Source organism: Lagenorhynchus albirostris, chromosome 10 (assembly GCF_949774975.1).
Source record: "Lagenorhynchus albirostris chromosome 10, mLagAlb1.1, whole genome shotgun sequence".
Classification (NCBI taxonomy): domain Eukaryota; kingdom Metazoa; phylum Chordata; class Mammalia; order Artiodactyla; family Delphinidae; genus Lagenorhynchus; species Lagenorhynchus albirostris.
The window spans coordinates 4,725,467-4,966,306 of NC_083104.1; the positions used below are offsets into that span (position 1 = coordinate 4,725,467).

Genomic DNA, 240,840 nt, shown 5'->3' on the forward strand with positions numbered 1-240,840 from the left:
TCCTCGGTGGCACAGTGGGTAAGACTCCGTGCTCCCAGCATAGGAGGCCTGGGTTCGATCCTTGGTCAGGAAACTAGATTCCATATACATGCCACAACTAAGAGTTTGCATGCCACAACTAAGGAGCCCATGTGCTGCAACTAAGGAGCTGGTGGGCTGCAACAAAGGAGGCTGCCTGCCACAACTAAGACCACGTGCAGCCAAATAAATAAATAAATAAAAGATAAATACAGAACTGTTTACAGATGAAATGATAAGTCTAGCATTTACTTCGAAATAAGACAGTAGGTGAAACAAGGGTACCTACAGGCTGTTAGCTGTTGAAGTCGGGTGATGGCTGCCTGGGGTAGGGGCGCAGGTCACTGTATCATTCAGTCTAATTTTGTGTCCATTTAAAAGTTTTCATCGGGGCTTCCCTGGTGGTGCAGCGGTTGAGAGTCCGCCTGCCAATGCAGGGAACACGGGTTCGTGCCCCAGTCCGGGAAGATCCCACATGCTGCGGAGCGGCTGGGCCCGTGAGCCACGACCGCTGAGCCTGCGCCTCCGGAGCCTATGCTCCGCAACGGGAGAGGCCACAACAGTGAGAGACCCGCGTACCACAAAAAAAAAGTTTTCATCATGGGACTTCCCTGGTGACACAGTTGTTGAGAATCCACCTGCCAATGCAGGGGACGCGTGTTCGATCCCTGGTCCGGGAAGATCCCACATGCCGCAGAACAACCAAACCCATGCGCCACAACTACTGAGCCTGTGCTCTAGAGCCTGTGAGCCAAACTACTGAGCCTGCATGCCACAACTACTGAAGCCCACACACCTAGAGCCCACGTTCCACAACAAGAGAAGCCACTGCAATGAAAAGCCCATGCACCACAACAAAGAGTAGCCCCCGCGCACCACAACTAGAGAAAACCTGTGCGCAGCAATGAAGACCCAACACAGCCAAAAATAAAATATAAATAAATCAATTTATTTAAAAAAAAGAGTTTTCATCATAAAAAGTAACAAAAGAATTTCACTCCTATACCCAAGAGAAAAGCAAATATACATCCACACAAAAATGTGTACACAGATGTTCATAGCAGCATTATTTATAATAGCCCAAAAGCAGAAACAACCCAAAAGTCCATAAACTAGTGAATGGATAAATAAAACGTGTTATAGACGTAAAATACAATGTCATCCAGGCAACAGGAGGAATGAAGTACTTCCTTGAAAACATTATGCAGAGTGAAAGCAGCCAGTCACAAAAAGTCATATATTGTATGAGTTAGTTTATATGAAATGTCCAGAATGGGCAAATCAGAGCCAGAAGGTAGATTAGTGGTTGCCAGGGGCTGGGAGGTGGGCAGGGATGGGGAGTGACAGCTAATGGGTACAGGTTTTCTTTAGAGAGGATGGAAATATTCTAAAATTGACTGTGGAGATGGGTACACAACTGTGAATATACTAAAAGCCATTGTACACTTTAAATGGGTGAATTGTATGGTATGTGAATTGTTGAGATATCTCGATAAGCTGTTGTTTTTTTTTCCTCAGCACGCGGGCCTCTCACTGTTCTGACCTCTCCCGTTGCGGGGCACAGGCTCCAGATGCGCAAGCTCAGCGGCCATGGCTCACGGGCCTAGCCGCTCCGCGGCATGTGGAATCTTCCCAGACCGGGGCACGACCCTGTGTCCCCTGCATCTGCAGGCGGACTCTCAACCACTGCGCCACCAGGGAAGCCCGATAAGCTGTTATTTTTAAAAAGTTGCAAAGGAGAGTAGGACCCAAGGGTGAGGAGGGAGACAGTGTGAGAAGTTGTCAGTCACCGTAAATCACATAAAAGTGGTTTAATTATGAAACCTGATTTAAACATTGTGATTAGAAATGTTGATTTCCAACCAATTTGCAAAAACTAAAGACAAAAAAGGAATCAAGTGGCTAAAATATATATATATATATATATATATATTTTTTTTTTTTTTTTGAGGTACGCGGGCCTCTCACTGTTGTGGCCTCTCCCGTTGCGGAGCACAGGCTCCAGACACGTAGGCTCAGCTGCCATGGCTCACGGGCCTAGCCACTCCGTGGCATGTGGGATCTTCCCGGACCGGAGCACAAACTCGTGTCCCCTGCATCGGCAGGTGGACTCTCAACCACTGTGCCACCAGGGAAGTCCATAAAAAATATATTTTTTAAAAAACCACATTTTAAAGTGAAAAAATAAAACAACCTTGTACATATACAGACTGCTATATCAAAGCCACGTGGGAACTACAAACCAAAAAACTACAATAGATACACACACAAAAAAGAAAAAGCAACCCAAACACAACACTAAAGATAGTCATCAAACCACAAGAGAACAAAAGAAGGGAAGAAAGAAGAGCAACAAAAACAAATCCAAAACAATTAAGAAAATGGAAATAGGAACACATGTATTGATAACTACCTTAAATGTAAATGGATTAAATGCTCCAACCAAAAGACATAGACTGGCTGAACGGATACAAAAAAAGACCCAACTATATGCTGTCTACAAGAGACCCACTTCAGACCTAGGGACACATACAGACTGAAAGTGAGGGGATGGAAAAAGATATTCCATGCAAATGGAAAACAAAGAAAGCTGGAGTAGCAATACTCATATCAGACAAAATCAACTTTAAAATAAAGACTGTTACAAGAGACAAGGAAGGACACTACACAATGATCAAGGGATCAACCCAAGATATAAAAATTATAAATATGTATGCACCCAACGTACAAGCACCTCAATATATAAAGCAAATACTAACAGCCATAAAGGGAGAAATTGACAGTAACACAATAAAAGTGGGGGACTTTAACCCCCCCACTGACACCAATGGACAGATCATCCAGACAGAAAATCAATAAGGAAACACAGGCCTTAAATGACACTTTACACCAGATGGACTTAATTGATATTTATAGAACATTCCATCCAAAAGGAGCAGAATACACATTCTTCTCAGGTGCACATGGAACATTCTCCAGGACTGACCACATGCTGGGCCACAAAGCCAGCCTCAGTAAATTTAAGAAAATTGAAATATCAAGCATCTTTTCTGACCACAATGTTATGAGATTAGAAATAAAAAATACAGGAAAGAAACTGTAAAAAACACAAACTCGTGGAGGCTAAACAATATGTTACTAAACAACAAATGGATCACTGAAGAAATCAAAGAGGAAATTAAGAGAGACAAATGAAAATAAAAACACAACAATCCAAAACCTATGGAATGTAGCAAAAGCAGTTCTAAGAGGGAAGTTTATAGCAATACAATCTTACCTCAGGAAACAAGAAACATCTCAAATAAACAACCTAATCTTACACCTAAAGCAACTAGAGAAAGAAGAACAAACAAAACCCAAAGTTAGGAGAAGGAAAGAAATCAAAGATCAGAGCAGAAATAAATGAAACAGAGATGAAGATAACAATAGAAAAGATCAATGAAACTAAAACCTGGTTCTTTAAAAAGATAAACGAAACTGGTAAACCTTTACTAGACTCATCAGAGAAAAAAGGGACAGGCTTCCCCTTTCAATAAGATTAGAAATGAAAAAGGAGACTACTACAAGCAACTATACACCAATAAATGGACAACCTGGAAGAAATGGACAAATTCTTAGAAAGGTACAACCTTCCAAGACTGAACCAGGAAGAGATAGAAAATATGAACAGACCAATCATGAGTACTGAAATTGAAACTGTGATTTAAAAACTTCCAACAAACAAAAGTCCAGGACCAGATGGCTTCACAGGCACATTCTATCAAACATTTAGAGAAGAGCTAACACCCATCCTTCTCACTCTTCCAAAAAAAATTGCAGAAGAAGGAACACTCCCATTCTACAAGGCCACCATCAGCCTGATACCAAAACCAGACAAAGATACCACAAAAAAAGAAAATTATAGGCCAATATCACTGATGAAACTTGATGCAAAAATCCTCAACAAAATACTACAAACCAAATCCAACAACATGTTAAAAGGATCATACAGCATGATCAAGTGGGATTTATCCCAGGGATGCAAGGATTCTTCTATATCTGCAAATCAACCACTATGATATACCACATCAACAGACTGAAGAATAAAAACCATATGATCATCTCAGTAGATGCAGGAAAACTTCTGACAAAATTCAACACCGATTTATGATAAAAACTCTTCAGAAAGTGGGCACAGAGGGAACCTACCTCAACATAATAAAGGCCATATATGACAAACCCACAGGAAACATCTCAATGGTGAAAAAATGAAAGCATTTCCTCTAAGATCAGGAACAAGACAAGGAAGTCCACCCTGACGACTATTATTCAACATAATTTTGGAAGTCCTAGCTACAGTAATCAGAGAAGAAAAAGAAATAAAAGGAATCCAAATTGGAAAAGAAGAAGTAAAGCTGTCACTGTTTGCAGATGACATGATACTATAGAGAATCTTAAAGATGCCACCAGAAAACTACTAGGGCTCATCAATGAATTTGGTAAAGTTGCAGGATATGAAATTAATGCACAGAAATCTCTTGCATTCCTATACACTAACAATGAAAGATTAGAAAGAGAAATTAAGGAAACAATTCCATTTACCATTGCAACAAAAAGAATAAAATACCTAGGAATAAACTTACCTAAGGAGGCAAAAGACCTGTACTCAGAAAAGAAAGAAATCAAAGATGACACAAACAGATGTTCTTAGATTGGAAGAATCAACATTGTGAAAATGACTATATTACCCAAAGCAATATACAGATTCAATGCAATCCCTACCAAATTACCAATGGCATTTTTCACAGAATTAGAACCAAAAATTTTACAATTTGTATGGAAACACAAAAGACCCCAAATAGCCGAAGCAATCTTGAGAAAGAAAACAGAGCTGCAGGAATCTGGCTCCCTGACTTCAGACTATATTAGAAAGCTACAGTAATCAAAACAGTTTCATTGCAGCACTATTTACAATAGTGAGGACATGGAAGCAACCTAAATGTCCATCAACAGAGGATTGGAAAAAGAAGATGTGGGGACTTCCCTGGCAGTCCAGTGGTTAAGACTCTGTGCTCCCAATGTAGGGGGCACAGGTTCGATCCCTGGTCGGGGAACTAAGATCCTGCGTGCTGCAGCCAAAAAAAAAAAAAAAAAAAGATGTGCTACATATATACAATGGAATATTACTCAGCCATAACAAAGAACACAATAATGCCATTTGCAGCAACATGGATAGATCTAGAGGTTTTCATACTGAGTGAAGTAAGTCAGAGAAAGACAAATATCATATGATATCACTTATACGTGGACTCTAAAAAAAGGGTACAAATCAACTTGTTTACAAAACAGAAGGGTCACAGATAAAGAAAACAAATTTAAGGGCTTCCCTGGTGGTGCAGTGGTTAAGAATCTGCCTGCCAATGCAAAGGACAAGGTTTTGAGCCCTGTTCTAGGAATATCCCATATGCTGCAGAGCAACTGAGGCTGTGTGCCACAGCTACAGAGCCTGCATTCTAGAGCCCACAAGCCACAACTACTGAAGCCCGCATGCCACAACTGCTGAAGCCTGCACACCTAGAGCCTATGCTCTGCAACAAGAGATGCCACCACAATAAGAAGCCCACGCACTACAACAAAGAGTACCCCTGCTCGCCGCAACTAAATAAAGCCCGCACGCAGCAACGAAGACCCAACACAGTCAAGAATAAATAAATAAGTAAATGATTTTAAAAAAGAAAACAAATTTATGGTTACCAGGGGATAAGTGGGGGGAGGGATAAATTGGGAGGTTGGGATTGACATATACACACTACTATATATAAAATAAATAACTTATAAGAACCTGCTGTATAGCACAGGGAACTCTACTCAACAATCTGTAATGGCATATATAGGAAAAGAATCTTTAAAAAAAAAAAGGAGTGGATATATGTATATGTATAACTGATTCACTTTGCTGTACACCTGAAACTAACAACATTGTAAATCAACTATACTCCAATACAAATTTTTTTAAAATGAGACCCAATTAAACTTAAAACTTTTGCACAGAAAAAATAAACAAAAAGACAACCCATGAAATGGGAGAAAATATTTGCAAATGAAGTGACTGACAAGGGATTAATCTCCAAAACATATGAACAGCTCATGCAGTTCAATATCAAAAAAACAAACAAACAACGTAATCCAATCAAAAAATAGGCAGAAGATCTAACTAGACATTTCTCAAAAGAAATACAGATGGCCAAAAAGCACATGAAAAGATGCTCAACATCACTAATTATTAGAGAAATGCATATCAAAACTACAATGAGGTTTCACCTCATACCAGTCAGAATGGCCATCATCAAAAAGTCTACAAACAATAAATGATGGAGAGGGTATGGAGAAAAGGGAACTCTCCTACAGTGTGGGTGGGAATGTAAATTGGTACAGCCACTGTGGAGAACAGTATGGAGATTCCTTATAAAACTAAACATAGGGCTTCCCTGGTGGCGCAGTGGTTGAGAGTCCGCCTGCCGATGCAGGGGATGCGGGTTTGTGCCCTGGTCCGGGAAGGTCCCACATGCCGCAGAGCGGCTGGGCCCGTGAGCCATGGTCGCTGAGCCTGCGCATCCGGAGCCTGTGCTCCGCAACGGGAGAGGCCACAACAGTGAGAGGCCCACATACCGCAAAAAAAAACAAAAACAAAAACACAGAACTACCATATCATCCAGCAATTCCACTCCCAGGCATATATCCAGAGAAAACCATTATTCAAAAAGATACATGCACCCCAAGGTGCATTGCATCACTATTTACAATAGCCAAAACATGGAAGCAATCAACATGTCCATGGAAAGATGGATAAATAAAGAAGATGTGGTACATATATACAATATATACAATGGAATATTACTCAGCCATGAAAAAACCGAAATAATGCTATTTGTAGCAACACCGATGGACCTAGAGATGATCATACTAAGTGAAGTCAGTCACACAGAGAAAGACACATATCGTATGATATCACTCATATGTGGAAGCTGAAAAAAACAAGGTACAAATGAACTTATTTACAAAACAGAAATAGAGTCACAGATGTAGAAAACAAACTTACAGTTACTGGGGGGAAAGGGAGGAGGGATAAATTGGGAGATTGGGATTGACATTTACACACTACTATATATAAAACAGGTAACTACTAAGGACATACTGTATAGCACAGGGAACTCTACTCAATACTCTGTAATGACCTATATGGGAAAAGAATCTAAAAAAGCGTGGATATATGTATACTGTACACCTGAAACCAACACAAAATTGTAAATCAACTATACTCCAATAAAAATTAAAAAAATAAAATAAAGTGGGAAAAAACCCACCTGAAAACTCTAGATCTCAGCAAAAATTGTAAAGAGGCTTAATCAAATTCAACCTCTATTGCCTCCTGGCCAGGAAGAGCCCAGTGTCTGAGAATATTCATTTTGGGGCCAGAGCCTGCTAATCAGTAGAGTCTGAGATTAGTCAGGACCTCTGGAGTCTCACTCTCCTCTTGCAAATAAAAACTTCCCCATCTCCCGTGGTGGGGAGGGGGCCCTAATGAGCTCTGAGCCCCCCCAACTGCAGTGTCAGAGGGTTTCTGGAGGGGCCTGGCCTGGCGTGACAGCTCTGAGACAGGCTGGGACCTGGGACCGTCTGCTGCAGTGCTTGCACCTGGACAGACATCTCCTCAAACATCTACATACAGAGAAACTATAAGGGACTAAAAATAACTGCATACATGCCCAGTGGGGCAAATTATGGACAACAAGAATCAGAAAAACCAAAAACCCAACTGCTACTTCTGAAGAGCTGGGAGCAAAAGCAGGGTACTGCGCATGCCCCCTGCACACACCACCTAAGGGGTGGGCAGACCACCTAAGCGCCCCCTGTGGCCCGACCCCTGGACACACCCTTCCCCCCCACCCCATATGCGGAAGCAGTTTGCACCCCTCCCTCAGCAAGTGAGCAAGGGAAACTGTTACTTGTTTTCGCTCCCCTGCTGCTGCAGCAGGGGTCCCAATAAAGCCTTGTCTGAATTTTTTTTTTTATTTGTTTTTGGCTGCCTTGGGTCTTCGTTGCTGCGCGCGGGCTCTCTCTAGTTGCAGCGGGCAGGGGCTACCCTTCATTGCGGTGCATGGGCTTCCCACTGCGGTGGCTTCTCTTGTTGCAGAGCACGGGCTCTAAGCACGCGAGCCTCAGGAGTTGTGGCACATGGGCTCAGTAGTTGTGGCTCGTGGGCTCTAGAGCACAGGCTCACTAGTTGTGGCACACGGGCTTAGTTGCTCTGCGGCATGTGGGATCTTCCCGGACCAGGGCTTGAACCCGTGTCCCCTGCGTTGGCAGGCGGATTCTCAACCACTGCCCCACGAGGCAAGTCCCTTTGCCTGAATTTCTTATCTGGCCACTGATCAATTTCTATTGATAAGGAGGCCAAGAACCCTGTTCAGTAACATACTTTGTGGTGACACCTCAAAGGGACAATTGTTCGCTTCCCAGAAGAGCATCTATGCACCTCCGGACCACTGAACACAGCTTCCCCATGGGTGATAAATGGGCTTCTGAACCTCGTGTTTCAGGGTCACCTCATTTGGTAAGTCTGCCTTCCTGGCCCCTGGGGGCCTCAGTACCCTCATTCAGGCAACTCTTTCCCTTCCCTTTTGTCCTTTTTCCCTCCCCGCTTTCCCTTTGTCCCTTTTCCCCTCCTGAAATCTCTCTGCTTCTCTCTCTGTCCTCTCCTACTTCTGTCCTGTCTTTCCAAGAGAGTGGACATTGGGCAGCTACAGCATCACTCCTCTCAGCTTGTGAGACCTGCTCGCTCTGGCCGGCAACAGCTCACCTCGACAGGTGACAAGCAGAGGCGGGAGAGGCTCGCCTCACACAGTGCAGATCCTGGTCCAGCAGGCTCTCCTGACAGGAGATTTATGAGAATGATAGAGGTTCAAACCTGAACATGTGGCTGGAAGTCCGATCATCCCAATATTCTCACCTTTATTTTCCTGCCGCCCAGAGAAGTCCCCTTAGACAATAAATGCTGGAGAGGGTGTGGAGAGAAGGGAACCCTCCTATACTTTTTGTGGGAATGTAAATTGGTACAGCCACTATGGAGAACAGTATGGAGGTTCCTTAAAAAATTAAAAAGAGAGCTACCATATGATCCTGCAATCCCACTCCTGGGCATATATCCAGAGAAGAACATGGTCTGAAAGCATACCTGCACCCCAGTGTTCATTGCAGCACTGTCCACGATAGCCAAGACATGAAAGCAACCTAAATGTCTATCAACAGAGGAGTGGATAAAGACGACGTGGTACATGTGTACAATGGAATACTACTCAGCCATAAAAAAAGAATGAAATAATGACATTTGCAGCAACATGGATGGACCTAGAGATGGTCATACTGAGTGAAGTAAGTCAGACAGAGAAAGAGAAATATTGCATGATATCGCTTATATGCGGAATCTAAAAAGAAATGATACTGGACTTCCCTGGTGGCGCAGTGGTTAGGAATCCACCTGCCAATGCAGGGGACACGGGTTCGAGCCCTGGTCCGGGAGGATCTTGCGTACCGCATAGCAACTAGGCCCCGGCGCCACAATTACTGAAGCCCGCACATCTGGAGCCCGTGCTCCGCAACAGAAGTCACCCACAGTGAGGGGCCCACGCGCCGCAGTGAAGAGTGGCCCCGCTCGTCACAACTAGAGAAAGCCTGTGCATGGCAAGGATGATTCAACACAGAAAAAAAATGAATAATTAAAGAAATAAATTTAAAAAGAAATGATACAAACAAGCTTATTTACAAAACAGAAACAGACTCACAAACTTAGAGAATGAATTTATGGTTACCAGGGGGGAAGGGTTGGGGGAAGGGATAGTTAGGGATTTTCAGACTGACATGTATACACTGTTGTATTTAAAATGTATAACCAACAAGTATCTACTGTATAGCACAGGGAACTCTGCTCAATATTATAAGATAACCTAAATGGGGAAAGAATTTGAAAAAGAATAGATACATGTATATGTATAACTGAATCACCTTGCTGTACACCTGAAACTATCACAATGTTGTTAATCAACAATACTCCAACAGAAAATTAAAAGTTTAAAAAAAGGAAAAGGAGAAGTCCCACTGGGAATGGGCTAAAGCAGCAGTTTTCTATATACTGGTGTATGCGTGGGTGAGACTCCCACAGATGATGTACAACTGGCTGATTTCCAGGCTTGATCACCGCAACGGGCAGTGGATAGGGTCTTCCCTCCTTCACTGGCTCTTTCTGGAAGCACGCAGGTTGGTGCCTGAATAGATACCCACAGGGGGCGGGTTGAAAGGGCAATCTCTCTCTCTCTTTCAGTCTTTTCTTTCCCTCTTCCCTTCACCTGTCCCTCGGTTCCCAGCCCTGCACTCTCATACCCTTAATCCTAAAGATTTCTTGTTTGTGTGTTTAAGTTTTTGTCACTGGTGTCTTTGTATTATGTAGTCTTGTCTGTCCAACTGCTCTTGCAAGTCTCTGCCAAAGCACAGTGGAGCATTTAAGCCTTGAAGTACAAACACACACAGCCACATCGCCTGAAACTCCAGTCGTGGGTTACTTGGTGGGATTTTAAAGAACAACAAAAAAAAAAAAAAAAAAAAAAAGAGAGAGGGGCTTGCATTTCTCTCCTTTGCCTTTGCAATGTAACTATTCGGCCTGAGCTCCAAGAATTACCTGATCCATCTGTAGTCCCCTAGTCTGAGGGAAAAAAAGAGGCCTTTTTAATTTCAAGAGGGAAAACTATGAGATCTCTGATTCTGTAGAAATTAACTTGTCTAACTTAAGCTTGTCAGTTTAATTGATACAGACCTGTCTTTAGAGTCATCAACATTAATTATAATATTTCATTTGTACCTAGGGTTACTGAAAGTCAATAAGTACATATTGTTCCTGTTTTAAAATCTGTCATCAAGGAGAATGACCTGATGTGATTAAACCTTTAAGTAAATTTAACTATGATAAACTTTTTGATAAACTCTATGGGAATAATTATGTTTTGGAAACTTCCATCTACAATAGTCCCTCCAAATTTTGGTAACTTAAAACTAAATTAAGGCAAATGATAGGAGTCCATCGAGTATCCAGGCCATTTCAAATGAGATGAAATACTGGAACATCAATGGCTAAACAGGTCTGTATTTACCTACTTTTGTCTTCTTGTGAGAGGGAAACTAAAGATGTTTGCGTTTATTAGACACATGTCTTGCACCACATTAAGGAAAGAAATTGTGTTTTGGGAAGATACATGTTTCTAGATGTTATGAGATATTCCAATCAAGGAATGCTAATGTAAAAGACAGTTCATGGTTGCTTAAGGAAAGTAGGATGTGTGTTTTCAGAAAAGAAGGTATGAGGGTGGCTTCCTTGGTGGCACAGTGGTTAAGAATCCGCCTGCCACGTGTTAACCACCAGGAGGGTGTCGAGCTAGAAGTCCTTGTCCCTGCGTGCTCCTTCTCCCTGTCACCTGTCACCATTCTTGTCAAGCTGCCCAGCTTGGAGTTGTCTGTCGTGCGCTAGTGTCCCATGGTTATAGTTAGAAGAGCAAGAGTCTCCTGATAATGCGTAATAGCTTGAGAAGAAGTTCTTTTTTCCTGCTAACCAGGTAAGCAGTCTGAGGAGAGCATGGGCATCGTTTCTGTGTTTGTTGGGGTAGTCAGGGTAAGATTGGGACTTAGATAAGATTCCTCTTGGGACATCCTTAATATTTATTAGCTTCTAACTAGTGTTGTAAGCCCAGTTGCCAATTTGGAGATCTCAGTTCTTCTGTTCATGGATTTTTATTCACTGTGACTAATAAGCTTCCTAATAAATCCTTGCCAGACTTAAAAAAAAAAAAAAAAGAATCCGCCTGCCAATGCAGGGGACACGGGTTCAAGCCCTGGTCCGGGAAGATCCCACATGCCGTGGAACAACTAAGCCCGTGCGCCATAACTATTGAGGCTGCACTCTAGAGCCCACGAGCCACAACTACTGAGCCCGCATGCCACAACTACTGAAGCCTGCGTGCCTAGAGCCCGTGCTCCGCAACAAAAGAAGCCACTGCAATTAGAAGCCCATGCACTTCAATGAAGAGTAGCCCCCGCTCGCCGCAACTAGAGAAAGCCAATGTGCAGCAACGAATACCTAACGCAGCCAAAAAATAAATTAATTAAAAAAAAAGATATGAGGAACAGAAATATATTTTATTAAAAGGAAAAAGTGATTTTTGTGCTAGGGCTGGTTATTTCTGAATGGAAAGAATAAGGGACAGGATAATATGGCTACACAAAGTTGCAGAAGGTTTGCAGAAAAGGATCATTGGAAAAAGAATTTTGTATGTGGTCAGGACTTTCTAAGGTTGGGTCAAATTTAATTAGGAAAATGGATTTTATTAAGAGGAGGCTGATGCAAGACTGGATTTGGTTTCTCTCTCTAGGAGAACAAAATTGTCCTGGAGTGCTGCTTGTGATAAAAGATCGTGTGAATTCCTGTATTTACTTTTGAAATCTTTTTTTCACCTTAGCTTAAGGAGTAACTACTCTCACTTTATTCTATGTCCAAAAATCCCCTGTGGGAATACTCCCACCTCTAGTCCCTCAGGTTCTGACCCTTGTGGGCTTTTCCATTGCGAATCTGTAAGGAGAGGTTTGGCAGGTTCTCAGAGAACTCTGACAAGTTTAGGGACGAATTTATCAGGCTGGGGTTGACATTCTCTCTCACCTGGCAGGACATCATGGTTATTCTGGCCCACTGTCGCACCCTGGATTAAAAGGAGCGCATACTGAGAAAGGCCAGGGGACACGCAGATGGCCTGGTGGCCACCAATCCACACCACCAAATTTATCAGGTGGGTGGGGATGCAATCCTAGAACATGACCCCCACTGGGACTGTGGAGATTGTGCAGCCAAGCTAGGATGAGACATTATATTACTTGTCTATCAGAAGGAAGGAAAGGGTATATGGTGAAGCCTTTAAATTATGATAAGGTCTGAGAGGTTACACAGGAAAAAGACGAAAATCTGGCAGTCTTCCCGAGCCGGGCAACAGAGGCATTCATGAAGGACACCAGTACAGACTCTGAGTCCACAGAAGGGAGGACACTGTTGGCCATGCATTTTATCGCCACTCCTGATAGCAGGAGAAAATTACAAAAGCTTGAGGCCAGGCCCCAAACCCCGTTGTCAATCTTGGTAGAGGATGCCTTCAAGGTCTGTAACAACCAAGACTTAACGGAGGAGACCAATAAGAATAAGAGGCTAATAAAGAAAATGCAACTTTTGGCTGCTCTGATCCATCCACCACCTCGAGGGGATCCTGGAGGGCCGAGAAGGCTGGACAGACCGCCAAGAAGCTGCCTAGGCCAGAACCAGTGTGCCTTTTGTTGGAAGGGGGCACCGGAAAGGGGAATGTCCTGAGGGCCCTCCTGTGGGATGCCCTAGGGGCAACCCTGCCCCGCCCCAGTTCCTTGCAAATCTCTCGGATAAGAGATTCCTGCACACCGACTGAGGGGGCCGGAGCGCCTGCCTGCCCGGCTCCAGATCCCACTCGATCCATCCTCATCACTCCAGGGGAGCCTTAGGTCACCCCTGATGTGGCAGGTAGGAGAACTGACTTTCTTGCAGACACTGGAGGCTCCTGTTCTTTTCCGATTTGGCCAGCTGGCCCTCTCTCCAACCGTGATTGTACTGTGACGGGAGTCGATGGGCAGCCAAAGGTAAGGCAATTTAGGTCTCCCCTTGCCTGTGGAATTGGGTCCATTATTATTACTCACTCCTTTCTGTATATGCCAGAATGCCCTGTCCCCCTCCTCAGAAGAAATTTGCTAAATAAATTAAGAGCTAGTATATTCTTAGGACAGGGGAATCCAAGGAGGTAAAGAATTCAAACAGAGAATGCATCTATTTGTAGCCCCAGATGGCCCACCTGCTGGTCATCAAAATGTTCCCCAAGACATCCCCCAGGAAATTAGAGAACCGGTAGATCCTGCAGTTTGAGATACCTCGGTGCCAGGAAGGGCAAAACTTGTTCCCCCAATAAAAATATGGTTAAGGCCTGGGGAAAGATACCCCTGGAAAAGACAATATCCTTTAGATGCCACGTGCCTGGTCTTGTGCTGCTCGCTAGGGGTGTTGCCTTAGAGATCTGCATGGGCTGCGCTTCTGAAAGGATCAACATGCCTTTGGCTAGCGATTCCAAGATCCTTCCTTGGAAAGGAAAAGAAAAAACATAAAAAGAAATGGCTCGGGGCTTCCCTGGTGGTGCAGTGGTTAAGACTCTGCCTGCTAATGCAGGCGACACATGTTTCAGCCCTGGTCCGGGAAGATCCCACATGCCGCGGAGCAACTAAGCCTGTGCACCACAACTGCTGAACCTGTGCTTTAGAGCCCGTGTGCCACAACTACTGAGCCCACGTGCCACAGCTGCTGAGCCTGAGTTCTAGAGCCTGCGAGCCACAGCTACTGAAACCCGCACGCCTAGAGCCCGTGCTCCGCAACAAGAGACGCCACTGCCATGAGAAATGAGAAGCCCACATACCACAACGAAGAGAAGCCCCTGCTCGCTGCAGCTAGAGAAAGCCCACGCGCAGCAATGAAGACCCAACACAGCCAAAAGTAAATAAATAAAATTAATTAATTAAAAAAAAAAGAAACGGCTGGTTCAAAGCACAAATTCTTATTTTATGGATGTAAAATGTCCAGGTTGCTACAAGATTACCACGGTTTTCAGCTGTGCTCAGACAGTGGTGCTTTACGTAGGTTGTTCAACAGTGTTGTGCCGGCCAACAGGAGGAAAGGCCAGATCCACAGAAGGGTGTTTGTTTAGAAGAAAGCAACACTAATGTTCCACACAACTTCCTGAATTTGTGTTCTATCGCAGAAAGCCTTATCAGTTCAGCAATTCCAGTTAATCTACCAAGATAATGTAATTATGTTTAATTCTGTAAGGTATACAACAGCATTCTTCTATCTGGCTGTCAGTTTTTCAATCGAGTTTTGATTATGGGGAAAAAAAAAACGCACAATATCCTTTAAAGCCTGAAGCCCTGAGAGGAATCCAACCACTGCTCATCAAATTCCTAAAACACAAACTCATTAGGCCCTGCCAGCCCCCTTGCAATACCCCAATCCTCCCCGTTCAGAAGCCTAACAGGGAGTACTGGTTTGTGCAAGGCTTATGAGCAGTGAATGAGGCCGTCATCCCTATTCACCCACTGGTGTCAAAGCTATACACCCACCACACCCAAGCGCCAGGGGGCACGCAGTATTGCTCTGTTTTGGACCTCACTGATGTATTTTTCTGTATTCCCCTAAATCCAGACTCTCCATACCTTTATGCCTTTGAATGGAGGGACCCTGACACCTGGAGGCTACCCAATACACCCGGACAGTACTTCCGCAGGGTTTTCAGGACAGCCCCCATCTTTCTGGAAACACGTTAGCAAGGGAACCCAGGGAATTGAGCCTTGAGAAGGGAACTCTGCTACAATATGTTGATGATTTCTTGATAAGTAGTAAGACCAAATAAGATTCAGATAAAAATACTGTTACGGTCCTAAATTTTCTGGCAAGAAGGGGATATAAAGTATCTTCAACCAATATAAAGTATCTTCAACCAGCAACAGTTTCAATATTTAGGATTGGGTTTGACCCCAGGGGCACCAGCCCTTGCCATAGATTGAAAAACAGCAATTAATGCATTACTATCTCCAACCACAAAAAGGCAACTCTGAGGCTTTCTCAGGATGGCTAGGTTCTGTCGTATCTGGATTCCAAATTATAGCCTTATAGCAAAACCCCTATGTGAGGGTCTAAAGGGAGAAGAAAGGGAACCCCTTCAACGGAATAAGGACCACCAGCAGGCCTTTAAGACTCTGAAGACTGCGGTGAGTAGAGCACCAGTGCTGGGGCTTCCAAATTCGCACAAGCCCCTTACCCTACACGTTCGTGAGAGGTCAGGGATAGCACCACGAGTCCTGACCAAAAAGCTGGGACCGGATCAGAGACCAGTGGCTTACTTCTCAGCACAGTTGGACTCAGTGGCCCTGGGATGGTCAAGCTGCCGGCAGGCAGTAGTGGCCACATCCCTGTCGGTAAATGAGCTTCCAAGCCCACCCTGGGACAACACTTAGGCGTGTCAACCCCTCATCAGGTACAATTTGTGCTGGAAGTCAAAGGACATCATTGGTTGACTGGAGGAAGGTTAACAAGATATCAGGCCCTCCTATTGGACGCCCCCGGCATTATCTTAAAGGTGTGCCAAACCCTGTGACTCTGCTTCCAGCTGTCTAGAGTGGAGACTTAGTGCATCAGCGTAAAGAGACCATAGAACAAACTTGCTCCAGCAGGTCTCATCTAGATGAGCCCCTTGACAGCCCTGAGGTCAAACAGTTTACTGATAGGAGCAGTTTTATAGAAATGGGAACCCAAAAGGCGGGGTATGCCAGTTAGTCTAGATGAACGGAATCGAAGCCAAGGCCCTGCCCCCCACAGACATCAGCCCAGAAAGCTGAACTAATTGCATTAATGAGAGCTTTGCAATTAGGGACGGATAAGAAATTAAATATTTTTACTGACTGTAAATATGGGTTCCACGTGCTACATGCTCATGCTGCCATTTGGAAAGAGCAACGTTAATCGCTACAAATTCCCCCATAAAATATAAAGATTTGATTCTGGCTCTTTTAGAAGCAGTGCAGCTCCTGACCCAGGTAACAGTAATCCGCTGCAGGGGCCATCAGAGGGGTGGATCCCTTGCGAGTCAAAAGAACAGCAAAGATGATCAAACTGCAAAACAGGCAGCTCAATTGCAAGAGCCTGAGCAAATTATGGCCCCAGTGATTGGCCCCTCTGAACTCCCTAGCCTTCTCCAGTATTCCCCACAGGAACAGGAAAATGCTGAGAAACGGGGCTATGAGAAGAGAAGCACAGGCCGGTATAGAAAGGAGGATACGGTTCTAATTCCTGAGGCCCAAAAATGGAAACTCACTAAGAGCTTACACGGTGCCACCCACTATGGGAGGGATCACTGCGGGACTTGATGCAAAAGGCTTTTTCAGGGAAGGGGCTTAAAAGAACAGTAAAACAAGCAACACTTGTCTGTGATTTATGTGCCCATAATAACCCACAGGCCCATCCAATCCCCCCTTCATTACTCAGGCCAATTCAATGCCGAGGGACATATCAGGGGGAAGACTGACAGTTAGGTTTCACCCAAATGCCCCCGCAGTCAGGATATAAATATCTTATGGTGTTTGTCAATACTTTCACAGGATGGGCTGAAGCCTTCCCCATCCAATCTGAAAAGGCTATGGAAGCCTGTAGGTCCCTTTTTTTTTTTTTTTTTTTTTTTTGTGGTACGCGGGCCTCTCACTGTTGTGGTCTCTCCCGTTGCGGAGCACAGGCTTCGGACGCGCAGGCTCAGCGGCCATGGCTCAGCGGCCATGGCTCACGGGCCCAGCCGCTCCGCGGCATATGGCATTTTCCCGGACCGGGGCACGAACCCGCGTCCCCTGCATCGGCAGGCGGACTCCCAACCACTGCGCCACCAGGGAAGCCCTGTAGGTCCCTTTTAAAAGAAGCAGTTCCTCGGTTTGGACTTCCAAAGTCCCTCCACAGTGATAACGGGCCCTGTTTTATAGCCAGGATCACACAGGGGCTCACAATGGCCCTAGGGATAGACTACAAACTACACACCTCTTGGCACCCCTAGTCTTCAGGGAAGGTAGAGAAAATGAACCATCCTTTGAAGAAAACCTTAGCAAAACTCTGCCCAGAGACTCATGTACCCTGGACCAACTCGATTCCTACTGCACCCCTCAGGGTCCGTGTAGCCCCAGGAGTGGTCTGAGGCTTAGCCCATCTGAAATGACCTATGGGAGGCCTTTTCTTACTACTGACATTCTACTGGATGAGGAAGTGAACCAGGCCCTGAGATATATTATTAATCTAGGACAAGTTCAGGAGGCAATCCAGGACTGTGCCCACAAGGCACTGCCAGCCCCCACTAACACTACAGAGGAAGGAGCAGGGCCTTCACAAATAAACCCCGGGGACCAGGTTCTTCTTAGAACTGGAAAGAGGGGTCCCCCAAAGACCAACGATTGCTAAAATGGAAGAGCCCCTATAAAGTAATTTTAACCACCCCTACTGCTGTCAAACTGCAAGGGATATCTATTTGGGTACATTTGTCCAGACTGAAGCTTTTACCTCCAGAAACCCGGCAGGTTCCCACAGAACAATACACCTGTGAGCCAGTGGAAAATGTGAGATACCTATTCAAAGACAGGCACCATCAACAGATGAGTAAAATGATGTGGTAGACTGGACTCCAATTTTCCATTCTTGCTATTGTGCTCAGCAGGAGCATACACGAGCATCTTGTTAAAAATGTTGTAGAGCTTTAGGTGCTGAATTATCAACATAAGGGTCTGCTGTCTGCTAATTTTTTAAAAATTAATTTATTTATTTATTTTTGGCTGCATTGAGTCCTCGTTGCTGCACGCAGGCTTTCTCTGGTTGCAGCGAGCAGGGGCTACTCTTCGTTGTGGTGCGCGGGCTTCTCATTGCAGTGGCTTCTCTTGTTGCGGAGCACGGGCTCTAGGCGCACGGGCTTCAGTAGCAGCATGTGGGCTCAGTAGTTGTGGCTTACGGGCTCCATAGTTTTGGCACAGGCTTAGTTGCTCTGTGGCACGTGGGATCCTCCAGGACCAGGGCTCAAACCCGTGTCCCCTGCGCTGGCAGGCAGATTCTTAACCACTGCGCCACCAGGGAAGCCCTATCCCCTAATTTTTTAAGTACTAACAAGAGTTATGTCCTTCAAGGACTGTCCTCTCTTAACAACCGTGAGACAGATATTCAGTTCTGCACCCCAGAAGTGTTTGTTTTTCCTCTGCGGACACACAAACCATCAGATGTTATGGAATTATGGCCAGGCCCCTGTCCTTTTCCAACCAAGCTATAGCATATAAATGCATTGATAATGTTCACTTCATAGGAGAGTGCACTCTAGGGACTATAGGGATAAGAGGGGGTTTTATTGGTAACAGGACCACTCCAGCTCATCAGCGAACCCAGAGAGCACTAGAAGTGATCTTAACAGGGGCAGGGCTGGCCATTGGGCTGGCAGCTCCGTGGGGAGGCTTTACCTATCATGAAACAACACTGAGAAATCTCACTAGACAGCTTGGTTATATGATGGAACAGACAAGACAAGCCTTAACGGGACTGAAGATCTCTTGTTTCTTTGGCTAATGTAGTTCTTGACAATCGTCTAGCTCTTGATTACCTTCTGGCAGAACGAAGTAGAGTTTGTGCGATAATTAATACAACCTGCTGCACCTGGACCAATGCAACAGGACAGGTAGAATTTAATATTAAGGAAATATATGCCCAGGCAGAGCAGCTTCACAATTTTGGCAGGGGCGACATCGCCTCCGCTGTCTGGTCAACAGTTAAGGAAGCCCTCCCAAAGTTAACCTGGTGCCTTCCCTTTCTAGGCCCTTTAATGGCTATTGTTGTTCTTCTCCTTTAGGGCCCTTGTTTGTTTAACCTTCTGGTTAAGTTTGTGTCTTCCAGCCTCCAACAGTTTCAAGTAAAGACTCATGATGTCTCAAGGAATTCAACCCATTCCAGTGGAGAGTGGCCCAGGTCCATACAGGTCCTTGGAATAGTCAGTGAGGGACTTCTACACCACTAGGGTAGGCTAGGGTCTGCGGCCCCCGTCTAGCAGGAAGTTTCAAAAGGAGAGACCTTTGGCCCCTTACCCTTTAAGAATAAGGGGTGTAGAATCCCTCAGGGGGGAATGAGACAGGCTGGGACCTGGGACACTTTGCTGCAGTGCTTGCCCCTAGACAAATGTCTCCTCGATCAATGACATACAAAGAAACTCTAAGGGACTTATGTATGTGTATAACTGATTCACTTTGTTATAAAGCAGAAACTAACACACCATTGTAAAGCAATTATACTCCAATAAAGATGTTAAAAAAAAAAAACTATAAGGGACTAAAAATAACTGCGTGCATGCCCAGTTGGGGCAAATTATAGACAAGATACAAAAAGACCAAGGCGCCCAACTACTTCTTCTGAAGGGCCAGGAGCCAAAGCAGGGTACTGGGCACACCCCCTGCACACAACACCACCACAGAGGTGGGCAAGCCTCCTAGGCCACCCCTCTGGCCTGATCCCTGGACACACTCCTACTCTCACCCCATAGAAGGAAAAAGTTTGCCTCCCACCTGAGTGAGCAAGCTAGCAAGGGAAACTGTTACTTGTTCTCAATCCCTGCTGCTGCAGCAGGGGCCCCAATAAAGCCTTGCCTGAATTTCTTATCTGGCCTCTGATCAATTTCTATTGATTAAGGAGGCCAAGAACAGCTGGTTGGTAACATATGTGTGGGTGGGGAAGCTGGGAGTCACTGTACCATTCAGTCTACTTTTCTGTCCGCTTGAAAGTTTTCATCATAAAAAGTAACAAAAGAATTTCACTCCTAGGTATATACTCAAGAGAAAAGACAATACAGGTCCACACCTAAACGTGTGCACAAATGTTCACAGCAGCATTATTTGTAACAGCCAAAAAGTAGAAACAACCCAAAAGTCCATAAACTAATGAATGCATAAACAAACCGTGGTATAGCCATAAAATGCAATGTCATCCAGGCAACAGGAGGAATGAAGTACTTCCTTGAAAACATTATGCAGAGTGAAAGCAGCCAGTCACAAAAAGTCATATATTGTATGAGTTAGTTTATATGAAATGTCCAGAATGGGCAAATCAGAGCCAGAAGGTAGATTAGTGGTTGCCAGGGGCTGGGAGGTGGGCAGGGATGGGGAGTGACAGCTAATGGGTACAGGTTTTCATTTAGAGGGGATGGAAATATTCTAAAATTGACTGTGGAGATGGGTACGCAACTGTGAATGTGCTAAAAGCCATTGTACACTTTAAACGGGTGGACTGTATGCTATGTGAATTACTGAGCTATCTCAATAAGCTGGGTTTTTTTCTTTTAAGTTGCAAAAGAGAGTAGGATTCAGGGGTGAGGAGAGAGACAGTTGTCAGTCACCATAAAGCACATAAAAGTGGTTTAAATATGAAACCTGATTTAAACATGGTGATTAGAAATGTTGATTTCTGACCAATCTGCAAAAACTGAAGACTCAAAAAAGGAATCACATGGCTAAAACATATTTTTTTAAAAAACCGCATTTTAAAGTAGAAAAAAACCACCATCCCAAAACTCTAGATCTCAGCAAAACTTGTAAAGAGACTTCATCAAATTCAACCTCTTTTGTTTCCTGGCCAGGAGGAGCCCAGTGTCTGAGAATATTCGTTTTGCTAATGGGTAGAACCTGAGGTCAGCTGGGACCTCAGGAGAGTCTCACTCTCCCCATCCCCCATCTCCCACGGTGGGGAGGGGCCCTAAGGCAGTCTGAGCCCTCCCAGCTGCAGTGTTAGAGGGTTTCTGGAGAGGCCTAGCCTGGGGTGACAGCTCTAACCCTTGCCCTGTCTCCCCCAAACCATGCCCTGTCCCAGGGAGCCACCCCCAACTCTCCTTCCTTCCCCCCACCCCCACCCTCCACCTGTGTTCAGCTTCTCATTCCAGTTATCCGATGCCTGCTGTATACCAGGATGTCCAGAACAGAGCTCACAGGTCCCCGAAAACCTGTCCCCCATCTTCTCTCCCCCACAAATGTGCCCACCCCCACACCTACCCAGACACCCAAACAAGCGCCCGGGGAACATCCTGGAACCTCTCCTGCTCCCCATAGGCTTCTCTGCCTCCATCCCCAGGGCACAGTCTCCTCCCCCTTTCCGACCCTCTCCTCCATTACCTTCAGTACAAGGGCCAACACACCTGACCTGGCCTTGGAGGCCCAGTCTGATCAGCCCCTGCCCCCATCACCGCGTTTCCCCCAACTCTGCTCCAGCCAGCTGGAAGACGGCGCAGCTCCCAAGCACTCCACCAGCACTCTCCCCTCCAGGCCACAGCCTGTGCCATGCTGTTCCCTAGGCCTGGGCGGCCGTGGCCACCCAAGCAGCTTTCATTCATCCTTCAAGGCCTAAACATCACCGAGATTTGGACCCCAGCCAAACTGAGCAACTCTCCCTGTGCTTCCCAGGCAGATGGGACCCTCACTTCCTCCAGAGGAGTCTTTGCAAGTACTCAGAACACTTCCCCTGCCTCAGCCCTCCTTCCCCTGGGTGAGGCTTATCCCTCCTTCAGAGTCACCTCCTCTAGGAAGCCTTCCTTGACCTCCCAGAGGGCGTTAGGCGACTCCTCTGGGCTCCTACAGCCCTCTGGGTCCCCACCACTAAAGCACACGCCACATTATCAAATGGCATCTATAATGAGGCAAGCTCGCCTACCAGACTGGGAGCACCTGGAAGGAATGAAATGGGTCTCTTTGCCTCAGTGGACCCCATATCCAGAGAATCCTTGAGGCGTTGTCCGTTGATTGAAAATTGGGACGCAGCCCTAAATCCAAAGCCCAGTCAAGCGTCGAACGCTTTCTTCGTTGTTGCTCCGGCCCCTTCAACTAGCTGCCCTGCAGCTGCAGCTGGGCTGCCAGCCCTCGCCCACAGCAAATGGGCTCCAGCTGGGGAGGCCCCCCTCTGCTCTCTTCCCTGGCCCCCGCTACCACTGGCATCAGCTCTTCTGCCCCTGGGGTGGGTTCAGGGGCCAGACTGAGAGAGGAGGAGCAGGGTCGGGGAAGAAGGGTTCAGGACACCCAGGGAACGGGCTCGCGCGGATGAGGGAGGAGCCACTCCCTTTGCTTACCTGGCTTTTCAGACCCAGATGACCTGGACGACCCCAGTGTGGAGGTTGAGGAGGTGTCACTGGAGGCGAGGCTCCCAGGAGCCATTTCACAGGCAGATGCAGATGGCCCCCTACCCAGGCGTGAGGCCCCCAGGCCTGCCTGCTCGCCTTACATACCAGCAGGCCCGGCCCCACCACTCCAATTAGCCCCTGATTGGGCTGGAGGCTCTGAGCCGCTGATTGGGCAGGAAAGCTGAGAGGGGGCACTGCAGCCCTGCCTTGCATGCTGATGCCTCAGCCGGGCCACCTGCTCCTATGTGAACTTGGGTGTATCGGCTTGACTTCTCTGGGTCTCAGCCCCCATGGCAACATGATGGGGGCTGAGATGCCTGATCCCTCCCGCGCCCTCTGCTCAGCAGAACCTGGAATGCTGATGGGGAACTGGGCACACCTGGGCTGTGGAGGTAGCTGCTGAGGCCCTCCAATCCCACTGCCCCAGGGTCCACTCCTGTTCCCAGGCCACTGCTGGCGTTGGTCCCTCAGGAAGCAGCAGTTGGGGGCCGACCAGTGGGTTTACCTGGAACAGACACCCCAGGTCAACCTGTGGCCTCCTTTTGTTTTATAAGAAAGAATTTTTAAGGGATGAATGAGCAATTTTTAAATTACTTCCCAAAAGTCTCCATAAAAAAGGACAATGTCCTCTGGGAAAATAAACAAAGAATATTGATTCATCAGAAAGGCTGATAAGCACAGGAAAATATCTTCGACTTCTTTGACACTCAGGAAATTTTAAATTGAAACAATGATGAGATACTGTTTTCTCATCACATTGATAAAAATTGAAGACAAAGCGTTGGCAAGGATGCAGGGAACCAGGCCCTCATTGCCTCTTCCAGGGGCATAAATTGGGTGCAGCCTACTTGGAAAAGGTATTCCCTTGAGCCCAGCACTCCACTTCTCTCTCCTAGGAGTGCATTAGTCAGAAAAGAAATAATTGCTGCATTATTTGGAAAAGGAAAAAAAAGAAGTTCCAAATGAATCACTCAGGCTCTGGCTGAATTACACCCTTACTGCAGAATACTCTGCAGCCATTTAAAATGACGAGATGGATTAAAACAAGGATGAGGTGGTATTTCACACCCAGTAGAACGACAAATATTTAAATGCCCATCAATACCGCGTGTCTAGGAAGTGAAGAAAGGCACAGCTGTCGGGAAGGTAAGTTGGTGGCCACACAGAAAGAATTGAGTAACGTCTAATACAACTAAGATGGATTCGTGCCACATCCCATCCATGTCATTCTGGGTATAAATCTGAGAGGAACTCTTACACTGATACACTGCAATCTTGGCAAAAATTCAAAACAACCTAAATGCCCGCCAAGGGGAGATTGGACAAATAAACTGTGATCTGTTCACACGGTGGAATAGTACACAGCAGTGAAAATGAAATAAAACAGAAAGTATCTGTGGAATATGTCCCCACTTCTGAGAAGACAGAACTCGCGCGCGCGCGCGCGTGTGTGTGTGTGTGTGTGTGTGTAAGTGAAGCCACAGAAGAAGGTCTGAAAGGGTTCATTCCAAGGTAATAGCAGTGGTTACCTCTGAGGAGGGTGTAGGATTTGAAGGGGACAGGTTTAGAACAGACTTGCAGTTTTCTCTCTGTAGTCCTATTGTTGGGATTTTTCCAGGAGACTCTCCATCACCAGAGGTCTGGATTGAGGGAGGCAACGTGTTCTAAAGTGAAACTGGGTATCACTGCCCTGCCTAGCACCCTTCGTGGCTCCCCACTGCCATGGGTGAAAGCTTGACCTCTGTCTTATGGAGCCTCCTTCCCCCCAGAAACCCACAGTCCAACACAATGAGGCTCTTGGAACTGGTTAGGTGTTGAGAGCTGGGTTTTCCCCTTTGTGTTTCCTCTGTGTGTGTATCTGTTAGATTGATGTCACAATGGCCCCAGTTTTTCACCCCTGTCCATATCCATGCCCATTTGCAGTATAAGTTTGCAGCTCCTCCTACATGCCTTGGATCTGAGCTCGCCTCATGACTTGCTTTGACCAACCCTGCACGGTGGAAATGATGTCCAGTCCCAGTCCCATGTGAACAAGGCTTCTGGATGCTGAGCATCCCATGGCCCAGTCTCCCCTGTCACCCAGCCCACAGCTGGCCAACTAGCCAGCCCTCCAGCTGACCACAGATGCTTGAATGAGACCAGCAGAGATCAGCCAAGCTTGGTCCAGATCACCTGGCTGACCCGCAGAGTCACGAGTAACAATACATGGTGTGTTGTTAGAAGCATGAGATTTGGGGGTTGTTTGTCACACAGCATAAGCTAGCTGATACACTCTTCCTAGAAGGCCCTCCTTTATCTCCACCTACCTTCTCTGGACCATTTATCACTCATCCTTTTGGCCTCAGTGTAGACATCACTTCCTCGGAAAAGCCCTCCCTGACACCCTAGGATGTTCGAGGCCCCTGCTTGTGTTGCCAGCAGCCCCTCAACTTGCTCTGTGGGAGCCTCTAGCACCCCAAGTTAAAACACTGCCTTACCTGTCTCCTTGAGCTCTGAGAGGGAGTGGGGGTGGGCAGGGCTGTGTCTATCTTGTTCCTGGTGGTGTTCCCTGGTGCCCAGCACAGCACCTGGCACGCAGTAGGTTCTCAGCACCCATCGCTGTGGAAGCCCCAGTGCCAGAGCCCAGCGTGGCTGAGTGGAGGGAGGCCTGAAAACCATCTGCGAGAACCGTCTAGAGCACGAGATGAAATGAGGCAAAGAGGCGCATGGAAGCTGGTGCCAATGGGGGCAGCAATTTTGATCACATTTCCAAGAACTGAGAAGTAGAGAAAGACTCAGTGATACAAACATTCCCACGAGCTTCATCTGAAACCCTGCTCCAGGGCTGTGCCAGGACAGAGTTTTGCATTTGGAGGGAAGAAGTTCTAAAATGTGCTGCGTGATCTAAAAATTCTTCTAGAGGATTGCCTTTTCACAGGGAAATGGTAATTGTGGGGATCAGGCTTCTGGAGAGAGGACAGGTTCCTTGGTGTACTCATGAGACGCGTTTACTGAGGCCTGTACGAAATGGAAGTTTTGCCAAAAACTTTTTTTGCCACCTTGTAACGTTGAATGAGGTCCTCCTATGTGTGAACTTACAGTTCTGCAGGTTTCAGTTCTAAACTCTTTGAAGCAGTGCCTGTTTTGTGTTAACTCTAACCCCTGTAGCATGAGGACATCTGTGACTTTAGGTCAATAAATGCATAGAGGGCAGGGTAGAAAGAGCTGCCGTGTTCAATGTCCACATATTTTATATTCACTGTTATATTTATACGTGAAAAAGCTAAAGTTCAGAGAGGACCTGCATCAGGTCTCCCTAAGTCCAGACCCTGGGCTACAACCTGGAAGCTCTCTGCTTTAGTTAAGAAACCATCCCTGACTCCAAAATAACAGTGGCTTCAACATGAAACCAGGAGACTGTTCTCTCATGAAACCCCTCAAGTCTCGGTTGTGCAGGGCTGGTGAGGCAGCATGGGAGACCCAGGCTCCTTCCTTCTTGATGCTCTGCCATTATCTGCCCACAGATTCTACCTCATGATCCAAGAAGCTGTTGCAGTGCTGGTCATCATGACCACATTCTAGCCACCAGGAAGGAAAGAAGAGAGGACATGGTGGACACCTCCATTCTCTGAAATGCACAACCCAGAGACTGCACATATCACTTCTGATTATAGTCCTTCGGCTAGACCTTAATGTCACCTACATGCCATTGCAGATGCAGGGGAAGCTGGGAGATGCAGTCTTGTGCTGGGTGGCAAGGTGCCTAGCTAGAACTTGGGCTGATAATACTAAAAGAAAGGAAGGGAATGAATACTGGGGGCAGTTAGCGCTTGCTTCCCCCTTTCCTGAGACACCTCCATTATTTTAATCTCTCTACACATCTATCTCTCACTATAACAGGAGCTGCTCCTTTGAACTTGGTTCATGTCTCTGGGAAGGGAACTCACATTTATTGAATGCCTATTATGCACCTCATCTCTTGTATCAATAATCTCAGTCCCTTTAGACAATTCTACCAACTGGGATGATTGATTCTCCCCTTTAAAGCTGAGGGGCCTGAGCCCTAGTGAGGTTCAAGGATTTGGCCTGAGGTCACACAGCTGGGAAGGGCACCCACTGTCTTCCAGGGGCACTTTGGGGTATGTGGAACACATGTCTCTACTAGAGGGCAAGGGGCAGGCTGTCATCAAGCCCTGCTGCCTTGGGGTGGAGGTTCATGCGCTCTCCTCCCAGAGGCAAAATCAGGGGTGAGAGAGTTCTGTGGCCCTGACGCTGGCCAGGTCACAGCCCAGAGACTTGCTCCCTCCAATCCATCTCTGAGTCCCCAGCACATCCTGGCCTAGGGTCAGCTTCCTTAGACTGGGTTGAGTGAAGATACGATTGTACACAACAGGCACTCCATAAACCTGTTGGCTTCCTGGAGCCTGGACATGAGCTGGGTAACACCCTCTCTCCAGCCTCAGTCAGCAGCTCTTTGCCTTTATTTATGGCGGGTTCTCCATCAGTGGCTGTCAAATCAATTATAAATTAAGGAAGTAAGGAGGCTTTTCTCTCTATCAGGAAAAGCCAGCGAATGTTCTGGTTTTAGAGTAAATTTTTTCTCTGGATGTGAGGCTGAATCCTCAGAATAAGTTGACTGGGGTGTGGGAGTGAGAGGACAGGGCTGCCTGCAAGGCAGACGAGCTGAAATGCTACTGTCTCTCCCGCTGCCGTGCCTGGCCCGACTCGGCATCTGAGATGGAGGGTAAGACCCTCCAGCTGGGGTCTCCCACGGGGGCCCCGTGGGAATCTTCTGTGCGGGTCCCCGCTGTGGGGGGAGGCTGGACTAGCTGGGGGTCACCGACATAGAGTCCCTCCCCTCTGGCCCGCTGTTGGTTCTGGCCACACTGTCTCTGGCCCTCCTCCTCTAGAAACAAGCCCCTGAGGTTTTCTTTGGGCTCCTTCCTGTCCCCACCCTCAGACCATTTGGTTTCTGTGGGGTTAACTCCACCTTTGGCTGCAGAGGCAAGCAGGTAACCCAGGTCTGGCCAGTCAGAGGATGAATTCCCATCCCAGCCTGATCCTAGGCTTAGGGGCTATCAGGTGACCCAGGCCTGGCCGACGAGAGCCCTACCTGGGAACTGTGCTGGAACAGATGAGAAAGGGAAGACCACTTTCTGTAGGCCTTGCAGAGCCTGGAACTGCTGGTGGCCTTTATGCCACCTCTTGAGAACAGTCAGCCTTGCATGAAGCCAGCACAGAGGAAAGTGCAGCCAGAGCGGAGACGTACAAGCCAGATTAACATCATCCGAGCACTGCATCCAGCTGTGCCTGATGCCCTGAGAGTTTCATTTCTGGGAGCCAATAATTTTTCCCTTTTGCTTCAGTGCTATTGAGTGGGATTTCCTGTCACTTGCAGCCAAAGTAATCCTGACCGACATCACCTAGGGAGACAGAGTTAAGAGGGGCAACGATAGAGACCCCAGCCATTACCCGCTCCAGTCCCTCCATGGCACTGGAGATCTTCCTTCTCAGGCTCCTGCCGCCCTTTCCTACCTTGGAGGATGAGGGTAATTTGGGAGCTACATCTCCATCCCATTCCCCTTGGAGATGAGGTCCCTGGTAGCGCCAGCTCTGAGCCAAGGCTCCGGTAATGCCAAAAGTCTCCCACTGTCTGCTGTGTCCAGGAAGCAGGTTGGCTGCATACTGAAAGCTCAGCAGATCCCATCAAGGTCAGCTTTGAGATTCCTTTTTGCACATAAGGAGGCTCAGAGAGGTGACAAAACTTGCTTGCAGCTCCACGGGTCACCTGGATCTCTGTGACTCCAAAGTTGGGGACTTTTCTCATTCCCGGGCCTGCTCCCCCCACCTCGTACTCCCAGGGGGCTCTGACGGTTGCCCAAACCAGGCAACCCAGGGTCAAGGGTCAGGTGGACGCCGCCCTGTTCCAATCCATCCTGCAGATAAAGAGCTTGAGAGTGACACAAACCACCACCATCAACACCAGGTATAGGAGCTGAGCTTTTAATACCCCAATTTGCCTTCGTCTCCAGGCAGAGCTGGGGAGAGGTAGAGCTTCCAGCTTTGGTTACGCGGAGGAGCAGGGGCAGTTGCTGAAGCAGCTCAGTTTCGATGCCCCAGCGTCCCAGCCAGTTTCACAGCAAGGACTCTCCGCAGTGCAGAATGGACTGGAGCTGCGGAAGGCTCGGCCAGCAAGGGAGCCGAAATCTGAGACCTGTGGACATCCCCAGGGAAGGTGGGCCCAGCCAGATTTCCCATTCTTTGTTTCTAAGCTCTGTGAGACAAGGGTGACATTGGGGACCCAGCTCCCCATTAAATGTGGGCAGGTAAGCATGGCTTCTAGAAGCTCCATACTGGCCCAGAGACGCTGCAGCCTGAGTGCTGGGGAGGAGAACAAGTGGTTTCTGGAAGCTGAGAGAAAGGCCTGTCTCTCCATGGGCCACACAGAAAAGGGGTGGCCCTAGTCCCGGGGCTCCACGCTGGAGGTGAGATTCCCCAGGCCTCGGTCCCACACTCTGCACCCCCCATGTTTTTTCAGTCCTGATGACTGCGTTCTGCACTTCCTTGACTGTCCCTCCCGTGGCCCGACACCCAGCCCTGGTCTGGCCTTGACGTCTGGCTCATTTTTACAAACCTGCTGAGGCTGGTTGCTCAGGGCCTTGCCCAATCTCAAAATGGTCACTATCAAGAGGAGATGATCATAGCAATGAATTAATTATATACATTGATATTATTTATAATGTTAACTACAGCCTGTACAGCTCCTTACCATTTACAAAGTGCTCACACACACATACACACACGCACACGCACACACACAATCTCATTTGATCTTCACAGCAGCTGTGTGGGGGATTTGGAATTTCCACTTTATGGGGCAAGAAAGTGAAGCCCAAGGAGGAAAACAACTGCTCAAGGGCATCAGACAAGGATGAGCTGCTGCTGCTAACATGGTTTTCAGAGGATAGATATGCTCTCCCTGCCCATTCATCTCTCCATTCATGTCTCCATTCATTCCTTCCTTCAACCATCTAGCATTTATTAAGCACCTACTATGTGCCCCACTCTGTGCTACACAGTTATCCCTAAGCTGGGACACTTTTCCAGAGCAAGAGTTCTCGTGTGCCTGAGAGATGAGTTTGGGGGGAAAGGCGGGTACAGATCCCACCGGCCCCTGGGAAATCAGGACTCCAGACTGGGCCGTCCCTGCCAAGTGAGGAGCCTCATTTTTCTCTCATTAATTCTCTTTTTGTTTTTTTGTTTAAACTCAGGGAGCCTGTGTGACCTGGTTCCGACAGGCACGGCTCCTGATAGGGTGGCTGGGGTGGGGGGCGGGGGCTGGGAGACTCCTACAGTTGGCCACAGAGTCCTTAGGCAGGCGCCACCTGGCTGGTCTCTGTCTTGGAGGCAGTGGTGGAGGCCTCATCGTCACCCAGTGGGTTCCTGCCACAGCACAGGGTGGTGAGCATGCAGTTCCGGAACTGGAAGAAAGGGCATGAGTCAGTGTCAGGGTCCCCCAAAATGTGGGTGGCAACCGGCATGGTCGGTGAGATTTGCCTCCACCCCCGTCCCGCTTCTGGCCTTCCCAGCCTCCACTCCCCTCTCAAATGGCTCCCTATAGGAACTTACTAAGCCTTCACGACCCCACCCGGAAATGCCAGGACCAAACCTCAGCGGGCTTTGTCACTGGTAATCCATGATGCCCTCTGTGTGCCAAGGGCTATCTGTAAATTATCTCATTTAACCCAAGAGTTTAGGAGTTCACCCTTCCTATGGATGAAGAAGCTGATGCCCAAAGAAGGGAAGTGACTTGCCCAAGGTCACACAGCTAGAAACTAGCAGAGCTGGGATTTGAACCCAATATGTCTGTCTGACTCCGTGTTTTCCCCACTGGATCAAGGGATCTGCAGAGGAACCACTGGTCTGTGTTAAAGGACCGCTTTATCCTTTCATTCCTTGGAACAAGACTTTTTAGCTCCCTGTCCAGCTGTGCGGAAACTGTCACCTATTCCCAGGCTTGGGACTTTGACCGTTTGACCTTTAAAGCAGGCCTCCGAAACCATCTGGATGGGTGCTTCTCATTCTTGAGCCAGCATCAGAGCCACCTGGAGGGCTTGCTAGAAATGCAGGTTCCTGGGCCCACCCTGAGCCTCTAATCAGAAGGTCTGGGGGTTGGCCCAGGAGTCTGAATTTCTCCCAGATGACTCTGACACCCCGGGGAAGACCAACTCCCTGACCATTTTGCAGGTGGAAAGACTGAGGGCCCAGTCAAGAATGTGGCTCGTCCTCTTGTGGCCTTGGGGGACCTGGACCCTCCCGCCTCACCAGCAGGCACCTGCTTGTTCATCATGATGTAGATGACGGGGTTGTAGATGGAGGAACTCTTGGCAAAGAATGACGGGATGGTCATGAAGATGGGGCCAAAGTCGGAGCCCTGGTGGGTGAAAATGTAGAACGCCACGCTGGCATAGGGCACCCAGCAGATCAGGAAAGCAACGACCATGATGATGACCATGCGAGTGACCTCCTTCTCGGCCTTCTGCGTGGTGGCCGACTCCTGCTGTTGGGCAGCTGCCTGCGGGGAAACAGGGCCTGGTGTTCAGACTGAGGCTCCTCTGGGACGGGGGCTGGGCTCAGCCCAGTCAATGTGCGTGTCCCCAGCGCCCAGCATAGGACCATACCTCCTTGACTGTGAAGACCAGCTGCCCGTAGCAGAAGAATATGATGACCAGGGGGATGGTGAAGTGGACCACGAACATGTAGATGACGAAGGACTCATTGTTGACCTCTGGCGAGAGCGTGTAGTAGTCAATCCCGCACGAGCACTGCATTCCCTCTGGGATGTACCTGAGGACCGGTGGGGAGATGGGGCGGGAGGGGCAAAGGGAGACCCACATGTGAGGGACTTGGGAACAGGCCCAGCTGACCAGAGTCCCCTGCCACCGCCTACTGTAGGGCTGGTCTCACTCTGGGCCTCACTTTCCCTCTCTGTAAAATGGGGATAATAAACCTCTCCTTGGTTGTGTGACTGAGGATCACATTGACTGAGGTAAGCGATTCAAATGTACCTGTGGAAACAGTGTTGTTTCACTGTTCGTTCAGCGCCGTGTTATCCCGGGACCACAGTCTCTCCAAGTCTCTCATTCCAGAGGCACGCCCCCAACCCTGCGCCCACCACCGCGCCGCTCTGCCCCGCCCCTCCCAGCCTGCCACTCCCCAGCAGCCGGAGGCCAGGCCTTGGGCCACACAGGGCACAGGTTGGTGGGGAGAAGGGAAAAGCCCTGCCAAGCTCTGTATTTGAGGTGCCCAGGTCTTTCTAGGCCAAAGAGGGGCACACAGGGTAACTAAGTGATCTTTGCACTTTCTGGAAACAAGAGGCCCCGGGGCATCTGGTTAAGATGTTTGGGTGATTTCAGACGATGGTGACACTGGACCGACCTCGGAAAACCCAGTGTCTGTTAGCTGTGCCTACCAGGATGTAACCGGGCCAGACTGGAGAAGACAGGGAAGGGGACCAGAGTTGTTTGTCCCTTGCTGAATTGCTCAAATTCAGCACGGGGCAAAGAACACTGGCCCCAGGAAGACTGAGAGAGGAGGAAAGTGGAGAGAGATGGGAGTTTCCCGGAAGCAGAGGGACACGAGGCCGCCTACAGAGTCACTAGTCCAATGTCCGGAACCACTGTCCACCGCAACCCCAGCTCATCTCAGCCCATTTGGAGATAACAGCCTAGAGTCTGGACAGGACTGCTTCCCAGAGGCTACAATGTCACACCTGCACGAGGAAGGCTCTGCCTCCCCAGGTGCTGAGGCCTAAGGTCAGAGGAACTGCTCAACAGGGCACTAGACCAAAGAGGATTGGAATCTGGCCCTGGCTTAGCTGCGGATTAGGGGCACAGCCAAGGTGAAGGGTTGGGGCGTCTTGGAGTCCCCTTGACATGGGGACCAGCCCCATAGCAGTGTCAGGGGCTGACCCTCTCTTCCCTGCCCTAAACCTCAACCCCATGACAGCTGCCAGCTTGGGACCTGGAACCAGACAGCCCCCCTGGCTGGAGGACCCTACAAAGAGCCCTGGAGACCCTTCCTTCCCTTCCACTCGGTGCTGTTACCTGGACCAGCCGACGAGGGGGGGCGCGGCACAGGCCATTGCCATGATCCAGGTGAGGGCGAGGCCCATGATGGCATGGTTCTCCCCGAAGCGGAAGTTGCTCATGGGCTTACACACCACCACGTACCTCTCGATGGCCAGGACCACCAAGGACCACAGGGCAATTTCACCTGCAAGGTAGCCAGCTGTCAGTCAACACACCACGTGGCTGGACCTGTCTAAGGAGGGGGAGCTCCCCTGAGGGATGGGGTGAGGGCAGTCAGGAAAGCACCTGGGGGCGGGCCTGGAGCAAGGCCTTAGGGTGCGGAGGGCCTGGACATTGAAGAGCGGGTGCGGGGCAGAGGGACCTATATGCCGCGCAGAGTAACTCCCAGGAAGGTTAGTTCAGCTCAAGAGCTCTGGGTTCTTGAGGGACACAGAAATCGGGTCACGGGGTCATGGCTGGACCGGGAGCCCTGTAGGAAGTTTTTATAGAAAAATGTGTCCTTCATGGGGCAACAGGCAGAGTTCCTGTCAAAAGATATTGCAGAGGCAGCAGAAGCCTGGAGTTGGGAAGCCTTCCCTCCCTCCTGGGCAGCGGCCTCTCCCCTCCAGGGAAATGTAACAACATGAGTTATGTGGGACCCTCTCCTAGGAGCCAAGGAACTGCATAATGTTTTGCTCAGAGAAAGGAGGAGGAAATAATGATGTGATTCAGACATCTGCCCTGCATATCACCCCAGAAACTCAGGAGGGAGGGTGGCCATAGGAATTATCAACCAAACTAGGACATTTCTGAGTGAAAGGGAACACTAGTGAGTATTCCAGGACCATAGTTGTAGCAGAGACGAGTCCACCTGTGTGTGGCACCCTTCTGGCCTGAGACTGTGTGACTGTGGTCACTGAAGGTGACAAACACCCAGTGATGGCCAGAGTCCCAGGAATGGGGCGGAGGCAGCAGCCTGGTCACAGGTGGGAGAGAGAAGACAGGAGGCAGAGCATCCTTGTGGCTGGTTCTAGGCTCTCCCTGTCACCCTGGCTTTGTAATAATGACCTCTCGTGTCTCCTGCTTGCCTGAGAGGCCATGTGTCCCCGGGGAACGTTCCTCGATCTGAGCCAGGAGACCTAGGCCCTGGTCACTGCCCTGCCATATCCCTGAGTCACTCTTCCCCTCTGCACACTGCAGTTTTCTCATCTGCTAAATGGGGTCTATTCTCTGCAGAGAATCAGTTTTTCAGTTAAAGAAAGTATTTTAAACTATGGTTCAGAGCTACACAGATCACCTCACAGGTCTAACGTCTCCCTGTAAATGGACTCATCAACGCAGAAAGCATTCAAGCATGGCAGAGAGGCTGGAGGTGGGCTGGGAGGGAATCAGCTAGATGTTGGAGAAGGACCGAGCCCATCTCCCAGTACAGGCAGTCCAGTGACTGGAGGACTCAGAGCCCTCCTCCCGCCCCAGGCTGGGAGCCCTGAACACAGGGATCTGTCTTGTCCAGCTCTATCCCCAGTGCCCGGCGTGGGTCTGACCCAGCACAGCTGCTGCGAGGGAAGCAGAATATGTCCTGAAGGGCCTCAGAGACATGGGCTTGAAACTCAGCCCTGCCAGACACTTGATGTGACCCCAGCAAGGCCCTTGACTTCTCTCATCTGCTTCCTTGCTGGAAAGCAAGACAATGACCCCACTCCAAGTGAGATCAACAGTGATTCAGTGCCCACCCTCGACAAACGGCAGCCTAGCTCATCATCACTAAAGTGTTTGTTGATTAAGTGAGGGCTTTGGATAATGGCCTCTCAGCCACCATCCCCAAGGCATAGGCTGTCCCCAGACACTGGCCCCCTCACGCCGCAAGCTCCCGGCTCGTGTAGCCCCCGTCACCCGCACCCCAGCTCATACCGCCCAGGGTGGCAAAGAAGCCCTCCAGATTGCATCCCGTGGGCCCGAAGACGAAGTACGCGTGCAGAGAGGTGTAGAGGGTGGTGGTGAAGCCACCGAAGACCATGAAGAGGTTGGCCACGGCCAGGTTGAGCAGGATGTAGTTGAGAGGCGTGCGCAGCTTCTTGTGCTGGACCGTGACGTAGAGCGTGAGGAAGTTGATGGGGAAGCCGAGCACGATCAGCAGGAACATGTAGGCGGCCAGCACGGAGAACTGCCACGGCTCAGCCAGGTAGTACTGCGGGTACTCGAAGGGGCTGCGCACCACGCCTGTCTTGTTAGAGAAAGGCACATAGAAGTTCAGGCCCTCCGTCCCGTTCATGGCTGCGGCCCTTGTGGCTGCCCTGCGGCAGCTCCAACCGGAGGATGCTGCTGAGGCCTGAGCTCAGCCACGCAGGGCTCCGGCTGGATGACTCCAGGCTCTGAAACCCGCCCCCCCCCCAGGCCCTTATAAAGTGACCTCCCCTCCCTAAGCTCCTGGCTGAATCAGCACCTGCAAGATTGGGGGCGTTATTAATCATATTAATCCTCACTGCTGCAACTGGGGGCCTAATTGGCTTCCAAGAGGGGCCAAGGTGACTCCAGGTAGAAGGCTTCTGTCCGGGAAGGGAGGTGCTGGGGACCCTGGGAAAGGGCAGGAGGCCCGCCCCCAACTCTCCTGTCCCCGAGGAATCTCTGTCATCTCAGCTGATGGCCTTGGCCTGACATTGGGACCTCTGACTCCATACCCCCACTTCCCTCTGGCTTAGTGCAAGCAAACTTCGTCTTCCTCCCAAATGGACCATGAGCTCCCAGAGGGCAGAGGTGCCGGTTATTCTCTCATCCCCTCCCTCAGCCCCTCACCCATTCCTTCCCCACCTAAGTCACCTCCTGGCTCATGCAGTAACCGCATACTGAGAGTAGCCCATCTGCCAGGTTGTGAGCTTCGCAAGGGCAGGGCACTCCCCATGGCAGACACAAGCCCGGCATCACCCAGGAGCTCAAAAAGCATTTGTTACATTGAATTGGAATTCACTCGCTCACTCGTTCCACAATCATTTATGTGCAGGCCACTGGGGAGCCGAAGCTTGAGGAAGGAGGAGCTTACAGGCTGAGGAAGACTCCCGTGTGGGAAGAACAGCTCCTGGCCCAGGGAGGAAGCGTGCCTACCTGTGGAGATGTCCAAGGAGATAACATTTTGAGGGAGGGGGGACACTGTGCCAGGTTGCCAAGTGGGGAAGACAGCGTAGACTGAAGACAAAGGCTGGGCAGAGGCCTGAGGCCCACGTGGGATGTGGCCAGCTCTGGTGGGGCTTAGTGCCGGGGGCTTTATCCAGGGTCAGGGGGCAGTGCCTTGGGCAGATCTCGGCAACAGAAAGGTGGCTCAAAAGCCCTCAAAGATGGATTGAAGGGAGCGAGGATGGAGGAGGGTACCAAGCGGGGGCGGGGGGGTTGACCGAAGCAGGGAGGGGACAGAGGCCCTCGGGGCTCCGGAAGGAAGGCCCTTGACTGCAGGAGGTGAGCTGTGCCAAACGCGTGTCAGGCACGAGATCCCTGCAATGAGCGAGGCCGTCGTGGTCCTGGGCACCCCCGCATGAAGGGGAGGTGGACCCCGGAAACAGGACTGGGTGGACACTGCAGCACACAGGATGCGACCCGGGATGTCTGGTCAGGCTGGGTTGGGACCATGGGCCTTGGATGCCAGGTGACAGGCAATGCCATGAGGGTGGGTCCCAGGACAGCGGGATGAGCTCTGGGGGAAAATGAGGGCCCCCATGTATAGCAGGATGGTGAGGACATCCCCCAGGAGTGAACTAGGAGCCTGGCCTTCAGGTGCTCATTGACCACGGGCCAGCCACAAATTTTTTTTTTTTTTTTTTGTGGTATGCGGGCTTCTCACTGTTGTGGCCTCTCCCGCCGCGAAGCACAGCCTCCGGACGCGCAGGCTCAGCGGCCATGGCTCACAGGCCCAGCTGCTCCACGGCATGTGGGATCTTTCTGGACTGGGGCACGAACCCGTGTCCCCTGCATCGGCAGGCAGACTCTCAACCACTGCGCCACCAGGGAAGCCCCCAGCCACAAATTTTTATCCAGCACCTACTGTGATCCACACAAGGTGCTCAGTTCTGGGGGACAGAGTGGACAAGAAGGACCAAGGCCCTGTCTGCAGGAAGTGTTTTTCTTGGACACAGGAGAGCAAGGAGGGCCCCACAAACAAATAATGAAACCAGTAACAACAGGGTAAGTTCAGATGGCAACTTACTCCCAGAGCATGGTTGTCTAGAGCAGCCCCGGAAGGCCTCTCTGAGAACTCAAGGGTGGAAGGAGTTCTGTGGGGGTAGAGACGCTCAGGGAGAGAGAACAGCACATGCAAAGGTCCTGAGTCTGGGAATACAGGCCGGCCAGGGAAGTGTACCAGTCTTCAAGACTTCCATCACTTAAGTTCCCTCATGCTAGTTTCTCTTCCCACCTGGGTTTCCTACACCTGTCTGCTTAGAAATGTGCCCCCTTCTCTCCAGCCCACCTGGGGCTCCAGACCCTTGAGGCCCCGGGCAGGGTCAGGACTTGTGCACAGAAGCCTGATGAAATGTGTGCTGGTGAATGAGCCAGGGGCAGGCGTGGCGGGTGGGTGGGGCGTGGTCCCTCAAAGTGCAAGGCGCTTGGCCCAGTGATTAGGCCTGTTGTTAATGAGGTCAAGGTGAAGAGTTTCTGACGCGGCCCTTGGTAGCCAGACAGAAGGAGAGACAGTGGACACCCTGGGTCAACACCAGCCCACACAGCCCTGCCCAGGCCGGGCTGATCCCTCGACCCTCGACCTCAGGACCTTGCTTGTTACCTCCTAGTGCTTATGACAATCTGGAAGCTTTTAATTCCTATTCTGTTCATGTGTCTTTTGTCCATCTCCTAGGCTGTAACGTTTGAGTCCCTCGGGGTAGGCTGGGGCCTGTCCTGCTCACCACAGGGCCCCAGAGCCCAGCTCCACACACAGCAGGAGCATGGAAATCATTTTCCCTGAAACTGAATGAGCTGGGATTTCTGTTTGGTTCACTGAAGTATTCCCTGAGGTCTGGCACATAATAGGTGCTCAAGAAATATTTGTGGACTGAGGCGATGGATCTAGGTTACATCAGGAAGTGCTTCCCTTCTCTAAGACTCAGGTTCACCCTCTGTAGGACAGTCTAATAATCCCACACTCACAGGGTGAGGAGATGGGGGGTTAAAGGCCATCCCTGATGTGATGGAGCTCTGTTCTGTAACGCATGATAAAAAACTAAAAAAAAAAAAAAGCTCTTTTTGTTCAGAGGAACAGGCTCATGGAGCGAGCAGGAAGGTCATTAAAAGACACCTACTCTGACCCCCTCCTTGCCGCATTTTGCAGGTGGGGAGACCAAGGCCCCTAGTTGGCAGGGAGTCACCCAGGTCATGTGACAAACCTGCCTGGCCACATCTCCCTCCTGCCCCAAAGACGGCTCTCAGGAAGAGCTTCCCTTCATAACTCACACCACGCTGCCAATGACAAAAGAGGGCTGCGCTGGGGTGCTGGAAAAGGCCTGACTGAGTCGGTCAAGCCTGGGCAGCAGTGGTGGAGGCGGCACTGGGCTCAAGCCTGTGGCTCTCGGTCGCCAAGAGAGCCCCGGAAGACCCGCTTCCCCTCTCAGTTTGCTGGCGCTAGAAAACTCTGGGGATCCACGCCCACCTGCATGGTAAACCTAACCTGCTTTCCCCACCAGGGAAAGCGCTCACAGACCTTCAGGCCTGACGATACAGGTCTCACGGTCCTCCCTCGCTGGACTGAGGCGCTGCGGCCACAGCGCCAGGTGTAGCCCCGCCCTCCCCACTTCCCTGTGCCTCAGTTTCCTGTAGGTGATCAGTGAGCATTGCTGAAAGCGTTATCCTCTTCTGAACCTCGTTCAGTCCACAGCCATGGAGAGCCCCCGCCAGCTCTAAACGTCTGGGCACCCACCCATCACACATTCATTTCCTATTCGGTAGTCATCACTGTTAGCAACGGTCTTATGTGTCCCCTGACTGACGGCCCATCTCTCTCTAGAAGGCAGGGCCGGCTCGGCCTGTTCTTGGCTACACCTGAGCTCGCAGCCCAGAGTAGGTGCTCAGTAAAGATTTGCCCAGTGAAGGAACATCTGCTCCCAGCCCCGTGAGGAGGTCTCAAGTCCCCTCTGACCACTGGGGGAAATGATGTTCCTCGGCAGAGCCGGAACGGAGGCCAGGCGGCTAGCCCTCCAGCCTGAGCTCTTTTGTCCCCTGTGTCAGGAAGTTTAGAGAGCGGCTCAGAGCACACGAGGGCCAAGTCCGGGTGTGGGCAACCTTCTGAGCCGCTGGCCCTCTTGGCCAGGCTGAGAACAAGCTGCGAGGAGCCGTGAGGGGTGGCGCCGGGGCCGCCGGGGTTGGTCGTCTCTGCTTCCCCGGGCCAGCCCCTCTGGCACGCCAGGGGTAGGGCTCCTACTTGGCCACGCAGGATTAGGGCTTAGGGGACAGCGCGCAAATAGCTCGTAAGCCTCTGCGTGGAGGTGCTGCTTGGTCAGCAGCACCCCCCCCGCCGCCTCCCCTCACTGGCTTAACCCCACAGGCTGCGTCACCACAGCTGAGTGACGCCTTAGACTGAGCTGAGAATGTCAAGGGGGGAGAGGGAAGGAGAGGCCGACTCTCCTCTCCTTCCGGCCTCCTCTCCTCCCGCCCCACTTCCTTCCTCCTTCTTCCTTCCCTCCCACTGCAACATTTGGCCTGAGCTGGGTGCTGGGGACACTGAGATGAATCCTAGACAGTCCCCGTCCTCAAGGAGCGCCCAGGCTTAGGAGGCAGCAGACAAAGGGAAAACTAATAACCGTGAGAGGTGGGAATATGCTCCAGCCCCAGTGCTGTGGGGGCCCAGAGGAGTGAGATTTGGACCAGGAAGTGGCGAAGCTCCCCAGCCTAGGCAGGGGGACAGCTGGGTCCAGGTCCAAGGAGGGAAGGGCCGGCTGGCGTAGAGGTGCTGGGGCCGCGGGATGGGATGGCAGGGGAGGCAGGAGCGCCTACGAGTCCGGGGGGCCAGCTGGCGGCCAGCAGGGGCCACTAAAGTTACAAGCAGGGGAGGGGCGTGGCCGGGTTCCATTCTAGGAGATGTTCTGGAGTCTGGCTGGAGGAGTATCAGGGCGTACTTGGGCAAGTGCTGGGCCCAGGGTGACAGCTTGCCCAGTGGTGGCCTCTCTGCTGGGGCTCCTACCTACCCTGAGGTCAGGGCTGGCACAAGTGGAAGGTCATCTGGTATCTGCCACCGGCAGCAACCTTGGAGAAGGGGCACCTGCCCACCTGTTCGAGAGCCATGAGGGGCTCCCGGCTTCGGCAGCCTTGCTGGGGGTAGGTGCAGACACCAGTGGGCTGAGGCCGGGCCAGAGCCAGGGCCACCTAAGGTCTGGCCTGGGGCTCTTTCTGGGCCACCCAATCCCTGCTTCCGTACCTCCTCCTTCCAGGAACTGGGAACAGTGCTGAGGACCTGGAGCCAAGAGGTCAGGATCAAGTCGCAGCCTGAACCACTTCCAAGCTGCACAGCCTCTGGCAGCCGCTCCCCTCCCCGGGCCTCAGTCTCCTCTTAGTGAGACAGGCATCTCGAGACCCCCGTGGTGCCTGCCTCACTGTGGCATGGGAGGGGCTGTCAGGGTCATCTGACACAGACTGAGGCTGGAACCTCAGTGTCAGAGCTGGAGGGGCCTCTTGTACAGATGGGAAAACAGCCTTGGAGAGAGGGCTGGACCTGGCCAAGGCCTTGTCCAGGTTGGAACAGGAGAGCAGCAGGACACAGTGCTCACGCACAAAGGCTGTGCCTGCCTGTGACTCTGTCTCGACTCAGTAAATATTTGATGAATGAAAGAAAAGAGAATGTCACTGAGCCTCAGTCTCAGCATCTGTACAATGGACATCCTTGAAGACGGAGAGAGTTACAGAAGATGGTGCATGGGAAGTGCTCGGCACCATGTCTGGCGCTCGGTCAGGGCCAGACTTAACGGGAGCTCAGACCCAGGCCTCTGGAGCTCAGCTCCCCGGTGGCAGCAGAACCCGGCACAGCACACCCTCACCTCTGCGTCGTTCGGCTGACAGGATGCACGCTGGAGTCTCAGGCTGGGCCCCTCCCCTGCCTCTAGCCTCCATCTTATCTGTCACTGTGATTGACGCCTGTTAGGTGGCGGGGGACTGTTTTTTCCCTCTCCTTTCTCCCAGCCATATGCAAGTGCTTTCAGTTCAAGTAATGCGCTAATGGAAACGCTAACACATTAATAAACGTTTAGCGAGAGAGAGAGCATGCATGATCGTACGTAATTAGACACTCAACGGAGGAGTTCTGTTGGCACAACTCTCTGGCTCCCTTTCTGTATTTTCCTCCATCATCCCCTAAGAGAGATGCAGAGGGAGGCAGGGAGGAGAGGGTGGGGCAGGGGTCCAGCTCTGGACTCACCACTGGGTGGCCTCTGCAGCTGCTCCCTTCTCCAGGCCTCAGGGTCTTCATCCCTCCAATGGGGACATTTGTCCCGCTCTGCCCACTTCACAGATGCCCTGTAAAGTATCAATATCTAATCACCAGGGTGGTTTTCCACACATTCCCTGGCAGCCCAGTTCCCTTCTTCCTGCCGTCAGGACTTTGTATAAAGCACTGGACTGCTCGCTGCCTCCTGGGCAGGTAGAGCGGAGGGCGAAGGGAGAGGCCTCAGGACAGGACAGGGGCTTCGCAGCCAGGGCGCCAGCACCTCCACTAGCCCCCATGGCGGCAGAAGGGAAATCACCCCCCTCCGTCACTGAGCCAGCCTATGAAGCACGGCGGGCACAGAAAAGGTCCCCAATAAACGTCAGCTCCCCTCCCCAGCTTCTCATCGGCCCTCGAGCTGCCGAATCGGACACTTGCCGGTGCTCGGGAGAAGGGACCTTCCTGGAACTTCAAACGAAACCCACCCGCTCCAGGAGCTGAAGGAAGGGGAAAGCTTCAGGTCAGCTTGGGGGGCTAGGGGATGGTGGGGAGCAGGGGGGCCTGGCCCCAGCTGGGAAGTAGAGAGTCGACTCCAGAGCCCCTGGGAGCAGCAGCCCTCTTTGCCACCTTCTTTAGAGCCAGATATCTTATCTTCTCGTTGAGATGGAGCCCCGTTAAAACCAAAATAAATAAATATTTTTAAAAACCCGTTCCCCTACCATTCCCATTTCGATTAGATTAAATTTTAAGAGCACACAAATGTAATGTTCCTCTCAGATCAAATTAGAAACAGGTGCACTTTTGCATAAGGAAATTAAGTTGCAGACAATACGAAGATTTGTGAAAATGCAGGCACGGATGATGAAAATAAGTAGCCCTTTTATTTGTAATTATTGAGGCAATCTGTTCACAAAGTGTACATGTTAATGGTCTGACAGATCTGTGGACTCCAGCAGGCTGCCGTGAACAACTCAGAGCCGTTCTGAAAGTAACAGATTTTTTTTTCTTAGAAAATATATGTACATTCTCTTCTCCCTCTCCTGGCAGTATTTACAAGGCATGAAATGCCATAAATAGGAATTCCGTGGTTACACAAGGCCCCTCCCTAGAGTTCAAACTTGATCTGGGCAGAAGACACATTCTGACAGTTTAACTCTTCCTTCGATAGCCCAGCTGCCTGCAAGGCGGCCGGGAGGGGGCAGGTGGTCCCGAGGCTGCTGGTCAAGGGCTGGGGTCGTCGATGCGCCTCCGGCAGTAGGGGCAGCAGGTGTGCTGAAGCACCAGCAGCTCGTAGTCCTCTGAGTGGAACATCTGAGGAGAGACGGCCGGGACCCCAGGCCGCAGCTCTGGGCGCTCAGCAGCCCCAAGCTTGGTGGGGACCACTGACCTTCCAAGGGCAGGTGGCTTGGCAGTGAGTCGGGACTAGAAACACCACATCCAGGCCACCTTTGTCTGAGGCCCCTGTTTTTCCTAAATGAAGTTCAAAGGTGCATCACATTTGCCCAGCCCTCCTGGTTTAAGGGCAGGTACAGAAAGCACAGGGTCAGGGGCAAGTCCACTCCAGACAGCCCATGGAATGCATGTGAGAGTGGGGAGGGCCTAAGGATGGCCGAGTCTTTCTCCCAACTCGGAGCCCTGGCCTTGGCCTTGGCCGCTGAGGGACACCTGTGTTCCTCCCAGATGCCTGGCCTCCCTAAGGGGACATCTGGGAAATGGAAAAGCAGTGGAGACGAGAAACTGGGAACCACACACGAGCTGCAGGCAGCAGGCAAGTACCTGGAAGCAGGAGGGGCACATGGTGATGGAGGCGTCGGGCAGGAGGGAGCGGAAGTACTGCCACCGCAGGGGCGGGGGCCAGCGCTTGATGAGCACATCCCGCCGGCTCATGGAGCGCAGCACCGAGCGGTTCACCACCACGGGCACAAACTCCAAGCCACCTTGCTGTAGGGCAGGCGGGGAGAGGGGCACCAGGGCCCTCACTCAGCCACGGGGACATGTTTACGTGGATTATGATCCCACAGAGGACCCCAGACACTTCCCCCACCGGGTCCCTCAACAGAACCTGGCCAGGCCACCTCTGTGAAGGCACCTCCTCTCCCCCGAGTGGCCCCGACAGGGAGTGTGCGCAGGAAAGGGACCCAAGACCGCCCTCCCAGCAGGCCTCATGGGCCTCAGCAGCCTGTCACTCAGAGGGGCACCCTCACCTCGAAGCTCAGCTTGGCTGTGAAGGGGTCATCGTCTCCCATGGAGTCCAGGGTCTCGTCCAGCCTCAGAGTCTGGGAAGCTGCAGGAGCTAGTCAAGGACGGGACCTGAGGCCGAGGGACAGGCCCCACCCTCCACCCGATGCGTTGAGACCCACGGGAGCTCCCTCCAGGCCTTGAGTGGCACTCTCCCTACCAGCCGTGGGGAAGCGTGGCAAGGTCTGTGGAGTGGCTTTCCAGATGGAGGGATGGAGGGAATGTGGGCCGGGGTGACACCGCGGTCACACGAGGCCGGGGCCACACCCAGAGCACAGGTGGGGAAGGAGGAGACAAGGGGCTCTGACGGGCCTCTGCTGCCCCCTCAGACCAGGCACGGCTCATGGAGACCGGCGAGAAGCACCGTGTGAGCAGAGGCCTGTGGGCCTGCCGGTGTGGGAGCAGCAACGATGGGCCTGGCTGGAAACCACGGCCGGCAAACCCGCCAGCTCCTGGAGAAACACTCAGCAGCTGCCGGGTGGTCTGCAGGCACCTGAGGTGGCCTCGCAGATCCTGTTTCAGGGAGAAGGCGGAGAGCGCCTGCGGATCCCAGGGAACCGCCCCTCTGCCAGGCTGGCTGGGTCCGATGAGGAAGGGCCCCCCAGGGGAAGGGAGGCTGCTGGTGCCGAGTCAGGCGCGGGACGTGGCCCCGCACAGCAGCTACGACCCAGCCTAAGCATCTGACGTGAGTGTGTAGAGGGTGGGCGTGAGTGCAGATACGGTTCCCATCTCCGTCCTTCAGTAAACAACTGCCTGGGTGTTCCTCAATCCTGCTCCTCCAAACGTGGTCCACAGACCAGCAGCATCGGCCTCGTCTGAAAGCGTGTAGAAACACCGGCTCCCAGCCCACCGAGACCTACCCACCCAGCTGCCGTGTGCTCACAAGGCCCACCGTGTGCGCGCCGTGGCTCGGCTGGGACCACGACTGCGGTCCTGGCCACAGGGACACCTGACGTGTGGCTTGTGGCCCGAGCTGTTCCAGGGAGGGCGTGCCCCGGGGTTTATGCTGACACGCTGGGAGAAGCGCCGGGGGTCGCAGGGCTGATGGGATGCAGGCTGGGCACTGCTGGTGGGGACAGGGCAGGTGCGGCCTAAGAATGAAGCTACCAGAGGATAGCAGGCCCCAGAGGACAGGAGGCAGGCTCCCGTCAGCGCTGAGCAAGCATCTGGGTGAGGCTGAGCACCCGTCCACGCTAGGTTTCTCTACACCCTTTTGTTGCTTGGCCTGTCCAAGTTGTGTCTCTGTCCCTTGTCCGTAAAAGTGACCTGACCAGAAGAGCTGGGCCACCGATACAGGCGTCATACGCCACGTTGGCTGCTCATCAGCCCCACACAGCCAGTAGCAGGGGAGCGCCTTTCAGGAGCCAGGGGTGGGTGGGAGGCCCTCCTGGGTGGAAGGCCAAGGTGGCATCTCCACTTCCACGTGCCACTTCTGGCCTGTAGGCACGTGCTGTCCCCTCCTGCACCGCTGCACCCTGGCCAGCGCTCTGCCCATTTCTGGCCCTATGCCTGCTCCCACATGGTCCTCACCATCACACAGGGTGGCCTGCCCTGCCCTGGCCTTACCCCCCAAGGCCCCTGCCTCCTGGCGTGCTCCCAGGCCGATGCTCAGCTGACACACACAGAGTCTGGCCAGCACCCAGGATACTGTTGCTTGCGATCTCTTGCCATTTATTCTCACGCTTGTGTCTTGGCGCCTCCAGGTCAATTAGGGAGACGGCTTCTTCATCAGTAATCCCCTCCTCCAGGTAGAATTCAACCAGGTGCAGCACCTCTGCAGGCACAGGGAGGGGGAGGGGCTGGGGCTGGAATGCTCTCACCAGGCAGCGCGAGGGGGTGGAAGGGTCCCAGAGCTCCTTCCCCACCCAGCACAGGCCTCTCTGAAAGCTGGCAGGTGCAGCATTGCTGCCTGCCACACATCTGGGGTAAGCAAGCATGTGTGCGTGTACGTGTGTGTGCGTGCAGGCATGCGTGTGTACGCAAGGGTGAGCACCGGGGGCCTTTACCCCTGCTCTGTTCCCCTAGGAGCCGGAGGGACTCCTCTCCAACGGAAGAAGAGAAGCGTCTCTGCACAGCTACCGGGAAAGGGCTTTTGACCCTCGTCAACATGGAAGAAGCTGGGGCTTGAGAGGCACATCAGCCTCGCAGACGGAGGGCCTGACTAGCGGCGCCTCTTCCCAGGCATTTTCATCAGGCAGCGCTGCACACTGGGCTCTGAGGGGTGGGTGCTTCAGGTCGGGGCAGCACTGAGGTCCTGCCTCTGGGAACCCGGAGTGACTGTGTGTGTCAGGCGGGGTGGGGTCTCACGGTCCCCGATTTCCAAAGGAGGACACAGGTGCTCCACCCACATGCCGGCCGCCCCAACCGCACACAGCACTCACCATAGGAAGAGGCTGAGAAGACGAAGGGCTGGCGGCAATTGATGCAAACGTTGCCCAGGTTGTTTAGCAGCGGGTTGTTGGTGGAGCAGCGGTAGCACAAGGGCACCAGCTCCTACAAAACGCCAGCACCACAAAGGCCCGAGGGCCCAGCAGGGGTGGGGTGGGGTCCAGCCCCGTCTCCTCCCCTGGCTTCAGCTCCCTGGGGCCTGGTGGCTGAGAGGAAAGGCCACCTGGGTAGGTGGGGAGGGGGCACTGGAGAGGGCACAGCGCACAGGCTCTGAGCTGCGGCAAAGCAGCTTAAGGGCCTACAGGGACCACATTGGTGCTGGACACCCCCTTCCCAGGCAGGGCTCAGCAGCGCGGTTCTCCTGGCAGGAATGACAACCACCGCGGCCCCCGTTTACCAGCCAGTCCCTGTGCTCCATGGACTGCGCTAAGCACATTACCCACCCTGGCTCACTTCTCTTCACAGCCTCTCGTGGGAAAGCTATTAGGCGCATCCCCATTTCATAGAGCTGGAAACCGAGGAAATGGGGGAACTGGGATTTGAACCTAGATCTGTCTGATGCCAAGTCTCCGCTCTGTGCTTGAAGGAGGGGACTGTGAAAGAGACAGCGGCTGGTTGGGTTGGAGGAAGGCGGGCTGGGGCACTGACTGAGCTGCAGACACTCGGAGTAGATTTGCTGGCAAGTGACAAACCGGTTCCAGAAGGGGTGGGCTAGGGGAGGGGCTCCTAGGCTGAGGTGAAGGCAGGGCCAACCTGGGCACTGGGGCGGAGCAGACCTGGAGCCTCGGGAGAGCTAGGAAGCAAGGGAGGGCAGGGCTGTGGCGGAGAAGAGAGGACACAGAGAGGGAAGAGGGGAGAGAGTTGGCAAGCCAGGGCTTGGGTGGCGGGCGGGCGGGAGCGCAAAGCCCCAGGAGCATGGCAGCCATCTACAAATGAACCCAGGTCGCACTAGGAGGTGTCAGGAGAAGCCTCCTGCCCGAGGGGGCCGCGCCCTCACCTCGCTGTCCTGGAAGGGCTTGGAGCGGATGGTCAGGCTGCCCAGCTCAATGGACTTCTGGAACCTGGCGGGGGTCTGCAGGCCCTGCAGTTTGTCATAGGCGTGCCGGGCCAGCTTGTAGGCACCCAGTGCTTTGCTCTGTTTGGCTAGAGTGAAGAGCGTGTTCCTGCCGATAACGACGTTAAGGACAGTAGAGGTCACTCCAGGCCCGAGAGCTGGCACTGCCCACCTCTGGAGCGAGCTCCGTGCTGGAACGCAGCTCGTGCTGGTGCCAGGAGAGCATGGGAAGGAGTCTGAGCACTGCCTCGCTCATTCGTGGGATGTAAGTATATTTCTCGGGTATCAAGGCCCAGAGATTTTTCCAGAGATAGAGACAGCGTAGTTTCCCTTAATATTTTGATCTTGCTTGGGGTTTCTGGGCCTGCTGACGGCTCACTCTGTACCCTGCCCAAGCCAAAACGGCTCTCTCGGCCTCACCCAGCCTGCCAGCCAGGCCCTAGGATGCCTGGCACCAAGCACCCCCCTGCTCCAGCCCCGCCAACGGAGCCTGGTCCCAGACCGCCCCGGTGCAGACACTCCTCTGCCTGCACTTCACCAAGGCCATGGCGAGCTCTGAGCGCAGCCTCCCTTGCTCCAAGGCCCTCCTTGGAACTCCTAGGCTTTGTGCTCCATCTCAGGTCACCTCAAAGGCCGGCTGTGCCCAGGCCTGGCCTGCCCTTCCTCCCCTCCCCCCACCTATGAATGCCCTTCCCCACTTCTCCCTAACACGCCTCAGCTAAATGAGGCCCAGGCCCAACCTCCTCCCCACTCTCCTTCCCCGAGGCTCCTGTTCCCCACACCCCCAGCGTGGCCCCGCCCACCCCAGCAGTCACGTGGAGGCCAATTTCCTTGTCTGTGTCTCCACCGCGCCTGATCAGAGTCAGGCGCTGTGTCGGGAGCTGTTTCCACATCCCCAGTGGACAGCAAGGGTGAAGCTCAGGGCAAGGGTTCAGTCAAACTCTGCTGACTTGAACAGAACTTGCAGCAAAGGCCGGGTGTAGGTCCCGAGAGCCCCTTGGTCTGTGGCAGCTTCCCCTGAAATGTAAATGACGGGCCTGAAACCCTTTAGAGAAGCTAGTTCTCACCTCTGAACCCTCGACTGGGAGGGTTTTTTACTCAAGGAAAGAAGGCAGGGTTGGGTGGGGCTGGGAAGGGGCTTGGAGATAGTGGTGTTTAGAAGAGGACATGGGTTTATTACGACTTTTATCACTTTGAGGACCTTCAGGATTTGGGGTCATTTCCTGGTCGTTTCTGGCAGCACAGGCCCTCAGGCCCCGCCTCCGCTCACGGCCCCTCCGTGGCCCTTACCAGACAGAGAAGGAGAGGCCGGGTCACAGGGAGGCCCTCAGGCCGCTGCCCCTCCAGCCTGGCTCGCACGCAGGGGGCCTTCAGCTCCTCCCTCCCCCCACCTCACTTCCCTCCAAGCCCTTCCAGGCGCTGGGCGCTCCCCTGGAACACGTACTCCACGTCTTCCCTGGTTACCTCAGCCTACAGGATGGCTGTCACCTCCTCTAGGCAGCCTTCGCCAACCCTGGCCCCGGCCTAGCTGCATTCCACCCTGGGACACAGCACACGCCCCACTGAACCAGGCCCTGACACTTGTCACCTCCCCATTTGATGGCAGTTTGTCGCCTACTGCCTGGTCCGGAGCCGGGGATGCAGCAGGTGCTCTGTCCGCATGGGCTGAATAAACGGTCCCTCCCCACCCCCCAGGGAAGTGCCCAATATTCCAAGCCCCGAAGGCCTGGCGTTTCCTTCACTTCAGTCACACCCTCATCTGTGGGTTCTGGGAGGGCCTGGACAGTGTGTTGGCCAGAGGCCTGCTGCTGGGCCCAGCCCAGAGAGCCCTGAAAACTAATCCTCCCTTGGCGCTCCCTCGGTCTCCCTGGCTGAGCCTCTCGTCCAGCCGAACAGCAGCGGCAGGGCGAGCTCTCTCTCCTCCCCGAGGCAGCTGGAGAGAGGGAAACTTCTGCCAGCAAAGTGCTCTGGCCATTAGACAAGAGGGGCGGGACAGAGGGTGGGGTGAGAGAAAGGATACACTTTAGAGATGCCCAGGGGAGTGTCCTTGGTCAGGCTGTGCAGCAGGAACCTGGAGATGTTGAAGAGCGTTTCGGGAAGGTGGAAACTGAACGGCTCCTCCTGCCGTGAGGAAAGCAAACAGGATTGAATTTCTCAGCCGAGCTGCTGCTGGGCCGGGCGAGAGGCAGACAGACACCAGTAACTCCAAGCGACTTCAACAGAACAGCAGACCCACCCAGTGGGCACCTACTGTGTGCCGGGCGCCTGCAGCCACTGCCTCCGGTGGTCCCCAACCCAACCCCGTGAGGGAAGCACGTGCTGACAAGAAAACCGAGGCCTCGAGAGATGATCTGCCCAAGTCACCAGCTAGAAAGGAGTGGAGCTGGGATTCAAACCCAGGTCTGATCCCAAAGCCCAACAATGTCTTTCTCCCAAGCTCACTGCCTCTGGGGTCAGTAAGGATTCCACTTCCCTGAGCTCAAGCTGTCTCCAAGTAGCTCTAGAAGAGGAGACCTTTATGCGGTTTAAGACATGACCTCCATATAAGCACGTCTTTAAGCGGAGGCAATTAACCCTTTGTAGGATGAAATCGCAGGCCTCTTCTCTGCTGTACAGCAGCAGCCTGACTGTGCGACGCCCACAGGTGTGCCAGGCGCTGGGGCTCCCAGCTGCATCCCTCCGCCCCCAGAGCCCGGCACAGGCCCTGACAGACAGGCACTCAAGACATGCTGAGTTGAATGAACAGGTCTTCTGCACCCAGAGGCTGCCAGAAGCTCAACACAGTAGAGCAGAGGGAACTTTCTATCAGGAGGAGTCTATAAAAGATTAAGAAAACCCTGTTTCGAAGGAATCTGGCGCGCGGCTTAGATGACAAGATGAAAGCAGGCCAGCTACCCACCCCCACCCCCCACCAGTGAGCACCTAATGGTAATAAAACTGACATTTCCTGAAGGGTCTTGCTAGGCCACAGTCATCACTGAGCCACCAGGACTTAGGCCCTCAGTTTGTGAGGGTCTTAGGTCTCAGTTTGTGAGGACTCACTTTACACTACTTCTTTGGTCCAGAACCCAGCATTCTCTCTTTAGTTCTCACTTAAATTTCTATAGCTTCTGTTAGTTCCAAGAACCCAAGAAAACCTGAGAGTGCATCCTTTTCTGGGTGACAGCCAGGGAGAAGTCTGCCTCTGGTTATACTGCACTAGATATGGAAGCTAAGAAATGTCCCAGAAAGAGGAGGGAGTGTGTGTGTGTGTGGGGGGGGGTCCTCGGGATTCGCACCTCTCCTCTGGGAATGACGCCATTATCTCAGAAAAGGTCTGATGCTTCCCTTTCCAGCCTGCTCTGAATCAGAGCTGCTCTGCCGGGCCCTGATGCCAAACCCTAAAACACCACACCCACCTCCAGGCCTTTGCTCCCGCTGTGACCTCTGCCAGGAATGCCCTTCCTCGTCCTCTTCACTTGCCCCATTCTTACTTATCTCCCACCTCTTGGCTTGGGGGCCACCTCTCCGAGGAAGTCCTCTAAGCGTCTCCTTTGCGGGAACTGCACTGCAGTCGCCTGTTACTAGACTATGAGCTCCTGGGGGGCAGGGACAATGTCTCCTTCAGCACTGTGCCCGAGGTCTTGGCACAGGGCGTGTCACACAGCGGGCATTTGTTGAATGAAGGAAGGGCCCAGTGAAGAAGCCTGAGCTGGGATGAAGAGCCAGGCCCTGCAAGTGGGTGTGAAGCTGCCACAAGCTCACAGCTGCATCAGGTCCTGGGGCAGAGCTCAGCTGTTCCAGAGAGGAGACCGCCAGGCCCCTGCCTCCAGGGGCCAAGGGCGATGAAGAGCAGGGAGAGACGGAGCTGGGTCCCAAAGTGGCTCAGGCAAATTGAGACCGGGCTGGGCCCTGACTTCCACCCTGAGTTTGGGGTCTTTAATTTGGAGGGCTTCCTTCCAGGTAAGCACCTGATAGAGATTAGGGGCCCCAAAAAGACTGTAGGGAAGATGAGGTCCCTCGAGACCACTGGGCCTGGTGCGGGGAAGAGGTGAGATGCAGGGCTAATGGCTCAGGCAGGGAATCTCCCCTCCCCAAAAGAGTCATTCTTGCCAGACTTCCCCCAGAGGCAGAGAATGTGCCAGGAGCTCAGCACAAATGAGGGGAAAGAGGCACCAAGCGTGGAAGGCAGGGCCTTTGAGACACCCAAAGGCAACTGCTCAGCCTGCGGGGAGTGGGCCAATGGAAAACTGGTTTGAGGCCTCCGCACAGGGCAGTGGGAAGAGCTGAGACTCGTGCAGGGTCACTCTTCCAAGTGCTTCCCAATATTAACTCACTGAATCCTCACAACAATGCCATCAGGTAGGTACTGTTATTATCCTCCTTTTACAGAGAAGGAAGCTGAAGCACAGAGGAAAGTAAACGACTTGCCCAAGGTCACACAGTGGAGCTGGGGCGTGAGGCCAGGGGTCTGCCTTCTCTAAATTAGTGGGGTGGGGGGCTAAGAGCACAGGCTCAAAGTCAGCCTGCCTGGGTTCAAGTCCTGGCTCTGCTACTTACTAGCTGTGGGATCTCTCTGTCCAGTGCCTCAGTTTCTTCATCTGTAAGATGGGGATGACAGCACTTATCTCACTGCATGGTTGAAAGGCTGACACAATAAAGCCCTCAGCACATTGCCTGGTATGTAGCAAGTGCTCAATAAAGGTCGTCTATTGATATTACCCTCTGGCTTACGAGCACAGGATAAGCTCACGTTGTTGAGTGATCGAAGGTACACAAAATAGGGAGGCTGATAACAATCTGTCACCTGTTCCCTACTGTCAGGAGGCAGATTTAAAATGGCTTAATCAGAAGGATCCAGGAGTAACTAAAAAGAACTATTTGGGTCTCTGGAGATCAAGGCAACACTCTTCTTTATAGAGAAGGAAACTGAGGGTCAGAGAGGAGAAGTAAATTGCTCAAGGTCACATAGCAGGTCAGTGGCAGGGCCAGGGAAGAGACCTCAGGCCTTTGGTTAGAGCTAGACCTTCACCCACCTAGAAGAGAGGGCCCCAGGCAACGTCCCCCACCGATCACTTAGAGAGACGGCACTTTAAGTGGCTAATCCAGTCTGCCCGAGTCATCCAAACCTGAAGCAAGCAACCAGAAGGGCCCACTCCAGCTCTGGCTTGCTAATTCTGAAGCCCACATGCTGCACCTCAAACAAGTAACCAATCAAGGAAAATCAAAGTTCCAAACTGTCTCCCAGGAGGAGACGAGGATTTCTCAGCAGGTCATCATGCCCTGGGTTTACCCTCCATCCAGAGGTCTGCTGCTCTGTTAAGACGTACCCAGGGCTCCCAGCTCAGCCGGGACTGGTGCCCCCGCCAGGACTCATCTCCCAGCCACCTTACCGTGTACCGCTGAATGGCGTGGTAGCCATGGTACAGCTCAGCCAAGTGCTGGAAGTGGTGGAACTTGCCGAGCATCACGTCCTTCTGGGCAGGGTCTGCAGGGCACAGCGGGAGGGGAGCAGGGCAGGAGGGAGAGGACGTGTCAGACTGTGCAGGTTCTCCCCCGACACCAGACCTAAGCCAGGGAGATGGGAATGGCACTCTGCGCAGGAGCTGCGCTATCCTGAGGCAGCTAACGTCTCGGCGGGGCAGAGCACACAGCAGGACTTCTCTCAGGGTCATTCCCTGGGGGAGGGCCAGCTGTGCGAGAGGGCGATCACTGGCATCCAGACAAGCCAGAGCCACCTGGCAGGGAGGGTGGACAGACGTCAAGTTCATTCACGCTCACCTCATGGCTCTTCCCTCTGTGTCCTTGCGTATCAAATCACAAACCACTGGCCAGAACAAAAAATGCCACCTTCTGCTAGAGCTTGACAGCTTTCAAACTATAACCATGGTTCTGGGAGGCTCACAGCAGCCTTATGAAGGAAGCAGGGCGGGATGACCCCCACGCTACAGATGGGGCTGCAGTGCTGAGGAAGGACTGTGACTTGTTACGAGTCGCCTAGCTGCTCCAATGCCAGTGTCTTTCCCACTACTGCAGGCTGGCCTCGGCCCAGTGGAGAGCATCTCCCTGCCCCGTCCGCTTCCAGAACTCCCTCAGTGCATCATGGGAAGTCTTGTGAAAGAAAGCAACATCGAAACTATCTTCCTGCCTGGGATGAGCGAGAATCTGGAGTGTGTTACTGTAAAAGGATCTCTTTTTCACCTTTTCATTTAGTTCAACATTTTGAAACCACGGCTCAGCCAGGTCCAGTTACAGGTTCCCAGGTAGCAGGGAAAAGATATGTTCTGAATTAGCAACACAGGGCAAAGCCCAGGGCTTTAATTAAAACCTCGCAGCTCTTCCGATGTTTATCTTGGTGCCAGAGTGGGGCCGGGAAAACAAGCGGCCCTGCTGATGTTTACTTACCTTGAGCTATATCGAGGCACTGCATGGACAGCATCCAGTAATAATAGGCAGCGTCATTAAATCTGCTCTCGACCACGGCATTGTGTGTGAGCTGCTCCAGCACCCTGACTGCTTCCCCCTGCCGCCCGGCCTTGTGGAACGCTGCAGGGGCACAAAAGCACACACCATGGGGGGAGTTGGGTGGAATTCTGCAGGGCTTGCAAGGGGCTGCTGTAGAAGTAGGACCCTTGTCGGAGCATCTGCAGCACCGCGCTGCTGGGATGCGCCTCTCAGGCCAGAGGCTATAAATAACCAAGGCTACATCCTGAAAAAAAGTACAGAGAGATATACGCCTTTTTGGCTGGGAAAAGGCAACCCGCTTTGGCAAGGCATGGCAGACAGAGAAAGCTGAGGGGCCAAACTGCAGGGCAAAGTCCAAGGACAGAAGCGCTGCTCACCGTCAGTGAGGTTCTGCCCCCTGCCCTGTTCCAGGACAAAGCCTAGTGACTCCCCAGGTGACTAACAGGACCTGGCACTCTAACGGCCTCGGTGGTTTTACAGAGTGCTTTTGTTGATGATTCCCTCACAACAGAATCTGTGAGTCTGTTGGATCGTCACAACAGATCTAGGAAGACGCTTTTGAATGCACTCGCAAGGGGGAGGTAAAGTGGCACACCCAAGGTCACAGAACCGAGCCCGACTCAAGCGCTTGGTCAGTCTCCAACTGAGTGCTTTTTGATGACAACCTTGGAAAATCTGGCTTGGTTCTAGCAACCAAACATTTGTGAAAACAAGCAAAGATTTCTCAGTCGTTCTCACATCCACTTAACAGAAATTTCTTGAGTCCCTACTGTGTGGCCAGACCCTCGGGATGTTGGGGGCAGCTGGGGAAGCACTTCTAGCTGTGATGCTTGCCCACATGTGGGTGGCTCAGATGATCCAAATCCTCTGCGTTAGGGAAGGAAAAGGTCTGGCCTTTGTTCCAGTCTCATCTCCAATCTCTCGTCTGAGTACCAAGTTACTATGGCGATGGATTCTTGGAAGGACAGACCAGACAGATGGATAGGTTGATGTGTTTTGCCCAAACATGCACATACTTCAGCAACTGGGTACTCTGGAAATGCTGAAGCAATGGAGAACGTGCTGTCCTTCAACGGGGCCTTTCAGCTGAGGAGCTTCCACAGGGAGCCACTCCGAAATGTGTCCGGAGGTGGCAACTGTTCCCACAGAGAAGTGCAAATGGGATGCTATGGAACATGACACATCCAACTGCAATTAGAATACTTCCTAGAGAAGCAGTGAACCCTAGTTGGGAGAATCAGCCTCCCCAGTCTGACAGATCCTGCTCCAATTCTGGCTTTGCCACTCTGTGGCTTTGGGACTTTGCAGGGCACAGTTAGCCTCTGCGTCTCTGTAGGCTACTGCCGAGGTGCAAGGTTATGTGGTTAAGCACCCAGTCAGTGCCTGACACACAGAAGGCCATCACATTTAAAAATTATTTTTACCATTTAAAGCGCTAGACTTCCTCTCACTCCTGTGCCCAGCCGTTTTACCACTGGGTATGCTGAGGAGCAGAGGACACCCCGTTTCCCTGAGCCAGAAGCAGAACCCAAGTTTCTCTTCCGGGTGAGGAAAGTGGCAGGTGGGACCATTCTGGCCATTCTGCGGCCACTCTCCTTCCGTCCTCCCCCACCCTGCCTCAAATCCCCTCTCTGCCACCTCCTAGCTGTGGGACTTCAGACAAATCCCTTTACCTCTTCCAACCTCAGTTTTCTCACCTACAAAATGGTACCTACATCACAGGGCTGCTGCGAGGAATAAACAGGAAGATACACTGGAGCTCACGGTGCTTTGCTCAGAGAGGAGACAGGACCTGCTGAAGGTCCTGAGGCATGTGAATGGTGGGCCCGGGTGCATCCCACGCAGAGCCCGTGTTCCTCCCACGGCTCCATGGCCTTTCAGCACCAAGCACATCACAGCCGCCGAGGAAGCTGTCTGTCTTGGGGCCCACGGCAGGAGGGCTGGGCAGCCTACCTGACGCGTGTGTCTTGGCAGTGCTTTCTCCTGCCCCTTGTGCAAGGTGCCAGTCTATGTGGCCTACCTTTCTGGGCTTCCTCAAAACGATCGTTCTCTGCTAGCCACTGAGCGTAGGGCACGTAGATGTCATCCTTAAACTCGGGATGCTTCTCACCCAAGGCGAAGGCCTAGAGGAAGGAGCAAATGGCTTCTTAATAAAGCAGCCCCCGCGGCCCCCATGAAAACACGGGCGCTTGGCTGAATCCATCAGGGATGTCATATTTTGCCAGCCTGACAACTCGGAGAAGGAGAGTGCCTCCCACCCCCCACCCCCAGAAACGCAAAAACAAATCAGCTCTTTGAAAACAAAAGGCAATTAACAGCAATATGCAAGCAACTGGATTCAGTAACAACACAGTCTGTTTCTGAACCACAGAAGTGGCACAGAATCGGAAACATTTTATTTTGAGGCTTTGCGTGGGCTCCTGTCGCACTGCAAACAGATTTCTTTTAATTGCAGGCGACACCTAAGGAAAGATAATTGACATTATCATCATTGCTGCTTATTAGCTATCAAAGATGACCGTGGTCGTGGTGCTGCATGGGACCCGGTGACTGCTTCATCTAAGCCTCAGAACCACCTGTCAGACCGGGAGAACCGGAAATGAGTCACGGGGGAAAATATGTGGCAACGGGGAGAAAGTCTGCCTCATGCACAGCCAAGATGCTCTAATTTATGCTGCTTGAGAAATCTGATAAATGTATCTTGAGAAGCCATTATTGCCTCTGTCCCTGGCTCCACCTTTTCTCATCAGTGACCCTGTCACCTCACCAAATGGAGCCAATTAGCGGGGAGACAAGAGTCAGACAGCTCTTACCAGCAAAGGCCTTGCAGCGGCTCTGCAGACCAGACCACAGTGGGTGGGTGGGGAGGGTGAGGACGGTGTGCACAGCTCTCATCCCCTCGAGGATGAATTTTAATCCAGGTCACAGGGAGCCAGTCAGCTGGAGGGCGGGACTTAAGCCACAGAGGGGCAGCACACCAGCTGCTCCACCAGCCCCACCACAGCCATCTCTCCCGCTGGCCTGGCTAATTCTCTGACCGACCCTCACGACAGAGGAGTCGGGGGGAGGGGGCCGGGAAGAGGAGGAGGAGCTGGCCCCTGAAATGGCTCCGGCCGTTTCAGGGAAAGTACGGGTGGCATCTTCTGCCAAAATGCCAGCCAGCAGGTTTTAAATGTCACACAGGTGTGCCTCCCTGTCTGCGATGCTTCAGCCCGTGGTGCTGGTCAGAGGCAGCTCAGACCAACAGCAGGCAGTGGGGGCTGTCACGTTAACTCCCACATCCTTGGGGTCCATCACTGGGCTGGCACACAGCCAGCAGGCCATAAGGATTTTCCGAATGAATGAACGAATAAGCGAACAAACAGAAAGCGAGTACGGAGAGGCCCTCCAGGATACTCTGGCTCAGAGAATTCACAGGTGAGTCTCGTGACTGCCAGGCCAATGTTCACACCCACAAGGAGGACAGCTGCTCTCCACCCAAACCCCCCAAATCCCCATGTCCCGGGGCTCAGGGAGGGCCCCCTATACTCACCTCATCCCAGCGCTGGGTGTCCACGTGCAGGTGAACCAAGGACTTCAGGTCACCAATCTTCAGGTAGGTCTCGGCAGCATAGCCAGGGTTATCCAGCTTCTTGAAGTAGTGGGCGCACATCAGCAGGGGCTCCCGCTCGGCCTTGTCCAGCTTACGGGCAATGTCGATGAGCCTGGAGCGGCGAGAGCAAAGGGAGGAGATGGACTCCCAGGAAGGGAGCCCGGTGGAAGGAAGCGAGCGTCTGCGTCTTCCCAGGGCAGGCTCGGTGTTGATTCGTGCTGACGTCCCCAGGCCTCCGTATGGCGCCATGGCCCCTGGTGCTTGATGGGAGGTTATTAATTGAGTGAATACTTAATCCAGAAACGCTGCTTGGTAAAGGACACCAGCTCCCCCACCTCTTGCGCCTTTCACAGGAGTTACGAACCTATCCAGCAAGCTTTGGGGAGAGAAATCAACGTTTACTCATCACCTACGGGTCAAGCTCAGCGCCATGAGCTTTCGCATGTGTGATCTCACTGAACCTTCACCGCCCTAAGGGGGTGGTACTGCTATTCCCATTTAACACATGAGGAGACTAGAGGCTAGGGTGAAAGGTGAAGCAACCTGCCCAAGACTATGCAGCCAGGAAGTGGCAGAGTGCCCTTTCCAGCACCATTTGAGGAATTCTCACAGGAAAGTAGAAGCAGAGGTGGGAGATGTCTTCTGGGACAGGACCTCTCAAGGAAGAGGCATGTGCGGTTCTGCTCTGAGCTCTGGAAGGAAGGCCTGCAGGGAATCTTGACTGTGCCTCTCCTCCTGGCCAAAGTGCTGACCAGGCTGAGGGGCCATGGGGACCACTGGTTCACCACTTTTCCCCAGTGGTAGCCAGCCCTGCCACTGCTCGTGGGCTCATGAGGCTGCGTGGAAAGTGCTTGTTCCCTCTGGTCAGGCCGGGGTTTTGAGTAAAACCAGCTCTCCCAAGGGAAAGGGGTTCTACCCAGCTCGCTCTTTGTGAGAAGCAGCTGTAGCAAAGCCCTGTCTCAGAGACAGGCGAGCTCAGGGAGGCCTGTCAATCTGTACTTAGAATAATAATGGCATCTAAAAATAACACTTCTCAGCAAAGAAAGGACACGTGTTTAGGGAAAGGTGGCACAGGCAGCACCTTAGCACCTCCGCCCCCGCCCCGCCCATTAACCCTAATGTCCCTGGAGGAGAAGCACCTTTTACAGCCCGGCCTGGAAGAAGGACAGAACATGCTTAATGTCTCCTTTCTGCACTAGTTAAGTATCCCCAGGGTAACCTGATTCATATAAGCTGCAAATGAAAGTGACAGGCAAAACCAGAGGATTGAGTGGGGGACCTAAAGCTGCCTGGCTCTCTCCTGTACCACACCTTTCATGAACAGAATAACTGGGGGGCAAAATCTGCACCTCTATCTTCAAGAAACGTTATCCTTGGACAAGAGAAAGATGGGGTAGTAGGTCACCCACCCAGGTCCCTTTGTGAGGGACCACACCAACCACATGACTTAGCCATCAACCAGCCCCTCCCCCTCCCAGGTCCCGGGCCACTGCTACCTGTTTCTAGAACAGCCAACAGCTTTCAGGGCTTAGACTGAGCCAAACTCAGGAGCCACTCCCTCACCTCTTCTCCTGTGCCAGCTGTAGCAGCCTATACGTGTGTACACGTGTGAGCACAAAGCCCACTCTCCCTGACGGTGGGAGGAGAAAGCCCTCTGCCTGAAGGTCTGATGCTCTAAGAGTCCTAAGACCAAATCCATGCTCTGTCTGGCAGCTCCACCCCAAGTCCCCGTTGCTTCTGTTCTCTGCCTTGAGTGAAATCACTGACCACCAGGCCCAGAGCTCAGAATCAGCTCTGCCGGCCCTGCCCCGACGCACCCTGCCTCGGGTCCTGTCAGTTCACCTCCTCCACGTCTCTCTCGTTCTCTCAGCTGCCACACTGGCCACTTACCTGGTCCTCCTCTAGTTTTCCCTCCATCCCCCCACCTGCTGCCTGAGTGGGCTTCTGAGAGCACAGCCCCGACCAGGGGTCCTCACCACCTACTGACAAATCTAAACGCCTCAGTTTGGCTGGCCCCAGAGGCCCTCCCGGTGAGGCCAGCCCCGATGCCCCTGCCACAGCCTGCATCCTCCACCCTCACCTGGACCCTTCATGTGACCAACGCCAACCTGTCCTGCTTGGGCAGTTCTTCCACCTGCACGATCTTCCCTTCCTACCAACTCTACCTCCTGAAATTCGTCAAATGACCTTCGTGCAAAGACTACCTCTCAGGAGAAGACATCCAGGGCTCCTCCCGTGAGAATTCACGTCTCCTTCCCTGACATGCTTAGGACTTTTCTTGTTCTTTTCAGGGCCTACCATCATACCGGTTATGGGCACTGAGATCAGTCTGTAGCTCTGCTCCACAAATTCCCAGCTACCTGGCCTTATACGATCACTTGGTCCCTGAACCTTGGTTTCCTCCTTTGAAGGTGGGCATGGAAACACCAACGCGGAGGGTGTGGGGGAGAACCGAAGGCCGGCTCGGCTCGTAGGGAGGGCTCAGGGAATGGCAGCCCCGGGGCCTGGGTGGCTCCCCCCTCAGTCCCCATCACCCTTTCCCCAGGGCCTTGCTGAGCTTCCCAAAGGCAGCGACTGCCTCGTTCAGTCTCTGTGTCTCCCAAAAACCAAGTCACCATCACCTTCGGATCAGATACTTAGAGAAACACTAGTTTTTTCCTTGTCAGTCAAAACCAAGAGCTGACATGACATGACATGCTGCCAAATGCCTCTTGGGGCAGGGACTGAAAACCTACGTGTCAACCCAGCCGTGGTCGCCGCTGATCTCTATGGCCTTGCCGTGTTCACCCGCCGAGATGTACATCTCCACGGCGGCTTTGGGCTCGTTGATATTTCGAGCCCAGTCGGCCTGTTTGGTGATTAGCATCTTTGTTTCTTTGGGGTCTCCAGATCCAAGGAAATCCTGAGGAAGCACAACAAACAAAAACATTCCGGATTAGAACTTCCTGCTGCCAGCATTACGTCAGGCTGCTGAAGGCTGCAGCAAGGAAGGGCCCCATTTGGCTGCAGCAGGCGGTCAGGATGCAGGCATGAGCCCGTACCCTCGGGGCGGACTGCAGGGCAGGCCCAAGTGCTGGGGAGGAGGGCTCGCAGGCCGCCCCACAGGTGCTCCTGGGGGTACGAGGTCAGTGTCAAGGACTATGGCCCTCAATGTTTCTTGCCCTTCCCACTAATGGACGTTTGTTCTTCAGCTAAACAACACTTTCCCGACTCTCTGGAGTACTGCACACAACCCCGCAGTGTGGGAGGTTTATGATCAGAGTACTTTGTTTCTCTCTCATATAGAGTTTGATGTATGTGTAACTATTCCTTTATAGTGACTTTACAAAATTTCAAACAGTCAGACCTAAAATCTTTATTCAGAGTGTAAGGATGATACCACACGCCTTAGAGTGAGGCTGAGTATGTGGTCCCCTGAACTTAAAGGAGGCAAGATGGTTTACAGAGTTCTACGACGGCCCCTCAGCCATCACCACACTGCAAGTATCACTGGCATCCGTTTTCTGACTCTGTTCACGTTCTGCTGCCTGAACTCAGGGCGTTGTCCCCTCGGCTTTGCCCCAGCTGTTTGCCTGGGGCCGACAAGGAGCACGAGTGGTTTTGGTTATGGTTAATTACTTCTCAACAGGATAGTATCAGACCCTGTCCTGAGATCAGGTCTGCAGGGGTGGGGACAGCAGGAGGCCGTGGGGGATCTGAGGCAGGGGGAAGGGGTTGGGAGAGAATCCATGAAGGAGGAGAGGCCTGTGTTCCTTCCACCGCAACAGGGGCCTCTGAGGGGCCGTGCCCAGCTTCCCCAGGTTGGCCTTATCATTCGCAAGAAACAGTCTCAGAATATCACCTCTTTCAGGATACAGTTACCCAAAACATGTGTTGAGGGTTGCCATAGTTGAGGCAGCTTTTGGTGCTGACAATTTGAAAGGTGGGGCTTTTCAAAAAGGGAAATTGAGAGTGCTTGGAGCCCAGCTCTGCACTCCTCCTAAGAAGCAGTTTGTCTCAGGAATAATGTACCCTGCAGAGGCTGCGCTGTGTCAAGTTCACAAAGCATAAGAAAGCACTCCTTTCTCCATTGTACATTCCTGCCTCTTTTATCAAAGATAACGTGACCATATGTGCGTGGGTTTATCTCTGGGCTTTATATCCTGTTCCACTGATCTATATTTCTGTTTCTGTGCCAGTACCATACTGTCTTGATTACTGTAGCTTTGTAGTATAGTCTGAAGTCAGGGAGCCTGATTCCTCCGGCTCCATTTTTCGTTCTCAAGATTGCTTTGGCTATTCGGGGTCTTTTGTGTTTCCATACAAATTGTGAACTTTTTTGTTCTAGTTCTGTGAAAAATGCCAGTGGTAGTTTGATAGGGATTGCATTGAATCTGTAGATTGCTTTGGGTAGTAGAGTCATTTTCACAATGTAGAGCAGAGAAAGGACAGCCTCTTCAATAAGTGGTGCTGGGACAACTGGACAGGTACATGTAAAAGTATGAGATTAGAACACTCCCTAACACCATACACAAAAATAAGCTCAAAATGGATTAAAGACCTAAATGTAAGGCCAGAAACTATCAAACTCTTAGAGGAAAACATAGGCAGAACACTCCATGACATAAATCACTGCAAGATTCTTTTTGACCCACCTTCTAGAGAAATGGAAATAAAAACAAAAATAAACAAATGGGACCTAATGAAACTTCAAAGCTTTTGCACAGCAAAGGAAACCATAAACAAGACCAAAAGACAACCCTCAGAATGGGAGAAAATATTTGCAAATGAAGCAACTGACAAAGGATTAATCTCCAAAATTTACAAGCAGCTCATGCAGCTCAACAACAAGAAAACAAACAACCCAATCCAAAAATGGGCAGAAGACCTAAATAGACATTTCTCCAAAGAAGATATACAGATGGCCAACAAACACATGAAAGAATGCTCAACACCATTAATCATTAGAGAAATGCAAATCAAAACTACAATGAGATATCATCTCACACCAGTCAGAATGGCCATCATCAAAAAATCTAGAAACAATAAATGCTGGAGAGGGTGTGGAGAAAAGGGAACCCTCTTGCACTGCTGGTGGGAATGTGAATTGGTACAGCCACTATGGAGAACAGTATGGAGCTTCCTTAAAAAACTACAAATAGAACTACCATATGACCCAGCAATCCCACTACTGGGCATATACCCTGAGAAAACCATAATTCAAAAAGAGTCATGTACCAAAATGTTCACTGCAGCTCTATTTACAATAGCCAGGAGATGGAAGCAACCTAAGTGTCCATCATCGGATGAATGGATAAAGAAGATGTGGCACATATATACAATGGAATATTACTCAGCCATAAAAAGAAACGAAATTGAGTTATTTGTAGTGAGGTGGATGGACCTAGAGTCTGTCATACAGAGTGAAGTAAGTCAGAAAGGGAAAGACAAATACCGTATGCTAACACATATATATGGAATCTAAGAAAAAAAAATGTCATGAAGAACCTAGGGGTAAGATGGAAATAAAGACACAGACCTACTAGAGAATGGACTTGAGGATATGGGGAGGGAGAAGGGTGAGCTGGGACAAAGTGAGAGAGTGGCATGGACGTATATACACTACCAAATGTAAAATAGATAGCTAGTGGGAAGCAGCCGCATAGCACAGGGAGATCAGCTCAGTGCTTTGTGACCACCTAGAGGGGTGGGATAGGGAGGGTGGGAGGCAAGGAGACCTAAGAGGGAAGAAATATGGAAACATATGTATATGTATAACTGATTCACTTTGTTATAAAGCAGAAACTAGCACACCATTGTAAAGCAATTATACTCCAATAAAGATGTTAAAAAAAAAAAAGAAAGCACTCCTTTCCCCTGATTAGCACTCACTTGTCAGAAAAGTACAGTCAATGTATGCTAAAAACCCACTTGAACAATTAGCGTTCTCTCTTTTCTTCCATTTGCTTTCAGGGTAATTGGGTAGCCCCTAAAATAACATATTAGACTGGCCTAAGACAAGCGATTCTTTTCAGGAGAGGAAGAAGCATCATGACTCTGATGCTGAGGATCCAATAAAAGACAGGCCCGCCTCGCTGGCTTGGGGCTCTCTGCAGTGCACACAGGTGAAGGGGCTGGAAGGCAGCCGCTGACTACCTGCAGATGCCTGGTTTGGGCTGTTACAGACCCAGCCTTTACTCTTGGCAGCTACAACGTGTACTCTTTATGCCAACACAAAGCCGGAAACTCTTCTTTAACCTGGTTGGCTAAATGAGGTTAGCAGCTGGGGAAAACAGGCATCGTGAGAGAACAGGAATGTCCTTCAAAGGGAGTGCTCAGTGGATTCCGGGTGTCCACTCTGTAGTGAGAAGGGTCAGAGGCTAAGAGCAAGCCATAAATTTGGATCGTCAGTGTGGAGACCAGGCAGGGACACAGCTCCCGGGCTTGAAAGAGCCTCCTCCAGCCCCACGCTCCAGCTCCTGGAGCTCGGACCTAACAGAAGTTAAGTCTAAATGGTGCTTCAAGGCTCAGCAAACTGGGTTTCCAAAGGTTCTCTGGTCCCATGAAGCTAATTTACACATTATCTGGGGCCATGGCAAAGACTCTGTCCCGGAGTGGACAGAAAGAGGCTGTGCTGAGTGATGAATGAGACTAAACAGTGTTCTCATGCTTGGTGATTTTGATAAGGATATACTACATAAGAGTTAAGAGCATTATAATTCCCTTTATCTCCATATAAACATGTCACTTCCCCGGAAAGCATACAATTTATTTGTACGTGGGAATGTAATTTAAAAATTTTCTGAAAACCAGATTGAATCCTGGGAAGCAATTTTCAAGTAAACAAAAGCATGCCATGTTAATAAGCACTGTATCTTCCCCCACCCCCCGACATAATGTGTACGTACACATTTTCTCAAATTCAGACTGTCGGGGGTCGGGGGGGAATGAAATGGAAGCAACCTACTTGGATCCTACTTGGAATTGTGATCAAAACCTGAAACCGGAAACAACCCCCAGCGTATTTACCTTCATGGAGAGGCAGACCAGACGGACTGCGTAAACGGGCTGCCTTTCTGGGTGGACAAGCGTAGGCGCACAAAGCCCACTGGAAGTGTGAGGAGGGGCTTCAGTGCAGGGCGGGGTGGGGCTGGCGGGGGCCGGTCTGAAGGACAGCCATGCTGTGGTCACGCCTGGCTCCACTCACTCTCCCAGCCTTTCTACAGCTCGGCCTTTGTAAAGGGCTTCCTCGTGGGTTCATTTCTGCAATTCTCAGAACTGAGCTCAGCTGGACAAGGCGACCCTCCAAGAAGGAAATGGAAGCTGGCAAAGTGCGGAGCCTCCCACAGGTCACCCACAGGGAGGCTGAGACTCACGCCCGCTCTCTGGGCACCACGGCAAGGTGCTGTCTCCTACGCCACAGCTGCCCACCAGGACTTTGCAGAGGACCCGGGAAGCGCTGTTGGTCCGGAAGAACAACTAAGCCTAGCTGTTCCTAAAGCCTGAATTCTACCCTCAGGGATTCGATCCTTTAGTTCAAGGTTTTATCCTTGGTTTAAATGTTGTCACCCCCAGAAAGAGACACCCTGATTTATGTGTTCTCAGTGTGAACGCACTGTTAAATTGTGTGTGTGTGTGTGTGTGTGTGTGTGTGTGTGTGCGTGTGTGTGTGTGTCATGTGTGTGGTGGGGTTTGGGGGAGGATACAAAAGTTGAAGAGGGCAAAAAGGGGGCTACCTGAAGCACCCAGATCTGAGAGTTGGGGTGAAGGAGCCACCAAGGAAGAGACAGACTGGAGCCCAGGTGCTTGGCCAGGTACTGATGACCAGCAACTCCCGGGCCGCATCACAGGGACCCATGGATGGTAGAAGATAAAAGAGCACGCAGCCATCTCCAGGAACAGAAAAGCAGGGGAAAAAATGGGGAGAATTTTCCATCTTGAACTCGTTAGCTAATTACCATTAACAGCCTCTAACTGGTTGTGGCTGATGACTCACTGAACATTCTGAAGCCTCTCTGAGGTTACCCGGAGACAGGTTAACAAAGGCACCTCCGTGGAAGGAAGATCCTGGCTGTTCCAGGCACCCACCCTCTTTTCACCCGCGCTAGGCGAACCTGCATGTGTCCTGGTGGTCTGGGGTCCTCAGTGGGACTCAGTCTCACACAAGCCACCAGGAGCTGCTCCAGGAAGACTGCCCTCATGTACCTTTAAAGGCCCAGACCTGTTGGGGACTAACCTTAACAGGGGCCCTCCAAATGCAAGAGGGTATCTCCCCCAACCCCAGGCGAGCGATGGGGGCACAGTGTGCTCACAGTGGCGGCAAGGCCTCTGTCACAGCGCCTTTGAGGCCCAGTGCGAAGCCCAGCACCAAGCAGAGCAGGCACTTAGGAAACCTTGGCTGGAGTGAACCACGCTGGTCTGTGTGACGACAACAGCAGAACCAGCTCATGCCTGAGGACACAGGTTCTCAGTGGCTTCTGACAAAGGTTTGAGAGACTTTGTGGGAAACAGAACCCCGAACCCTTAACAAAGGGACTATGCTGGTTAGGACTCACCGTCCATCCAGTTCTGTCACTGACAAAGCTCTGAACCGTTACACTCTGTCCCTTTTGACATCAGCCTGAAAGGTCAATTGTAGGTCAGCTTTAACCAGTGGCCTCCGATGGTTCCTCGTTTATCAATGTGCCCACAGCTGTTCTGAGGCCACAGCTACCGTCTGTCCACACCACCTCTGGGGTAGACAGCCTGGAAGCCGCAGGGTCGGGACGGCGTGGGCAGGCCGTGGCCGGGTTACCTTGGCGTACTCGAACATGCGGAGGTCTGTGTACATGTCGAGTGCGAGGTTCTCGTGCCCGCTCCTCTTGTACAGTCTGGCGGCCTCGTGGAACTTCCCCTGGTAGGAAAACACATCTGCCAGAAACAGGTCATTGTTGGTCTCTCCCCGCTTCTTCCTCTCCTGGAAAAATTAGAAGCACAGGAAACGGCCTCTGCAGCCATGGCAGGAAGCAGCCTTTACAAAAGTTAGATGTTGCTATTTCAGGTTAAGCCCCTGGGCCTTCCTACTGGAACCTACGCTTGGCTCCTGGGCTGTTGTGTCTCTCACCTAGGTTTCTGGTGGGAATGCTTGACAACAAAAGCAGATTTTTTTTTTCCAGATGAGTGAAGATCAAAAGAGATGCAAACTTTTGTTTGTTTAATGGAAATTCCTCACGGCTGCTTCCTTATATATTCTTCCAAGGAAACAACTGCATAGTGAGGATGGTGTGTACCGCCCACTCGTAGGGGGCCCCCAAGCTCTAAGAGCTCCGAAATCCCCAGGCCTGGTTTGGCCGAGTTGTTACTCATGATAATGGTGGACAAGGACAAAGTTTAGGGTTTCTTCCCAAGAAAAAGACCAACAAAACAGGATAGAGAATCTTACTACGTCCCTGTCTCTAAAGAGAAGGCAAGCAACGCCGTGTGTTGAGAACCCACTAGGCGCCGGCTACTCCTCACCCAAGTGTCACACTGCGGGAAACCGGGACTCGGGAGAGGGGCAGGTCGCGATCACACAGAACTGGCGTTTGGACTCTGTCTGACTCCAGATGCTCTCTGTTCCACATAATACACCCTTCGGAAACTCGTGACGGCCCCCAACAATACACCTGTGCGCGCAGGCAAACACACACACACACACACACACACACACACACACACACACACACACAGCAGTGCTGAGAATGAGAAGTAACTGGCACTCTCCCCTCCCTCCTGTGTTAGGGAACAGTCAATAGTCTACAGCTCAAGTATTTGTAAACACTCAATAGCACCCAATCTTTCATCCCCAGCAGTCTCCTTTTGCTTGTTTTCCAGCAAGTGTATCACAGTGGAGGAAGATGAAACATTGAATCAAACTCCTAGGCAAGGACTTCCCTGGTGGCACAGTGGTTGGGAGTCCGCCTGCCAATGCAGGGGACACGGCGGGTTCAACCCCTGGTCCGGGAGGATCCCACATGCTGCGGAGCAGCTAAGCCCGGGCGCCACAGCTATGGAGCCTGTGCTCTGCAGCCCACGAGCCACAGCTACTGAGCCCACATACCACAACTAAAGCCCACGCGCACCTAGAGCCTGTGCTCCGCAACAAGAGGAGCCCCCACTCGCTGCAACTAGAGAAAGCCTGCACGCAGCAACGAAGACCCAATGCAGCCAAAATTTAAAATTAATTAATTAATTTTAAAAAAAAACAACAACTCCTAGGCAAGCCGGTGAAAGTTATAACAGCTGCAGGCAATATGCTTCCCCCGACAGAAATAATTTTTAACCCCCCCCCAAAAAAAACCCCAAACTACACATAGTTTAGGCTAATCTGCCAAATAAACTAACTCCTAATAGTAGGAAATGAATTAAAATCTTGCAGTGAGACAAAGAAATAGGTTTCACTAGGCGTGGAATTTAGGCCAAAACTGTTCTGGGCCCCAGAACCCCACCATGATCAGTACAAAGGATTCCACACACTCAGTGTGTAAGAGCCACATGGACAGATGCCGTTCCTCCTGCTATCAGCACAGTTGCATCTCGCCCATCCAAAAGAAGCGCAGTAAAGAACCCCAGTTCTCTGGAACAATGCTGAATGCCTAGAAGCAAGCAACTAAGGCCTCAGAGCAAACAAAATGGATCCGCACTCAGAGGCACTTTGCTCTTTTTCAAGAGGCAATTCTTACAAGTTTACTTTGCCCAGCTCACAGCACACCGGAAGAGACAGTACACGGGATCTCAGTAAGACGTGATAAGTGGCCAGAGTTGGTCCTCACAGAGGTCGGTTACTTTTACACAGAGAAAAATTATGTTCCATGGCCTCATGTTAAGACCCCTAGATCCAGACCAGCTGATCTACAAATGTGGCCCCTAGTAGTAAGTGGTACTGGGCATCACGGGTAGGTGGCTCTGAAGAAACCCTTCACCGTGCAGGTGAGGAATGAACAGCAGACAGAGATGCTCCTTGTGACTGTGCTGGGGGAGGGAGAGGGTGTGCAGGGCAAGCGCCAGGAGCAACTTCCGAGAGGGCAACACGGCCCAGAGGAAAGACAGCGGGAGCTTGGAAAACAAAACTGGCTTAAATTCCAACCCACCTTTTTGCCCTGGGGACGTGACCCAGCCTTTCTGGGCCTTAGTTTCCTTATTTATCAAATAGAGGTAAGAACAGCAGCTGCCTCATCAAGTGGCTGTGAGGATTTCAAATCGTGTGCACGTCAATCACGCGTGTGGCATGGAGCAGGCACTCAACAAACGGCAACTATCACTAGGCCAAGCAGGCTGTGAGCTCCCGCAGGCCTCTTCCACTCAGCTCTCTGCCCACTGGGCTCAGCCACACGGCTTGGCCCACGACAGGTGTTTATTATGCTGAACTGAATCGAAGGGAGGAGACATTTGCTGATCTCCTCACTGCTTCCATATGTGAATTCAAATGTATCTCACATTCCCAGAGCCTCACAATGAATCTGTTCAGAAGAAGAAATATGTAAACCTTTTTACGGACAGACAGCCTGAAGATGCACAGGAATGAAAAATATTTTCTCCCATCACCCAGCAAATGGTGCAGCTAGAACCAGCCTCTTTAGGCCCCCATCCGCCTCTGGGTGTGGCTGACGAGGTCCAGACCGGGACGGGTGGGCTGCGGGGAGGGCTCAGAGCTCCGCAGGCGCCAGCTGGGTCACACGCCTCCCTCCCCAGGGCCCATCCCTGCAGGTGGGTGCAGACCATGTGCATCTGGGAAATGCCTCCTACACTGGCACGTTGTTGGAGCCCTAGAGGGGGGTAGCAAGCTAACAGCCACTGCGAGGATGAAATCCGGTTACTGAGAACTGTTTAATCCTCCCAGCAACCCTATGAGGTAGGTCTCATCCCATTTCACAGACAAGAGACCGAATCTCTGAGAGATTAGGGACCCACCTGCCTCACCCAGCTAACAAGTGACAGACTGTACTCCCGGCTCCCACGTGCTGGCTCCCCCCACGTGGCACTCTGCCCCCCAGAGCAAGGCTGTGGCCCGGACGCCCAGACACCAGTGGGCTCTGTCCACGTGTCCTCAAGACCCTCGCCTGCTGGAAGAGCCGCCTGCAAACCACAGACAGCGCATCTGCGCTTCCCTGAGAATCAAGAACGCTTCATCTTTTACCTCAATGCTGTTGATGAGCTCTAAATACCGGAGGTCTTGTACTCTGGTGAAGGCCTACAGGGGAAGAAATGAAAGAACAAAATCAGCTGCCTTCTGGGCTTCAAAAGTGAGTGATTGGCTGGGGGTGGGAGTCAAGCTTTAGAAAGTGAACCAGTAAGGAGGGAAAGAAACAAGCACTGATTAATCACCGTGTGTACTGGGAGGGTCCTGCCACCCAGGGAAGCGTGGCTTTATCCCTGGGATTAGTCCATATGAAGAACAGCAAAGAAGCCCTGGTTGCATCACTCACTTTGGGACGAGGTAAACAAAACTCGGATACTGCAGTCAGTGATGCGGCTGGCTTGGAGGAATCTCTATGCGAAAGGGAAGACCAGGCTGGTCTGAGCCTCTGAGGCAGCAGCACAGGAGTGGGAGTGGGGGGACGTGCTGAAGGAGGAGAGGCCGCGCGTCCACCTCAGTGACCAGGATGGAGCCTTGCTTCCCGGCAGGGCACAAACACAGGGCCTGTGGTGCCGGCACAGGGGGAGGAGAAGAGGGGAAAGCTGAGAAGGAACAAAGATGGCTTCGGGAAGGAAGGGGGAGGTAGGGAATGAATCACTCCAAGTCTCTGGAAGGCAAACTCTTATGTAAATCCTAAAAGTGGAGCTCTTGCGTTGGACTCGCAGTAAAGCCAGAGATTTTAACCCATGGGCTACTAGAAACTTCTAGGCAGCCTTCTGCAAGCAAACTGATGTTAGCTAAGCCCCTTGTGCTGCTTTCAGATTCTGCAAGGGTTTTAGAGGAACATAACCCACCCTGTCAGGCGGATCTTCATGTGGCTTTGCTGCCAGCATCTCCTCCCATTTAATTCCTCCCAGGCGGGCTTCTCTACAGCGTCCCATATGAAATGGGCTGACACATGCCTGGAGGAGGCAGCAGGTCCAGGAGCCTTCGAATTTAAAATGCAGAACAACAACCCTGGCCAACTGCTCTCTCTGCTCAGCTGCACGACATCCTCCACCTAAAAAGCCAGGAGATTAGCAGGTCATCCGGCCTCTGGCTGCCTCACAGATGACCAAAATGTGACTTTATCTCTTCATCCTGCAGGGCCAGGCATCCTATCAGGGGCTGGGGACCCAGAGACAAACATGAATTGGCCCTTGTCCCCCTCTGTGATTCAGGGGCCCATATTTTAAAAGGGGAGGCAGGCAGATTAAACAGATCATGAACTCTCCCTGAGCCAAGAGCTATACAATTCCGAACTAGATGCCCTGGAGAACACAGATTCACTGTCTGGAAACGGGCAGGGGCAGGAGGCTGGAGGCTGGACTAAGCAAAGCATCACAGGGTAGGAACCTGACAGATGGGACCTGAAGAGGGGTCCCTTGAAAGGGTCAGGCAGGCATCACATAAGCAAAGGGATGAGGGCTCAAAGCACCCATTTCCCACACAGGAGGGCTTACAAGCTATCGTCTAGATCTGGGCTTCCTGAAAGCAACATGAGGGGGAGGCCTGGGGTGTCTGGCAAGGTGGCAGAGAGGAAAGAAGGAGCATTCTAGGTCTCAGTCCTGGCTCTGAGACCTTCCAGCTGGGGGGCCCTGAACCTAACCCTTGCCCGCCTCCAGGCTGCCAACAACTTCCTTATGGAAAGGGGCAAGCTAGCGAGGTCCTCTCCACGGCCTTCCTAGTTCTGCTCTGCTAGGATTTGAGGACTTCTCACCGTGAGAAACGTGAGTTTCTTCAGCCCTGACACATTCTGCAGAGTGAGGGGTGCCCTGGTCGGAGCGGTCTGAGTCACAAGGCCCGTGGATAACCTCAAGCAGAGGGAAGTGTGGGAACAGGGCCGCATCTGCAGTTCTGCTTGGGGCTGCCTTCCCAGGTGTGAAGCAGCTCTCCTCCGCCATCTAGTGGAGACACTGGCCTATCGCAGGGAACCACCCTCCATCCCCGTGTGCCTGAGACTTGGGCAAAGCAGAAAAAGAAGGGCTGGGGAATGGGAATTTGGATAAAATGATCAAGTTCTAGTCTATGGTTAAAGTCTTGTGGGCTTCACACAATAACCTCTATTCTCAGGGAGCGTTTGGAGGATACAGGGTGGGGAGGAGGGGTTCCAGTTTAGTTTGCGTCAAATGTTTCAAACGTTTGCTGAGCGCCTAATGGTCTATGGCACCGTGCTTGGCGGTGTTGGCTGATGCTAGGATGAGGCTGACGCTTAGTTGCGGGGTGTAAGGAACTGACAATCTCTCCGGAAGACTTCTAATTTCGTTCCAGGCTAAAACCAAGCAAAACACATTCTAGGAATCCTTTGTCATTCTTCATCCCTCCTGGCATTTCTGGGTGGGGCAGGAGAGGGAAGCTCCCTCCATGGACTTGCTTCCTCCTCCTCTGAATTCTTAAGAATTCCTAATAGCCCTCCTCTATTACCACTTTTCTTATGCTAACTAGATCTAAAACTATGATACAGATAATTATCGTATCACAGTGATTTTACTTGTTGTAATAATGGTTGGCACTTGTACAACCACTGCCAGTTTTAGAATCCCTCTTACAACGTGGGGGTTACGCCTAATGACACTGTCACGCAAGCCTGTCAGTCCCGTTTTCACCGTCCCGCTGTGGGAGTGGGAGGGCTGAAGCTCCAAGAGAAGCGGCTGGCTGGGGTCATCCAGCCCGTGCAGGCACCGCTGGGCCTCAACCAGGCTGCTGAGTCCCGGCCTGGTCCCCATCCACTCTCTTTTCAGGCCTAGAAGTCCCACCCTAGCACAGGGCAGGCACCACACATTTCTGCAACCACTTGCCCACCAGCCAGGAGTATGGGCTAAATGAGGGCCTGGCTAATTGACTGAGGGGAAGAAAAAGAGGGGAGGGAGGAGTAGGGTAGGGGGGTTTGGAAGCCACTCGTTTCCCCACCTCAGGCTCCAGACAAAAACCCATCTCAGAGACGGAGCTGGGCTTTTTCTAATGTGGGGAAAGGGGGCAAATGTTTTCAACCATTTCTGTAGTTTTAATAGACTAGGCCAGGAAACAACACCACGAATCAAGGCCATGAATCATGCATGCCATGAAGGTATGTGTGGAGTGACACTGCCGTCAGAATCAGAGAACTTGACCATTTCTTCCAATGTACTTAGCGGAGTGCCAAGAAAAACAGCATTGTGTAATAAGTGGCCCTAATACCAGTAAGTGCTTATACCAATGATAAAAGCTACCGGTGACTGAGCACTGACGATGTGCAGGCTTTGCTGTGAGCTGTGCATGGACGGTCACTCATAAGGCTGACAGCTACAGTCTATCAGATGCCCCTTCTTCTGTGTTAGGCTTTACAGGCATCCATTAGATCCTTATAACTCCATGTGGATGGGGCCTGTCATCACCCTAATTTTACAGATGAGCAACCTCAGAAAGGCTGTTACCTGCTGAGGCTCACGGAGGTGGCTGTGCTGGGATCCCAGCCCAGGTCAGTCTAACTCCAGAGCCCATGACAGTAGGCATCTGCCTCCTCAAGGAAGCCTGCGAGGACCAAATTCCAGCTCACGCTGACTGACGCTTACCTTCTTTGCTGTTTCAAACTCCAATCCTTCTAAAGCTTCCATGGCCAGCTCGCGCCAGTCAGTGTCTGTCACGCCCAAGCAAGCAATCTGGTAGGCTTCTCGGAACATCTTCCTATCCAGGTACTGGTACATCGGAGCAGACTGGAGGATTTCATCAAAAGGAAAGAAGACTGCTTTCAGAGCAATGGAAGAGTCAGACGCACACAAAGCCCGATTCCACGTGTGTGCACCAACTTAATGACGAATGTCACAGAGCAAGGCCACAATGACCCATCAGCACCCTGCTCAGCCTCACCCCGGCCCACCTGATGCCCTTCCATTCGGCCACCTCTTTCACAGCCATCGTATTGAACCACCGTATTTAGCAGCACTAACTTCCACCCGCCTCCCCTCCACCACCACCGGCTTTCCCCACCTCCAGGGTGGCCGGATCACAAGATGTCACCCTTGCCTGGAATGCCTTTGCCCCTCCTCGCCCTCTGCAAAGTACCTAGTTGGCTTTAAAGGCCCTGTTAAAATGTCACCTCTTCTGTAAAGTCTTCACTGACCCCTCAAGGGGTTTTATTTTTATTTTATTTTTTTAATATTTGTTCATTTATCTGGTTGCGCTGGGTCTTAGTTGCAGTCTCCTTAGTTGTGGCTTGTGGACTCCTTAGTTGCAGCTCGCCAGCTCCTTAGTTGTGGTAGGCGGGCTCCTTGGTTGTGGCACGCAAACTCTTAGTTGCAGCATGCATGTGGGATCTAGTTCCCTGACCAGGGATTGAACCCGGGCCCCCTGCATTGGGAGCATGGAGTCTTAACCAGTGTGCTACCAGGGAAGTCATTCTGGCTGTATTTTAATTAAAAGTCTGTCCCCATAAGGCTGTGCACAACCTGAGGGTGGCGGCGGGGTCGTACTTAACTCCCTCAGCAGGCCCTCAGTCTACGTTTGCTGAAGGAATGAACAACGTTACTGAGGAAGGGGCCTGGGATGGCCTCTTACGAAGAGGGCGGAAAAACCTGCTTCTCCCAAGAAAGGCTGCCATCTTCTAGTGCCCTGGCCCTGGGAACCTTCCTACCATCCCTCCATCCAGACAGGGCTGCCTCACCATGACACCTGTGAACAGTTCTTAATAACTTCTTTTTTTAGGTTTACTAAGTGCTTTTGGATCGGTCCCAACAGCCCTGTGTAGTAGGTATTACTGCCCCCTGATTACTGCCCAGAGACTGAGAGGGCAACTGACCTGCTAAGGACACAGAAGTGGCACATGGAAGCCCTGGGGCTGGACTGGGGGCACGCTGTCCAGGTTCCGTGCTCCTCCCTGCCGTGTGTGTGTGCGTGTGCGTGTGTGTTCTTTCGCACACAAGAACAGGTGTGAGCTGGGTCCGGGTGTCCTCAACAACGAAAGGCCAGTCAGCGTGCTAAAGGGACTGCACCCCTCCTTCTGGCTTCCTGGGCAGTGGAATTGATCCGCCAGTGCCTCTGCGCTAATGGTTCCCAAATGTGGAGCTGGAAGAGCTGCTGTCTCTGTCTGGGGCCTGTATCTTTGAAATTCCTGACCCCAGTTTTTAGCTTTAGAGTTGAAGGAAACTTGTTTCTTTTTAAGCTATTCTCCCCTCTGACAGCAAGACTGCTTCTCAATGCTCACCTTTTCTGCCCTGCCCCCCCATCTCCCCTCCCTTCAAGGGGGCAGCAGGGCATGAAGCGGGGAGCAGTTGAGCTAGAACCCCGGCCTGGCTCAGCCACATCCTAGCTGTGGGGTTTGGGGTAAACTCATTAGCTCCTGTTATGATGCCCTGCCCAGCCCACTGGCTACCAGTGCGTTGAAAGTGGGAAGGTGCCAGGCGAAAGCGAGCCTGCTCCCTCCCCACTGTGCTTTCTCAGCACAGAAACACACCTGCTGCTCCTCTTTGTCTTTCCAGACCTTTCTGGGCTCAGATCAACTGTCACCACCTCATGGAAGCTTTCTCAAACTCCCCAAGAACAACGAGCTTTCCTTTCTAAACTCCTTTGGTGAACAACCTCTGTTCCAATTTAGTTGTTCTGCAGGGTTTGCTATTTAAAGATTGATAATAACAATAAGAGGAATTGGGCCAGACAAAACCTGAAGGATGGGTGCGTTTAGCTCCACTGCAAGGAAAAGTGAGGCCCAAAGAGTAAAAGGAGCGGCTCAAGGTCACAGCTGGTTGAGACGGCAGAGTCAGAACTCAAACCCACTGCTCCTTCCCCTCGACCGCCCCCAAGGTTGAGCCCCATAAGGGTGGTTCGGGGACCCAGACAAGCACAGGAGAAGCCAGCCCAGGACAAATGGTTAACACTCGGGCTTGCCTGGGAGGCACCATCTGAGAACGGGAGTTTTAAAAATATACTGAGGGAACAAATGCCCTCTGAGCTCTACTTGATCTCATTGTTGCATTCCAAGCATGAAGTCACCACCGCCCTGAGAAGCCCGACCAGGGTTCGCCGCCCTACTTGGCAGCCCTGACTAACCAATTCTTGCACAAGATGATGTAAATTTCGAAAGGAAACCAGAAATCCCCAGAGCGGGTCTGCTTTCTCCCTCCTCTCTGGGCCAAAGCCACAGGATGGCTGGAGGCAGAGGCGACAGATAAACAGCCTCTGTCTCGAGGCTGCCTTTCCGAACCCTTGGCAGTAGTGACCTGCTGCATCAGCAGGACGGCCTTCGTGCAGCCAAGGGGGCTCTGGCTGCTGAATCTGAAGGGCTTGGCTTCAGAGGAAGCTCCACGCTGCCCTGCTGGCTCCTCTTGGCGGCCAAAGCCAGGGAGCAGCAGCAAACTGCATTTATCTTCGAGGTCACGATGGCAGTCTTGGAGGAAAACTGTCACTCAGCATGGCCTGTCTGGCACGGTGGAGGAGGACTGTGTTTCTGGTGGCTGTGGAGCCGGGGCTCGGGATGGGGAGCCCCGCGAGGAAACAGTCCAGCAGGGGCGGTTCTTGCCCCTCCTCCTGCCCTGCTTCCACCCACCTCTCTCCCTTCTTTCTCTGGCTTTCTTTTTTTCTCTCTCCTTTTCCTCAGATCTTAATTCTACTACCATTTATTGAATAATTGTTCTGTGTCAGGCACTATTAACTCCCGAAGCAATAAGTAACAAGGGTATCATCAGCTTAGAGGGAGAAGCGGACCCCAGCCCCAGCCTTTACAAGAAGCCAAGGCAGGGAGCGCGAGTGAAGGTGAGGTGTCTGGAGGGGGCGCAGACGGATGGAGCCCAGCTGAAGGGCAATCTGGAGACACGTCTACAAATCTTTCACATAGACATGACCTCTGACCCAGCAATTTCACTCCTAGGAATTTATACCAAGGAGCTACACTGGGATTGGTGCAAAGACTTAACTAGAAAGATGCCCACTATCTACAATAGGGAAAAAGCTGTGAACAGCATGACCATCGAACAATAGGCGCTGGTTGAGTAAGTTGTGGACATCATGTGACGGGACAAAAAGCAATCATTAAAAACAATGGGGGCAGCAGGAAGGGGGTGTGGTTATAACAGAAGGGCAACCTAACACCAGGGACCTTGTGGGCTGATGGCGGAGGTACCACTCACCTACACAGGTGATAAGTCTGTACTGTGGTTGCCAACTGTTACCAGCGGGAACACCTCAGCAAGTTGTACAAAGGATCTCTGTATGATTTCTTACAATTACATGTGAATCTACAATCACCTCAGTATTTTTAAATGCTAGAGAAGCACATTTACTAATGTGGAGCCATGTTTCCAGTAGATTGCTGAGTGAAAAAGCCAGAGTGCTAGTTGATGGCCAATAATTCATACAAAGTGATGGGTCTGCAGTATGTAAATGTCAGGTTAATTAGAAGATTATAATCCACATTCAGTAAAGTAAGTACAGTAAACCTGAGGTTTCATCTATAGGAGCAATACTTACAGACAAAAGTCACAAAACAGTATTTACAGTATGGTTCCACTTTTGTTTAAAAATGTTTATATAAAATCATATACTCATAATTGCGTATCACACATTATATGTACATATAGAAACGGTCTGGGTGCATACATTCTACAATCTTTAACAGTGATTCTTGGGCTTCCCTAGTGGCACAGTGGTTAAGAATCTGCCTGCCAATGCAGGGGACATGGGTTCGAGCCCTGGTCTGGGAAGATCCCACATGCCGCAGAGCAACTAAGCCCGTGTGCCACAACTACTGAGCCTGCGCTCTAGAGCCCACGAGCCACAACTACTGAGCCTGCAAGCTACAACTACTGAGCCCGTGAGCCACAACTACAGAAGTCTGTGCGCCTAGAGCCCGTGCTCCGCAACAAGAGAAGCCACCACACTGGGAAGCCCACGCACCGCAACGAAGAGTGAAGAGTAGCCCCCGCTCGCCACAACTAGAGAAAGGCCATGCACAGCAACAAAGACCCAACATAGCCAAAAATAAATAAATAAAATAAATTTATTTAAAAAAAAAAAAGAGTGATTCTTGGGAATTTCCTGGTAGTCCAGTGATCAGGACTTACTGCTTTCACTGCCAGGGGCCCGGGTTCAATCCCTGGTCGGGGAACTAAGATCCCACAAGCCTCAACGTACAGAGTGATTCTCTCTCGAGGATGGGAAATTGAGGGCTAGCCTCTCCTTGGCACTTGTTTCTATTTTAAAACAGCTCTACAGAGGGCGCGATTCCCTTGGGGAGAAGACAGGAAGCTGGGGCCGCCGGGGTTAGGCCAGCCCCAACTTGGGTCGTCAATCTCTGCCCTCCTGTCTGTTTCTGCCCGCCCCACTACTCCGTGGCTCTGGACTCCAGCTCCCCCCAACCCCCCACATCTGTTCTGGCCTCCTCCTGGTTTGAGGGACGGGTGCAGACAGTCCCACGCTCCCTTTCTGGCTCAACAGACCTCGGCTCCCACGCCCCGTCCCACCCATATTCTCTCTCACACGCACACACCACCCCCTCACACGCCATGCGGACGCCCTGCTGGACTCCCAGCTGGACTCCCAGCTTTGCCAGCTTGTTCCACGCTGTCCCACGCACGGCTCTCAGTAAAACATGCTGTCTGCTGCCAGACAACCTTGCATACCCCTCCCCGCCCCTCCCAGGAAAGGAGGATCAGAAAGAAATGGAGGCTCAGTGAGGTTGAGCTGTTTGCCCAAAGACAGGCAGGTTGCAAAGGGTGGAGATGGGGTTCAGGTTCAAGTCCAGAGTGCCTTCCATGCTGTCACGGCTGCCACTCTAGTCTCTCTCCCCTCTCTCCTCCCCAGTCCTTCCCAGGCACCACGAGGAGCCTGGCTTTCCTGGTCTCGTCTGCCCTGCCCCGGCTCAGAGCTGACAGGCTCCCGGGTTACCTGTGGCACCTCCACGGCCGACATAGAAAAGGCGTGGAGGCAGAAGATCCTGGAGCCGTTGTAGCCGACCACGAAGCCCTGCAGCTTCTGCTGGTGCACGGGGAAAGTGCTGGCCTTGATGTTGAGGTAGCCGCCTCCAGAGAAGCAGAGCATGTCCTCACACTGGGTGTTCCAGGCCACACTGTTGGCGTTCGGCTCCTGAGGAACAGGGATGGTGAGGGTGACAGTCCCGGCCATGGACACCATTCCTACACTCAGACAAGGACTCCTTTTAAAGCCTGAATCACACTAAGTTGCCAAGAGTGGGGTGTAGGGAACGGGGGGAGAAGGGGATCGGACAAAATGGACAGGACACAGAGGCAAGCTCCTCTTTGCACTATGTGTGTAGGAATTTTTTAATAAGCAAGCATTATTTTTGAAAAAAATATTATTATCCCCAAGTATTAATAATTACATAGTAAGTGAGAAAATCAGCAAGGTGGGTTCTAGTTCTATTAAAGAATGAATATACAAAGTTAGTCATGGAAGAAGGTTTAAAAGGGTATATTCCAAAGAATTAACAGGGATTGTTTGAGGGTGGGTGGAATTGTGGGTAATTTTTATTTTCTACATTTTCTGTTTGTCTGAAATTTTCTTTTAGTCCTTGAACATCTATTGGTTTTTATAATAAGAAAAAGAACAGTGAGTTATTTTTAAAATTAGAAAATAATATATTCTCTCTGCATTGACAATTCACACATGTAAAAACTACAGTCTCCCTGGGAGGCACCCCTCCCCCCCACTTCCCCTCCAGAGTATTCTGCTCAGCTCTGGGGCCCCAGGGACCAGCAGATGTTCATACCTTTCTGCCTAGAATCTGTTACAATGCCTGAATCGTTTATAATGAGCATGGATTACTTTTATAATGAGAAAAAAACAATATAGCTGTTTTTGCTTGCAGGGGGCTGGGGCACCTGAGAGGAGAAAAAAAGATAGCTGGGAATGTTTGTGTCTCCTGGCAAGACTGGAGAATCACCTTCCCTGGCTGCCTGCAGAATCCTCAGTGGGGACTGGGAAGGACACACACCCTTCCACTCCTTCAAGGCTCAGGCGCAGATTCACAACTGGGGGCCTGCTAACCTACCTCCAGGGGGTGGGTGTTCAGTCTGGAGAGAAGAGACGTAACACCGAGGGCCCTATTCTGTGCCAGGCACTGAGCTAGGTTCTACGGTACCTTATTGAGCTCAGCAGCAATTCTGTGAGGGGGCAAGTACTAGTTGCATGTTAGACGTAAGGAGAAATTGAGGCTCAGAGAGGTTCACTAACTTGCTTGAGATCACACAGTAAGTGATGAAGGCGGGACTGGAGGCAGGTCTGTCTGAAGGCACAGCCTGTGCTCTTTTCTTTCCTCGAAACCACTCTGCCTCCCGGTGATGGGGGCGAGTTGCTATGGGGGAGTCGCCTTGGGCTAGTGGTAGCCAGGTGTCCCCTTCCAAATGACTGAGGCCGCCCCCCCTGCTGTGCTGATTCTGCTGCCGAGGACAAGGAGGAGCCCTGATAAAGGGTCCTCAATCTGCCATGACACAGGGACACCTGCAGTGGCTGAGGAAGCCAGTCAGGGGAGGCTTTAGCTCTGGGCGGACCCGCCTCAGGCAAATGGCCCTGACCGTTTACAAAGCCCTAAAGAGGCAAAGAGCAGCACCGAGTCCAGCAGAAAGCCAGCGGACGCTGGGCACGGAGCCTGTGGGCAGCTCTTCTCCGGGGACACCCCTCCTCCAGCCACAGGACCAAGCAGTGTGTAAGCAACTACTGTCCCCCGCACACTCCACCTCCTGTTGGCTCTTACAGTATCCTTGGGAAACAGCAGAGGAAGGGCTGCCCCCATCCCTTCCCTTCTTTCAGATGACAAAACCGGTCCTGTTTCCTGACCGTGTCTCAGGGCACTCGCAGACACAGGCAGGCCTCCAGCCGGTGAGCAGCAGACTTCTTCAAAAGAATCATCTTCACATTAACCCACCTACTGAGAGCCCACCTATGAGCCCCACTTAGACTGATTATTATTCATTTACTGCTCACAGTAACCTCATAAGAAAGGTGTAACTTGCCCACCTTACCTGTGAGGAAACCAAAGTCCACGAGGCTCGCCCAGCTCCCGCCGCTCACGTGCGAGGTGCAGGCTGGGCCCGGCCTCTTGGACTCTGTGCTGCCGTGTGGTCCCCACACGCTACACCTCACTGCTCTCCCCGGAGGCCCGCCTGGGAGCCAGAGTGTGAGCCCTTCCTGCAGGGACTGGGAAGCCAGGGGAGGGTCTCTAGGCAAGGACCTCGTCCTGGGCACTCTTGGGGGTCACCTGAAATAGCAACTCCTTGGTGTGGATGTCATACACCAGGCACGTGTCGTTTTCATCCACCACGGCCAACTTGTTGCGGGAGGCGCTCATGTCCAGGCAGCGCACGGCTGTGGCCTGCTTTAGCAGGACGATGGCAAAGAGACTGTCCACAAAGATCTTCAGGATCTGGCAAAATTTCAGAGGAAAACTGTGAGTCCCCAAGGCAACAACACCCTGGAGCACCGCCAGGCCGTTGGAACCGTGTGCTCTACAAGAATAACTCCCACTAACTTCACCAGAGGCTCTGTGTGGAGAAAAGCACCCATCAAAAGAAAGAGAACGGGGCTTTCTCCATAGGAGACCGGGAGTGTGGTCCGTCAGAGGTCGCCAAGGTAATGACAGTCCCCAAGACACAACCAACTCACTTGAGTGTCTGCTTGACTGGGGACTATTAACAACATTACCCAAACTGCAGGTTAGGAGACAGCATCTAACGAGAGCTGAGTCACAAACTACCACGGGAAGAGGCGCCTGTAAACACTAACAAGACATCTGGTGTAGCCACAGCAAGATGACGATGATGATGCTGGTGGTGGGGATGATGAGAATTTTGATGATGGAGTTGATGATGTACATAGCTATCAGTTATTGACCATTTTTGACAGCCCTGTGAAACATGTGGTATTCTCTTCATTTGTAAAACCTGAGCCCCAGAGAGGTGAAGTGACTTGCCTAGGGTCACACAGCTAGTGAGTAGCTACAGACGAACATGACCCCAGGTCCACCTGCCCACAAAGCCCATGCTCTCCAGCCTCGCACTGGAAGTGACAGCTGACAGAGAGAAGGAAGCTGGCTTTCCTTCCCTGTGGTGTTGTTACACTGTGGCCCCTGCCAATCTCAACTTCCATGACTTCCGTCCCCAGGAAAGGCCTGACAAGGCTCAGCCACAAGCCATCTGCTAGACAGCTTGACTCTCAGGCTAAAGCAGTTATATTTTTCCTTTCAAATTTCCATATAACCCACTTAGAACTTTCTTCTTCTGAGCAAAGAACACACACACACACACACACACACACACACACACACACACACACACACACACACACACACACACACACACACACACACACACACACACACACACACACACACACACACACACACACACACACACACACACACACACGTATCTGCTTAACATTTTGTAACCTAGATTTTCCACATCTATTTGAGCAAAGGGTCCATTTGTCTTAAACATCGAGTAACAGCGTGAGGACTAGTACCCTCTGCGATACAAGCTAGAACACATGCCTTGATCCATTCATTGCTCTAACCGGGACCTGACCTAAGGAACGAGCTCTGCCTTCCTCTCTAGCAAGGCACTGAAACTGAATCTCTAACAAGTCTCCCACTTTCTGGGTGACCTTAAATCCACTAACCCACTCTACAGCAGCCCAGAGGCTGCAGGGCCGACTCTGTCAGAACTCGGCAGGCTATGAGTCGGAGCATCTTTGGCCTGAAGCTGTCCTCATAAAATGGAACTCTGGGATGCCCTCCAATGTGCCTGGGGCGGGGGGTGGGGTGAGGCAGGGGAGCCCTGCTCCTGCCCCGGGGAACCCACCTCAGGGTCACAACCAGTTTGGTCGCCAGTGTCTGCCTGCAGATAAGCAGCCTGATGGGAGACGTGAGGGAGCACTCACCTGTCCGTTCTTCAGGCCGACTAACAGACCCTCCCTTCCTGGGGGGCCGCCGATCACCTTGATGTAGCGAATGAGAGACTCCATCTGCCACTCCCGCTCCTTCACTCCGCTGAAGGACAGGCACTGCAGCCGCTTCTCCTAGAAAGCAAGTGCAGCTCTGCGTGATATTCAACAGAATAAGCATGCCCAGCCCTCCCAAGGAGGTCTGCCTGCACCTAAGGGATGAAAAACACCTACACGCTCAGTACCTACTGAACCCCATCTAGACCCCCTGCCTGGCACCACTACCCCTGCACACAAGTTTTCCCCACGAAGCCCAGCTCAGCCTCAGTTCTTGAGCAGACCTCCAGGCGGCCACAGCCAGAGGCAGCAACCAAAAGCACAGCTTTTTGCCACATCTATCCTATAACCTGTGGTACCCCTAAACTGCCTGAAGTTCTAGATTTTTAGAGAGATTTTAATAGTATTTTACATCCAGTGATTCCTAAAGGATTTCTTCCACTTTATCACTTCCAACAGGCCTAGTTTCTTGAAACCAAATCCACCTCTACTTCCAAGAAAGATGCTGGGCTGGCCTTCTCTTAAAGTCTTTCCAAACCCGCCTGGCGTTGACCTAGACATTTCTAGGAAGCTCTAAGTTGAGAAATGTTTTTCTGTGAAAAAAGTTCTCAGAAGTAAAATTTCCTTTACAACTGTGAGTTGATATAATATTTTTTGTTGTTTAACTGAAAGTTATCACAAATTTTTAGGTGTATATGTTTACCAAAAAATATTGATCTTCCTTTTGTGGGATATCAATGTATGCTTTAAGTCATTAAAATATATATACAACCGCAGTTTAACAAAGTGCTTTGCAATACAAAAAAGTATTTTCCAGTTTATGGCTCATGACTTTCTGGTAGAGTGTGACTCATCTAGATGCCAATAAAATGAAAGCAATGAATAGCCACTGAGCTTGATGGAAAGGGACTTGCTTCCTAGTGACCAATTTTAAAGCTGTGAGTTGGGTACCCCACTCTTGGAGGAAGCATGAAGTGGATGCGCCCACCCTCCCAGCCACCGCTGCCCACCTGGCAGAGGATGATGTGGTCGGCACACACCACCAGGAGGTTACATTCGAACTTCCTAACAATCTTCTCCTTCATCCGGTACCGCATGTCCAACGAGTCATCTGAATACAACTCGTGGATGAGGATTTTCTCGGGCAGCTGGACAGCTAATCGATTTTTGTAGATGGCAATTTTCTTGACAAGCTCTTTGCATTTAATCCGAACTGTCAAAGAGAAAAACAAACAAACAAAAACCCAGCTCTACCAAGAGGCTGTTAAGTAAGGTAGAAGGCAGAGAAAAAGCCACCATTTAGTTACTGCTATTGGCAATTAAAGGAGACACTCTCATCAAAATATCTTTACAGAGTGTCTAATATGTACAATCAGCTCTACTAAACTGAGATCCAAAATTGTATACAATGTTTGTGGTCCAAAGCTTACAACTGGCTATGGAAAGTAAAATTCTTTGTGCTACCATCACTTGCTGAATATAAATCTAATTCCTCTGCATGGCACTAATGGCCCCTGATGATCGGGAGCCCGTCTGGGTAACGGCCTACACCTCTGGCCACTTCCCACCCCCGACCCTTGACAACAGGGAACCAAAGGTAGTTTCTGGTACACACTAGGGTCTCACACTCTTGCTACAGACCAGGTGGAGAAAATGTCCTCAGGAAGGAAACCGGGGAGCTACCCAAGTAGCTACACCCTCACCATCATAGCTGGAATCTTCAACCAGAGGTGCTGCTCCCAGATGAGGACCAGAGGATGCCACCTGAATCTGCAGGACAAGCCTTGACCGGGATCCCTACCCACAGGCCCCCAGCAGTGTGCTGTGGCCAGCACATCTGGATACGAATGCACTTGAAGTCAGTGCATTTAACCAGCATGGCCACTTGGGTGGACAGAGGAGGAGACTGACTACACTAGGCCTGGAACCCTGATCTTCTGACCAAGCCTGTGCAACCCACTGCGGGCTTATCTCTGGGAGAAGGACCCGCCAGGAGGCAAGTGGACACGGAGTTGACAGAGCAGCACCCCCGAAGGGACTGTGACCAGAGAGGATACAGGTCCACAGAGACCCATGCAGGTCAGCCCCACCCCCCAGCTCTAACTTATGATATGTTACCCTCCTTAGCCAGGGAGCCCACGTTCCCCTCAGTATTACCTGCGAAATTTTCTGAGTCTGTGCTTTTTTCTTTTTTTTTTGTTTTGGAGAGAGGGTTTACTGCTTTCAAAGACATCTACAGCCTCTCCACACCCCACCACAAAAAAAAAGCAAGAGCTGGTGGTCCAGTGTGTTTCCAAAAGACCAAGGAGAAACGTTTCCTACCATTTCATTTGCCCTGTCAGGAGCCCTCTCAACCTGCCCCTCTTCCCAGTGCCTGGAGGCCAGAGGGGCGATACCTGCCTTTTACCTTTCTGCTCGGTGATCAGGTGCTGCACGATGACATCAGTCATGCTATCCCTGTAGGCATATCGGTCCTTGTAGAGTCCGTGGACTGTGCTGAAAATAAGCTGGTAGAAGGAAATGGTGCCATCCTGGCAGCCTACCACCTGCAGAGAAAGACAGTGTCAATTCCCAGCTCTCTGTGGAGAAAGCGTCGACCCTCCCGCTTGTCAGGAACGAGCGTCAATGATCTGACTGGCTAAACATGGCTGATGTTCAGTGACTACTCTGGCAATGGCCCATCAAATGAACTCCCCCTTCTTACCACATAGTTGGAATCGGGTTTCACTTTACACGTCCACACCCAGGAGTTCTGCTCCCCAACAGTCCCGAGGCGCACTCCATCCTTGGTGAAAAGGGATACTTGCTTGTCTGACCCCCCCAGCAAAATGTACTCCCCTTTAGTAAAGTAGCTGAGGCAGCAGGGATCAAAGTTCAGTGACCGATCCTTCCCAATCTGAGGAAAGAGAACACACCAAGGGAAAGCTACTTCTGAATTCATAATAATCACAACACAATCAAGGGCTTTTCCCTCCAACTTTTAGAGGGAGCTGGGAAGATTGGGGAGAGCTGGCCAGCATTCTCCCGCGTGTGACTGATTCCATCATGAACGCAGGCCAGTCCTCTGGAGCACCCTACCTCCCCCCTCCTCACAGCCAAATCCTCCAGTGTCTTCCCCAGTCCCACCCAGCTGCTCCAGGGGTGTGTCTTAGCTCCTCAGCCAACCTGCACCCGAGATGGTCTTTCTCCCATAGGCCTTCCTCCGCACATAGCCTTTACTAGGGTTCAGGACTCCCCTCAGCTTCTTTTCTTCTTCCTTTTCTTTCCTCCCTCCCTCCCTTCTTTCCTTTCTTTTTTTGTATTTCACAAGACTAAGTCCATTCAATTTTCTAAAAACTAGCTTCTCTTTATAACAACCTTATTGAGGAATTTCACATACCATACAATTCACCCACTTAAAGTATACAATTCATCGGCTTTTAATATATTTGGAGTTGTGCAACCATCATCACTAATTTTGGAACATTTCCAACACCCCAGAAAGAAACCCTGTACCTGTTAGCAGTCAATCCCCATTCCCTCCTCTTTCCACGCCCAGGCAACCACTAATCTACTTCGTGTCTATAGATTTGCCTATTTTGGACATTTCATATAAATGGAATCATAAAATATGGGACCTTTCATGACTGGTTCACCCTTGCTGTAGAATGTATCAGTACTTCATCCCTTTCCATTGCTGGATAATATTCCATTGTATGGATATTCCCCATTTTATTTATCCATTCATCAGTTGATGGACATTTGGGTTCTCCCTATTTTTGGCTATTATGAATAATGCTGATACAAATATTTGTGTACAAATTTTTGTGTAGACATATGTTTTCATCTTTCTTAGATACACATACCTAGGAGTAGAATTGCTAGGTCATACAGTAACTTCATGTTTAACATTTTAGGAACTACCAGACTTTTTAAAAGTGGCTGGCTGTACCATTTTACATTCATATCAGTAGTAAATAAGGGTTCCAATTTCTCCATCCTACTGGGTGTGAACTGGTGTCTCATTGTGAATTTGACTTGCATTTCCCTGGTAGCTAATGATGTTGAACATCTTTTCATGTGCTTACTGGCCACAAGTATATCCTGCTTGAAGAAACGTCTATTCAGATCCCTTTCCCATTTTTTAATTAGGTTGTCTCATTATTGAGTTGTAGGAGTTTTTACATATTCTAGATGCAAGTCCCTTATCAGATAAGCAATTTGTAAAACTTCTCTCCCACTCTGTGTACTATTTTTTCACTTCTGATGGCGCCCCCTCTGCTTTCAGAATGAAGGTCAAGCTCCTGAGCTCTGTTCCCAAGATCCTTCTCTCAGCCAAAATGAATTTCTTCTAGTTTCCTGAGTGGCCCATGCTCTTTCAATCCTCCATGATGACATGACATACGTGCCATTCTCCACACCACCCCAGCCCTGGCCAAGAGTGCCCTTTCCCTCTTCTTCTCTGCCAGGTGTCATCTCCTCCAGGAAGCATCCCCCAGTCTCCCTGCCCATCCAAGGCCTAATTAAGACCCATCTCCCTGTGCTGGCCTCTCCCACAGCACTTCTCTCACTGCTCTGTAATTGCACATTTAACCTGATGTCTCCCCACTAAAGTCCACGCTCCTCACTGTCACCCGGGTCCTCTGCTGCCCCTGAGTGTGACTTCTGTGACAAAAGACTATTTTTTATTATCATTATTAAACTAATAATCACTTTACTATAGAAATAACTCTAAAATCCTTGTTTCTCCTTAAGTTTTGTTCAACTTACAAATATTTTCCTATTTATAAACCTAGTAAAAATAAGCAACCAGGGCTTCCCTGGTGGCGCAGTGGTTAGGAATCCGCCTGCCAATGCTGGGGACACGGATTCGAGCCCTGCTCCGGGAGGATCCCACATGCCGCGGAGCAGCTAAGCCCGTGTGCCACAACTGCTGAGCCTGCGCTCTGGAGCCTGCGAGCCACAACTGCTGTGCCCACGTGCCACAACTACTGAAGCCCGCATGCCTGGAGCCCGTGCTCTGCAACGGGGGAAGCCACCACAATGAGAAGCCCACGCACCACAACGAAGAATAGCCCCCGCTCGCCGCAACTAGAGAAAAGCCCGCGCCCAGCAACAAAGACCCAACGCAGCCAAAAATAAAAATAAATAAATTTAAAAAATAAGCAACCAACTGAAAAGGAGTCTTTCATTAAACTTTACGGAATTCAATTTTGAACAGACCATAAAATCCCTTAGTCTCATTTACAACTTAGTTAATTTCCTTAACCTAATTTAAACTGTGATTATTAACTTAATATATTCAATTTTCCTTTTTAAGAATTTCAAATGCCTAATAATCAAAAGTTCCCCTCGTACTTACATAATGATAGTAGCTCTAATGAGAAAACTAAAAAATCGCATGAGTCATGGCACGGAAGGCGTGCAGCTTCTGGTAATGCTCACTAGTTGCCACTGGACCAACTCTCCTACAGGTAACAACTGTAAACTCTGGACCAGCTATAAACTACAACCACCTGGAGGCAGTGGAGAGCAACCAGAAGCAGAAAGAGACATAAGACACAAATGCATCTGGAAGAAGGGAATGGCATTAGGTGAGTTTCTCATTGTTTTAATGGCTTTTTGCCTGAGGGCAGGCACTGTCAGTGACCTGATGGATGAGCACAGAACTTGGAGCGACCACAGCAGCTTGCAATTGAGGCAGGAAATCCCAGAAAAGAGACAGATGCAGAGGGGGAGCCCCAATCCTGCACATACACTGCTGAATATCTGGAGTCCCTTGAACTACACACGCCACGTGTGGGGCAGATGCCAAGCAGCCTAGCAAAGGCTGAAGAGACACTCCAGCTGCTGCCCACACAGGAAAGGTACAATTTAAATGCTGAGTCCAGCAAAGTTAACTACCTGCTTAAGGAAAAGAAAAAAAACAAACTACACAATAATCTTAAGAGGAACATGACAGATGTTCCCTATGCTGTATCATTCACAAAGTTCAGAATATAACCCAAAATTCCAAAAAGCAGAAAAGTGTGAACCATATTCAAGAGAAAAGACAACCAATAGAGACTGACCCCAAGATGATTCAGAATTTAGAATTAGCAGATGAGAATTTAAAAATAGCTATTTTAGGGCTTCCCTGGTGGCGCAGTGGTTGAGAGTCCGCCTGCCGATGCAGGGGACATGGGTTCGTGCCCCGGTCCAAGAAGATCCCACATGCCCCGGAGCGGCTGGGCCTGTGAGCCATGGCCACTGAGCCTGCGCGTCCGGAGCCTGTGCTCCGCAACGGGAGAGGCCACAACAGTGAGAGGCCTGCGTACCGCAAAAAAATAAATAAATAAATAAATAAAAATAAATAAAAATAGCTATTTTAGGGAATTCCCTGGTGGTCCAGTGGTTAGGGCTCCGAGCTTCCACTGCAGTTGGAGGCACGGGTTCGATCCCTGGTAAGGGAACAAATATCCCGCATATCATGTGGCACAGCCAAAAAAAAGAAAAAAAAAGCCATTATAACTATGGTCAAGAATATAAAGGAGGGCTTCCCTGGTGGCGCAGTGGTTGAGAGTCCGCCTGCCAATGCAGGGGACACAGGTTCGTGCCCCGGTCTGGGAGGATCCCACATGCCGCGGAGCGGCTGGGCCCGTGAGCCACGGCTGCTGAGCCTGCGCGTCCAGAGCCTGTGCTCCGCAACGGGAGAGACCAAAACCAGTGAGAGGCCCGCGTACCGCAAAAAAAAAAAAAAAAAAAAAAAAAGAATATAAAGGAAAATATACTTGTAATGAATGAACAAATATGAAAGAAGAGCTAAATAGAAATTCTAGAGCTGAAAAATACAATAACTGAAACAAAAATTCACTGGATGGGCTTAAGAGAAATATTACAGATGACAGAAGAGTCAGTGAAGTTGAAGACTGAGAAACAGAAATCCTCCAATCTCAAGATCAGAGGGGAAAAAAAAGATTTAAAAAATGAACAGGGCCTCCATGACCTGGAGAACAATATCAAAAGGTCTAACATGTATAACTGGAGTCCCAGAAGGACAGGAGAGAATGGGGAAGAAAAGTTATTTGAAGAAATAATAACCAAAAAATTTTCTATATTTGGTGAAATAATAAAGACATAGATGTACAGAATCAAGAAGCTCAGTGACCTCCCCCACAACCCCAAGCCAGAAAATATAATAAATCTCTTTAACATTCCAATATTGCTTAGGTACTTAATAAAAATTTCTTTTATCTTTCAATTTAAAATTGGAAGAATAAGGGAGTTCGCTTCCACTGCCATGGGCCTGAGTTCAATCCCTGCTCGGGGAACTAAGATCCTGCAAGCTGTGCAGCATGGTCAAAAAAAACCTGGAAGAATAAAATTGATTACTAGATTATGTCTTTTAAATGGTCATCATAAGACAAATCTGATAGAGATTCTAATAGGGATTCTAGTACCAGTCTGCCTGGGTTCCAATCCAGGCTTGACCATTAACTAAACTGTGTGTCTTTGGGTAATTACTGAACCTCTCTGTGCCTCAATTTTCTTAGATGTAAAGCGGTGATAATAGTATCTACCTCATAGAGTTGTTATAAAGATTAAAAGAATTAACGTTATAAAGAGTTTATACAATGCCTGAAACTCAATAAATGTTAGCTATTGTCATTATTAAGCCAGATCCCCTTAAACATTACAAACACTTAAAATGCCAAAAGTACACATTATACCTAAGCCTAACACAAAAGTATAGATTTGATCTACTTCATCACTGTATATTTAATTCTAAATCTTCCCAGATTTAGAAGACACTTAGCCACTGAGGAAACAATTTTACTGTCCCAAACAAGTTATCTCAGCTGAATGAGGTTGCTTATCATTCAAAAACTCAGGGCCACAACATGAGCTCTGGAGCTGCATACATGCAAGATATCTCCCATGGCCTGGCCCCCACGTTGAGCTCTTCTTTGTGGTCACTATAGCAACGAGACCCCATTCCTTCCCTGTGTAGTGTGGATTTTTGTTCCCATGAACTTCCAATACCCACACCCGATGTCCACTACACAGTAGATACGCAATAAATATTTGTTGAATGATGATGTACACACATTAAGTGGAAGAATAGATAGGGCCAGGGCTAGATGCAAGATGATAAAAATGAGGGTTTGGGGAAATCAGCCATGGGAAACTGAGAAAACACTCCTTATTTTTTCTTTACTTAATTATAAAAGAAATGACCAACAGTAAGATGAGGTAGAAAAAACGGCCCCAAAGGTAGGCTACACATAGCTGATACCTTTCCCTTCTAGCACGACATTTTTTGAGGAGTAAGGATGTTGTTAAACAAAGGCTCCATTGAACAGGCTGTAATTCTCACCTGCTTGTATGCGGTTCAAGCCACCCCCACTACCTTCGCTCTAATCCTCAGTGTCTTCTGCCTACTAACAGATTTTCCTACTACCAGGCTCTGTCTACCTTAATCCACCCTCCACAGAAACAAGGAAATCTTCTGAAATGGGAATCTGACCACGTCACTCCCTCCCTGGATCTATGGCTCCTGAATACTTACAGTAGATGATGTTCAAACTCCTTATTCTCACTAGTCAGGTCCTTTACAGTCATGTCCCCATCTTCCTTTCTAGCTCCATCTTTGTCCACAAGTCTGGGGATCCAGTCACCCTAAACAAATCACTGTCGCCTGAACTGTCACATATTTTCATTCTTCCCTGCCTTTGCAGATGCTATTTCCTCTGCCTGAAACGCCATTCCCATTGTCCTCTGCCTAGCGAACTCCTGCTTGTCCTGCTCATAGCTCACCTCTACAAAATCTCCGGTCTCCACCAAACAGTGCTGCCATCTTTTTTTGTGTCCCTATAGCTGTCTATCTGTACAATTCTCTCTCATGCCATGGATCACACTGCACGGGGACTGCTGGCTATCCCCACCAGCCTGTGAGCTCTCGCAGAGCAGAGGCAATGACTTACACAGCGCTATGTCAGCAGCTCCTAATAGGTGAAGGGCTGGCCTAGTGGCTGCTCATAACTGTTCACAAGGTGAATAAGTCAAATACAGGAAGGTAGGGTCATGACTAGAACCAAGACCTTACAGACCAAGCTGCGTTTCAATCCCAGGTGCCATCATTTACTAGCAGTGCGAGACCTTGGACGTGATATTTATTTCACTGCTCTAAGTATTATCTACTCATTTCTGAAAAGTTGATCAAAGTACCTACTTCAAAAGGTTTTGTAAGAATTAAATGAGATAAAGTATGCATAGCACTGAGCACCGAAGCTGGTATCACAGTAAATGCTCAATAAACAGGAGCTAACAAAAATAATGTACAATTATTATTAATACAATCTCCAAACATGAAAATACACTAAAACAGGCATGACCGAAACTGTTTCTCCCATCGGGCTTGTATAGAGCTACATACCTGTTTTCCACTCAGCTGGTAGAAGGAAAGTTTCTGTCCCCAATCAGCTACAGCCAGGATGTCATTATGTTCCTCTCTAATCAACAGAAGACAAAAAAGGTTACGTGGGGCCATGGCCTGCTCAGGAGTGTAGCCCTCATCAGCATCTACATCTCAGTGTAGCCTGAGAGTTTAACAAACAACAGGAAAAAGAAAGCCCTGGCCAGGCTGTCAGATTGCCAAATGTTGGACAAGAGTACAGAGGCCAAAAGTTGTAATGTGGGCCTACCCATCAATCAGTCCAATGGGAAGGGACCAGGTGAGATTCAGCCCTCCCGGTATCTGTTATTTCACTGAATGCCCCACCACTCAGGTGCTCGTGGTGCCAAGACACTGCCACAATGAAGAGGTGAAACCTCTCATTTCAGTTTCCTAGGAGCAAAGCTAAGAAACAGCAAGGTTGCAGATCCAAGAGTGCTTCTCTCTTACACACTATAAAACATGGGGAGGACATCCCTGGTGGTGCAGTGGTTGACAGTCCGCCTGCCAATGCAGGGGACATGGGTTCATGCCCCGGTCTAGGAAGATCCCACATGCCGCGGAGCGGCTGGGCCTGTGAGCCATGGCCGCTGAGCCTGCGCGTCCGGAGCCTGTGCTCTGCAACGGGAGAGGCCACAACAGTGAGAGGCCCGTGTACCGCAAAAAAAAAAACATGGGGAGATGGTGGAGAGATATGTCTTCTGCACTGGGAAGGCATGGATCGTCTGATTTTTTTAATGGCCAGAGGGGAACTTGGCTTGCCTCTCCTCAAGCGGGAAATTAACACCTAAAACTAGGTTCTCTCACAGTTGGGGTTTTTGCACAGGTGAAAAGGTTGACTGGATCGAATTTAAAAAAAAAAAAGACCAACAACTGTCTTTGAAACTGAGTGCCTATCAGGATCAGTGTCTAGGAACTGGGGCTGTAGGACCAGCACAGGAGAAACCTCCTCAGCTAAGGCTGGGGATCAGGCTACTCAGGAATCTGATTCAAGAGAGAGACATTCCCAGCCCTTGAGTCCTGGACTTAATCCACCTAATGTTGCCTCCTCTTTCTTTACTAATTCCAGCTTTTTGAGCCCAGGGCCTTGCGGTCATCTGGCAGCACCATAAGATATGCAGGCAAAGCATGGTGCAGCCCTATCTGCAAAACCCAGCCAAGAGTGGCAAAATAGCACTAATTCGTAACTAAGGGAAAAAAGACAAAGATGGAGAGGGATGGAGCGGACCCACAGGTGAACTCTGTGTGAATGGCACTGAAATCCAAACACATCCAGAGGCCCAGGCTACAGTGAGCCCTCTTGGGGAGACCACATACAGCTCTGGGCCGGGTTCAGCCCCACGAGCTGGATGGGTGGTTTTCAACCTTCTTTTCCCCTTTTTTCCCCCGGCAGTGGGACTCCTTACCAAAACAAACACTTGTGCTAACAATTAAAGGGTCTGCTCTGGCTGAAGCACAGATAGGAACCTGAAACCCACCCTTTCCTCCCTTCCTTGTCCCCCACCTCCCACCTTCTTTTTCCAAGGAACCCCAGGCACCACAGAACACAGTTTGAAAAGTCCTAAGCTCGATCACTTTTGCCCAATCAGAATATCCTGGCTCCCGCACTCCAGCCTGCAGTGTTTTCCCTACAGGTAACCTCGACTGAAGAGAAGGAAGGACAGCTGGACAGCGAGGATTTGGTGTGAGGACTGCGGGTAAGATGGGGGCCTCCTCTCTGATACGTGTCCTAGCAAATACAAGGTGAGGTGCGGCGTGGAAACAGGCTAAGAAAGTGCACAGTAAGAGAAGAAGCGTTCACTGAACTCCTGGGCGGCCATGCCAAGGGCACACGAGGCAGGCACTAAAAATCATGTTTCTCAAAGGACCACTAATGTTACCGGAAAAAGTGCACTCTATGATGTTAAGTGGAAAAAAAGGAAGTACGATATGATTTGGTTCATTATATGAATACACTAAAAGCCTGAGAGGAAATACACTAAAATGCTAACAGTGGTATCCTCAGGGGATGGGGTTTTATAGAAAAGTCAAACTTTCTCCCTTAGACTTTTCAGTATTTCCTCAAGTCTCTCAAAGAAGAATTTTATAACTCACAAGTTTTGAGGGAGTGTCCCCCTTGCTGGAGGAGCTTTAACCAGCAACACCCCCACCCCCGGTCCCTTTTAGAAAGGAGCTTCGGAGCAGCACCTGCCCCAGCAGGTCTACACTGGGGGCTGGACCCTTCCAAGGAGGGTTCTCGCTCCTCGGGACACACTCACAAGTTGTCGTCCCTGGGACTGTCGTCCTCTTCCTCTGGCTCTTCCTCCTCTGCCTCACTACCCTGACTACTGTACACTGCTGACTTCAGAGTGGAAGGGATTTCCTGAAAATATCTGTTGACAATGACTTCCTCGGCATCCTCGTTCTCTCTGTTCATCCAGAAACTCTCCCATCGGCTGCAGACAGTAAGTGGTTGTTCACAATCACGTTGCCTAGAACTACACTAAAGCTTAATTTCAAAACCTGTCAAGGAGCCCCTGAACCCCGCCCGGAAGAGGACAGCAACCAGGTACACTGGGTGTGCTGCTTCTCATGAATTAAAAATGGTACCCTGAAGCCACAAAGTCATCTGTGGCCACAAAAATCAAACAGCAGGAACTCTGGGGTAGGCTAATGGCCTCTGAAGGCATTAGACATACATGGTACAGCCCTGGGCTGGACAAAATTATTCAGGAAGAAGCATAATAATCTGATGTAAGAAAAGCAATGAAATTAAACTACCTTCTAAATCAAGTAGGTACCTCTTGTAAAATGACATTGGGCTGGTAAACATTAAGTTCTTTACCTTCAGAGGACTCTGTGGGGGATATTGGTGGTTTAATAATATCACAGAATTATACAAAGAGGATGTAAAGCTATTAGTCCACCATCAAAGTCACATGAGCACAGTAAGGAAAACGTGTGTAAGGTTAGAGAAGGTAGATGCCAACTGTTTGTGCAATTATAGGCTTTGGGGACATTTATACTTAATTTTGATGTTTTTTTGACAAGGGCAGCAAAATAGGCTCATGAAAAAGTAAAAAAGGCTCATGAAAAAGCACATCTTCTGCTCAGACTTGGAGGGAAGAACTGAAAGGTGGAAAAGACCAAAATAAAGCCACAGCAGAGAGGTGAGCTCTCGATTCCTAAGGAAATGGCTCTCCTGTGTCACATGCGTACATACTCTCTCTCCCTCTCTCTCTCACGCACACACACACTGAGCTGGTCTAGATAGCTCATCTGCTCAGCTAAATTTCTGGGATTCATTCCAAAACTCAAGATGGGCTCTTTAAAAATTCCATTCACATGGAATAGGTTCCAAAACAGATCAGTCAAATGGGGTGAGAAGCCTCTGAATCATGGAGCCCTCGGGGGAAAGAACTCAGCCCGCTGAGAAGGCCTTCTCCACAGAGTTTCCGTCCTAGGAGGAGGACAGCTGTGCGGTCACCTTGAAGGGCTCCAGCAGATGGACCACAGTGGGGAGAGGGAGCCCCCTGGCCGCTCAATCTTCACCTTCTCCTCCCCGTTTCTGTTCCGTATGCTGATGACCCCGCTGAACATCCCCAGAGCCAGGTACTGACCGTCATTTGTCCAGCTGTTCAAACAACCAACAATGGGCATGGGGAGGGGAAAGGAACACAGAGAAAGTCAAAGTTGCAAGGATGATACCTTGGTTGAAACAATCTGATGAGGCAGCAATGGCTGGGCTCATCCTGACCCTGATGTAAAAATCAGAGGGCCAAACTGAGAGTCCCATTTCTTCCTGGAGTGGAGGGTGAGATGCGAAGGCAGGAGCACCTTCTTGGTGCCCATAGTCTCTGTCTGCACTGCCACGACGGCCCTCAGCTTTGCCTGCATTGCGGGGTCAGCCTCCATTCCCCGCTCGCCATTTCAACCTCCTCCCACTTCCAGTGCACCTGAAGAACAGAATCTGCGTCTTGGTTGTTGCTAGCCTCTAGAACAGGTGCCTAACAAATGCTGAATGGAAAGAAAGGCTACACTCAGAAGCTGCGCGGCAAGACCAGCCACCATTTGAGAGCGTCTACCGTGTGCAGGCACCGCGCTGCTTGCTTTAAACTCATTAGCTCGTGTGCATTTCACGACAGCCCCATCAAGTCAGCATCTTAATCCCCATTTGTCAAATAAGGAACCTCCTGAGGTCACAGAGCCTGTCAGCCACTGAATGTGGATTCGAATCCAGATCTAATATCAAAGCCCGAGCTTTCTCCAGCGCATGTGCTGCCTGCACCAGGACAGCCTCAGGTCCCCAGAGCCTCCCCTGAGCACAGCTTGAGGCTGGGGAGGCCTGCTGCTGGACAACTGCACAAAAGCAACCTGAGGAAAAGAGGAAACATGGGGCCCAAACCAACTAGGTAGCACAAGACCTTCTCTACTGTGTGAACTAACCAGACTTTGAGAGTCTGTTTGAAGAGCGGGGAACAAAAAACTACCTTCAGAGCTGCCCTTAACTTACCTGCAGCAGGTGATCTTGCTGCTAGATTTGTGCTTAGAGACAGACTTCTGTTCAGGAGACCATAAGCCTTCAACACAAAATAATATAAAAGAAGAGAGGTTGGTTGGAACATTACTCAGCAACAAAAAGGAACAAACTATTGATACACACTACAATTTAGATGGATCTCCAGGGTTTTATGCCGAGTTTAAAAAGCCAGTCTCAAAAGGTCATATGCTATATGATTCCATCTTATATAAAGATGGGGAACAGATGAATGGTTACCAGGTACAAGGGGTTAGTGCTAACAGGAGATGGGGGAGATGAGGGTAAAGGAGTCTCTTTGTGGTGATGGTAATCTACACAGGGGATGAAATGACAGAACTATGTACACACATTGTGCCAGGCCCCACCTCCTGATTTTGATACCGTACAACAGTTACATAAGATGTATCCATTGGGGAAACAGGAAGAAGGGTACATAAGACCTCTCAACTATCTTTGCAACTTACTGTGAATCTATAATTATTTCAAAAGAAACAAGAGAGGAAGATATATTGGTGAATTGATAGCCAACTTTTCAAGAGTTTAAGTCAAAGAAATGGCAACTTCACTGTTCGTAATTATTACACTGCAACCAGAGTACAACTTAGCATTCAAACTAATGAATGACGCTTTCTGAAAATCCAGTCTCTCCTGACCCTATCTGGGCTGTGCCATGTCCCTGGCACACTGGTCACCTTCGGCTTGCTCCCTCCTGCCAGTGACTCAGTGGCCCACAACAGGTGTAGGTCTGGGCAACAAAAGCAAATTCTACTCTTTGCCTGAGCCATGAAGCACGGCCAAGGAGGTAATCCTAGGGCAGAAACGCATTTACACAGCAAGGTGCAACATCAAACAATGTGCTTCCCCTCTCCCCTGCCCAGAATGCCTCCCCCCGGCATTTCAGCCTATGCACACCTTACCTGTGGTCCACCGAGGCCCCCTCAGAGCCTGCTGCTGGAGGAAACCACACCCTCCAGGCCCCTGAGGCAGCACTGACCAGAGCAGACTCTAGATGCAATCACACGGCCTAGGTCCAAGCCCTGGGTCCATCCCTTACCCGCTGGGTGACCTCAAGTGAGTCACTGGACCACTCTAAGCTCAAGTTCTGTTCCTCAGTGGAGTGGGGATGAGAATAATACCTGACCTCAGACCTCAGAGGTCGTCACAGAGCTCACACAGGAATTTGTTTCAACTCTCAGCACAGTGCCTAGCATATCACAAACATTCAACAAATATTATTCCTTAATAATATATTTTTACAAATTCTTCCTCCCTACCTGCCCCCAACCACAAGCTCTTTGAGGGCAGGAATTCTATTTTGTCTTTTTCACCCCAAAAGTAAGCACCCAGACCAATGCCTCACATGGAGAAAATGCTAAATTTTTAATGAATGACAGTCCCTTCCCCTTTTATTTATACAACATGCTTTCAATTACATTCTCTCTTTGGAACCTCAGAATTGTATCAGTGGATGGACTGGGGGATGCATTCATCTTAGATCAGGAGGGAAACTGAAAGGGATTAGATCTCTCGCTCCTGACTTCAACAATGGCTGTTCTGTTGTAACCACTATCTCTTAGCAAGGAAGACGGAACTTATGAGCTGTAAGCCAGAATCGACCGTGAAAAGAGAACATGCAAGCCTCTGCTCGCGTTCCTGCCTCTTCGCTGACGTCTCACTGCTTCTCCTCTGCGCCAGGACCACACCAGTGCCGTGTGTGGGGTGGGTGAACTCCTCGGGGCATTCAGCCCCTCAGGAAGGACAGCCATAGCCACTGAACAACTAATGGGGACACGCCGCACAAGAAGCACAGCGAAGCTTTCCACACATACACGGACGCTGGGGGACCCGGAAGTGGGGACAACTGAACCATCCCTGCCAGGGTGGGGCGGGGAAGGCTTCCCAGAGGTGGCAACACCAACTTAACGCCTGTGCTCTCCCATCTCTCTCACCATCTCCCTCCCAGGGCCCTTCCTGCTGTCTCCTAGACTTCTTACCAGACTCAGTGCCATCACTCACTCTCTTGGTTTCTACACAATTTAAAGAACAAGTGCCAGCCTCCCTTCAGCCATTGATGGCAGGTAGAACGGTATTAACTCTCTCAGGACAAAACCACCACATTCTGGATAGATTTCAGCACTTTCTGCCAATTTTCAGTTATTCCCAGACAAGACACTGGGAATCAGAACCTACCAAAGTCACTGGAGGAACAGGACGCCAGCTGGTGGGTAACAGGGTTGTAGGAGACACACTGGATGGAATCATTGTGCCTGGGAAGTAAACAAATGTAGATGATTATGCAGCAAACCACAAATGCTTCAGTGGCTACAGCTCAAGATTTTAATGATGGGTCCACAGCCTCTCTGACTCCACACCGTGAACTCTGATGCAAGTGACCAATTAAAAGCACAGGGATGAGTTCTCCCCTCCTGGGCTACCCCCCAGCCACTATTTTCCTCTCTCAAAGATTACCCACCCATCAGACTGGCCTAGCTTAAATGCCACCTCCTCCAAGACTAGTGTGCTGCACACCTCTGGTGTGCCAGCTAGTAAGAGCATGATGTAAACCACCTCGCCTAGCGCCAGATGCCTAAGAAGTGCCATATTAATGGCCCTAACACTTATTGCTTTGTGGAGGCCTGGAAATACATTCATTAATACAGGATGGAGGTACAATGAAAATACTAGACCAATATCTGGAAACATCTGAGATAACAATGAAAGCTGAGTGAGTCATGTACCACACGGGGCATCTCAGCCTGAGTTGTTTTTTGTTTTTGTTTTTGTTTTTGCGGTACGCGGGCCTCTCACTGTTGTGGCCTCTCCTGTTGAGAAGCACAGGCTCCGGACGCGCAGGCTCAGCGGCCATGGCTCACGGGCCCAGCCGCTCCGCGGCATGTGAGATCTTCCCGGACCGGGACACGAACCCGTGTTCCCTGCATTGGCAGGCGGACTCTCAACCACTGCACCACCAGGGAAGCCCTGTTTTTTGTTTTTAATTAATTAATTAATTTTTATTTTTGGCTGTACTGGGTCTTCGTTGCTGCACACGGGCTTTCTCTAGTTGCAGTGAGCGGGGGCTACTCTTTGTTGCGGTGCGTGGGCTTCTCATCGCAGTGGCTTCTCTTGTTGTGGAGCACGGGCTCTAGGCACACAGGCTTCACTAGTTGTGGCACGCAGGCTCAGCAGTTGTGGCTCATGGGCTCTGGAGTGCAGGCTCAGTAGTTGTGGCACACAGGCTTACTTGCTCTGCAGCATGTGGGATCTTCCCGGACCAGGGCTCAAACCCATGTCCCCTGCATTGGCAGGTGGATTCTTAACCACTGTGCCACCAGGGAAGTCCCTCAACCTGAGTTTTATTCCTCCACTTTTGGGTAATACTTTACTTACAACCTCATTCATTCATTCATTTATTCATTCATTCAAATATTGATTTGTTGATTTGCACATCGGTGTTCACAGCAGCATTATTCTGAATAGTCAAGAGGTGGAAGTAACCCAAATGTCCGTCAACAACAGATGAATGGATAAACAAAATATGCTCTGTACATACACCAGAATATTATTCAGCATTAAAATGTAAGGGAGTTCTGACACAGGAACCTTGAGGACATTATGCTCAGTGAAATAAACCAGTTACAAGAGGACAAACACCATAGTATTCCACTTATATACGGTACCCAGAGTAGTCAAATTCATAGAGACAGAAAGTAGAATGGTGGTGCCTAGGGCTGGGGGAGGGGGAATGGAAGTGGCTGCTTAATGGGTGTGGAGCTTCAGTTTTGCAAGATGAAAAATAGTCCTGGAGACTGGCTGTACGACAACATGGATGTACGTAGCACTACCGAACTGTACACTTAAAAATGCTTAGGATGATATGTTATGTGTGTTTTACCACAATTAAAAAGAAAAACGGGCTTCCCTGGTGGCGCAGTGGTTGAGAATCTGCCTGCCAATGCAGGGAACACGGGTTCGAGCCCTGGTCTGGGAAGATCCCACATGCCGCGGAGCAACTAGGCCCGTGAGCCACAATTACTGAGCCTGCGTGTCTGGAGCCTGTACTCCGCAACAAGAGAGGCTGCGATAGTGAGAGGCCCGCGCACCGCGACGAAGGGTGGCCCCCACTTGCCGCAACTAGAGAAAGCCCTCGCACAGAAACGAAGACCCAACACAGCCATAAATAAATAAATAAATAAATTTTTTAAAAAAAGAAAGAAAAACGATCATTTGTTGAGTACCTACTACAGGCCAGGCATTGCACTAGGCACCAGTGACACAGCATGAGCAAAACAGACGCAGTGTCTGCCCTCATGGAGCTTACAGGCTGATGGGAGATATCAATCAGCCACCAGAATAAATGTAAAACTACAGCCGTTAGGGACTTCCCTGGCTGTCCAGTGGTTAAGACTCCATGCTCCCACTGCTCAGGGCACAGGTTCAGTCCCTCGTTGGGGAACTAAGATCCCACATGCCACACGTTACGGCCAAAAGAAAAAAAAAACTACAGCTGTGAGAAGCACCATGAAGGAGACCCAATCAAGGCTCCAGGGGCAGGAAAGGCTTCACAGAAGAAGCAACATCTGAGATGTGCAGAGTGAGTAGGGGTTAACCAGGCGGAGGGATGGGGAAGAAGAGGAGGAGAGCCTCTGCACTGAGAGGGGCCTGAAGCACACTGACCCCAAGTCTCAGGGTGTCAACGGTGGCTGGATGTGAGGCTCTTGAAAAAGGACAGGTCGGGGTGGGGTGGAATGTGCGATATCAGATTAACTAAACTGAGCTACACGAAAACACCTAGCCCAGTGCTGGCCAAGCCAGCAGTGCTCAAGAACTGTTCCCTCACTTACTCATTCCCCAACCCTCCTAGCGCACAACCCCACAACTTCACTTGAAGTTCAACTGCAGAGAAAAAAGTCCTTCCTGATAGCTTTGCTAAGGGCCTTTTGCTACAGTAGCTCAGTAAGAGGCAAACTAATAATACTGTAAACCTAAACGGTTACTTACGTGTACTTCAGAATGCCTTCCAATTTTGACGTCCAGATAATAACACTTTTGTCAGCTGATCCAGAAGCAAAGCGCTTGCCTAAAAGTGTTTTTAAAAAGAATAAATTTTCACATTCATTTAGGCCAGCATTTTGCAAAGTATTTCTTAGAAAATGACTTCTTTAAGGTCCCTAGTATGTGTCAGTTGCTTCTCTACCCCTTCTTCATATCTGTACTGAGTGGCAGTACTTTGGAGTCAGGAAGTTTGAGCTCATATCCTGCTCTGCCTGGCACTAACAAAGATGTGCTGAGGGCCTATCACATGCCAGCATCATGTTCTGTGCTCAGAATCAAGCAGTGATTAAAACATACATGCTGTCTACCTTCATAGAGTTTGTCTGGTGGGAAAAGTAGGCATTTAATTAAATTAATCCAATTCAAATACGACGTAGTGAGAAAAAAAAGCAGGCCCTATAAAAGAGAATACCTGAGGACCCAATTTTGGTGAGGGAGGTTTCTGTGAGAATGGTATCTTTCATTGAGACCTAAAGGTTGAGCAAAGCTTAGCCAGGTGCAACGAGAGGAGAGAGACCTATCCATATGGGTCAAACAGATGTGCAAAGGCCCTGAGACAGAAAAACCCTGCATGTGTGAGGAGGTGAGAGGCAGCCAGCATGGAACATCAAGGGCAAAGGGTGAGGTGGGTGGGGGAGGGATCTCTAGGGGCTTCGGGGCCACAGTAAGATCCTGCTCTCTATCCCAAAGAAAGGCTTTAAGCAAAAGAGTGACAGATGAGATTTTCATTTTCACACTGCTTGGGCCATGTGACACTGCTGCAAATACTAAATAATAGAAGCTGCTCTTATTTATTATTTCTGTCACTGCTCCCTTACACTGGCAGGCAGCAGGTGATGAAGAGTGTGGACTAAGGGCTCAGAGTCGGAGCTGGAATCCCCAGCGACATCACCCACCAGCTGCAGGACCAGGAACAAGCTACTGAACATCTCTAGGCCTTCATTTCCTCATGTGAAAAGTGGACGCAACAACAGTATTTACCTCATAGTTGTTGTGAAGATTAAATGAGATTAAAGTGCTTAGGTCTGTGCCTGGCCTAGAATGAATGCTAAACAAAAGTAGCTATTATTATTATTTCCTTACATTGCCTTGTATTGCTTTCCTTGAAGAGAAACTAGCTCTTAATACACCTTTGTATCATAGTTGCTCATTAAATACTTATTCAATTTAAGGGGGAAATCGGAAACAAGCAAAATCATCATTTTTTAAAGAGCAAAACCAAATTCAGTGTATCCTCACTTCTAGATCCAAGGGGAAAAGACTTCCTTATCATTACATGAGTGTCATGAGGGGCAGCATGATACACCAGAAAGAACAAGGGCTTTGCAGTCAGAGGATCCAGGTCAGGCCCAGCTCTGCCACCATCACCCGTAATCGCTCCAAGCCTGTTTTCTGATCCGTGAGAGGAGCTGCGATCCCTTCCCTGCCTCCTTCAGAGGGCTGCTGGGAGATCAAACGTGAAGATGTGTGTGGCAGGACTATGCAAAACGCGGACAAATGCCCCTGATGGCAGGTCTCACTCTAAGATCCTCAAGGGCCTTGATGGTGCTGCAGGCCAAAGACGCCCTAGGCTTATAAACTCTAAGGCCTCACAGGTCTCCCCACGGTACTACTCTGAACTTAAACTCAAACATGCACATAAAAAAATATGACTACCGTGGCACAGGGCTCCTGACTACCAGGCAAGAACTAGCGTTGTCTTTGCCACTACCTCGTTGTATGACCTCAGCCAGTCGTGTGACTTCTCTAAATCTTTATGTAGGTGTAACATGAAGAGACTGGGCTAGACCAGACTAACACTGTGTGCCCCAAATTGTGTGTATACATGAAGTAGGTGCATTTTTCTAGAGAGGGGTCTATAGCTTTCATCAGATTCTCAAAGAGGTCTGTCATCTAAAAGAAATTAAAAACCTGGAGCCTGAATGATCTCCATGGTTCATTTAAGCACTGTACCATCGATTCTGCGACTTCTCAGCAGTGGTCACAGAGGGCCACCTCTAATCCTATATCCACTTGACACATGAGGAAATCGAGACTCAGACAGGGTCAATAACCACCTCAGACTCACAGAGCTTTTCGGGTTGGAGCTGTCTCATCCCAAAGTCCATGCTCTTCCCCTTGATGCTATGCTGTGCGTAGCACGGATTTACTTTTAACTCTCAACGTCAGTTTCACGCAGCCGATGTGACCACCACCTCTCCTCTTTCTCACCCCACCTGGTGCCCTAACACCAATGACTCTTCAACCCCACTAGAACCTCCCTCACCCCTTGTGGTCCTCTCACCCCTCATTACTCAGCAACAAGGTTGCTCACCCCTCATTACTCAAGGTCAATGTATATAATCATTCCTTTGCATACATCCTCTGCCCTTGCCCTCTCACTGCATCTTCAGAGGTGCTTGTAAACCTACCACTCTGGTTAAATCCAACTCTCCACCTCCTCTGTCCCTGTATCTGTGCAGCTCAAAGTGATGGAGAAAAAGACACAATCGCACCACTGATCTCACTTTCAAATCATGATCACCAGCTTTGGGTGGGCCCTTCGTGTAGCTAGGGTCTCACTATACCTCCCGGGGCCATTCACTCAGCCCCTCAACTAGGTGGTGGTGTACTCTTTTTTCTTTTGCCTCAACTCTCAGACACCTCCTTCCCCATCCTCACTCTCAGATGTTGCTGCTTCCTATTTCACTGAAAAAACGGAAGAGAATTCTGTTAAGACTCCTACTACGACATGCCCCCGCTGCCAGCACTTGCAGTGACATCCTCCACTTCCCATCATGCTCACCTCTGCCCTGGATCCCCTCTCCTCTTCCCACTCAGCAACTCTGCTCCAGCAATTCCGCCCCCACCTCTACAGCGTCAACTTTCCTCAAACTCAACACGTCTGAAACTGAACTCCGGATCTCCTGCTGTAAGTTTCTCGGCCTGCAGCCTTCCCCATCTCAGTGGAGGGCAACTCCATCCTTTCAGTCATTCAGGTCAAAAACCATGGAGTCACCCCCGACTCCTTTCTTCACGCCCCACATTCTGTCAAGCAATCCTACTGGCTCCACCTTCCAACTGTATTCAGACTCTGACCACTGCTCCCCACTTTCTCTGCTCCTACAGGGGTCTGAGCTGCCATCACCAGTGGCTGACGCTTCTTCACTCGTCTTTCTGCCCAACCCTCAGCCCTTGCAGGCCGTTTGGGGTACAGCATCTGGAGGGATCCTTTTAAAATATAAATCCAATCAGATTTCTCCTCTGCTCAGAACTCTTTAGTGGTTCCCCGTTTTCAGTGAGAATCAAAGCCAAAGTTCTACGACAGCCAACAGAATCCAGCCAGCCCACACCTGCTACCTCTCTACCCTCTTCCCCTATTGCTCCCCACTGATTCTCTCTGTCCCAGCCCCAGAAAGGCACACCCCACCTGAGGGCCTCTGCAATGCCTCTTCCCTCTGTGAGGAGCTCTCTTTCCCCAGATGCTCAGTCATTATATCCCTGCCTCCCCACCTTCAAGTCTTTGCTTGCCTGTCCCCATCTCAATGAGCCACAATGACTACCCTGTTCAACACTGTACCCAATGCCCTGCCCACACAGCACTCTCAATCCCCCTTATTCTGTCCTACTTTTTCTTCTTCCTAACACCACCTTCCGCCGTACTGTTCAATTTACTTATTTATCACGTTTATTGTATGCCTTCCCTCATACTCTCTCTCCTTCCCCCACACCCCCCCACCCACATAGATAAAAGCCCCATAAGGGCAGGGATCTTTGTTTTGCTCTCTGAAGTATCTCAAGCAGCTAGAACAACACCTGACACACAGATGGGCCTCAATAAATACTTGAATGACTGAATTGAATCGAATGACTGAACTGAAGTCTAAGAGACTAACTATCTTCCAAAACTGCAAGCTGTACTTGAGCTCACTCAACACGACGAAGGCGCAGCCAAGGAGAGAAATGAGTGGCTGTGAGGCCATTAGAGACGCTAAATCCAGAGCAGCCTCTTACCATCCTTCGCATATGCCACACAGTACACAGTATCTTTGTGTCCCTTTAGGGGCTGAAGTAAGGTGCCATCAGACGTGTCGTAAACCTGGCAAAAAAGAGACAAAAGTACAGATTACCCGCGTGGCATCCAGTAGTCAGAACCCCTGCAAGTTGCTGCTGCTATTTTTGTTGTCAAAACAACACATTTGTCAATATTCTAAATTTGCACCAAGTAAAAACTGAACCAAGAAACCAGAAAGAATGTGACTTAAAGTTGGGAAACCCAAGGAGAGGCTCTGATTCTGCCCATTACACGGCCGGAAATGTGCCATTAATGCTCGAGAAACAAAACTTCACTCCGTGAAACTTCTCTACACAGTTCACTCCCCTTGCATGTATTTGGATATATGACCAAACAAGCTAGGCCCTCCCTAATAGAGCCAGCACAAAGAGCCCAGCTAGAGCATGATTAAATGCCAGTGTAGCCCTGCCCTACTACCAACATCACAGAGAGATGTTTCATACTTGCTACCAAGAGTTGGAAGTCACAGACCTGAACTCTGGGTTTGCAAATTGTAGGGAGTGTTATAAAACCCATCTGTAACGTGCATTTACGATTTTATAGCTGTGTAACATGTACAAATATGTGGAGATTTAAAAAACACACCGTCTGAGAAATAAAAGCAAAACCCTCCAGAAATGGTCAGTGTTGGAGAAGATAACCTATGGGAAAAACCTAAAAGGATTTGGATTGTTTACCCTGGACAGAAGAAGTCTGCAGAACAATTTACCCGCGGCTTTCAGATTATGTAGTTACCATGCACAGAATGGAGATCAGGCCGTCTGCATATCTCGAGACAACAGAGCAAGAGGAAGCGGACTTACGCAGGAGGAAGGGGAGATCATGCAAAGGGTTTTAGGTCAAACATAAAGAGTTCTCTGAAAATTACTTTTATACACTGGGACAGGTTCCAGAGACAGCTTACGTTCTTTGAAAATATGAAAAATAGGACAGCATCCATATGGAATTGTTTAGGAAGGCCAGTGCCTAAAAGCTGGGGTCAGGCTATCTGGCTTCTCACAGAGGGAGCCCCTTCAGGCCTGTTGTTTGAATTTTTCAGGGGGACAAAATATGAACTGACAAAGGCTCACTTTCAAAGGCATTTAAATTATTTTGAACTCTTTCGTGGGTGTCTCAAAGTAAAAAGGGAAAGATTAATGACTCCAAAGGAGGTATTGTTCACAGGTTCCTATCTGATAGACAGTTTACCTACCTGTTTTAAGTAGCCCATTTCCTTCCCTATTAAAAAATAATGACTGGTTTTTCCACCTTGCCTTTTTTATCTTAAAAAAAGGGTCAAATTTCAGAGCACTTACAAGAGGCAGAGGAAAAAAAGCACTTAAAAAGGAAAGTCAGACAAAATCCTACCAGTAATCTGTTTCCTGCAGCCAAAATCAGTTGGGTTCCGTCGGGCTTAAATGCGAGGTCATATACACTAAACGGGAGACAAGACAAGACAAAAGGACAATTAGGAACCAAAATGATGAGGTCTGCTAATGGCCGGGAAAGCAAACTTTATTTCCATTATGAAGCACTGATTGTGTCTGAGGGAGAAAAATAATAGCTAAGAATTGCATTTGGTTGCAAATTCCATTCAAATACCACACCTTCGATCACAATTCACTTGGCAGTTAGCTGTTGTGTCCCAATTTCCACCTGTCCAGAAGCCAGACGCCAGACATGATTCAAAGAGTAAACAGTGGAGGGCACTACCTCATCTAATAATACCATGAAGGCTACACAAACTGAGAGAACGTGTGAGGGCTAGCAAATCCACAGGTCTCTGAAAAAGTTGGTCATTTATTAAAATATCATTACTGGACTTCCCTGGTGGTCCAGTGGTTAAGACTCCACGCTTCCAATGCAGGGGGCACAGTTCGATCCCTGGGTGGGGAAGTTCCACATGCCGCGAGGCACAGGCAAAAAAAAAAACACAACATTACTCTTTCCAATTAATCAGATACTTACCAAGTGCCTCTTAGGTGCTAGGAGCTAAGAGATACAAGATGAGTAAATCACAGACCCTCCCTGCCCTCAAGGAAATTACCATCCTGAGGAAAGGTGATGGATGCTCAGACACCCACAAAGAATCACGTCATCAATTGTAAAGCACACGTTTTTTTCACATTTGAACATTTCTAATTTGGGGATGTGTCTTATAATTGATGATGTGTCAGTTTAACTGGCAGCATTTTTTGCTTTCTTAGTCGTATGTAAAATAATGATATTTTACAATCAGTGACCTCTTAGACTGGATGAAATATAGAATAATACTGTGATAGAGGCTTTAGGAGACACATTAAAGCATATATTGTAGGATTCCAAGGAGTGGACACCGTGTTCTTATTTGGAAAGGATCAGATAAAGCTTCATGAAGAAAACAATATGTGAAAAAGGTAGGGCTTCTGAGACATGCAGGAGGAGACTGGGTAGGCGCAGCATTTCAGGCACAGAAAACAGAACAAGCAAAGACAAGACAGTGGGAATAGCAAATATCTAAATAACCTAATTTGACTGAAACATTTGGCTATGTGCAAGGCAATAGGGAGCGATAAGGCTGGAAAAAACAGGCTGGAGCCATATTACAAAGATTCTCAAATGCCCCCAGGCAGAGGGTTTCATTAGTTCAGGTGACCCTAGTAAGAATGTGTCAGACAGCACTGCCAAGATGGCCTATTGTAAAAGTTGAGCATGGGATAAATTAACCTGGCACCTGTGAGTGATCGAAAAATATACACCCTGGAGTATTCCCTGGCGGTCCAGGGGTTAAGACTCCACAATTTCACTGCCGAAGGCACGGGCTTGATCCCTGGTCAGGGAAATAAGATCCCAAAAGCCACGCGCGCGGTGCGGCCAAAAAAAAACCACACCCTGGTAACTACTTGGAGCATTTACCACAGACACCCAATGCTGAGCTCTTCAAATGCATTATTTTATTCTGTCCTCACAAGCATTCTATGAGGTAAGAATTACTACTCAATTTTGTGGTTGAGGACACCACAGTTCAGAGAGGTCAAGTATCTTGCCCAACATCACACAGCAAGTGAAAGGGCCAGAATTTTAACTCAGGTCTGACTTTACAGTCTGTGCTATATGGCCTTCCACTCTCCTGAATTACTGTCAAGTATAACAAATCTATGCCACCCTCAATACTTTAACAACAGTGACTAATATTTATTAAGCACATTTATTTACGTGTGCAAAGTACAGTTTAAATGCTTTACATGTATTAACTCACTTTCACAACAACCTTATATCTCTTTTGCAGATGAGAAAACTAAGGCACAGAGAAGTTAACTAACTTGCCTGAAAATAAACTGCTACTGAGTAGAGGTGGAGCCAGAATTCAAGCGCAAGCAGTCTCACTCTGCAGCCCAAGCTCTAACCACTACGCGTGTGGCCTCCATTATAATTATTATTTGCATATGCCATAGTTGACAAAATAATTAGCAAGAGTCTCCATGTTTCATCAGCAGGAAAAAAAAAAGTGTTATCATCTACTCAAGGCATCACACATAGAATTCAGAGTTCTTATATAGGCTCCATTGACCTCAGAAGCTTCCTTTAATAAAAATAATTCTTCACAAATATTCAAGAGTTAAGAGTTGTTGAAGAGGGTAAATTTACATGATCTCATTTGACCTTATGTTAACATAATGCCTCAGGCAGGCCAGGCATTATTGGCCCATTTTTACTGATGAGGAAACTGAAGTACACAGGCGAGTCATCTGTCTGCTGTCATACAGCTGGCTGATGGAGAAGCTGGAACACAGCGATTGCTACCCCTCTCCAGTTGGGCATCCCTCGTGATAGAAGCAAACACAAACCCTGAGTCCTTCAGCTTCCTTGCTGTTATGTGGTAACAGACCTGAGCCTTCCCGTCTCTCAGGCTTTCTTTCTCAGAACCTAGGGGACAACGTACTGGGTGCATTTCACACTCTGCAGAGAAGCAGGGGGGGAGAGGGGAAAGCGGGGGGAGCTGGGGCCAGAAGGGCTGACCTCCGGCCTGAGCTGTGGTCCTCACCTACACAGCAAGGCTAGGGAGCTGCCCTCCCGCCTCGCAGCGTACACAAGCACCACCTCCTGTGGGGAGCTGGTGAGGCACGAGGTTTGGGAGGGGTCTCCACCTCTCTTCCACAGTCATCTTGGTCGTGTGGCTCCCTTCCTGCCTTGTACATATCTGAGCCCATCAAAGTGGTTCCCGTGTAGCTTCTTCTTCACTAGGATCATTCTGGGCTGAATTATTAGCAAATCATTTCTGAGCATCTCACTTGAGCCAAGTCTTTAGCTACCTTCCTTTCAGATGTGAAAATTCATTTTCTCTGCATTTCTTGAAGTTTGCTTTTCTAAAGTATAACATACATGTCTGATTTACCCCAATCCAAATTCTTACTGTACTTAGAATCTGTACAGTTCAACTTAAGAGTTATATAATCTTCTGTATTTACACTGTTTCAGATACTATCTTATCCCCTTAATTACAGTCATATGCAATTTCAGGGTAATGACCCTATTTTAGACATTTGTGGACCCACAGTACATGGCATTGTCCTAGACACAAAATGAGTATAACTGACAAACTGACAAGATTTTTATCTTGAACCCCTTGGGCTTTAATTACATCATAAGACCACAGAAACTTTCCCAAGCTATTGGGAAAGACCCTAGACCCTGTCATATAGCCCAACTCCCCTACCAGGGCAGGAACTCCCTATTGATGGATCCAGCCTCTGCTTGAACACTTCCAGGGCTGGGGAGCTCACTCGTCTGCAGACAGTACGGTAGGATGGCTCTCTCTCCCCACCTGCCCCCTTTTAAGAAAAACGGACATTGTCAGATTCCATTGCAGAGAGACAGAGGGTGGGTCCTGCAAACTGTCCTCTGCCAACCCTGTGCCCACCCCACTGCCAACTGAAGTCTCAAGGTGCCTCTCCAAATCCTGCACAACCTGATCCAGCCTCCACTTACTTGATTTGAATCTTAAGCAAATTGTTACCTCATTAAGTCTCAGTTTCTTCATCTGTAAATGGGGTAACAATTCCAACCTCAAAGGCTGCTGTGGAGATTAAACAAGATAAGGCATGTAAACGGTCTAGCCCACAGCTGCTGTGGATGAGGGGCAGAGCAGATGGCAGCCTGCCTGGAATAAGGCATCATGGTTGAGAAGAATCTAGAGCACTGCTTTGAAGGGAGAAAAGAAGGAGCTCAGAGAAGAATAAGAGAACATTTGGGAAGGGCCTTTAGACAGGAGAATGGAGTTTACAGCTGAACTGAAAAGCATAAATTTAAATCTTAGCAAAAGGGGGCAGGGTGGGGCAGGGGAAGGACCACCTAATTAAGTGCACAATCTGACATGGAAGGTAATGGGGAGTCACTCTGGGTTGATGAGAGGTGGAGTAACGGATCACACAGCAACAGGACTCAAAAAAGAGAATTCCTGCTGCTACACGAAGGTTAGACGGAAGCAAAAGAGCAGACCAGCAGGCGGAGCTGTTTCAGTGTGGAGGAAGAATTTTTGACATCTGGGATTTTGGAGCTCTACTATTTATTTTTATAGTTTTTTGTTTTGTCTCATTCTGGGCTATCAGCTTGCATATGTAGCTGCCATCAGTATTGCTGGTCCCTAGAACCCCTAAAGCCCCTACACTAGAATAGCTGTAATGGGCCAAAACCCAAATAACCGATCTTCATTCATCATTCATTCACTCACCTCTTCATTCATTCATGAATACCTCTATCCATGAAATAATCACAACAAACACTGTCTAGGCTCTAGAATAAGCCTTGGAAATGAGTAAGACATAGCCATTGCTTTTAAGGGGTTTATAGACTTCTGGGATCAACAGTTTCCCATAAACTCTTGCACTAGACAGACTCTAAGTACCACAAAAGAAGAATGAACAAAATCCTATGCCAGGGGGTGAAAACTAGGAGCCAATCAGGCTATATTTGGCCAGCAAACGTTTTGTTTGGCCCATATGGTATTTTATTTTGTGTATATATATATATATATATATATATATTTAGAGATTAGGTGCCAACATTTAAAAATTAGGACATTTCACATAAAAACCCAGATCCCTGGTTTCTGGTGAAAACAGGAAGCTCTGAGCCACGCTGGGCCAAATTCCTGCAGGGTGGTAACTAGCAGAAGCAGAGCAGCTGTTGTCCCTTTCAGTCAGAGCATGCGCTCTCCAGTTTGCCACAGTCCTTGCCACTTCTTAGTATCTGACAGCAAAATCAAATGCTCAGCTGCTAGCTATCAGCAGCTTGTGCTATGAATACTTTTATAACAGTTAAGAGAAAAGTAAAAAAAAAAATTTTTTTTTTACTCAAATCTCTATTAAGAGTAGAAGTGAAAGATACAGTTGTAGGGCTATACGTTTCAAGAAAAGTGCAGTAGAGAAAAGAAGAATACTCCTAGGGAAAACAAACAATTCCTTGTGTTCAAGATGCAAATAAACATCTCGCATTTACGTTGCCTGCCTGATTCCTGCAGGCACTTGAGTTTGCAGCCTCTCTAACACCAGGAATAATTAATGCAGTGGCTAAGAGCATTGGCTCTGGAGTGAGGAAGAAAGCTGGCTCCACCACTTACTCACTGTGTGACCCTGGCAAATTATTTACCCACTCTGTGCTTCAGTCGCCTCATATGTAAAACAGAAATAAGTATAGTACCTATGTCAGGTACTGTTGTGAGGTGACAATGAGATAAAAGATATGAAGTTCTTAGCCAGTGCCTAGTACAAAGTAAGCATTAGCTATTACTGGTGCAGAGTACAAAGAGAGCGACCATCTCCAAAGAGAGGCTTAAGGACGTTTAGGATTTCACTGTGAGGAGATGAAGGCCTCACACAGAGAGGCCAAAGAAAAGACAGAGAGGGAATGGCTCTGTTCCAGTAGCCAAAGCAGAGGCTTCACGATGAAGCTGAAAAGATCATGTAGGAAGTTTTGAAAGTCAGGCTGAGGAGAACTGCCCAATACGTCAGTATGCCCTCAAATGTGTTGTTATATGATGGATTTGGGGGATAAAAATGGAATAGGACATTAAACAACGGTGAATCATAAAGTGAGAAAGTCATTCTCTTTCGATACTCTTTCAAACCTTCTAACAAAACATAGGAGAAAGTCTTGCTTTGATGCTATTCAACTCAAGCACCTCTCCAACCACACTTGCTAAATCTCTAGCTCTAGAAACACTACACCTGAGGCTCAGAGGTTCCCTAGCAACAGTATCTAGCTACAACTTGTTAACGCCGTTTTGTTTCTCCCTGCTTTAAGTTCTACAGTTATCTTACATTTACAGCAATTGCTACTGGTTTTCATACACGGTGTAATAAAGTTTCCCTGTAGAATGTAAAAGCATGTTTAAAGGAAAATACGTGGGACAATTTAGAGAAAAGGTTAAGTAAACAACAGTATAGGTAATACGCGGAAGTGGCATAAGTTGTGAAGATGGAAAACACTGATGAGCCCAGGATGGATTTTGAGTAAAGGAACGACAAGATCAGACTGTGATTATGTGTAAAGCCGCCTCCACAGGCCACTACCTCACGCGTGGTATATCCCCTTGCTCCCTCTCCAGGCCTCAGTTTCTCCATCCGCAAAGCGGTGGGAAGGCGACCCTGCAGTCGCCCAGAGCCGGGACTCAGGGCCCTCAGCCCAGCCCGCAGGCCCGTTACCCTTGGCAACCACCAGGGTTCACGCCATAGCGCCCGCCATCCCCGCTGGGGCTCAGCCTCCCGCTCCTCCCGGACTGCCCCGCTCCTCACCACTGCTCGGCTTTATCTCTCCACGTCAACACGGCCCTCATAGCGGTTTCCCTCACGCCTCGGGCCCCTCCTCCCTGCCTCAGCAACAGGCCTAACTCCTCGAGCCACTTTGTCTCCCTGCGCTACCCCGGCAACGCACATGCGCAATGAGCTACGCGCGAGGCAGAGCGCTCCGAGTGCGCATGTCTACAAGGGAGGGCTAGAAGGAAGGAACGGGAGGCTGGCTAGAAGGCCTCCTCATATCTAGGACGCGCGCGATTGGTCGGAATGGGTAGGGGGCGGTGCGTCTTCCTCGACAAAGGACTTGATTGGCTGAGCCGTGGAAATGGCGGCTGTAGTCGAGGGGGGCGGCCGGAAAGCAGCTGAGCAGTCGGAGACTTTCACTGCCTTCATCTTTTGGTTCCATCCTAGAGCTCCGAGCTGAAGAAGTGTTCACCTCTTACTCCGCTCCACACCCAGAGCGACGCACCCTCTCGGCCTATTACTGCAGCTGGAGACCGCTTGAGGGACACGTCTGGGATGGAGAGTCCGAGCCTGGGGGACTGCGGAGCTGCCCCCTCGGTCATCGCCAACCAGCGCCTAGTCCCCGACCGGCCGTGTGACCTCCGGCAAGTTATTGTCCCCTTCGGACCTCAGTTTCACCACCTGTAAAATGGGAGCGGGGGAGTAGAAGGTGGGTGGGCCTTTCTTACCTAGGGTGGATGGACACTTGGAGGCCGGCAGGGTTAGTTCCTGCGAACAAGGGCTGGAGTTCTGAGTACTTGTGTATGTGCGGTGTGGGGCTAAGATGATTTACCTACTTTTTTTTCCCCCAAAAAACATGTGATTCTCAGAACTACCGTGAAAGAGGTATTACTTCCTTTTTACAGATGGAGAAAGAGACTTTGACAGGTTAAGTAACTTGCTCTTGGACCCCATAGGTAGTAAATGGCAGAGCTGGGATTTGAACCCAGTCTGTTGATTTTAAAGTACGTGCTGTTTTCACCAGGATTCAGTTTCCTTATCGCCAAAATTGTGAACGGTATAATTTCTTAAGATCCACCCAGATCCCCCAAATTATTTAACCCCATATTGCATCAGAAGACTTTGATTCTAATTCTAGTTAGTCACTGGCTCGTGCTTTGTTTCCCTATTTGTAGAAAAGAAGTTGGTTAGACATCTCTAGAGACTCATCCAACTTTGAAAATGTAAATATGATTAAGTGATTAGGATACACTCTACTGAAGTTTTTCAACAATAGTAGAGGGGGAGAAGTATTAGACCAAGATTTAGTAGACCTAGGTCCTGGAATCAGTTCTGCAAATAACTTAATCTTCCTGTCACTCAATTCTGTCAATAAAATGAGAGTAATCCTTATCCTACCTACCTCAGAAGGTTATTGGATCAAGAATGAAAGAGAGTTTGAAAATTCTTTATCAAGTGTTCTTTACCTTTTAGAGGATTACAACCTCTGATGAAAGTAATAGACACTGTCCCCCCACCGCCCCCAAAATGCACATATATATAAAAATTTTACCTCACTTATTTCGGGGGGAGGACGGTGTCTCACTGACTCATTTAAGCTGTTCTGTGGATCCCCAGGTTAAGAGCTCAGCTATTGGTTCATATTTTTAAACTTATGCCAAGTGTCACCAGAAATCTCTATAACAGAGCTATTCAATGATTAACAGCAAAAAAAATTCTTTCTAGCAAGTAGCTTGAGCTTTTCATTGTGCAGAGACTTCCAACCCTTTTTAACCATGTTGGAGGACAGGAAGATATTGGAGAGGAGGAAGATACTTATAGCATGACTGAGCCATACTGATTTTAATCTCTCCCATAGTCCAAATAGTCCATGTGGTTCCTTCTCTGTTATGGACTGAAATTGAATAAGCAGAGTCTAATTAATTTTAAATGAGCTAATCACTTGGAGTTTGTTTTTTTTCAGGGAGGAAGGTGTTGCTTTGGGATCAGAAAGAGTGGGAGAAGATGAGAAACAAATGGTGATAAAAAGCAGCAGTGAGTGTAATCCCCCGCTACAAGAACCCATTGCTTCTGCTCAATTTGGTGGTAGCGCAATGGCAGAGTGCCATAAGTCTGTACCATGTGGATGGGAAAGAGTTGTGAAGCAAAGGTTATCTGGGAAAACAGCAGGAAGATATGACGTATATTTCATCAGGTGAGCATGCAAGATGGTAAAGATAGTACAGCCAAATAATTTTGTCTAGACAGGTGGTAGGAAAGCATAGCAGGAGTTTTGGCTTTTTTCTGTTTTTACCATAAAACCATTATGGATTCTGTTCCTTCACGGTCACTGGTTACTTACATCAGGTGATTTGGGGACAAATACTTACATTTTCTCCTACTGTGAATGGCTACTGGTAAGGTTGCACTTAAGCTATATTTGTAAAATTATGTTCTGTTGTCATAGAGGAAACTATTTTAAAGTATCACTTGATCACTATTTTTTATTTTAAATGACAAATGCCCGTGAAAGTTTGGAAATTATTACTAAAAAATCCGAAATATGGTCCAGGTTTTTTTTTAAAGTCACTTTTATTAACTAGCAATAAGTTTTCTTTAATATCATTTTCTAGCCCACAGGGACTGAAGTTCCGATCCAAAAGTTCACTTGCTAATTATCTTCACAAAAGTGGAGAGACTTCTCTTAAGCCGGAAGATTTTGATTTTACTGTACTTCATAAAAGGAGCATCAAGTCAGGATGTAAAGACCAAAGCATGGCAGCTCTGCCATCCCAGCTGCAAAACGAAAGTAGCAATTCAAACCGGAGCCTCAGGACACGAAGCAGGTGGAAAAAAGATGTGGTTTCTTTGCCAAGTGCTAGTTTGGAATTGCAAGACAGCAGAGGACTCTCTAACTTTACTTCCATTCGTTGGCTTTTGAAAGAAGATGATGGTGTTAATGATGCTGACTCCAGAAAGGTTAGAAAGTCCAAAAGAAAGGTGACTGTTTTGAAAGCGATTCAAATTAAGAAAACTAAAACAGGGTGCCGGAGGAGTCTTCCAGATCCTGTTCAAAGTAGTAGAAAAAGAGCATCTGTGTATAATAAGGCAGCAGATGCTGAAAGTGAGCCTCTTGCACAAGAAAATCAGCTTGAGAGAACTTGCTGCGTCTCTGATGCCAGAGCGAGCGACAAGACCCTCACTGTGACCAGTGAAGAGGAGAGGCTTGGTAAAGAAAAATCATTGTGTTCAGGATCAGATTTTGAACAGACCACTTCTGGCATCATAAACAAATTACGTTCAACCGAAGGAGCAGGACACAACAAGAAGTGTGAGGGTACCTTTTTAGAATCTGAGGAAATAAGAACCGAAGTAGAAGTTGGGGAAAGGAAGGAGCATTTGCATATTGACATTTCAAAAGGTGGCTCTGAAATGGACAACAGCTCACAAACGGAGAAAGACTCTACTTCTGCGAAAATATTCCAAGGTATTCAGTGCACTAAAGTGCTGTTAAACATGTGATGAGGATTTTGCACTTCATGCCTGTACCCAGTTAGCATGTGGGAATAGAATGAAGAAGTAGGGCCAAATATCAGATACATTCTACCAGTTGGTCCTAGTGCCTTGGGTAACTGATATTTAAGCCCTTTTGTACGGCAAATAATCAGCTGGCTACTGCCCCCAACAGAGGGCAATTGTGCCATTAACCGTTGCCACCATCCTGGTACAACACCTGGGGCTCTCCTCCACAGTGCTCTCCCATCTTCCCTTTTTTCCAGCCAATAATCTGACAACTTTAGGGGAAATAAAAAGGTTTCACTTGTGAAAAGATTTGGGGAAGACTCCTTTTATACATAAACTGGTTGAAAATAGTCAGTATCTTCTCTTTGCACCCCTCCTGTTACTTATTACTGATGTGTGACTTCCAATTTAATTTTGTATATATCATAGTCATTTTTATCTTCTATTGTAATGCTTCTCTAAAATGCTTTAGAGCTCTAAGTAATTCAAAACTGTAATCACATAGTTATCTATTATTTGTAATATGCTCTTAATACAGAGTTCAGAGCTTAGCACTTTTGCCTTTATAATACCTCAGTGAATAAGAGATAAAAGAAAGGAGACCTTTGAGCAACCCTATATTAGTTATTCATTATGCCATTATGGTATAATGAGTAACTCCTTTAAAGAAGAATAGTAATTTTACTTAAAGTCCTATGGGGAGACAGCATGGAGATTAGTAGAGCAGGTGGTTAGAGTTGGTTCCTGCTCTTGGTCCCACTCATGATTTTATTATGTCTTTGCTGTGCCTGGAATTTCTCTGCCTTGAACAGAAGATGACCACGTACACCTAGGAACTGCATAAAAATTCTCCAATGTGTCCTTTAAAGACCTTGAGCTTCCTAAAGCCTTGAGGTTTATGTAGATTTATTGCTAGTAAAATGGGCAAGTAAAATATCAGAAACATCCTTTTGTGACTAAAATGGAAGTATGCTAGTCATCCTATGCATAAAGAAGTCTAGTTCTCAACATAAGTACGTTTACTGTAGGTAATAGGTATCCAATGGAGTAGTAAAGACTTTCCCAGTGCCTTAGTTAGAAATTGCCACGTAAATTGAGCTTAGTCTCCTAGTAATAAAGGAGGCTAGTCAGTAATTATCTATAGGAGCCCACAGAAGAAATTATCAAGTAGGTAGTAAGAGCAGTTTCCTTTGTTCTGACTCTGTTTTACTTTCCACTGGGCTTTGCCTATTCAAACTAGAATAGCAAAAAACACTAGACTGATTATCTGGAGGCGTGGATACTTGTCCCAATCTATAGTCAATCCCACTATTGTTTTCAGATAGTTGCTTAATTTCTAAGCCTTAGAGTCTTCATCTGTAAAACACAGGTAATAACCCTCACCAGTCCTGTTTTTCACATCATGAATATTGTAAAATGAGAAGTGAAAAAGATGCCTTCACGCTAGACAAATGCAAGGTGTTATTAACTGACATTCAAATTTAGAGGGTATGGCTATGGGGAGTATTAAATGTGATGATTTTAGAAACTTGAAAGCCTAATAATGGTAGTCAAAGAGTCTTTGTTAAATTAAACTTCCCAGTAGATAGTGGCTTTAGGTGTTCTAAGGTCCAAATCTTAGGCTTTCCTGCAGGTTCTGTTTTATCTGTATCCTTTTTTTTGTTTGGTTTTTGGTTTTTGGTTTTTTTTTTGCAGTACGCGGGCCTCTCACTGTTGTGGCCTCTCCCGTTGCGGAGCACAGGCTCCGGACGCGCAGGCTCAGCGGCCATGGCTTACGGGCCTAGCCGCTCCGTGGCATGTGGGATCTTCCCGGACCAGGTCACGAACCCGTGTCCCCTGCATCAGCAGGCGGACTCTCAACTACTGCGCCACCAGGGAAGCCCTGTTTTTTGTTTTTTTTAGTAAAAGTATTCACTGCAGAATATTTGGAAAATATGGAAAATTAAAAGAAAAGAAAAACTAGCAACAACCATTATACCATTATGCCATTTTGGTTTATTCTAATTTCTATCACATTTTTTCTTTTTTTGTTAAATTGGGATCATATGTAGAATATTGCTTTTATCACTTAAAAATTAATGACATGGGAAAAATTCATGATGTAGTCTCAAAATATTTTAATAACCACATTGTACAAATGTCATAATTTTAAAAATTCTATATTATTTCCAATTTTTCAATGTAGTGAACTCTGAACAAAAATCATAGAGAACTAGTATAATAGTGGTTAAAGGCATGGACTCAGGAACCAGACTGCCTGGATTAGAATTTCAGCTCTTGACACTTACTAGCTGTGGGACCTTGGGCAAGTTACCTAGCATCTCTCTGTACCTCAATTTCCTTATTTGTAAAGTGGAGACAAAATAGTACCTACCTTGCTCATAGGTCATTAGTAGGATTAAACTGGTTAATTTAGAATAGTGCTAAACTGAACGTTTTATAGTAGTAGTGTGTTGTTGTTATTTGCAGCCCTGAATATTTCTTTAGGCTAAACCATAGATTCTGTAAACAATTTTCACTCTTTCCTTTTCAGAAGACGCCATCCCACAGACACAAATAGAAAAAAGGAAAACAAGCCTGTATTTTTCCAGCAAATATAACAAAGAAGGTATCCCTTTTCCAATCAGAAAACCAGACTTTAAACCTATTTCAAGTGTTCCCCTCTAATACAGTGTGTTTGTTTAGTTCTTAGTCCCCCACGACGCAAGGCCTTTAAGAAGTGGACACCTCCTCGGTCACCTTTTAATCTTATCCAAGAAACACTTTTCCATGATCCGTGGAAGCTCCTCATTGCGACTATATTCCTCAACCGGACCTCAGGTTTGTGGATTCTTTTAATCTTTGTCTTAGTAGAGACAGTGTGATGAGGAGAATTGATCAGAAAACCTGGTCTCAAGTTTGATTTTGACCTCAGGTAAGGCCTTCTTTCGGTCAATCCTCAAACTCTTCACCTATGGACTAGATGACATCCAGCAGCCTTTTTAGCATTAAAGAGCAGATTTTCATTTATGTTCTACTTCCAGATTACTTTTAGTCATCAACGAAAATCCGTTACTTAACCTTCCTCCTCTCTGTGTCATGTATAAAAGCGTTTCTTTTTCATTGGATGCTTTCTTTAATGTCGCTGGCACCTTATGTTCTGTATGCTTTTACACTAGTTATATGATGATCGGATTATTTAAAAACCAATATCATACAAGGCCAGGTTTTGGCATAATTTGGACAGTTACCCAAATTGGTTGATGGTGTTGGGTTTTGACTCTGAGAGTGGTTGCTGATTTAGGTAATGTCTTCTCATCAGTGGTTTAAAAAGAAAGAAAGAAAAAAACTCTCTATATGAGATTTCTAGATAAAGAAGTACGTGAGCCTAAAATCAGCCCATCAGGAGGCTGGCAGTCACGTAGTTACTTTTACTTCCCAGGCAAAATGGCAATCCCTGTGCTTTGGCAGTTTCTGGAGAAGTATCCTTCAGCTGAGGTAGCGAGAACTGCAAACTGGAGAGATGTTTCAGAACTTCTTAAACCTCTTGGTCTCTACGATCTTCGAGCAAAAACCATTATCAAGTTCTCAGGTACTTTCCCATATACCCAAAGGGAAAAACATAAATTGTGCCTATTTAAGAGAGCCACACCTTACACTTTAATGTCCTCAGTTGCGACATTAATAGAGGTCATTCAGCTCAAGCACTGAAGGCATTTGAACACAGTTCGTTTGCCCCAAAGTGCAGTCTCCCGCTGACCCAGGTGATAAATCTTTGCCCAGCACCAGGTCAGGCCGTGTGGGCAGGATTAGAGGAAGAAGTCAGTGAAGCAGAAAGTCCAGTTGACCTCAGGGACATTACCCCTGTCTCGTTAGGTCAGCACAAAACAATAACGGTTAGTCAGTGGCAGACAAGCAGGTCAGACGGGGGCGGTGGCTGCAGGAATTCAGAAGAAAGCAACCACAAGCGAGGCTGTTAGGAGAGACTATGTCCCGTCCCTTTCTGTTGTTCCTCCTTTCCGGGGAAGGTGTTTTCCTAGAGGCTGACCTGATATGTGGGTGTTGTATTCTCAGATGAATATCTGACAAAGCAGTGGAGGTATCCAATTGAGCTTCATGGGATTGGCAAATATGGCAACGACTCTTACCGAATTTTTTGTGTCAATGAGTGGAAGCAGGTAAGGCCCGTCTCCGGCACATTTTGTCTCTGAGGTAAAGTAAGTCCACCGTTATGGTTAGAACTATTTCTTGGACACATGTGCCATTACAGTCACAACCAGCTTTGTTCCAAGCTTGAGGGGCAGTGGTGGCTTGGGGTTATTGACAGCAGGAGAGGGTCCATAGATTTCCCCAAGTCCACAAAGACTCCCTGGTCTCTGACTGACCTCCACTGGTTTGCCACTTCTAGCCCTGTTCCTGTCATTTCCATTCATGTACTGTCTCTAGGCCTAACGTGGCTTTCCTCCTGTCACAGTCATACTCGCCTTCAAAAGCACGCCACTGAAGGGAAGCAGGCAGGTGCAGGATTGGAGGGCATCCTTGTCGGGTTTCTTCTAGTGGTCTCAGACTATTTTTGTGGTACATGGGTCCTACTTCGGCTGCCCATTCTATTGAGTATGCCCAGCCCACAGGCATCTGGGTGGCATCCTGGCAGCAGATAGGCACTGCCACATGGCCTGTACACTGCCCTCTTAGTCTGTGACTTGCCCTAAAGCATTTAGCTGGGAGGTCTGGCCAAGCCCATCCCTGCTTCACCATTTATTCTGACCTGAGCAGTCCATTTAACTCTCAGGGTCTGTAGGCTCCTGGAAAATGGCATATTAATACTTGACTCATGTTATCACCACCCTCCACACTGAGTCCCAGTGAAGATCAGTACCAAATTGGAAAGTACTTTGTAAACTGTAAAGGATTACTTTGATGTAAGCTATAATTTTAACCATTCATGAATCTCATTAGGGTAAAGGTTATCATTTTCAGGTATATTATCATAAGGTACTGTTCCCCTGCCATATCTTTAAAAAGCCAATTTAAAAAATGTATTTCTGACTAACTTACATAAGGCCTCTGTCTCCTAATGTGTTGTATTTCTTCCAGGTACACCCTGAAGACCACAAGTTAAATAAATATCATGACTGGCTTTGGGAAAATCACAAAAAATTAAGTCTATCTTAAAACTCTTTGACGTTTTCAAGCTTGTTTTTATGCATCGCTTTGCACTTTGATTCTTAAAAGCTCCACTAAGCACAACCGCCTTCCCAGGTGTATAGATTCTAATCAGCCCAACTAGAAACCTAATGTGTGTCTTCGTAACGTGTGTACCACCGGAAGATCTTTGCTACTGAATGTGCTACGACATGTTCTGAGATTTTTTTAAAAAATAAATTGTTATTTGACAACAATCCTGAAAATGTATATGACTTTTCCAATAATGAAATGTGATTTGAAGTTTAAAAAAACTTTCCTCAGTTATTAATAATATGAAGCAAATTTCTATCAACCTTGCCTGCGGGAAGATTAGACCTCCTGTTGTCCTTCTATAGAAAATGATATCACACAATTGTTATATGAAGAAGCAAAGAGTTTTCAGCCACACATGTCAGAAAAGATATGATAGGGTAAATTAGGCAGTTAATTAATATTTTTATTAAAAAACACTAACCTCCAAAGAAAAATAAGATTATTTTGTCATTCTGTGTCCTTGATGACTGTCTGCTGGCTTTTAGGAGTTGGAGATTTGACTGTTTGATAACCTAATGTGCATATCTGCCTGTAGTTCTGTTGCAGAGTGTTGGCTTCTGGCTCACGCATTTACCTTGACCCCTATGTGAAAACTCGAGCATTTACCCATCTCCCATCTTCCAGCTGGAGGACAGGACCTTTTAAGTTTTATGACTTTTTTTTTTTTGCGGTACGCGGGCCTCTCACTGTTGTGGCCTCTCCCGTTGCGGAGCGCAGGCTCCAGACGCACAGGCTCAGCGGCCACGGCTCACAGGCCCAGCCGCTCCGCGGCACGTGGGATCCTCAGAGTGTACAATTCAATGGTTTTTAGCACATTCACAGTGTTGTGCAACCATCATCACTAACTCCAAGATATTTCCATCACCCCAACAAGAAACCCCTTACCTATTAGCAGTCAAACCCAATGATCCCTCCCTCCCCCAGCCTCTGGCAACCACTCGTCTGCTTTCTGTGTCTATAGATTTGCCAGTTCTGGGCATTTCTTACAAATGGAATCATATAATCTGTGGCCTTTTGTGTCTGGCTCCTTTCACTCAGCGTATTTTGAAGGTTCGTACGTGTTGCAGTATTACCGACCCAGGTTCTTAGACTCTTGAATCAACAGAAATTGATAAGAGGCCAGATGAGAAATTCAGGCAAGGCTTTATTGGAACTAGTGCTGCGGCAGGAGGGAGTGAAAACAAATAAGTTCCCTTGCTCGCTTCTTGGGTGGAGGGGGTGAGCAGGTCCCTTAAATGGGGCAAGGGTAGAGGCTGACCCATGGGTCGGGCTGGAGAGGGGGCTTAGGTGGTCTGCCCACCCCCCTCGTGGTGCTGTGTACAGAGGGCCTGCGCAGTACCCTGCTTTTGCTCCCCACACCCCAGAAGCGGCCGTTGGGTTTTGGTCTTTATGTATCATGTTGTTCATAATTGGCCACAACTGCACATATGTGCAGTTATTTTTCATCACTTATATAGTTTCTTACTCGAGGAGACACTTGTCCAGGTGTAAGCACTGCAGCAAAGGGTCCCAGGTCCCAGCCTGTCTCAGCAGCATGTGTCAATACCTCATTCCTTTTTATGACTAAATAATATAACGTCGTTTGGATAGACCACCTTTTGTCTATCCATTCATCAGTCAATGGACATTTCAAATATTATTAATACTCCAGTTCTCAGGTTCTATAATTCCAAACCATAGCACCCTGTCTTTCAGGGACAAAGCATACCAAAAACACTGCCTCTATTTGGCCACGACCCTCTCGGGTTCCCTCTGGAGGAGGGAGCGCCTGTTCTTTGGGTGAGAACACAGCCCTAAACATGTAGAGAACTGCTGAAGACACTACGGCTTACAGGAAAACCTGGGATTTATTACTCCAGATTCAAGGGCCACTGGGCCAACCTAAGAAATCCTGTCTTTTGCGGAGCCGGATGCTCTGCACCATTTCCTCGCGGCTTCCTCCAAGTCCCCTCCCAGGACCCTCGAAGGGAGCGAGACTGTCGGGGTCTCCCGCTCGGGCGGATCCTCTCCCCGGGGGCCTCCGGTCACGTGGCGGCATCCAGCCAATCAGCGCGGGGCGTCCGTAGTCTCGGCAACAGTTGCGTCCAAGTTCTGCAAGTCACGGGTCTCTTGCAAACTTGGTATTACTGTTTTTCTGGTACCCCATACCCCCGCTCAAGCAAGCACACACACACACACACACACACACACACACCACGCACACACGCACGTTCACACACTCTTTTCAGCACCCGCTTCCGGCCCCGCGACCATGGACTATTTTTCTGAAGACTACGAGGCTGTGTTCCGGTCTCTGCTCCGTAAGTTCACCCTAAGCTCCCGGGAATCAACGCCAGCTCCAGGAAGCCCTCAACCCCCGGGTGGACGGGTGCAAGTGGGGTGAGGACTACGACAGGGACGGATATCTCATTGTGCCGTCCTCTCTCTGGGTGCGGGGTTGCCAGGGAGTCGGGGGCAGGTCGTGCATGTTTCTCAGATTTCCTTGCCCGGGCTGGAGGAGCAGGCCGAGTTGCTTTGGCTTGGAACTAGCGGCCCAATCCATGGGCCCGGGAAAGGTGTCCAGGCCCTCTGGCTGGCCCTACTTCTTCGCTAGACATTAGTGTGTTCAGTATGGGAGAAGAGGCATGGAGAAGACCAACAGTCTTCAAAATTTTGGTGATAGCCTGCTGTCTTTGACAAGCGCTGCAACTTCAGAGGTGAAAGCCAGATAAATGGATACTTACAGAAGAAGGGATGAATACTGGGTCCAGGGGTGACACCTAGGAGTAAGAGGTCTGCTAAGTGCAGAGGATGGGGAGGAATGATTCCAAGGTCCTGGAGAGCTCTTTACACTGGAGCTTCAATTAAGGATACAAGGAGTTATCCAAGCCAAAAGGGGGAGGAAAGGTATTCCAGACCAAGGGAACGGCATGCACAGAGGCCCAGAGACATGAGGTCCTCAGAAAACTGCTGGTAGTTTGAGTGTTGCTGGAGATGAGAGGCAAGAGGGGTCAGAAGGGACAGAGCAGGAGAGATCTTGTGAGCCAGGAGATGGGGAAGCCACTGAGAATGACAGGATTGGATTGGGAGCGTCAGCAAATGCAGAGTCTGACTTGGCAAACTCACAATGTTGGGAGTGGGGCGACCTGGGACTGTCCCAAATTCCCAGGCCAAAGACACTGGGAGGTGAGGGAAAGGTGCCAGGCTAGAGGGGGCTGATTGGATGGGGAACTTGGAAAGAGTTCTCTTGGTTGAGCTGGAGATCCTTGTAGGCCATACAAGTTGAGATGCTTTAGGAGCAACTGTATGTAGAAAGTTGGAGCTAATTCCAAGTCATAAATATGGGGATGGGTGTCCTCTGCATATGCAGGGCCACAGAAATGAGAGTGGAGGAGTGTTTAGGGGAAAAAAAAAAGAGTGCCCAAGTGTAAGCCTGGAGGCTATCTACATTTCAGGAGTGGGTAGGAAAAGAGAGGCCAAGAACAAGTGGCCAGAGAGGTAGGATGGAACTTAGGGAGAGATTTGTATCAGAAGCCAAGAGAAAAGGAGAGAATTTCAAGGAAGTAGTGAATTGTCTCCAGACACCTGAAGGGCTGTCCCAGAAAACAGGGAAAAAATGTGTTTTCGGGGGCATCAGTGGGAGAGGACTAGGACCAAGGGTCGTAGAAATTCCAGGGAAACAAATTCTGGGTCAATATAAAGAAGTCTTTTCTAGCAGTTAGAATTAGGCACTCACAATGTTAAGTAGAGAACACCCTGTCACTGGAGGTATACAAACAGGCAAAGTCCGCAGGGGCGTTATAGAAAGAGTTCCCTGACCTGGGCAGGCAATGGGACTAGTTGGCGCTGAGAGCTTGCCTCATTAATCCCTGGGGAACATTTTCACACAGGCTCTACCCACAACCACATGGTGACCTCTTTTATTCGAAGAGCCCGCCTCATTTTTCTATCAACGGACAGAGGACCCCAAAGACTACTAGAATGCAAGCTTGGTGGGCCTGCAGCCTTCACTCTGGAAGGGAAGGAGCGTAGGGGGAGGTTAGGGAGGAAACAGGAACCGAGTCCCAGCAAGGTAGCTTTGCAGGCCATTGTGAAAGAGCGTCGTTTAATCTAAGAGAAGCCATTTCGGTGAAGCCATTGCAGGGTTTCAGAGGGGGAAGGGATGCCTCTGGCTAAAGGCAGATCATGGATTTGGGGTCTAGGGGGGGCACAAGTGGAAGAGGCGAGACCAGTGAGGAGCATGTTTTGAATGCGTTCCCACGGTCTGCAGAGTACAGTTTAAACCCCTGAACCTGGTGCTGGAGATCACTCCAACTGTATTTTCTTCCATTAACCTCCTCCTTCACACACAATGTGCTTCCAATTTGTGAAACAGTTTAGTAACCCTGAAGTCCCTAAACCCCACCCTGATTGATCCCCATGCTGGCCCCTCTATCCCTTGAAACCCACCTCATTCTGAAAGCACACTCAACGTCCCCTACTGCACGATGACCTCCCAGATCCCTCGGTCAGCGTCTCTCCCCTGAAACCACCTTGTAACCCCTCTGGTTACCCCACCTTGTTCTGTGCCAGCACACTGCCTGTTGGGCACCCAGCCAGGACCAAGCCCTGGGTAACTTTCAGTAAATGCTGGTTTGATGAATGACTAAATTTTCAGTCGTACCAAACATCTTGTCCTCAAAGAAATGATAAATGGGTTGTTGAGAAGTACTTACTTCTGTCCACATTGATGTATACATACTTTAATTATTTTCTGACTATGAAAGGAATACATGGGCATTGTAAAGGGACTTAACAAAGGTACTGACTGTTCACTTCGTGCCAGGCTGGGTACTGGGGACGCACAGGAAGTAAGACACAGTTCCCGCCATTGGGAAACTCACAGGCTGTTGGGAAAGAAAAGTATCTTCATCCAGAAAAATATGGTAAATGCTATGAGGGGGCTAAACATAGGGGCTATGGGGACCAAGAGGGGGACGAGGGAGAGCCTGGGGTGCTTCAGGCGACCGTAATGCCTGAGCTGAGCCTCAAAGGCTAAGTAGGGAATAATCAAGTGAACAAGGGAGAGACAGAAGCGTGTTTCAAAGACAGGAAAGAGCACGGTTTGGGGGGGGGGGCAGGAGGAGGGAACTACGGAACCACAGTCAGCTTAGTTTGGGTACAAATACAAGGTGAGGCAGAAGGAATGAGAGAAGGAGCTGGAGAAATTAGAGGGGTTGGCAGGGGTGGGTGGGACAGGTGGGGCTAAGTTAAGGAGATTGAACTTTATTCTAGAGGCAGCTGGGAGCAATAGAAGGGTTTTAAGCAGGAGAGTTTGGGTTTTAGAAGGAAAATGATGGTGACAATATTTTTAATAATAATGCTTTATCCCTTCTGAATTTCAGAACATTCCCACATGTGTTATTCATTTGATCTTCATAATAGCTTCGGGAGGTTGCTAGAGGAGAGTTTATATCATTTTAGGCATAAAAGAATTGAGACTCAGCAGGATTAGGTGACAGCCTGGGGTAATATCAAGTAATGGCTAAGAGTTGAGCTCTGGGGCCAAACCAAAGTTCATGTCCCAGCTCTGCTACTAATCAGCTGTGTGACCTTGGGCCTCTCTGGGGTCGGTGTCCTTACCTGTAAAAATGGGTGTAAATCATGATGCCAACCTGTTACGTCTGTCCACTTGCCATTCACTCACTCACCAAATATCTACTGAGCTCCCACTATATGTTGGCACCGTGGAGGTGCTGGGACTCCAGCAGGGAACAAGAGAGATGAGATCTCGGTTCACGGTGTATTGGAAAAACATAAACCAAATAATTGCACCAGGGGTTTCAAATGCAACTGTCTGCCTGAACCAAGCCCTTGCTGAATGAAATGAGCTGCGTGTGAGACGATAGGGAATGGTGAGGCCTATGGCAAGCTGCAGAGCGCATGCCCCAGCCTAACGCAGTGCAAACTGGAAAAGTTTAAGCAAACAAGTATGTCAAGCAAAACAGGACCCTAAGCCTCGTTCAGTATGAGGGCTGCCAGTTTGCAACCCTTGATTTACATACTTATGATAAGTGGTCTGAAGGAAAAGTACAGAGATAACAGGAGGATACAATGCAGCCTGAAGCTGGAGAGTGAACATTTGGTCTGACACGTGGAGAATGAGGAGGAGCGAGGAGGCGATGGATGGGGGAGGGAGCATTCCTGCCAGGGGGAGCAGCGTGTGCGGAACCCTTAGGCAGGATGGGGCTTGGATCATTCAGGGAACAGAGAGAACGCCAAGACATCAGGACAGGGTAAGGAAAGACAGGCAAGTGATGAGGCAGGAAAGGTTGGCGGAGGAGGGTTATGGGACTTTATTTTGAGGACTATGAAAAGTCATGGAAGTATTTCAAAATGGGAGGGTAAGTATATAAAAAAATAATAGTAACAGTGCACTTATTATGAACACACTGGACTGATTCTAAACATCTCCACCACTCAATAAGGTAGGTACCATCATTATCCCCATTTTACAGATGAAAAAATTGAGACCCTGCAAGGATAAGTGATCATGCCCCCAGTAAGCGGCAGGGCCGGAACTCAGACCGGAGCGTTCTGGCTGCAAAGCCTCTGTGCTTTATGGCACTAGGCTGCCTCAGTTGATCAGACCAGATCAGAATGGCATTTTTGAAAGATCATTCTGATTGCCAAGGGGTACTGGGGGCGGGGGGACTGGGGTGGAGTAAGATTAGAATCTAAGAAGTTTCATGAGAACGCATATAAATCTCTTAGCATAGTGCCTGCCGTTGGGATTGCCCAGTCACGTTAGATGTAATTATTTTCATCATCATAGCGAGGCAACAATAACGCCAGGCCTGGAACCCAGGTGCCCTGATGCCCAGCCTGGTGCTGAAGCATTTCTCCTCCCTGACTCCTTTGGTCCTCTTCCTGAAAGGAACTCACCTTCTAACCCTCTTCCAGGGTTGCGCCAGTCTGAGTACTTGGTTGACGATGGACGTGCCAGCAAGGAGCTCGTGTTCAACCCTGACGCGGTCATCGCCCACTGCTTCAAGCAGTTCAAGCAGGAGGACTTCCACCTGCCTCAGAGCCGCCGGAGGATCATCTTCTTGCCTCGAAAGGAGGCTCTGATGCCCGTCAATCCCACCCCCCACCCCCAGGCTCCCCCCGAGCCCACCCCCAGCTCCAAAGCCCTGGAAGTTGGGGACATCCAAGAACAGCCAGAGGACCCAAGGGCCTGGCTGACCCAGAGGCTGAGGGTTCGGCAGGACCTGGAGTCATTTGGCAGCATAGAGAGGTGGCTGCGGAACAAGTCCAGACTCACGCCTTCGGAGGCCAAGGTCCTACACGAGAGCCAGAAGGAGCACGAGGCCCGGCTGATGGGCCAGCTGGCCACTCCCAGAGACACCGAGGTGAGCAGCCCCATTTGCCAGATGCAGACACTTCGGGTGTTAGGGGCATGCTGTCATTTCACTCCCTTGAATTAAGCAGGATGGGGATCTTTTACCCCCACCCCCACCCACCATCCCCCTCCCAGTCCCAGGGGAGCAAACAGAAGTCCTAAAAAGGTGTATTTGTTATCTATTGCTGCATAACAAATACCCCCAAGGTGACTTAGAGCAACAGATGTTCATTATGTCACTGCTTCTGAGAATGAGGAAGCTGGGAGGAGCTTAGCTGGATGGCACTGGCTCAAGCTCTCATCTCAAGATGCTGGCCTGGGCCACAGACACCTGAAGGCTTGACTGGGCAGGATGACCCGCTTCCAAGCTGGCTGCTGGCAGGACGCCTCAGTTCCTGGCCACATGGGCCTCTCCCAGGGCTGCTCGAGTGTCCTAACCACATGGCAGCCGGCTTCCCCCAGAGCAAACGTCCAAGAGAGCAAGGAGGAGGCTGCAATGCCTTTTATAACCTCATCTCAGGAGGTCTCAGTTTCAGAAGTTTCACACCATCGCTTCCACCACGGTCTGTTTGTCAGGAGCAAGTCACTAAATACTGCCCACATTCGAGGGGAAGGGGGTTGAGCTCCACCTTAGAAGGGAGGAGGGTTGAAGAATTTGCGACTATATCTTAAAACCACCCTGGGAGGAATCATCCCCGGCATTCATCTGTGGGACATTTTGAATACTCACTGTTCATTCATTGGTTCATTCATTTGTTGAGGGACTATATGTGCCAGCAGGTGCTCACAGGGCTACTGTGAGGATCACAGCTGGGAGGTTGGAAGAAAATTTTTTATAAATTTGTATATGTATTTATATATATTATACATATAAGTCCCTTTTATAAATATGAAAATAGAAGCTCAGTGAGGCCATACATTGTCCAAACCCATAGGGATGGTAAATGGCAGTCAGTAACCAAAGCCCTCATCTTCCAACTCTTTGCAACACAGACACTGTATGGGACATCTCCTTACAATACAGACACTTGAAATTTCTCCCAGTTCAGGTAAAGCTGGCATAAGAGGTCAGGTAACTTGGGTTTAAACCCAGCTCTGCTCCCTCCTAGCTGTATGATCTGGGCCTTAGTTTCCTCAGCTGTTCAGTGGGGATAACCATTGTGCCTGCTTCCTAGGGCCACTGTGACATCTAAATGGACTCATTTATATATGGTGCCTGAGACAGTGCTGAGCGTATCGTGAGCACTCAATAAATGTTTGCCATTTTTATTATTATTGCAGACTTACTGATGTCATCTGGGTTGGCCCCCAAACTTCAGAGTCAGTCCTTGGTGTAATCATAGTCAAAAGCCAACTTTCATGGGTCCAGCACACGCTTTCCTGCCAGCAGCACAGCATCTAGGTATAAGCACAGGTCTTGGGTTAGAAACCCAGCTCCACCGCTTACCTGCTGTGTGAGCCCGGGGAGGTCACTTCACCTCTCAGCCTGTTTCTTCATTTGTAAAAAAAAGGGAAACTAATACCTAATACCGAATTCACAGCATTGTTTTCTTCATTCAGCAAACCATCACTGCCTACCTGCAGAGGGCTGGGGGCTTTGTTGAGTACAAGGATAGGAGGTGGAGTATGTAGCTAAATAAGACATGGTCGTGCTCTCAAGATGTTCCCATGCTAGCGGCAGAGGTGGACAGAGCAGATTAAGGACTCTACAGTTTGCCACAGGCCATGAATAGACTCTAATACCCTGAGGGGCTATAAGCTAGGGAACAGCAAGGCCCTTTGTAAACTGTCAAGTGCTGCACCGAAGTAAAGGAACATTATTCCTAAGTACAGTCTCCCTCGGCATCTGTCGGGGGGGACCCCACAGATACCAACATCTGAAGATGCCCAAGTCCCGTATATAAAAGGGCAGAGTATTTGTATATAATCCCCAAGCATCCTCCGTATAAGGAGGATAAATCATAGATTACTTAGAATACTTAGTATAACGTAAATGCCATATAAATACAATGTAAATTTTATGTAAATAGTTGACAGCCAACAGCCATGACAAATTCAAGTTTTGCTTTTTGGAACCTTCTGGAATTTTGGGGGGGAATATTTTCTATCTGTGGTTGGTTAAATCCGTGGATGTGGAGCCCATGGACCCGGAGGGCTAACTGCGTTCCCGTTCACCTGGAAATGGAGGAGTAGGATTTGGATAGGAAGAGAAAGAAGGAGAGGTGTTCCAGGCAGGAGGCTCAGAAGGGGCAGAGGCTGGGAGGTGAGGGCAGCGGCAGTAGGAAGCTCCGGGCTGGGGCATGAATGTGCACCGAGAGCCCAGTGCAATTACAATACTGACTGGTCTGACAGGAGAGATGTGGATAAGAAGAAAGTTTTACTTCTCATATTGTCCAAGCCTCTTGTTTCTCATGGGAAGTTGGAGGCCCAGAGATCCCCCAGGCGTCCCGTGGCAGGACGCACCTGCCGGAATCCAGCGCTCCTTGCCCTCCCCCTTGCTGTCTGTTCAGGGTGGCTCAGACTCTCTCTCTCCCACTTCTTACTCTGGGGATCTAGCTCCATCGGCCTGTCTCCCCCAAACTCTCCCCTCTACCCCACTCTCTTGCCTTTTTCAGAAGAAAAGCCCGCGACCCCTCCACCGGCAGGTGCCCCCGCTACCACTGCCCAAACCCTCTGCCCTGTCGGCCTTGTACTCTTACCTGTGCAGCCACAAGATCAAGATCCAGGAGATATTTCACAAGGTGGAGCAGGGCAAGAACCAGAGGATCTCCAGGGAGGAGTTCATCACGGCTCTGAAGGCGGTAAGCGCATCCCCCGCCCCCGAGGCTGGCCTGACTGGGGGATGGAGGGCGCCCATGCACCACCCTCCCCCCGCTGCCCCCTCCCCAGATCCTGCTCCGACTATCAGCCGTATTACTTATAAAGCCGCACTGGTATATGTGGCTTAACCTGAGGCCCCATCAGACCCCTAAAGCCACCCTGCACCGACCTGACCTTGAAAGGCCCTAGCTGAGTGGGAAGTCTGCGGAGTCAGCCCCATAACCCGCCAGCTGCTTGGGGAATCACCCCAGAACTGAGCACAGAGAGAGCTGGGCCTTCAGTCCTGCCTCTAGAACCTTCTAGAACTTCTGGAACCATCATTGGCATATGACTCACCCGGGGTCTTGTTAAAATGCAGCCTCTCTCTCAGCTTCCATCTTGTTAAAATGCAGCTTCTTGTTAAAACGCAGTGGAAGCGCAGAGTCCTCACCACTGGACCGCCAGGGAAGCCCCCCCAAGATGCTGCATTCTAACAAGCTCCCAGCGATGCCTGTGGTACAGGTCCACGGACCACACTTTCACAGGTTATTCAAAAATTCAAACTAGTTGTAAATAAATAAAAATCCAGTTCCTCAGTCACAGCAGCTACAGTTGGAGTGCTCAATAGTCACATGTGGTGAGTGGTCCCTCCACTGGATCCCTCAGACATAGAACATTCCCGTCATCCCTTCTATCGGTCTAGCAGAGGTTTGCTAACTATGGCCCAGGAGTCAAATCCAGCCAGTCTCTTGTTTTTGTAAATAAAGGTTTTTTTCCTGTAAATAAAGTTTTATTGGAACACAGCTACAGCCATTATTCTACATATCGACATGGCTGCTTTCATGCTAGGAGGGCAGAGTTGAGTAGTGATGACAGAGATCACGTGGCTCCCAGAGCCTAAAAATATTTACTATCTGGCCCTTTCCAGAAAAAGTTTGCCGACTCCTGGTCTGGGTGAATTAAGCTTTTATATATTTTGAATACAAGATACCTTTTAAAAAAACTTTAGGAAGGGGAATGCTACATCTTTTATGGTCTTAAATTATCACCAGTTTTCCCACTATCATATTATGACATGTAATTATCAAAACAACATTTCAAAGCATTTAAAACAACAAAAAATGAAGAGTTGTTAATCAATGTAACCAAAAAGATAAAACATTAAGTCCTTTAGCACCAGGTAAGTTCTGATCTTCTTTAAGTAAAGCTCAGTGAATAATATCTACAGTCTAAAGAAGCTGACGAAGTTGTATTTCCTTTCAAACTTTTCTTCTTGAATATTCGATATTGCTGGCAAGCATTTTACTTCTCTGAAGTTGCTCACCATCCTTAAAGGAGTAATGTGTATCAGATTTCCGATTCTTTTTTACTTCAGTTCAGGGAGGCTTATGTGTCCCTCATGGACAGGGATGACAGACGTGAAATCCTTCTTCCAGCCCAGCACAGGAAGGCTGTCATTGAGATTGGAATGGAGTGGGGAGGGAGGCCAGAGGAAGAAGTAACAGACTCTGCAAAGATGACGATATGTCTGGACTGGGTTTTGAAGGAGGGATGGGAGTTTTTCAGGCAGGAAGTGGGAAATGTCTGAGTAAAGGCAGAGGGTGAGAACGTGTAGGGTGTGTTCAGGGCCCCAGGAAGGGCTCTGAGCTGCTGGGCAGAGACCTTGGGTGTGGGCTGGGAGTGGCTGAGGATGAAACTAGACGGGGAGGTGAGGCCAGGCTGGCTGTCCTGGCAGGACGTTTGGAGCCTGCCCGCCCGCCTTGGGGCTTCTCTTCTCTCCTCAGGTTGGAGTCCCTCTGAAAAGCCAGGAGGTGGAGGACATCGTGATGTATCTCAGCTCTCTGGGAAAGCACAAGAGCATCACCGTGGATAACCTGGCCAGCATCTGCGAGCAGTGGTCTTCGGCTCAGCAGAAAAGCACCCTGGCAACTGCAACAGAGTGTACATATCCACCTCCACCCCCGTGTCTCCACTTCCGCATCCTGGGAGCCAGTGTGATGGAGGCAGCCTTGGCTCACTTGAGTGTGTTCTCCACCTCTGGCTTACTATAGGTGGGCCAAGCCTCCCTCTGGTATTTCCAGGCCCAGAGATCAACCGCAGGGTAGATATTCTCTTGAGTGCCCAGCTACTGGGTCCATTCAAAGATGAATGAGGCCCAGCCCTATCCTTAAAGGAGGATTCTCAAAGGGTGGTTTTAGCCCATCAAAGTCCACCTGATAGGCTGAGACTGACCCAAACGGCAAGCCTTTCCACTTGTATGTGGGTCCAAGGCCTTCCCACTATTAATCTACATATTATTGATAAAAAGTTAACTAGAATTCAGAAACTAGAATTAGTACATGTTTAGAGTTTACTGGAAAACCTACTTTGGTATTCTACTATCAGGGATATTAGCAGGGCTGCTGTGAACAGTTGTATAGGTTGTGCACAGCTCAAGTTCCATTTGCCAAGCTCTGTGCTTGTGAAGCCACATCTATCCAGAGGAAGCACAGAGGCAAGTTAGAAATGAACCAGCCGTAGCTCTGCCTATGAATTTACAACACAGGGTACATCATGTTTTTTGTTTGTTTGTTTGTTTATTGTTAGTGCCACTATTGTAAAAAAATTTTTTTTGAACTATAGATAAAATTAAAGCCCTCCCTTGACTACTACCCACCATTCCAGAGTCCTCCTCAAATATAAACACCTCTCTCTTCTTCTAAATGAAACAAATCTTGCTTTGTCCCCACCCTCAGGTTGGCAGGAATTTAATTTCAGACACGTTTGTGAGGGTGGACGTGGGGGGACCTCCTCGCCCTCCCTGAGGTCATGTAAAAGCCCGGGAGGGCAGCAGAGGGGTTTCCTTACGGAGGTGAAGATTTGGGCGGGGTCTCTGGAGTTCAAGGTTACACGGAGCTGGGTGCTCAGCGTCCTCACGGGTAGGTTCTTTTAGAGACGCCTCCCGTAGCGCATCCCCTCCTCAGTCCCACCGGGTAGCGAGATTTCTGACCTCTGATCTCAACAAGGCTCCAGGCCGAGACACCGTCACCCCAGGCACAGTCTCCGTCCCTCTCAGAACCCCAGGGAACCTGAGTGCCCCCACTGTAATGAGATCCTGTACCCTTTGTGTCTGGTGCATCCTTGAGGTCTCCTCGAGTTGGGTGGGCTTTCCCACCCACACTCCTTTTGCCTTGTCATTATGCATTACCAAAGCTTATCATTATCCACATAGTTGGCTGCAAGTTATTTGCTGAATGATCAGAGTGCCCCAGACACAAACGTGCTGGTACACGTTTGCAGCAAAGGTATTTGGGACCCATTATTCCCTAAGAGCCAAGAGCAGGTATCTGCTTGGCCAGTGCTATCTCAGTGTCCTCACTGAGTTCCTTTTCCCTGGAGAGCAGCAGTGGGTAAGGTAAGCGGACTTGGGTATCTCTTGCTTTGCTTAAAGGGGCAGTAGCATCAAGATTCTGGACGCCTGGCTTACAAGGGAGAAGGCGGTGGCTTTGGGGCACCCCCTGTGGGCTGCAGAGCTTTACCCTCATTTACCCACAGCATTAGGTCATTTTCTCCTTCCAGTCCCGGGAGGTCAGGGCTACTATTCATGCTTTGCAAGGAGGAAGCTGAAGCTTGGAGAGGCTGAACACCTGTCCACAGTCTCAAAACTAAAAGGTGGCAGGGCCAGGATTTCATTTCTTCCCGGGACAGTGGAGGCCTGGAAACAGGATGCTGGAGGATGAGAATGGCAACAGGAGGGCTTGTGGCCACGGTGCAGGTGACGGAGGAGGTGGCCACACTGGAAACGGAAGAAGGGACACCTTCAAGGTGCACCTCAGATGGCACTGACTGGACACGTGGGCACCTGCTTGGTGATACTGGTTAACTGCTTGGTGGATTCCATGGCTGGGCACCCTCTCAGTTCCTCCTTCCTCTGTCTCTTCCCTCTGCTCCTAGACTATAGATCTGCCAAGGACAGTGGTTCCCCACAGAGTCCATCCAAGAAGCAGCAGGAGAATTTAGCCCCAGAGCCTCTCAAGATGGACCTGCTGACCGTACCCGTGGTCGACACCGAGATGGAGGCCCAGCCCATGACCCTGGAGGAGATGGACGATGTGGGCAAGCAGTACCGCGAGAAGAAGCGGCAGAGCAAGGTGCCCCCGCCAACAGGGGAGGGATGGGGCTTGGAGACTGGGCAGGCCTGGGTTCAAATCCACTGCCCCTGCATCACCTTCTGGCCAGGGGAGCTCTTAGTAGGGGGCTTCCTTACCTCCCTGTTGCCTCTTCTGTATGTAAGAATGGCACTTACCTCACAAGGTTTCTGTGAAGATAAAACGAGATGATGCATCTGAAAGTATCCCCTTCGTCCAACTCTTTAATTATGACTTCGCATCCTGAGCCCAGGGCTGCATCTTCATCACAGCTGGAATCCAGGAACCTGGTCTGGGGCCTGGCGCTGAGTAGACACTCCAGAAACAATGTGACGAGTGAAGGAAGGGAATAACTGATTACATGAGTTAATTCATCCAATAAATATTTATCGAGAGCCTGTGATGTGTCAGGCACCGTTCTAGGTGCTGCCTAGAACAAAACAGCCCCAGGCCCCAGGAAGCTGAGAGTCTAGTCAGGGAGGCAGACAGTACTAATATAATACTATCTATCAATAAATATTTTCTACTATATACTTTTTTTGTTTCTTTTTGGTTGCTTGGGGACTTCCTTGCTGCGCGTGGGTTTTCTCTAGTTGCGGCGAGCGGGGGCTACTCTTCGTTGCGGTGTGTGGGCTTCTCATTGCGGTGGCTTCTCTTGTTGCGGAGCACGGGCTCTAGGTGCACGGGCTTCAGTAGTTGTGGTGCACGCAGCATGTGGGATCTTTCCGGACCAGGGCTCGAACCCACATCCCCTGAATTGGCAGGTGGATTCTTAACCACTGAGCCACCAGGGAAGTCCCTCTACTATATACTTTTTATAGTATAAATATGTATGTATATATATACATATATAAAATAAAATGTCAGGTATTGGTAAGTGTTATATTGACTAAGATCTGATTAAGTTGCATGATGAGAAAACCCAAAATGTTAGAGCAAGGATCAGCAAACTTTCCCTGTAAAGGCCCAGATAATAAACATCTTAGGCTTTGCAGACCATGTGGTCTCTGTCACAACAACTCGGCTCTGCCATTGTAGCATGGAAGCAGCCATAGACAACAGCTAAACAGATGAGTATGGCTGTGTGCCAATAAAACTTTATTTATAAAAGCAAGTGATAGGCCAGATTTGACCTATAAACTATACTTTGCTGATTCTGATTTTATTGTATTTATTTATTTTTGAACAAAAACAAGGAAAATTTTGTTAATAGTTGACTACATCAGAGCAGTGATTCAAGTAGACGTCAGAAACTACTTTGGTTTAATTAGAACAAGAGATTTCTATTTTAAAATGCATTCTCGGGGGACTTCCCTGGTGGTCCAGTAGTGAATCCGCCTTCCAATGCAGGGGATGTGGGTTTGATCCCTGGTCAGGGAACTAAAATCCCACATGCCACGGGGCAACTAAGCCCGCACGCCACAGCTACTGAGCTCACGCGCCTCAGCTAGAGAGCCTGCATGCCGCAAACTACAGAGCCCATGTGCCCTGGAGCCCATGTGCCACAACTAGATAGAGAAAACCCACATGCCGCAACTAGAGAGAAGCCCGCGCACTGCAACGAAAGATCCCGCATGCCCCAGTGAAGATTCCACGTGCCGCAACTAAGACCTGATGCAGCCAAAAAAATAAGAAAAAAAAACCTTAAAAAAATTAAATAAATAAAAAATTCATTCTCGGACTTCCCTGGTGGCCCAGTGGTTAAGACTCCACGCTCCCAATGCAGGGGGCACGGGTTCGATCCCTGGTTCGATCCCACATGCCTCATGGCACGGCCAAAAAAAAAAAATGCATTCTCATACTCAAAATAGCTATTTAATCATTTCTTCATAAAATATACTAAGGTAAGCAATGACCTCCATTAACAGCTGATTCTGATTTTAGAAGCTTTAAAAAGATAGACTTTTTCTTTCCTTACAAAGAAATAAGGCCAAAAGTGGCTGTACGCTCCCCAGGCCTCTTCTATACCTTCAATACCTTGCTCTGTCAATACCTATATCTTCAGTACCTTGCTCTGTCATCCTTAACACGTGGTTTCCACTTCAAAGTCACATGTGGCTGCACCTAATTTAAATTCCCACACAGCCAGACAGTCGAATGTAATGTTTCAACAGGACACCTCTAGGGCCTAGTGTATGTATGATACAGTTGTGTGTGCGCTTCCGTGTAAGGGGCTGTGCACACAGAACCGCACACGCTGACCATTCAGATGCTCTTCCGGGGATCACCTTGACCACGTGTGATTTTTCCTCCCAAGCCAGACTTCAGAACCTGCATTCTTTGCTGTTGCCCCTCACGGGGGCCTGGGGGGAGAGGTATACGAGGCTCTACATCTGCCTTGGGCCAGGAGGTGAGGAGGGGTGAGTGCCAGCCTCTGCTCTCTCCACAGCTCACCATCCCCTCCATCCAGTACACGGAGCACAGCGGGAACAAGCACTTGGATGAGCACTGCCTCCCGTCCACCATCCACGGGGAGATGGAGGCGCTGATCAACAGGTCGCGCACCAGCACCTTTCTGGTCTACCTGCAGTGCTGGAAGCTCTGCAAATCCTACAGCCTCCCGCTGACCGAGCACGTCCTCATGAGAGGTAAGGGCCTCGGGGCTGCTCCTCCGGAAGGTGCCAAGGGGGCCCACAGCCAGGGCGAGGATGGCGTCCACCTGAGGTCTGTCCTTCTCCAGCTGACACACATCAAAGCACGCCGCTGCGGCCTGTGGTGGGGACATTGCGGGGCCGGGCGCTGGGGGTGGGGGATGTTGGTGGTGGAGGGAGGAACAGCCCCGCCTGGTTCGCTCTTAAATGGGATTTTACAGCCCTGCAGGGCTGCAGGCTTCACAGGCCTGGAGGTCTGGGTTCCCCAGTCTAGAGCAGGAAGCGCCAGGCCAGGAGTTCCAGGTGAGGGAGCCAGAGGTTGGGCACAAAGAAAGGATCCCGATTTCAGAGAGGGAGTCTGGCTGGAAGTGGTAACTGCTGTGATGCACTGGGTGCTCCAAACCACTTGTCTAGGCCAGGCCTGTTTCTCGGTACTTCTACCACACGGAGGGAAGAAGGCACCGGGAGACAGGTTCTGCTGAGGCCCTTCGCTCTCTGCTCAGACCACAGGCCTCCACCCTGAGATTTCCTACTGGTTCTGCCCTCTGCGTGGGGGAAGGATTGTGTTTTCGCACACGCAAGCAGAGCTGAACCCTCCACATCTCTGGGTGTGTGCTTCTGAGACATGGGACAGGGGAGTGTCCCCATAACCCCCTGCTGACCATGTAGCAATGCCGGCATCCCACATTTATGAGTTTATTTATTTAATGGGCAGGTCACTGTCTGTGCTTTAAAAACACGGAGTGAGCTGCACTTGAGGGCAGAGGTTTTCCCATAGGAACTCTGCAGGAAGGAGCTGTGGCCATACTGGGCATGTGGCTTTCTCAAAAAAGGGGGCCCCCAGAGAGTAGTGTGACTTACCTGAGAACAAGAGTTAACAGTCACGATTGATTGTTTCCATCTTTTCCCCCAGATGGAGGGAAACACGTGCTAAATGTACAGGGCCCTGGGTCTTATATTAGTTTGCTAGAACTGCCATAACAGAATACCACAGACCGGGGGCTTAAACAGCAGAAATGTATTTTCTCACAGTCTGGAGGCTAGAAGTCCAAGATCAAGGTGCCAGCAGCGTTGGTCTCCTCTTCGGTCTCTCTCCTTAGCCTGCCGATGGCCACCCTCTGGCTGTCTCTTCACATGGTGTTTTCCGTGTACACATGAACCCCTGCTGTCTCTCTGTGTGTCCAGACTTCCTCTGAGGTCTCTCTCCTTAGCCTGCCGATGGCCACCCTCTGGCTGTCTCTTCACATGGTGTTTTCCGTGTACACATGAACCCCTGCTGTCTCTCTGTGTGTCCAGACTTCCTCTGAGGTCTCTCTCCTTAGCCTGCCGATGGCCACCCTCTGGCTGTCTCTTCACATGGTGTTTTCCGTGTACACATGAACCCCTGCTGTCTCTCTGTGTGTCCAGACTTCCTCTGAGGTCTCTCTCCTTAGCCTGCCGATGGCCACCCTCTGGCTGTCTCTTCACATGGTGTTTTCCGTGTACACATGAACCCCTGCTGTCTCTCTGTGTGTCCAGACTTCCTCTGAGGTCTCTCTCCTTAGCCTGCCGATGGCCACCCTCTGGCTGTCTCTTCACATGGTGTTTTCCGTGTACACATGAACCCCTGCTGTCTCTCTGTGTGTCCAGACTTCCTCTGAGGTCTCTCTCCTTAGCCTGCCGATGGCCACCCTCTGGCTGTCTCTTCACATGGTGTTTTCCGTGTACACATGAACCCCTGCTGTCTCTCTGTGTGTCCAGACTTCCTCTGAGGTCTCTCTCCTTAGCCTGCCGATGGCCCCCCTCTGGCTGTCTCTTCACATGGTGTTTTCCGTGTACACATGAACCCCTGCTGTCTCTCTGTGTGTCCAGACTTCCTCTGAGGTCTCTCTCCTTAGCCTGCCGATGGCCACCCTCTGGCTGTCTCTTCACATGGTGTTTTCCGTGTACACATGAACCCCTGCTGTCTCTCTGTGTGTCCAGACTTCCTCTGAGGTCTCTCTCCTTAGCCTGCCGATGGCCCCCCTCTGGCTGTCTCTTCACATGGTGTTTTCCGTGTACACATGAACCCCTGCTGTCTCTCTGTGTGTCCAGACTTCCTCTGAGGTCTCTCTCCTTAGCCTGCCGATGGCCACCCTCTGGCTGTCTCTTCACATGGTGTTTTCCGTGTACACATGAACCCCTGCTGTCTCTCTGTGTGTCCAGACTTCCTCTGAGGTCTCTCTCCTTAGCCTGCCGATGGCCACCCTCTGGCTGTCTCTTCACATGGTGTTTTCCGTGTACACATGAACCCCTGCTGTCTCTCTGTGTGTCCAGACTTCCTCTGAGGTCTCTCTCCTTAGCCTGCCGATGGCCACCCTCTGGCTGTCTCTTCACATGGTGTTTTCCGTGTACACATGAACCCCTGCTGTCTCTCTGTGTGTCCAGACTTCCTCTGAGGTCTCTCTCCTTAGCCTGCCGATGGCCACCCTCTGGCTGTCTCTTCACATGGTGTTTTCCGTGTACACATGAACCCCTGCTGTCTCTCTGTGTGTCCAGACTTCCTCTGAGGTCTCTCTCCTTAGCCTGCCGATGGCCACCCTCTGGCTGTCTCTTCACATGGTGTTTTCCGTGTACACATGAACCCCTGCTGTCTCTCTGTGTGTCCAGACTTCCTCTGAGGTCTCTCTCCTTAGCCTGCCGATGGCCACCCTCTGGCTGTCTCTTCACATGGTGTTTTCCGTGTACACATGAACCCCTGCTGTCTCTCTGTGTGTCCAGACTTCCTCTGAGGTCTCTCTCCTTAGCCTGCCGATGGCCACCCTCTGGCTGTCTCTTCACATGGTGTTTTCCGTGTACACATGAACCCCTGCTGTCTCTCTGTGTGTCCAGACTTCCTCTGAGGTCTCTCTCCTTAGCCTGCCGATGGCCACCCTCTGGCTGTCTCTTCACATGGTGTTTTCCGTGTACACATGAACCCCTGCTGTCTCTCTGTGTGTCCAGACTTCCTCTGAGGTCTCTCTCCTTAGCCTGCCGATGGCCACCCTCTGGCTGTCTCTTCACATGGTGTTTTCCGTGTACACATGAACCCCTGCTGTCTCTCTGTGTGTCCAGACTTCCTCTGAGGTCTCTCTCCTTAGCCTGCCGATGGCCACCCTCTGGCTGTCTCTTCACATGGTGTTTTCCGTGTACACATGAACCCCTGCTGTCTCTCTGTGTGTCCAGACTTCCTCTTCGGTCTCTCTCCTTAGCCTGCCGATGGCCACCCTCTGGCTGTCTCTTCACATGGTGTTTTCCGTGTACACATGAACCCCTGCTGTCTCTCTGTGTGTCCAGACTTCCTCTTCGGTCTCTCTCCTTAGCCTGCCGATGGCCACCCTCTGGCTGTCTCTTCACATGGTGTTTTCCGTGTACACATGAACCCCTGCTGTCTCTCTGTGTGTCCAGACTTCCTCTTCGGTCTCTCTCCTTAGCCTGCCGATGGCCACCCTCTGGCTGTCTCTTCACATGGTGTTTTCCGTGTACACATGAACCCCTGCTGTCTCTCTGTGTGTCCAGACTTCCTCTTCGGTCTCTCTCCTTAGCCTGCCGATGGCCACCCTCTGGCTGTCTCTTCACATGGTGTTTTCCGTGTACACATGAACCCCTGCTGTCTCTCTGTGTGTCCAGACTTCCTCTTCGGTCTCTCTCCTTAGCCTGCCGATGGCCACCCTCTGGCTGTCTCTTCACATGGTGTTTTCCGTGTACACATGAACCCCTGCTGTCTCTCTGTGTGTCCAGACTTCCTCTTCGGTCTCTCTCCTTAGCCTGCCGATGGCCACCCTCTGGCTGTCTCTTCACATGGTGTTTTCCGTGTACACATGAACCCCTGCTGTCTCTCTGTGTGTCCAGACTTCCTCTTCGGTCTCTCTCCTTAGCCTGCCGATGGCCACCCTCTGGCTGTCTCTTCACATGGTGTTTTCCGTGTACACATGAACCCCTGCTGTCTCTCTGTGTGTCCAGACTTCCTCTTCGGTCTCTCTCCTTAGCCTGCCGATGGCCACCCTCTGGCTGTCTCTTCACATGGTGTTTTCCGTGTACACATGAACCCCTGCTGTCTCTCTGTGTGTCCAGACTTCCTCTTCGGTCTCTCTCCTTAGCCTGCCGATGGCCACCCTCTGGCTGTCTCTTCACATGGTGTTTTCCGTGTACACATGAACCCCTGCTGTCTCTCTGTGTGTCCAGACTTCCTCTTCGGTCTCTCTCCTTAGCCTGCCGATGGCCACCCTCTGGCTGTCTCTTCACATGGTGTTTTCCGTGTACACATGAACCCCTGCTGTCTCTCTGTGTGTCCAGACTTCCTCTTCGGTCTCTCTCCTTAGCCTGCCGATGGCCACCCTCTGGCTGTCTCTTCACATGGTGTTTTCCGTGTACACATGAACCCCTGCTGTCTCTCTGTGTGTCCAGACTTCCTCTTCGGTCTCTCTCCTTAGCCTGCCGATGGCCACCCTCTGGCTGTCTCTTCACATGGTGTTTTCCGTGTACACATGAACCCCTGCTGTCTCTCTGTGTGTCCAGACTTCCTCTGAGGTCTCTCTCCTTAGCCTGCCGATGGCCACCCTCTGGCTGTCTCTTCACATGGTGTTTTCCGTGTACACATGAACCCCTGCTGTCTCTCTGTGTGTCCAGACTTCCTCTTCGGTCTCTCTCCTTAGCCTGCCGATGGCCACCCTCTGGCTGTCTCTTCACATGGTGTTTTCCGTGTACACATGAACCCCTGCTGTCTCTCTGTGTGTCCAGACTTCCTCTTCGGTCTCTCTCCTTAGCCTGCCGATGGCCACCCTCTGGCTGTCTCTTCACATGGTGTTTTCCGTGTACACATGAACCCCTGCTGTCTCTCTGTGTGTCCAGACTTCCTCTTCGGTCTCTCTCCTTAGCCTGCCGATGGCCACCCTCTGGCTGTCTCTTCACATGGTGTTTTCCGTGTACACATGAACCCCTGCTGTCTCTCTGTGTGTCCAGACTTCCTCTTCGGTCTCTCTCCTTAGCCTGCCGATGGCCACCCTCTGGCTGTCTCTTCACATGGTGTTTTCCGTGTACACATGAACCCCTGCTGTCTCTCTGTGTGTCCAGACTTCCTCTTCGGTCTCTCTCCTTAGCCTGCCGATGGCCACCCTCTGGCTGTCTCTTCACATGGTGTTTTCCGTGTACACATGAACCCCTGCTGTCTCTCTGTGTGTCCAGACTTCCTCTGCGGTCTCTCTCCTTAGCCTGCCGATGGCCACCCTCTGGCTGTCTCTTCACATGGTGTTTTCCGTGTACACATGAACCCCTGCTGTCTCTCTGTGTGTCCAGACTTCCTCTTCGGTCTCTCTCCTTAGCCTGCCGATGGCCACCCTCTGGCTGTCTCTTCACATGGTGTTTTCCGTGTACACATGAACCCCTGCTGTCTCTCTGTGTGTCCAGACTTCCTCTTCGGTCTCTCTCCTTAGCCTGCCGATGGCCACCCTCTGGCTGTCTCTTCACATGGTGTTTTCCGTGTACACATGAACCCCTGCTGTCTCTCTGTGTGTCCAGACTTCCTCTTCGGTCTCTCTCCTTAGCCTGCCGATGGCCACCCTCTGGCTGTCTCTTCACATGGTGTTTTCCGTGTACACATGAACCCCTGCTGTCTCTCTGTGTGTCCAGACTTCCTCTTCGGTCTCTCTCCTTAGCCTGCCGATGGCCACCCTCTGGCTGTCTCTTCACATGGTGTTTTCCGTGTACACATGAACCCCTGCTGTCTCTCTGTGTGTCCAGACTTCCTCTGAGGTCTCTCTCCTTAGCCTGCCGATGGCCACCCTCTGGCTGTCTCTTCACATGGTGTTTTCCGTGTACACATGAACCCCTGCTGTCTCTCTGTGTGTCCAGACTTCCTCTTCGGTCTCTCTCCTTAGCCTGCCGATGGCCACCCTCTGGCTGTCTCTTCACATGGTGTTTTCCGTGTACACATGAACCCCTGCTGTCTCTCTGTGTGTCCAGACTTCCTCTTCGGTCTCTCTCCTTAGCCTGCCGATGGCCACCCTCTGGCTGTCTCTTCACATGGTGTTTTCCGTGTACACATGAACCCCTGCTGTCTCTCTGTGTGTCCAGACTTCCTCTGAGGTCTCTCTCCTTAGCCTGCCGATGGCCACCCTCTGGCTGTCTCTTCACATGGTGTTTTCCGTGTACACATGAACCCCTGCTGTCTCTCTGTGTGTCCAGACTTCCTCTGAGGTCTCTCTCCTTAGCCTGCCGATGGCCACCCTCTGGCTGTCTCTTCACATGGTGTTTTCCGTGTACACATGAACCCCTGCTGTCTCTCTGTGTGTCCAGACTTCCTCTTCGGTCTCTCTCCTTAGCCTGCCGATGGCCACCCTCTGGCTGTCTCTTCACATGGTGTTTTCCGTGTACACATGAACCCCTGCTGTCTCTCTGTGTGTCCAGACTTCCTCTTCGGTCTCTCTCCTTAGCCTGCCGATGGCCACCCTCTGGCTGTCTCTTCACATGGTGTTTTCCGTGTACACATGAACCCCTGCTGTCTCTCTGTGTGTCCAGACTTCCTCTGAGGTCTCTCTCCTTAGCCTGCCGATGGCCACCCTCTGGCTGTCTCTTCACATGGTGTTTTCCGTGTACACATGAACCCCTGCTGTCTCTCTGTGTGTCCAGACTTCCTCTTCGGTCTCTCTCCTTAGCCTGCCGATGGCCACCCTCTGGCTGTCTCTTCACATGGTGTTTTCCGTGTACACATGAACCCCTGCTGTCTCTCTGTGTGTCCAGACTTCCTCTGAGGTCTCTCTCCTTAGCCTGCCGATGGCCACCCTCTGGCTGTCTCTTCACATGGTGTTTTCCGTGTACACATGAACCCCTGCTGTCTCTCTGTGTGTCCAGACTTCCTCTGAGGTCTCTCTCCTTAGCCTGCCGATGGCCACCCTCTGGCTGTCTCTTCACATGGTGTTTTCCGTGTACACATGAACCCCTGCTGTCTCTCTGTGTGTCCAGACTTCCTCTGAGGTCTCTCTCCTTAGCCTGCCGATGGCCACCCTCTGGCTGTCTCTTCACATGGTGTTTTCCGTGTACACATGAACCCCTGCTGTCTCTCTGTGTGTCCAGACTTCCTCTTCGGTCTCTCTCCTTAGCCTGCCGATGGCCACCCTCTGGCTGTCTCTTCACATGGTGTTTTCCGTGTACACATGAACCCCTGCTGTCTCTCTGTGTGTCCAGACTTCCTCTTCGGTCTCTCTCCTTAGCCTGCCGATGGCCACCCTCTGGCTGTCTCTTCACATGGTGTTTTCCGTGTACACATGAACCCCTGCTGTCTCTCTGTGTGTCCAGACTTCCTCTTCGGTCTCTCTCCTTAGCCTGCCGATGGCCACCCTCTGGCTGTCTCTTCACATGGTGTTTTCCGTGTACACATGAACCCCTGCTGTCTCTCTGTGTGTCCAGACTTCCTCTTCGGTCTCTCTCCTTAGCCTGCCGATGGCCACCCTCTGGCTGTCTCTTCACATGGTGTTTTCCGTGTACACATGAACCCCTGCTGTCTCTCTGTGTGTCCAGACTTCCTCTTCGGTCTCTCTCCTTAGCCTGCCGATGGCCACCCTCTGGCTGTCTCTTCACATGGTGTTTTCCGTGTACACATGAACCCCTGCTGTCTCTCTGTGTGTCCAGACTTCCTCTGAGGTCTCTCTCCTTAGCCTGCCGATGGCCACCCTCTGGCTGTCTCTTCACATGGTGTTTTCCGTGTACACATGAACCCCTGCTGTCTCTCTGTGTGTCCAGACTTCCTCTGAGGTCTCTCTCCTTAGCCTGCCGATGGCCACCCTCTGGCTGTCTCTTCACATGGTGTTTTCCGTGTACACATGAACCCCTGCTGTCTCTCTGTGTGTCCAGACTTCCTCTTCGGTCTCTCTCCTTAGCCTGCCGATGGCCACCCTCTGGCTGTCTCTTCACATGGTGTTTTCCGTGTACACATGAACCCCTGCTGTCTCTCTGTGTGTCCAGACTTCCTCTGAGGTCTCTCTCCTTAGCCTGCCGATGGCCACCCTCTGGCTGTCTCTTCACATGGTGTTTTCCGTGTACACATGAACCCCTGCTGTCTCTCTGTGTGTCCAGACTTCCTCTGAGGTCTCTCTCCTTAGCCTGCCGATGGCCACCCTCTGGCTGTCTCTTCACATGGTGTTTTCCGTGTACACATGAACCCCTGCTGTCTCTCTGTGTGTCCAGATTTCCTCTTCTAAGGATACCAGTCAGGTTGGATTCAGACCCATCCTAACGGCCTCATTTTAGCTTAATCACCTCTTGAAAGGCCCTATTTCCAAATACAAATTCTGAGATTCTGGGAGTTAGGGCTTCAGTATATGAATTTGGGAGGACACAAGTCAGCCCATAACAGGTCTATACAAGGGGATGTGGCCAAGGGCCTTCAGGAACACAGGCCAACCAGCCTAAATGGTCATTGTCTGCTGCACACGCTGCCCACCCCTTGCTTGGGCGGCCACTTGCTGCCCGCCTGGGTGGGGAGGGCAGAGACAGTAGGAGACCCCACTGCTCTGGACACCAACTTTTCACCACATCATCGTTCCTTCCTCCTCCCCTGGGGAGCCTTGTCTACCTGGATTATTTACATTCCCTGGTCTTGGCTAGCGGTGGAGCTGCAGCTGTGTCTTCTAAAATACCAGCATGCTTGCCAGGTACCCGAAGGCTCCTGTGGGCTAGGTCTTTTCCCCGGACATGCCCCTTGGTCTGTCCCCACCAGAGGCTTGAGCCTCTACTGATTCTCTCCACCACTGGCTTTTGCTGGCTTCTGGGTCCGCACACAGGTGAGCTTCACCTGTCTGCAGGATCCCACCACCCATGGGCACATGGGAGCATCTGTGGGTGGGCTTCCTTTTGCTTCTGATTGGTCTAGATGGAAGAGACACTGGTCCATCTCTGACCACTGCCCTGGCCACTATCTGTTGGCTGTCCTTATGACAGAGGCATGATCTGCTGTGGCCCAAGAAGCACAAACACAGGGATTTCCAGGTCTGTGTTCAAGGCTAGAGCTTGTGTTCAAGGTCTCAAGCTTATGGGCCGGAACTCCAGAACATCGAGGCATTTCCTGTCCCCACTGAATATAGCTTTATTATTTTTCTCCCCCTGATTTTATAGATAATCCATGCTCACTTATATTCTTTGAAAACATAAAAATAAAAATCCCCCCAGCGTGAGTTGACCAGCAATAATATTTTAGTGACTGTCCTTTCACAAGGACAGTCTTTCTTTACTATTTACACAAAATTATTTATGTAAATCATTTTTAAAGTCGTGTGTGTGTGTGTGTGTGTGTGTATATATATTTTTTTTTTTTTTTTTTTTTTTTTTTTGCCGTACGCAGGCCTCTCACTGTTGTGGCCTCTCCCGTTGCGGAGCACAGGCTCTGGACGCGCAGTCTCAGCGGCCATGGCTCACGAGCCCAGCTGCTGCACGGCACGTGGGATCTTCCCAGACTGGGGCACGAACCTGTGTCCCCTGCATCGGCAGGCAGACTCTCAACCACTGAGACACCAAGGAAGCCCCTATATATATATATATTTTTTTTTAATGTAGTTTTCAAAAATCATTTAAACCTTTAAAAAATGTTGACATGGCACGTCTCCTCCTTCCCTCCCTTCCCTTCTCAGCTCCGCAATCCCTGCCCTCCCCGCCCCAATAACCAGCATTAATAACCTGGAGAATAACCCTCCATCACTGTGTCCAGAACATGAGATGTTTGTGTGTCACCATCTTAGGACAAGCCCTGCTCAGCAGCTGCAGGAGGGCGGAGCCCCAGCCCAGTGCTTCTTACGTTCTTTACGAGGAGAAAACTGCCAGCGACTGGGTCTAAGTTAATCTAGTGAAGTCTTGGGTGAGCCCTCCCGTCCTCCTCCTGGACTTCTGACCAGGACGCCCCTGCAGAGTGGGGTGTAGGGCAGCGCTCCGTCCTAACTACCCCCAGGCCTCGGGGCCACTGCTGCCCTAGCTGTGAACAGGCACCCTCACCTGTGGTCCTGTGAGCGGTACCGCGCCAGCCGCGCCTCCCGACAGCGTGCTGCGGTGATGCACACACCACCGTAGGGGAGGCTGGGAGAGGGCCTGGGGGACGCTCTGCGCTACTGTTTGCAACGTGCTGTGAATCTACAGTGATTTAACAATAAAAATTTTTTTAATGTATATAAGAAAAATCTTTTCAAGCAAAAATGTGAATTTGTTAAAACAAATAGACAAATCCCCCGCTCTGCCCCAAAGGCTCGGTATGGGGAGGGGTCTTGGGCTGACAGGCCGTATTTCTCTTGCTGCTCACAGCCCTGCTGTACCCGGGGGACAAGATCATTTTCCAGAAGGACCAGGTGCGTCCAATCCGGCAACCGGGAGGCTACTACTCGGACCTGAAGATCTTCAGTCCGAACCAGGCCCTGCTCCGATCCCAGGGCGTTTCCAAACCTGTGGCTCAGAAGCCTGACAAGCTGAGTGTCGGCCCCCTCCTCCCCTGCCTGTGCTCCTGTCCCACTGCTGCCCCTTTGCTGGGGGGCTGGGGGTCACGTTGTGCCAGTGTCTGTGTCCTAACCTGGCATGTCCAACCCAACTGATCACCATGGACTGGCCACGTGTCCCCGGGCACGTGTCTCTGCAGCCGCCTTGCCTCGTTCCCACACAGCCACCCTCCTGACCACATCCTACGTGACCCCAAGCTCTCTGGAAAAGGTTAAAAAGAGGGACTTCTTAGAGAAATGGGGGAGGACCCTTCACAAATTATGGGCTGGGTGTCAGGGCCCCTGCAAAGGACAGTGATGGCAGCCCCTTCTCTGTCCTGCCTTCTCTGGCAAAAGGTGGGCTTGCAGCCCCCCAGGAGGAGAACAGAACTCTGCACTGGGGCCTCCCCCTGACCCTCAGATCCCAAGTCCTCTCTAAGAAAATGTCCTCCTTTGTCAGGAGGTTGACCCGAGGGCAGGCTATGAACGAGCATCAGTGGTGACTGCAGACTGGAGAACGGCAGCATCCCTGCAGAGTGCGGGAGGAGGGGGCAGCTGACCAGATACCATGGGGGGGGAGGGGCCCAAGATGGAACCACACCGTAGGTCACTGCCAGCTGCCTGCTAGGGTAGTCTGGCCAGAACAGCGGGGGTGGGATGTAGCAGAGCCGAGTGGAAATCCAACAGGCCAGCGGTTAAATGGACAAGCTACCTTACTCACCAAGCCTCAGTATGTTCATCTGTAAAATGGGCACAACAGCTATACCACACACAGTGAGGACCAATGAGAAATGCAAGTAAGCTTCTTAGCAGTTAGCACTCGAGCACTGATTGTTGTTGTTTTAGCCTGCCCCGTCATGGCGTTCTCCAGTGCAGGAGTGGGCTAGGTCTGCAGGTGGGGCTGTCCACAGCCCTGGTTGGGAAGAGCTGAACATGAGCAGGGCAGGTGGTGGCCTAGAGAGTCCTTTCTGATCCCCTAGTGACTGCCTTCCAGCCCCTGAGTGGCTGCCACCAGTTCCTGAGCCATGAACCTAGGGAACCTGAGAAAGTGACTTTTGTCCTGCTTAGGTGGGCCACAGTTATAAAGGATAGATGTCCCCCGGGGCAGGGGTGGACTGGTTTCATTGGCTTCTTTGAATGCATTGTGAAAGATGCTGGAGCCAGACGCAGGCTTGCTGGGAAAGTGTGCTGCGGTGATTGGTGATGTCTGCTGGGAAAGTGTGCTGCGGTGATTAGTGATGTCTGCCAGGCCTGAGGTTTGGGGCGTTAGCTTTCACCACCCTTGTCCTCAAGGCTGGATTCAGCTCTGGAAGGCAAGTGGGAGTCAGGGGCCCCAAAAGGACTCAGATTACCGAGCATGTCTCATAACCATCTGGGAGGTCTCTGTGCTGGGAAATGAGAAACCCGAGGCTCCACAAGGGGAGTGACTTGCCCCAAGTCACCCAGCCAGCCAGGCCTTGAGCCCAGGGCTGTCATCCTGTCTGCCTGACCAATAGGGGCCCAGAGGTCTAGACACCCCAGCGCACTGTGTGTTCCACTGGAGCATGGGGGACAGAGTCAGGGCCCCACCCAGGTAGAAGAAGTTCTCCTTTCAGAGCTCTGGTCTGGACTCAGAAGTGGACCCCCTGTCACACTGACCTACTCCCCAAAGCCCCACTGACCTGGATTTCCTGTCTCCTGAAAAGGTACCTCTCTCTCTCTCCTCCACTAGGAACATGCTGAAGAAAGTCAAGAAAGTCAGCTTTAAGAAGTTTGAGGAATTCACCAGGTCCGTAGTGATCATCTAACTCTGGGAGGGGGGCGGGTAGGAGGAAGGTGCCCAGGACTCGCATGTTGCAGGGTGCACGGCAGCACTGCACCTGGGACTCAGTGCCCAGGAGCTGAGGGGCATAAAATGACACTTAGGAGGGCTAGGCAGACACTGCTCTCCAGATGTTAGCTCACGTAAATCCTCTCAACAACCCTATGAAGTTACCCTTAGCATTCCCATTTTGCAAAAGAGGAAACTGAGGTACAGGAAGTTTGACTATCTTGCTCAAAGTCACATCTCTATTAAGTGGTGGAGCAGGGATTCGGACCCAGCTGTGCTGGCTCCAGAGGCTGCATTCCGAACAGCACATTAAAATGCCTCTGCAGAGCAGACAGTGTGCACTTAAGAGTTTGGGTTTAGAGGCAGCAGACTGGCACTCAAGCCTGTGCCCTGCCACTTGCTGGCTTGTGTGGTCTTGGAGAAATAACTCAGCCTCCTTAGGCCTCCGGGTCCTCGCTGGTGAGGCAGATGGGACAATAGAGCCCACCGCACAGCACTGTCGGGAGGGCTGAGTACTAGAGTGCTTAGCACGGTGCTGCACCTCCACTCTGCTCACAGCGGGTGGGCTCCGCTGGGAAGCAGCCCCAGCCGCCACCTGTCTCCATGACAACCGTCCCAGTGTCTTCTCCTTCTCCAGGAAGCTGAAGGCGAAGAGGCCCAGTGGTCCGCAGCTAACCCATCCCAATTTCTTCTGGCCGGGTCACCTCCTGGACAAGCTGAAGCTCTACCTGCCCACTGTGACCGTGGACCGGAGCCTGGCGCTCTTCAGTTGTGTCCAACACCAGTCCCAGGCCTACTCAGCCACCTACCATCCCGACCACTGGTGGCCCATTAAAGACATGAACTACATGACCTATGCCTATTACGATGCCCCCAAGATCTACCACATCAACTGGACTGGCCCAAGTGTCACCAAACCTAGCCATCCTGGGCCGGGGGCCAGTATAGCTAGCAGCCCAGAGCCGTAGACACAGGGACGGTATCAAAGAACCAAACAGAAGTCGTTTCAGTGGGAAGGCCCGGGCCAGCTCTCTCCAAACTCAAAGTGTGCAGTGTGTCAGAGAGTGGATGTGTCCAGGGAAAGATGTGGGTTTTGAGCATTTCCCTCTCCTGACCTCTGTCCTTTTGAAATAAACCACGTTGGAGTTTTTCTCATGTCACCTGTGATACAGCTGATGTGATTTCCTGCTCAGGAGCTGTGGCCAGAGGGATGTTGGCAAAGCTGGGGTCCTGAGCCTGGGAAAAAAACACACATTGCCTGGGGTTTTGACGGGGATGCCTGCATGGCACCTCCAGCCTCTCATCCTGGATCTCAGGGCCCACCAGGAAGCAGCAGGCAATGTGGGTACCCCTGTGCCCTTCTCTTGAAATAAGTGTCCCTCATCCCCCAAAGAATGAGCCATTTGGGTCACTACTTCCAAAACTCTTGGGCCTTTCACAAGTGCAAGCACACTGGTTCGTGAGCCCTTCCCCTGATTCGCCCACCTGACCCCCACATCAAGACATTTTCCTTCACAACACGCACCCTGTGGGCTGCTGTTAGCACAGTGCCTCTGTGCTCAGCAACCCAGTTGACTTCCACAGCCCACAGGGCAAGCAGGATTCGTGAGGTGTGGCGCAGTCGCGTGAGGTGTGGTGCAGTCTCAACCCTACGGCGTGCCGGCTGTGTGATCTTGGACAAGACATTCCCTTCACATTTTACATTTCATGTCTCTGGCTCTCCTCAAACTCCCCTTCACAGTCAAAATCTCACGAAGGAGTTCTCAACACTTGCTCCCTTCCCTTCTCACCCATTACGAAGTCAACAACACCATCCACTTCAGCTTCTGTCTCCATCTGGCCCTGAAACTACTCTACCACAGATCACTGATGGATGACATGACATCCCTATCGTGTTCGGGCTCTGTTTTTGTTTTTTTTTTTTCCTCTCTTGAAATTTGATTTTCACGATAACCTTCAAAATAAAAGCTAGGGCTTCCCTGGTGGCGCAGTGGTTGAGAGTCCGCCTGCCGATGCAGGGGACACGGGTTTGTGCCCCGGTCCGGGAGGATCCCACGTGCCGTGGAGCGGCTGGGCCCGTGAGCCATGGCCGCTGAGCCTGCGCGTCCGGAGCCTGTGCTCCGCAACAGGAGAGGCCACAGCAGTGAGAGGCCCGCGTACCGCAAAAAACAATAAAAATAAAAGCTAAACTAAAACAAAGAACAATTAAAAATGAGGCAGTCTAGCCTAATGGTTAGAAGTGTGGTTTTTTTTTTTTGGCGTCAAATCTCCATACTTCACTCTCTACATATGTAAAATGGGAAAACTAATAGAACTACCTCATGGAACTGTGCGAGGCCCACTGAACGAGAGCTGTTACAGTCTCATTGCTGTTTACTCTATAAATTCACGTGAGAGAATTATTAAAATGTCGCTGTTTTGTTCCCTCCTGGCCACTAAGAGGCGCACTTCGGAAGAAGAAACGCGGGAGGCAGTATTCTAAAAGCTGGATTATCCTCCGGAGGGGCGGCTTCAATTCCTGGCGGAAGTGGATGCCTCCTCACCAGGTCTTAAGAGCTCAAAAAAAAATTCCAAATTTTTACGTAGTCCCAACGGCAGGCATGAAAATTTTAGCGCTACTCCTAGATATTAACATCTAGGAAAACACAAGTATCCTCGAATTTTTTCACTATTATTTCTCTGGCGTGTCTATAGTATCTTTGAAGGACCAGAAGCCGAAAGTGCTCTTCTTTTCCCTGCCAGGACCCAAAGGTGAAGTCCCATCAGCCTCGCGCGTTACCTTTCCCTCTTTTCCTCAGCGGTGCTTAGGGAGGTGGCCGCCATCTCGTACTCGGTGAGTGTTAATCGTTGGCCATCCTCGTTTCTGCGGTCTCCATCTGGCCCCATCGCTCCCTGCCAAAGAGGCCCGTCCTTCCGAGCACTCGTCTGGGTGGGCATGGCTCTTGTCGGTTGGCTGGACCACCTACAGGCACAGAGCGAAGCGGCCTGGAGGGTGATGGAGCTTCGCTTCCCAGGGCCGCTTGCTCTCCTACGGGGGCCGCCTGGGGTCAGAGCTGCGGACAGGTTGTTGGAGTCCTGGGGGCGCAGGGCGCCGGTTGGGGCTAGACTAAGGGGGCTCCTGGGGGCCGTGGCAAGACTGAGGGGGTTGCGGCCTTACGGCCCTGGGACACCTCGCTAAGCGATGTCTGCCCACGTGTATTCTTCTATGTCCGCTGCTCCACGCTCCCTCCTTTTCAGTTTTTGGCTCTGGGGTTGCCTCTGCGGCGGAACTGCCAAAAAAACAAAAAAATCGAGGTGCGAGTCGAATAATTCAATTGACCGAAATTCTGGTAGCGGGTCAGGATCTCTGGGAACGTGAAGCCACATCCTGGTCTTCGAGGAAATCATTGGGGGTCGGGGGAAGTTCATTTATTGGACAGATTTATTAAGTAACTGCTGTGTGCTCAACAAAGAAATTGGTGGCCGTGAAGAGAACAAAAAGGGTGCTGGGGTATAAAAGATAAGGTAGCCGAAAAGGGCATCTTGAGGAACGTAACTTTTTAAAGCTGGTATTCGGATGATGGTCAGGTGGAACAGAACGTTCCAAGGCTTGGAGGCATTTTAGAAGCACATGACGGTTTTGTGTATCTTTTGAGGGTGTCATAGAGCAGCAGCACCCTAGGGGAATTACAGGTTTCTCTTTACTGCACATCTCTTGTGGTCCGCGCACTGCAGGTGTTCAGTGTGCAATATCTCCATTTAAAAGGTGAGAAAACTGAGATTCAGGTTCGTGAAGATTGCCCAAAGCCTGCAATTGGGCCATCTCAGGGCCGGGAGACTTTGTAGAATGGGATTTGCTGCTCCTTTGCAAAATTTCCCTTTGTGGTTAATTTGTTTTCGGTTAGCTGTCGGCATTCTTTCTTGGTTTTGACTGGGCAAGGTGACCCCTGACCTCCCAGGACCGCGTCTGGAGAATGGCTAGTATTCTGCCAGCTTCGGAGTCGGGAGGGAAAGCAAGCCTGGCAGAGGTACCCATTCCATTCCCAGTTTGCTCCGTAGCTGGTGATTGGAAGATACTCTGCAACAGGCCCCAGGCAGGGTGGGAAAGCCTCCTTCCAAGACTCATCTTTGACATGGTCTCTTGCCTCTTTCTTGAAGGCACCATGGCTGCCCTCAGACCCCTCGTGAAGCCCAAGATCGTCAAAAAGAGGACCAAGAAGTTCATCCGGCACCAGTCAGACCGATATGTCAAAATTAAGGTGTGTGGCCCAGGACGGAAGTGTGTGTTGGGATGAAGAAAGGGGTTCCTAAACAGGCTGTTGGGTTTCTCACATCCCCAACTCAGATGACCTTTGGTAGGTGAACTGGTCTGTGGCTGGTGGTAGAGTTCTCTAGAATCCCAGGTGTCTCTGCCTTATTGGCACTCAGTCTCTTGATGTGTAAATTGAAATTTAAATGGCAAGGGACACTTGCCTGTTTTGAGGTGTCTAGAGGCTTATATTTGTTATATTTCAGGTGGCCTTATGACAATATGAGAGATAGATTACGCTTATTTCATAGACGAGAAAACTTAGGTGTTGATTGCGATGTTAAAAGCCATGCTTTTCACCTTACTTTATACATGGTCTCCTCGCATCCCATGGGTATGTAGTCTGCTTTTCCTTTGCTTGGAAGGAGTGTGAGTTTGGATCTGTATTCCTGCCGGTGAGATGCAGGAGCTCCTATTTTTTTCCACCAGAAAAAATGTAGTGAAATCCTGTTCCCTGAAGACAACTACTGTTCGGCACGTTTCCTTTTCATCTGGTCCCTTTTTTCTCCGAAAGGAAGAGTTAGTGTCTTCACAGACACTAACCATGTGTTTTCTTTCAGCGGAACTGGCGGAAACCCAGAGGCATTGACAACAGGGTGCGCAGGAGATTCAAGGGCCAGATCTTGATGCCCAACATCGGTTACGGGAGCAACAAGAAAACAAAGCACATGCTGCCCAGCGGCTTCCGGAAGTTCCTGGTCCACAACGTCAAGGAGCTTGAAGTGCTGCTGATGTGCAACAAGTGAGCTGGGTCCCACATCTGGGTTCAGGTGTCAGAAGCCTGCGTGTGTGAGCAGTTTGGGCAGGGACTCTGGACCTTCTGGAACGCATCTGGAGGAGTGCTGTGTCCTCAGGAGCTTGGGTGATGCTTGTTGGGGACTGCAGAGTGCTTGCTTTGCTGGAGAGATGTGGGTTGGGAGCTGTCCTGAAAAGTGTAGAGACCAGGACCGGAAGAGAGTAAAAGTGGCTTTGCTTGAGCTTGACAGCACGGCTCCTGCCGTAGCCTCTGGCAGTCATTTTCAGAACATTACTTATGCCGGGGATGGGGGGGGATGAAATGTAGCCTCAGATCTAAGGGACACTTTACACTGTGGCCACAGGTATCTTCAGAAGGCTATAGGAGTAGAGGAATTGCTGCCTCATTTTGGGCTGTGATCTGAAGTGGAGAAATGGGGGGAAGGCTGCAGGCAGAGAGGACAGCTTACACAGAGTTGTAGGGGTGCAAGAGGGTATGGAGGTTCACAGCATTATTTTAGCGTTTTGAGAAATTTAGACAGTTGGCGAGCTCTGTGTGTAAGAGACTTTTGGTCTGCTTAGGGCCAGACTGGGGCAGTGGGATGAGAAAAGATTTCTCATGGGTAGTGATTTAGATACAATTTTAATCTGGATTGGGGGGAATGGTAATTTTTGGTTAAGCAGAGGACAGTTTGTTTTCTTCCCTTCCTGTTAAACAGGAGCTAAAAAACCTGCGTTTTCTTGGTGAGTTAGAAAGGACATGGAGAGAGTGACCAGTAACATTTGTGTGTACGTATGTTTACAAAGATCTTTTACCTGTAGTAATTGTAGACACAAGTAATAAACGACCATTATTCTCACTTTCAGAAATCTAGCCAGGCATTGAAATGCTGCAGATACTCTTTAGAAAGGATGAGCATAGGAATTAATGTTGGATGCCCAAACTGCAGTAAGCAGGTTGATAGAGAATTGTGACAGAAAGATGCAGTTTAATATCTTTTGTGTAGCAAAGATGATTGCTGTGCAGATGTAGTTGGTTGCCATAAGATAAGTCTTTTTAATAGCAGCTTGGCAGTTTGTATCAAGAGGCACAGAAATACTCTGGATCTAATTTAATTCACAAGTTCCATTTCTGGGCACTTATCTTGAAATAATTGAAAAGTAGGGAAACTGTAAGCTGATCACTGCAGCAGTAACTGCATATGTGTAATTGGTGAATGGTGGGGTTACAAGCGCCGGCTGGAATGTTGTGTGTACGTTAAAAACGGTTGTCATGTATGGAAAATGCCCAAGCAGAGGGAAAAGTATTTGAAGTATGTGCAGTGTGATGGTGATTATTAAATACACATGGATGAGGACTTGGGGAGTTTTTGAAAAATGTATGATGCAACTTAAGTCTCCTTGGAAATAAAGATTGGGGAAATGTTTTAAGATATTGGACTTGAGTGGACTTCTTTACATAAAACAGAAGAAGTTCTCTGTCTGGATTGGTTTTTCTCTTGCTTTGAAGCTGTTTTCCTGCAGAGTTCTTAAAAAGAACTGTGCCCACTGCCGTAATCACTCCCTAGTCTTACTCCTCTCTCTGCTGAAATTCCTCCTGGGGTAGAGTGTCTTCTTAATTCAGTGTTGATGGCTTCATAAATCACTTCCTTACTGAAATGTGCTTATTAGGCCAATCTGTTGTCAAACTGGGGTGTGGTGTGGCTGTGAAGGAATGAATAGAACGGTACCTGGCACCAGCTCAGGAAATGTTAGGTGTTGTCATTCACTGGGTGAGTTTAGGTATTGTTACTTTTCAAGATTTTGTCTGCAGCAAACTGGTAAAATGTTTACGGTCTGGGCTGGTGAGCCCTTGGCTTAATCAGGCTGTTGGGCTTTGCTGTTGGTTGCTTTGCAGAAGCAAAGCTTTTCATGGGCAAGTCCGAGCTCCCTGAGACTGCCTTGAGCTGGGCAGGCTGGTTCAAAGGACTGAGGGAGAACCTTTGCACCTGGAGTCTGGGGCTGAGCAGTCCTGCCTGTGTGTGACTTGGGAATTCACCTCCACTTTGTGGGCCTTGGTTTCCTCGTCTGTAAAATGGAGGTGCTACCTGGATTACAAGGCCGCTGGGAGGGTTAAACGAGAGGGATCATTACCAGGGAACACTTCAGAGCCGTGTTGCTAGTGCCGTGGAATTAGGGGAGTTAGCAGCTCCCCCCACTTCAGTGCTGTAGCTCTGGAAGCAGAGTGACCAGGGCTATTGCCTTCCCGGTGGAACACATAAGTGTATTTTCCAGGATGGCCTCCTTACGTACCGATTCTCTTCCAGGTCTTACTGTGCTGAGATTGCGCACAACGTCTCCTCCAAGAACCGCAAAGCCATTGTGGAGAGAGCAGCCCAGCTGGCCATCAGAGTCACCAATCCCAATGCCAGGCTGCGCAGCGAAGAAAATGAATAGACAGCTCGTGTGCACGTTTTGTTTAATAAAACTGTAAAACGGCCATCTGGCATTTCCCCCTTGGTTTTACTCTTCAGTTTGTTTGACAGCTTGTCACAGATTGCTCTTTTGCCTGTTTGTGCTCTATGGAACCTTCTGTTTGGAAGCCGTTTGTAAAGGATACGTGATCCTTCCTTCATGGGGCCCAGGCCTCAGGTGCCCAGAGCAGCCTTGGTCAGCTCCAGGTGGGCTCAGGAAGATGTGGCCCTCAGACCACGGTAGGTTCTGAGACCCCTGGTGAAGGACCTTGCATCTTGGAGCAAGTAGTCATTTTTAGCCTCACTTTATAAAGTGAGGAATTACCCTGTGTGGTTCTTGTGAAGATTGAGGACAATCAAGTTTCCTTTTCAACTACAGTCCTAGACCTTAGTCAACAGTACCTAGAATTCAGCTGTTTTTTGAGGCTAAGAGGCCATTTTTCCAAGACATGGTATTATTAAGTGGCAGCACAGGTCACAAGGAACAGGGCACGTGGCACTCTATAGCACAAGGTTGGATTTAAGGCCCTTAGTTCAGTAGATAAATGTCTTACAGATTCGCTCCTGTTCAAAACTCAGTCTGAAAAAAAAAAAAAAACTCAGTCTGAAACGTTTGAGTAAATTGGGGAGCATTCTGATAGTCTTGACTACAGAGTAGAGGAATTGTGTGGAGAAAACAGTAACAGTTGAGGATCTGTCCTTTATTAACCTGGGATAGCAGAAAATTCTTTGGCCTGTCGCTTAATGTTTCTGTGTCCTTGATACTAAAAACTAGAAGGGACATGTTCACAAACCACCTGGTTACACCTCGATGGGGGGACATGAAAGGTGGTTTGTACTTTTTCATTTGTGCTTTCCTGTCTCTCAGTTTGCTACCTAAGAGTTTCGGGATTAGAAGAAAACATTACATCTAATTCCCTACCCCACTCACCGGCCTCTGCAAAAATAATACACATTCCTGGTTTATCACTGCCAATGAGAAAAAAAGCATTTTGGATTCTAGAGTGTGAATAGCTCTGAGAGGTACCTGAGTTTAAGATGCCCAGCCAAAGCACTAATTTTTGGCACATCGGATCAGGTGAAAACGTGGGAGCAGTGTGAATGGCGCATCTAGGACAGCGGGGAGGAAGGCATCCGGCTGCCTCCTAAGCTTTTTGCAGCTGTGAGCACAAGTATTTCTAAATACTAAGTACTCGCTGAGGCTGGGACCCCCAGTTTGAAGGAGCCAGGCTGACCTGTGTGAAGTCACATCCATCTTCCGTGGAAGCTTTGGAAGAACTACCACACCCGCTTTGAATAACTGTCCTGAGTTAAAAGGGCCCAACTGTTGGCAGCCTTGCAGCTCTGACTGGGGTCCCTGGAGAAGGTGCCCAACCAGGAGAGGGAGGGCCCCAGTGAGATGGATAAGGGGCAAAAGTTAGAGGCCTGTGGTGCTGGGAGGGTGAGGCTCTGTCTTCAGTGGGCCTCCTTGTGAGTTAGGGTCCCCAGGGGGTGGGGTGGGGCACTAGCTGAGCTCCATGGAGTCTGTGCTGGGGGCTGAAGCAGAATCCTTCTGGATGCTTTCAAAGAGGGTGGCCAGCTCGGGGTTGGATCGAATTTGGGACGAGAAGTCAGCCATGATGGGGCTCTTCCCCACTTCTGGGATGGTCAGCAGGGCGGCCACTGCCCTCATCGCGGAGCGCTTCAGTTCATCTTGCTTCTCAAACTCCTGTTTCACAGAACCAGCTTTGACCTAAGGTGGGGAGCAATGAACAACGAGCCATCCTTTATTGAACACGGCCTTGCATTTCCCTGGTCACCTGTCATCCTCCCCAGCTCATGCGCCATCTCCTATCTTTATTTACTGCGCTTAAAGCAGGCTCTTGGCACCATTGGACTTCAAGAATGGGTTGCTGTGACAGCCTTCTAGCTGGCCTCTTACCCCCAGTCAAGTCCTTGCCTCTGCCACCCATTGTGCAGACAGGCTGGGGAGTAGACTTCCAAAGCTGCCTCGCCTGCGTTCCACTGCTTTATCCCCTCCCTCTCCCGCTTATTCACAGAATCTCAGGAATTTCCCCACTGCTTCTGGAATAAAGTCCAGATCCCTTCTGCTCTGCTCTCAGGACACTCAGCCCAGACAACACTCGGGCCCTTCCCCGAAGAGGCTCAGGTAGAGGTGAAAAGTTTGGCATTGGGGCTGGACGGTCCTGGGTTCAAACGGCTCTGCCCCCTAAGAGCTGTGACCCCTCTTTAAGCTCCAATCTAAAATACTCTGCTTTCTTCTTGGTTAATTCCTACTCTTCCAAAACCCAAATTAGTTTTGCATTCAGCAGGCATTTACTAGGTGTGATAGGCTCTGTTCTCCACGTGACAGCTTTCCGTGAGCCTTCTGCCCCAGATCCTCCCCGGACCTTGAGGCACTCCAGGCTAACTGCCCTATACCAATCAATGAATCAGTCAGTGATTCTATCTTTCTAAGGGTCTGACTCAGTTTCCCAATTAGGATGTGAGAGGAGGGAGTCCATCATGTTCAATGTTGCATCCCTAGTACCTTGCACAAGGCCCAACCCTCAGGAAGTGTTTAATGAGTGAAAGAAAGAGCTAGGTTTGAATCCCAGCTCTGCAATTTACTAACTGTGTAGCCTCAGTCAATAACTTAACCTCTCTGAACCTTTGTTTCCCTGCGTGTATAATGCTAAGAATAAGTACTCTGTAGGGCAATGATAATGATCAAATAAAGCACTTCATACACCACCTGTACTGCAGGAGATTCTCAGTAAACAGTAACCATGAACGATCTGCAGAGAACCCGGCCGGTGCGCCCAGGGCTTGGCAGGGGGCTTACCTTAGCGGTACAGGTGGCCCTGAGGGGCTCGATGAGCCGGTCCACCCTCTGCAGGACAGGCACAGGACACAGGGTAGCTAGTCGGGCGAGCATGATGAAGGTCAGCATCTGCCCAGGAGGAAGGAGACAGTTCTTGGTGAAATGGCCCAGGACAGAAAGGAGCAGGCCCTGGGGAAAAGCAGAGGTCTGGAGCTCAAGCCCAAGCTCTAGCAGCCAGGCTGCCTGCCTGCCACACTGACCTGTGTGTACTGGCACTCACCAGATATTGGTTGACGAAATTAAGGAATGTTTCTGTGCATTTTCCCGGGAAAGACTGAGATTTACAACAGTGGTTCTCTCTAGGTGGAGTGGAACTTTTTGGCGATTACTACTCACTTTCCTATTCACTTTTAGATTGTCTAAACCCTTTAAGACAAGCATAATTCCTTTTGATTATTTTACACTGGTTTTTTGTTACAAAAATGATTCATGTTCATTGTATGTATTTTAAAAAGCTACAAGGATAGAAAGTAAAACCTGTCTCCCTCACAGGTAATAAAAAAATGGCCCAAACTTCTACAACTCACTTATCACCTAACAGTGAGTCTTGGCCACCTTCCATGCCAGCACAGAGATCCCTCTCCGTCCTTGTAATGCTGCCAGGATCCCATCCATGGCTGGAGGTACCCGGCTTACTGAGCCAGCTCCCCATGAGTGGACATTTTGGTAGCTGCCAGCCTTTCCCAACTCCCAGAAAGCTGTGGAGAACCATCTCTCACATAAAACTCTGAATGTATTTGTATTTTTGAGTCAGTTCCATGAAGTCAGTTCATGGAGTGTCTAAGAATTCTAAATTTTAAAATGTTTCTAAGGTATGGGGATATATGTATTTGTATAGCTGATTCACTTTGTTATAAAGCAGAAACTAACACACCAGTGTAAAGAAATTATACTCCAATAAAGATGTTAAAAAAAATCCCCCCCCCCCCAAAAAATAAAATGTTTCTAAATTCTACATTTTTCTAGTTCTGGTCAAACCATCCTCCCAAGAGCTTGCCCAGTGTAGACTCCCACCAAAGGTGTGAGACGTGGGTTCTTTTTCTTATTGTTAAAGAACAAAGCAGCTGTTTTCACGGGGGCGCCTGGGGCAGGGGTGGGGGACAAACAAGAAGTGGGCCCTGTGGCGCCTGGCTGTCCTCCCGCTGCGGAGTGGGCCTGGGTCCGGCAGGGGGCTCGTCCTACCCGGATGTCGTAGTGGTCCTTCAGGCCGTCCTCCACGTGGTTCAGGAACTCGCAGATGTCCAGCTGGCCCAGGCAGCTCTCGAGCAGCGAGTACATGCTCTCGAAGGCTGCCTTCCGCACATCCAGCCCATCGTCCACCGTGTGCTTAAAGGGCCCCATCTCCACCTGCAGGAGGGAGGGATGACAGCGGGCTGGGGGCTGTGACCCGTGACCCCAGGGCATAAGGACACCTTCCCAGGTTCCTGCTGCACCCCTCCCCCTCTGCTGTTCAGTACTGCGTCCCATCCCCAAATCATGCCTTAGACCCTTAAGTCTCCATGCCTTTGCTCAGCCCATGATGCCTTTTGATAATAATAGTAACAATAATTATAATTACAATGATTAGAATCTACTGAGCAGTTATGATGTGCCAGGCACTGTGCTGAGTGCTTGACAGATGACATTTTACTCATTCAACAGCCCCAGGAAGAGAGTGTTACTATTAACTCCATTTAATATATGAGGAAACTAAGGCTCAGAAAGGTTAACTAACTTGCCCAAGGACACTAGCCCAAGCTAGTAAATAGCTCAACCAGAATTAAAACCCCAGGTCTCTCTGAAGTTATAACCAGAAGGCTCTGCTCTACTCCTTACCCCTCAAAGCCCAGCTCAAATGTCCCCTCCTTTTGGAAAACTTTCCTAACCCCTCTAAACAGAGTCACACCCTCCTCAGCAATGCCAGGTGGTTCAGCCCTTCTCATTATATCGTGCAATGACTTGGCTGTTCAATCACTTTTAATCTCTGCCTCTTAAATCCTAACTTCACCAAGTGCTCTAAGTAACTTAAATAATCAGCAGAGAGGGTATCCCTCCGTCTCCTTCAGGAGGCCATGAGCTCCCTGGTGCCTGGACGCAGGGCTGGTGCTCCATGAACACCTGCTGAATGTTGAGTGATAACAAGAGTTGCTGGGGCTTCCCTGGTGGCGCAGTGGTTGCGAGTCCTCCTGCCGATGCAGGGGACGCAGGTTCGTGCCCTGGTCTGGGAAGATCCCACATGCCGCGGAGCGGCTGGGCCCGTGAGCCATGGCCGCTGAGCCTGCGCGTCCAGAGCCTATGCTCCGCAACGGGAGAGGCCACAACAGTGAGAGGCCCGTGTACCGCAAAAACAAACAAACAAACAAAAAAAACAACCAAGAGTTGCTGACATTTACTGAGCACCGACTGCGTGCCAGGAGCAGTTCTGAGCACTTGTAGGATTTAACTCATTAAAAATCTTCTCAACAACCCTATAATGTGGACATGGTTATTTCCCTCCCTTTGCCCGTGAGGAGAAACTGAGGTTTAGAGAGGATCGCGTTGCCCCGGCCAGGGTCACACAGCTGGGAAGTGGAGGGGCAACCCTGACCCTGTGGGCCGGACCTGCTCTGATGAGCTTGACCCTAACCCTGGCCCCAGCCGCTCCCAGCTCGGTCCTCCCACGGCTTCACCTCTCGGATGAGGTCCCGGCGGATCTTCGTCTCCTGGTAGAGGAGGGGCAGGATGTCGTCCAGCAGGTCGCGGACCAGTGAGGGCTTGTTGTGCACGGCGGAGTTGAAGAAAGCCAGGGTGGCCCGGCGCACATTCAGGTCTGGGTCCTGCAGGCTCTCCATGAACTCTCCTGGCGGAAAGACCAGAGGTGGTGTGGGGGGCAGCACAGCCAAACACAAACCACCCCCACCCCACCGTGCTTATCTGGTTAACGGGAGCCGTGCAGACCTGGCTGGACCGGGACAAATGTGTTCTGAGCATCTACTCTGCACAACAAACCTTCAAAGTCCAGATAAGAATGTAGACTTGAGTCTGGCCTGGGTTCAGATCCAGGCTTGACCACGTCCTAACTGTGGCACCTGCCTCAATGTCCTCAACTGTAAAATGGGTGTAACAGCAGTACCTACACTGTAGGACTGGTTTTAGGATTAAAAATGTGGTGATGTCTACAAAGCACACAGCAGAGCACCAAGTGAGGACTCTATAAATGTTAACTTGATTTTATTTCAGATGAGAATGCTGAAGATAAGAGAGGTGAAGAGACTTACACAAAATCACACAGCATTTCTTTTCTTATAGGTTAGACTTTTTAATAACTATGTTAATGTTTTATATATTCAATAAATAAATAAAATCAAGAATGGGAGGGATCCCTAAAAAAAAAAACCAACTGAATTTCAAATGATTAATATAACCACCCAGGTTATGAAGGAGAAAACAACTCACCTAAGTAACTTCCAAAGCATTGTGACAAGATGCCCTCAGGCTAAAGACAAAATTATAAACGAATACTGATTTTTCACAGATAAGGGTTAGCAATTCTCATGACTACCTTCTGTGTATTCCAGGATTAAGTGAATAAATATCTCAGGAGCTGGGTTTCTCCTGTAATAGAAGGGTATATGGAAAGGGAAAAGGCTGGCATGAACCCTGTGGTGTTGGACTGGAATATATATGTGTGTCTGACTATGTACATAAAGTCATACATACTTAGATTTCCTGATTCTGTCTGCTGAGAGGGCCTCGAAGTAATGGCACCCCAGTAGCAATGAGCACACCTAGTGCTCAGATCTTGGATTTTGAATACTATTCTCCACTAAAAGGAATCAGGATCCTTGGAGAAATGGTTGATTCCAGGGCTGGGGCAGGAAAGGTTCAAGATGGGTCGGGAGCACCTTATCATGCCAAAAGGTAAGGAGATGCTCAAAGAATGATGGAAACATATCAACAGAACATAAGCAGCAGCTTGAAGGGCTCCCACTGGCTAAATGTGAGACAATCTTGGGAATCAAAATAAATTAAAGACAGTAATAGATTATAACCCATTGAGTGAAATACAAATCCCTGAGTCTATAATGATATGAACAAATCAATGAATAAATAAATGGGGGAAAAGGAAAAGTTATTTCTGAGAACAAAATGCAAACTAATAAATATGGGAGGAATGCTGGAATTAGAAAGTTGTCATTTAGCAACTGTCAGTAATCATTTATTCAGGCAAGAAACCACAATGGATGCAAAATGTAGTGGGCAAAAATTTGATGAGGAAGAAAATATTTCAATAGGCTTAAAAATACTTATTCATGGGGCTTCCCTGGTGGCACAGTGGTTGAGAGTCCGCCTGCCGATGCAGGGGACACGGGTTCGTGCCCCGGTCCAGGAGGACCCCACATGCCGCGGAGCGGCTGGGCCCGTGAGCCATGGCCGCTGAGCCTGCATGTCCGGAGCCTATGCTCCGCAATGGGAGAAGCGGTGAGAGGCCCGCGTATAGCAAAAAAACAAAAACAAAAACTACAATGAGGTATCACGCCACACCGGTCAGAATGGCCATCATCAAAAAATCTACAAACAATAAATGCTGGAACGGGTGTGGAGAAAAGGGAACCCTCCCACACTGTTGGTGGGAATGTAAATTGGTGCAGCCACTATGGAAAACAGTATGGAGGTTCCTTAAAAAGCTAAAAACAGAACTACCATATGACTCAGCAATCCCGCTACTGGGCATATACCCAGAGAAAACCATAATTTGTAAATATACATGCACCCCAATGTTCACTGCAGCACTATTTACAACAGCCAGGACATGGAAGCAACCTAAATGTGCACAGACATAGGAGTGCATAAAGAAGATGTGGTACATATATACAATGGAATACTACTCAGCCACAAAAAAGAACAAAATAATGCCATTTGCAGCAATATGGATGGACCTAGAGATTGTCATACTGAGTGAAGTAAATCAGACCCAGAAAGACAAATATTATATGATATCGCTCATACATGGAATCTAATTTTAAAAAACAATACAAGGGCTTCCCTGGTGGCACGGTGGTTAAGAATCCGCCTGCCAATGCAAGGGACATGGGTTCCAGCCCTGGTCCAGGAAGATCCCACATGCCACGGAGCAATGAAGCCCACGCGCCCCAACTACCGAGCCTGTCCTCTAGAGCCCGCGAGCCACAACTACTGAGTCCACGTGCCACAAACCACTGAAGCCCACACACCTAGAGCCCGTGCTCTGCAACAAGAGAAGCCATCACAACTAGAAGCCAAGAAGAGTAGCCGCCAAGAAGAGTAGCCCCCGCTACCCGCAACTAGGGAAAGCCTGCGCACAACAACCAAGACCCGATGCAGCCAAAAATAAATAAATAAATTTATAAAAAACAAAACAATACAAATGAACTTATCTACAAAACAAGAACAGACTTACAAATATCAAAAGCAAACGTATGGTTACCAAGGGGCTGGTGGGGAGGGATAAATTGGGAGATTGGGATGGACGTATACCTACTCCTATATATAAAATAGATAACTAATAAGAACCTGCTGTAGAGCACAGGGAACTCTACTCAATACTCTGTAATGGCCTATATGGGAAAGAATCTTTAAAAAAAGAGTGGGTAGAGATATAGGTATAACTGATTCACTTTGCTGTGCACCTGAAACTAACACAGCATTGTAAATCAATTATACTCCAATAAAAATTAAAGAAAAAAAAAGAAAAATCAGCTCAAGCCCAAGAACAGGGTGGAGGTGACCAAAGGGGGCAGAGGGGTGGGGGCACTCACCAACGAAGGTCTTCAGGATGGGGTCGATGGGGTGCGGCTGGTCCGAGATGAGGAACTTGAGGGCTGTGATGACAGTGCAGCGGGTGTGTGGCTGACCTGCAGGACGGGAGGGGGCACTTGGGGCGGGCGCGGCGGGTCCCGGACACCCGCAGGCCGGGGGGCGCTGAGGCTCCCCTTGCCTCCGTGGGAGACAGAACCACGTCTCCTCCCCACACGAAACGCCCCGCACATCTCTGGGGAAGCTGATGCTACCACTTTCCTTGGCAGCCCAGAATCTGCCTTGAATTCTTCCTACTTCGGCTGAGAGCGTAAAACTGCCAGCTCTCAGGCAGCCACGCCAAGGACAGGAACGGACAACGAGAACCCAGGACAGGGCTCCAGCCGAAGAAAGACCTCTCTGCCCAGGCCTTGGGGCTGCGTCCTATTTTTCAGACACATTATCTCAATTAATCCTCAGGATTAATTAATCATAGTCACTGGTTGATAATAATAAAAAATCATATAGGGCTTCCCTGGTGGCGCAGTGGTTGAGAGTCCGCCTGCCGATGCAGGGGACACGGGTTCGTGCCCCGGTCTGGGAAGATCCCACATGCCGCGGAGCGGCTGGGCCCGTGAGCCATGGCCGCTGAGCCTGCGCGTCCGGAGCCTGTGCTCCGCAACGGGAGTGGCCACAGTAGTGAGAGGCCCGCGTACCACACACACACACAAAAAAAATCATATGATATTAGTAACAATAATTAATAAAAATTCTTCTTAATCTCCATTTTACAGGAGGAGAGACTGGAATGGTTAAATTCACGTCTAAGGTCACCCAGCAGGTCCAGAATTCACCAGCTGCTTCTGAGCCCTCTCTGTGGGCTTCTCCAAGGAGGGAGCAGTTATGCTTCAAGCAGGCTGAACTCACTTAATTTTGCTTTTCTGCTTGCTTTCTGAGTAGAGAAGCTGCAGAAAAGGAAGGGAGTACACTTCCCATTAGGGTGAAGGAGATTAATTGGCAGCTTCCACCCCTCCGGCACACAGCACTGAATGGGTTAAGGCTGTTTCCATCCAAGACTGCAGTTCAAGACTCAGCAGAAAGTTTACAATTTGATGCTAAGGTATGAGTGAGTGAGTTACTAACTTCAGACTTGTAGTTTTTTCCTCTTTCTCTTTCCATCCTGACTGGCTCCTAAGAAGATTCAGGGTGGCTGATAAAGGTAATACACATAGAAGAGGATTAACTGAATTAAGAAAAATGAGGCCAAGGACAAAGTGAGATGGAAACCAGAGTGAGGGGCATGCAGCGAGAGGCAACTAGAAAGTCCTATGAACTTGCTAGAAGCAGGCCGCTGATTCGGCTCTAAGCATCCCAGCAGCCAGCAGTAAATAGGAAATGTGACTGGTTAGCTGGTTCAACAGCGGGCACGAGGTCTAAACAAATCTGAGCTTAGAAAAGGCAGGGCTGCCCCTCATCCCAAGACTCTTGCCTCCCAAGGTTCCTCGTGAAGAGCCCTGTGCAGTGTTAACAGGTGAGGTCCTCAACGTGGTTGTCCTGCCCACACAGCGGTGAGGGCCCAGAGCTGCTGCTTGTATACCAGCAACCCAGGAAGGGCTTAACTGGAATCACTGACACAGCAACGACAGTGGATACTAGCAGTGCTAATTAGGTACCACCCACTATAGCAAGCACTTTGGCTGCATTATGTCAACTAACACAGCACTGACCCTACGGGGACCAGGGGACTAGCTCAAGGCCTGGAGGCCTTTCGCCCTCAGGGGCTTTCACCTGCCTAAGAGCCCACAGTCCACCTGCCCGCTTTCTTCCCCCCTGAGCTGCAGAACACCCTGACGCGCCCTAACCCCAGAACGTAAGACCTGCCTTCCTCACCCCTTCCCTGGCCCTCTCCACACCCGGGGCCTGGCATCCAATCCTAGCCCACGTTTACATTTGCTCCTGCCTCATGCCAGCCCGACACAGCTGCATTCTGCAGGCTGCCGTTTCTGGCCCCTCAGAGAACTGCCTTTACTAACCCTCACCTGGAGCACAGGGCTGCTGTCCACAACAAGTGGCACCGTGAAAAGTTTATTTGTTGGAGGGACACATCAAGGATTCTGTCCCCTCCATCCCAGAGGGTCCCACAGGCAGAGGCCTTTAAATCTCAGGAAACACTGTTTTTAATGGCTCCTCTGCCTTGAACCTTGTCAACACTGTGACTCTCAGACCTGACCACCTGAACAAGTTCACCCTATGTGGACTTCTGCCCACCTCCGATCTGGGCTGCCTTTGCCCACCCCTGTGCCCCTACCTGCAGCAAGTTGCTTCCGGAGCCGCGGCAGGAGAAAAGGAGGGTTCACAAGGACCAGCTTCCCGAGGCACTCGGCCACCACCCCCCGGGTGCCCTCCTCGGCGCCCTCGCAGCGCTGGAACAGCAGGGCCCAGATGTCCTCGGCGTAGGGCTTCAGGCTGTCAGGCTGGGCGGCCCCCAGGGCCTCCCGGAGCGAGTGTAGCAGCAGGTACCGCCGCCGGGGCTCGGCCTCCATCTGCCCCAGCAGGAAGGGCAGGAAGTCAGGCAGGTTCCCCGCGCCCACGCGGCCCAGCGCGTAGGAGGCAGCCGCCCTCACGTCCTCGCTGGGCGAGCCCAAAGCTTCCAGGAGCACCGCCTTCAGCTCCTGCTGGGGGCCCGGCCCGGCCACCTGGCCCACCTCGGCCAGCGACAGGAACGCCAGGACCTTGACCCCTGGGCTCGAGCTGGGCGACCTGGCATCAGAGACCAGGCGGTTGACTGTGCCCGCCACCTCCTGGGGACAGGCCACCGCGAGGGCCGCCACGCACCGAGCCAGCGAGTGGAACACCTGCTTGTGCAGGCCGGGCCCGCCGTCCGCCACCTGCTCGTAAACGGGCGCCGTGAGCAGGCCAACAAGCTCGGCGTAGTCCACGCACGGCGGCCGGGTCCCCACCAGGGCCTGTAGGAAGCCTTCAGCGGCCGCTAGCACACCGGCTGGCAGGAGGGGCGAGCGCAGCAAACGCAGCAGCTCTGCCAGCACAGGGCCGCTGACCTCGGCCAACGAGTCTGGCTGGGCGCGGGTCACGGTGGCGAGGAAGTCCACAGCCAGCTGGGCCACGTGCATGTCGTTCTCACTGACAAGGGAGGGCAGCTCGGCCAGCACAGCTCGCACGGCGGATGGCGGGAGGCCGAGGCCCTGACTCTGGGCCAGGGCAGCCAGGGCGGCCAGTGTGGCCAGCCGCAGCGCCCGCTGGTTCTTCCGCAAGAACGAGGCCAGAATGGGCAGCGCCTCGGCTAGTATGGGCTGCAGGTCGATCCGCAGTGGGGACACGGCCACCAGTGTCAGCGCCTTGACGGCAGAAAGCCGGGTGATCTCATTCCGCAGGCGGTCCAGGAGAAGCAAGAGTGACGGCTCCAGGTTATCCCCGAGCCGGTCACCCAGGTGGCCCACGAGGTGGCCCATGCAGGAGATGGCCCGCTCCTTCACCTCCTGGTCCAGGTCAGCGGCACGAAGCCGTGCCAGGGTGGCCGCGGACATCTCTCCAATGTAGGGCTCGGGGTCCAGCAGCCGAGGCCCGTCCAGCGGCCACAGGGCCCTCACCAGCTCCTGGAGCACCAGCAGGGCCTCGGCTGCGATCTTGTAGAAAGGGTCAGCCACGCAGGCCATCACAGGTGGCAGGAGAGTGGGCAGCTGGGGATGGAAGGCCTCAGCCGGCTCTGTGCCCAGCAGCCCCTGCAGGAAAGCCAGGGCATCCATCCGGATGGTGGAGGAGCTGGAGCGGTCCGCCAGCGAGAAGACGATGCCTGCGGGTGGGAGGCAAGGTTACCAGGCCACAGACCCTGACCCAACTCAGCCCTCCCTGGATGCAGGGGTGGAGTACCCTCAGGTGTCTGAGCTGGACCCAGGCACCTGGGATCTCATGCAGCAGATTCTATGAGGTCAGGGCTTGGCCGGGGCCAGGGCTGAGGACACAGGCCAGAAAACCTATTTAAAAACAGAACATGGCACCCCGGCCCTGTTTTCACTGCTGGCAGTGGGGAGCCACTGTAGGTTGCTGAACAGGGGCACTCTCAGGGATTGGGGGCTGGGGCCTGGGTTCAGGAAGAAGCCCAGAACAGCAGACACTGGGTTCCAGTCCATCTTACCTGCTACCAGCACGGGCATGTGCTCTGCCAGGCTGCCCGGAAGGACGCCTGCCAGCTCGGTGAGGAGGCTGAAGCAACCCTGGCGGGCCCTGACACTCCGATCTTTAAGCTGCCTCTGCAGGGCCTTAATCACAAGAGGCACCTGTGGATGGAGGGGGGAGGTCAGTGACCACCCGGGAACCTCCACACCCCACCCACTACTGGGGGACTCGGCCCGGGCACCTGCCCATGGAGGACCCCCAGCATGGAGAGGATCATTCCACCCCAAGCTTCCCATCACTTGCTCTGTACCAGGCACCTGATTCCACACTCACCAGCTGACAGATGGGAAACAGGCACAGAGTTGAAGTAACTTGCTCAAGGTCACCGGGCAGTGTGGTTCTCACTCCTACGCTTGGTGAGGGTGAAGCACCGGGGCCCCCTTCCCTCCTCCAGCTAGATTCCCTCCCCAGTGAGTTCATCCACTTCTGAGTTGAGGATTCCCCTGAAGCAATGACTCCTAGATCTACATCTCTGACACGAGACTTGTGTGCCGACTGCCCGCCAGACACCTCTACTCCGGCATCCAACGAGGGCTTCGAACATAAATGTCCAGAACAGAACTCTGGACATGCCCCCGCTCCACCCTCCACCATGTCAGGGACTGCACTATTTTTAGCCAGAGCCCCGAACTCACATGACACCTCCCTGCCCCTTGCCTTTCACATCCATCTGCAAACCCCAAAACTATCTCTCAAGTCCCACCACCTGTCCCCCTGCCCCCTGCCCAAGGCACCAAGCCCTTTCACCTGCACAGCTGCAGCGGCCTCCAGCCCGTTACAATCCATTCCCCACAAAGCAGCCAGAGTGAGCCTTTTCAAATGTGAGTGGGATCCCATAATTCCCCTCCCGTGGCGTCTACCCTCTTAGAATAAAACTGAACCCCCTTGCTGTGGCCTAGAACCCTACTCGTGCTGTTGGCTATCTGCCCGAGACTGTGTGGTCCAGGGGCAGGGACTTCATCTGTCTTGCCCCCTGTTGTGCCCCGCCACTTCATACACAGGGCCAGGGCCGGGCACACAGCAGGTGCTCGGTACTCACAATCCAGTGGGTGGAGAGATGGGGGGCGGTGGGAGGGTGAGGGGATGGAGGAGGGAAGGGTGGTGAGCAGGAGGGAGGGGCAGGGGGAGGGGCGGGCAGGCACACCTGTCCTCGCAGCATCTGGAGGTTGCTGCCCGACTGGGTGGGCTCCTCCTCCAGCCATCCCTTCGGGGGCCGCGTCTGCCGCAGCAGCACGATGTAAGCCCCGAACACGTCGGCCTTGACGTTCTCCTCGCGTTCCCTGAAGCGGCGGATGAGCACGGGCGCCAGGGTGCAGTGGAAGTTGGTCAGTAGGTCGGGCCGAGAGCTGATCAGGGCCGCCAGGCACTTGGCCGCTGCCCGGCGCACCTTCCAGCTCATGTCATCATCGTCGCTGTACTCGTCCTCGCTCTCTGGGGCGGGAACCAGACACCCATGGAGCCCTGCGCACCACCCAGGGCGGTCTCCCAGGACGGAGGGATGAGAAGTGAGGGGGCAGTGAGGAGGGCTCCGCCGGGGCCTCACCTTTCCATGGTCACTACCCGTTAATGAACACCTGCCCTGTGCTAGGGGTGGCGTCAAGCAGGGAACCAGCTGGAGGTAGGCCAGGGTCCTCCCGCTGCCTCCAGACTCCTGGTTGTATTGACTACACCAGGGAAAAACTGACTCCCAAGCTTCCAGTGAGGATTTAGGGAATCCATTTGGGGCACAAGACCCAAACTTTGGTTTCAGGACTGGCTGCGTGATGTTTCATTTACTGGAATTTCAGAAGGGAAAGGTGATAGCTCCCCGCCCCAGACAGAGCCCTGATTCCAGCTTCCAAGCAGGACTAACAATTAAGGAAAAGCTGTATTTGTGTGGCTCTCCACTCTCCAAGCTCCCCCAAGAGATCAGAGCTCAAGTCTTCACCATGCCTCAGGAATGAAGGTGTCTTGAGCCCCCTTTTATAGATGATACATGTAAGGCTCAGAGAGGGCGAAGACTCTCCTGAGAACACACAGCTAGAAACAGCAGAGATGAATGAGGCCCACAGAGGCAACTCATACATCTGGGAGACACACATGAGGCTCAGAGGGGGACGGTCCTCCCTAGGGACACCCCCAGGCACAGGCTCAAAGGCCAGCATATTCCTACCCACACTGCCCTGCAGAGAACTCAGACTCTCAGAGCACGGCATCTGGACAAGCCATAGTGGGCCAGATGGATGGTCCCCCAGATGTGTCCCCTCTGATGGACCCTCGTTATCTCCACCCTATGTCACCCATGAAGAAACATCCAGAGCTCCCTGTTACTAACAAGAAAATGCCCAATCTCCTTGGCCGGGCATTTGAGCCCAAAATGCCTGTCCAATCTCATCTCCTACCACCGCATCTCGTTCTGAGTGCCCATCAGGACCTAAGGCCTTCACCTCCATCAATGCCTCCAGGGCCCAGGGCCTTCCCTCTGAGTGACAGAAAGACCCACAGGCACAGAAGGAAAGAAGCCATTGAGTCCATCCCCCATCCAGGTATCTCTCCCTGTCAGTGCCAATCATTCCACCACTAGAGCTTCACTCTGCTGGGTTAAAGCAATGGCTCTTGGAAGCCGTAACTAAAAGGGTACAGAGATGGCAGCACGAGGTGGGGGAGTCTGGCAAACATGGCTCCAAGTCCCAGCTACGACACTTCCTAGTTGTGTTATCTCAGGCAAATCTCTTCTCATTAAGTCTCAATCTCCTTGTCTGAAATATGGGGATGACAATAAATACCTGGTTTCCTAGGGTCATTATAAGGAACATGAAATAAGAGAGTACTCAGGGGACTTCCCTGCTAGTCCAGTGGTTAAGAATCCACCTTCCAAAGCGGGGGACGTGGATTTGATCCCTGGTCGGGGAACTAAGATCCCACATGCCATGGGGCAACTAAGCCCGCGCGCCACAACTAGAGGGAAGCCCGAGCGCCACAACGAAAGATCCCGCGTGTCACAACTAAGACCTGACACAGCCAAAAATAAACAAATAAATATTTAAAAAGAAAATAGCACAGAGGACATCAGGAGATGCTCAATAAACAACAGCAATTACTACTATCTTGTGATCTGTGCAATCAGAGAGTGTGGGTACCACAGAGGATCCAGATTTCCAAGGGCAGGGCTGGAGCCTGAGGAAGAGCTGGGATCAGGATGGGGGCACCAGATGTGGCCCCTGTCTTTGGCTGGGGGATTCCCGGGAAGGCTGCACCCATTTCCACCCACCAGCCCAAGGACAAGTTGGCCACTCACCCTGCTCACTGAACTCACTGTCCTCTGTCTCCATCTGCTCCTCTTCCCCGTCACTGTCATAGTTATAGTTGGGGTCGTGCTTTATGTACTGGAGGCAGAGACTGGTCACGCTGGGCACGTGGGGGCCCATCTCCTTGGGGCACCTGTGGGGTGGGATGCGGGAGGCTCTGCTGGACCCAGGCAAGACAGGGTTGGGGATGGGGCCCAGTGGTGAGTCCTGAGACCTGACTGCTTTGAGGCCAGCATCCTGCCCCCACGCCATCCCCACCAACTTCTCAAAGAAACCCCAGGGCCCCCATTTTCCAGCACCCCTGTTGCACCTACTTCCTCAGGAAGGCCTCGAATGCCTGGAGGCAGGACTCCCGAAGCTCATCATCATCCAGGTTGCAGAACTCCTCCACCAGGGGCACCAGTCGGTCCAGATGGGTCCCTGCAGGGCCAGATGGGTCACTGAGGCAAGGTGAGATGAGGCCAGACCATCTCCAGGGCTCCCCCAGCCCACAGCATTCAGCCTGCGCCTGCACCTGCAGCCCTGGCCACTGCAAAGTTACTCAGAGGCTTCAGAGTCAAGCAGATGTGGGTTCTAGCCCTGACTCAGCACCCTATAAGCTATGGGACCTTGGGCACTTCGCAACATTCTTTAACCTCAGACCACTCATCTTCACAGTAGGGATAACAACGCCTACCAGCCAGAGAGTTTGTCAAGATTAACAGTAAGATTCAGGTAAAGATCTCCACCCAGGTCCTGGCACGAAGCAGGCACTCAATAAGTAGCTTCTGTTGTTGAAACTATTACTCACGTTCTTGCCTAATTTCCTGCGCTAGGTTGTAAACCTGGGCAAGGAAAGTGGGGAGGCAGGCACTGCCCTTACAAACCAGGCAAGAGGGGCCCCCCCACTGCCCCCGGGGCTTTATACGGACTCTGCCCTAGCTTTTCTCCAGCCGTACCCTTCCCTACCCTGAACCTTTCCGGTCCTGTGCAGTTCTCTTGCCCAGGTCCATGCTCCCGAGGGTGGCTGCTGTTTGGGGGGATGTGGACAGAGTATGGACTGCAGGCTGGGGCCTCCATGTGCGCTTTTAAGGTCCCCTGCAGTGAGCGAGCCAGAGGGGAGGGAGGGCAGACCGTGGCCACTCTACTTACACTGCCCTGTTCTAGCCCGAACTAACTCCAAGGTGTTTGAGAATAAATTCAAAACTGATTACAGGATTCCATTTCTACAAAACTCATCTCTGGTGACAGAAAGCAGGTCAGTGGTTGCCTAGGGTGGGGCAGAGGGTAGATGGACTGCAAAGAGGCACAAGGAAACTTTTGGGGGTGATGGAAATGTGCATCTTGATTGCGGTGGTAGTTTCACAAGTGCGCGAAAAGGTCAAAACACACTGAATTATACACTTTAAGTAGTGCGGTTTATTGTACATACATCATCCCTTTGGAGGCATGACTTATAATTACCCTCGCGAGCCTCTGGGTAGGGCTCAGAAGCAGGTTGAGCTCAGGGCCCACCTGGCTGCCTCTCGAGCCCTCTTCCTCTTCAGGCGCTTCAGCACCGCCACCGACCCTCCCCACCTCAACCACGCCCCCTAACCAGAGGTGGTTCACCCGGGCCCCACCCCCTCAGCCCAGGTCCCGCCCCTCTCCCGGGATCCCCGTAGTCGGCCCCGCCCCCTTACGTGGGGCCCCGCCCCCTTACCGAGGCGGTGGCCTGCCTGGCGGCCAACGCTGCCCAGGCACTGGATCAGGGTGCGGATCGCCGCGGGGCTCGCGGGCGCGCGTGGGCCAGGCAGCCGGTCCAGCAGGTGGTCCGCAAGCTCGACGAAGAGGTCGGTGCTGCAGGCGGCCGCCAGATGGCCGAGCGCCCCAACGGCCCGCTTGCGCACGGCCAGGCGCGGACTGCTCAGCTGCGGCAGCAGACAGTGCAGGAGGCTGGCGTGGAAGGCGCCCAGCGGGGCGCCCAGCCTGGGGAGCCGGAAGGAAGGGGTGTCGGGCGAGGCCCACCCGGCGGGCAGCCTGGGCCAGGCACTTCCCCTCTCCCCATGGGTGCCTGGCCGCCTCCCCCATTATGACAACCCAAGGACCCTCACCCTCCCCATCACTGAGGCCAGAGTGATCTAAAGTGTGCCTCGGGCTTCCCTGGTGGCGCAGTGGTTTAGAGTCCACCTGCCAATGCAGGGGACACGGGTTCGTGCCCCGGTCCGGGAAGATCCCCCATGCCGCAGAGCGGCTGGGCCCGTGAGCCATGGCCGCTGAGCCTGCGCGTCCGGAACCTGTGCTCCGCAGCGGGAGAGGCCACAACAGTGAGAGGCCTGCGTACCGCAAAAAAATAAATAAATAAAAAAGTGTGCCTCTGCCTAACTCCTTCAGTGGCTCCCCAATGCCCTTTAGATAAGCTGAGCTCCGGGCTCAAGGCAAGAGGGAACACCAGAGCATGGTTTCTGCACAGATAGAACGCAGCCCCTGCAGCAGCTTCTGTCCCACCTTCAAACCAGGCCTGTGCTTTTCCTGTCCCATATGTGTCCTGAAACCTTTTCTTCTCTCACTCTACACCAACACATTGACCTCACCCTCCCATATCTCTCTGTCCAGCCCAGACCTCTCTCCTGGGTTTCATTTATTTATGTGTTCACCTACTATGTGACAGGGCCTGGGCTGGAAACTCGGGAGAGCAAGACGGACTCTGGCCCTCAGTCCTGCCCTATGGAGTTTTCCGTTGAGTGGGTACCTCCCAGGCACCTCAAATTCAACATGTTCCAAACGGAAACCATCACGCCCACCCCGACATTGCTCCTGGAGCGCACCTACACGGCCAGTGGCCCTGTGTCTGTGCCCACAGTTAGGAAAGCCAGACCCCTGGGTGTCAGCCTTGAGTCTTTGCCTCTCATCCACTCCAAGCACTGTGGAGTCCATCTCCTAAATACAACCTGAATTCACCTGCCTGCAGAAGCCTTCTAAGCAGTTTCCCTGCCCATTCAACCCCCTCCCATCTTCCGTGCACTCTGCACATAGAAAGATCTGTCTAAAACACACAAATACACCCAGGGCATTCCTCATGCCTGCCGAGAACCCCTCCGTGAGCCCCTCACACTTTCAGTAGAATCTTTAGTCAACTGCCCCACCTTCCCAGCCCTTATCTCTCCACACCAGCCCCTCCTCATGACACCCCATGACTGCCTTGCACAACCCCCAGGACCTCATGTCTCTCTGGTCTTTGCCCTCTGGGCCAAAGGCAGGTCCCCCATACGGGGTCCCCCTTATGCTCACCCACGCCTGGCCAACTCCTGCCCACCCTTGAAGGCTCAGCTGGCTGGACCCTCTCTAGGAAGGTTCCCCACCCCCCAGCTGGGTTAAGGGCTCCTCCTCTGAGCTCCTACGGGCCCTGCTCTTAGCCGTATTGTTGTTTTACTCCATTCACAGATTTATGTGCCTGTGAGCTTTTCCTTAGGGGCCGCCAAGACCCAGCCAACTCCATATTCCCAGAACTAGTCCAGCACCTGACATTTTTCCAGTAGGTGCTCAAATCTTGAGAGGCTGAATGAATACTTTAAAAATGTGTAGTACAATTTAAAACCAAGGCCCAGCTATACTAATCCAAGAGAAGAAAAAAAAGAGAAAGAAGGGCCGAGGGAGAGGATGAACACACGTGGGCTCCAGCTATGGAGAGACCTGAATTCAACATCTAGGTTCTGCCATTTATTGACTGTGCCTGCAGACAGGCCACATCACCTCTCAGAGCCCAGAAAATGGTGACAAACGAGTTCTCCTGGGACACTGCTGGTACGATTAAAGAGCCCGAGCACAGGGACTGGCGTACAGTAAGTGCTGGCTCTGTGAATTTGAGACCCTCCCTGTCCCCCTGTCCTCCTTGCCCAGGGTGGCCTCCCGCACCTGCTCAGCATGTCAGAGAGGATGTCCAGGGCTTCCAGCTGCACAGCCACGTCCTCCTGCTGGGCGATGGCACTGGTGAGCTGGCCTGTGATCTTCCGGCACACACTGGTGGCCAGGCCAGAGCCTGCACAGAGCACAAGGTGGGTGCGGTGAGGCCCAGGGCTGGCCTCCACCTGTGGTCGGCCTTTGCTCTGGTTGTGTTCCTGAGCCCACATCCCTCAAATCCTGCTGACCAGGGAAGCCAGGGGTGGCGTGGTCCAAGGTTTGACACAGAGTCAGACGAAACTAAAGGAGACAGCTGGGGAGCTGAAGAACCAAGGGCGGACCTGCTGGCTGGCTCACCCCACACCTGACCCCTTTGCCCTCTGCCTTCCCATGGGGAGGTGGGAAAAGTTAAGCACTTCTTTCCTAGACTCCTTTGCTGCTTGGAGAGGCCAGGTGACCATGTTCTGGCCATTGAGATACAGGTCAAAGTCTTCTGGGGAAACACGTGCTTTTCTTATAAAGGGCAAGAGACATGGGTAGAGACTTCAGCCCTGTCCTAAATGAGCTTCTGAATGGCTGTGAAAATGGAGTGGCTGATCCCTTCAGAGTTATGTGAGAAAAGTAACCCCCTACATCTTCAAGCTGCCATTAGTTAGACTTCGTTACTTGCAGCTAAAAGCATCCCTGAAACAGAGCCATGAAGTTTAACAGATCTGGGTCTGAATTCTCTGCCACTTATTAGCTTGCTGACCTTGGGTAAGTCCTTTCACCTCGCTGAGCCTCAGCTTCTTCAATCATAAACTAGGACAAATAGCAATAGCACCGAGTCCCTAAGACCTGAGTACCTGTGGCTGCAGGGGGGAGCTCCGACAGGACGGTCTTGAGGCCGATGCCAGCGACGTCTCGGAGCTGCTCCTTGTCTGACCGCATGTTGGCACAGAGGGCATCCACGATGGTCTCCACCTGGTACTCCTTCACTTTGCCCACCAGAGGACCCAGGCTGAGTATGGAGGGAGGGAGGGAGGAGGTCCAAAAGCCCAGGCTCAGCTCGAGTCGGGCTACCCCTTATATCCCCTCATGTCTGTGGGGCCACACGTGCTGAGGAAAAGGCCCCAGATTAACAGGGGACTTCCTATTTTGCCAGAAAGAAAGGTACCGTCTGGGTATGCCGACATCATTCCTGGCACCTCCCAAACCTGCATCCCCTCTTGGGTTTTACATCTCAGTATATGGCCAAACCATCGAACCCAGCAACCTCAGCTGGAAACCAAGGAATGCCCAAGAGTAGGGTTCTCAAACTTGTGCGTGTATCAGAATCCCCTAGAGGACTTGTTAAAACACAGATTGTGGGACTTCCCTGGTGGCACAGTGATTAAGAATCCACCTGCCAATGCAGGGGACACGGGCTCGAGCCCTGGTCCGGGAAGATCCCACATGTCGCAGAGCAACTAAGCCCATGTGCCACAACTACCAAGCCTGCGCTCTAGAGCCTGCGAGCCACAACTACTGAGCCCGCGCTCCACAACAAGAGAAGCTACTGCAATGAGAAGCTCATGCACTGCAAACGAAGAGTAGCCCCTGCTCGCCACAGCTAGAAAAGCCCACATGAAGCAACGAAGACCCAACGTAACCAAAAAAAAAAAAAAACACACACACAACACAGATTGTTGGGCCCCACCCCAGCTTTTCAGACTTAAGGGGTCTAGGTGGGGCTTGAGAATTTACATTTCTAGCAAGTTCGCAGTAGATGCTGACGGTCCAGGGACCACACTTTGAGAACCTGCCTTAGAGGCTTGCTTCTCCAAGTGTGGTCACAGATCAGCATCATCAGCACTACCTGGAGATGCAGAGATGCAGCAGCTCAGGTCCTACCCGACAGCTACCGAACTAGAATCTGTGCGTCAACAAAACCCCCAGGTGATTCGAATGCACGTGAAAGTTTAAAAACTGCACCACACTGCTTCTCAGCCTTAACTGGGCATTGCCATCACCTGGGGCCTTTTAAGAAATTGTTACCCAGGTGCCAGCCCCAGAGTGTCTCAGTTAATTGGTTTCAGGTGTGGCCTGGAGCTGGGGATTTTTTTTTTTTAATTCCCCAGGTGATTCTAACATGCAGTCAAGGCTGAGAACCTCTGACCTAAAAGAGTGGTTCTCAGATGACAGTGCGCATTAGAATGCAGATTCCCGGGTGCTATATCCTCACCTGCCCGCCCCAGCCCACTCCTGAATTAGAATCCCTGGGTGGGGAGTACACAGTTTAAACAAGGGTCCCAGGTGGCCGCAGTGCACACCACTTTGCAAACTCTTGACTTCTTTCTCTAAGTAATCACAGGTCTTTCCACTCTACCTTCTATAGCACTGGTTCTCAGTAGGGGTGATTCTGCCCTGAGGGGCGTTTTGGATATTTACTGGGGGGGGGGCCTTCTATTAGTTATGTTCATCACAACTAATGAGATGGCACTTCTGCCTTTTATTGAGGGGAGGGGGGAGGGGGGGTTTGGGTGGGGGGGTAGGGGATGATAGAAAGACAATATTGCAAAACCATGTTCCATGTCCTGCTGGAGTTTCTAACATCCCACTGGGCACTCACACAGGTAAAAAGCCTTTCTATAATTATCTGAGTCCAAAACCTAATTTCATTTTACATATAAACACAAAGTACTTTTCTGCACTATTTTAATATATTAAAATATTAATATTTTAATATACTCTAAAATTTCCAAAAATGTAGTTATCAGGTAACTCGAAGGAAGACTGTACTTTATTTTCCTGGGAAACTTTACCGGGACACGGTCACCATTTCAGAAAATCTCGTAAGATCAATGCTGCCTGTGCTGAGTCCCCAACATCCACACCTGTCTCCACCTGCTTCCTGCCTTGGCGAGCCTACCTCAGGTGCAGGCTTCTCACGACTTCATTACACGTCTACCGTCAACGTGCCTGAGCATTTACACAGTGAAACACATACTATTTTACCATCAACAACGTTCCTCCTATTTGTCCTTTATGCTCCGGTTTAAGGCATTATATAAACTGTTTTGTAATCATGTGTAAAGGCAGAGTCTATTATGCATGAATTTCATTTCGTGATAAGAAAAGAGTATTTCCGACCACGTGTTATAAAAAGGGGTTTTGCTTCTGCTAGTAGGAAACCAGTCCACCTGATCTCAATTCCACCATTAGAGGGATGCTCCCAGACCACAAAGCTGAGCACGTCTTGTTCCTGCATGAAACTCTTTACTGAATTCCTATGCTCTTGGGATCAAGTTGAAATTCACTACCCACCCAGAACACCTGGATCCCGTCCACAGAGTACTGTTTGAGAGGCAGTGCCCCAATTCTGTTGACCCCCGCCATTCCTCAGTCCCCTGCTTACCCTGCCATACACACACATACCCTGCACATACCCCATCTTGCTTTTTCAGCTCTGGGGGTAACTGGCAAAGGTCTCAGAACGACACCTCATGACGCCTATGGCAAATGTGCCCACCCCCGCCGCGTTCTTTCACCCCCACCACTCCTGTGCATGCCAGCCTGACCTTCCAGCTGCCAACTCCTGCATCTGTGCCTGACGGCTTTCCCTGGCTGGAGATGCCAAGGAATGCGTAACGCTCCACCTACCCCAGGAGCAGCCCTCAACCAAGGAAAGCTGGCAGGTGCGAACACTCCAAGGTGCATGTCCTACACTGTGTGCCAGGGATCCCCAGCAGGGGTAAGCTCCACTCACCCACAGGAGAAACTTGCTTGATGCTTTTTTGCTTTTCTTCCTTCCCTGCCTCATTTCTCTACCCCCCTACCTAGTTTCCTGGGATCTCTTTCCTAGTAAACCTACACTTGAATCCTTGCCACAGGGTGTACTTCTGGGGGAACCTACACTAAGTCACGGTCCAGCTCCACTGGGGCTCCAACAGCTGCTCAGCAATTCTCCTCTCAGAGGCTGTACCCCAAAGGGTCAGGGACACTCCCATCACCACCAGGGCCGACACTCACCACTTGACCGCCAGGTTCTGCACCTCTCCGTTCTTGTCCTCCAGAAGCCTGAGAAGCATCTTTACCACCTTGCGTTCGCTGTCCTCATCCAGCTGGATGGAGTCCTTCTGCAGCTCTGACATCAGGTCACTGGTAGCCATGAACCTGGGCAGGGAGGACGGAGGAAGATTGCTGAGCAGCTCCTGGGCCCCGGTGATTTGGGCAGTACCTCAGAGTTCCCCAGAAGCAGACCTTGATACAAAGGGTCAGGGGCAGTCAAGGGCAATAGATTATCTGGGCTGTGGGCACAGTTGGGCTACCACAAGGCAACGCGTGTGTGAGACACCGACTGGCCCAAGGTGGCAGACTCAGACACACAGCATCCCAGCTAAAGGCTTAGGACCTCCAAAGCACATGGCTCCTGCTTCTGCCATTTATGCAACTGTGAACTTGGGCAAGTTACTTCACCTCTCTGAGCCTTATTTAACCTGTCTGAAAAGTGGGGATGAGAACGGTACCTGCCTTGTGGGGCTGTATGGAAGATAAAAGAAGACAATGTATGGGGTGTGCTCAGCACACAGTGGGCACTCAGGAGGTGTCCCGCCACGATTATAATGTCACGTCATTCGCGTCTCATTCAGGCTAGAAGGTCGAACACAAACCTTGCAACCGAGTCAGGTGTCAGCAGGAAGCCTCTCTACCTGACAGGTGGAGGGGGACTAGCCCCGTCCAGCCCACCCGACCTCAAAGAATCACTCAGCCCTGCCCTCACACCAGCGGGTCTCAAACCGTGGCCAGCATCAGAATCACCTGCAGGGCTTGCCAAGTGCTGCTGGGCCCCAGGGTTTCTGAATCAGCAAGTCTGAGCTGGGGCCCCAAATTATGCATTTCTAACAAGTTCCCAGATGAGGCTGAGGGGCGGGGACCACACTCTGAGAACTAACGCGCCAGGCCAGGTTGACGGGCAACAGGCATATCTTAGACATAGATGGCAACGGCTGAGCAGTCCCCAGCCACAGCTCGCAGACCCAGGGTGGGCATCAGCGTCAAGGACCACCCACTCACAGCTGGGCAGATCCGTGTGGCCGGATGCCCTGTCCCCGGCATTTGAAATTGCAGTGGAGTCTGAGCTGGAAGGTCACGGAGAGCTGGGGCTGCCGTGGCAACATGGAGCACCATTCCTGCCAAGATCAGGAGGGGAGAGCAGTCTTAAACTGGCAGCCCTCGGCTGTGTCCACCTGGCAAATGTTCTTCGAAAATTTGAATTATTTATTAACATTCAAAAATCAGAAGAGCTGACATAAAAGTACTGATTTCCAGATTCTCTTGAAAACAGAATATTTGAATACAGCTGGGCCAACAGTCTCTGGTGACTATAACTGGCTCGAGGCAGTGGCGGCTGCCCTCTGTAGGTAGATGCACACTCCCCAGGTCAGCAGGTTCTCCCCAGGCCCACTGCAGCCGTTTACTGGCTCCTGCAGGCACTTGACAGCAGAGAGGAGAGATGCTGTGAAGTCCGCATCAGAGAGTGGCGGCCCCAAAGAAAGCGTCCCGCTTTTGCTCCCCAACCAGGCCTCTTCACACCAGCCTTGCTTTCTAGCTTGAGCGAGTCAACCAAGAACCCGCTCCCCCTGCCCCACCAAGCCTGCTATGGCAAAATCGGTCACAGTGGGATTCCAGCCTCATCTCTGCAGGCTCAGACCTGCTGCTGGATGTCACAGTGGCCCCTAGGGCCCCTTAGGCAGGAGGGCACTTGTCGGTGTCATAGCTGTTTATTTTTAACAGCTGGGATAAGCCTCAAGCCTGAGAGAAGAAAGGAGGCTGGGCTGGAGGGAAGGAGGGGGTGGCAGGGCTGACCATGCCCACCTGTGGGCCTGGCCACCTCAGGACAAGCAGCCCAGGTAAGATGAAGGATGAGGTTTGGATCTGAGCCAGGACAAGGCCAGGGGTAGCCACACGCACTCCTAAGTCTGTCCTGCTGAAGGGATGTTCAGAGAAGGCAGGCAGGGCCTTGAAGCTGAGTTTCTGCTGCAGTCCATGGAGACCCAGCTCAGCCTGGCAACCCAAGGGATGGACTCCTTTGCCCAAGATGGGCCTCCCGTCTCTCTCTTTCTTCTCCACCTACTGAACTCCCATTCACCTGTCAAGGGCCCAGCTCAAATGTCCTAGTCTCAGGGAAGACTCCTCTCATCACCCTGCCCTATCCTCCACCCACAATCTCTAAGCACACTTGGTCCCCCTGGATAGGACCCTCTCAGATACTCTGCACCCCTCTATTATAGCATCTCTCACACTGCACTGCAAGCTTGGTCACCAGTGTCTCCCCTGTTGAACTGTGAACTCACAGAGGCCTGTCAGTTCATCTCTGGGACTCCAGGCCCAGCAAACAGGTCCAAAGAGGCCCTGAGGGGGCAGGGTAAGGGCAGAAGGGGAAGGAGGGTTAGGACCAGCCCCTAACAGGGCTCAGAGCCAACCAGCTGTGTGGAAATCCAAACTCAGAAACTAATCCTTCTGAAATACTCCCCAGCACTTCTGACACCCCGGAGTTCCTGCAAACACAGCTCTCACATATATGTGTATATGTGTGTGGCGGTCGTAAAGGGGGCGTATACAGGAAAGGGTATCATTTGGTAGATAAGAGCGTGGGCACCGAAGTTTGGCTTTAAGTAAATATACTGGCCATATACTTATCATCTGGGTGACCTTGAACAACTGACTCCTCTCTCAGCCTCAATTTTTCCATTTATAAAATGGGAATTTTCTTTGCCCCACTTTATAACACCTTTGGAAAGTTTTACTAGGACAAGCAGCTTTTGGCATGAGGCAGATGAGGCAACTAGGCTCAGAGAGGTTGCATGAACCACCCAGTATCACACAGCAAGTTGGGAAAAGAAGCACACCGGTCAGGTCTCCTGGCTCCTCAACCAATACTACTATGTTTTCAATAAATGATGTAGGAATTCCTGCAAGACCCCTCAATTTACCCATTTCACTGTTGAAGTCTGAGTGGGAGTAGAGCAGCCACCTGCCCACAGAGTGGGGGCGCAGAACAACAGGGATCTAAGGCTTCCTCCACCTGCCTGGGACCCCCACTTGCAGTCACCATCCACCTCCAGGAGCTAGAGGACACAGTCTCAGTTTCATTCCAGAGAAACCCTAGAGGCGACTCAACTGAAATACTCGGCCACATGGGTGCCTGGACAGCTGGTCAGGCCCCCTGGTATTTGGACTTTAAAAATAGATATCATCCTCATATGCTTGGGGTGGTTTTAAGTGTTCTCAGGGCCGCTGGCAGAGCAGACTGGAAGGGCTTCTCAGGCTCCAGTTGGCAGGGCCAATTCCCTCTCCTGGAGCCTGGACCTGAGGGCCTAGACAGTGGTGCAAATCCCCTCGGTGACTGGCCGGCTGTGTGACCTCGGGCAAGTCACTTCACCTCTCCAAGCCTCTGGAGAACAGGAAGAACGATCACTACCACCCAGGCGGACAGGAAGACTGAATGAGATTACACTGGACAGCAGGGAGCCTGGGACACAGAAAACATTCACTGAGCATCACCTGTGTACCCAGAACATGCTCTGGACACAAAAGGAGACTGCACAGTCCAGAGGTCCAGGAGCTCTGGGTCTCCCAGGCTTAAAAAGTTATGCAGCAGAAATATGGGCCGGAGGAGGTGCCTAACCCTGCCTGGGTATCAGGAGGCATCCCAAAGAGGTGACAACTGAGTAGCAGCTAGCCTGGTGAAGGGGGGAAATGACGGGGCAGACAAAGACCTTCCAGGTAAAGGCCCAGACAGGGGAGGGGACTGGCAGATTTCTGATGTGCCCAAAATCACAACAGTGTCAATCTATTAAGCGCTTACCTCGTGCCAGACACTAATCTAAGCATCCCGCATATATTAACTCATTTCATCTTCACACCAACCCTCTAGATGGGTTCTGTTATTACCCTCATTTCACAGAAACAGAAGCTTAGTCTCAGAGGGGTTAAGCAGCTTATCCACAGTCACACAACCAGTAAGTGGCCGGAGGCAGGATCTGAACCCAGGACTGTGGCTCAGAGGCTCTACTAAAGCGGGGCCTCTTGAGCGGTGCTGAGGAATAAACTGCCGAAGGCAGGGGTCAGACCAGGAGGGCAGGGCCTGGGTATCCTTAGCTGTCAGGAGGCCTTGCTGAGATCTCATCCTCTGTGTTAGACTGGCCTGGCTGTGCACCTCGATTCTCCACTTCCTAGCTTTGTGACTGCACCTGGGCCCTTCTCGCCTCTGAGCCTCACTCTTCTTATCTGTAAAATGGGGGGGGGGCGAGTAAAGTGACAGAATGTTCAACGGTCTATATTCTCTCTGAGGACTCCTTACAGCACAGAACTGGCTGTGTGGTTACGGACCAGTCCTTTTCCCTCTCTGGGCCTCAGTTTCCCCTGAGGAGGAGGGGACTGGGCCAGAAAGGGAGTGGCCCACAAAACCTATAAGCCCCCACCAGAACCATCACCTACCTCTGTCTGCTAAGCCACTCAGCCCAGCCCCCTCCCTCAGCTGGTGTCAGAGCAAACCCGGGAGGCGGGGAAAGAGTACCCCTATGAAGTGCGGGGAGGAGGCGTGCGGTGATGTTGAGAAGAGTGCAGAGCTGAGGATACGAGTGAAAAAGCACTGGGGTTTGTAGTCCTGGGAGGGGAGCGAGTTTCAATGCGGAGAAAAAGAGGCAGGCGCTGGGTTCCCCAAGGAGAGGCCGAGGGTTTCAGTGGGGGTTGAAGAGGAGGACCAGGGCCCATCAAATACGGGGAGAGATGCGGGCTGGGCATAAGCGGAGAGAGGAGAGGCAGAGGAAGCGTGCAGAGGGGCAAGCTGCGGCTCAGACGCGGGACGGCAGGCAGGGGCTGAAGTTTGCACGGTGGGAGACGCAGCTGGGCTGGAGTCCCGGAGAGGACAGGGCAAGCAATCCGCGGAGAACTCAGCCCGAGCTTCCGCCGGGCGCAGAGGCGGGGAGGGGGCGTCTCGGGGGCAGGAGTGGAGCCAGCTGCGAGGAGCAGAGATGGTGGCTGCAGGGTCCCGGGGGAGGGCCGGCGCTCCGGGAGGGGAAGGCCGGGGGTTCAGGGCGGGGCGGAGAGGCGGGGGCCGGGCAGCGGGCGCACCTGAAGTCCTTGTCGCTGGACGTCATCTTCTCCAGGAGGCTGGAGATGTGGAAGGCGGCGGTGCTCATGGTGGCTGCGCCGCGGGGCCGCCGACGGGAAGGAATATGGCGGCGCGGCCCCCTCCCCCACCGCACGCGGGCTGCGCTCAGCTAACAGAAATAGCCGCCCCCGCCCCGCCCCGCCCCGCGGCGCAGCGCTCGCCTCTGCCTTGGCCGCCGCTGCGGGAGGCGGGAGGCGGGATGCGGGAGGCGAGAGGCGGTTGGCGGGAGGCGGGAGGCGGGAGGCGGTTGGCGGGAGGGGCCCGCCAGTAGCTCTGTGGTCTCGGCTTGGCGCCAGCCCTGCAGACGGCCCATCACCGGCTTGCACACTCCCACAGACGTGAAGCTCACCACCTATCACCGGACAGCCTCTCCCTATGATTCCTGTGGGCCTCAACCCTGCTCGCGAGACACAGGCATGGTAACAGAGAGTCTCAGGTTCGAACCCCACCTTCGTCAGTTCTGCTGCTGTGAGGCCTTGGCCAAGTTACTTGACCTCTGTAAGCCTCAGCTTTCTCATCTGTAGGCATTCAAGGAACAGGAGCTGCTATTGTAGGTCAAGCCAACCAAAGCACTTCCACCCCCACCCTGCTCCGCATGCGGTCCACCCCAAAGCCAGACAGAATATGGAGTGTACCCTATCGCCCCAGGCCTCCTGCCTGCCACCTCCAACCCTCAGGACATCACGGCCAGTTTCCTCATTTTATAGCTACACAGCTGAGGCCCAGAGAGGCAAAGGGACTTGCTGCAGGTCACACGGCCAGTGAATCTGGGATGGAATCAGGATTGACCCCAGACTGGGCAACAGTTCTTACCCAGAATGAAGCTGTGCACAGTTTCTCCCCAGGTAGGTACAAGCTCAGGGTGGGAGAATCTGTAGGAGGACGAGGAGAGTGGCAGAACTTCTCCAAACAGCCAGGAGGCTGCTGGCTCTTGGGAAAGTGAGTCGCATGTGCAAGACAACCCTGGGTTCAAATCCCTGCCAGGCTGCTTCCTGGCTGTGTGGACTTGGGATAATGACACAACCTCTCTGAGCTATGTTCTTCTCACCCATAAGATAGGGATAAAATTAATCTTTATTTTATAACACACTTCTTGGGTACCAGTTATTATGGGTTCCTGGGCTCTAGAGTAGCACTGTCCAACAGAACTTGCTGCAATGTTGGAGATTTTATACGTCTGCACTGTCCATTATGGTGGCCATCAGTCACATGTGGCTATGGAGCACTTGAAATGTGGCTTAAATTAAATGTGACTTAGTATGATTGAGGAATGGAATACTTATTTCTATTTACTTTTAATTAACTTTAAAGAGCCACCTACAGCTAGTGGCTACCATAGTGGACAGTGCATTTCTGGACAGTAGGGACACAGCAGAGGACTAGACACACACAGCCTCTGCCCCTTGGGGACCATACATTCTAATGGAGGATGTGAGCATTAAGGAAGTAAGTGATTAGATAAGGAAAATAAGAGCTATACAGAAAACAAAAGAGGGTGAGAGCATAGAGAGTGCCTGGGTGTGAAGGGGCAACTTTAGCCATGTTACTCAGGGAGGGCCTTTTTTGAGGAAGAGACATTTGGGCTAAGACTGAACAGAGGAAAGGAGGCAGCTGGGCAAAGTTTTGCAGGAAGAGCTCCTCAGACAGAGAGAACAGCAAGTGCAAAGGTCCTGAGGTGCGAACAAGTATAGGAGGAAGTGAGGTCAGAGAGGTGGGCAGGAGCCAGATCATTTGCAGCCTTTCAGGCCAAGCTGAGGAGTTAGTTAGGATTTTATGTCAAATCTCTAGGGAGCCACTGGAGGGCATTAAGCAAGGAGGTGACATGATTGGTGTTTTGGAAAGACCCCTGTGACTGCTGAGCAGTCGTGCAGTCAAGTGTGATGGGGGCTGCATGAGGGGAGTAGTGGTGAAGGTGGGAAGAAATGGACAGATTTGGGTATGTTACGGAAATAGAATAAATAATGACACAGCCACTCTAGAAAACAGTTTGGCAGTTTCTTATAAAGTATGCTTATCATATGACCCAGCAATTACACTCAGAGGTATTTATCCAAGAAAAATGAAAGCATACATTCACACTAATACTTGTACATAAATGTTCATAGCAGCTTTATTTATAATCACCAAAAACAGGTGGGATAAGGATTTGTAAAGACTTTTTTCCTGGAGAGTAGGCCTTTGTTATGGAGAACACTCTGGGTGTATTTCACAGAGGTTACTCTTTGCCTCCCCTTCTCAGAACTCAGAGGGGAGCTCTCTTCATTATGAGAACTTAGTGAGGTGCCTGGAGGTAAAACCCACAAAAGTGTGGGGGGCTCCCTTAAGGCTGTGGCCCCAGGAGTTTCTCACTCTCCCGCTAGTTCCCAGTCAGCCTCCCTCAGTTTGTCAAAATTGCCGTAAAAGTGTTCCTACCAGCTTATGGCTCCAGTGGCTTTTGCTATAGGGAAGCAGATCTCAGCTGTAACTTTCTAGATTCTCCTGCCTCTTTAAATTTTGGGGTGGTTTTTGCCCTTCGACCTCACTTCTCAGTTGGGTCTAAGAAAAGTTGTTGATTTTCAGTTTGTTCAGCCTTTTCTTGTTGCAAGGATGGGAATGATGGCTTCCAAGCTCTTTGTGTGTTGGTGTTAAAACTGGAAGTCCTGTCCTCAATCGTGAAGTCTTCTTTATATGTGGTATACTTATATATGGTATATTTTGCAAACGTTTTATCCCAGTTTGTCAGTTGTCTTTGACTTTATGATGATTTTTGCCATGCAATTAAAAAATATGTTATTCTTCTGTATGGTAGGAGATATGGATCTAATTTTACTTTTTCCAAATGGTTACCCAGTTGCCTCAGCATCATTTATTAAAATGTCCACAAATATAAAGGTTTATAGCACAAAGTAATTTCCTTGTGGTGGTGTATCAGCTCTGTATCTTGATGATGGTGGTGGTTATATGAATCTATACATGAGCTAAAATGCATAGAAACTGTGCATACAAATGAATGCATGTAAAAAATGGTGAAAATGGAGTAAGGCTGATAGTCTAGTTAATGGTACTGTATCAGTGTCAATTTCCTGGCTTTGATATTGTAGTACAGTTATATAAGATGTCACCATTGGGAGAACCTGGGTGAAGGGTACATGGGACTCTATGTATTATTTCTGCCACTTTATTTGAGTTGATAATTTGTATCAAAATTAGAAGTTTAAAATAATTTACCTTAAAAAAAATAATTTACCTTTGCTACAGCGAGCTCAGATGGCTAGATTAAATTTTTTTAAGTCCAATTTGTTGAAGTGGCAAGTCTGTTCCATTTATGTTCGTCGTGATTACTGATATGGTTGGTCGACTTTTATCCTCACTTATATTCTTTTTTTTTAAAGGTTTAAAAATGTTTTTTTTAATTGAAATCTACCATACATACATCAAAGTGCAAAAATCCTAAGAGTACAACTTGATTATTTATTTTATTTATTTATTTTTTTGCGGTACGCGGGCCTCTCACTGTTGTGGCCTCTCCCGTTGTGGAGCACAGGCTCCGGACGCGCAGGCTCAGCGGCCATGGCTCACGGGCCTAGCCGCTCTGTGGCATGTGGGATCTTCCCGGACCGGGGCACGAACCTGCATCCCCTGCATCGGCAGGCGGACTCTCAACCACTGCGCCACCAGGGAAGACCAACAAATTAATTTTTAAAAATTACATTTAAATTTATAATTTATTAAAAATAACTTAAACTTATAATTTAAATCATTTATAACTTAATTTAATTTGTAAGTTAATCAATACCTCTACCCTCCTCCTGAATAATATGAGGATCTTAGAATGCTTTAACTCTAATATTTCCAGTCTGATATGTATTATTGTTTAATATGAATTTGGATTCTACCTTTTGTTTATACATCTCAAGTTGTTTATTATTATTTTAGAGAGCGCTTACTTAGATTTACCTATGTTTACCAATTTCTTTGCTAACAATTCCTTCTCTTCTTTTGCGGTACGCGGGCCTCTCACTGTTGCGGCCTCTCCCGTCGCGGAGCACAGGCTTCGGGCGCGCAGGCTCAGCGGCCATGGCTCACAGGCCCAGCCTCTCCGCGGCATGTGGGATCCTCCCGGACCGGGGCACGAACCCGCGTCCCCTGCACCGGTAGGTGGACTCTCAACCACTGCGCCACCAGGGAAGCCCAGCAATTCCTTCTTTGATTCTTTACTTCCATATTCAATTTCTTTTTTCCTCATCTAGGTAATGAGGAAAGTTCTTTGAGCAAGAATCTGGGAACGATAAACTTTGTCAGTTTTTTGCCTGACAATGTCTTTATTAAGCCTTTGCTCTTAAATATTTAGGTGGATTTAGGATTTTAAGTTGATGTTTTCTTTCAGCACTTTGAAGACATTGTTCCTTGTTTTCTGGCTTATCCTGTTGCTGTTTAGATTCCTGCTCTCACTATAACTAAACTGCCCAAGATCATCTTATAGTCAAATATTGCTACTGTGACTCCTGTCACACACTGACGTTCCATCTAGTTGGATTGAGGAGAAGAGAAAAGGGGCAATTTGCCAGATGTGTTTTAAGGAAAGTTCTCAGAAGCTGATACTTCACTTACAACCCATTGGCCACCCATAGCTATTAGGGCACTGGGAAATGTAGTCTTTATTCCGGTGGCCATGTGCCCGCTATACCCCTAGCATGGGGGGCAGGACTGGTTCATTCCTGGACCCTCCCCCCAGGAGGTGCCCCACAGGGGTCTGAAGATGGAATTTGTTGCAAATGCTTCTCCCCACTCGTACATGGCCAGGGCTTGAGGTGTTGCCTGAGAAGAAGGCCCAGGCAGCAGAACTACTCCCTTCCCCCCCAGAAACAGCCCCTGCCCCAGGAGTCATCTCACTCGGCCGTGTGAGAGGCTGGGCTGCTCCCTCTGGGTCCCACTTCTTCTGTCTGGACCTCAGCAAGGGCTTCTGCCCATCTCCTGGTATTCCAAGTTGTGAGATGCCAGTCCACCACAGAGGGGCACTAAAGGAATCCTTTGGCCTCCTCCTGGAGAACTAAAAAAGGAACACTTGCTTAGTACTCTCAGGTGCTGTCTGTGTGGGGCAGGTGATCTCTCCATTTGACCTAGGAAGAAGCTGAGACTCAGAGAGGTTAAGTGATTTGGCTGAGGTCACACAGCTAGAGCCAGCACTCAAATTGGGGTCTCCCAGCTATTTAAAATACTGAACCACTTGAGGGCTATTCGTAATACTAAACCACTTCTTTCTGGGATGGAGAAAGATTTTTGTGGCTTGAAGCAAACAAGTTTGAACTCTTGTTCTATCACATCTTTTAGGAGTGAACGAGGCAGGCAGGTTGCTGGGAGAGGGTGGCAGCCCCCCAGCCTGTGGGGGGAGCCAAGGATCCAAGCAGTGAGTATTCCTGTCAGCATCTACCAAAGAGCCAGGCCGTGTGCTAAGCACAGGGGGGTATAGAGGAAAGCTGATCAGGGATGTGGTTAAGAACAACTACTTAGTGAGAAGACAGAGCTGAATTTGAGTCACCTCTAGCTGTGGGGCCTCAGGCAAGTGACTCAGTCCCTCTGAGCCTCAGTTTCCACATCTATAAAATGGAAATAATAGCACCCAGCCAATAAGGCAATGCTCTTGGCAGAATGCCTGGCACATGGCAAACCTGCAGCGAATGGTAGCTATTGGTTGTTTTTATTACCGTTACACCTTGTAGGGGAGACATATGCTGATGTATGATGGTCGAGGGAAGGATTGTGGGGACAGAGGAGAGGGATGGGACGTGTGAGCCAGGCCTTGAGGAGCAGTACATCCTCCAGGCAGAGAACCGGGCCAGTGTTCCAGACGCGAATGCCTGTATACTCACAATCTCAGGCTCCATCATCAGGTGCCCTGGGTCTGCCCCTCATGCCTACAGGACAGATGCGTCCTGTGACATCTGCCCAGGCTTGAGTCCGGTCAGACATCGCTCACAGGTGAGTCACTGCCCAAGCTTTTAGGAGAATTCCCAAGCTGAAGGCTCTGGGTCCTTCCAGCACAGGTGAGCCCGTTTCAAACATTTGGGTCTTGCATCTCAAGATGCTCTCAAGAGCCTTTAAAAAAATCTCCCTCCCTCCCTACTTCCTTCCTCCCTTCTTCTTTTCTCCCTCCCTCTCTTTCTTCCATTCTTTCTATTCATCATGAAGGTTAACAACTCACACATTTATTTACAGAGATTCGTGACACCTCCTCAAGAACAGAACTATACTTGCAAACCAGACAGCACTAGAACGGGATGACCAAGGCTGATACAATCCAAAGTGGGAGATTCCACAACAGCAGTTCCAGCCAGGAGTCTCCTGGTGTCTGGTCGCTACATACTGGCTTCAAGCAAAGCAATGGAAACCACAGTCCAGACACTATGGTAGGACAAGACTGCCTCTCTCCAGATGTGGAGTGTAAGTCCAGTAACACAGCATGCTCCAAGACTTTTTTTAAATGGAAATATCCTAACGTACACAGAAGTAGGAAGAACAATATAATGAATTCCAACGTACAAATCACCCAGCTTCCGCTACTGTCAATGTTGGTCAGTCGTGCTTCCTCTCTCCCCCTCCCCCATTTTTCCCCGAGGCTGGAGTGCTTAAAGCAAATACCAAACGCAATGTCCTGTCACCAGTAATCGCTTCAGACTGCCACGCCAACGGATGGTATTTTTACATAACTGCTGTGCCAACGTCACACCTAACAAAAATAACAAAAACCCATAAATAATCTAATATTTAGTCCATATTCAGGTTTCCCAGATCGTGTCAAAGATGTCTGTTGGCAATTAGTTTGTTAGAAGCGTGTTCACGAAATTCACTTGGCTCTGAATTCCACAACTGTGGCACTTCACATGTTTTGCTTCCTGGATGGGCTATAAGGGGCATGGAGACAGGAATGCATCCTACCCCTTCTTAAAACCTCCCGCTGTGTGCTGGACTCAAGCTAGCTCACAGTAGGCCCTCAAGATGAGGCCAGGTTCCCTGTTAACCTCTGTACCGGGTCCAGCAGCCCTGGGTGGGGTGGGCCCTACCTGTGTACCATGGAGTATTACTCAGCAATGAGAAGGAACAGGCTGCTGATACAACAACCTGGATGAATCTACAGAGAATTAACGCTGAGTGAAAAAAGCCAATCGCAAAAGGTTACAAACGGTATGGTTCCTTTCCCATAACTTTCTTGAAATAAAACTATAGAAATAGAGAAGAGATTAGTGGTTGCCGGGGATCAGGGAGGGGAGGAGTGAGAAGGAAAGTGGGTGTGCCTATAAAAGGGCAGCATGAGGGGTCCTTGTGGTGATGGAAATGTTCTGTATTTTGATGGTATCAGTGTCAATATCGTGGTTGGGAAATTGTACTATAGTTTTTCAAGATGTTCCCATTGGGTGAAGCTTGGGAAAGAGTCCATGGGGGTGTCTGTGTTCTTTCTTAAAACTGCATGTGGTGATCTCAAATAATTATCTCAAAAAGTTTAATTTTAAGTAAATGTGGTCAAGCAGAGGTGGTTTCCCCTAGAAACCAAAGGGAATATTTTCTGGACCTATTTGTCCCTCTCAAAGAGATTTCCAGGGATAGTTTGCGTTGCTGCCCTCCAGTGGTTGTCAAACTGGGTTCCCTGGAGCCTTTGGGTTCTCAGTGGGCACTCCAGTGGCTGCCTGCCAGGTGATGCTGAGCAGTGCTTCCATCAATAGCCCCAAGATCCCCACTTGAACTAGAAAGAAGTCCATTCTGATCCTCTAGAACGTCTTAAATTTTATTTGTTAAAAGGATCTTTCTGCTTAAAAAAAGAAAAAGGAAGTTTGAAAGCCACTTAAATTGAGTCTGAACCCTCATTTTGCATTTGTCAGAATGAGGAGCTAGGGTTGACCTTTTCCCCGCCACCCCCCCTTTTTAAAAAAAATTTAACTTTAGTCCTTGTTCTTTAGAAGAGGCATTGAGGCACTGGCATCTGAGAGTCAGAGGACTTTCAGGGTGACCAGGTCCAACTTCTGCCTTCAGCTGCAGAGGTTTTCCTTAGAACCAACAGTTGAAACCACTGAGATCCAGAGGCCCAGGGTGAGTCAGGCTTAATCTAGATTTAGGAATATTTTAAACTCCATCTCAAATTGCATCAGATACAGCCATTGTTTCCCAAAGAATATGGAGTGGCAAAGAGTCCAATCTAGGCCAGAGGCTACCTCTTCAAACATGGATTTAAATGACACATACAGGGGCTTCTAAATGAGGTTAGGTTGGAGTTTCTCCATGGAGGGGTGAAAAAAGTCCTGCCTTTGAAGTCAAGGAAACCGGGATTCAAGTCCTGACTTAGCCACATCCCAGTTACGTCACCTTGAGCAATCATTCACCCCTCTGATTCTCACTTTTCTCATCCATGAAATGGGCGATAGTCCCTGATTTAGAGCATTCATTTAATAAATGTTTTAATGTGGTTAAGACAGGCCCTGCCCTCAGAGGCATCCATTTGCTGAGTAAGTAAAAACTCATGTCAAGAACCAGGCTCCAGGGTGCTCATAGTAGGGGCACATTCTTTGCCCTCTACACCCACAGGGTATCATTCTCAGACCCAAGAAGTCTCTGGGGAGTTCCCATCAGCCTGAGGGATCCCAGGGCCTCATCACAAGAGTGTCAAGGCCTGGGGAGGGCCGACTGTGTCCAGGCACCGCCCCGAGTACTTCATACAAATAATCTCACCATGGATTGGGACTGCTGTCTCCCCATTTTTATGTATATGGAGACTGAGGCCAAGCTGTGTAACTGTTGCCTCCAGAATTCACATGCCTGCTGGATCAGGGGGGCCCCCTGGCGGTCAGTTCTAGAATGCAGGGAGGCCAGATGCCACACTCAGCTGCTGAGCTGGCTCCCTGGGGCTGTCAGCTGTGGCCACAGGATGGTGGGATTTTGCCCCATGAATCACCCCCCCACACACATACACACACACATGCAGGGCAGTGAGGTCACCTCAGGATGGAGCTGAGCTGGACCTGCCTTGCGCCTCTGGCAGCTCTGTCGTGGCCCTGGAGATCCGCCCATGGCAGAGAGGTAGGAAATGCCCTGAGATTGTGCCTCCACCCTGTGCCAGATGCTGCAGGAGGTGAACTCCTATTTGCTCAGAGAGGGGAAGTACCCTAACCTGGGACTAGAAGGAGGCAAACACAAGGTCATGACTGGGTCTTATGAGCACCTACTATGTGCCCGTCACTGAAACCTTTAAGTGGTAGGAAGTATTATTATTTAGACCAGTGGTTCTTAAACATGTACAAGCATCAGAATCACCATGGGGTGGGGGTGGGGGGGCTGTTGAAATACAAATTGCGGTCCCACCTCCAGAGTTTCTGATTCATTAAGACTAGGGTGGGACTCGAGAATTTGCATTTCTAGTTTCCAGGTGATGCTGATACTGCTGGTCCAGGACCCACACTTTGAGAATAGCTAATTAGTTCAACTTCCTTTCCCTTGTTTAATGGTGGTTCTCAAGTTTCTTCTTCCAGGGATGGAGGTCTCATTGCCTATTCTGTCAACCTATTTCCTTTCTAGATAGTTTTTAGTGTGAAGATATGACTTGTGTGTGTGTGCTTATGTTGTGATGAAAACCAACCCTCTTGGCTCTCCCCTGTGGCTCATTCTCTATGCCTCTGGCCTGCATGATCTCATCAAAAAGGAGCAATTGGAGGGGAGAGGAGACTTGCAATTAGACCAAAGGTCTCCCTCACCTGCACAGCCCATAGCCACCAAGCCCTGTCCATTCTACCCTCTAAATCAACAGTGTCCAATAGAAATATATTGTGAGCTCTGTGTACAAAATTAAAAAAAATTTTCCAGTAGCATCATTAAAAATAGCAAAAAGAAGCAGGTGAAACTAATTTTAATAATATAGTTTAACCCAACTATATTCAAATATTATCTTTTGAACAGGTGATCAGTACAAAAGTTATTAAGGAGCTATTGTGTATTCTTTTTTCTCGTGCCAAGACTTGGAAATCCAGTGTGTATTTTACACTTACAGTACACCTCAATTCTGACCAGCACATTTCAAGGGCTCCATAACCACACGTGGCTGGTGGCTACTGTTTTGGACAGCGCAGTGACCTTGTTCCTAGTACTCAGCTGCCCTGCCACGGCTCATGCTTACCAGGTTCCTGCCCCTCATGTCTTGCCTGCCAGTCCACAGTACGGCAGCCAAATCATTGCCTGAAACGTAAGATTTGATCGTGTCCCTGTCACCCTCATGATGAGGTCCGGCCTCCTTGGTCTGGCTTCTGAGGCCTCTCTTGCTTTCCCTTCTCCCCTCCTCCAGCCCCCAAGCCCCCCACTCTCCTGCTGTACTGAATTATTCACAGATCCTCAACACAGTAGTGCCTGTTACCTCTAAACCTTTCCACACTTGGTTCCCTCTGCCTCAAATACCCTTGGAACGCATCTTGGGCTACCCTTTCAGGTCACTCATTCAACAAAATTTATTGAGCACCTACTATGTGTTGGACACTGTCCCACATCCTGGAACAAACCAATACATAAGAAGGAAATATGCATAACAAGAAAATATACGGTGTGTCAGACAGTGAGCAGTAAAGCAGGATGCGAGGGAAAGGTGGTGCAGGTGGTTACTACTGTATACAGGGTGTCAGGGAAGGCTTCTTGGAGAAGGTGACATTTGAGTAGAGAGACCTGAAAAAGTGAGGGAAGGAGCCAGGTGGCTGTCTAGGGAAAAGCATTCTAGGCAGAGGGAACAGCCAGTGCAAAGGCCCTGAGGAGGAAGACTGACTGGAGTGTTTGGGGCACATTCCTGGGTGGCTGGGGCAGAGGGAGAGAGGAAGTCATAGAAATCAAGATCAGAGAGAGCAAGGAGTGAGTGGCACATCATACAGGTCTGTGTAAATACGGGGGTGAGTGAGGTGTGAACCCTGGGAGGGTGCTGAGCAGAGGAGGGACATGAGCTGACTTGAGTTTTAACCAGATCCCTCTGGTTGCCATGATGAGAACAGACAGGAGCATAGGGACTAGTGATGTGGTGGCCAGACCAGGGTGGTTGCCAAGCCGATGGAACAAAGAGGCTGGATTCAGAATATGTTGAAGGTGGGGACAACAGGATTTTCCAGATAGGTCAGAACCAGAGTATGAGAGAGCAAAGGGTCAAGGATGACTCCAAGGATGACTCCTGAGCTTAGATGACTCCTCTTCCAAGAAGCCCTCCTGGGAACCCATCACTCCCTGGGCCTTGCCCGCATGGGGGCTGTCGTGGCCTGGCTCCCTCAGGGTGCTCCCCATGGCAGTGTAGGACTTGTTTACTGTCCTGCTTCCAGAATGTTTGAGAGGTGAGTGAGAGGACCGGCCTCAGCTTTGAGAGGTCAGTCCCCACCCCCTACCCTGTTGGGATCCACAAGGCAGTGGATGTTCTAGCCTTTGCCCAGTTTCCTCACCAGGAGAGGGCACTGCCAGTCCCACCCACAGGAGTCCCCCCACCCAGCCCTGAGCCCCAAGGCCTCCTCTTATGCTGCCAGCCCCACCTCACTCCTGTGGGGGAGCATCCGGTTGGCCCACATGGCTGGGCCCTGAGTCGGCCTCACCCAGGCGGGTGGGGAGCATCTGGGACACGCCACCTCTTCCCCGCCCAGAGCCTGGCACCGTCAGGGTGGTACGACTGCCCCCACGTAACCACCCCTGAAGTCAGAAGGCATGGCCCCGGCCCGGGGCGGGTTGGGGTCTGCAGCCGCCCCATCTGCCCTCCTGGCACATCCGGGGGGCAGTCAAGTCAGACAGGAAGGCCTGGCGCCTACAGCACCGCAGGAAGGAGGGCCCCCCGGCTGAGCGTGGGCGCGTGGGCGGGTGAGCGTGGGGCCCAGGGCGACGTCACGTCCCGCCCCTGCCTGTCAGGGGGGCGGCCCCGCCTCTCTGCCCTCTTCCCGGCCCCGCCCCGCCCGCCCCCAGAGTGTGAGCGCCGCTAGCCTCCAGCCCACACCGGCCTCAGGAACACAGGTAAGGGGCACGCGGAGCGTGAGAGGCGGGATGGGGGTGATTTTTAAGAGAACTGGGGAGGAACAGGCTCTTCAAAAGGCCTGACATTTTGTGGTTACCTGCGGGCCTGGGTTTGAGTCCCAGTTCAGTGGCTTCCCAGCTGGGTGAGCGCCTGTGTCTCCATCTCTGGAAAATCAGGGGAGGGTGAAGTTCTCCAGGGGTGCTGTGAGCCTCCAGCCAGCCCGTGCCCCGCCCCCGCAGGCGACCCGTCCCGTTCGTGAGGTGAAGGGTCCCCCTAGCTTCGGAAGGCTTCTCCCACTCTGCCCTCGTGGGACTTACAGCTTTGGAGGGTGTTTCCTCACAGACGCCCGGCCTCTGCGCTTTGACCGGCGAGTGAAGGCAGCCGCCCTCCTGTTCCCCCCAGAAGCTGCCCTGGCCTCGGGCTCAAAGGCATCTCTGGGGGAAGAGTGCTGAACAGAGAGCTGGAGGCGCTGGGAGACCCGCTGAAGTCAGAGGCTCACGGGGTGGAGGGGGCGGCCTAGAGGGAGCCCCCAGCCACCCCGGTCCCCCAGGCCGTCATCCCGAGTCTGGAGGACCCACCTGTGCTCAGAGCATCCCGGCTTCTCTCCTCAGAGGCAGCCTTTGGGCCGGAAGCCAACCCATTTTCCTTTTATGGGAGACAAGAAAGATTATGGGGTTGTGCTTATCATCTTGACCTGGTTTGTTTAGAAACTGAGAGAAAAGTGAAGTCAGGAGTGTGTGTGTGTCCTGTTCGGAGTCCAAGCCAAGCGGATCTGTAATAACGAACCCCTCTCCTGTCTCTGGATCTCCCAGAACTTGGTGCAGCCCTCTAAAAGGCTAGGGTCCCTGTTCCTTGAACTCCTCACCAGGCCACCTTCTTAGGGAGACATCGCTCACAATGGCCACATGCCAGGACCAGGGACCGCTCATTTCACTTTCATAACAGCTGTATGTGGGAAGTTGTGGGTTTTTTTAAAGAAAATAACCTTATGGAGATATCATTCACATGCCATAAAGTTCACCCTTTTAAAGTGTACAAGCCTGTGGTTTTCAGTTTATTCACCAAGTTGTGAACCATCACCACTGTCCAATTTAGCACATTTTTATCCTCCCCAAATAAGCCCCATACCCTTTAGCAGTCACTCACCATGTCCCCTTCTCCCTGGCAACCGCTAATCCACTTTCTGTCTCTATGGATCTGATTATTCTGGACAATTCATGTAAATGCAGTCATACAATAGGGGATCTCTTCTGACTGGCTTCTTTCACTTAGCATAATGTTTTCAAGGTCTATGCATGTTTTAGCGTGTGTCAGCACTTCATTCCTCGTTTTGGGTGAATAATATTGTACTGTATGATTATATCACATCTTGTTTATCCATCCATCAGTTAATGGACATTTGGGTGGTTTCCACTTTTTGGCTATTATGAATGACGCTGCTGTGAACATTCATGTACAAGCCTTTGTGTGGACACAGGTTGTCAGTTCTCTTGGATATAATACTAAGGACTTGCTAGGTCTTATGGTGAAACTATGTTTAACATTGTAAGGAGCTCAAACTGTTTTCCAAAGCGGCTGCACCATATTACATTCCCACTGACAATACGTTAAGTCTCCAAATTTTCCACGTCCTCTTCAGAACTTGTTATTGTCTGTATTTCTTATTTTAGCCATCCTAGCACATATGAAGTGGTATCTCATTGTGGTTTTGATTTGCATTTCCGTAATGACTAATGATGCTGAGCAACTTTCCATGTGCTATTGACCATTTGTACATCTTCTTTAGAGAAATGTCTGTTGAAATCCTTTGGCCATTTTAAAATTAGGATGTCATATTATTGTTGAGTTGTAGGCGTGCCCATTCCAGGGGAGGATTCTGAGGCTCCCAGAATGGGTGAGACTTGCAGTGATCTCACAGTCAGTGGTGGGTAGAGCTAGGAACTGAGTCCAGGTCTGTCTGATATTCAAGAGCCAGAAAGCTCTTTCTCTTTCACTGGGTGCCTCCTTTCTGGTTTTTGCTATTGTCAGTTGTCTCTGTGTGTGTGTGTGTGTGTGTGTGTGTGAGAGAGAGAGAGAGAGAGAGAGAGAGAGAGAGGGAATGTGAGAGACCAAGAGAAAAAGATGGAAAAGAGAGGTAGAAGAGACAGAGACAGAGAGAAACTGGCCTGAGAGGCTGAGAAAGAGAAGCCTGGCCTGGCACTGGCTGTTTAACGAGACACCCACCTTGGAGAGTCAGAGCCAGGGAAAATTCTTTTCAGAGTTTTTGGTTTCTTCCCATTCCTCTTCAAACATTTTGGGGGCCTCAAAAAAGTTTATTGAGGAGCACACTCCCTCCTGGTTTTTCTTCGTCTCTAAATCCGAAACAAATCTGATTAGACCCCCAAACATAAACAGGGAATAGCATCCCCCTAGTGTCTAGCTGGGTCTAAGAATCCGGAGCAGTGTTTGTCACACTTTTTTTTTTTTTTTTGCGGTACGCAGGCCTCCCACTGCTGTGGCCTCTCCCGTTGTGGAGCACAGGCTCCGGACACGCAGGCTCAGCGGCCATGGCTTACGGGCCCAGCCACTCTGGCGGGCCCAGCCGCTCCGCGGCATGTGGGATCCTCCCAGACCGGGGCACAAACCTGCGTCCCCTGCATCGGCAGGCGGACTCCCAACCACTGCACCACCAGGGAAGCCCCGTCACACATTTTGATGTCACTCTCTGCTCAAGAAAAATGTTTAGGGCTTCCCTGGTGGCGCAGTGGTTGAGAATCTGCCTGCCAATGCAGGAGACACGGGTTCGAGCCCTGGTCTGGGAGGATCCCACATGCTGCGGAGCAGCTAGGCCCGTGAGCCACAACTACCAAGCCTGCGCGTCTGGAGCCTGTGCTCCGCAACGAGAGCCCGCGACAGTGAGAGGCCCGCGCACCGCGATGAAGAGTGGCCCCAGCTCGCTGCAACTAGAGAAAGCCCTCGCACAGAAACGAAGACCCAACACAGCCAAAAATAAATAAATTAATTTAAAAAAAAAAAGAAAAATGTTTCGGCACCCACAACATTTTATATATGTATATATATGTGTGTGTGTGTGTGTGTGTGTGTGTATATATATATATATATATATATATGGATTTAGAAATTATATACAAGTACTGTGACAATTAACTAATGTCTCAAGGCCCAGTATATATTCGGAGTGAATTTCATCACCAACAGTAGTGGATAGAAGTCCACCTTTCAAGGAGTTTTCTTACTATGATTTCAGTCAGCAATAATGTGTATGTGAGATGCCATTCTTTATTGTTTTCAACGTTAGGGTGGCTGTTGTAGGGCTTGAACTAGGAGCAGTGGTGGGTTTGTCCTACACTTTTCCTGTCGCTGGCTTGCACTTTCTCGATTAGCGTTATCTCCATCCATGGTTTCTTGGCAGGGACTTTTAGAAGCCACTTGTCCACACTACAGGGATTGATTCAGTTACAGCTGTTTTGTTTGATCCTCAGCTCCACCGAAGCCGCCACCAGGACACTACAGTATACAGCAGTAGGCTGAATGTAAAGGAACAGAAGACATGGGCATAGCAAACCTGTCTGCATTGTGGGCTGCCTTTGGCCTCTGGAGACCCCACTTAATGGACATGGCATTGGGTGTCTGACATATGGCCAGGGGTGCACATCAGGGTTGAGCTACATACTCTTTTTTTTTTTTTTTTTGCGGTACGCGGGCCTCTCACTGCAGCCATGGCTCACGGGCCCAGCCGCTCTGCGGCATGTGGGATCTTCCTGGACCGGCGCACGAACCTGTGTCCCCTGCATCGGCAGGCAGACTCTCAACCACTGCGCCACCAGGGAAGCCCTGAGCTATATAGTCTTAACTACTTTTAGCTAAAACTTAAGTAGAAATAATGAGCTAATATTTTCCTCCTGTGCTTTGGAGATTATTATTTGATAGGTTCTGACCTATAGGTTCTGACCTAAAGACATCTAAGCCCACCTCTGCCACACCTTCGCTTGCCACCTCTCATGGCAGGGTGCTCATGACCACTCAAAGCAGCTCTCATTTTTAGAAAATTCCTTTACATATTGAGCTGGCATCTGCCCTGCTGACTCCCCAAGGTCCCAACCCCTCCCTCTGGGCTCACAGCCCCACCTGGTCGTCCTGTCCTGGAGGAGCCCTGCAGAGACCTGGGGACAGTGACCAGGTCTGTTCATGCAGTGCTCATCCCTAGGCTGAGCACCCTGCTCCTCCGGCCACTGCTCTTGGATGTGGTCTCCGTACCACTCACATCCTCCGGATTATCTTGGTTTGTCCAGACTCTGTTCTGTTCAGGACCTAGGATTGAGCCTAGGATAGGAGCTGGTGAGGTACAGGTCACCTTCCTCACTGTACACTCTGTGCTTCTGTTAATATGACCTAAGGCTGTGTTAGCTTTGCTTTGTTGCTCTATCACCTTGTTGACTCGTATTTCACTTTAACAGACATTGGTTATGTACCCCCTGTGTGCTAGAGTCCAGTCAGATGCTTGTGCTGAAATGTACTTATCTTTCAGAGAGTGTTTTTAAAATCCTAGGTCTTTCTGTATGAACAGCCTCCAAGCTGGGCCCACCCATCCTCCTTCTGCACAGACTGGATTTTTGTCCCTTTTACCTTCTTCTTTCGGTGCCATCCCCACTTCTCAGGCCCTCGCTGTATCCTTGATGTGCTGTGGCCACGGGGTTCACCCAGATTCGTGACAGGTCCATCCAGCTTGTGGGCAGCTGGCTGAGCAGTTTGGATTGTTATCCCACCATTAAATTGCCTGGATGGACTTGAGACAAACGGCTGAGGAGGTGGGAACGGTGGCGTCTTCATTCTTTTCCTCTGTGAGGGTCCCCTTGTGCTTGGACTTCAGCCTCAGATCCGAGTTCATATCATTTGCTTCGTGGCCTGTGGGGAAGCCCCTTCCCCTCTCTGGGCTTCAGCTTTGATCTCCTGGCTGTAACTATGTGGAATTCAAGCTTGGGGAAAGAGAGAGAGGGCCAAGCCTGGGGAGTGAGGTGAGGTGGGAGGTGAGGCTGAGGCAGGAGGTATAGCGGGCTGAAGAAGAAGGGGGACGGGAGCAAGCGGAGGATCTTATAAAGGGAAGGGGGAGATGCTGAGACACTGCTGGCGTAGCATTATTTCTCTAAGCTCTTAAATCCAGCACTTTACGGCTTCTTTTTCTGAAGCACTTTCTCTAAGCCAGCGGCTAGAATATAGTAGGAAGAAAAACGTGATTCCTAATCCCAGGGAGCCCAGAATCTAAGTCCATTTTATCTGAATCCTCACAGCGACCCTGCAAGATAGTGACACAATCCCTATTTTACAGACAGGGAAACTGAGGCTCAGAGTGTAAAGTTATTTGCCCAAAGTCACCGAGCTGGGGAGTAAAGTGATGAGGCACGATTTGGAGTGGGCTCTGTGAGACCCCACTGCTAGAGTGACTTAATCAAGATACCTCTCAGTACAGAGTATTGGCTAATAGCATGTCATTTTACTATGTACTGTCCTGTCCACAGCCCCGGGTGAGCTCCAAAACCCTTGGTGAGTGACACTATTCTTTGTCTCATAGATGAGAAAAAGGACCTAGAAGAGAGAAGCGATGTGCCCAGGGCTTGGTGGCAGGGCCCGGCCCTTGGTCTCACAGCAGCTAACTCTCTTTCCTCCCAGCCCCTGCCCTGAGGGTGCCCAGAGGACTTCCCACCCATACCTTGGGATCTGGAGCTCTGAAAAGACGGTTTCTGTTCCATGCTTCTGGCTTCCCAGGGTCTGTTTCTGATTCATTCCCCTCCCCAACTGTCCTGCTTGACGGGTGGAGGAACTCTGGACCTGGGAAGCTGGCAGTGTCCAGAGGAGGCAGCGAGAGTGCCCAGGCCTGGATTCTAGGACAAAAAGACGGGCCCCAGGCACAGCAGGGATTGAAGCAGATGGCATTTCCCAAAGCTGTACCAAAAGACATTGAACCACATTCTGGGGAAAAGGACTATGCTCTTGTGTAGTTTGGGGAAGGATTGGATTAACTAGAGTGAAAGAGCTTTCTATCCTGCAGGCCTTCTCAGAGCCTTTAATGTACAACTTGCACTTCATGCAGCTCCGGGGTGGGGTGGGGGGCTATGGAAAGCAGTGTTGCCCAAACTTCTTTGAACATAAAATCCACTTTTTTCTTGGAGCATTTCAAGGGCCCCACAAGATACTGTATGTATCTTACTGTTAGAACATGCTCTTCTGGGCCCTCCCCTGGGTCACATCAACCCTGAGCGCCTTTGCTGATTGAGTGGATGAACCCTGACTGCTTTAACAGGACCACAGCTTTAGTATCCTAGAACGTCCGAACTGGAAGAACCTTGCAGGGTACAGCCCAGCTTCTCCATGTGTGGGAACTGAAGGCCAGGGCAGTGCAGCAACATGTTTGGAGGAGGGAGGCCAGAGACAGACAAGCCTGTTGGGAGACTGTTGTAACACTCAGGGGAGAGTTTCTGGCGGCCTCAGTGGACCACACTCTGCCTAGCATGTGGTGCCTTTGTTAACAGTACAGATTTCCCTGAGACACACCCTAACCCTAACCTTGCTCTGAACACCAGACGCTCTGAGTGAGAGAGTCCTGGGCGTCTGCCCTGTCAACAGTGCTCCCAAGGACATCTGACCATTACCCAAATTTGAGAGACATTGAGCATGGGAAGGGAAGGGGAAACTCTCATTTATTAAGTTGCCAGTATTCTAGGCTTGTTGTAGGCGCGATATCCTTTTATCCCCACAACACTCTGGAGGATAGATATTAACACACCATTTTATAGAAGCTGAGTGGAGCCTGGCAGCAAAGGAACAGGGACAGGAACACAGTTATGACCAAGTCCCAAACCCTCAGTCCCCTTGTAGGATCTCTTGGGAGGGAGGCAGTGGGAGTAGAGAACCCAGCTCCTCTTGAAGGGAAGATGAGACAGGCTTGGGCTTTGGCTGGCTGTGGAGGGAGGAGCCTTCCTTCCTGCCTTTGGAGCTTAGGGGCCCAAGAGGGTGGTGGAGTCAGAGAAGTTAGGAAGGAAGATGGTCAGCATCTGAGGGCTCCGGGCTGAGGCACGCACTGCGGTGGAGAGACTGTGATAAGCAGAGTGATAGCCCCCAAAGGTGCCTATGTCCTGATCTCTGGAAACTGCGACTCTGTTAGGTTATGCAGCAGAGGGGAATGAAGATTGCACATGGAATTAAGGTTGCTCATCTGCTGGCCGTCACATACGGGATGATCCTGGGTGACCTGGGTGGGGCCAGTGTCATCACAAGGGTCCTTAAATGTGGAAGAGGATGGCAGAAGAGGTCAGAGCAGTGTAATGTGAGGACTTGACCTGACATTGCTGGCTTTGAAAATGGAAGAAGGGGCCACAAGCCAAGGAATGTGGGTGGCCTCTAGAAGCTGGACAATGCAAGGAAATGAAGAAGGAGGGGGAGGGAAAGGGGAAGGAGAAAAAGCAGCAGCAAGGAAACGGATTTCCCCTAGAGCAGGAAGGAAGGCATCCCTGCTGACACCTTGATTTTAGCCCGGTGAACCAGTGTTGGACTTCTAACCTACAGAACTGTGAGATGCTATACAGGTGTTGCTTTAAGCCTCTAAGTTTGTGGGAATTTGTTACAGAAGAAATAGAAAACCAGTGAGGAGCTGAACCAGCTCCAAGATGGTCTCTGTCCTCAGCAAGTGTACAGGCCTCTAGGGCAAGATCTTCAGGACAACTGGCTTGGGCAGTTACAGTGCTGGGGAAACCCGGGAGCTCCCCAGCCCAGCCTGGAGTTGAGACAGAACACCTCGAATGGGGTGGGGGGCCTCAGGGGCCCTGCCCGTCCCGCCCTGGGGGCTGGAGTGAAATCTGTGGACCCTGGCCTGCCCAGCGAGCCCCGCTTCGCTCTGCCTGCAATCTCAGAGCCCCTCCCCCCGCATTCATCTCATTTCAAATGCTTTGGTTGCAAGTAACAGAAACCACCACAGGCTACCATAACAGGACTTTCTTGGGAGGATATGGAGGTCTCACAGAACAGAGGGAACTTCTGAGGAGCCAGACTGCAGAGAAGACGGTGCCCAGGAACAGAAACAAGAGGGCCCTGTCTCAGGGGAGACCAGTGCCCACAGACTGAGGGCTTTGTGTCACTCACGTCACAAGACTGATTCCCGGGAGGGAGAAGCTGATGGTCTAGCCTGGGTGGAGGGCAGTCACCCCTCCAGAGTTCCCATACGGTTGTCCTGGAGCAGTGTCTGCCTGACAAGGATGTGCTTGGAATTAGGGCGCATGCTTGTTTGGGGTGGCTTGGGAAGCTGGAGATTATCCAGGGCTCTGACTTTGTCCTTTGCTGCAATCACCAGAAGGGGCTTCGATGCCAGGTGGGCAAAATCAGTAAGTTTCCACCCCTCTGTCGGCTCTGTCCCCCTCTTAGCTGCTGTTTCTGTTCCCAGGGCCTCCCATCCCATTTCCTGCCCTGGGCGTGTTTAACTGAGCTGGTCCAACATTGGTGGCCCTCAGGGGTGACGTTTCAGTCCACCTGTGGGGAAAGATGGCCATTAGCCAAGCGTTCAAGGCCCTGGATGATTCCCCAGCCTCACGGGGTTCCTACCCCTTCACCAGCCCACTGCCACCCACCCCCTCCACTAAACCTTCATCCCACTTTGGCCACATGTTAAAATCCAACTCAATCTTAGTAAGCCCCCGCCTCCAAGGTGGGACACCCGAGAAAGATAGGCAGCCCCTGAATCAGGAGACAGGGTTCTGGAGCCAGCCTTGCCCCTGAATCTCTGTGCGATCCTGTGCAAGTTCCTCTCCATTGCTCAGTTTCCCCTTCTGTAAACTAGGACACGGATCTCCACCCTGCTTCCTGCCTGGTTAGCGTGAGGATCCAGTGAGCTGAGCGGGGAAAGCTCTGTGAGGCTGTGATGGCCTGGTGTCCCCTACTATCCCTCCCACCTCGGACCCAGGCCCTTGTAATAGCAGGAGCTTAGGAAATCTGGGCTGAACTGAAGTGGAAATCCAGTTTAGCAAAGCCTGTGGGTGCAGCGGCCCTGGCACCACCGGTGACTCAGCAGGGCTGGGCTTTTTGGAGAAAAGCGCTAAGCATTGCATTTCCTTGTAGGAACAGCCTCAGATGGTGGGGGGGTGGGGGGCACCTGAAAGAGGGAGGCCTATGGGCCTCTAACCAGGGCCAGGGAACGGGGGTTCTCTGTTAGGGCAGGGGACGGATTCGAGTCCATCTGTAAGCTGGGAGACCTTGGACAAGTCACTTGTCTCTTTGAACCTCAGTTTCTTTTTGTGTAAAATAAGACTTGCAAGGGTGAAATAAGATCACGGGGATTGCGCCATGTGCTCTTTCCTCTCTCTGCTTTCTTCTGTCTTCACTTCTCCTGTCTCAATTCCATCTTGGCTCAAAGGAGGTCACGTGCTGTGAACTTGAACTTTCAGAAGCCTCTCACGGCAATCCCTCTGCCTGATGTCCCACCACTAGTGCGCTGTCCTTTTGTCTTAAGCATTGCCCTACACACTGATCTTAGAGTTTAAAATTTTTACATTTCTGTTTATCCTTTCTTACAGCAGAAATATGGGTGGAGGAGGATGAGGCAAGGACATTAAAAGGAGAAACAGGGCTACCTCAGGTCCTGCCTCCATGATCGTTCTATTTCCCCTCCTGGTGGATCAGTGTGCTGAAAAACTGCCCGAGGAGGTTCCCTGGGCTCTGGGGACACTTGCTCAGGGCTCCAGAACTAAATAGACGCCAAGTCAGCATCATTTGCATAACACTCGATGACTGTTAGTGGCTTCTTTCCTGGTGCTCATGACAGAGGCCTGGGAAGAGGTGCCAGGACGGAGCAACTGCCCTTTTGCTCAGCCACTTACTAGCTCTCTGGCCCTGGGCAAGTTACCTTGCCTCTCTGGGCGTCAATGTTCTTACCTATAAAATGAGCACTACCACGGTGAGCCCTGATAGAGTTGTGGTGAGGCATATGTGAGGCACACGTGTCACGTGCTCAGATCCTTGCCTGGTAGATAGGAAGCACTTATTTGTTATTGTCTTCTTCATCATCAGTATCATCTTTTTTGCTTTCTGCCGGGCCCTGTGCAGGGCACAGGTGACACAGAGATGAATCAGCCATGGTCCCTACCCTGGCTGGTTAGTGATCTAGTGGAAGAGACTCACCCTGGGTGTGTCAGACCCTCTGCCGGGCCCTGATTGGAGATCTGAAGGTGAACAAGGAACAGTGGCCCCGGCAGTTGTGCAACAAGGCTCCTCCCTCAAGAAGGAAGAGTCTGAAACAAGGCACAGCTGATGAAGGCTCAGGAGAGCAATGTGCCCTCTGGGCCTCCCCCAAATCCCATCCTTCTTTAGAGTTTCTTCATGCCAACTGTCTCCCATGTGGGCCAAGGCCCCTCACCTCTGTGCCTTTGCACACGGCTCCTCTGGCCCTTCCAAACTCACCCGCAGCGTTCCCTCCTTCAGGAACTTGCCCTGACTGACCCTGGTCTGATTTGGCCCCTTGGCTCCCATGGGACTACCCCCTGGGTCTACCGTGAAATTCCTTGAGGACAGGGCTGCAGATTGTTCACCACGGTATCCCCAGTGCTAGCACACAGTAGGTGTTCAATTAATGTATGAAGGTAGGGGAGAGACGGTGTATCAGTCAGAATTGTGTTCAGCTACAGATGCCGAGAATCCTGACTATAGAGGTTTAAACAAAATGGGGTTTATTTTTCTTAAATAACAAGAAAGCAGGCAGCTGCTGTCAAGGGCTCATCAGTTCAGTGACCCTGCATTTGCTTTGGCTTTTCCTCATGGTCACAAGATGGCCACTGTAGCTCCTGCCGTCACACTCATGTTCAAGAAAGAAAGGAGAGGCAAGACACAGCACCAACACTGTTGGCCTCTTTGGTCAGGAGAAGCAAAACTCCTTCCCAGAACCCCATCAGGCTTCTCACTTCTTTTTGGCCAAAACTGAATCACATGGCCAATCCTAGCTGGGAAAACAAGTATCTACTTGATATGGAAGAACAAAATTCAGTTTTGCTCACAAGAAAGAAGTCCAGGGGTGACGGAGGGGGGAGAAGGAATAAGGGAGTCGGGGTAAGGAGGGTGGGTACTGGTTAGACAACCAGCAGAGGGCTTCATGAAAGAGGTGGTATTTGCACAGTGCCTGGAAAGTCAGATACAATTTTGGTAACCAGGAAGAATGGCATGGGTGGAAGTCTGGAGACTTGAAAATGCTGAGTGTCACCAGGGGCTGCCACGTGACCGAGACAGCTAGAGCAGGAAAGAGGTAGAACGAGCTTGGCGAACTGTCGGCGTATTTGCTGTCAGCCAGCAGCTCTCTTGCCCCCATACAGCTCTAAGTCTCTTCCTCCACTCCACCTGAAATTCCACCATGAGAGATGATCTCAGCCAGTGAGACATACTGGACACCTGCTATGAACAAAGAGTCCTTTTCAAAATATAAATATGCCCTGAAGGCTTGTGGTCATCAGTCATTCATACCTGGATATCGATTCATTTTATTGGCTAGTGACCTCCTAATGCTTAGCTGAATTCTGCCCTGAGAAATAGGAATTTTTATTCTAGAAAGGGGTAATGGAGCCTGGGCCCTAGGAGATGGGAGATGGGTGGGGCTGGGTCTGGACCCCGAATGTCCGGGGGTCGTAGGAGGTCTGTAGAAGAGGGAACTCACACTCACCAAGACCTCCTATGGGCAGGCACTGGCCATCTTTCTTCTCTAAGGTGCTGCCATCGCCAGTTCACAATTGAGGTAACTAGAGCTTGGAGAAGGGGCCTGTCCTGCCAAGGTCATCTCGTGCACAGGTGACGGAAGTGGGGTTGGACCCTTGTCAGTCTCACCCCAAAGCATATGCTGTCTTGTTGCCACGCCCCGTCATAATAATGATCATCATCTCAGCTGGCATTTGTTCAGCCCTTGCTCTATACCAGGCATTGTTCTGAGTGCTTTATGGATTTTAAGTCATGCCATTTTCACAACAATACTATGAGGTAAACACTATCATTGTCCCCATTTTACAGACGGGAAACCTGAGGCACATAAGAGGTTAAGTGACTGGCCCAGAATCCCACAGCTAGAAGTGTCAGATCAGATTCACAGCCAGGCAATCCAGCTCTGAGGCACGGGGAAGGATGCTGCCTTGTCAAGGTCTTGTGGTGGGTTAAGAGTAGATTCTCTACTAAAAACAAACAAAACCCCCGCAAAGTCATAGATACAGAGAAGAGATTGGTGGTTGCCAGAGATGGGGGGTTGGGGGTGGGCGAAATAGGTGAAGGGGGTCAAAAGGTACAAACTTCTAGTTACACAATAAAAAAGTCCTGGGCATGTAATGTACGGCATGGTGACTATAGTTCATAATACTGTACTGCATATTTCAAAGTTGCTAAGAGAACAGACCTTAAAAGTTGTCATCACAAGAAAAAAAATTTTGTAACGATGTATGGTGACAGATGCCAACTAGACTACTGTGGTGATCATGCTGCAACATATACAAATATCGAATCATCATGTTGTACCCTTGAAACTAATATAATGTTATATGAGCATTATACCTCAATAAAAATGTTTAATTAAACTTTTAAAAAAAGAGTAGATTCTCTAGACCAGTGGTTCCCAAGTAGGGGTGATTTTTGCCCCCAGGAGACATTGGGAAATGTCTGGTGACATTTTTGATTGTCACAACAACTGGGTGGGGTGTTACCTGCGTCCAGTGGGGAGGCCGCCAAACACCTTACAATGCACACACCGGCAAAGGATCATTGGTCCCAAACGTGGGGAGCGTTGAGGTTGGGAACCGAGGTCTAAACTTGTTAGAGAGGAGTGAATCTACCTCCTCTTGAAGTTAAGGCCTTAGTCTCAGAGCTGGGAGGAGAAGAAATGGCAGGGGGGTGCTTCAGAACGAAGCCTGCACAGCGTGGCTGAGATGCTGTAACAGAGACCGAATCCCTGGGATTACATAAGCGAGAAGCTCATTTGCTGTGCACATAAATGACCAGAGACAGGTCCATGTGCGCAGACGGCTTTGTGCGTGAGGCCTTTCAGGGCCCAGGTTCCTTTGCCTTGTTGCTCAGGGATTCCCTGGGGTGTTGGCTCAGTTTGCATGATTGAAGTTATTCTCCACCCCATGTCTGCATTCCAGCATACAAAAAGCAGGAAAGAGGAAGTAGAAGGCACAGAAGTTTATAAGCCCAGAGCTGGGAATCGGTTGTTAAACACAACCATTATTAAATTAAATTCTATAAATGTATAAATAACTAATTTATGTTAAAAAAAGGTTAATAAGTACTCAAAATGTATCACTTCCTAATTTATTTTGCTACATTCTGCCCATTACCTAGGCCCTTGAGATTTTCACATCTGTTTTATCTGTATTGTGGAATCACTGCGTAATGCTGTGTTCCACTGTCCATGCCTTCCCAACTTTTTTTTTTTTTTTTTTGGCGGTATGCGGGCCTCTCGCTGTTGTGGCCTCTCCCGTCGCGGAGCACAGGCTCCAGACACGCAGGCTCAGCGGCCATGGCTCACGGGCCCAGCCGCTCTGCGGCATGTGGGATCTTCCTGGACCGGGGCACGAACCCATGTCCCCTGCATCGGCAGGCGGACTCTCATCCACTGCGCCACCAGGGAAGCCCAGCCTTCCCAACTTTGCAGTCCATGGCATCACAGTGGTATCAGTCACAGAGATCAGTAAACTCTACAAATTAGAGCTTGAATGTTTGCTTTGTCGATTGTCTAAATTTAAGAAAGTGATCAAGCAAATGTTAATAATGGAGATTAAACCTCAAACCTGTAGGCATTGCATTACACCTGTTGCCATTACACTGTGAATAACACAAAAAGTTGAGAAAGTATTCTTCCAGAATCTGTAAAATATGATTCGATTCAGCAAAGATGTTGCTTATATCACTGACAAACTGTGATGACAAAGGCATTTGTTGTTTGCCTTTCATCTTACTTGTTAACATGAAAGAAGTTATCAGCCAACATTCACGTTGGCAGTGCTCTTGTTCATCCATGATGTGAGCAGCCTCTTTTCTGAATTTGGTAGTGATTGAGCATTTATTTGTAGTTTGATTTTGTGACACTATTTTTTTTTAATTTATTTTAAAGAAGATGTTGGGGATAGGAGTTTATTAATTAATTGATTTATTTTTGCTGTGTTGGGTCTTCGTTTCTGTGCGAGGGCTTTCTCTAGTTGTGGCAAGCGGGGGCCACTCTTCATCGCGGTGCGCGGGCCTCTCACTATCGCGGCCTCTCTTGCTGCGGAGCACAAGCTCCAGACGCGCAGGCTCAGTAGTTGTGGCTCACAGGCCTAGTTGCTCCGTGGCATGTGGGATCCTCCCAGACCAGGGCTCGAACCTGTGTCCCCTGCATTAGCAGGCAGATTCTCAACCACTGTGCCACCAGGGAAGCCCTTGTGACACTATTGTTGGTGATAGATTTGTAAAAACTGATAGTATATTTTGCAAGAAATTCCAAGTCACACTGAAGCTAGAGGTGTATGAAATTCACAATAAAGAGGACTGTATTTTTATTTTTTGTAACTCTGTGCTATACATTCTTTTTAAAATTTTATTTATTATTTTTTACTGAAGTATAGTTGATTTACAATGTTTCAGGTGTACAGCAAAGTGATTCAGTTATACATATACATATATAAGTATTCTTTTTCAGATTCTTTTCTATTATAGGTTATTACAAGATATTGAATATAGTTCCCTGTGCTAATCGTTAGGTCCTTGTTGTTTATCTATTTTATGTATAGTGGTGTGTATCTGTTAATCCCAAATTCCTAATTTATCCCCCCATACATTCTTTACATCAGTAAAATTTACAGCAGACATATCTGTGTGTGTGTATACTTTTTCCCCCAGAACCCTAGAACATCTTGTCAGCTCACCACCACGCAGATCCCCTTCATTCACGGTCTGTTGGCAGGAATATGAGTCACATGGTCCCAAGGCCACGCCTAGCTTCAAGGGATGCTGGGAAATACAGTCTCTAGCTGGGGGCCATGTGCCCAGCTAAAATCAAGGCAGCCCAACCATGGCAGCCCCGTGTATTTTCCCCAGAGGAGAGCACCAGCTCACTGGGGTTAGCCGTTTAGATTTTCCAGGGCCACACTTATGGCCTTCTCATGGCCTCATCTGAAGGCCGGCTTCGAGTTACCACTAGCTCCCACTCAGAATTTCAGGAAAGCACAGAGTATGGTGTCCTGAGGGGACAGATTCCCAAACCTCATGCTGCACCTTCAAGTGCCTGCTTCCTGCCCTTGCTTTACCGTTTGCATCTGTAATCCTGACAGCCATACCAGCAGGGCTTGACTTTGAGCAGTTTTGTGCTCCACACCAGTGTTTGGGGTACATTAAGCAGAACGTGGGTTCTGGAGTCCCAGTTCATGCAAATCTCTTCATCTCTTTGAGCCTCAGTTTCCTCCTCTGTAAAATGAGGATGATAAAATTTACCTTGCTTGGGCTTCCCTTGTGGCGCAGTGGTTGGGAGTCCGCCTGCCGATGCAGGGGACACAGGTTCGTGCCCCGGTCCGGGAGGATCCTACATGCCACGGAGCGGCTGGGCCCATGAGCCATGGCCACTGAGCCTGCGCGTCCGGAGCCTGTGCTCCACAGCGGGAGAGGCGACAGCAGTGAGAGGCCTGCGTACCGCAAAAAAAAAAAAAAAAAAAAAATTTACCTTGCAGGGTTATTGTAAGAGTCAAGTGAAACAATCTTTGGGGAAGTTTTGTTGTCTAGAAACTACAATTCAGGTGTGAAGTAATTAATTCCAATTCCTAACAGACTGGTTTGTGATCAGGCTCAGATGGAATTACAGACACATAAGCCCTTTGTAAAACTGTTAAGTACTGTACTGATATAAGGTGGTATATTACATTTTTAAGTAATGAAAAATTATTGGTTGTTTTATTATAACAAAAGAAATACTGACATAGAAAACAAACTTACAGTTAGTTACCGAAGGGGAAATGGGGGGAGAGATAAATTAGGAGTATGGGATTAACAGATGCACACCACCATATATAAAATAGATAAATAACAAGGATTTACTGTATAGCACAGAGAACTATACTCAATATCTTGTAATAAACTATAGTGGAAAAAGAAAAAACAAGGAAAAGAAAAAAAGCAATACTGCTAAAAATTTAGAAAAGGCAAAGTAAAAATACCCATAATGCTACCACTCAGAGATCTAACTACTGTTTATATTTTGTTATAGCTCCAACAATTATTAACTCGTGGTCGTGTTTGTTATATTTGGACCCCCACCTACGCCCTCCAACTCCCTTATTCAAATAATCAGATTATTTTGAAGCATGTCCTAGACATCATATAATTTCATCATAAACATTGCAGTATTTATCTCTAAATTTAAGAATACTTTAAATAAATATAACTTCAATATAAATATCACACCTAAAAAAATAAGTTCTCTAATGGAGGATGTTGATAACAGGGGAGGCTATGCACGTTTAGGAGCAGGGGATATATGGGCAACCTTTGTACCTTCCACTCAATTTTTTTTTTTTTTTTTTACCTTCCACTCAATCTTGCTGTGAACCTAGGGCTGCTGTAAAAACTGAAGTCTCTTTTTTAAAAAATAAGCTCTTAATAGTATCAAAAGGTGATCATTATTCAAATTTCCCTAATTGTGTATTTCTTTTTTCATAAATTGTTCTTGTACCTTTGAATATTGGTTGTTTATATTTTTCTTATTTATTTGCCAAGCTCTTTATATATTAAACATATTAACTAAGGTAATATTAATTACTATTGTTATTCCAACAGGGGAGGCCATGGAGACTTCAGGATCACTTCAGGACCACAGTCGAGTCCACGGAGAATCAGAAGATCTAGACCGTATGTTTGCTCTCTCTGCCCTCTGGGCAAAGCCGCATGGGAGGTGAAGTCCAGCAGTAGGTGGAACAGAAGACCCTGCTCAGCTCATGCGGCACAATGAATGGCCCAAGTTACGGTCAAAACCTCTAGAGAAGTAGTGACTTTACACACATGCACATGTGTGTGCTTGGTCCAGTCTGTCCCCCAGTACTCTAGCTGTGTGGACCCTCAGTTGCTCCCCAAATCTCAGAGGCTCTGGGGGCTTGGACTTGCACTAGGGAGTGTCCTCAGAAGGTGGGAAGCATCCTGCATGGCCCCAGAATGGGGAATGGGAAGGTTTAGGGCTTGATCGGATCCCACCTGCCCTGTAATTTACAGAGAATTTTAAATTGGCAACTGCTCTACACAGTGTAGTGGTCTCTTGGGAAGGATAGAGGGCTTAGAAGCCCCTCTCTGGGCTCCACATTCAGAGAAAAGTCTGCCTTTGGCCTTCCTAGAGCCTCTGGGGCCTCTGAGATCCCTGGTCTCCTGTACCTCCCATTGGCCCTAGGGGTTTGGGAAGAGTGTCCCAGTGAATCCAGCCACTCCTTGCTCCCCACATCCAAGTAGACCCCTGGGGAGGCCTGGGTGGTCTCTGGGGTGGGAAGGGCAGGAAACGCTCATCCTTGCCTATGTGTGCCTCCCAGATGGAGAGACGGATTTCCACAAGCAAGACGAGGAGGCTGAGCTCTATTCTCAAGACCAAGATGAGAGCGGCAAGTCTTCCTCCTCTTCATCCTCCTCCTCAGGTAAAGCAATGATTTCATTAAATAAATCTATATTAAGATATTAAAGACAAGCATTTACATGGAAAAACCAATCTCCTGGACTTCCCTGGTGGCGCAGTGGTTAAGAATCCGCCTGCCAATGCAGGGGACACGGGTTCAAGCCCTGGTCTGGGAAGATCCCACATGCCGTGGAGCAACTAAGCCCGCGAGCTACAACTACTGAGCCCGCGTGCCACAACTACTGAAGCCCACACGCCTAGAGATTGTGCTCCGCAACAAGAGAAGCCACCGCAATGAGAAGCCTGCACACCGCAACGAAGAGTAGACCCCGCTCACCGCAGCTAGAGAAAGCCCGCACACAGCAACAAAAAGCCAACGCAGCCAAAAAAATAAATTAAAAAAAAAGAAAAAAATTAACAAAAAGAGAAAAGAAGAAAAACCAGTCTCCTGAACCTCCCACCTCGGTACTACAGCTCTCTTTTTCCATGTTCCCTTCCAGAGCCTGCCTCTCTGTACATGTAGCTTGTACACAGTTATAACTACCATAGAGGGACTTCCCTGGTGGTCCAGTGGTTTAGAATCCACGCTTCCACTGCAGGAATCCACGTGTTCGATGCCTGGTCAGGGAACTAAGATCCCATATGCCACGTAGTGTGGCCAAAAAAAAAGAACCCAAAAAATTACCGTATAGACAATTTTGTCCTTGGTTTACAATTTTTTTTTGCTATCTTATCCTAAGCATTTTGCCATGTTATTCCATAATATCTTAGCGGCTATTTTTCATGTTTCCCAAGTAGCCCCTCAAAGTGACTGCGTCTCATGTAAAGGAACGTTTAAGTTTTGTAGGAGCACTTTGGAATCAGGGGCAGTGCATGTGTCCATTCAAGCAGCCTGCAGCTAAGCGTCCTTGGGTAAATTGCTTAACCCTGTATGCCCTGGAGTCCTCATGCATAAGATGGGAATGATAACAAAAGTTATCTCATAGGATACCTGTGAGGATTACATTCTACACGTGCAAAGGCTTAGCACCTATCAGATAGTAATAGCTCTAAAAATAACTGCTATTGTTAAGATTTTCCCCCTTCCCCACCCCAGTTTGTCCTGCTCAAGAGCATCCTTGCACAAAAGCCTTTACTTTTTGAATTTTTCATACAAATCAAGTCCTACATATCTACTCCCACAAGCACTTTAATGGGTTTAGAGGGATGAGCATCTCTAATTGGACTTTGATTACAAATTGCCACATTATTCTCTGAAAAGAAGCAGGATGTCTCTCTACTTTTAACTCAAAAGGTAAGGCTGAATTTATAGCAGCAGCAACATCACAGCTAGCATTTATTGAGCACTTACTTTGTGCCAGGTAGCGTTCCAAGCACTTTATGTGGAATAACTCAGTTAATTCTCATAGCAACCCATGAGGAAGGCATTGTTGTTATTCCCATTTTACAGGTGAGGAAACCGAGGCCAGTGAGGTTTAGTTCTAGAAGAGCTTCCAGAGGCAGGAGGGCTACAACACGGGATTCTGTCCCTTTGTTTGTCCTCCGTAGGTGGGAAGGGACGTTCTGTCTTCCGATTCTGATTGACCCTCAGGGGTTGCTGCTCCCCCACAAATGTTCTCCCCCAAGTGTGGCCATAAGTTCCTTCCTTCTGGTCTCCAGAGTACATACACATGGGACTGGGCGTAGTTAACAAAACTGAACACTTAAAAGAAAGCAGCAGGAAAATAAACATGGAGTCCTAGAAGCATTGAGACAGACTGACATTCAGGATCCTGGTCTCTGGTCCTACCCTGGTTGGCCTGCTGCTGGAACTCAGACCCTGCCCATTCTTCAGGCTCAGACGGTGACCATTAGTCCTTGGGCCTGGGTGCCTCCCAGCAGCCCCCCACCTTCCTCCACGTTAGGGCCCTAACTCAGAGTCTGGGTGCCTCCCAGCAGCCCCCCACCTTCCTCCACGTTAGGGCCCTAACTCAGAGTCTGGCATGCAGCACCACTCTCCCTACATAGCTTTTTGTTCTTTTTTTTGTTTTTGTTTTTGTTTTTTGCGGTACGCGGGCCTCTCACTGTTGCGGCCTCTCCCATTGTGGAGCACAGGCTCCAGACGCGCAGGCTCAGCAGCCATGGCTCACAGGCCCAGCCGCTCCGCGGCATGTGTGATCTTCCCGGACTGGGGCACGAACCCGTGTCCCCTGCATCGGCAGGCGGACTCTCAACCACTGCGCCACCAGGGAAGCCCAGCTTTTTGTTTTTAACGTATCCTGTTTGGGTTTTTTAAAATATTTATTTATTTGGTTATGTTGGATCTTAGTTGTGGCTCGTGGGCTCCTTAGTTGAGGCTTGCCGGCTCCTTAGTTGTGGCATGTGAACTCTTAGTCACGACATGCACGTGGGATCTAGTTCCCTGACCAGGGATCGAACCCGGGCACCCCTCATTGGGAGCACGGAGTCCCAACCACTGCGCCACTAGGGAAGTCCCTATCCTGTTATTTTTAAATTAAAACGTTTTTTCATTATGAAAGATTACACATGGGCACATTGTAGGAAATATGGAACATACAAAGAAGTAGAAAGAAGGAAAAAAATCATCCTTTGCTCTGTTAGATAACCACTAAACACATATTAGTGTATCTCCTTACAGTTATTCAATAAATATCTATTGAGCATCAACTATGTGCCAGGCTCAGTGATGGATACTCGGGACACCAGAAACAAACGTGATTTTTTCTGCCAGAGTTAATTTTTTAAACAATTGAATTAGACAGAACACAGAAAAATTATCCTCATTCTTGACAGCATACAATTCTACAATACCTTTTATTAAAAATTATATATTATGCATAGGGAACTATATTCAGTATCCTGTAATAAACCATAATGGAAAAGGAAAAAATCAATCCTTGAACAAGTTTTAAAAATTATATCTTATGGGGCTTCCCTGGTGGTGCAGTGGTTGAGAGTCCGCCTGCCGATGCAGGGGATGCGGGTTCGTGCCCCAGTCCAGGAAGATCCCACATGCCGCAGAGCAGCTGGGCCCGTGAGCCATGGCCGCTGAGCCTGTGCATCCGGAGCCTGTGCTCCACAATGGGAGAGGCCACAACAGTGAGAGGCCCGCGTACAGAAAAAAAAAAAAAAAAAAAAAATTATGAATATATCATGGAGAAAGCTAAAATAATATTGATGTGAATGTTAATAGAGATTGTCCCTGTTGGATAGAATTTGGAGTAATTTTTGCTTTCTTATTTTCTGTATTGTTTGATATTTTGCAAAATATGATGAAAAAGCCTTTTGGGGGCATTGATTGATATTTGTAAAATACAGAAAAGAAGAAAATAGAAGCCACTCAAAATCCCATCTCTTGAGATAAATACCACTGTTGTTATCTTGATGTACTTCCTGATACCTCTTTTTCTGTACCAGTTGAGATCACATACGCACTGATTTTTTTTTTTTCTGCACTGATTTTTAAGCACAGTTAACTTGGTTTCCTATAATTAAAAAATTTATCCATGATAGACCAGGAGGTCCCCAAGCCCGCTGAGGAACATCGGGACTGCTGGGGCCCTCTTGGTCATCCTGAGGAAAAGGGAATCCTCTGGACCTGAAGCTAGAAACTCCTAGGCCTGAATCCCCAGAATGCTGACCAATCCAAGAGTGCCAACAACGCGGTCATTCTTCAAGGCTTTAATCAAACTCCTGCTGCAGGCGGGGCAGCCTTAGGACAGTGATACCCAGGCCTCGTCCTTCAGGAGCTCAAGGTGGTTGGAGGGATGAGCACCACCAGGGACCCTCATGCCCACTGTGTCAAGCACAGACAGTTGATGCTATAGAAACCCCAGAGGAGGGTGGGCAAGATGCGTGTGAGCTGGGGCAGCTGGAAAAGCCCTTCTACAGGAGGTGTGACATCAGCTTAAGCTTCAGGATAAGGGAGCAAGTGGGAAGGGCATTCCAGGTGGGAGACAGAGCACGAGCAAACCCAGAGTCAGCGTGGCGTTGGTGGCATCACAGAGTTGATGCAGCCCCCATACTGGGCAGTAGGGAAAGCACCTCAGTAACACGATACTTCACAGGACCTTGTCTTATCTTAGTGAAAGCCGTATTGAACATAGTAAGTGATTTGTCTGAGGTCACACAGAAAGTTCATGGCAGTTCCTGTCCCCTAACCCTCCAAGCAGAATTCTTCCCCCAGACCACACTCCTCACATAAACTAAATTTTGAGAACCGACACCAGAATGAGGTATTCCAGGCTCGATCCAGGCTGAGGTTCTCCCGCAGCTTGTGTTTGTTCCCTGCAAAGAGCAGCAATGAGGACTAGCGCCCCTGAGTAACTGGAAAACGTTGGCAGAGACGGGGGCTGGTCTCCCCTGCAGGGGCAGCTCACCCAGTAGGCAGTAGGCCTCACCATTTCTCCTTTGCCCACTTGGCTGATGGTTGAATTTCTCAGTGGGCCTGAGCATGTCCGTGTGAAGATTTTTTTTTAAAATAAATAAATACATTTATTTATTTATTTATTTTTGGCTGCGTTGGGTCTTCGTTGCTGCGCTCGGGCTTTCCCTAGTTGTGGCGAGCGAGGGCTACTCTTCATTGCGGTGCACGGGCTCTAGGTGTGAGGGCTTCAGTAGTTGTGGCACACGTGCTCAATAGTTGTGGCTCACAGGCTCTAGAGCACAGACTCAGTAGTTGTGGCGCATGGGCTTAGTTGCTGTGTGGCATGTGAGATCTTCCTGGACCAGGGCTTGAACCCGTGTCCCCTGCATTGGCAGGCAGATTCTTAACCACTGCACCACCAGGGAAGTCCCCTGTGTGAAAATTTGTTCCTTGCAGTGTTATTTATAGTAGGGCAACAATAGAAACAACCTAACGTCCAACAACAGCAACATAGAGCAGTGATGCTACACCCTGTCCTGGTCAGAGCTCTGGTCTTCATACATCTCTAAAGTGAAAAAGAGAAATTCAAATCATAGAATTCGTTTGATCTCATATACACTTTGTAAAAATTCACGCATACATGATTGTAAATAAGACTGGAAGGAAAAATATCAAAATGTTAATAGTGATTATCTCTGGATGGTTAAATTATGGGTGATTTTCATTTTCTTGTTTTTTTTTTGAATTGACTTATACCATAGATATTTTACAATAATCTTTTTTATCTTTATAACCAGAAGAATATAATTTTGTTTTTTTAAAAAAAAACTTAAATAAATGTTAGCCTAAATTGATTGTGGGAAGAAAAGAACTTGGGGGAAAGAGCCTGGATTAATGCCTAGTACAGATCCTGGCACACATAAGGTGTTTAATAAATGCTCTCATGACTCTGGAGCTGAGCTCTGGGTTCTATTTTTGGAGATAAAAATTATTAGAAATGCAGGCCTTGGTGACAGACCTGGGTTTGACCCTGGAATTTCTGCTTCCTGACTGTGTGACTTTCAGCGAATAACTTAACTTTTGTGAGCCTCAGTTTCCTTATCTGTAAAGTGGGGAGAGAGAGGCATTAATACCTTCTTCACAGCATTTCCAAGAGGATCAAATGAAATATTAACTATAAATTACTTAGTTCAGTGTTGGTACATAGTAAGTGCTCAAAAAATGGCGACTCTTATTACTGACTTTGAACGAGGCCCAGGTCCTCTCAGGCCCCCAGTTCTTCTTCAGTCAGCTGAACACAGTCACCTCAGGGCGTGTGAGGGGCGTCAGACAGAGCAGCAGGAATGCTCTTGTACAGCTGTCTTGCCTCTTGAAGAGCGCCCACCTCACCCCCAGCGCAAAGACTATGTTACTTTTTAAGGCTTCCGACACCAGGAGAGGGAAGCCACTCTGGGGTGCTGTAACTGTGGGGAGCTGACTAACAGGCTTTGTCTACACCCAGGTGCTGAGCATGGGGAGCCTGACGTTTTGAAGAATGAGCTTCAACTCTATGAAGGTGATTGTCTGTACAGTGGCTTTGGGGGAAACAGAATTAAACAAAGGACATGAAGGCTTAGGGCTTTGTTGGGAGGAAACAAGGTGATGAGGGTGTTTCATGAGCTCAAAGTCCTGGGCAGATATAGGAGGTGTGGCAAGGTGAGTGGTTATAACATGGGCAGATGGAGGTGGGGGCAGGCATTTTCTGCCACAGTCAGACTGTCTTAGAATCTCTTCTAATCTATAACCCTGACTTGCAGGTTGACTGTGACCAGTCACCCAACCTTTCTGGGCCTCAGCTTTCCAACCAGCAAGATGGAACTTAATCAGTACCTTCTCTCTTGGAATACTGGGTTGTTTAAGCATGCAAGGGAAAATTAAGGACCTGATTTCTACAAAACTCAAATTACGGAGTAATTGTCTCTAAGCATCGTGATTTTTACAGCGAGCAGATATAAATATTATGGCACTTTGCTTGGTAGCACTTTGATGAGATGGAGGAATTTGTAGGAATGAACCAGTTTGCCAAAAAGCCTCATAAATGAACACTGCCAGATAAGAAAACCTGTTTAACTTTGTTTAACCCAACATTTACATAATCCGCCTAGTCTCCTAATGCCAGATAATAACCCAAGAAATACAACGGGAAACACATATACATTCAAAGAAATGGAAATTAAATATCTTAATATTCTGCATCAAGGTATTACCAGTGGCTGCCACTGGGTGGTAGCATTGTGAGTAATCGTCATACTATTTTCTTTCATCTGAATTTTCTGATTTTCTTTTTCTTTTTTTTAAACAAAAACAGGTACTATCTAATTTTTTTAAATGTTGTTAATTAAGTAGTGTAAGAAAGTTTTCACTGAGTGTAAAATGAGAGAGAAACTGTTACATATACATACATTTTAAATGTTTTTTTCTCATCAAAAAGTAAGTCATGTTCACTGTAGAAAACGTAGATATCGTCACGTATTTGTGAATTAATTCCCCCAAGTAATGAATTCCCCGCCCCGCCTCCCCCCTCCCGAGACACCAGAGGTACTTGGTAATTACGCTGCCGGAGTCTCATTTCATGCCGTTCTTGGTTTGCCTTCTGTACCCTTGGTGCTGGCCTCTCTGGTCACTTGCAGACACTGGCTCCTGTCTGCACACTAGCCTAAAGACAGTTCAGCATACTGAGTGTTTATTGCCATGAGCTGAGTGCCCCCTTCAGGTGTTTGTGTCCTGGGGCTGATCTGGAGGGCGGAAGTGTACAGAGTGGGGACTCCTGCCTCCCCTTGAGGGGAAGAAGGTGACAGGCTAGGAGAGAAGTCACTGGGAATAGAGTAGGCGCCAAGAACCAGAGGGTGGGGACTTCCCTGGTGGTTCAGTGGGAAACATTACACGTTCCCAATGCAGGGGGCCCGGGTTCGATCCCTGGTTGGGGAACTAGATCCCTCATGTATGCCACAGCTAAGAGTCTGCATTGCCACAACTAAAGTTCCTGCGTGCCACAACTAAGACCCAGCGCAGCCTAAGTAAATAAATATTAAAAAAAAAAAAAAAAGAACCAGAGTGTGAATGAGGTGGGAGGGCTACCCAGGCCAGATTAAAGGGAAGGCTGCACCTCAGGGCACGTATAGGGCTCGATTCACCCTAGGCAGCCCAGACAGGAGCTCCACACTGGGGCCAGGGGCCAGGGCCCCCATGGTACAACCCAGCTTGGCTTCCACAAGCTCAGGGCCTGGTGGGGCTGGAGCCACGTGGCTAAGTGTCCTCACCTGCATCTGGATAGGAATGAACAGGCACAGATTGCAAACTGGTGGCCTGTGTGTACAGATGTATATCATCTGGCTCACAGAGTATCTTTATTATTATTATTGTTCTTAATATATTTCATCACGTCTACAACTAACAGTTTTTCACATCTGGAGATCTGTGAAATCAGGGTGCCTCTTAAAATCACTGGCAACTTGCAGTTATAATTGGCAGTAGTTTAAACTTCCATAAAATGACGTCATTCTCACAAACCATGATATCTTTGATTCGATGGAATATGAATTGCCAGCTTTTTTTATAGTCAAGAAGTTTATATAAAAACCTGGATTTCTGGCTTCTCGTGGGAAATTAGAAGACCTGTAACATGGAGCAGGCATTGCTGCGGCAGCTTTCGGGGACTGCGGGGTGGTGCCTGCCCCTTTAGATGAAAGAGGAACCCTCCAGTTTGCTCCAGTGCCCGCTGCAGATCAATGGGAAGTCTCTCTGCAGTGTAACTTCTCCCCACCCAGAGGGTATGAATATGTAGTCACTGATTTCCCTTCTGTGCAGGTGCCCCCGGGGAGGTGGTGCCATCTGAGGAATCAGGTGAGTGTCTTTTAGGGGAGAGGGGTCGTTGGTACTGGTGTTGAACGAGGTCTGGGCATCGTCTTTCCCCCAAAAGAGGCAGGTGCTATCAGGTGCACGGCTGTGAGAGATGGGACTCCCAGTCTGCTTGGGGCCTGGGGCTCTGACCCGGGCTCAGCAAGCAGGCGGGGCTGGCTGTGGCATGAGACGGGGGGCCAGTGGAGGTTAGAAAGGGGGTCCAGGCAAGAACAAAGGGATTATTAATAACAATCTATAGATAGAAAGATCCCCTGGGGGCTGGAGAATTCAACAGGGGCGTTTTCAGAAGTCACCTGTGGCACTCGTTAAGGACCCAAGCTGGCCTGGGCACTAATGTTGAGTTTCTAATTTCCAGGACTCCGAAGGAGAGGCTCTAATCCAGAGAGTGGTAAATATGCAAGCTCCAAGAGGGGAGTGGGAGGCGGCCTGGATTCCAGGGGCTGGGACAGGACCACAGGCAGCCTGGTGGGGAGGGAGATCAGTCCCAGCAGCAATGCCGTCACCAGCCAGAGTGTCACCGTGATCCAGGAAAGGGGCCTCCGGGCTCAGGTGACATGGATCAGAACAGACACAGGCCTGTGGAGGAGGACGGCATCAGTGGAGGTCCAAGGACAGCCACCCCACCTTCAAGCTTTGCCCTGACCGGTCCTGCAGTGAGTGCCCTCTGACCCAGGAAATAGAACCTGGGAGAGCCATTCTCAGTGAGGCAGGGGAGCGAGAATCCCACCAGCTATACCGTGTCAGAGTTAAACCGTCGTCTCTCTCTTGTTCCCAAGGAGAAGTGGATCCCTCTCAGTTAAGAAGACTAAATATAAAGAAGGATGGTAAGGAAACTGGGGTTCCAGGGCTGCTGCTTTTGTCTGGTCCAGATTTCTCTGGGTAGAAAGTCAGCTGGTGGCCTGGAACGACAGTAATCATGGCCCACCTCTGCTGCGGGCCCTGCAGTTTGCAAAATCCTCAGCTTAGAATCACCTTGAGAAGGTGGTACAATGATTCCTGTTTTGCAGATATAGAAACTGAGGCTCAAGGACGGGGAGTGGTCTTACAGCTAGTGAGTAACACGACTTGGGCTTGGATCCTGGTCCTGTGCTCTTTCTGCTGTACGCCGAGTCACTAGCATGATAAACGCCCTCCAGGCCTTATGGCCAAAATGGGGAGCTGGGAACAGGCTGGGCCGAGGAAGCTGTGAGGTTAGATTAGACTGGACTCTAGGGAAGGAGTGATGAGAACCAGAGGGACTGCCTCGACTCCAGGCCTGGAATCGTGAGGGCTTCAGGGAGGAGGGTAAGGGTGGGAAGGGAGACCATGTTTTTTGGGGGGGTTTTGGGCGGTTTTTTTGGCCACATTGCGAGGCATGTGGAATCTTCTTAGTTCGCCGACCAGGGATTGAACTCGGGCCCCAGCAGTGAAAGCCTGGAATCCTAACCACTATGCCACCAGGGAACTCCCGAGAGCATAGTTTTTGTTTTGTTTTGTTTTTTATATATAAATTTATTTATTTATTTTTGGCTGCGTTGGGTATTCGCGTGCAGGCTTTCTCTAATTGTGGCGAGAGGGGACTCCTCTTCGTTGCAGTGCGTGGGCTTCTCATTGCAGTGGCTTCTCTTGTTGCAGAGCATGGGCTCTAGAGTGCAGGCTCAGTAGTTGCGGCGTGCGGGCTTAGCTGCCCCGCGGCATGTGGGATCTTAGTTCCCCGACCAGGGATCGAACCCACATCCCCTGCATAGGCAGGCGGATTCTTTACCACGGGACCACCAGGGAAGCCCTCTAGAAATATTTTGAGTTGTTCAAAAGCCCGCCTTTAGGGAGTGGGAGACCTGTGTCCGAGCCCCTGGCTCTGCCTCCATCAAGCTACATGAACCGGGATGTGCTGTCGAGCTGTCCCAGGCTATGAAGTGAGCCTCATCCCACTAAAACTGAGATTCCCAAAGCGCAGGCCATGTTCAGGTTGCTTCAGGACATGGCATTATACCCCCAAGTGAGAAGGTGACTGCCCTTTCCCCTCTCTTTCTCTGCTTGGAGCCCCCGGGCCTTTAGTGCCACCCTGACCCTTGCTTACTGCCCTCCGGACACAGAGATCAGGACCGTACGCAGAGCCGTCTGCAGGCAGCAGTGGGTAGACCTTCACCGTCTTGCTTTATGGGCCTTGCGTTTGTTCTTAAGACATGGGATCATAGTTTTCCACTTAGTGTTGTAACATGAAGTTTCCTTTTCAAGTAAATCTATTTAAGGAAAAATAAGAATCTGCTTAAAGAAAAACTTTAAGTAAATAGTACAAGTGGTCCTTGGGTAGCAAGAAATTGTGAAGGTCATAAGCAGTGCTACGTAGAAAGGGCAAAACCCACAAAGGTGGTGTGTGGATGGCTGAAATCAGAAAAAACAGACAAGGGTGATCCCCTAGGTCCCTCTTGGCTCCAATACACCTTGGAGTCCTTATCCTGGCCTGATCTCTTCAGCCCCCAAAACTTCTAGTTCCCTAAAACTTGAAGTTCTCTTCCCAGAAATTCACTTACCCTGCCCTCACCTGGTTGAACCCTTCACTGTACTGGGTCTGTGCCTTGGTCCCACCTTCTTACCTGTCTCATGGCACGTGAATGTGCGCACGCACACGCGCACATACACACACACACACACACACATACACACACACAAAATCTTCCCTTTCATCCAACTCCTACTGCCTTGGCTATCTTTAAGGCTTACCTCAAACTCTCTTCCTTCCATTAATCCCTGCCCCAGATATGGTGAGTCCTGAATGCTTATGACATCTTACAACTGCATCCAATTCCACAGTGTGGGGACCTTATAATGTATTTACCATTCCCCACTTGATAGATGTTTAGGTTATTTCTAATTTTTTGCTCTTTCAAACTAAGCTGCCCTACCCATCCAGCCCTCTGTTTGGCCTTACATTTCTCTGCAGTCTCTCTCTTTTTAAAAACACTTGTATTTTCTAAGTATTTACTCATAAGAAAATGCGGGAAAAGATCAGGGAGAAATTCTCTGCTAGGAATTCATTTTGCATTTCTGAAGATTTGGGTGAGGAAAGAGTTTTCACCCCCACTCTGTCACATCTCTGAACAGACCTAAGGCTGATGCTTTCTTAAACGTTAAGTCTAGTTCTGCATGACGTCTTTTTTTCCCCTAAAGGACAAATTGATTTCAGAGCCAAGAATGTTCTAGAAATAATCTTTTGATTTTTCCCCCCAGAAAAAAAATAACAAAAACAAAACCAGAAATACCCTCCTCACTTCTGTTCACTTGCCTTCCACATGACACCTGACAGCAGTGATATGTAGTCTCACTCTGCCTTTTACCATTTACAAAGGACTTTCCCCTCCAAGACTCCCATCCATCCCTCTGTCAGTGGTGTAGAGGTTGCTCTCCTTGATTTATCAATGAGAACGCTGAGGCTCAAGGGAGTCAGGACACTTGTCCAAAGTTCACAGCACATCAGTGGCCAAACTGGACTAAAGTAGGACACATTCCCAGCAGCCTTGGCCACTCAGAGAGCCTGCCTCGTTCCGGGGAACCATCTCTGAATTGTCCTCTCTTTCTTCTTTTTCTTTCTTTTAAAAACCTTTTTGGCATCTTGCCTATCACAACCCTCTGCCTGGGTCAAGGCCCCTGTGTTCTCTCCCCTGATGACTCCCGCAGCGCCTGGCAAAGGGCAGGGGGGCCTCCTTCACAAACCATCCCTGAATTCCTGCCCAGAGCACGGGCCCTGCCTCCCAGCTACTCTCTCTACCTCCATTAACTACTAGGAAGAGCCTGCAATGCTGCTTCTGGGCACCAGGCCCACGGAAATGCACACACAAGGGCACAGACACATTCATATGCGGTGATGTTTGGTGCAGAAAATCAGTCCCTTCTAGCTTCCTCAATGGGAGACTAGTTACATAAATTAGGGTAAGTTTATGCCATGGAACACTATGCAGCCATCAGAAAGAACAGGGCAGGGGCTTCCCTGGTGGCGCAGTGGTTAAGAATCTGCCTGCCAGTGCAGGGGACACAGGTTCAAGCCCGGTCCGGGAAGATCCCACATGCCGCGGAGCAACTAAGCCCGTGGGCCACAACTACTGAGCCTGCGCTCTAGAGCCTGTGAGCCACAACTACTGAGCCCGCACACCTAGAGCCCGTGCTCCGCAACAAGAGAAGCCACCACAATGAGAAGCCCGCACACCATAACGAAGAGTAGCCCCCGCTCGCCGCAACTAGAGAAAGCCCGCGCGCAGCAACGAAGACCCAACGCAGCCAAAAATAAATACATAAATAAATGTATATATATATATATATATATATAAAAGAACAGGGCAGATCTGTATATGCTCGGAGATAGAAAGGATGGCCCCAATCTATCAAAGAGAGGAAAACAAACCATAGAGCAGCAGGTACACAAACCGATCCTGCTTTTGTTTTTTTTGAATGTGCACGTATATACTTGGAAAAGTTTTGTCAGTCACTGCTTGCTTTTAAGGAGTTGGATTAGGAAGGGAGAAAGGAGCAATGGGAAACTTTTAAACTAGGCACGTGCATTTTTTACAATTGTATTTAGCGTCATTTGACAAATAAGGCGTCGGACACCTCTGCATGCCCGGCGCCGCTTTAGATGATGGGCAAAATCCCCAACCACCATCCTACAGAGTGGGTCAGAGAATAAACACAGCAGTGAAAATCCAGCAAGTTGAGTGGTGATAAGTGTTAGGAAAATAATAAAGTGAGGTGAGGGCTGAAACGGGTGGGGCTTGGGGTGCTGTTTTAGTTGGGCTGGTCAGGAGCAGCTTCTCTGAATAAAGCTCCCTTTGAGCAGAGACAGGAATATTTTAGTTAATTAAAAAGAGAGAAAGAAGCAAACAGTAATCTTCACCTCTGCCTTTACAGATGAGTTTTTCCATTTCATCCTCCTCTGCTTTGCCGTTGGGGCCTTGCTGGTGTGTTATCACTATTATAAAGGTGAGTGTGTGTGTGGGGGTGAGAACAGGGGGCAGAGGTCCAGACTTGCAGGCTGACCATTCTCTCCCTCACTGCCCCTGCAGACTGGTTCATGTCCCTTGGGGTTGGGCTGCTCACCTTCGCCTCCTTGGAGACCGTTGGCATCTACTTTGGCCTGGGTAAGACCTTCGCACACAGTCTCTGGGAGGGCGGCGGCTGGGCTGGCCGCAGGGGCTCGCCAAGGGCTGGAAAGCCACGACCTAAACTTTTTATAAAGATTTCTTTATGCTTGTGTTTGCTTCCTGACCGCTTTCAAGGTCAATGTGAGGTCGTTGGCAAAACCCCATGGAAAAAATGGGCAGCTCCATAAAAATACAACAGAGACAGTTTAAAGTGGCAAACAAACAGAATCAGCCAGATACTGAAAACAGGGCAGTTAATGGAGCGAGGTACTGAATTCTCCGAGCTTCCTGGCATTGTTATTGCTGCTCGTGGTTGTTTTTAATAATAAGAACTCAATACCATTATCTAAGCTTAACCTGCAGCCTGAAATTCCACCATCAGAGCTTTGTTTGTACGGGTTAGGCCTTTGTTCAAGGGCAGGAGGGGGAGGTCTGACCCTGGATCCTTCGAGGGGACACAGAGCTCCATCACCTTTCTCTCCTCTGTTCTTGACAGTGTACCGGATCCACAGCGTCCTGCATGGCTTCATTCCCCTCTTTCAGAGGTTTAGGCTGATAGGTAACTTTTACATTCTTCTATGTTCACTTTCTCTCCCTGCCAGGGTCGTCTGTTGCAAATGAGGCTTAGCATACTGGAAAGAGCACAGGGCCTGGAGTCATGGGCTTGGGTTCAAGGCCTGCCTCCTTCAATTTACCATTTCTGGGGCTCTAGAGCCTCTTTTAGCCTCAGTTTCCTCAACTGGAAAATGGGTGTAATAATACCTACAGCACAAAGGTGTTGTGAAAATCAAGTGAGGAATGGATGTAAAAGTCCTGAAGTCTGAACCATTGTAGGAAAGTGGAGGGGACCTGGGTATCCCTCATTCTCTCATAGAACTTTGCACCTCTCCAAACAATATCTTCTTTGTGATTTTATTTGCCCAGCTGGGGGTGAGAGGGGGTTTCAGTTATCTTACACTTGGCTGATGAGGAAACTCATTAGTCAGTTACATTCATCAGAGAGGTAGAGTGACTTGCCCAGAATCACACAGCTAGGGTGGCTGGGCAAGGCCAAAGGAGATCCCCTTTCTTGACCAGCAGCTCTGTGTCTACCATTAAATCACAAAACGGAGAGACCAGGGGCTGTGTGCCTGCGTGTCATGAACTTTTGTCTCCTTTAATCCACCTCATGCATAAAGGGGAAATTTGTTGCAATGGCTGTGGGTCATGACCGCCTTATCCCAGCTCTGAGGGGCATTTGGGCATCTGGGGTAATGGTGGGGAGGAGGCCTGGCTGCCTTCAGAATCCCATGCCATCCTGTGGGCTTTGCCTTCCAGGCTTCAGGAAGACCGACTGAGGCCAGTGCCAGGTGGGCAGCCAGGCCAGGCCCCGGTGTGACCACCACTGCATCCTTTCAGCCCACGAGGACAGAGCAGCGTCCTGGGAGACACGCTGGCGGGCCAAGCTAGAGCAATAAAGAGAGCGCTTTGCCTTCCATGTGTTCTGAACATTGGCACCAGCTGGGCCAAGGTGTCCCTTGGGCAGTGTTGGCATGCAACCCAGCTGCCAGGATGGCAGGAGAGGGAGGGTGCGGGCCTGTGCCCTTCCCGGGGCCTGGATCAGCGGGAGGATCCTGGGACATCACTCCTCTCAGGAGACAGTGGGAGACCCCTGGGCCCTGCAAGGTGTAACCTGTCGGAGCTTGTGAATTCTTTCAAGTCCCCAGGCCATCCCGGGACAGACAGATGGTCCACTGCCCTGAGGCAGGGAAGTACCACGTCAGGCCCCTGGGGTGAACCTGATACAGGTGAGATTTGGGGGAACTAAATCCACAGCATCCAGGTCTTCCTATTACCTAGTGCCAGCCCTGCTGTCCTTGGACTCCATTAAGATTCAAATAAACATTCTCTTCCCTGGACTAAAAAGAGTCAGCTAAATATTCCTTTCAGTTTCTTGAGTGTGAGAATACATTTGAGGTCTTCTTTGACCCCATCTAGTCAGAGGGGGCACCTTGTCCTACTGGACAAAGTATAAAAGGGAATAAATGCAAAAAGCCCCTCATTTTAGGTCCAAGACTTCAATTGCACAGGTTTGGAATAGGAGGCAGGGTTTTGCAAACGTTCTTGTGAAGAAGATCTGGAGCTGTTAGGTATTCTCAGCTCAACAAATACCAAAGAAGTGAGATAAGAGCACAAAAAAATCCATCGCAAACTCGGGTTGTGTTAATGGAGGTATAGAGTCTAGACTGAAGGAGGTGATAGTAGGTTCTCTCTTGTACACAGCCAGACCACGCCAGTAGAATATGTTCTAGATTCATATATCAAGAGTGACAGTGACAAACTAGAGAATACACAGAAGAAGAAACTAGAATGGGGTTGTAAAGAATAATAGAAGAAGTGACAACTCTTTGACTTGCCGAAGAAAAAAATGGGGACCTTTTCTGAGCTCGTGGACTCTGAAAGACACTTTCTCAAGTGTCTGTGATTGTCCAGGTCCGTTATGTGGTTTAATTCTCACAACAGCCTTGAGATGTGTACATCATCCTCCTTTTGCAGATGGAGAAACAGAGACTCGAGGAGTTGTAGTAACTTGTCAAGTTCCCACAGCAAGTCAGTGACAGAGCTGTGAGTGGAACCCAAGCCTGTGTTCTCCTGACAGAGCTTGGCTAGTGCAGTCCCCCACCCCAGGCAGAGCATCCCTGAGGCAGCTGCAGTTTATTCCCAGTATTTCCCAGATTTGGGAGTTCTCAGACTTACAGAATTGTTTTTTAATTTTTTTTAAATTCATTTTTTTTATTTTTGGCTGGCATTGGGTCTTCGTTGCTGTGCACAGGCTTTCTCTAGTTGCGGTAGGCGGGCTTCTCATTGCGGTGGCTTCTCTTGTTACGGAGCACGGGCTTTAGGCATGCGGGCTTCAGTAGTTGTGGCACACGGGCTCAGTAGTTGTGGCTTGCGGGCCTAGTTGCTCCGCAGCATGTGGAATCTTCCCAGACCAGGGCTCGAACCCGTGTCCCCTGCATTGGCAGGCGGATTCTTAACCACTGCGCCACCAGGGGAGTCCCCCAGAATATCTTTATAAAGTGAGAAAAGGAGGGCTGCCAACTCCTTATCTTGCCAATTAAGGAAATAAAAATAGCAAAAAACATCAACTGTCAGCATCATTTTATAACAGAAAGGATAGTCCTGCATCAAAAAAGCAGGGAAATTGTCATCAGAAACAATGGGGCTTAAAATGAAAAATGAAGCTTTATGGAAATCTCACTATGTGTCCTTTGCCCTCAAGTCACTGTGGTCTGGTGAAAATTTTATCATTTGGAAACCGTGAGACTAAAGAACTCCTCAGGACTTTTACATTCTCTCATTTTGGGGGTTTTCCAACTCAGCTCCCACACCTCAAGGGATGAAAGGCTTGCTACCTCCCAAAGCGCCTTGTACTGCAAGAATTTTTCTGCTCTGTGCTAAGACGCCTCTGTCAATGAAGCTTAAGGCCTTCTTTCAACAGAACAAATGACCCACGAGTAGGGAATGTTCCTGATAGTCATGGCTATGTTATCTCAACATTCGGCTCTCAGCTCAGCCCTGACAGCAGCACCTGGGGCCCAGCCCTCCAACTTTGTCCCTCGTTTTCAAGATTGTTTTGGCTGTTCTGGGTCCCTTGCATTTCCACACAAGTTTTAGGATCAGCTTGTCCACTTCTGCGAAGAAGCCGGTGGGAGCTCTGCTGGGATTGCATTGCACCTGAATATCAGTGTGAAGAGGATTGTGCTTCTTCTTAGTGATGTATTACCTCCTTTTACATTTTGTTAGAAAAAAAATTGCCCCAAATCCCAGAACCAAAATCCACCACAGATGGTATTTTGGTGTGTTTCCTGTGAGTCTTTTTATTGCATAAGTTCATTTATTTTTATTTTGGGCCCTTTTCTCTTTCATATATAATAAGCATTTTTCCGTTCCTACATACTCTCCCTAAGCATCATTTCTGGCCACTGGGTATTTCATGCTTTACAGAATAATCCGTCTATACTTAGAAGATAATATCCGCAGCTAACATTTGTTCAGTACTTGTTCTGTGCTGGATGTGGAGCCAAGCACTCTGCATACACCGTGTCGTTTCATCCTCATCACAACCCTGAGAGGTAGCACCTGTCCACGGTCCCCATTGTACAGACAGGAAAACTAAGACACGGAAAGTTAGTTTCTGAGGTTTGGATTTCAAGCACTTGTGTATAACTTACTTTCCTCAAAAGGGAGCCTGGAGTGCACAGATAAGATATTTATCAAATGGACAAACAGCATGCAAGGTTTCACAATAGAAACATGAACTTGCTGACTTGAGGGCAGTGTGGTTAGCTTTCCCTGTCCCAGCCTCAGTTTCCTCATCTGTACAATGGGGATCACAGCAGCGCCCACCTCACAGTGTGTGGTGAGGGTTATGTGAGATGATTGCATTTCCGGCACAGAGTAGAGGTACTTGATTTGGGCAGAGGCACATATTAAGGCCCTCGGGGGCAGGCAGGCAAACTCAGCCCGGTGTAGAACAGTGTGGAGCAGGGAAGAGAGGGGGCCGAGGGAGCCGATACCTGACCTAAGGGTGACTGCCTGTGAAGACGTGAGTTCGAACTGCTGCTGGTATCCTTGGGCTTTCTGGGCCCAGGTGTCAAAGGAGGGGCTCAGGTGGGTCAGGTTGTAGGGGCCCCTCATGCACTGGGAGAGAAAGACCCCCACGTCCAGATCTCAGTGGAGGGTCTGCCTGCCCTAGTGTGCTGCCTCCCTGGGGCCCCAGCCCCCAGCACTGCCCTTGGAACCCCTCACTGCTTCTCTGCCGAGCTACAGCTCAAGGCCAGTGCCAGTGGGGTCTGGTTACACCTCAGGCGTCAGGCAGATTCCTGGAGCCCCAGTCCAACAAGTGGTCTAAAAATAAAGCATTGAATCCTGAGTCCAGGAAGGCAGGGTTGCAAAGCGGGGCGGTGGAGCAGGGCTTGGATGGGCTGGGCTTCTATCTCTGCTTGCCCTGGACACTGTGCACTGGGTTTCTGCTGTGACCACAGCAGAGGAGGACACGGGTATGAGGGTATTTCGAGGCCATCCAAGCCAGCTTGCACTGGGAGGAAAAGAGGGAAGCCCAGCAGTGCTGTGGCAGTTGTCTCCTTCTCCTGACACGGCCCCAGGAATCCTCCGTCTACTCCAGAGGACCCAGGCAGGACCAGAGACGGAGCCAGGGGATGCTGCTGACTGAGCCTGGGAAGCTGGGGAAAGTACTTGACGTGGAGGCTGAGCTTTGCGAGGAAGATGTAGGGAAGGACTTTGCAGGCAGAGGGCCCAGGGTGGGCAAAGGCATGGAGGAGTGAAAGGACAGCATGTCCGGGGGGCAACAGGTATCAGTCCAGCATGGCTGGGTAGGAGTGAGGATTAGTGGGCAAGATACCACACAGGGCAAATGGCCTGCTTCCCCCTGGAGAACCTTGAGAGCTGGGGTAAGGAGCTGGGCTTTAGCCTGAGGACAGTGGGGAGTGATGGAAGGTGTTTGAGCAGAGGAGTGGCATGGTGAGATTGCATTTTAGAAAGATCACTCTGGTGGCCCTGTGGGGGCCATGCGAATGAGCATGACCTCCAACTACGGGGAAGATAATGGACCAATGCTGTGCTCTGTGTGTGCCCCAAGGCCATGCTTCCCGTGGGATGCTCTTCGCCGTTGACTCAGGAGACATACTAAGCAGGCCCTTTCCTAGGAGACACAGGACTCCCCTGACTGTTGACTTCAGCTTGAGGACTCCCTGACGCCTGCTGAACTCTCCTTAGCGTATCCAGCAGACAAAACCCTTCCACCTGACCCTCCTTCCCTGTCTTCTTCCCCTGGGGCTAGATTTGCATCATCCCAGCCTTCCCCTCCCTCCCTTTTTCTCTCCCATAGGTGTTTTCCCTAAGGACATCCTTCCATATTTCACCTCATCCTGTGCTAGCTTCTCAGAGGGCCCAGACTAATGGGATGAGACTAGAGGGGTGATAGGAGCAGAGAAGAAGGGTAAATTTGGAGACATGAAGGTCTAATCCACTGTATGGCTGGAAGTGTGCGCCCTCCGCAGCCCCCTGGCCTTTCCCCATGGCTGGTGTTCTCAACATGCAGCACGGCAGTCCTCTATGTCCATATTGGTCTTCTCAACTAGGCTCTGAGTTTGTTCGATAAATAAATGAATGAATGATTAAGCAAATGAATGAATGAATGAAGTGAAGGGAAAAAAGGAGTCTAGGATGATCCGGAGCTCCAGTTGGGGTCACTTGGTTGTAGCCAGTATTTGGTATTTGCCCGGTGTTTTTTCTGCCACTGCAATTTTCCTTTGAAGACTAAACCTCTTTTGTGCATCAGAGACTATCAAGAGTGAAAAGACAACCCGTAGGACAGAAAGTTATTGCAAGTCATCTGATAAGGGTTTAACATCCAGACTATATATATATATATATATATATATATATATATATATAAAACTCCTACAACTCAACAACAAAATAAACCACCCAATTCAAAAATGAGAGAAAAAAAAGCAACAGAATTGAATGGACATTTCTCCAAAGAAGATGTTTTTAAAATAGCCAGTAAGCACAAGAAGGCAGGTTTTCAGTGGATTGGATGAGGCCTACTCACATTAGGGAGGGCAATCTGCTTTGCTCAGTATCATTTGTCATTAGGGAAACGAAAATCAAAACTAACAATGAGATACCACTTCACACCCATTATAATGGCTATTACGTTAAAAAAAAAAAAAAAGGAAAATAACAAGTCTTGGTGAGGCTGTGGAGAAATTGAAACACTTGTGCCCTGCTGATGGGAATATAAAAAAAAATGGTGCAACCACTCTGGAAAACAGTTTATCAGTTTCTCGAAAAGTTAAACATAGAACCCAGCAATCCCACTCCTAGATATATACTCAAAAGAATTGAAAACAGGGACTCAAACAGGTATTTACACACCCATGTTCACAGCAGCATTATTCACAGCAGCTAAAATGGGGAAGCAACTCAGGTGTCCATCAACGGATGAGTGAATGGATAAACAAAATGTGCTCTACACACACAATGGAATATTGTTCAGCCATAAAAAGGAATGAAATTCTGACACCTGCTACAACATGGATGGGCCTTAAGGACACTATGTCAAGTGAAATAAACCAGTCATAAAAGGACAAATATTGTATGAGATATGAGATCCACTTATATGAGATACTGGAATAGGCAAATTCACAGAGACAAAAAGTATCACGGAAGTTACCAGAGACGGGGAGGGTGAGAGAGGCGGTTTTTGCATGATGGGTACAGAGTTTGTTTAGAGTGATGAGAAAGTTCTGGAAATGGATAGTGGTGATGATTATAAGACACTGTGAATTTAGAAATGCCACTGAATTATATATGTAAAAATGGTTAAATGGTAAATTTTATGTTATGTGTATTTTACCACCAAAACCCCCCCCACAGAAACCTGCACCTAATGGATTCTGGGAGGGTCAACCGCACACTTGCTCTGGCGGTGGGTACTGAGGGGCTTTAGCCAGTCGGCACATCCCAGTCACTGATTCAGGGCTGGGCATGTGGCAGAGGCACTGGTTGTCCCCCAGCATCTTTTCTTCCTTTTTCCTTTTCTGGGTCTCTCTGACACAGCCACAGAGGTTGTAAACCAACTAATCCAGGCTCAGCACTCAACAGAACCCGGTCACAAGGTGACGAGTCTCCCCACATGGACCCCAACCATCTCTCCCCTCCTTTTGTGCATGTGCTGCTTCTGCCATTGGGGGGTGGGGTGGGGGGGGTCTGTTTCCTCAACCCCTGACTCTCAGATGGAATTGTGACTTACCTTGACCAATGGAAGGGAGCAGAAGTGACATGTGACTAACCCAGGCCAAACCTTTAAAAGGCCTGGCAGCTTCTGCTTTTCCTAGTGGAATTCAGGCTCCCTGTAAGAAATCTGACTGTCCTAAGCCCTCCTGCAGTGAGAAAGCCCAAGCTGGCCATTGGGGGAGGCCAGGCAGAGAGAGGCAGAGAGAGGCAGAGAGAGGCAGAGAGAGAGAGAGAGGCAGAGAGAGGCAGAGAGAGGCAGAGAGAGGCAGAGAGAGAGAGAGAGGCAGAGAGAGAGAGAGAGAGAGAGAGAGGCAGAGAGAGGCAGAGAGAGGCAGAGAGAGAGAGAGAGAGGCAGAGAGAGAGAGAGAGAGGCAGAGAGAGAGAGAGAGGCAGAGAGAGAGAGAGAGAGGCAGAGAGAGAGAGAGAGGCAGAGAGAGAGAGAGAGGCAGAGAGAGGCAGAGAGAGGCAGAGAGAGGCAGAGAGAGAGAGAGAGGCAGAGAGAGGCAGAGAGAGGCAGAGAGAGGCAGAGAGAGGCAGAGAGAGAGAGAGGCAGAGAGAGGCAGAGAGAGAGAGAGAGGCAGAGAGAGAGAGAGAGAGGCAGAGAGAGAGAGAGAGGCAGAGAGAGAGAGAGAGAGGCAGAGAGAGAGAGAGAGAGGCAGAGAGAGAGAGAGAGGCAGAGAGAGAGAGAGAGGCAGAGAGAGGCAGAGAGAGGCAGAGAGAGAGAGAGAGGCAGAGAGAGGCAGAGAGAGGCAGAGAGAGAGAGAGAGGCAGAGAGAGGCAGAGAGAGGCAGAGAGAGGCAGAGAGAGAGAGAGAGGCAGAGAGAGAGAGGCAGAGAGAGGCAGAGAGAGAGAGAGAGGCAGAGAGGCAGAGAGAGCAGAGAGAGGCAGAGAGAGGCAGAGAGAGGCAGAGAGAGAGAGAGAGGCAGAGAGAGGCAGAGAGAGGCAGAGAGAGAGAGAGAGGCAGAGAGAGCAGAGAGAGAGAGAGAGGCAGAGAGAGGCAGAGAGAGGCAGAGAGAGAGAGAGAGGCAGAGAGAGGCAGAGAGAGAGAGAGAGAGAGAGAGCAGAGAGAGGCAGAGAGAGAGAGAGAGGCAGAGAGAGGCAGAGAGAGAGAGAGAGAGAGAGAGGCAGAGAGAGGCAGAGAGAGGCAGAGAGAGGCAGAGAGAGAGAGAGAGAGAGAGAGGCAGAGAGAGGCAGAGAGAGAGAGAGAGAGAGAGAGAGGCAGAGAGAGAGAGGCAGAGAGAGAGAGAGAGGCAGAGAGAGAGAGAGAGAGAGGCTGGCACAGTGTGGGAACTACAGGTTTCTGCTGCAAACACAAACAACCCAAAAGAAAATGGATACAAAATTTAATGACACTCCAAATAAGAGGAAATCCAACTGGGCAGTAAACATAGGGAAATGTGCTTGATCTGATTAATTACCAGGAAATACAAATTAAAATGACAATGAGATACCACTACACGTTCACCAGATTGGAAAAATTCGTGTCTGCCAATATCAACTGTAGCCCCATGGAGCACTGGGAACGAACATCCGATGCCAGGTGGGAACATTTATTTGTTCAATCACTTCAGAAAATCGTTTGGCATTATCTAGTAAAGTCAGAGATACACATTCTGTTGCTGGGCAATTTCACTCTGAGACAGCAGCACTGTTCAAAATAGTCCCAAACTAGAAACAGCCCAACGTCCATCAACAGGAGAATAAACTGTAGCACAGTCACATACTGGAAAGTTACCCAGCAATGAGAATGAATGCACTCCACCTGTACACAACAACACAGATGGAACTTATAATATTGAGTAAAACCATGCGGTTTTATTTATATAAAGTCCGCAGACAAACCCAGAGCTATATTGTTTAGGGCACATGTACAGGTAATCAAACCATGAAGGAAAGCGAAAAAGGGATTCCCGAAGCATTGGGAGAGGTTTATCTGTAGAGAGAGGAGTGTGATGGGGGAAGGGTGTTTGAATGTGTCCCAGGTGCTGGCAATGCTGTTTCTTTACCTAGGTGGTGGCTACCCGGGGTTTACTTTATAACTATTTTTCAAGCTGTGAGTATATCTTGGATACTTTTCTGCATATTATATTGCACAATAAAAATGACTGAAATCAAGTATTAAAAACAAAAAATCTTTGTTCTTCGCTCAACTGAAAGTGCTATTACAGGGCATGGACGCAAGAGGGGGCTCTAACTGGTGAGCCGCGGGAAAGCGAGGTTTCCTGGCAACGGAGAAAGACATTGAGCAGGTCGATTCTTGAGAGTGGGTCAGCAGTGTGTTCTGGCTCCTGTACCTGCCAGGTGGGCCCGAGGTCCGCTTCTGGCACATGAAGCGTCTCTGTTGGTTCTGAGAGCGTCCTTGACCTTTCCTGATGAGAAGGGCTCTTCTTCCAAAGGCAAGGGAGGGTCGGCAGAGCCCGGGAGGCTGCGCCCTCGCATCGCGGAGCTCTTTGCCTGCTAGAGTCAGGTAGTGATATTCGAGGGCCTGGACTGAGGGACCTTCTCCAGAAAACTCCAAACACGTCGTAGTGTTTCTAAGAAAAGAAAAGAAAAGGGAAGGGGAAGGGAGGGGAGGGGAGGGGAGGGGAGAAAAGAAAAGAAAAAAAACAGAACAAAATACCAAACTGAAAAAATTAAGAAGGGGCTTTGCCCACAGCCTTCGAAGGCACCACATCACAAAAAAAGACGGCTTTTCAAGATTTGGGTTGTGATTGGAGGTTTTCTGGATTGTTGACAAAACAGAAAGTTGTGGGTTGTTTTTTTTTTTTTTCAGAACGTTTTAAAATAAATTAATAGATAGGTACATTTGAAGCTAAGTGGGGGTGGGTGATAGTAACACCTACACACAGA

The 240,840-nt window shown here is 50.0% G+C and overlaps 8 protein-coding genes and 1 non-coding gene across 33 annotated transcripts; 6 read left to right on the top strand and 3 right to left on the bottom strand.

The window, feature by feature from the left end:
• Positions 1–14,682: 14,682 nt before the first annotated feature.
• LOC132527823 (small ribosomal subunit protein eS27-like) lies at positions 14,683–14,986 on the top strand. The gene has a single exon (XM_060163863.1). It carries the CDS (start codon positions 14,716–14,718, stop codon positions 14,872–14,874), a length of 159 nt encoding a protein of 52 aa, XP_060019846.1. The 5' UTR covers positions 14,683–14,715; the 3' UTR covers positions 14,875–14,986.
• A 15,179-nt stretch (positions 14,987–30,165) lies between these two features.
• RHO (rhodopsin) lies at positions 30,166–41,350 on the bottom strand. Of its 2 annotated transcripts, XM_060161108.1 has the most exons (7): positions 41,295–41,350; positions 35,888–36,013; positions 34,826–35,138; positions 32,951–33,119; positions 31,526–31,691; positions 31,180–31,419; positions 30,166–30,325 (listed from the first exon to the last, which is right to left on the bottom strand). In XM_060161108.1, the coding sequence occupies exons 2-7, from the start codon at positions 35,900–35,902 to the stop codon at positions 30,215–30,217; spliced, it is 1,014 nt and encodes a 337-aa protein (XP_060017091.1). In that variant the 5' UTR covers positions 35,903–36,013; positions 41,295–41,350; the 3' UTR covers positions 30,166–30,214. The 2 variants fall into 2 exon arrangements, with proteins under 2 accessions (XP_060017091.1, XP_060017090.1); XM_060161107.1 differs by lacking the exons at positions 35,888–36,013; positions 41,295–41,350 and having other exon boundaries at positions 34,826–35,186.
• IFT122 (intraflagellar transport 122) lies at positions 35,002–112,985 on the bottom strand. Of its 10 annotated transcripts, XM_060161100.1 has the most exons (30): positions 112,838–112,983; positions 106,434–106,500; positions 105,026–105,110; positions 100,979–101,057; positions 98,171–98,247; positions 95,954–96,020; positions 94,928–95,074; positions 91,444–91,519; positions 84,754–84,945; positions 84,457–84,595; positions 83,060–83,262; positions 81,990–82,127; positions 80,311–80,475; positions 77,982–78,179; positions 72,680–72,820; positions 69,150–69,203; positions 65,790–65,951; positions 59,752–59,918; positions 56,957–57,128; positions 55,445–55,547; positions 53,365–53,505; positions 52,353–52,447; positions 49,001–49,101; positions 46,924–47,089; positions 45,920–46,031; positions 45,187–45,312; positions 43,505–43,584; positions 43,077–43,241; positions 41,295–41,392; positions 35,002–35,138 (listed from the first exon to the last, which is right to left on the bottom strand). In XM_060161100.1, exons 1-29 carry the CDS (start codon positions 112,876–112,878, stop codon positions 41,342–41,344), a joined length of 3,510 nt encoding a protein of 1,169 aa, XP_060017083.1. In that variant the 5' UTR covers positions 112,879–112,983; the 3' UTR covers positions 35,002–35,138; positions 41,295–41,341. The 10 variants fall into 10 exon arrangements, 9 of the variants coding, with proteins under 9 accessions (XP_060017083.1, XP_060017081.1, XP_060017082.1 ...); XM_060161098.1 differs by lacking the exons at positions 35,002–35,138; positions 41,295–41,392 and adding an exon at positions 42,160–42,722; XM_060161099.1 differs by lacking the exons at positions 35,002–35,138; positions 41,295–41,392 and adding an exon at positions 42,160–42,611 and having other exon boundaries at positions 112,838–112,982.
• Positions 112,986–113,164: 179 nt separating this feature from the next.
• MBD4 (methyl-CpG binding domain 4, DNA glycosylase) lies at positions 113,165–121,683 on the top strand. Of its 3 annotated transcripts, none has more exons than XM_060161109.1 (8): positions 113,165–113,449; positions 114,769–114,995; positions 115,414–116,267; positions 118,836–118,910; positions 118,988–119,122; positions 119,724–119,873; positions 120,356–120,459; positions 121,379–121,683. In XM_060161109.1, the coding sequence occupies exons 1-8, from the start codon at positions 113,357–113,359 to the stop codon at positions 121,454–121,456; spliced, it is 1,716 nt and encodes a 571-aa protein (XP_060017092.1). In that variant the 5' UTR covers positions 113,165–113,356; the 3' UTR covers positions 121,457–121,683. The 3 variants fall into 3 exon arrangements, with proteins under 3 accessions (XP_060017092.1, XP_060017094.1, XP_060017093.1); XM_060161110.1 differs by having other exon boundaries at positions 113,438–113,510; positions 114,765–114,995; XM_060161111.1 differs by lacking the exon at positions 114,769–114,995 and having other exon boundaries at positions 113,165–113,445.
• Positions 121,684–123,636: 1,953 nt separating this feature from the next.
• On the top strand, positions 123,637–151,814 carry EFCAB12 (EF-hand calcium binding domain 12). The gene is made up of 9 exons (XM_060161112.1): positions 123,637–123,822; positions 128,444–128,892; positions 131,498–131,683; positions 133,466–133,622; positions 135,615–135,811; positions 138,198–138,396; positions 148,678–148,837; positions 150,556–150,612; positions 151,292–151,814. Exons 1-9 carry the CDS (start codon positions 123,774–123,776, stop codon positions 151,620–151,622), a joined length of 1,785 nt encoding a protein of 594 aa, XP_060017095.1. The 5' UTR covers positions 123,637–123,773; the 3' UTR covers positions 151,623–151,814.
• Positions 151,815–153,398: 1,584 nt separating this feature from the next.
• On the top strand, positions 153,399–158,169 carry RPL32 (ribosomal protein L32). Its single transcript, XM_060161113.1, has 4 exons — positions 153,399–153,487; positions 154,792–154,892; positions 155,503–155,684; positions 157,984–158,169. Exons 2-4 carry the CDS (start codon positions 154,797–154,799, stop codon positions 158,111–158,113), a joined length of 408 nt encoding a protein of 135 aa, XP_060017096.1. The 5' UTR covers positions 153,399–153,487; positions 154,792–154,796; the 3' UTR covers positions 158,114–158,169.
• LOC132528302 (small nucleolar RNA SNORA7) lies at positions 154,583–154,722 on the top strand. The gene has a single exon (XR_009543181.1). It is a non-coding gene; the product is annotated as a small nucleolar RNA SNORA7 (small nucleolar RNA).
• Positions 158,170–158,810: 641 nt separating the features above from the next.
• CAND2 (cullin associated and neddylation dissociated 2 (putative)) lies at positions 158,811–187,316 on the bottom strand. 5 transcript variants are annotated; one of them, XM_060161114.1, is made up of 16 exons: positions 187,162–187,276; positions 183,100–183,215; positions 182,056–182,199; positions 178,911–179,065; positions 178,081–178,204; positions 175,889–176,154; positions 174,522–174,627; positions 174,198–174,340; positions 172,065–172,351; positions 170,880–171,021; positions 169,035–170,537; positions 166,750–166,845; positions 163,642–163,811; positions 162,176–162,373; positions 160,955–161,122; positions 158,811–159,862 (listed from the first exon to the last, which is right to left on the bottom strand). In XM_060161114.1, exons 2-16 carry the CDS (start codon positions 183,201–183,203, stop codon positions 159,635–159,637), a joined length of 3,834 nt encoding a protein of 1,277 aa, XP_060017097.1. In that variant the 5' UTR covers positions 183,204–183,215; positions 187,162–187,276; the 3' UTR covers positions 158,811–159,634. The 5 variants fall into 5 exon arrangements, with proteins under 5 accessions (XP_060017097.1, XP_060017099.1, XP_060017100.1 ...); XM_060161116.1 differs by having other exon boundaries at positions 160,955–161,062; positions 187,162–187,273; XM_060161117.1 differs by having other exon boundaries at positions 160,955–161,062; positions 162,176–162,340; positions 187,162–187,272.
• An 11,644-nt stretch (positions 187,317–198,960) lies between these two features.
• On the top strand, positions 198,961–236,615 carry TMEM40 (transmembrane protein 40). Of its 9 annotated transcripts, XM_060161121.1 has the most exons (11): positions 198,961–199,180; positions 215,988–216,059; positions 216,725–216,826; positions 222,672–222,725; positions 225,017–225,052; positions 225,426–225,458; positions 225,847–225,894; positions 229,952–230,023; positions 230,107–230,181; positions 230,681–230,743; positions 236,075–236,615. In XM_060161121.1, the coding sequence occupies exons 2-11, from the start codon at positions 215,996–215,998 to the stop codon at positions 236,143–236,145; spliced, it is 618 nt and encodes a 205-aa protein (XP_060017104.1). In that variant the 5' UTR covers positions 198,961–199,180; positions 215,988–215,995; the 3' UTR covers positions 236,146–236,615. The 9 variants fall into 9 exon arrangements, with proteins under 9 accessions (XP_060017104.1, XP_060017103.1, XP_060017105.1 ...); XM_060161120.1 differs by lacking the exon at positions 198,961–199,180 and having other exon boundaries at positions 225,850–225,894; XM_060161122.1 differs by lacking the exons at positions 198,961–199,180; positions 236,075–236,615 and adding an exon at positions 231,502–231,659.
• Positions 236,616–240,840: the final 4,225 nt, after the last annotated feature.

Excerpts from the sequence above, each read along its gene's own strand:
- LOC132527823 (XM_060163863.1), top strand. The coding sequence starts at position 14,716 with ATGGATGTAAAATGTCCAGGTTGCTACAAGATTACCACGGTTTTCAGC.
- RHO (XM_060161107.1), bottom strand. The coding sequence starts at position 35,186 with ATGAACGGGACGGAGGGCCTGAACTTCTATGTGCCTTTCTCTAACAAG. Across the intron at positions 33,120-34,825 it reads CTTCTTTGCCACCCTGGGCG|GTGAAATTGCCCTGTGGTCC; the intron begins GTATGAGCTGGG and ends GCTACCTTGCAG. Across the intron at positions 31,692-32,950 it reads CCCCTCGTCGGCTGGTCCAG|GTACATCCCAGAGGGAATGC; the intron begins GTAACAGCACCG and ends ACCGGTCCTCAG.
- IFT122 (XM_060161097.1), bottom strand. The coding sequence starts at position 112,878 with ATGAGGGCCGTGTTGACGTGGAGAGATAAAGCCGAGCAGTG. Across the intron at positions 84,946-91,443 it reads ACCAGCTGAGTGGAAAACAG|ATTGGGAAGGATCGGTCACT; the intron begins GTATGTAGCTCT and ends CTCTTTCCTCAG. Across the intron at positions 72,821-77,981 it reads CGGCCGTGGAGGTGCCACAG|TCTGCTCCGATGTACCAGTA; the intron begins GTAACCCGGGAG and ends GAAATCCTCCAG.
- MBD4 (XM_060161109.1), top strand. The coding sequence starts at position 113,357 with ATGGAGAGTCCGAGCCTGGGGGACTGCGGAGCTGCCCCCTCGGTCATC. Across the intron at positions 119,874-120,355 it reads AACCATTATCAAGTTCTCAG|ATGAATATCTGACAAAGCAG; the intron begins GTACTTTCCCAT and ends TTGTATTCTCAG. Across the intron at positions 120,460-121,378 it reads GTGTCAATGAGTGGAAGCAG|GTACACCCTGAAGACCACAA; the intron begins GTAAGGCCCGTC and ends TATTTCTTCCAG.
- EFCAB12 (XM_060161112.1), top strand. The coding sequence starts at position 123,774 with ATGGACTATTTTTCTGAAGACTACGAGGCTGTGTTCCGGTCTCTGCTC. Across the intron at positions 133,623-135,614 it reads CCTGGCAACTGCAACAGAGT|ACTATAGATCTGCCAAGGAC; the intron begins GTACATATCCAC and ends CTCTGCTCCTAG. Across the intron at positions 150,613-151,291 it reads AAGTTTGAGGAATTCACCAG|GAAGCTGAAGGCGAAGAGGC; the intron begins GTCCGTAGTGAT and ends CTCCTTCTCCAG.
- RPL32 (XM_060161113.1), top strand. The coding sequence starts at position 154,797 with ATGGCTGCCCTCAGACCCCTCGTGAAGCCCAAGATCGTCAAAAAGAGG. Across the intron at positions 154,893-155,502 it reads ACCGATATGTCAAAATTAAG|CGGAACTGGCGGAAACCCAG; the intron begins GTGTGTGGCCCA and ends GTTTTCTTTCAG. Across the intron at positions 155,685-157,983 it reads GTGCTGCTGATGTGCAACAA|GTCTTACTGTGCTGAGATTG; the intron begins GTGAGCTGGGTC and ends ATTCTCTTCCAG.
- CAND2 (XM_060161114.1), bottom strand. The coding sequence starts at position 183,203 with ATGTTGCCACGGCAGCCCCAGCTCTCCGTGACCTTCCAGCTCAGACTC. Across the intron at positions 166,846-169,034 it reads CCGGAAGCAACTTGCTGCAG|GTCAGCCACACACCCGCTGC; the intron begins GTAGGGGCACAG and ends CCCGTCCTGCAG. Across the intron at positions 162,374-163,641 it reads GCCGGGACCTCATCCGAGAG|CCCCCAGCCCGCTGTCATCC; the intron begins GTGAAGCCGTGG and ends CACGGGTCACAG.
- TMEM40 (XM_060161121.1), top strand. The coding sequence starts at position 215,996 with ATGGAGACTTCAGGATCACTTCAGGACCACAGTCGAGTCCACGGAGAA. Across the intron at positions 230,182-230,680 it reads TGGCATCTACTTTGGCCTGG|TGTACCGGATCCACAGCGTC; the intron begins GTAAGACCTTCG and ends TGTTCTTGACAG. Across the intron at positions 230,744-236,074 it reads TCAGAGGTTTAGGCTGATAG|GTGTTTTCCCTAAGGACATC; the intron begins GTAACTTTTACA and ends TCTCTCCCATAG.